Below are 268,604 nucleotides of genomic sequence, written 5' to 3'. Positions count from 1 at the left end.
TCTGAAGCTGGCTCAGAGAATCGGCTTAGTCCTCATAGGCACTAGCTAATACAAAAATCAAGAAGTTCAATTTTCTGCACTGCAAAATGACAGCTTCATCTGTTCGAAAGCCAGCAGCATCGGCTTCCCAGGTCTGTCACAATCCCCCATCAATCTGAAAAGCTCAGTTTTATTTCACAAAGTGTCTAAAGCAGCCGAGATTCCACACGGGACACCCAGAAGAGAAGTTTAACAGTGCATGTTTCATGGTGATTGGCAAATTATCAGGTCATTGCTCCAACTTCCACAACCATCATCAGCCAACAGCAATAAAAATACAGGTCTTGGTCTCAGAAGCCTTCAAACTAGTTTCCCGAGTTCGACTTCATGACAAGATGCTCACTACAACACTACAGAAGCACTGAGCTGCTTAATTAGAATAACACAGATGCAGTGCGGTTTCTAAGTCAATCAGAACAATAAATATGGAACCACCAGATTTCTGCAAGAATTACTCAAACGTTTTGCTTGCTTTGTGTTTCAAATACAATTTTTCTATTTGATCAACAAGTAACCCTGAAGAATCGCATTCCTTCTTAGGCAGAGCAGCATCTCTTCAGCTTACCTGGGATTTGCCTTATTCAACAGTCTCAGCACTAGGAAACTCCAGCATCCTCATTTCTTTCAGCTCCCCCACCTGACAGGGAAGCCAGCATGTGTACAGGGTGGATATCTCCAACCTCAACATTTCCCTCACAGCAATATCAAGAAAACACTCCAGGGGTTTTGTTAATAGAGAGGAACTTCAAACACCCTTTATTCCTGGATTTAAGCAGGCTGTAATCCTATAGGGCTGATTTTTCTCTCACTGGTGAGAACAGATACCAATGAGTTGTTTCCTGAAACACAACTCCTACTGATTTTTTTCCCCTTGCTTGAAAACCTTTAAGTTCCTTGGAATAACCAGCTGCCAGGCTCTCCCTATCACTTCTGCCCCAGCTTTAGGGAGGCTGCTGACTGTGCTGGAGGTGATGTGGCACAAGCCTGCCCCATGCCCCCTGATTCTGTGGAAGCTGGGTCTCATTGTGCCACATCATCTGCATCCATCTAGCCAGCAACAAGAGCTGTTTTGCCCCCAGAAACACTGCTTGGTGCAGCCCATTTGCTAGGGGAGCTTCAGATCCCGTGCATTCACCTTTCCCTGCTTGGCGGTTTGTTCCAGTCTCTCTGGCCTATGCAATCTGGCCTTAACCAGGGCTCTGCCCTGCCTGCTCCTGCCCTGCTGCCTGCGCTGCCTTGGTCTCCTGGGGCTGAGCAGCATCGCCAAGGGGATATAGGGCTGTGATTATGCACTGCAATTCCCTGCTCGTGTGGGCTGGCAGAAAATTACTGCTCAGCCAGAGAGGAAAATAACATCTTATTTACTGTCTCTCCTGGGACTTGTCTGAGGTCTGAGCAAGTGCTGGCTCACAGGCTGCGGAGGAGAGGTGCCGAGATGCAAAACCCAGCTGCAAGCACCACCACATGCTCCTCACCTCGGCTTTGCTGGAGCCCCACACCAGCCCCTGTACTGGCATTGGTACCCATGCCAGCAACAGCATCCCCTGTCCCTCCTAGCTATCCCTGAGGCCAGGCTGGCAGAGGATGGGGACCTCCTGCTTTCAGACACTGCAGGCAGACAAAGGCAGTTTGCTGTGACCAGCGGGTGACTGCCTCTCTGCAGGCAGCAGATGTGGGGCTGGTTTAGCAAACACACTCAGGGACCTGGGGTGCACTGGCCAGGGGCAGGCAAGGCCCCTCTGCGTGCTTCTGCCCCACAGTGTAGCCACGATAGCCAGGAGTTTTGATAAAGGACACTGCCTCCCCATTTCACTTTCCTGCTGAAAACATCTGGTCTGCTTGGCACCTATGCTGCAGCAAATATAGCAGAGCATCTTGCTCATGGGCACAGTGCCACCATGACAGATGGGTACGAGCACAGGCAGCCAAGAGACCTTGTATCAGCATCAAGTGTGTTTGCTAAGGGCAGGATTCTCAGCCAGAAATGTCAAAATGGCTGAGTTTCCATGCCTATAGATACCAGGCAGGCGAGACTGTGCTGAACTGGCTGTGGGCAGGATTAACTCTGAAATGAGGGGGGAAAGCTAATTTCTGCAGCTGCGGAGCATAGGTTTCTGGTCGCGTGGAGCTGGATTAGCTTCTGGCTCAGGGATGTTCCTGCTGCCTTGTCCCATTTCCAGGCGAGAGAGCCCACAGATCATCCTGGAGCTGGCGGGACACCATTATGGGTGAGAAACCCATAACGCCACAGCCGGGAGGAACATGGGCAACAAATTCATCTTTGTAAAATGCGTTGAGACCTGCTCTCAATTAACCTCAGGTCAGCGTGACAGGCACGGGGAGGTGCCAGCATGTCCCTGCTGTGCACACCCTGGCAGCCTCGGGCAGAGCTATGCCTGGCTTCAGCAGGATGACTATTGCCTTCGTTTTCCATCGGGGGAAGAGCAAAGGACTAATTGCACTAATTAGCGTTGCCCTCATTTTGCAGTGATTTCAGGGGCTGGGCAGAGCGCTGAGCCTCCTGGTGGGTTGGGAAATGAGGAGGGAGTGAGGAGGAGCAGATGTGCAGCAGCAGAGGTGTGGGGTGGGCTCCACAGCCAAGCCCATGATCACCCTGGGTGGCTGGGTGAGAGCAGATGCTGGGTGGGTCTGACAACAGAAGCCATGGGTGCACGGCCGAGCATCCTCCACCCCTGCAGCCACCGCCGCCTGAGGCTCCCTCTGCACCCCGCCAGCCACCACGACCCTTCTTCCATCGGCATTAGGAGAGAGAATGGAGCAGCGCTGGGCAAAGAAAGACTGAGCTGCCTGTGCCATGCACCCCGCTGTGCACAGCTTGCCCTCCGCCGCCCGGCTCCTTGTCTCCGCTGGCTGTAATGAGCCCTCTCTGACAAGTGATTGACTCGGCCATTATATTCCTGGGTGATCAGAGAAACAAACACACTCCATATAAAAATCTCAGCTTTCTAATCCTGAAGGCACTTCCTGTGGGAAAACTTGGCCGGTTGCTCAGAGCAAGATGGAGCAGCATGGGACAAGCTATTCAGAGAGGTTGGGAGAAATTAGGAGCAGGGCAGCAATGTTTTTTCTCCCTGCATTGTTATAGCCTGCCTCGCTCTTTCTTCAGCTGGTACTTGAAGGAAAAAGTAACACAACACACACCCTGAATGGGAGAGGAAGGAGAGCTGGCAGGAACCAGCACGTCTGCACTTGTTTTACGTTTTTATATTTATTATAATGCTCTGGAAGTCTCTTGCATTCCCGCAGCCTTTGGAACAGCACTGAAATAAGTTACATGCTGGGAAATGCTCCATTTCCAGCAGCTCTGGACAAACATGTCTCCTGAAGGGACCAGCAAGGATGGGCACAGAAGTAAGATACCTGTGCTTAACCCCATCTGTGAAATGTCCATATTCTTCAGCCTGAGCCATTTTTACAGAGGCAGGAGTGAGCCTCAAGCTGGCCTCGAGCTGACCATGAGGGTGCTGGAACCAGGGTGTTTGAGCACCTTTGAGCACATATGAAACACTCCATGTGCACAGATGCCCTTTCCTCCTCTCCCACAGACTGGGCAAGTTGTATCTTCCCCAGTGTGAGCAGCTCTTCCAGGCACAAACTCCAGTGCCTGTCTTGGGACAAGAGAGCTGGGAGAGGCACAGCTCTGCCAGGTAGATGGAGAGGAGGGCACTTGGAACAAGAGGGCTCTGCTGGGCCACATCCAGATCCCACTGGAGTCAGTCAGAGCCTTTTCCATGTTGGGCCAAAGCCAAAACCCCATAGAAGCTCATGGGAATCTTTCTTTGGGGGTTTATGGGGTCTTTTGGTTAAGCTTTTTGCTGAACCTAAACCAGGCTTGGTATCATTATTGCTGCTATCTATTCACCTTCTGAAAACACTTCAGCCTTTGCTCTCTCGTCATCCTCTGCCTTTATAACCTGGGGTTGGAAGGATAGGAAAGAAAAAATCCCAAAGATATTACTTTAATGCAGGATATTAAACCTCCAGGTTCTGAGCTTACAGGGAGAAGGATTTACGATTTCTTGCAGTTGGCTTTCTGACACCTAAGAAGCAGCTACATCTGCCAGGGAGAGAGCCTTGGTTTAAATACTAGGTACCCAGGACTGCAGGGATCACACTGTTACTAGACCCCATTTCCAGCCAGGGGCAAGCAGCCAGTTAATAGATATTTGGGGTTTTACCCACAAAGCATCCACTGTCTCCAATAGCTCTGACAACCTCCAGTACACAGTTGATATTGGAAATATCATAAAGAAAGTCCTTAAATACTGAAAGACCGCCAAAAGAGAAGAGCTGGAGACTGCTGTCAGTGCCCTGACCCTCTCAGACCACAGCAAACCCTGGTGAGGAAGGCAAGTGCTACCCAGACAGGCCGGTTTTGGAAGAGAAGTGCCACCAGCTTCCAAATCTGCCTATAAGCCCAAGCGGGACACCAAGGCACAGGATATACCTTCACTAAATCAGGAGTAAACATGCTGCCCAGCACTGGTCTTTAGCTATTGTCAATCTCCAATGCTTTAGGGAAAAGCAGAAAAAATCTTTCTAAACTAAAAGATAAGGAAGGAAAAATTACAGCTATCCTTTCTTCAGGTAAGCAGCAAAGGATGCAGATCCCAGAAAGCAAACGTAGTACAAACCACTACCCCCTCATCACCTTCAAGTCCTTCTGTAGATGTTTCAGATCACCTGCTGCCTGAGGACACCTCATGCCACTGCTGGGGATGGTGGCAGGCATTGATCATCCTCAGCCTCCAGCTATGCTTTCTGAGGACGAACGCAGGGGAACGCAGTCACATTCAGTGCTGCTGGCAATGCCATAGCCTCAGGTGGGTTTTGCTCGCTGGTTGCAGCAACCCATGCAAGCAAGTATGGGGTTTCCATAAGGGAGAGACAAAGAGAACCCCAGGGCTCCTCATTTTATCGCATCCTTTAAAACTTCTCTGTATGCTCACACACTGGTCACTGCCTTTGCACTGAACCCATTTCCAGGTAAGAGAGGAGTTTCAGCATGGTTTCAAAGCTCAGCTAACAGCATCTCCAGCCACCAGCAATTGTGAAGAGGCAACAGGAGCAAAAACTGTACCTCTTCATGCACCTCTGCGGTGGATATGTGGATGGTACATGTCTTGTATGTCCATCGTGTACACCAAAGGAAAGCTACAGAAGGGGCACAGATTCCCTAGTTCTTTCCAGAAAAATGCATGGACTTCTGTCAGCATCCCTCTGTGGAGGCTGCATTCTGCATTGGAAAGGAGTAGGGAGAGGAGAGCTGCTCATGTTTTGAATAAAGGAGATCTAGAGCGAGGCTTTGGGATTAAAACAGATGTTTAAAAATGAAAAAGTGTTATTAAAGCCTAAATGCTTTCCTCCTGCCCCCCTTCCCATCAGAAAAGGGATGGGCTAAAAGTCACCAGGCAGCACGGGGACAAGGACAGCCCTGGTAGCTCCGTCCCTGCAGTGATGTTCAAGGAGCCCATTGTCCCTGCCAAGGCACAGGCTGCTCCCTTCATCCCCTGGGCACTCGAGCCTCAGACCTCCAAAATGTGGCGGTGTTTTCTTGCCCAGCTGCTTGGAAGCCACCCAACACTGCAGCCAGAGGCACAGGCTGCTGCCGCCTGGAGCGGGCAGAGCCAAGGCTGGCACCAGCGCTGGAGGAGCTGGCTTTGGCCCCTGCCTGCAGCAGGGCTGGCTGGGACAGAAACACTTCTGTTCAGTTGTGCTGAATGGGACTGATGGGTAGCAGAGCACGAGTGAGGAAAGCAGCTTGAAACCAAAGCAATGCAATGATGTGAAATCCGCTGTGAAAATACCTCTTCCTCCTCCAAAAAACAGGTATTTAGGAAGAAATCCAAAGTGAACCCAAGGCAAGGAGTGACGGCACAAGTGAAAAAAGGAAATAAAAGAGCAGGAACTTGCTTAGGCAGCTGAGAAGGAGAGAATGGGGTGAAGTCTGTGCAAAGACTGAATGAGGAAGGAACAGTAACAGGGCAAAATTGTCCATATCCGAGTGATACAGTTGCTCAAAACCCTCTAATTCGCCACAGTCACATTTACAAAACCCCCACATCTGCTATTTGGAATGTAAATCCAATGCTGATGTTAACAGCAGCTGGCAGCTTTGCAGATACAAGAGCAAACAACGGAGCCTGGCTGCAGGTACAAGGGGAAGCACACCTTCCACCTTTTGTTTTGGGGAAAAACTGCAGTCCTGAGGGACCAGATAACTGAATATTCCCTAAATACACGCAGCTGGTCTATAAACACCCTGCAGCTCCAGATGGCTGCCAAAACACACTGTGAGTATCATGAAGTCTCATAAAATACATGAAGTATGTATCCGATACCCAAGCTCTACAATGAGGACACAGACATCCTTTATCCCCCTGCAATTACCTTCACACGGCTCTGTCTTATTCATGTGCTCTGCAGTCTCGAGACTTTGGAGATTTACCTCTTACATTGACTTTATTCTTTATTCTTTTCAGTTGTGAATATTACAGTTTCTGAGATAAAAAGAGGCTGGGAAGAAAGAGAACTCCTTATCTGGGAGGAATGAACAAGAGGAATAAGAGGGCACAAGAAAAAATCACAGAATTTCTCTGCACACCTTCTTCGCACTCTTTGTTTTCCACCAGATACAATGAAAGTGGTAAATCAAAAAACCCTGGTCCAGGACATAATTCCACAAACCATCAGGAAAAGACTAAATCTGTGGTGCTCACGGACCCAGCAAATTAGGAGCATCCAGCAAAGACCTAGAATTTATTGCTGATTACCAAAGTAGACCCAAACACGCTACTGTTAAAAAATTAACAAGAGAGAGACCTGGAAGTGGCTAGAATCCCTCCAGCTCAGTGGAGAAGCAATCTAACTCAGCTTCCTTCTGGGGCTAGTAGTCAGAAGGACTTTTGAGGCCTGAGGGAGAGATTAGGTTGTTTACAGTTTTGCCTTTATCAAACAAATTAAGGTCTATCTGAAGCCAGCAGAGATTCCCCAGGAAGCCCCTGTCTCCTGCTGCACAGGTTCTCTGCGCTGTCTGTGGCAGCATGAGTGACTCTTAGTCCGATACAGAAAACGGCATTAAAAGGGTAAAAAGGGAAATAGGCTGAATTACCCCAAGAAAAAAAGGCGACTATCAATATAACGGCACCCAAAGCCTCTACCAATGCCATGCCTGCAAGAGAGAGCAGCATCATTACTGTGTCTTCAATGGGACCTCACCCTGGATGAAATAATAACAGTGCCTACAGCCTGCTAATGGTCTGGAAAGAGGGAGAGGTGGAAATGCATTGCCTGTTGTAATTTTCCCCTCCAGGTTCTGGAGGTTTGTCCTGTTTTCTCCTAAATGACTCAATATGGGACTTTGATGAGACAGGCCCTAGGTGAGCTTTTCCCCAACGATAACAATTAATGCCATCTGAAGGGCTGCCCAAAAAGGGTCTTTCTGTAAAAGCTCTTTCTCCAGCTAACCTCTCCTCCAATTTAGTACTTTACATCTGAAATTTTGAAGCCAATTTTCTTTTTACTGAGGCTTTAATGAGAGGAGCAAATTACTTATAATGGCAGTTGTTACTCTGGAAAGAGGCAAGTGAAGCTCTCAGGACTTTTGCCCTGGACCTCATGTCACTGCTCTGCACTGCAACAAAGACATACTCACAGTTTTCACTCCAGCAGCCTGTTTTTTCCACACAAATTAACACAACTACAGAAAGGCTCTTCCCTACTCGTAGCATGGAGACTGGTGGGGCACGTTGGTGAGCAGGAGACGCATGGGAGGGTCTCACAAAGGCCCACATGCTCTGCAAACATGAGGTCTGTGGCCAAGCCAAGGGTGGCCTTGACAGCAGGCACCCATCAGTCCCAATCTCATTGGGTTTTGCCTTCTTATTACAAGGTCCTCCTGTAGCAATGCCTCATTTCCTGGGATGGGACACTTCTGAGTGCCAAGCGCTGTCCCGCTCCAACCTACTGCTCCACTGACTAACACAGGTGCTAGCACAGTGAGTGTCTTTGCAGCTCTGGACCCCAGGCTGTCCAAGGTGACTCATTTAAGCCATTATCAGTTTCTAAAACTAAGGCCTTTGGGGACACGGGCAGCTGAGAGCAGGAGAATACACATTACTTGACTGCGGGGAGGCAACAAATGCTCCTGGGCTCACTCAGCAGAAGTGCCTGAGCCTCTGGAGGTGTATGGTGACCGCACAAACACTTCAGCTACTGTGAAAAGTTGGATTATTGCTCATAAGTAGCTCTGTCTGAGCACTGCCTGAGTCCTGAGAGGGGTGACCAGGTCCTGAGCATGCATTTTCTCTCTGAGTCATCACAAGCAGCAGCACGAGACCCCTGGCAAAAAAAATAGATAGTAAAGGGACCCAAAACTGTAACAGTATTAACTTGTGACTTGCATAACAATCTGTGTACTTTATTAGTTGAGAACTGAGAGCAGGGTGAATATTATTTGGGTTAAATTACATATATAAGTGAAAAAATCTCCAGTGACTTAGAAGAGAGGTGTGAGAAGTGAGAGGCACAGAGGTAGGAAATGACTTATTGCTTTGCAATAAAGCTTTTAAATAAAAGAGAAAGAGGTGGGGGGAGAAGGAGAGAAAAGAGCAGCAGGAGCCATCTAACAAAGCAGATTCTGTCCAAATTGCCAGCGAGGGGCCCACAAGTCATGACAGGGGAAAAAAACTCCAGCATCCCCAAGGATGTTGTGAGAGCTGGGGAAAACTCCCTGCAGAGTAGGAACAGCCTTCCCTACCACTGGGGGTTTTCCTTCATTTCCTCTGTTCTGCAAATCACTATCTATTCACAAACACACATACTTTTCCAAAGGATGGTATTTTGCAAAGGCAGCCCTCACCCAGTGGGTTGGGCTGCTGCTGTCCCCAGCAGCTGGTGTTGTACAGCATGCATCCCCTTCTGTGCTGAAATAACTCCAGGGCAGCTGCACTCACCGCTCTCCTCCACGGTTTTTCCCTTCAGACCAGTTTATACCAAACAAATCCTTGGAGCAGAGACAGCATCTTGTCTGAACACCGCATCCGTTTTATGAACAAGACTTTGACTAAGCCAATGAGCAAATGCTGCTTGAAAAATCCCCCAAGTTGCTCCTCACTCAGTGCAAACCAGCAGGTTGCTTCAAAGCTCACTCCATAACCCACTGCATCCTCTGTGCCTGCAGATAGCATGCAGCTATTGCTCTAACAGATCTATTACTTTACAAATGTGTTAAATAAATAACTTGTCACTTCGTTGAGCAGTGCCTCAATTTACCAGCCAGTCAAAGTGGGCAGTAGAATCTGACCAATAAATTCCTCTTCTTTTGCTGGTGACTGAAAATCACTGTGACTCAGTGCTGACTGCTTCAGTGCTATCAGAGGCTGCATTGCCCACAAGAGAGCTCCCAGCCAGAGGACCAGCCTCCACAGGGCAATGCTGCAAGAGGAGACTTTGAAGCTGTGTCCATTCTTCTCTTTCAAGGAGCGATTTATGGTGGAGCTGAATTCCACAAGATTGATGGACAAAAGGGCTGGATCAGCTACTGTATAGTAGGAGGTGAAAGCCTGGATCCATCAAGGTCAGTGGCAAAACTCTCATTGACTTCAATGGGGGCAAGAATTCAACCTGGCTCTGCGCTTCACTGGATGCTCTTCCACATGAAAACCTTGTGTCACAGCTAGACGGATGTTAACTTCAGCTTCTTCAGCTCATGCCTACAGTGACCCACTAACCAAGGTGCTTCAAATACTCTAGGCTTGGAGTCCACAGACATGCACACACAAACACCCCCCCACTTTTCCAAAGGATTTTAAATCTTGCAGATTTGCAGGAAAACTCAGTATATGGAAAGAAAAGAGTGCAAATTATCCCAGCCTCGGGGCAGCATGCCTTCCTGCCAATGAGCTCTGTAGGTTTTACCTGTTAGTTTACTCCAGTGATTAATAAAACATTTGGTACTTAATGGGTACTTGTGCGCTCTACTGGATGCAGAGGTTGATGTCTCCTCTCAAATATATGCTTGGAGCCTAAGTGGCACTCAGAACTTTGTGCAAGGAGCTGTACACACACGGCTGAAGGAGGATCACCCTCACGTCTCATGTCATTGATACAGGACACCAAGAGCACAGACACTGCTGTGAAGCTAAGCCGGGTGGGGTCTGAACGAGCTGCTGCAGGTTCTAGAAGCAGCCTGGTTACAAGACAGAGGCAGCTCAGCCCAGGCTGGCATGGCTGGACAGTGCCTGTCACCCAGCCCTGTGAGCCGTCCCCACGCCAAGGACTGAGCAGCAAAGCCCCAAGTTAATGGGCACTTTGCTGGAGAAGTACCCGATTGCAGCATTACCCACCTGAACCTTTTTATTGACCATATGGTTTCCAGCTCTGCTTCCCCTGTGCAAGCATTCGTCAGCCCCACACTTATCTGCATCCTGGCCAGTGCTGACTTGGCATTTTTAAGATGTCAGTGAAAAAAACATCACACACATGTGCTTTAGCATCACTGTATGTCAGAAATTCAAGGTCCACAAATAAGCTTCCTCCTTCGCCTGCACTTTTTATGCATTTTACCAAGTAAGCAGTTTTGCACTTAAATTTTCCTTCACAAACATCCTTTTTGAGCTAATCTTAATACTCAGGAGTGATGCAAGTCAGGCAGCACAGGAGAGTGAGATTTTCTCCTTCCGGAGGAGATAGCGTGTTCCACACCAGCAGGCATGCTCGCTAGATGCCCCTGGGATAACTGCCCCCTGGGGATAGCCTGCAGAGCAGTGACCAGTTTTTTCTCTCACTGTCCCACTAAGCCTGTGCTGGGGGACGAGGTGACTGCTTCACCATTCCCAGTCTCTCTGAGCCATCCCTGTGTGAGCGGAAGCATCGCATTCGGGTTTTACAGGATGCCCGGGCAAGAGCAGCTCCAGCACATGAAAGCGGGTCCAGCTCCCCACCAGCTGGAAGGGCAGTGGGAGGCAAGAAGCCAGGAACACATTGGCTTTTAAAGACCCGAAGGGCTCCCTGGACCCCTCCAGCTGCGCCCTGCAGTGATGCTTTCTGGCCGTGCCAAATCCACGGTCTGACTCCATCTCCTGCAGGGACCTGCTCCTCCTTGGCACCCCAAGAACTGGTCAAGCTTTGCCTACTGGCAGCAAAGCCATTTCGGGTGGCTTCAGAGGCTAAAGAAGCTTTGAAAGTTAGTTTGCAGTCATTGAAGTTTCTTAGCTGTTATTGTAGGGCTAAAGCAAACGAGGGGGCTGGAGGACATTCCCAGGCTATGGCTCTTCAGACAGGGCTTCATCTTCCCACTCCTGTAAAAGGGAAAGGTCTGGTGGATAGCCTTGCTAGCTCTGGAATAAAGCACCCTCCATCCAGGTCTGAGTTCAAATTACATTTTCTTATGTACCACCAGAGATTTTTGCTCTGTTGTCACTGTGCGAAAGGCTTTGTAATGGAATGGAGATGTAATCTGTTCTTGGTTATTGCATTATTAAAAAAATAAGAATAAAATTAAGTCAACCTTTGAAGCCCAGGGTAAGACATTGTAAGAAACTCTTAAGTTTCACAGTAACTCTTTAAAAAGTCTTTACTGCTGTTCCCTTTCCCCAGTACAAATCTTATTGCCAAAGTTTTACACTTGTGCTGGTTTATATCTCATTGTTTTACTCTGTAACTGTCCACTACACTGCCCCTGATTAGACTGTCCCTGTATCCCAAGCTCTTTTCATCATCTACTTTTTTCCCTCTGTCACCTGCCGGTACTTCCTTCCCCTTGCATCTGTCTGGAGCCACATCTTTTTGCTCCTCAGGTATAAACTAACTTCGGTTACCACATGGGGTTCTCTTTATCAACTTTCCATCAAAAGAAACCCTGAAACCACAAAACATACATATGTAGGAAAAGAACTCTGTACTTGATTAAAAACTGTAGTTTGCTCTAGTTTGGAGACATTTAAAATTATTTGCGGCAAGGACCTTATGTCCCACACCATGGTGTTACATGACATGGTTTTAGTGCTTTAGAATTGTGAAATGGTGATGACAAGAGGATGGAATACCAAACCAAGCCAGTTCTGATGCATTTTTGTAGGCGGGAGGAGGGATAGAAAGAAGGTGTCGGAGCAAGATAGCATCTGTCCACAGATACCTGCAGAAGTGATTCTGCATGCTGGAAGGAGGGAGCATCTACGGCAAGTGCCAGGGGCTTCCTAAAATGAGCTGCTGGAGCCGTGTCTCACAGGGCATGGAAAAGGTCACATCTACCATACGTGGCCAGGGATGGTCGGCTCAGCACCACAGCCACCAGCCTGGTGCTCTGCCCCTGCCAGGTTGCACATTGCTTGCATTTTATGGAATGCATTTTTACAAGCAACCCAGTATAAAACCCAGGGATCTTGGTAAAACGTGTGTATTAGTGTTCACATCATAAAAAGTACACAGGATATGCAACACAATCATGCTAACAGTGTTGGAACCTCAGCTTTTGGCATCCTTTATAGTTTGGTTTTTTAACTCAAATCTAAGTCTACTTTAAGATCTAAGTGGTATTTTAACAGAGGTTTTCTTTCGCGTCTTGTACAATTAGGCTTCTCAACAGTGTTTTGGGATAAGGGTGCATTGGAGATCAAAGCCCTGCAGCCACATTTTCCCTCATCACCTGGAGGACCACAAAACGAAACTATGCAGATGCAGATTAGTTTACAGAAACCTCATTTAAGGTGAAAAAATCCTGTTAGCTGTAATCACTAGATTCTTAACAGATGTTGTGCTGGAGCCAGCAGCTCCATGCTATGGCACCTATTGTGGAAGAACAGTATTTAGCCACGAGACATTTCTTTCACAGCACACTAAGATGCTTGAACTCCAAGGAAAAGAGGAAAATAATTTCATTTAATCCGTTTAAAAACAACCTTGAACCTGGAGCCTTTTGGAACAGGCTTGTCACTGAAGTGCCTGACTACAGAGCTGTCAAACACCTCCCTGCCTTCCTATGGCTGAGAAACCTGGTTCTGGCTGGGGAAGCCGGAGTGGGAACACTGTGAGTCACAGCCAGAACATCACCTTCCTCCGCCCAGGCAGCCACAGGGCTGCCCAGAGGGGCGAGCTGCAGGGCAGGGACAGATGGAAATACAGGCACAGCTCTTGCAAACTGCGACTTGCATATCCTAGTGTGCCAGCTGCAACTGAGCACTGGCAGCAGCTTCTGGAAGTGCCAGACAGGAGCAACTGGGATGCTGTGATTTCAGAGAAATACCTGGTCTGAAGATGTTGATTAAAAAATAAATTAATTGAGCCAGTTTCTGACCAGAATAATTAAACCACGTCAGAATAATGATTTTTTTGTAACAGGGCCATGCTTTCCCAGTCACTCCAGACAACACAGAGACTTCAGAAATTAAGAAATTCCCAAATGACGCAGATGGAAAAATACTCCTGAGGAGCACATCCTTAGCTCTGAAACACAGAGCGCTGGAGCTGGGCACTTCTGCAAATCCTTCCATTATGGATGCACCAGCAGCAGTAATGCCATGTGCCATCCATTAGAGATTGTACCCTTCTCTGCCTGGTCTAGCCCTCGGATATCCAGACCATCTTTGCAGCCAAATTCCCAAGCTGCCTTTGCTGCAGAGCCATGCTCCATCTTGCTGGCATGGCACCGAGACACAGAGCCCTTCCTACGCTCAGTGCCCAACAAGCAGCACTCCCTTTTGAGGTCTCATAAATCACAGTGTCAGGCAGCTTTTACAGTTTAATTGAGCCCGGAGTCCTTCGATAATAAGCTCTTCAGAAGTGGGGGCAAGAAAGTACTTCATAAACCCGAGCTCAGCAGGGTTTTTACCCTTGCCAAGGACTGCTACCCCCAAGGCACTTTTTGTTGAGCACACCCAACAAAACAACCATCACAGGCCAGCAGTGATTAAGTGTCAGGTAAGTGTGTCAGGTAACTACATGCAGAGAAAACTGTGCTCACTCACAGTGAGAAAATAAGTCATCCAAAGGCCAGAGAGATAAGGCAAATCCTGCTCTGAATGTCTTCTTAACTCTCATGTCTCTGGTTTGTGGAAATGAAACATTACAGCCTGTTAACTCCCCGAAGTCTGGGAAAAGATGGGATCTTACCCCTCAGCAGAAAAGGGACATTACAAGAGGAAGATTACAAAACTAGAGCTACCTGATCAGAGTCTGAAGTTCTGCCTTGAGGACGGCTGGAGTAGGTGACCTCCTGATCTCCTCCATGTTCCATTCTGGTGTGATTCCCCAGGTGGGGGAGAGGGAGGGGAAGAACACATCTTCACCTGACAGTGTTTGCCTTTAGCCACATACCCATTCCCAGCCAGACTTGAAGGAATGAGTTCAACAGACTGACTGCCCAATATATCCCTAGTTAAATCAGCCACAGAAATGACTGATCCAAGGCAAAATGACCTCTTCATTTTCTCTTTCAACGAGGACCAGCTTCACCTGCCATCCATCAGAAGTTATCACATTTACCCAGATTACCTTGCTCCCAGATATGTTCATTAAGGTTTTTACTTAGGTAAGAACGATTGGACCCCTTTAGTTTTCACAGACTTCAGATCAGTTCTGGTAGTTCTGCACACTTTCAAGCATAAGTAACTTCCAGTTTAAAACACAGACTCTGAAGCTCAGCAGTTGATAATTGATTGACAAATATGACAAAACAGAATCAATAACCCCTCAGCACCTTCCAAAGAGATCTCAGTAGATGCTCACCTTGGCAGAGAGATACTGGCACAGAGACCACAATCCTGGGTGATCCTGAGTTGCTTGCACAAATCAGGATGGGCACCATTTTAAGTTTTAGGACCCCTTCTAAGGACCTTCAAGATCTTGTATTTAGAGCAAAAGGAGGTGAGGGAAGAATGAACAGAGCAATTGTTTGCAAGCATGCAAGTGTTGAAGTAAGCAATCAGAGGTGCTAGGTTTAAAACGAGCCACACCTTTAAATACTCAAAGGGTTAATTGTTAACATTTGCTTCAAGCAGTCTATTAATTAGTCCATGAATGGCTTCTTTCATCATCTATTTTTAAAGGATTTCTCAATTCCAGCATCTTAATTATTTGCCTTCCTACTGAATCATCTCGGTGTAGACAAACAAAAATCCTTCTCAAGTAACAATAAGTTTTCTCTTCTCTTTTTCTTCCGCAGCAGGTATGTTTTTTGTCTTTCACTGTTCCTTCTCAAGAGCGAATACTTACTAGAACAGTCCTAGGAGTTTTAGACATGAATTTAGGAAATTCAGAATTACTGGGACACTGGTATATAAGCATGGGTACATGAAATAGCAAAATATTTCCTTTATCACATGTATGCATTTTGGAGGTAAATCTCTTTAATATTTGGCCATTTGCCTGTGAAAATCAGCAGCACTCCTGTAGATGAAGAGTGCTGCAAAGATAAACTGAAACATGGGCATGGCAATATCATGGATGAGTTGGAAAGTGTCACTTGCACCCTGATCATTCTTTCTTTGACATCGGCTCAACACCAGAAGGCAGGAAAAACATTCAGGTTCTGCAATCAAGTCATTCTCCCTCCTCTTGATGGCTTACCAGCTGTAACAGGTACCTCAGGGTGTGAGGGCTGAGCTAGCCTTGTGCCAGCACCGCAGGATGCTTTACATGGGCTAGACTCCCAAAAATCAGCTCCTTCCACTGACTTCAGTGAAGCCAATGTGCAAGAGAAGCCTCCAGCCAAACCTCTCCAAACCCACCAAGCATTGGCTGGCAAGGAAAGCTCAAGTCAGCAGATCTGCTCCCATTCCTGAGAGACCAACCTTGTAAGTTTGTGCACATCGAGGAGTGATAACACCGATGCCTTTTCTGAGACAGATTTAAGGTTGGCACTGGGCCCAGGGATTTTGCAAGTCTTTTCTATTCTGTACAAAGTACTGCCTTGAAATATGTTCCCTCAATAGATATTTACATTTTTCTCTCATTCCAACATTAAGTACAACTACTTTGCAAGGAATACATCCCCCACTCTTCTTCCTACCATCTTTCCTCTTCCTGCCTGCACAGTCCCCACATTACTCAGAGCTCTGGGTAAAGCTCTTTTCCATGCTAAATATGCAACCAACCACTGTTAATGAGCTTTGGCCAGCTCGCAAGGAGTTTTGACAGGCCTGTTGAACTGGTGCCAAGCAGAGATGAATGTTTGGCTTGGACCAGCACAATGCTCTGTTTGTCTCATTGTTGCATTGGAAGTGTTAGCAAACTAATGTGACAGGATGGAGACGCATACAACTGAAAAATGACTGAAAATGTAATTCCATGTCAGCAGTGACTCCTGAAGGATTACTTGTCTCCAGTGACTTTCAGGGAACTTTTCTTTACAGGCTCAATATAAAGACAGGTCTGTGTGCTTGGGGAAAGTGATCAATTAGTTTTAAACCTAGATGTGAGGAGCTGCACTCTGCTCTCACTTCCTAAGATTTACTTTTCAATCAACAAGGAATTCTACCACTATTAGTTTTATTTTTTTCCCTTTCCAAAAAAACATGTATTTTTCTGCTTGCACAGCCCTATAAGGGCCTGAACTCTGCTCCCTTTATTGTGGATGGACTCCAGCAAAGCCTGGAGTGGGGACCCTCTATGTCTGCAGGTACAGGAACTGAACAATGAGGCAAATGATGTTCAACCCCAACCAGTACCAGCACTTCAAAAGCAGAGTGATGGATGATTCACCATGGACTATTATAGAATTAGGCAGAGTATAAGGAGTGAAGAATAATCCATACCACATACCTTTTCACCTTCTGGCACTCTACTGTGTAGATACCTATAAGGCTGGAGACTAAACCACCATGTTCAGTAGCCCTTTGGGGATCTAGCTCTTTACTTGTTCTTCTGGGGTCTTTTTTCTTGTTTGTTAGCTTTGGATCTGATCTTCATTCTTCTTTCTGCAGCACCATTATCCCCTTCACATCATATGAAGAATTTTATCTTTAAAAAAGCAGAGTTATAATCAGACTCCCATTGTTCTTTCCCATTTCAAAGCCAGGGTCACCCAGGAATCTATTTAAACTCACCTCGTGATGTTTGTCCTTGCCAGACAGTGGGCTTCCCAAGTCGGTGCTGGGCTTGTATGTTTAGCTGTAAGCTGGTCTTTTGGTTATAGAATAGATATAGGGGTCTGTTGACCAACAACAAGCACTTGCTGAGCTGTAGGTATCCGGCAGCTTCACCCACTTACAAGATACACTTTGCTTTTGGTACACAATAAAATGACTTTTCTTAAAGTGTTTGCATTAAAAATATTTGCAGAAATATGACCTTAATGGCAGGGACCCAGTTCCCCACCTAGAAAACATCTCTCCCATCCTTCAGGCTATCAAGTTTTGGTTCATATGATAATAGGGCAGGGAGGGTTTGTTGGCTTTTCAACAGACACGTAGACTTCTAGAGATGCAGGTATAAACTCAGGGAGACTCACAAAAGGTACCTAACTCCTACTGAACGTCAAAAGGAGCTGAGGATCTTATTTAGGCTTCTTTGTAAATCCTAACAAAGAAATATGCCTACTGCTTTTGAGTCTCATAAACCTTTGTAAACCTGGACCATGACTGTAGATTATATTGTTAATGTGTAATAAAGGTGGATACCACCCCCAGAATTACAAATTCTATATGCACCCACTGAAGAAATACTCAGCTTCAATGCACATTTAATAGTTTGCTTTCTTCATTTATAGAGCTAGCGTTGCACTAATAATATACCTGTTTAGCCAAAGTCAATGTACTGGAGGCAGAAAAGAGATAAACCGTGAACATATATATGTATTCATATATGTACATATATAAAGTCTATATTATTGGTGCAATAGTATAAAAACCAAAGCTCATTATAAAAATCATGTAAAATACTCTGTAGCTAAAGGCTGGCTTTGCAAGTCGTTTTATATCTGTGTTTTCAACTGCTTGTACGTCAGAAAGAGACAAGCTGGTGCTAAATACGTCCAGTTTGTCAGGGTTTCATTTGGCTCTTCATGTCACTGAAAGATTTACCAAAAGCTTGAGTCTTATCTTGTCAGGGGTTATTATTTTCTTATTCACATGACAGTTTACTAGCAACACGAAGCGTAAGTATGTATTTCACTCAGGGAAATGGCTAGGATCCTTGTCCAAAGCTCTCAGAGGGACTGACAGGGTCGGCAGGTTGTCATTTGGAGGATTCCATGTGCAGATGTTATCAGCTGCATCTCTTTGGGGGTGATGCCTTGATTGCTGCACATTCTGCTCATGCAGGGACCAGCACAAAGGGGATCCACTATAACCCCACCAGAAAGGACTACAAACTTGGCAAAACATTTCATGAAAAGCCTTGTTTCCATTTTGCAAACCTCTGGTCCACTTATGTGGAGCTTTTCCATGCTGTCCTAATGAAAACTGGTTCCCAGGAGCCACATGTTGCTGCCGAAATCTGGGGCTTTGGTAAACATAGGAAGAAATTGATATTGCATGAAAAAGATAGTGATGGAAAATGTTAACAACACTGATTGTTTAGGCTTTCTTCCCCTTTTCAAAATGAAACACTTTTTAAATCAAACTTTTTTTCACTGGGATCTTTGTGAGCACGTTTTTTCACCTGGTTCCAATCAGACACTGTTGCAACACAAAGAGCAAGAGCATCCAGCAAGCGAGCAGGCGAGAGCACGCTCCCAGTGCAGCAAGGCTTGCTTGTCCCAAATTCCCCACCAAATCCTGTGGCTTATCACAAAGGAGCCCAGAATAAACATGACTCAATACACAGCATAAACTTTCCAAGGCACAGAGCAGCTTAGAGGAGTGGTAACAAAAGGCCTCCCCTCCAGACTGGTGGTTTGGTGGCTGAAAGGCAAAAAAACCTCTTTCTGCCTGCTGATGGTTTACCGGATTTACACCAAACAAGATGGCAATGGGGGTCCAGTCCTGCTGAAGAAATGTCTCCTTCAGAAGAAGCTCAGAATATACAACTGAAGCATAGCACCAGGAGGTCTGAGAAGGGACAAAGAGTACCAGCAATACCCCTGAACCATCAGGGGATTTGTTAAAACATGCAGGTGATCCAGCCAGAAGGATTGTAGCACAAGCTGTGGGGAAGAGCAAAGCAGCCATCCATGGAGCAGTGCCACCCATGGGGACGGGCACTGGACTGCCTCTGTCTGTCCCACTGCAGATCTCCATGCCCCAGCTGCCAAACACCCACCCTTGCTGTACCCCTCTGCAGCTCCTCAAAGGGAGGGGGCATGAAAACCAACCCTAAAAGTTCAATATCCATCAATGGCAAAACCCCCAAACCCCTCCTGGCACAGCCCACGAGCAGGGGAAGCCTGAATCCATGGAGGGAAAGAGCAAAGTTTAGGTAAACTTTGTCCCTCCCAGCTGCTCTGAATTCCAGCACTTGGGACCCCAGACACCATTCCTGTGCAGCTCTGCTGTCCTCTCCATCAGCTTATCAAACTCTGTCTTGAAACAATCTTGGCCTTGAACAGATTTGTTGAACAGCTTCATATGAAGATCAAGGAATAAAGATGAGGAAAGGCAAAATTAGATTAACGGTGTAGATAGTGTTTGAGTATAACTAATGCCAAATAGCCAGAGGGCAACATGTCAACAATTTAATAGGGCACAACCTAAAATGATGTTTTCAAAACAAGCACTTCATTGGTTGCTTCCCCTTTGAATCAGATAAAGTGTATCACTATAGAGAGATTTGCTTTGATCTGTTCCGCACCAGAAGGTCAAGGATGTCTATTCAGAGCTTGTGAGTAATAGAATTAAACGACTCAGATCACTGAATACATCTCTGAGCTTTCAGCATCCCCCAGATGTGGGGCCAGCTGTGCGGTGGGGAGCTGAGCCCTGTTCCCCCATCTGGCAGCTGAACTGGGTGCTGGCTCTGAGCCTGGGCTGCTTGTGCCACCCCCAGAGCTCCCACAGGAGCAGCTTTTGCTGCCCACTGAGTCTGGCAGGGGTTGGCATCGCAGTCACTCGTGAGTGGCAGCTCAGGAACAGCGCTGTCTGGCAGAGACATCAACCCCAGCTCACCTACACACTCCCATCAGTTTAAGCTAATGAGCAGGAAGGTGTATGAACCTGTCACGTCATCTCTCAGGGCTGAGGAGGGATCTGAACCTCAGGTTTTCTGCACTGATGTTTGTGCAGAGAGCATTTCTATTCCTGGGAAGCCAAGGCAGCATCTACCTCCATGAAGGATGTATCCTGCACAAATTCATTCACATTTAGTTCTCGGCATAACCAGGTATTTATGAAACCTGATCGCTGTGAGGATGATTTAACCCGAAAGCAGCTTTCCACCTATGCTGCTGGTAACAAGCACAAGCTCTGCCACTCCAATGGGTGAGAAAGATGCTTGTGGGGCACAGCACTCCCCTCCCTTGCAAAAGGAAAGACAAGGTGGGAGACGGAGGCAAATCCTAAGAGGAAACATTAAAACAGAGCATCATATGTGTTTCTCATGGTTGCAGCATGCCATGGTATTTCACTGCCTATCTCCGCTCTCCCAACTGTAACATTTAAGTAGAGGATTAGCCCATCCAGCACACATCTGGCAAAGGAAATGCCATACAAATCACCTCCAGAAGGTCCACACACAGAATACGCCATCTCCCAACCTAGGAGACGATGGCATCAGGCTTGTTCTTGGTTGGGGCACTGTGCAGTAGTTTCAGCACTCTCCCAAAGCAAGGGTATGGAACTTAAGAGCAAGATCAAGTTAAGAGCAAGATCAGATTAAGAGCCCTTGCAAGCACCACCGTCATGAACACGCACAGCTACACAGGAGTGCTGCGAGAGCCCTGTGCATCTCTTCCACTGTGCTGCCGGGGCTGCTGCAGCTGCCAAGGCTGCACAGGGGCCCCCGGGGACTGCCTGGGAATGAAGGCAATAATAGGGCTCGTTTATCTTCGGGATGTCACCCTGATAGCACGCTGCTGGTGTGGCACTCACACACGCTGTGTAGCTGCTGCGCTCGCTGGCTGCTGGTACCTGATGGGAAAGAGCAGCTGGCACGGGGTCCCTCTGCACGGTTCCCTGTGGATCGGATGGCTCTTCAGGAATTGTAACCTTGCCTCGCTTCAAACTGTCGGCAGCTTTTTGTCACTTTGTGGTTTTTTATGTTTTTATGCTCCTGAAGAGACAAACAGGCTCTATGTATTCCTGTTGAGGTTACACCATTCACCCAACTCACAGGCATTTCTTCTCATTCACTACTAATTTATCTCAGACACAGAGTTTGCCATCTCTCTGGGCATGCAGGATTGCTCTCCTATCGCACACTCAGCTTTCCCTTCCAAATTGCCTGGCAGTCGTCCTAAATTATCTACCTGCTACAGCCAGTGCCCCTGCAGCCCTTTGGTTCTCAACAGAGTCTTCTCCCAGGAACCAGCTGTCCCACATCATCGCCCAGAAGTCCAGGGCTTTGTCTGGCATTTGCCTGGGCAAATGAAGCCATGGCTGGGATGAACCTTCCCTCGCTTATGATGCTTCTCCAGGAGCTTGTCAAAGCGACAGGTTTTGTATCTGTTAATCAGCTCTGTCTCCAATGGGCACTGAGGAGCACTTTGCTCTCGTAGGCTGTCACATCCCAATTAGCTCTGTACCTTTGGTTGGGGAGTATGTGATAAGAGGTCACAGGGTCTCCACAGCCTTGTAGCTTTAGCATGGAAAGGTAAATACCTCTGCAGCGCCCAGAGCCACCCCTTCCCTGAAAGTGACTGGCCCTAGATCAGGGATATGGAGCACAAGGACCCCTAAGAGGAAGGCAGAGGCCCCTCCTCATCGTGCTCACCCAGTCAGAAAGGCAGTTTGACAGAGGCAACACTCAGCAGAGACTTGCCTGGACCACATTTAACAACAGCCCTTAACTGCAGCCTTGTTAATGATGCTGAAGACAGCATCTAGCAGGTCTAAGCCTTGCTTCTCCACAGACTTTAGTGTTTTCTGCAGAGCTGCCTGACAAACGAGCCCCTACCTTAGAGATCAGCCTTCAAAAGAAAAGCAAATACCACGAGGACCTATAGATTCTCCACCTCCCACTGCTGGAGCAGCCCCAATTGCTCATCCAACAGCAGCTTGATTCAGCTCTCTGCTCCTCCCTCCTGCAGCCCAGGCAAAGAGAGGGCAATGTGCTACCCTTCCCCACCCCTCGCCCCTGCCTTCCTGCCCAGCAAAAATGGGGGTGCATCCTACCCACTCTGCAGCATTCAACATGGAAGCGTACCTGTGGCATAGGTGTTGTTTGTAGTGTTCTGCGGTGTCCTTTAACAGTTCAGCTTTTGATGCACAGTGTTTGGTGTAAGTGGTTTGCAAAGGTGGAAGTTGGGTGGCTCAACATGCCAAGCAGGCCCACCAGTGGCCACGGGCTTGGCTTGGCTGCACTGGGCCACCACCATATTGGCAGGAGCCCATGATGAGGTGCATCGCAGGGTGTGCAAAGCACCAGCCTGAGACCACTTTCAGTGAGGCATCTACCAGAGGTGCCATGTTTTACATCCCGTGTGCTGGCACAGACCAGACAGGACGGGACTAAGCCAAACACCCACATCCACCCCATGCCAGCGAGGACAGGACAGGTCCCATCTCCACCCACCTCACCCCAAGGTGCGTGGTACAAGGGAGAAGAGCCAGGGCAGCTTTCTTCCTCCCACAGACCAGCCAAGGAGCAGATGGAGGGGAAAATCCCTCCTCTCAATTCCTCCTAGACTAACATTTTACCTGCGAAATTGAGGTAGGAGGCTTCTAAATGACTTGTAGGTGGATCTGGTTCTAGAAACATTTCTGGTTTGCAACAAGTCTTTGCTGCTTGAAAGAGGTGGATGTAACAGCGAACAAGGAAATGGTTAACTGCAGCCTTGGGTTTGTGCTTGCTTTCCTCAAGCTGGTGAAACGTAGAGATTCAGGGCCAACAGTCACAAATTAACCATTAAAGCAAATGCCCCTTTCATCTGTTTCAAGGGTGGGTTTTCTTTAAAGCTTTCATCCTGGCAGAGATGTTTGAGGCGCTAAAAATAGGCAGCAAAGTCACGTGCAAACCTCCGGATGTGAGAAATCACATAAAAGATACGAGTGTGAGTCCCTGTTTCCTTGGAAATAATAGTAGTAGTAGTTCTTGAACGTGAGGTTGTACTGGTGAGATCTGAAACTGGCTTGCTGTTCTCTGCAGCCCTCTGTGAGCAGCCAGGGCAGGGTAAAACCCAGGTGCCACGAGAATAAACTGCTCTGGTGCACAGCACTGTGCAAGAAAAACCCTCCCTTGTAGAGATTTGGAGATTGAGATGATGCCAGAGGTTTCCATATATGCAGGATCAGCCCCCGAGCTCCTGCACAGAGGGGATGGGATGCTCGGGCACAGAGGATGGCACAAAACCCTCCAGACCTCTGGAGAAAGGTGAAATTTAGATGGGATGAACCCAAAGGAAATCCCTCAATCCCTGCACTCTGTAACTTCAGGTCTGGACTTAAACTCAGATCTTCGGCTGGTGCTGGATGAAAGGGCTGGATTCAAGCCTGGGGCTTGGACACCTGTGGGGAGATTTCAGATGCAGAGCAAAGCCTGTGGCACGAGCCATCCCTGGTGGGAGCCGGTGAGCTCGGTGACAGCAGTAAAGCGCACTCACCCATGCACACGGAAAGTGCTTATAGTTAAATTTTAACATCCCCAGGCTGAGCGCTGGAAGTCATTGAACACACTTAACTAACTGCAGCTGATCCCCGGGGGCATGGGCCATGCGGAGCAGCGTTAAGAGGAACACGGGGACCTGCAGGATGAGACAGCTGGTTCCCTGCAGCCACCTCCAGTCATAAGGAGCTGCCTCACAGGGTACAGCAGTGGCATCACAGCAAACTACAGCTCTGGATCCTGAACTCATGGTGCCTCATGCTCCGTTTTCCCTTCCTACATTGCCAGCTTGAGCTATACACTGCCTCCTATAAATCCTTTCTAAATGAGCACTGTCATTTAGTTGATTTCAGAAAGACTTACTGCTTAGACTGTAGAGATTCTGCATGAGAAGCATGGGTCAAGACCATTATTCAGATCCCAAAGCCAAATGCTCAAATGCTCACCAGTCAATAAATGACAGAATTAGGGTTTCATAATCTATCCTGCTGAGTCAAAACTTTGTGCCTACAAGACAGCAGTACTCAAACTTTCCACCTAATCAGTTCCCAATGCAAAGCATGTTATTGGGCATCAGTGTTAGTCACCTACAGACACAAGAGCACATATGGCTAAAATCCTTTCACTGATACAATTGCAAAAGAGCCAGTAGACAACTGCCAAATTTTTCAGCTGGAAATTTTGCTCCCCTGGGCCAGAGAAATGTCAGTCTCTCCCTCACTCCTCCTCTCTTTTCCTGTTACTGCCATCACAGCCATCATCACATCTCCCATTCCTTTACCCGAAAACAAGAACAAAAGAAAGATGAGCAGGGAAGGGCCCAGCCACACACCCACTATGGGTTTCACATGAGGCTCCATACCCGCAGGACTGCGGATCCATCATACCTGAGTTTCAGCTGGCCAGACACCCACCCTTACTGACACCTAAGGTTATTCCTTGGAATGCCCATGCAGGCAGCACCCAGCACTGAGCAGGGCTGGCAGACAGGGCGCTGCAGAGCCCTCTCACCTGAATTCTATAGCTCCTCATAAAGACCTCAAAATCAGCCACAAGCACTGAAATAATGATCACGCCTGATGCTCCAGCAGCCCACCCCAGTTTGTCTCTCTGTTTGCCAGATGCCTATGTGAGGTTTTGTTCTGGATGACCAGAAACCGAATTAGACTGCATCCAAAGAGACAGAGCAACGTTGCTAGGCAATTACGTCTGGCTCAAAGAAGCTGACAGTCACAGTGAGTTACTGATCTGTGCAGGATGCGGCGATAAGGTTATCTAATTCTGCATATGTAACTTGTGTGTGCTTGTGCTAAATACGACTCCAGCCTCTCAGGTCAAGAAGACTTCAGCTCAGCTCTAAAACCGATGGAGGCTGAGGGTGGGATGGGGATGCTGGCAAGGCCACTGAGCAGTGCCCACAAGGAGAAACCAATTGTAAAACAACAAAGGCTCCAAACGCAGATATCACTCCTGGGTTAAAAAAGAAAGATAATAAAAAAAGGACCTCCACCTTTGATGTAAGGTGAATTGTTTTTCTGGCAGGGAAAATAGCTTTTCTTCCGCCTGGGGCAGTATTATTTGAACACTTCGCTCTGCCTAACAGCAGATACCACCCATGACCTAAGATGGGCTGTTGTGATGCTCCTAATGGCTGGTCATCCTCACCTGGCTGCACTAATGCTGCAGCTCATGGTGGCAGGACAGCCACGTCCCTGTCCCTTTGCACTGTGGGCAGGCACTGGGAGATGCTACAGGTTAATTAGCACTTACTCATTAGGGCTAGTGCCAGAGGCATTTGTGGAGAGCAGCAAGGAAATGAATGAAACTGCAGGAGCAGTCAGGGCTGGAAGGGAAGAAGGCAGGAGGGGACCCAGCTGGGGGATTTCAGCTGGGATTCAGGGAGCACCCCTTTGAATTCTACCTTTTGCTAATAAAACAATAATATCCGAACAACTGAACCTCGAGGCTTTGACAAACACACTTGCTTTAGATCAGGCTACACAAAGCTTAACCCTTGAATCTGGGCTGGTACCAGGCAGAGAAGCCAAGCAGAAGGCGGCTGTTAGGGGAGACAAGTGGGTAAAGAGCATTAAAACGAACCCTTTGTCATGCAGCGAAGCCTTGAGCACAAGCTTACCTCCAGGCATGCAAGCTGACCTGGTTCCAGGGGCAGGGCTGGTGTTTTCAAACCCCTGGGGACTATGGAGACACGGATTCCACAGGTTGCTCCTGGGCTGGCTGGGGCAGGCTAGCAGCCAGCTATAGTGATGGGACAGCAGCAAGCAGCCTCAGCTCTGAAATCACACACCAATAGTTGTGGTAAGGGCAAATCAAGTCCTGATTCATCATATCCCACTGTATGGGGCACATGCAGCTTCCTCAGAGACCCCAGGTGAAAAGGCAGGGAAATATCCATGTACACGTATATTTTTCATTTCATGCACTTTTTGGGTGGAGAAATTTGGGCACCAATACCTAGGAGGAAAAGAGGCAAAACACTGCCTTTACACCATCTGAAAGGATAAAACACATTCCTTTGCCAAGACAGCCTAAGACCAAGCTCTCCAGCACCCCACCAGCAGAGCAAGCATGTCCATGCAGCACTCAAGCAGTCATGGGAGCTTTCTGCTCCAAACCTCAGGCTGAACGACAGAGGCCTCCAACTGAGGAAGCAGGAATGTGCTGCTCGCTGCCTTGCAGGATCTTGGCTTATAACAGCAATTGGCGCAGAGTCATCCTTATCAGCTAGCACATTAATCTTAATTAACAGATCGACAGCAACAGTTCCTCCCTAAGGCTCCCCTGAGCATTCGCAGCCTTTGCTGTGCTGCTGCTCCAGCATCAGCGCTCTTCCCACAGTGGGGAAGAAGGCCAAATCCTGCATAGAACTGGAGCAGCTCCTCTGGCTGTACCCAGATGGGAGCCCAGAAGCATGTCCCATTGCAGCTGGGACCAGAATCAGGACATTTCCTCTATCCCAGTGTCACAGGTCCTGGTTTTGGCTGTGATGTAGGGGACCCACTGTCCGTACACTGCCCCACCTCCTGTGCCAGGGACAGATCCCAGGGAGGAAGGGTTTACCATGTTTGTGTGTTTCTTGAAATGAAGATTTTTTAATTCTTTTCAAAAGAGCAAAACCAAGTAGATGATCTATGAAAATGTAGTAAGAGCACCCTAAATCAAACCCAAACAGCATGGCTCCTCTTGCCTTCTGCTCCCTGCTGCTTTCAGGGCTGGAAAATCAGTGCTGACTGTCCCAGGATCAATTCACACTTGTGCCTGGAGCTCATCATCTCATCACACATGAATAGCACTAATGACTGAGAGCTCCAGCGACTGGGGACCCAGGCTTGCATGGAACCAAAGATCCTACACCCCTGCCAGCAGCTGGACTCAGGGGTACGTGTGGTCCCCTGAGCTGGGGCCACAGGGCAGCACAGCTCCATGAAAGTCTAAGTCCAAATGGACAAAGGCTCTAACTGAGTGCATACAAGTGAAAAGAAACAATTGAAATGGTTGAGGCTGTGTTGCAGGTGAGAAAAGTAACAACCCCTGGCTGCTACAGTGTGAGTTTAGGGCACAGTCTTTCTTCCCAAGTAATTAAAAGGCATGGGGACAGCATCTATTATACCTTGTCTGAGTGCGAGGTCAGATGCAAAGCTAGGACAGCTCAGACCCAGCAGTGCTCAGAAAAGAATGCTATTTTCACTGGAAAAACAAACCCATGGAAGAGAACAAGGAAAAACCCAATTCCCTTGTCCAGATCAGCAAATCCCATTAGCTTTGCCCAGACCGGCAACATAGCTGAAGGAAGTGGTAAAGCAGCACATTTCTTAGAGCAGCAGGAAAAGTTATCCCCATGTTGCAAAGGCTGGGCCCCAGTTGCCTGGGGTTGGATGCTGGCACACAGGGCCACAGCAGTGAGCTTGGAGGACCAAAATCATGACTGTAGCCATCAGCAGACTGAGCCTCCTCAATAAACACTGTTGATTCACTAAGGTGTTCCCATTGCCCTCCCTTTGGCTTTCACTTCATTAAACCCTTGTTTGTGGCAGTGGCCCGGATTGGATGTGCTGCTTACCAAGGGCACCCAGAGGGTTAATTTTGCCTCCTTGCTTTTGGGCATGGGACTGGTACCAAGCCTGGGGTGTCCTGAGTATGTCCCATGTAAGTGGCCAGGGCTGCTCACAACACTGGGAGTTAGGCAAGGCTATGGAGACACAGGCAGAGGAGGCAGTTTCACTGGAGGTAACTCGGACCTTGCCATATTGCTTTCAACTCCTCATTATTCCCCTTTTCTTCTTGGCAGCCCAAGGCAAGGCAGAGAAACCGGAGCCAGAAGCACACTTTATGGCACACTGCTTTGGCTGAACACTCAAAACACAGACGGAAGGTACAACATGGGGGCAGAGACTCCAGATTTGCAGCAGGGCTCCTGCTGGTTAGGAGAGGATGAACCAAAAGGGTTAAGTGGTAGGCTTAGACCCAAGATGAAGTTAAAGCACCAAAATGAGCTGGCATGGACAAGCGGAGTTGCGGAGCCCCCTCTGCCCAGTGCAAACTGGTGGTGACGGGCAACAATGTGCTCCTGCATCCCAGCAGCAGGCTGGGAGCACAGCCCTGACTGCCTTCTGCACCCAAGCCCTTGAACAAGGAAGCCTTTGTAGTTCACTTACACCCATTGTTATACTAAATAAACACGCATTAACTCTTATGACAATTTCACAGCCAAACAAGGATTTCATTTTCTTAAAGCCACAATGTCACAGCACAGCTGGGATCCTGAACCTCAGCTTCTCTGCTGGCACAGGTGCCACCAGAAAACAGCCTGGTTTTCAGAAGTGCCTTCCAAGGGGTGCTCAGTATTTGCAAAAGTTAGACCATCCCATCAGAGCAAAGAGGTTAACTGCAGGCATTGACTTCAGAAAGCACTGACCTAAGTGGTTTTCCAACATAGTGGGGAGAAAACAACCCACCTCAGCTGAAACACCAAGGCTTTAGAAATTAGTTGCTGTTCATGTGCAGTAGCTCTTGGTATTGAAAACACCGTAAAAGTTTTACTGTGCTGACTTAGGGTGCATGTAAAGAACCTAGCTTGTCTTGACAGACCATAAAGGAACTTTTATGACCTATTGGGTCAATGATTTCCAAAGACAGATTTATGCCACCGCCCATGCTGGGATGTACTGCTGGAGGAGGAACACACCAAAATAGGGTAAGGGCCTGCGAGGTGGACCCGCTATGGTCTGGCTGGATAAACAACATGTATATCCAGCGTGACTCTGTGTATCAGCATACCTGCTTGTTATACAGGCTGTGTTAACTCAGAAGGGCACAGGATTATGTGCCGAGTGGATTTAACTGATTGACCTTTATTATTCTGGGGTCACTAGCAAAGCTTCAGAAGATAAGAAAAACCAACTTACCCATGCATCAGCTCAGTTCTCCCCCAGGGCTATAGCTTTGGAAACCCAGGCTGAATTCCTGGTGTTGCAATTGCTTTATCTCCCATTGCAAGATGTCAGGAAAACATCAGCTTCACTGGTCCAAGGTTCAGTCTCAACACACTCCTGGAGCAATTAAAGAAAGAGGAGGCCCTGACTCAGTGAAATAATATCATCTTGGAATGATGCCACCAGGTCTGTTCAGGACAGATGAAATGGTGCAAAGGGAAGCCCTGCCATGCCAGCAGCCTCATATCAACGTCAGGGCTCATTTACCTTTATAGAGCACCAGCATCCACGGATGCTCACAAGGGCAGCACACTGCAGCTGCGAGCAAAGTGATAGTGAAATCCGAATACATGGTCAAACTCCAGCTTTAGGGACTGGTGAGGGGCCTGCCCAGGTGACCAAAGCTGCCCTGGAAAAGTGACTAAATCCCCAGTGCCACCCTCCTGGAGCACGGATGGCCACACAACCACTGCTCTCCCTACCTAGCACGGCTCGTGTCACCCCTGGTGCCCTCTGTGTTTTTCACCTGACCCTCAGTGTCCCACATTCATCACTGGTGTTGGAGCCATCCCCAGGGATGGGCAGTAACCAGGACAGGGACAAAGCAACTGACCGTGCCCCTGCCCTGGGCTGTCCTGCACAGAGCGCGCACTCCGCCCCTGCCAGCGATCCCCCAGGGCAGCCAAGGAGGGAGCAAAACGACTCCTCGCAGATGCAGACCGTCGGGGAGCTGCGCTCCAGAGCCTGGTGCCTGCAGGAGGGAGACGGCAGCCTGGGAAGATCAAACGCTTCAAACGCTGCTCTCCGGAGCACCGGTGTGGGCTGGAAGGAAATCTGTAAGTGCCGGAGGCTGGAGAGCTCTTCCCACCAGGCTCTCAGAGCCCTCCCTGGGGCAGTGTCTGCAGCGTCTCTGAGGATGAGGAGCTCCTTCAGCCTCAGCTCACCGAGGTGCGTGCTGCCATGGGGATGCTCATGGTCAAACGTATTAACACTGATCAGGGCCCCTCAAGCATTCCCAAGGAGCAGCACTCCCTCCGCCTCCTCCAGCTCCCAGCGCCAGCCACACAGGCAGCATCATTGGCACCGGGGTGGCTGCACTCTGCAGACTTCCTTCCCCCCAGAGCCCTTTTCCTTCAGTCCTCAACATCCAGACGGATCAAACCAGATCCACTGCACACGTGGCAGCCAACTGAAATGGTTTCTTTGGCAACAATAATGAAAGCTCAGAAAAAATTTTGCTTTCTGTCTCATGCGACTGCAGCAGCCCAGGTAACGCAGACTGGGGAGCAGAGAAACTGCAAGCATCTGCCTTGAATTACTGCCTGTGATAGGAATCAGACATGCACTCCAGCGTGTCTGCTGCACGTTTATTTATTTATTTGGGGGCTGATTGATTTAAAGACTCCCTATTGCCCGAGCAGCAGCATGACACAATAATTCACTTGATCTCTGATTTATATTTCATGTTCAAGCAGGATGCTTCTGCCCAGCACAAAGCGAAGCTGTACATGGCAATACTATGCTCAGCAGCTTCAGAGAACCTGGGCATGTACAGAAGTAAAAGGCAAGGCTGCAGAAGGGAGCATGCACAAGATAAAAGCCCTGTTAAACCCGCATGGCCAGGTTCACAAGATACAACAGAGACTCATGGATCCTGGTCCCTATTTGTGCACTCTCACGATGCTCAGACCCAGGCTGTGTTTCCCAAGCCAGGGTCCATCCCATCCCATCTTCTGCCCAAACCGCTCCCCTCATCCCATGGCTCCAGCAGCGGTGCAGGGGTCAGCTATGTCCAGCCCTGAGCTCTCCAGCCTTTTTGGGGTGTTATGCTGGAAGGCTTCAAGCAGGAGAGCACAAAAGAGCTAAGGTATCCCTACAACACCTACACTTCTGGCCTTGGTGGGCCATAGGTCCCCTATTTGACCCTATGCCAACTACCCCAGCAGCTGGCTGCAGCCAGTGAGGCACCTCCGCACTTCTGTCTCCCACATGGAAAAGGATCAAAGCGCTCCCCACCACACTGCAAAGGTGAGCAGGGCCCTGGGAAGGGTGATAGAAGAGGATGCTGGGGGTGAGCATCAACCGGAGATCCTCCACTTCCTCTCTGCCAGCATTACCCTTCCCCTGTGGCCCCTCTCTGGGTACTTGCAGCTCCAAGCAGAGAGACAGGAGCCCATGAACCCCACAAGAGAAAGGGCCAGCAGTAACCCCCTACCATGTCACATCACCCACAGGGTGCCAGGGGCTCCAGGGACCTCTGGGTATCACATTGGCAGTGTCAGAAACAGGTATAAGCCATTTCTAACGTTTCTTTCTCTTTTTCACAGAAATCGCTGCACAGAGCAGAGTTAAGATCTGCTTTTCTCTGCTCTGCTTCCCACTTGGAAATACCTTCTAGAATTTAAGGCGGATAAAAATAGTAGCATTCAATGGGAATAGAAATGAGCTCTTCAGAAAGTACCATAATCACACAGAGCCGGAGCCCAGGCCCTCAGCTGCCGTGAGCAGCGCAGTTGATCTCCTTCAAAGTATTGTTGAATGAGGTCTTAGCCTTATAATTTAAGGGGATGAAGTCCTTCCTAAGGTTGTGAAGATTTGGGCTTCTCAGATCTATTACTTTACATTAACTTCTCCTGGACAGCCTAATTAGACCAGGGGGCAAGGGCTGCTCCCTCCTTCCCCCCATTACCCAGGGCCCTTTCTCCTCCCATAAGAGATTTTATTTGTACAGCACGAAAGATTTACCAACTGCTTTTATAGCTCTCCCCACACTAAATCACACTCCTAATGGATAGCCTGAGGTAAGAGCACCACTGTTTATTATTTTTCTTAAGTTCATTGAATGGCATGGTTACACGCACACAGAGCTGGCAGCCTGAGCTCTGCCTCCCCCTCCTCCCCACACAGTTTTAAGACTCCTAAGTGGCATTACTTACACTGGCCCAAATCACAAGACACGGCTTGTGAAAGCCTCAGCAGGAGCATCTCAAGGTCCAAACACTCCTGACAAGCCAGGGATGGCTGGAGCAGACAGGCAGCCTCCCCTGCTTATCTTCTGCTTCAGAGGGGCATTCAGAGTGGTGTCCAGCTCCAGTCTCCATCCGTGCAGGAACAGATGAGCTCTGTCTCTGCCAGTGACTTGGAAATCATCCAAATACAAAGGTTAAGTTAAAAAGTCCCCACCATTTATCCTAGTCCAGGTGTCGAAAGAATTGTTAGCACCCGATAAAGGTGGAGGGGGAGAAAAACCAAACCAAACCAAAATCTCCTCCCAACCCCTGCCCCCCCAGCAAACAAAACAACACCTCACTTAAATCCAGATATCTGAGATCTGCTCCATCATTCCGGCTTTCAGGAAAGCCAACACCTTTGTAACAATCCCAGCTTTCAGGAGAACCTGGTTAAGCACCAGAAGAGTCATTAATTTGCTACAAACAAGATGTTCATGGGCTGTTGGGAAAACACCTCCTGTTGTCCAGCAGGGCAAGGTGCAGATCCCTTTCTTGCACAGAGATGTAACTCCTAACCCAGCGGAAAATACAATAGGCAACACAACAGAAAGAACAACTCCAGTGGCTCATTACACCTCTCCCAAGACTAGGACTGAGACTAGGGCTCTACGGGCATCATGTTCTGTTCCTTCCAGCTCCTTTTCCTCAGCTGATGTATGGATCTGGGGAAGAAAGGGGCCACTCACCTGCAGTTCCTCAAATCAGAACCTTCTCCCCACTGGTTACAGCTCTCTGAGTGACAGGCAGAGCACAGTGAACCCATTACACCCAGATCAGGAAAATTACATCTCTATAAGAGTGCATATGGGCTCACCACTGCCTTCTCTCCATCCATGCACACTGTCCAGCCAGTCCTGAACCCCTGCTTTGCATGGGGCACATCAGGCACCACAGCCTGCTCGTCCCCCCTCCACTCTATGGGTAAAGAAATAGCAGAGTCACTTCCAAGTAGTTCTAACTCATCTCCTTTAACTCAGTCTTTTGATTGATGAAGACTTTGGATATATAAATCTGCAGGATCTGTAACTTTACACAGAAAGAAAATGATGATTGGCATCTCTAATAGGACTTGCGAGAGGACAGATGGGCCCATAGGGGTCTAAAAGCAGAGCTGGTCCTGCTCGGTAAGATAAACTGATGCAGGAAACAAGAGCAAAGGTTGACGAGGCTGTTGGTGAGGGGTGGCCAGCGGGGCCATTCACCCCAGCCTGCTCCATGATTGCTGGAGCAACACAGCAGCATGGAGCCACTGAGCTCAGGCTCCTCTCCCACTGCTTCAGAAGGCAGCTTGCTCATGCCGCAAAGGCCCAGGGAGTGTCAGACCCTCATGGGAGCAGTGGGAAGCTGGAGGCAGCGGATACAGACAGCAGCAGGGGCTGAGTCAGCACCACACGCCTGCACACAATTCCCAAAACCTGGCACTCCCAAGCCCCGCCGTGCACCCGCCTCTCCTGCCTCCCCGCTGGCTTTCTCCCCCTCTCAGTGTCATCACAATTCGGGAGCATGTGCAGTCAGGGGAGTTTCCCATCACTCATGTTTCCCTGTGCCATTGTAGTGCAGTGACTCCCAATTAGATCGCTGTCAGAGGCTGTCACACACCCATCACGCCCCGCGCTGCAGCAACAATTCAACCCCCCAGGAATCACCATATTCCTTTTCCAGGGAGTGTTTCCGCAACTCAGGCCACATTTTCCTTCCTTAACTTCACACCAACGAAACTTCGGTTGAATAAGGAGAACAATAGAAGCAGCTAAACACATTTCCATCCTCTCTGTCTCCTAGTAGCAAGCACAAATCCTGGGCTTGTAGGGATGCTGCCAGGCTTTTCACTGGCTGTCTGCTATCGGGTTTGTTAATGTCTGGATGCAGCCCTCGCCCTTGGCCAAAGGCTCAACCTCTTACAAATGCTGCTCAGAGAGATTTGGAGATTGCAGAGGTTTCTCTTTGCTGGGAATGACGAGGCACATGAGCATGTGGGAAATGCTGAAAGATGCAATTAGTTTGCTCCTGGGCAGAGGCACCCACTAGGCTTCTCCATCCAGATTCTATCAGCCTCTTCCAACAGCCATTGGGAGGCTCCAGGCTGATGGACATTTCTTTAAATCTTGGGAAAAATCTGGACGTATAAATTGGACCTCCCAGAGAGTAGCATCAGCCTTGAGCCCTAACCAGGTCCCTCCTGCTGCTCCATAGTTTTGTCTCTCTTGGATCAGAAAGAAATGAGTTTAATGGAAAGCTACATTTTTGTTGCCCTCTTATTATTTTTATGAACCCCATTGGTAAGTAAAGCATAAGAACAGAGGGAGACAGCCTACTTGCTGCTGAAGCCAGTTTGCAAAGTAAAACCGTAATAAACCACCTAAAAGTGGTGGTGGGGATTGTTGGCCCTATTTATACTTGGCTTATGCCAGCGATTCCTCGAAAGTCAATAAGTGACTAAACCCCTGTAAGAGAGCTTTTGACCAATCGCCTACTTAACTTTTATCATGTCCTTAGCCTGTCACATAGTTTATCTCTACAACCTATGTAAAATCTAACATACATTTATTCCAGATTATGTAATATATATTATATAGATTTATAGATGTATATATATTTATATATAGATTATATATATTACATAGATTATATATATTACATAGATTATACATATTAGATAGGTATTAATTTCTGGATGAAGATAGGATTAAAATCTCAGTGGCTCTCCTGCTTCACTACACTACTATGAGCTTTAATCCCCCCTAAAATACCCATATAAACATGGCAAACTTCCCCTGCCAATGCCACCCCAAACTTCCCAGGTAACATGAATTATACAGCCCCAACAGCACAGCCTGAGATGGAGCAAAAATCAGCTTTATTCATTTCCATTCTCCTTACCTGGGCAACCATGCGTTTCTGCAGCATGCCAGCTCCCTCCTGCTCACGGGGATGTACCCAAAGTCAGCTCCCAAACCTGCTTTTCCCCAAAATTTGAGAGCAATTTAGAGCAGCTTAAACACTTCAGACCTCCAAACTCCAGCTCCAGCCAGCCCCAGTAGCTGTGGCCAATTAATACTTCCTAAGAGCTGTGGATGTGCTGTTACCAAGTGTGAATTACACTGGGAATTTCATGGTATTAGAGTGAACGCTATCAGTGTTACAGGCTTTGAATGCCTCTGCCTCACCTGCCGGCAGGACGAAGGGAGGACTGCCAAAGCAGGGAGGCAGAGCAACAGGGATTCTCTCACTGTAACTTCCGAGTAGTTACCATGTTCTCAGAATGGTTTTGGAGCAGAGGCGATGCAGGTGCTGGAACAGCCCATCAGGTATGTTGGAAGAGTCTTGACAGCTCCTAATGCTGAAAAACAAGAAGCTGGAAAAAATTAGAACCATTAGAAAGTCCTGAAATCCTCAGGATCCTGGAAATAATAAATAACCCTGGTGGAGAGCGATTTCTCTCTCCTCTTTTTTCCTTGCCTATGGAGACAGAGGAGAACAAAGAACTGTTTGTTTCATGATTCCTCATCTAGGAAGCATAACTGGCTCGTGCCTTCTGTGTTTCCTGTGCAGCCAAGGCTGCCAGATCATTCACTGCTCTGCGAGGAGCAATCCCTGTTTGAGGAGCAACAGGGGACTTGAGGCAAGCACTGCGAGGTTTGCAGTACAACAAGACCTGGCTGCAGTAAAACACTGTTTTCCAGCTTCAGTATGAATATGAGGTGAAAAGCAGAGCTAGGTATGGAGTGCCCTTCACTGTTACAGGCTTCAGTGCTATGGAGGTTTTGCAAGTGGGAGAATTGCACTGGCCTGGGTTGAAATGGTTCGATTAGGAATTTCTGAGGCAGCCTTCTGATGGTATTGGTGATTTCTGCATGCAGCTTTGTCTCTGCTGAGACACCTAAATAAGCAATGAGGAAACACTGCAGAAGCTGCTGACATCCTTCCCGTTAGACAGGTTCAGCTGGGATCAGCATCAGCCTCAACCCTGGCTGGAAAAGGGCTCTGTACAAATACCAAGCAATCATCAGCCATCATAAGGTGGAAACCAGCAAATGACAAGCAAGACTTACACATCTAAATGCCCTAGAAAGAAACAGCCAAGAAAGAGAAGGGCAGAAAGAGCTGACATTTCCCTGCCTTATTACAACTACAAAAGCCATGAAGGAATCAGGGGTGCAAATCGCAGCTATTCTTCCTCCTTCCAGATCCTGCTGGTTTTCCATGATCAGGACACATCGGCTCTGCTACGGCTCCCAGTACACCCTGTGAAAGGTTTCAAGCCGCCCTCAGCCTCTGTGCTCAAGTCTGCACAGGCATGACATCCACCCCATGAAACCCAGACGGCCAGGGAGCACTGGGAGAGGATTCAAGAAAACAGCAAGTACATTAAATGCAGTCTCTATCATGCTTGTGCAGTTCATTTCTTTTTTGGTGGCACAAAGGGAAAGCAGCACAGGGAAAAGAAGAAAAACTAATTCATGTGGGGAGACCTATATATCAGGGGTTTAGGGGGTTTGCTTGGGGTTATTTTGTTAGGTTTTCAGTTTGTGAAGTTTCACAGCTCCGCTCTCTTTAAAACATGTCCTCCTCAGGTTTGCAGTTGAACAACCAAATGAATGGAGCTGCAGCACTCCATCCAACACGCAGCAAGGCAGGACACTTGCTTGAAGCCAAACATATGTACCCTGGAGGAAACCACACTCAAACCTGCCCCCACAGCAGCACTTCACCTTCACACCTCCCCTTCTGCAGTAAGGGGCACCCAGTTTCCCAGGCAGGTTTCGGGGGGTTGTTGGGGGGTTTGTTCATGTAAACAGGGAAAGACAGGCAACAGCTCTGCAGCCACCAACGCGGTTTCTTCTTCATGTAGCTGCTTCCATGAGATGGGAAGGAGTTTGCCCACAGTTGGGAGTCACAAACCCTGTCTCAGGCCACTTTGCTGACTCAGCACGGCGCTCAGCAGTCACGTTCCTGTGGGAACATCTGACACGTCCTTCGTAGGCAACTTTTTGCTTTGGGCCCTGCAAACTCCCATTCGATGCAATTAAACACTGCTAGACACACACGGCTAATCACGAGAGGGCTGCGTGTCTGGTGGGTGAGGAACAGGCATGGTCCCGCCGTGGGTTCCTACAGTGGGAGCGTCTGCCCACTTTAACTGCCCCCAAACTGCTGTGTGAAGGAGGTATGTTCGGATTTAAACAGATGTAGTTTAAAGAATCAGCTGACAGGAGCCTCATGGACGAGGGGGTTTTCTTCTCTCTCAGGCAAGTGGGTGCTGATTTTTGTAACGTCTCTAACTCTTAAAACATGTTAACTGTTTGGGCCAGGAAATAAGTTTACAAAGCCCTCAGGAGCCATGAGCTTGATTTCCCCATCCCCAGCTCCTTCTGCACTACCTGTAAGTAAACATAAACCTTTCAACACAACACCCAAGTCCAGTACGTACCTTGCAGCCCTGGGTACCCTTACCTCTGCAGCCTCCAACCTCCTTCCACCGCAGCAGGGTCAATTCTGCAGTTCCAGCACTGAGCAAAGCTCTCAGCTCATGTGGCTCCAAGGCAAGGCGATTCCAGATCAGCCAACCAAAGTCGCAGGGAAGTGGTGACTGGGAAGGCTTAGCAGGTACCAGCACTGCCATGGAACGCCATTTGCTGGCTCCATTCAATGCTCCTCCTTGTAATGGAGGAGGTGGATGCTGATGAAGCCATCTCCTCTGCTTCCCACAGCTCTCACTAATTTGCCCACCTTTTGCAGGTTGGACAGGGACTGTACACTCTTCCAACGCAAGGGCTATTTCTCTACTCACTTGTCCAGCGTGCCAAGCAAGTGCTTTTCAGTTCTGTAGAACAACCACTACCTTTCCTGTTTCTTCTTATTCTTGGCATAAAGGATTTTGAATCGCTTCCAACTGAGGTTAAAAGCATTTAAGAGTCTGTTTGCACAGTGCCTTTTTTTCAAGTGACCTCTAGTTGTAACACACACTTCCCCCAGCATACACAAAAATACCCAGATGGCTCGTAGCTTAGAACTGCCCTCAGATTCCTAAGAAAACCCTCTAGAGTAAGTTTTTCTCTCCTTTGAATTTTACCTATTGCTTGGTTTTCCAACTTCAACTTCATATTTGAAGTTATGCCACGCATGCCGTCTTGGGTGGGGGAGAAACTAAGAACTAGACAGAGCACAGTGATTCACATCACCTTGTTTCCAAGGCAGAGCACCAAAACACTGCTTGCAAAATGTATTTTTATGCTATAAAATTAGGCTCTCAATTAAACGTTATTAATTTTACCCATGGGAGTTTGTTAGCACAAGCTGAAGGAACTCCCAAGGGCTCTCACTAAAATCCTCTGCACTAAGCCTCCTCTTTTCTGCAGCTACAGAAAAGGGGGAAATGCTTATTTCAAAGCACCAGAACCCAAATTCTGCAGACACATGCGCCACAAAGTTTCCATTCAGTGTTAGTCCCAAGGAACAACAGGGATTTACTCACTGGACTGAAGTTTCCTACATGCACAGCCCTGTCTGCAGAAGTGGGGTGCTCGAGTGGGGGCTCATGAACAAGATGTACAGACAGCTCCAAGAATGGGACTCTGCTTTTCCTGGATCCTGGCATCTCCCAAAAAAGAGAGCTTTCAGATTTAATTAAATTTTACTATTTTATTTGTGAAAAAACTACAAGCAGAATTCATAAATAGACATTTCTATTTAAAGCAGGAAAATGATAAAGTGGCTTCTAATAACAGTCGTGCACATGCCAGTAACAGGAATATATTAACATCTTTTATTTGCTAGACAAAGAGCAGTGTCCAATATAAATTTCCCAAAAACATTTAAGACCTGTGAATTTCTGACCAGTTCACAAAACCACCATTGACACTTTAGCATGAAGATTAAAACAAACCTAACAGGACTGTCAGCTCTAAAGACTTTACAGAGCGGAAAAACTTTCAAGAGCGTTATACAAGCTGTCTTTCTGGGCAAATGAAAAATATAGCTCGTATAATACATTAACATAAAAATCCACAAGATAAGATTATGTTTTGACATACTTAAACAAGCATTCTATATTTGTCTCCAACAAACAAAGCTAAGGAAATAATGTAACCATCTTTACACAGTAAATTAAGGTTACAAGTCATACACAAGAACAGAACTGCTTGCGCATTAAAAACTGTTCAGCTCCATTGTCATACTCTAAATGTTGGCTCTTAAAACCATTCGGTTACATACAAGCAAAGGTTATCATATAGTCAGCAATTAATAAATTTTCAATAATTTAAGTTTACGGTAGAGCTTAAAAAAGTAGACTGAGAATGATCTTGGTAAGGCAGGTGAAAACATCTCAGTGGAAATAAACTCACGGAAGCTGCTGCCAATTGTTTTGATCTGTCCAATTTGAAACAAGCAAAGTGTTCCAATTAAAATAAATAGCCTGGTGGTGTAAAACGCTGTCATTTTCCCTTTGCAGAACTACATCAAACTGAGCAAGTCAGGCAAGCTGTGTTGGTGTCTGTGTGTGTGTGTGTGTGTCTGTGTAAGAGTTGGAACTTTGCAAACGTAACACTGTGCTTTACTTACCTGCTTTCTGTGCCACTGAACACCACGAATCTGGTCCTTCCCCTATCCTAGTGTTTTGGTTGGTTTGGTTCTTAAACACGTTCCCCACCAACAGTGGGATGACCCAGAGGGAATCCCACCCATGGACATGTGCTGTCAGGATGCTAACTTCAGAAATTAAGCGTAAAAGCAAACACTATCCGTCAAATCCACAACACAACAGCTACAGATGAGGCTGGGGAGGTTCAATGCTTAGCTAGCAATTTCTACTTAATGCAGAATTACAGGTCACTTTTTCCAAAGGAATTTTCCCACTTATTTATAATAAGCTACTTTATCAAGGAGGCACACCCAAAGAGACAGATGTTACCGATTTTACCAATAGCCATGAGTAGCTGGTTACGGCGTTAAAGCTTTGTCAACTGATCTACAGGTCCATTTTCACTTGAAAACGAAGCCATTTCCTGGCACACACAACGCTTTATTTTGTTTTTGCACAGAATCCCAGATTCAGTGAAGAAGGCGAGCTCATGGTTTGACTTGAAGCACCAGAATTAGCCCCACCTGAAGCCAGAGGGACTCACCACTGGCTCACACTCTTCACTGGATCACGGCGGAGATGCATGCAAGCCTAATTGATAATGGATCATTTATAAAGCAGTGCAAAATATACAAGTTCGGGGGCATCTTCAAAAAATCTCTCTTAAAAAATTATTCCAATACATTTCAGTAAAATAAATAAATATGGCTGACCAGTTTACCCTCCCTGAGACCCTTAAAGGAATAGTAAAAACTGGAAAAGGAATGTCTTTGCAATATCCCACTAATGTTAAATTGTGGATTGAGAAAGTCATAGTGTTTAAAACTATGTATAATAAATTGTCTTGATGCTCATAGGAAGCATCTGGTTTCCTTTGGTTCTTTTAATACTTTAAAAATGCTTAAAAAGGTAAAGACAGCCTATACTGTGAATATAAGCAAAATTAAGTCGGGGTGCCCATGTTAAAGTGTTCAGAGTAAAACCACTGCTGCAAAGGCACTGCCACTGCACATACCTTGGAGCTGGGGTTGTAACAGATCCCTACTCACACATTTCTGTCACCAGTGTGAAAGGAACCCATGTCTGCTACTCAAAACCACACAGATTTTAAAAGAAATCTTAAATCAGTTGCCTCCACAAAGAGAAATTACTCTTGCTAAGCAAATAATTCACAATATAACAAGCTGGCACAAAGTTGTCAAAATGTGGCCCTCTTTCATCATGCCCAAAAGTTATGCATTTGATGTCAACTGAAGCCATAGCCTCTGCACCTGAAATTACTGCAAAGCACCCTGGGGCCACTAAATAAAGATGAAAAGCCAAAAAGGTTTGGGATTTGTTGTTTTGTTTCACCTCTTCAGCCTAGTGTTTTAGCAGGATAATGCATGGAAGGTAAACTGTAAAGCAACATTAACAGGCCAAGAAAAGAAATTACAGTCTGAATAGCTTTAGAGCAAGAATGAAGGAGATGCTGGTAATGAGCACGAGCCACACGCGTCACTCACTTGCCAGCAGGCAAGTTTTTCCCTACTTTTGCTCCCATCACAGGAGACTGAGAAGCGTCCAAACGCTGACAAGCCCAGCATCGTCACTGGAGGAGATTCTGTTCAGAAACCACTCTTGGAATAGAGACGGATTTCAAGGAGAAGAGCCACCCCAACAGCACAGATGGGACAGATGAGGACTGACCCACATGCCGCAGGCTGGAATGAGCACCAGCTTGCTCCCTCAATCTGCAATCACTCCCAGCCCTACAGCTCCCTGCTGCCTTCTAACCCAAAGCAAACTGCTCCAGTTCTAAAGTTATCTTGGTCACTGATGCAGATGGACTAAATTCATTAAACCTAAGAACACCAAACATCTGTGGGATTGGCTATGCACAAGAGTGATACTTACATTACTAAAACAATGACTCTGTGCCATGCCAACACCAGTCCAGTTGCAAATGCTTACGCTCCAGCCAGACATGATCTTGCACATCACCAATCTGAATTACCCTCAAGGAAATACAAGCTACCTGGAGTAATCGTTTCTCATTTCAGATCCCAAGGTATAAAAATTAAAACCATGTGTCCAGTACATTTTAGCCATTGCTCAGGGAAGAAACGGGGAAGGAACAGAGAAAGAGAGAACAGGTCCCATCCAGGTTCAAACCTTCAGGAACGCTTTTCACCTAAGATCAGTTCCATTTCAGTTTCAGTACTTTCACAGAAGGGGACTGTCCCAGATCTTGAACTGCTCAAAAATGATTTTTTTTCACTTCACAGTGTTTCAAGCACCAGCGTTTCCATGTATTGGTTTCAAATAACCCTTTATATATATTTATTTATATATATATTTATATATAATTTATATCAAAACTGATAGTACACAGTATAACTGGAAGAACTGAACTTAAAAAGGATATGTTGAAGAGGATGGAGTTTGTGAATGCAATAAATAAAGCCCCCTTCCCTCCCCACCCGCTCCCTACCCCAAAACAAAAAGTTGTAATGTTCATGGAAAATTGTGCACAGCAGATATTATAAAAAAGTAGATTCAGGAGCACATCCAATTATAAATGATTGTTAGGAAAATCATATAAAACAATGGAATACATAAAAGTGTCAAGAGTAATCGTCAGGGTGAGAAATTCCTTGGTGGCCAGATGCCCACGGCAAGCAGAAGTTATCCTGGTTGCATCAGTAAGAGATCGATGTCCAAGTGTGTGTGTTCAAGCACAGAAGAAGCTCTCCAGGATCTGAACAGCATGGGCAGGTGGAGTGTTTGAATTTCATACCCTGAATTCATAGTTTCCACAACTGCATGTGCAATTTTCAGAAAGATTCGTCATTGACTGCCGACATGTCCCCCTTTGGCGTGGAGGAACGGGACGAGCCCTTGTCTGTGCTCTCAGAGCCCGAGCTGCTCTGATTCTGTTGTTCTGATCCTGCACTCGAGGTCACTGTAGAAGACGACGTGGAAGAAGAGCGAGTCTTTTCTTTAAAGTCTGTGATAATTACTGTGACATTTCCCACTGTGACTGCCAGCTGCTGTGCGGTACTCCTGTCCACATTTTTCAGTCTGGGTCTAAAAGAAATGAGAAAACATTTATAAACCGGATAAAAATAAGCAAGAAGGGAAAAGTTTATTAGGAAAAGGATTTGACAACAAACTCCATGTGACTTTCCCTACGCTTGCCTGCACAGATGGCAGTAACTGGGAGAGCCCAGGCAGCAGTGAATGCTGCACAGCAGAAGATGAAGGTTTGACCTGCTTCCCTGTGCTAGCCTGGGCCATGAGAGCTGCAGCAGCATGCTCAGCCCCAGAGGAAAGACCTGTCTTGCAAAGTGTGTCTCCTGTGGACTTATTCCTAATCCAACTCTGCCAGAAAGGAGGACACTACAGCAGAGCCAAGCGGACAGGAGCCAGACAGACCAAAGGATCTCCCCAAGGGGCAGATGAAAGCGTTCTCTTATCTAAATTCACCATCTCATCATGTGCCCTGATGTTATGAGACAAGGCTGTGACTCTGCAATACAAAACCACATGAAAGGATTTGACCACAATTCTTTCATTCCCATATTGGAACTCTGCAGCTGCAAACAACACAGGCACTGGGACAACTTGGCTTCTCTTTCAACTGCTTTGAGCTTATACAAATCAGATGCCCAATCAGCCCACGTATAAAATTGCTCTAAATGTTCCCTCTGGAACTGAGGCTATTGTAAATAAAATCCAGAACGTGCAACAGTGTTTCTTGCAGCTAGGGTTTTTGGTTAGGGGAAAGGATGGGGGGATCAAAGCCATCAGAACACACGATACTGGTATTTATTACTCAAGATTATCTCAGTAATTTGCATGCTGTGCTATCATTCAATTAGTAATGCATCTAATAAGGGCCTAGACTCTAGGAAGCTGACATTCACGCACATTTCAGAGGCTGGTCCAAAGCTTTAATACAACAAATCTTGGACACTCCTCCAGCTACCAGAGAATTCCAAGTCAGCTGCAGCAACTGCTGCAATTTACAGCTTTTGCTCCTAATTAAAGGTCAGGCTGAAGCAGTGGAATATTCCCAAAAGGGAAATTAAAATGGAGAGTCTTTATACATCACTGAAAAGTAGCTTGCCGAGAACTGCCTTATTCCAAGGGATGGAGGGAAGGCTAGTTTACTTTGGGATCAAGCTCCAGCTTTTAAACCAATCTGCCTTTCCTCCTCCTTGTCTGCAGCACATTAGGCTAGTGCAGTCAAAGCAAAAAAAGAGGAAATTTGGCAAACTTGGTATTCGCCGTGCACACTCAACAGTCTGCAGGGGTAAGTTAACAAGCGGAAAGTCCTTAAGTAGTCATTATCCAAGTGGTATTCTAGAACTAGACAGAATAAAGTATCAAGACTGGATGTACGGCTTCAAAAATAGAACAATTGCATTTCTGCAAACTTCCTTACCAAAAATGACGTTACTGCACCACAAACAGTATTTGCATACCTAGCTTAGGAGACTGGTTCAATTTTTAACAAGTACTACAGGAAAAGCCTTTCAAATAGATAGAAAATACAATTCAAATAATCACTGCACTGGGGTAACTGTCAGTAAAACCTCCTACTTGAAACAGCCCCTTAGGTTCAGTGGCCAGCCTTTTCAAACCCACAACTGAGCTTAGTGAATTCCCACAGCAGGGAGACACACACACCCCCACATGTATGCACTGGGCATACGCACTTGCAGGCGCTGGCAAACTCAACACATAACCACAGGCTAGATGAAATGATGTCACCTTGTTTGTGGGTAACAAGAAAGGCCAGATAGATCAGTGTGCTTTGGGGTTTCCGTCAGCTTTCAGATAGTGTCTCTGCAGACACAGGCTGCCCCCAAAGCATCAGTAGCAAACACAGCAGCAAGCGTTCCCGGAAGCGTAGTACGCATACGTATTTTCCTCCCTAAGCCCCAAGTTCCTCTAGGAAACCCAGTTCTTCCTGTAATTTGCCTGGGTCATTTGTTTTCTCTTGTACTCAGAAACAGTCAAAAAAATGCTGGCCCAGATACCGGAACAGACCTTTCTTCCTCCACCTTTCTACAGGGTTGAACAGGCACATGAACTCCCGCTACTGCTTGTCAAAAGCCAATGCTGATAGTGGTATTCAGGGGACAAAAAAAAGGAAGAATAAAAGGAGTTCATATGGCCTAAGCTGCATTCTGCCCAGAAAAGCTCCTGCTACCAGCAGCATTTGAGATAAGCCATGCAACAAGCACCTGAATGAAACTGCCCATGCATCTTTAAAGGCCAAGACAAAGTAACATGAAAGGACTAGGTGGAAGCAGGGCTGAGGTGCAGGGTGTATCTCTACAGTCCTGCTCACGAACACACTCTCAACACCAGTTTTAGAACTGAGCTCTCCAACCATTGCTGCAGCCAGTTTTAGAGATCTCCTCTGTGCAAAGAGCTGATGAATCACAGATGGAAACCTACAGTCTCTTCAGCACATGCATACAATTTTTGTTTCCTATAGAAGGCAAAGGGATGGGCCCATTCACGTTATTCTGCAATATTAAACACCCTGATGTTTTATGTTTATAGCTAAAAGGGTTTATGGCCAAATAAGAAAGGTGTTTCAAAATCATGAATGTGAAAGTGCACAGGAAGTCATGGAACAGACCAAGATATTTTGTCAGAAACAATCCAAAAAGTTCAAAAAGGATTTCTTAAAAACCCAGGGATCCTTGAAAGCCAATTTACAAAAACAGTTAAGAAATCTGAGCATGAAAAAAATCTGAACATATAAGTTGTATAAAACCCAGATCCTTTAAAAGGCAGCACTTCTGAGGGCAGTGAACTGCAAGAAAGGTTCCACTAAACTGAACACTTAAAAAGACTGTTTAAGAACAGGAGATGATGTATCCCTTAAAAACATCCAGCTAGACCTGATATTATTAAGGATTAATTAGGAATGACAGAAGCTTGCTACAAAGCATGGACTAAAAGACTCTGCAGTAGACAGAACGACTCCTTCAAGGAGTAAAAACAATTATTTGTTGCAATCTATCAATTTAATATTATGTCACCAGTCAAGTGCATCAAGTCTCCTACATCTTAAGTCTGAAAATAAGTACCATTACAAAAAGAACAGGGAAAAATAAATCACTGCAATAAAGCCATATTTCTCTAATCAAATGAGGAATGGACACTTCGATCCCGAGGGGCAGAGGAAGAGTTAACAGCAGTCCCTGCAAACAGCTCAGTCTTCTAGCAGAGCAAATCTCACACTGCCCTCACTACATTCAAGTCAGTTACTGTGTAAAGGACATTCACTCTTATTAAAGGTTTTCATGCTATTATTTAAAAGTTTCCAAGACAACAGTTTTCTGCAGTCATGTCTTGCCAACCTTAATGCTAACAGCAGCATGGACCATATTTCCCATGTGCTTTACAACTGTTTGCAGCTAATACTGCTTCAGTTCATGTGGCTTCACTGTAAAATACTTATTACAGCATGTTTTAAAAAGAGATGCAATTCTTCTACAGCCCACATAGGCAAAGTGCCCTGTTGAATTCTGCCTCTTATAGCTCTCCAAGTTCAATAATATAAAAACTGCTCTTTGATGCTGAATTTTTGATTTTAAGAAATAAAGCACAAGGCACCACTTAAAGAAAACAAGCATGGAGTATTGGTACAGGAAAGACTAGGAAGAAACCTTTCTCAACAGACAACTACTCATTTGAAACCTAGATAAATACAAAACCAACCATTCATGCTTTTCGTTGGTACCAAGATTCTAGCAAAGCTGTTCATGCAAGTTTTTAACCCAATATACTTGGAAAATTAACAATTACAGTGACTGAATTACAGATAAAGAAATTAAAAAAGTGACCTTTGTTACTGCTATCAAGTGATGATAAGAATTTGTTACAGACCACTACAAATGATGGTTAATGTTTTTCTACTCACTGTCTTTTACACCAAAAGCATTACCGCCCAATTGACAATAGGATTACTATAGAAATGAAAACTGAGTGGACAACAGAGTAAAATATTACCAATGCCTGAATCTGTCCTCAGCAGCAGAGTGTCTGAGTGCTTGCACACTGAGAAGGCTCATAGCCACTGATGGTCTTGCCATACTAAAGCAATACCCTGTGGGTTAGATGGTACTCTGCCCATCAAAAAAAACCAAACAAAACCACAGTGTTTGCTATTTAACACAGCTGTCAGATACCAAGAGCTTAACTATAGTATAAAGTTACCTTGAAGTGTGATTTGAGTCGCTGGTCTTTGTTGTAGTATTCCCAGACTGTATGCTGTTTGCTTCGCTAGGAGGATCTTTCACAATGTCTGACTTTGGTCTATAGAATTGGAAGGAAGACGGAGAGTATGATGTTAGTTGTACTACATGATTAATCAATGCACAATGCTACTGAAACCACACCATGTTTAATAGGTGACTACCCTTCAAACTTACTTAGTCTTCTTGTTAGCGTTCTTCTTTGTAACACTTGGACTAATTTCCTTCTCTTTGTCAGGTTTTTCTTTGTCTTGTTTTTCCACTTTCTCCTTCTTCTCCTTCTTAGGTGGTGGTGGAGTTGCATATTGCTGGGCAACTTGTTGTGCCACCAACTGAGAGTTTATTCTAGGTTTTCTATAACGACAATAAAAAGAGAGATCTATAGTCAGTTTTACACAATAAAAATTACTTCACCAAGAGCAGTATGAAGATTTATTTCAGCAATACTCGACTTAAAGAACCAAATGGATGCTCTTGTTTAATGTGAAATACTACTGCTGCTACCAAACACGATACAAATTTTAAAATTAAGAAACACTCCAACATCAGTTTCACATCAGTTTTTAGCCTCATTAAACATTCTTAAGTGTAATGCTCCCTTTCTTCCATCCATGTCATGAAATCACAGTCAACTGTGGGGGGACAACATTGAAAAAGTAGCTTTCAAGAAGTTTGCCAGCTGCGTTCTGTGGGTACACTTCAAGAGGAGAACAGAGTGATAAAAGTAAGTTTCCCAATAAACATCAGTCTCCTTCATATATTCAATTTAATTTTTCAAATGAGCCTCTGGTTCCCCAAAGCAGCAACACTTGCACAAATAACAAAGAGCAAGAGAAGGTAACTGAGAGGACTCTGTCCCAAGGACCATGACCGAAGCTCCCTGACAGGAGGACAGAAGACAAGTGGGTATTCACGGTTCCATGGGGCAACAGCCGTGCCAGGCTCCGACACACCATCTTTACACTATTGTCTGCAGTCCCCAATGGTGTTCAGACAAAATACACAGGCAAACTGTTTTACAAAGACTATTTCCATTTCAAATTATGATTTACACAAAAAAGTAGCCTTGCAAGTAACCAATGGCTTGGTTATTGGTCCTCACATGTCTTGTGGAAATTGGTACCTTCGTCCCTCCTGCATGTCTCATCCAAACTCTAACATCCTCTCAGTGTAAAAGCTTAAGACCTCTCCCTCCTGGCCTGACATATCACAAAGCTGTTTATACTTCGAACACTCCGACTACTCATGATCGATCCAACCTCTTTAACGTGCCAGAAAGATCTATGCTCTCTACGTCCACACAGCTTGCAGGGGGGAAGAAAACCAGCTTACTGACTCCATTAGTCGTCCATTATGAGCTGAATACTAATTGCAATAGTTGTTTAAGCACATCCATAGCCATTATCTTGGTCATAAATACGATTCAAGTATTTCACATCAGCCTACAACATATTGCCAAGGAAAACTGTATACAAGTATCATTAAGTCACAACTGCCACACAGAAACCCAAGGGTTTCTGCTGCAGAGCTCTGTACCTGCATCCAGTTTTTACTAGAAACATCTAGAGAGACTTTAATAAGCTACTTAGTGAACTCACGTGATAAAGAAAAAAAGTACAAAATATTAATTGCTCATATCTGCATTCAGAGATGATACAGACAATGGAACACCCAGAGAAGTTCTACTCCCTGTCACAGGAAAATCCAAGTATCTAATAAACCTGTTGATACTGGTTTTCTGTATAATGGTACCAAGATGTTCTTACTGAAGCCAGATATACCCAAATATTTAATTTCATTTCAGAACCACAGCTTATTATAAACTATGCAACAGGCTGTAATCAGGCCTGTGACCTGTCTCAATACCACTGGCACTTGGATCTTTCACCCGACACAGAAACTATAACTCATTTTATGCTACAAGCTGCATTCATTTCTGAGCAAAGATTATCTGATCTTCAGCCTTAAGTAACTATGATGCTGAAACATTTTGCAGATCGTATCAAGCAGTTACCTGTTCCACAGAACAAAGAAGATATTTAGCATCCTTGCATTTGAAGTCCCATATATAGCAATTTCTGTCTGTAAGACTGAGAATAAACACGTCAGAAGAAGTGTTTTGGTTACACGGAAAAGACTTTCAGATTGATGCAACCACACCAAAAGCTGACAACACTAGCTTGTGTCAAGCAACCTGCTAACCACCTACTCAAAAAAAAGAAGGAAAAAGCAGAGATAAAGTATCAAGAAATCTTCAAAGAGAGGGCAGATACCATCTCCCTGCGTGATTATACATGATTAACCTCACTGCTTGAAGCTGCCACTTCTGCTCAGACTTACAGTTATTTGCTGTTTACATAGCCAGCTAAGCCAGAAACCCCAGCCATTCATGGGAAATCCCACTTCAAGAATGTGACAGCACCTGCAAAGTTTTTCTGCTTTGCACAACTGATGTGCCTGCTTGTGATGTTATTCCTAAGGCTTACATCCAATCTCTGCAGTGACAGAGCCGCCGCTGCTGTTGCGCGAGTGCTGCACTGCTTGAGTGAAGATACAAATTTTAAAATGGAAACTTCAACTAAAATGAACAATAAAAAAATACATAAATAAATCACACAGCATTTCCCCAGAGAAGGCTGGAATCCAAAAAAGACCAGCCCTGAAGTGCTCCTGCAGAGACACTTTGCCCCATGCTCTTCCGCTCCTTATCTGTGACAGCACAGTACATTTATTAAGTTTTATCACATTCTAGCCAGCCACTGACATAACTAGCACAACTTCTCCAAACCCCATTATTTGCATACTCCTGCTTACATGCCAGGATGGCTCCCTGGTAAGGGCAAACCCCAAACTGAAAGGAACTGGCAACAGCATGTGCAGACAAGGGACCTGCAGGAAGGGGCACCAGGCCTGCAGCTGGGGTTTCTCCTGCCACACCAAGGAAGGAAGCAGAAAGGTGCTGAGACTCCTGTCAACACCAAGCATGTTTCAACATCTACTAGAACCGGTTTATTTATTTATTTTAAATAATGCAAATAACCCATTCACTTTCCAATTCCTAATTTGGCCATTTCACACACTAGCAGCAAGGCTAGGAAGGTTAAAAAACAGGTAGGTTAAGCAACTGGCATACTAATAGTAATAATAATAGGAGCAATAAAATCCTTCAAATAATCCTTCATGCTGCCACTACAGCCAGAATACACAGGTTACAAACCCTTTACAAAAAAGCCAAGCAAAGCAAGTAGAGCACCACATTTTTAAGCAAAGCAAACTATAACCATGGTAACCATAATCAAGTAAAGTAGCTGCAATATCCAAAACTTGCTCCCAGTTTCCGTGCCTACCAAAAAAAAACCCACTTCAAGGGCAAACACTGATCTAACCCAACACCCCTAGCAAAGACCACAGAATTACAGGATGGTCTGGGTTGGAAGGGACCTTACAGATCATCCAGCTCCAACCCCCTGCCACGGGCAGAGACACCCTCCATTAGACCAGGTTGCTCCAAGCCAAGTCCAGCCTGGCCTTGAACACTGCCAGGGATGGGGCAGCCACAGCTTCTCTGGGCAGCCTGCGGCAGCGCCTCACCATGCTCACAGGGAAGAGCTCCCTAACATCTAACCTAAATCTCTCCTCTCTCAGTTTACAGCCATTCCCCACTTTTTCCTATCACTATGTGCTCTTGCAGATCATTCTTCCAGACACCATTCCTGCCTCTACAGCAATCTGTACCATATCCTAGTCTCTCTGTTTGTCAAAGCAGCCACCCTCCTCCTGTGTGTTGTGAGCTCTGCTCCAGCTGTGGCAGCAAGTAGCCTGTATTGCCTTTTAGCAATAAAGAAAAAAGTAAAATCACCGATACTTTTCAGAGGATACTAGTCATTTTCCCCTGCAGAATCTGAACACGGAAGAAGAAAGGAATATCAGTGGAGAGAAACAAGCCTCATTCTCAGTTGGGCTGCAATTCAACATGCTCTGGCTTCTACTGCAGAATTTGGAGTAAAAAAATGAACAGAAAGTTAAAAGCATTTCTATATTTTTATTGTAAGAATAAACAGCTGCCGAAACAAGTATTAGCCATGTTTTATCTCCAGATCGGCTCATCAGCTTGCTTTCCGTGACATTAAATGGTTCATACAAACAAAGAATACATCTAAGTGAGAAAAATCAAATCCCAACTCAGCCTCTTCCAAACTTTCTAACCAGCATTTGCACTGAAGAAGTACACTGTCATTTAGGAGAAGGTTTAAAAGTATCAACATTACACAAAAACTTCAGCTAACAAGTCTCAACTTCCAAAAAAAAAAAAAAAATACCTGAAGAGTTGCAATACTTAGTATTACACTTGGTTCTTGTATTCCTAAGCAGCCCCCAAATGCTTTAGCAAGTATCTGAGATAAGTAATGCTCCTTCTACCTGAAGGAAGGTTAAGATAAAGTTGTGTTTTGCTTGGACAATTTCCCCTTATTTAAGCAACAGTCTGGGTAAAGACTCAACCATTATGACCCAACACTGATGTGACAAATACCTGAACATTATCTTCTTTTTTTCAAGCTCTTTAAAACTAAGAGCAATTAAACAGATTTAAACTGTGCTTTCAAAGTTACCTTCAGCCAGAGAAACTGTTTCACACTAGTTAAACATCATTTACATCACAGAAGCAGATATTTGCACAACCATTCACAATCTTTGCTTAGGACATACTAAGGCACAAAGAGCTGAAATACATTTGTCTATTCTGTGCATAGCTTTGGCACATTGGTATTTATCATCAACTATTGTAAATGATGCGCACAAATATTCTTTACCATCCTTCAGTAATGGACCTGCACAGAAATACAGTGCCTGCGAATACTATACCCTCAGATTGTCATATGAAGCAACACTGCGACGTTTGGCTCATAGGAAGTGAAACAAATGGAAGCCTTTTCCCAAAGGGCTCACTGCCCACGTTACTGTGCTCTTCAAATGAAAAAAATAATAAATAATTAAAAACCAAAACCCAAAAAAGCAACAACAACAACAAAAACACAACTGTAGTTTTAAGGTTCTGGCAAGCATCTCACAGTGTTTTACTACTTGCATTTTTTTCTCTCTATCTCAAAGCTTTCTTTAAAGCCCCTTTTGGGACCAATTCCAGAGCGCTGCTGCCCAGGAATTCTGCTCCTCCACTTGTAACCCCTGCAAGTGGGCTTAGGAGCAGAGCAGCACAAATCACCGCACAACCAACACACGGTAGTAACTCAGACCTGGATTTCAACAGGGATATAGGAGGATAAATTGCACCATATTTTTATGTGACCCTAATTTCTGTATATGTTTGGGATTCCCCTGGTCCTGCTGCCTTGAGAAAAGACAAACCACACACCTCCTGTAGACACAGTGAAGCAGAGACAGCGGCTGGTTTTATACCCACAGCAACACACGGAGACCCTGAGGAACTCCAGCAATCCCCAGAAATGTGGATCTAATTACAAATGCTGCTGCTTCCTTACAACTATGTTATCAGAAGAACGAAAATGGCATCGAGTGGGATTTCAGAGTCAAAAGCCTCGTGTAACGTAAAAGTACTGAGGATTTGGATAATTTCACACTGTTCTGGCTTTGATGCAGGAGGCGATACCAGCAGACCTCTGCATGGCTCGCCATTTCTTTGAGAAGTGCTTTATACACCGTGCGGTGTGAAGTGCATGATTATTTTAATAATCCCAGTCACACAGCAATGTATCTTTGCTCAAAGAAGAGCAAGAAAACAAGACTAAAGGCATTTGCATGCATGTTTATGAAATAGTGCCAGATCAGTAATACAATCAGCATACTTCTGAGTGTTATTGTAAAGCAAGGTTAGAAACTAACCCATGAATATTAACATCTCCTTAAAAGAATTTTACATTTAGAAGAACTAAAGCTTTAGAGTAATTAAACCCCAACCATGACCAGGTGAGCACTCATTCTTGCATGCATATTTTCCAGATCATTTGTGATGGCCACATGGTCCTTTTTAGCAACAAGAATGAATGAACAAAATGTCCTTGGTGTACAACTGCAGAGCAGTATGGAAGCTGTTTGCATTTATCCAAGAAGTTCTCTGCACAATAGAAGACCACAAAGCAATGCTAAAACAGTAAAAGACAACTAGAAAGATACAAACAGCAAGAAAGATGTGACTGAGCAATATCTTGTTGAAAGAATTTTCTTTGAATGTGCTAATGCTGTGTTTTTAATTCAAAATACAGATGTTTAAAAATACAGAAGTTAATCTAAGGAACATCTACTTCTGGGCTGGCACAGCAATGTGTTTTAAAGGCTCTTGGGTGTTAAGTCTGAACACTTTGGAAGAAAAGGTGAAAGTAAAAGCTTCACACAAACAAAACAATCACCCACCACAAAATAAACTAAGTACATTTAAGAATGTATGGCCACCTCCAGAAAGCCTCCAACAAACTGTTCAACATCCTCCTTGACCATCCAGCCGCTGTCTCCTACCTCATCGAAAGAGCCAAGAATAAGCAAAGCAGAGATAAAGAAGCCTCAGCTTTGTGATAACTATTGCTGGCCACAACAACAAACCTTGAGCTGTTCAGATTTCAGAAGAAGAGTTATTTTCAACTTTATGTTTGTCCACTAGAAGTTTTTAAGACTTCAGGTCATGGCTCAGTTTGAACACCCTCCACAGTACTTAGGTTTCAAACTTTAAAGAGTTCAGAATTATCTGCAGTACTTAATATTTAGTGGTCTCACAAAGCTGCCAGCTCCCTGCTTTTAGGGTGAATAACTTTCCCATTCTTAATTTGGTTAAATGAAATGCAAGCTGTCGCCTCCATATACACCACACATTTTGCTGGAAAGTGGCTAGTCACTGACTCTGTGTCCCTACAGGGTAGCTAAAGCTCTTTGAATGGTGCCTGTAGAAAGAATACTCTATTCTTACTCGTGACAGGAGCTTTAGCATTGCTTATTTTTAATTATTTGGGCATACTTACAAATCAAAGCCTATAAATCAGTTTTATTCCCAGAGCTGACACTGCACAGATTTTGCAGCTCATGTTTCTGTTTTTCGGGTTGGTTTTCTTCCTTAGTGAAAATACACTAAAATCACAAAGCCAGTACTAAGAGAGTCCTAGAATTGATCTATGAAACTATTTCAGTACAACTGCTCAATAGCACAGTATAATAGATATTTCAGTACTTCCACAGTTCTTTTTTAATATACATTGTTTCATAAAATCCCATTACAAACAGTCTAAAGTTAGGGCCATAGGATGTTTCTGGAAGCAGCTTGACCAGAATTTTGCCATCCTGAAGCTGAGTAGTCACATAATTCCTCAAAACACCCATTCCAATATAGTACAGAACTGGAATCTGCAAATACCATTTGCAGATGCTACCACAAATCCAAACGTGAAAGCAAATCGGGACCATTCACCTCCTATCAAATTAAGTATGAAACATCTTCCAGAGAACAAGGCTAGTTGGGAATCTGTTGGAAAATTCTCAGTGGAGAAGCACCACTGATTGCAGTTCTGCAAGTATACAGAGCCTGCACAAAACTTTGGTTTATTTTGTTCTGGGGGGTTGGGGATGGTTTATCTTGTTGTTTAAAGGGAAGTTGATAAATCAGTCTGGGCTTTCTAGTTATGAAGTACCACTGATTGACTGCAAACCTGGGCATTTTCCATCTAGTCTCACGGGCTCTGCTTACCATACTGCCCTAGGTCTTCATCCTTCCCTACAACACAGCCCTATGAAAATAATTCAAAAATGTAAGTCTAACATTGTATGATGCATATTTTGGACCACAGGTTTACTCTGATACACCTCTGTGGTGGGCTCATGATACCAAGTAGTGTAAGACTATGCAGCAAACAAAAGTTCCCGCACACTCTGGAGAAGGAAGAGCCATAGCTACAAGGACTCATGCAAAACAGCAAGAGCTGTTCTCAAGAGCAACAACCCTTCCCTTTTGCAGCTATTTAATTTGAAATCACAAGATGGGAAAAAGAAGAGTTAAGCACAAGGCCACCTCTGATAAGAGAGTGTGGATGGAAAATAGCAGTGATGGCAAATAACAAAGCTGATATCAGTTATTGGAAGAAAGCTTGATGTTTACTTAACCACTAATACCATAAAATCTAACTTACTATGTCTGCACAAAGCAAAACAAAAGTCATGCTGGAGTTTTGGAAGACATACTGCTCTGTTTCTCCTTTTAGAGTAAGAGCCTGCCTGGAAGCTCTCACAGTACTGGCAGTCTTGCTCCTCTTCTCATCTGTAGCACCTACCTAAGCTGCAACAGGAGATAATTTCATATCTCATCTGCAGCAGCTAACGAGTGCCAACGAAAGCTCCACGGGTGCCCAGCAGATGCTCACCCTGTAGCTGCTTTCTCTGCCTAGTCTGAATCACTGGAAGAGGCCTGCTCCAATGATGGCAACTGCTCCCTGACAATCTCTGCTCCATCCCTGGAGCTGCAGGAGATCATGGTGCCTGTCTGTGCTTGCTGTGTGATGCTGACCTGCACAGCGAACCATCAGCAGGCACTGCAGGAGCTTGTGGGTGTGTATATAATGTCTAAATAAAGCTAAAATTAGTGAAGAATTGGCAAAACACCACATTTACCATATTTTAAGCATATTTTGTCTTGTTTGATGGGGATGCAGGACTGCCCAAATAATCACAAGTTCATTAAGTTTACAAACATTGCAAAACTACTTCTGATTCATGAGCATGTACAAAATCTAAGACAAAAGTACATAGCAGAATGACAGACGCTTTCTTGTTCCAGTATTTCACATGAAAAATAGTTTTCTATTAAGCTTTTAAATGGCCCATGTAAAAAAAAAAAGAAACCAAAAAACAAAACAAAAAAAAAAAACCAAAACAAAAACCAGAAATTTAGAAAAAAAAAAAAAAGGGCACAATACATCTCCCCTGTTTAAAACAAAATTTGTAACCAATTAATATGGCATCAATTTCCAACTGCAACATCACCCTAAATTCCAGCTGAGCTAAACCAATTTTACAGCTCCTCTCCTTGCTCTTTGCCTAAGCATCTGCTTGCCACAAGTAAGAGTTAGGCCCACAGCAAAGCATTCAGCAAAAAGCACCGCTTCCTACTCATTTATTGGGTTTCTTGGGAAGATTTCTACAGCAGGAGAAAAACTGTGCTAATCTATACAAAATCCACAACCAAGTGCTTATGAAATGGGAATGCAACCATAAATGTAAAAAAAAAAAAGTCCTTGAGATTAGCAAGTAATTTTTTCTTAGGTGTGCAAATTTTTCTGGTCTAAATAATTTTAGTCCCATGTTGCAAGTGCTGCACAAGCTTCATTTCTATAAACTTACTGCAACCGCTCTCATCATGCTATTGACCCATTCACTGATCCAGTCAGAGCTTCAGTTTAATCCATCACTGAAAATTCAAAGCAGTGCTTCAGCAGGTTGTAAACGTGCGGTGCTGCTGCTTCTGGTGTTTTCATCTACAGACACACCTTACTGCAAAACACCAAATGTTCCATGATTTACAAGGACTTGCAAAATTGTTATGGAAAATTCACTGATCTCAGCACAAAATTTACTTGCCTACTACCACCAGAATGATGATAAAACTAAGGCCATTTTACTTGCTTGTCAAAAATAAGCTGCTCTCACTAGCAAAAATTTCAAAACAGCTCATAAAGCTGGCAGCAACCAAGATATGCATAATATAACAGATTTAAAACAAAATCAATTACTTAACTACGTCTTCCTATTTGACTGTTTATTAAGCTATGTATAATCCTGAGGAAAGCAAAGAGGCTCAAAACTTCCTGTTGAGTAAGAAGATGCAGTTGGCAGCATGAAGGTATAAATGAGTCTGATGGAAATTTAACACGTAGATTCCCCAAAGCAACTGCTCATGGTTATTGTCTTATAAACTAAAATAACAAACATCTGAAGAAAACTTTTAGCAGCTGTAACTAAAGCTAAAAAACTAAGAACACCAGACTTGACGTTAAAGAAGTGCTTTATTGATGCTGCTAATACGTATCTTTCCATTCTTGAGTAGTAACAGAAATTGGCAAGCTGGATTAAAGGCTGATGTATATGTGACATGTGAGCATCTGTCTCCAGGTTTTAGGATACTGAAGTTTCACCCTTTAAAAAAAAATCACAGCAGAGGCACCAAATTTGGAAAGTGAGCAATAAAAAGAAGAGATGCTGAGAAAAGGAGCTCCCTACTGAAAGAGTCAGTTAAATGCTGAAACTGATCACCTCCCCAAAAGCTTGTACTAAAACAAAAGTAGAATACCTTTCCAAAAGCATCCTTCTTAAAAGCCTGTTATTAGATAAGTACGAAGAAAACCTGTACTCTTCTCTTATAGCAAGATGACTTATAAAAGCATTTGTTAACATGAACAGGCATCTCCAAATCTGAGTATGTATCAACGTTTAATGCCAAATAATGTGGCACGGCATATACAGCACCACCACTAAATAAGCCTGTCAATTACTAGTTTTAAGAGAAAATTTAATATGGTCTAATGTCTGCAAAAAAAAAAAAAAACACCAAAATTTAATTCAATCTAAAACCCCACCTGTTGCACAGCTACAGCTGAACGGGATTTTAAGATTTTGAAGTTGCACACCAGTATCACTGATTCAGAATTTGTGTTTTGACAACACATTTCCAACAGCCGTAACTTGCTAGCAAATGGAAGGTAAACTTTAACTTTGAAGCAAGATGAACTTCTATAAACTTGCATGCTTAGGCTCCAATTTTTAAGTCAGCTCTGATGCAGACAGATCAAGAGTCACTGTTTTGCCATCACTGTCACCCTGTCAAATACTGTTCCAAATTCAGAACTTACAGGACTGAAACAGCCTACAAACCTTCAAGCGATGGTCACTAGCAAGAACTACATCACAGGGTTTCCAATCACTATAGCATAATGCTTAAACTTACATACAACTTACTCTTTGAGAGGGGCAGATAACCTCAACACCTGACTTATGCATAGAGAGGCGTAACAGCTTAGGTTATTTTTTTTTTTTCCACAAAAAAACTTCTACTGATGAACTTTTGCAGAGTCCCCTAGCAATGCGGGGGTGGGCTGGTTTTTCAGAGTAAAATTTCACTGAACTTGCATGGCACTGGAACACTGTACACTTCTCTATCACGTAACAACCAGGCTAATTTCACATAGAAGCAAAACAAGAAACTATCATTTCTACAACAGATGCTGAATAGACTCAATAGGCTCTAAATCTCTAGGGATGCCATTAATAATAAAAGTAATTAAAAAAATAATAAGGCAGCAAATTGAGCAAGGCAGTAATTTTAATTCCGCTACATCAGATACTGCAGGCTTTACCTAAATGAGACACACGGAGTTTCCTCAGCAAGCAAAACCTCCTTTATATTAAAACAAGGGACATTAATGATAGGATTTCCTTTCATATGAAACAACATTTCAAGAGTCCTTGAACAACCAGGAGTGTAGCTTTGCCAGCAAAGTTCCAGCCTGCAGCAGCTACACAACTTAAGAGTGACATCAGGGCTGCTGCAATGTGGAGGGGACACTACTAAAGCAGCAGCACAAGGAACTGGTACCCACTGGTACTGGGAAGAAGTATCTACCTACCTACTCCTTCAAATGCTGTTCCCTGCACAATCTAGTGTGAAATACTCTGTCAATGCTTTAAGAGGAAACCTAACTGCTCAGTAAATCACTCTGCTTTTCCAAACACAGCAAGAAATAAGAGACACCCTGAAGGATGATGAGGCAAGGCAGACATGCCTTTTCAAGAGGCCACCATGTGCTCAGAGGAGCTCTTTTTCCCCCCATTGTGTCCTCTGAACACAATCTGGTAAAGGAACACAGATGCACAACTCGGGGTGTCCGGCTCCATCTGACACAACACACGGCAATCCAGGCAAGCCAGAGTCAAGCACTGGGCTGTTATCAATAGCTGCTGTTCAAGCACTGTGGGAGCAAGAGAGCCCAACAGCACAGAAACTTTTGCTTTCAGCATTATTGCTCCTGGGCGTGAGGAACTGACCCATATGGTTTCAAAATTTGCCAGGAAACAATATTACAATACTCAATCGGAAGCTCTTTCTTCCCTAACTAGAAAGCCTTAGAAGAAACCTATTTAGTAAACTTAGTTCCCTACCTGGAGTGCAGCGAGTTATCCATGTGTGCCTAGCTCACTGTAGGATAGGGAAACTGACCTACCCTTATATAAACGAAACTAGCAGAGAGCACTATCCTACATAACAAAAAGCCAGGAATACTTAATTAAAACAACAGAAACATTTCTGAGTCCTCTGCAAATCAAATCCTGATCTGCCGATAACAGTGATGACTACTTGTCCAGACAAAACTATCATTTTTGAAGAAAGTTCATTTTATTGGCTTCTTGAGTGTCCTACCACAGTTATCATCCAGATGACTACTTATCATCCAGATGACTACTAAAGTTCATTTTATTGGCTTCTTGAGTGTCCTACCACAGTTATCATCCAGATGACTACTAGTCTGCAGCTTTGCATACTCTTCACATGGCACATATTTGTACACATACAGACACACACGAACATATACAACCAATATCCTGAATTGCCATCATTCTGCTACAAGCCCCAAGGAGGGAAAACAAGCAAATTGAGTTAGAAGTTATTTTCCTTAATTCCTCAAAACAGTCCTAATGCTCCATCCTAAAGGAGTGGTTAGGTCTTACTGAAAGCTACCAGTTACACTGTGAACCTCTGCCAGCTGCAAATCACCCCAACTGCCCTGGCACCATCATTTAAAGTCATTTTCCATTTAAAGAGCCCCACATCAGTGCCAGCATAGCCCTTCATTACCCATCCCACTTAATACCCACAATCTCTCCACAGCTCACTCGCTCGGTCTCCACTGACCAAGCAGCACACGGAGACTGATGTGCGGATTATTGGAATTCCTAATGCTTTTTCTCCCTGCTGGCTGAGTGCTGAGCGCTTGGCAGCCTGCCTGACCCGCAACACGTGTGGGTTTGTCAGCCTAATTCACTGTGTCATCTGGAGAATCTCAGGATGAAGCGGGACCCAACAGCGTCCACATAGCAACGGCCAATGGATCCCAAAACTTCCAGCTACTACACTTCACTGGTGGAAAAAGTACAGAAGTGAGTCTGGGTGTTTGCCACTGCTTGCCTCCCAAGAGGCAAATATACGAGGTAAGAGCAAAAAGCATTCAGCAGGATACTCTAAGCAAAGGCTGGAGAGTCAACACAGGGTTTTTCCGTACAAAACATTCATCCTCACTTGTAGTCCTGCAATGACTCTAAATCTGCACGTCAAGATTCTGGATTTGAGTAGCTTTTTTTTTTAATCCACCTCCTGTTAACTAAATAATGGCAGTGAAGATTTAGAGGTACAGGCTCAAAAAGGAGTTATACTGAAAAGTGACAACTGACTTGGTGATAAGAGGTTGCTATTAAATTGTACCTATGCCTGGCATTTAAGCAGGGGAGAAAGAACTGGGGCTTGGGCATTTTTCTGTGTAAAGAGATATTTTCAGGTGTGAGGCAACACATCAGCTCTGTAAATCCCGCTGTAAAGTCTTACAGGATGAATACACAAAAGGAAATACCACACAATACGTAAATAGCAAATAAATGCAAACTTCACAGCCTGCCTACCTAAAAAGTGTAATGAAAGTGAAACTTCTTTGTAGATGAATGAAATACAGAAGCCAGCAGAGATGTTACTTGGAAATGGAAGAAAAAAACATGCAAAATACAGCCAAAGTTTCACTTCCTCTATACAACAAAATACAACAGAAAGCTAAAGCACAGCACGTAGCACATCCTCTACAACCTCCTCAGACAGCACATCAAAGATTTTATACTTTATATCTGATGTCAGAATACAGATTTTTTGTGGATTATCTGAGAAGATAAAGATTACCAATTATGTAACTAAATACAGGGATTTTTAGACAACATATTGTAGGCCTATTTTTCTGTTAACAGACATACACCAATTATTTTATAACAGCAAGCACAGTTAACAGAACTACTAATGGAAAGTCTTAAAAACCACTACTAAGCAGTCCAGCTGTGCTCAGTTTGGTTCTGAGAGCATATCCCCCCGCTCTCAGCACCACAATATCCAGGCACCTCAGTCCCAGGTATATTTATCAAGACACCTTAGTTCAGTTTATTTCCACTTAGCTACAAATATACTCTTGACAGTGAGTCACTCGAGGATGAATACAGCATAAGAAAACAAATGAAGTTTTTCTCAGCCCCAGGACTACACCACACTGGCAATACACATCTACCAGATTACAAAACTACTTGCTTTTGGAGATTTACAAAAAGGACTTTGTGAGATTACTATGTTATGTTGCTTCCTCTAATTTCTTCCTGGATTTGTGCAGCTAATTGCTTATCAACAGCATTTCCAAGTTATAGCAAGCTAAAAACAGAACCTTGTTCTTAGACAAAAAAAGAACAGAACTCAAACCCCACTGTGAAAAACAGCGTGGACCAAACTGAGCAACCACTTCCTAAGGAGCTCACACTCTTGCTCTGCACCAGAATTGGGGAGTACAAATAGCAAAAGCTTACCACATGAGACAGCCCTGCCTGCTCCTGCCACTGGCTTTTCAATTCCACTTATTCCCCTCACCAGCTCCCAATGCAGCCACAAAGCCAGCCAGCTTGACACCAGTGCAGTGGCAGCTCCAGTGGTCACGGTGAACAGCAGCAAGGAAGGTCATGAGGACTGATGCCCCACCACAACTATATGCAGCCTGACCTGGAACCCCAAAAATCTATTTAACATCTTTAAACACTGAGTGGTAACTTACAAAAACACGTAGGCTTAAGTTCATTCCTGAAAATGGCCACTTTGGCTAGAAAACTTGGGGGTACACAAGGCAGGAAAGACTGAAGCAACCACCTTAATGCTGCAATAACTGCTCACTTCTCAAGTAAGTTTCCTCAGACAAAACTGAAAACAGTCAAATAACAGAAAAACGCGTAGAAATTATCATCATGGCATACAAACAACAGCAGAAAAGCTTTTGTGTGCCTCCTTTTAACAAAAGAAAGTCTAACTTTGAAAGAGCTGCTTCACTGCCATGAGCCCACGCCCCGAGGCAGGGGCTAGGTTAGGTTTTGTTTCTGTTTATTTCACCATTTCCCTGTTTATTCAGCTTCTTTCCTCTCTCAGTGGCAGTCAGGGCAGCACAGGGCAAATGGCTTCATCCAAAACCAACAAGCAGTCCCGGACCCCGACAGCAACTCTATGGTGCTCTTCAAAACTCAGGTACACGTGGTCCTGAACTCGGACGAAGCTTCAAGTCTTTTCTACAGGAAAACGTAGCGAACCACCTCAGAGCTTGCTTGAAAAAAATTCCTATTTTATTTCCCCAAGTATCACATTAAGGTGAAAGAAGGTAAAAAGAGAAAAGCCAATGGAGTTACACAGTCTAAGCTCCATGTAGCTTAAATGCTACTTACACAACTGTTAACCAGCACGGGTTGGAAAGGAAGTCTGCTCCTTCTGGAAAGGCTGCAGACATTCCCCAGAGATGCGCGTATGGTGACCAAATGCTTGGGAAACATCAGACTTCTCTGGTTACAGACAAATGCACTTCAGTGGTGTTTCAGACAATCCACTGTACACTGAAGTTTAACCTCAGTGATACCAGTTCTACCAACTTCAAGTGAACTACTTTTGCCTGAGGCAGGCAAAGGACTTACTGAGGGCTGAAAGAAGAGCAAAACACGAACCTTTTGTACACACATTTGTAGCAGAAAATTTGGGTACCAAACACCCCTTGCAAAGAAAGTATGCTTATTTTGACATCAACAGTAGAGCTCTTCTACAGGGATTTCCAGGGACAGATGGCATTTCGACAGAGCACAAAGTCATGCTCTACTTTCTTTGGGAACGGTGCGCTTGCATTAAGGTGTAAAATCAGGTCTATTGTTCTCCTAATCTTAGCTACACCTTGCCAGCAAAAAAAAAAAAGGTATGTGACTGCAGTGTACATAAAGCACCACAGAACTTGTGATACTGTAATGTGGCTAGCAGTTGAGTGCTGGGATATAACACATCTGACATCAGGACAGGCTTTCAAAGCCCCACAGTTACCACTGCAGAGACTGTGCGTTTGTTCCCAATGATACTAGTCGTGGTGGCTGTAGCCAGAGTACAAGTGAGCAGTCACAGCGGCTGGCTGGGCACATCCAGCACTCAGCAGGCTGTAGTTCACGGTTGTGTTTTATGCAGCAAAACAACGCAGTAATTGTCACATGGGGCAAAACAAGCTGCAAGGACCTGATGGTCAGGGATGCAGCATTGACTGAAACAGGAATCACACTGGCAGGGGGGCATATGGATCCTGTCCTGCTCTGCCTTCTGCATCACCAGGAAGAGACTTCCATCAAGGTATTTGATAAGTCACTAAGAGAAGGTGTTTCTCAGAAAAGCAGGTTTTTAATTCAAACACATGTTCTCTCCTGAAGACTTCCATGTAAATGACTGACATGTAGTGACATGAAATACCTGATAAGCTTATAAAAAGAAACTTGAATCATCGAGTCTAATGAAGCCGGACCATTAGCGAGCAGCAGACAAATCATGCCCACACACAGTGCCTACTGCAAAACCCAGACCCAGGCCTTTCACAAAGTATTTCTTCACTAGTTCAAAGCAATACAACCACCACAGCAGCTTCACAGGCACACTCATCAGGCACTTTCGTAAGACAGGGTCCAACAACAAAATCCTCTTTCATAGTTTGGGAATTTTTTTTTTGTATCAGAAAGAACTTCAGCTCATTTACTCCCCTTTGGTTCAGTCACAGGAGAAAACCATTCTCATAACAGTTTTTGTTAGAATTTTACAAACCAGCAAAGTTCTCTGTGCAGTTAAACTATTTTAATCCTATGCGCACACACCCTCCACACCATACACAGGCGCACAAACAACTTGCCTGGGTTACAAGTCCTCAGTGGTGAGTAAACCTTTTGATGCTGCAATACCTGTAACTGCATTTCACAGAAAGCAGCAGCAACAATAGTACTAGGGTCATGAAAGTCTGCAGTTTTAAGTTCAACAGTTTCTGCTGGAAAATGTAAGCTTAGTCTAAACCAACACCATGTAGTTAACAAAACAGACCCTCAGACCTGCAAGCCTGCTTTCAGAACAACCATGCAAAACTGGACCAAACTGGACCAACTAAACACTTTACAGGTTACTGAAATCACAGCATCTCTGAAATTCCTTCAACCTGGACAAGACACCTTTACACCAGCTGGACTTATTTTTTACTTATCTGAACCTCTCCCCCTTTCACAAGTGTTAGGAGCAGCCCACCCATTACACAGGTCTCAGCAGGTAAGGACTATCCCTGATGCCTGGGGACAGAGGTGGTGGCAGAATACTGGTAGGCAAACACTCCTGCTAAAGTTAAAGACAGAGGAAAAAGACTAACACCTGCCTACCCACTGAAGTACACTAATTACAGAGAATAACTGAATGATTCCTTTCCTTACTCAGGGAGGTGGAGATAAGAGGTATGGGTCTTCTCATGCCTCTGATGCAAGTCTAAAGCACTCTTGGTTGGCAGCAACACACAGAGAAAAAGTCACCAGCTGTGACAATTAACAGCTTCATTTTAAGTCTCTTTTGTTCAAGTGAGTAATTCTTCTATTCAGACATTCTACATGAAACAGCCCTATCTGAACTGAAAACGTATATTCAAGGCACACAGCTAAAACCTGAATGCAAAAACTGTAAGGTACCTGGATGCTGGGAAGCAGCCACAGTGCGTTTTAAGGCGGTGGAATCTGAGCCTCACCAATCCTGCCTGCAAAGGTGCAGAGGGGATGAGGGCTCCAGTGTCCTTCAACCCCCAGCAATACTCCACTGAACCAACACCTGTTTTTTTAAAAACCAGATTCTCAGGGAAAGTCAAAGATGATGCACCGGCCTGCAGAAGAAAAGGAGAGCTGTCTACAAAATGAGTTATTTCAGGACATGTACAGACAAGTGCCCAAAGACCTAGAACCTAGTGTAAGCAGTAAATCCTTAAATGAGACGTTGTAAAGCAAGGTATGGATAGATTTCACCCAAGATGCTGTTTATTAAAGATATTCCAGGAAAAATGTACTTTGATTTAATAGACCTATGTTGATTTTATCCACAACACAATCTGTCCACTCAATCACCACTTCTCACAATCAGAGGCATGGTGGGAATTGAATTTTTGTGTAGGAACAGGTGTGAACACTTCTTGGAGCTGTGCTCAGTTCTGCCTTACCTCTGTTACAAACAGAATACAACCTTCATTAAAACCTCTCTTCATTAAAACATCTCAGTTGTGGGATTTATTTTGTGCCACTTGCTGCCTGAATTTAAAAAGAAAATGAATTTATTCTACGATGCACTTACACAGAGGCTGAGAGGAGACCGCTTGCATAACAAGTATTATGCAATTTCCCAAATAAATAATACCCTTGTAGGGGGGAAGATCACAAAGTCCCAAAGATTTTCAAGGCTGCAGATTTGGCTTCTAAAGCAAAGAGTCTGTAAAAACCACATGCCATCCCAAATCTTCCTGCTAAGTACTGACATTGCATCAAAACCTGAAGATCCCATCAGGAACAGTGCCCTACTGCGTATTAACGAAAGACAACGTGGCAAATATGCAAAACATCCCTACAGTACTGCCTCTAAAGAAAGTAAAGAGGTTGACACACCAGCTAGAAAAAACAAATACAATACAACACAAAACAGCGTGGATGCAGTTACACTTATAAAGCTGTGCTTTAGTTTGGGTAGCATCTAGCCCTAAGATGGTTTTATTAGATCAGTAAATAAACACCAACCCCCCCCCCAAAAAAAACCCAAATGCACCCTTATGAACCATCTTCAGCCCAAGGTACTTTGCCAGCCCAAATACAGTTGTGGAATATCCCATGTGGAAAACCTAAGAAAAAAGCTCACCAAAATACCATGCAACTATGTGATCATCATGAAGATGTTTAAAAACAAACAGCCCCTAGACTAAAACAAGCATGAAAGTCACAAATGGTCCAAGTACCCATGGAGAGAAAACCCAGAAGAAAGAAATGAAGCCCAACTGGTGGCACTGTGGAAAACAAAAGGGGATTTGACAACAGACCCCAGTGCCCATGAGCCCCTACCTTCCAATTCTGACAAGTAACTTTGCCAGGCCTGTAAAAAATTTTGCTTCTCCTCAATTTTTTGTTGCTTCTGTGATTTGGCCTTTCCCCTCCACTGGTTTCTCTCCTCTCCACTCAGACCCCAGCACATAGTGCTGGTGGTCCCAGTGTGCTCCAGCTCTTCTCAGCCAATACTGAAACAAACTGTTCTGAAAGAGGGAAGTCCACGTGCACCAACCCCTGCTCCAGTCACCGCACCAGCCAGGAATCTCAAACCCCCACCCACTGCACAACTGCAGCATTGTATTTGCACAGGAAACAGGCAGAAAGTGAAAAAGTGATTCAGTAAGTAAAAGACAACTATATTAACTTATATCATTTTTCATTGGCAATGGAAGAGGTCCACTACAAGTTTCAGTTCTCCGAGTCCTGGGATACTTTTGCCAACAGCTTCAACTGGGTATCAGGGAGCAAAACAGAGAGATCAAGTTTTGCAAAGGCAGCATCCATTCTGCCAGAAACTAGACATAAAATTACTGTCACAACTGAGCTAATCAGCCATGTTCCAAACATAAGCTGCATTTATCTCCTCAGAACAGCAGACTTTTCTCTTAATTATCCAAGGTCAATGGCAGTGAACACTGAGCAAACTGACACTCCAGGAAGCAATGCAGATACAAAGCTGGAGGGGAGGCAGCCTTACATTTGCTTAGCAGTAGTATCACATTTTAATGTAAAGTTTCTCTTTCTAGACATGACAATTACTTTCTAATTAATCCCCAATCAATACATTTGATAAGGCACCCTTATAGAAACTGAAATACCAAGTTCTGGACCAGCATAATGCTCCCATTTTCACAGAATTATTTAGGTTGGAAAAGACCTTTAAGATCACTAAGTCCAATCATAAACCTAACACTGCCAAGTCACCACTACAAGCACCATATCTACACATCACCTAGAAGTGTTTTCAAATGTTGGAGTGTAGGCATTTAAGACAACTGAAGCATCCAGTCAGCCAAGGGAATAAGTTACATTAATTTTTTATCAAACTTACCCAGAATTTTGATCACTGTCTCTTTCTGCTTAAGATATTCACAGAAGTTAATATAAACAACTTGAAAGCATTACACCTCCAGCTACATTACACCTACAACGCAGAAGGTCTCAGGTGCACAGCCTCATCTGCTTCTTTGCTGAATGAGACAGTTTTTCTAGACAGGTTTGAGCTTGTCACAAAACAGAAACTACTCTGGAAATCTTAGTAAGCATTTCAGCTTCCCTAAAAACACAAGCGGTAAAGTGGCTGAGTTTTACTAGTACTGTACAACAGAAAGGTCTTGTGTGATTTCCCTGAAATTTCTGTTCAAAAATGCAACAACAACATGGATTATCCTCATGAGGTAAAGAGTTATTTCATGTAGCATCAATAATTATGCAGCAATTGAAGACTTCTGGAATTGCAGAAGCAAAGAATAGCTCCAACAAGCCTAAGGTAAGAAGGTTCTTGGGTCCCGATGAGAAAGAGATCAGAGATAAAATAAAGGTGGAAAGGGGAAAGGGGCAGAAAGGTGCTTCCACATCTCATGATGGAACCAACACAACATCCATAAACCTGCCCTGACCATAGCGGTCCCAGGAAGAAAAGCATCATTCTCTAAAATGCATGGTGGTACTTAAGTGACACAGGATGGCACGGGGCTGCACTTCTTTCCAAGTTACATTCTAGTTTCCTAAGCTCACTGGTGATATTATGTAAGTATTAATCACACCGCTGTTCAGCACACTCTTAACTGCAATGATTCAAACTGCTTCCAGTAGCTCACTAATCCAAAGTACAATCCTCTTGACAGCAACTGACAGATTTGGAGTATTCAGATATAGCTGAAAGGAAAAAAAAATAAAATAAAAATCAAACCCCTCGTCTGTCCGCTTTTAAAACAGCCAATATTCCTGCTGACCAGACCCACAGCTCAATCAAGGGCTGGGACACACTGCCAATGGGATTCCAAGCCTCATATTAATGCACTAAGCAGGTCGCTCAGACCCATGAACAGCAGATAAGGAGCAGCCCGGACATACAGAGTGGTGAAACAGCATGGGTAAAATACAGTGAAATTAAGAGTGGTGTGCCAGCAAGGCGGCAACCTGCTGCGATCAGCACCCTGATACAGCACTATCTCAGGGTTTTCCCCACCCTTCCAGCAGCACAGCTGAACCCCAGCTGGGTGCTGGCTCCACTACTCCAAAAGGTGAACCCCCAAAGGCTGGCTGTGCTCACACCCCAAAGCCCAATATCCACCCATCTAGGACCAGCTGGGTGCCTCCAAGAAGCCACTGGAATCACACCACGCTAACACAGCAAAGGAAGATTTCTTCCCAAAAGCTGTCTTGAGATTGTAGGAAAAACAGAAAACAAAGATGCGAGAGAGATCCAGTTATCACAGATACCAAAAGGTTTCAGTCATCACACACCAGACCCAACAGACCCCTTCCTCAGACAGGGCTGTGCCTTTGCCCTTCCCATCCAACTCTGCTAGCATAAATCTTCCTTGCAAGCTCCAACACAATTCTACATGCATTATTTATCCCTCTTGCTAAGTCATGCCGTGGGATAATTACTTAACCATTGTAATATTTTGCAATGGCTGTATTCTATTATTCTAATTGATTTTCATGGGATTGCTTTTGGTGCATCTTTTGAGCAGAAGAGCACGTTTTCCTGGAGTATAAAAGCTACATTTGACATTTGTTTTTAGCTTAAGAGCTGGATGTCAAAAGTGAATTTTTATAAGAATATCAATGTATTCTTAATTAAAACAATGTTGATACATTACTCAGATATTTGCCATTTCTGTTAACAACCACTGAGACATGTTTTTTCACAAATCTAATGAAATATAAAAATAGTTATTAACTATTTGTAAGTGTTAATCACAAAGTTTTTTCTTCCCAATTGGATGTTTTCCTTCTAAAGACTTCAGTTAGCATAATTACGAAACATTTGAAAGGTGAGAGATCTGCAACATCTTTGCTTACAAACTAGAAGCTTAAGTCAAAACACATTTGCATGTCTTGCTTACCACCACATCAAATTTTACTAAGATAAATGCACAGCTTAAGACTTGCAGAATTGTTACAGTAAGACACTAAATAAAATCAGCTCTTCCCATACACTCACCATGATATAAGCCACACACAGAGCAGCCCAATTAAACAATTATTTATGTCTCCCTATCCCCAGGATATTCTTCAGGCTATGCATGAAGCAAGATGTACTTGCTACATGAAACAGTTTTGTGAAACGATGAATAGGATTTAAAAAAACACAATAGACCCAGTGGTTCAAAACTGGTAAGAAAACTTTTTCTGCCTGGAGCCAGAAATTCTTCCAGAAGCAACCTTGCTTTTAAAGCTGCTAATGATAACACTCTGAACTGGAGCAGTGAGGAAAAGCAGCAAGGCGCTGATAATCAAACCGTTACCTGCTACTAATCTGCTGGCTATATAAACAAAGGCACGGACACAGCTTCACAGAGAAGGAATATAACCTTTTTGAGCACATCAGTATATGAGGACTAGCATATCTGTACACTAACATCAAACGCAAGAACTTTACACAGTTCACAGTACTAACACTAAACTTTAGGACAGATGAGACTCCCTGAGAACTACAGCCCTAAAAAACAGCCCTAAAAAAATTGGCAAGTATGTTGGTCTTTCCGGGTGTTTTGTTTGTTTCTGCTTAAATAACATTTAAGGTCACCATCAGTGATCCAACTCTGGATCCAAAGTTTTATCAGCCTCAGCCCCTGTTCAAACCTCAGAGGCTCCAGGACAACCAAGAGCAACAAGCTGTCTGAGGAGTCCTTTGTTTCCACAGACACACACCAAGTTCTTCCCCTGAGTCTCATTTAGGACTTTGTACAATACAACTTATTTCTCAATTCTTTCTTATCTATTAAAAACATCCCACTAGGAAAAAAACAGTCTTGGAACAATGCAAGATCACAGAAGATGACTGTGTTACGTTTCATGTCAACTTACTCCCTTTCTTCTCAATGCATCAGTCTTGGAGGCCTGATCCAGCCCTTTCAGCTGGCAACAAAGTGCTGCACTGACTTCTGAGACCTCTGGACATGACTGGGAAAAATCAATGCAAGTAACAAAAAGGTCACATTCTCCAGAAGTATCAACTATGTGTTGAACCAAGACAGATTTGCAAACGCTAGCACACTCCAAAATAAAGCAACCGTTATTAAACTGATTTCTTAGCATGGAATCCATATTCCCACAACCATGACTAAGTAAACCTGTTCCTCACATTATATGCCGTCATGGGAAGAAAAAAAAATATCATTCATGCTTGCGACAGGCTTTTAGAAACAAGTGTAGTACATAAGTGTGCAATTTCATAATTTTGAATTCAGAGTGCCAGTGGGAAAGTCAGTCTAGCTTACAACGCAAAAACAAAATGGCAAGGGGGGAAACTCAAGAGCTGTAAATAAAACCCAACTACTCCCAGGTGTCATCCCTCACTCTTCCTGCACATTTGGAAAACCCTGAGAACTGGCACAGAACTGTAACAGGTACCATATTACAGAGCTTCTTCCATTACTTCCTCAATGTGCCTGGTTGTTGGAAGAAGTAATGCCTCTCCAGGCACGAGTGGTGAGACTGTCCTCACATCTTTATAAACGCACAGTCTGAACATGAAGGTGTGATCTCCCAAGCACTTAAAGAGGAGGTATGCACCCTATAAAAGCATGACATTCCAACCACCCTGTCCATCGTTGATTTTTCTATCAACTGGTTAATTTGTGATTGGAAAAAAAAATGTCATCATCCTCATATGACAGAAAGGCTTTTGTTTATGATATACCTTTCACTATCACTTCTTTGCTGGCTGAATAATAGTATCTCTCAACAGAGCAGTGTAAATTCCAGCACACAAATGTATGCTCCCAGCCGATGCAACCAAGGAGCCTCAACAAACCCTTCATGGGTCTAAACTTCCGAACGCAAATGTGTGATCCCAGCGTGCAGAGGTGCTGTGAAACTGTCACTGTCAATAAGTCGTTTAATGAACCTCAAAATTTCATAGTGAGAGCTCCGGCATTACGGACCATCCCTGTGGACAGCCCCAAAGTCCTATGGACACTAACAATGCTTGTCTCAGATGCATTACATCTTCTTGACCTCAGAAGTTAAGCAACTTACAACTAACTTGAGTCACTTCCGATAATAAGTACTTCTAATTAATGACTTTTAATTGCTGCCAGAGTACTGTATTCCCACACCCAAGGTTAAACATGTTCCCTGCTCTGCTAGCCCACGTAAAATTGTGCAACTCTTAGCAATCCCATGCCTTTAGTACCCATACAGCACACAGCTCTGCATTCCTCAGGTGCTTTAGGAGCGAACACATCGCTGTACATGACACTGAAATGAAGTGCACAAAGTCTACCCCCCACACTTTTCCAGCAGTTATTATCATTTGCTTTCTTGCTGCTCTTGCTCTTAAGTGATTTTATATACAGTTCATTGTTTTAACAAACATTGTTTTAAGTCTGACTTCATGTGCGGTTTTTGAGAAGACACTTCAGAACTTCCAAGTGTTTTCCAATGATTTGTTCCTATAAGCCATATGTAGTAGAGACTTGTTGCTACGTTTGCTTAACAGACAGGTAAACCTATGCATGTGAGTAACCTCACTGCACAGAGTCCATGAGTCACAGCAAGTTAAAAGCTGGAGGGATAGAAAGTCCCCACACCAAGCAGTGCCTCAGCTCATAGAACTAGTGAGTATACAGATACCCACCAGCCATGCAGAGTAACACTTCTCTGCCAATATTTATAGTTTCATTGTGTGTCACATGTGAATTAACCATCTCTGGACACCGAGATACAGGGCTCCAAACCTTGCGTAAGCAGTATCCGGCAACAGGAGTGCTCCTGCCCACCCCAGGGAAAGCCCATGCTCATTCCCAATGGGCCCACTGCAATACCACCTCCACAGAGAGGCAAGAGCCCAGAAAGGAGGAAAGCAGCCATTGAGGAACAGCCACTTGCAGGTTAACTCATTCTCCCTGAGCAAAGCTGGATGATGCCCACCACCACTTTAGATGAGCACACCAAGCTACCTTTAACTGCTGCCATGTAACGGCACGTTACCCAGCCATCCCTCAGACAAGCCACCCACCATCACTACTGTGTGCTTTCCCTTTTGCTTTGACAGAAACCCAGTGCCGTCAGACGCTATTAAGTGTAACTTCTGCAATGCACTGGCTTCACTTTCCACACTCTGATTAAGACACACTATCCTTCGAATCCCACACTGGCACTGGGCAGCTGCCAGTCTTTCCTGCACAAGTCAAGCTGTTTGTGTGTAAAAAACAATAAAACACACAATTCCCCCAAGTAATTCACCATTTTTATGGCAAGCAGTTTTACGTGATACAGGTTTACAAATTGGTGAACAAGGCTATACTGGAAGCATTTCCTAGAGCTCATTAAATATTTTTGTTAAATTGATCCACACCCACAACTGTTACAGATAACAAATGAAAACGGGTTTGTTTCTCCATAAGACACCTGTAATAACTGAGCAATAGCAGCAAACAGGCACAAACCAGAGCTCCCTCACCCTATTAGCATTACAGAGGAAAGCCTCCCCTTCTGCTGCTAATGATGTGCTCTACCCTGTATCCCCAGGAGACAAATGACTGCACTGGCTGATTGACTCCATCACAGGGCCATCATCCATCAATGTATTGCCTCTCTTATTGAAATCTCATCTCAGGAAGAGAAAGTGCTCAGTACCACTTCTGAAAAAACAGTGAAGCACTTTCAGAATAAGAGCTCCAACATACACAATTGGAGCCAAATGTTTCAGCAGAAGCACACATTTCCAACAACTTGAACATACATGGCATGCTTTGTGCAACCAGGACAAGACAGACCTACGTCCTTCTGCTAATCTAGATGGGTTTTGTAATTTTTTTATTAAACAAGGGAATTAAACACTTGCCATATACATAGATTTATCAAATTAAAACACAGACAGCGAATACAACCATAGAGATTTAAAAAACGGAAACTTGAGAATATTTAGCTAGCTGATTCGCGAAAGGGTGAATTCCAGCCTCTTTTACCCAGGCTCAAATCACACTAACATCACACTATCTCTACTGACACCTGAAATAGAAGCAAAGAAAATATAAATCATTCCATATACTTACTTAGTATATAGATTAAAAAAAATAAAAGGCAGTAATGCTATTCAATAAAGAAGTACCCCTTAACATAAAAAAAAATGCTGCATATTTGGGACTGGGCACAGGGGGTAACCCACGCTCAATGCTCACCAGGTTCTGAGCAACTTCACAACATCACTGAAGTCACCAAATCCTAGTATTTCTGCATCCTCTGTCCACCTCCCCAATTCAACCATGTGAAGTTTCACATGAATTAGCTGGACGTAGTTTCATGTGTACAAAAATCATTTAGTTCAGGAAAAATACTTCAGATTATGATCAGTCTCATGTCTGTACTCAACAATATAGATCTGAAGGAGTCAGCTTTATCTCAGGCAAGATATTTTGTCTCACTTAGCACCTCTGCATCTTACAAGCAATCCATCCTAACTTTGAAATCCTGAAGAACAATCTGGTTCAGAAAACATGTCTAAACTTTTATTCCTTGTTTACCCCTAAACAGAATTCAAAACCAACTTGTTTTGCTTTCATTTTATTTAAAGACAACCAATAAGGTAAGATCCCCAAACTAAAGTTTCTAGAAACCCTGAGCATAGAATCACAGAACATTTTGGTTGGACCTTAAAGCTCATCCAGCTCCAACACCCTGCCATGGGCAGGGACACCTTCCACTAGAGCAGGTTGCACCAAACCCTGTCCAACCTGTCCTTGAATACTGCCAGGTATGGGGCAGCCACAACTTCTCTGGGCAGCTGGTGCCAGTGACTCACCCTCTAAACACTAAAGAATTTCTTCCCAGTACCTGATCTAAATCAACCCTCTTTCAGTTTAAAGCCATTCCCCCTTGTCCTGTTACTACAGGACCTTGTAAAAAGTCCCTCTCCAGGTTTCTTGAAGGCCCCTCCGGGTACCTTAAGGCTGCTCTAAGGTCTCCCTGGAGACTCTTCTCCAGGCTGAACAACCCCAGCTCTCTCAGTCCGTCACCTTTGTAGCCTCCTTTGGACTTGCTCTAACAGCTCCACATCCTCCTTATGTTGGGGGCCCAGAGCTGGACACGGGACTGCAAGTGGGGTCTCAGGAGAGTGAAGCAGAGAGGGAGAATCTCCTCCCTCAATCTTCTGGTCATGCTCCTTTTGTTGCAGCCTGACACAGATGGTTTCTGGGCTGCAAGCGTACACTGCCGGGTCACGTTGTGCTTCTCATCAACCAAGTCCTTCTTCCTCAGGGCTGTTCTTAATCCATTCTCTGCTCAGCCTGTATTTGTGCTTCATATTGCCCTGACCCATGTGCAGGACACCTTGCACTTGGCCTTTTTGACCTCCATGAGGCTTGCACTGGCCCACCTCTCCAGCCTGTCAAGGTCTCTGGATCTCACCCCATCCCTCCAGCATGTCAACAATACCACAAAGCTTGGCATCTCAATGAACTTGCTGAGGGTACACTCAATCCCACTATCCATATTCCTATCTAAATTGTAAATATGGAAGCTTGCACCTCCATATAGTAACTCATGTAAAACATATACTATGCTTACCCAACTACGGAACATTTCAGCTCTCAGCAAATTGCCATAAAATGTATGTTTCAAAATGTTTATGAGTCAAAGTTAAAAATCAATTTGACTGTTGCTTTTGCAGTGAAGACTGTCATTACAAATTTTTAGTACTTTGATCCTTGTATCATAGGGGGTTACTACAGGAGACCAGCATCTCAAGTAAGACCACATACGGTTCAAAATCAAGTCTCCTGGTTTCACAATCCGTACTTTGAGATCCCTGAAACCCCCACTTCACGTTTATTTCCAGAATGCTATTTAACAGAATATTGGCTGTGGGTGTACTTTCAACTGTCAGAAACACAGGCAGCATTTCAATAATAAAATACTATCAAAACAACGCCCAGCTTTAGCCAGCTTCGTTTGGGTTTGTTATTATTTTGTCGGGTTTTTTTATTTTAGAAATGAGCAGAGCTTCACACGACTGAAGATACAGAGTTACTGAACATTCAAACAAAACTTCACCAAGCCAGCAAAAAGAAGTGATGCTTTGCCCTCTCATTTATATTTGAGCCACTCAGAATTACAATCTTTCCCACGTTAAACAGGCAGTGAGTTTGTTGATGTACCAATTAGCATCTGCTACAAAGAACATGTTCCTAATTAATAGCCGGCTTATGGGAAGAGCAGTGTTAAAGATTTGGTTGGACCTCTAGATGTACCAAAAAAGTGAAATGAGTTCTGGCTGATGTAAGGAAAATCTGCCTGCACAAAAAGCTACGTATTTTGCATGTGTCAGATGTAAAAGGAACTTCATAAAGGTAATGGAAGTATTTCCATATTATTTCTACAGTATTGTGTAATGCTGGACATCCGCTTAGGGTAACATGTACAGGTTACTCAGTATTTGCGGTCTGGTTTTTTTGCCTTGTCCTTAATAAACAGAAGTAGCAATAATGATAATTTGCCCTAACCTGCCTGAAACATGCACACTTTTAAATAAATACAAACCCTCCTGTAAGACTCCTTCCCTCTGTGAATGTCCAGACTTTTCCTTTTACCTTCTGAAGGAGGCTACTGCAAAAAGAGATACTGAGTACAGCTGCCAGACACAGTCACAGCGAGTTTGTATGAATCTTATTTCAGGTCAGAACTCTGCATTACGAAACTCCAGCACACCTCGCAAGTGACCTACATTGCGGGACTGGAACCCACTAACCTAAAGAACCAACCAAAATCCCACAAAATAGGTCAGTGGGTTTCCTTGTAAGAGGAATTACACAGACAAGGAGAAAAGCACATAATAAAGGACAATCAGAGCGCAGGAGCGAGCACTCTGCAAGCCGTATCTCTTGCCCTGCTTCTGTATTCCTGCATGCCAACAAGACTCCCCAGAAGTGCCATGAACTCTGGTGTTTCTCACCAAGGGACCCTGGAAGGACATGTCTGCTCACAGAAGGATGTGTTCAAGCCCAATGGAGCAGGAAGAAAAGGTGCAGCACCACAGCAAGGAACAGCGAGCCCACCAACAACAAAGCCATTTCATTCACATTGCCAATGCAAAGCAGGTCTCGCAGCAGCCAGAGAACAAGGGATACCTGATTCACGATCAGTAGTGAAACAGCCGGGAGTTATAGCAAGGGTGGCCAAGCTGCAGCACAAAAGCTGGATGTAGCCAGCCAAAACAATCCATCTAGCCCACAGCATATTTCTTGACTCCCCACCCCTCATGGGTCTTTGGTCCCATGCATTTTGGCAGGAGCCATGGGTGGCCCCAGAGAACTACGCTTTGCAGCCACCACTTCCATCCTCTCTACTACTCCAAGCAACACTGCACGCTTCATTTTCATTTCATGCAAGGTTCTACTTGCTAGACAAAGCCACATCAGGGTGCAAAGACAGCAGCCCCTCTGAAGCCAGCTGATGGGAACATGAAACAATCAGGGCAATTAAGAATGGCATTCAGAGAAAAGTCACTCTGCATTCCTCTGCCTACCAGTTCTCCACAAGGACCTGCGGAGAGCAAGGGGTCAGTATCCCAGTGGACACAACGTCTGGTCACAGCAATAGAAAGCTGCGTGCCCTCTCCTCCTACATGCACATACATACTTTGGTTTAGATTCCTATCTCCCAAAAAAGCAGTCTACGGAGGAAGAGAAATATGAATAATATCCACACTGCATATTACCAGTGATAAACATGCTTCATGTCACAGCTTATCTGTTAGATTTTTATACAGTCTCCAAGAGAAATCAGAGATTAATATTAAACCCTACCACCCACAATTACTTAACTCAAATGGGTAATCTACATAAAAATAACAACACACCTTACCCACGCTAAAGATTTTACCATTTATTTTAACAAAAAAATCATATAATTAACTAGGTTGGAAAAGACCTTTAAGATCATCAAGTCCAACCATTACTCCAGGATCTATTTACCTAATAAAAAAACACCCTAACAGGTAGAGGCATTATTCCATTATAGGACCTTCAAGAACACAGTGTGGTAGAAGCAAAGCGAGTGACAGTACCCACCACACTACCTACTGTATTTGTCACCTACTGCATTTCGAGTACCCAAATTTGACAACCATAGCAAAGCAGTATTGCCTTGGTGCTGCATGTTAATATGCTGAGGATCCTCCCTGCTGAGAATGGTTTCCCAGAGGTGCTGAGACCCAAGAGAAATCCTGGGGTGATGGTAATGAGATCATTAATACCACAGCCAAACACCAGCAAAGAGCAAATCAGGACACAACTCTTTCAAACAGCCAAAGTACAAGACACAGATCCTATGCCAGGCTAATGCTTGCATCAGGATGACAGATAATAGCTGATCTGAAGCTGAAGAGCTTCTTCTCCTCAGATGGAGTCTCACAGGCTATGCTACTGAAAAAGCAAGCATAGCATGAATCTCTACCAGTAGTCAGTTTATATTGATCTAGTCAATGGATCAATACTCTAAGCCACACGGCCAAGACACCCAGGTTCCAGCAATATGAGTTATGAAGTCAAACTTAGTATATTGTCAAACCACAGTCACAGCATTCAGGGCTTGCTGTGAACCATCAGCATTGTCTGCTTGTAAAACGTTAGGTTTGCAAGAGGTTCCTCTTGCCCTGCCAGGTTTGCCCAGCAAAAGTACTCCCCCATCTACAGATTTGGACTGCAACAGGTAATTTACTTTTAGGGAGTGCTGGTATGAGACAAGAGAGGTCTCAAGAACTACTTGTATGTGGGCAAACGTTTTGCATATAGGTATCATGTATTCCAGCACTCAGAACTATCTAGGCAGAAATATGCTGTTCCCATCCATCACCCACGGGAACACATCCTCAGGATGCAGATGGCTCCATGGAGCACTGGCACAGCTCCAGGCTGGGACAGACAACGCTTTGCTCCACCTGATCCAAGAGCCATTTAACTTCAGCAGTCAATGGGAAAAATACGGATGACTTCAACACAGATATGAATGGCCAATTAGTAAAACAAATATCCAAGAATAAAGGCACCAATGTCCCCTCCACAACAGTTTTCTCCAGATGAGTCACATATTCCATTTTTACAGAAAATAACCCACTTAAAGGCCAGCTATGATGCTGAATAACAATCCCCCCTGCTTAATGCAGGTGAAAGCTATCCAACTTGAAAGAACTGAATGAAACCACTTTGCTTTCAACCTACACCACAGCTACACATTTTTAGAACAGTCCTCCAAATACACGGCAAATCAGCAGCGCATATATTAGTTGTTCAGAGATCAGGAGCCTGATTTGTCATTCTAGGAATAGCAGGACTATCTGGTGTCTGTTCTGGTCAGCCCAGCCTGGATGCAGAACAAGAGGATACTTTTCAATGGTGACATGGAGAGTAGTTTACATCCTTCAAGGTGCTAGCTTATATCCTTCAAACATGCAAGGAACTTTCTGGAGAACTGAAGGAGAACAACATCTGAGACACCTATTCCACACAAGAGAAAATACATTTTTTAATTATGATTAATAGTTTCAGCTCTGCCTACCCTCAAAAATAAGGGTAGCAAAAGAGTGAAGCACTACTGACATACGCTCCATGAGCACTCCACAATGAAACCTATGCTCAAATCACTTGATCCAAACTCCAAACCACACACTTTTAAGCATACAGGTATTAGCAACAAATACAACAGAAATGCTTATTAAGCGCATGCCTTGCAGAGGACATACACGCTACACCTTGTTAATTTTGGGCTGCAGCATCCCACTGTTTTGTTAATTTGCACATCAGACATCCAGTTGTTGCTCTCACATCTTCCACTGACATTTTTTAGTGCATTTCTCTGTAATCAAGGCACATTCATGATAGAGGATGTGAAGTTCAGAGAAGGAAAGCACTTATCCTAAAGTTAGAGAAAAATTAACATCACAGAAGCTCCACCACATCACACTGCTTGCCATCTATCCAGAAGGAAAGCTTCAGATAATAGAAACTACCTCTGTGAAATCAGGAGGGAGGGGGAAATAACGCTTCTTCACAATGATGTCTGAAAGCAACCCCATGCAGAAACACTCTGCATGGCTGTGCCTGGGAGGAGAGAGGAAGCTACAAGGTGTACAGGAATGCAACGTATGTAGAATACCATTTAAAAAAAAAAACCAAACGAAAACAGGGAGCCATCTCCTGCCCTCAGATAGGAATACACAGCTGCCAGTAACCAGAAATACAAGGCTAAATTCTGCCCTCACATTCCTAGGAAATCCAAAGCAAACTTTCCTTCCGTATTTGAAGAAGTAATGGATATTGGAAAGAACACGCATCCATGAAGCAAACTTCCTGGTAAAAGTTTTAATTCAAGCCTTCTCCTGTGTGCAGGAGGAGCTGGTAGGGCCACATCAGAGCAAACCACCAGAAGAGCTGCAGGACTCAAATGGAAGTGGTGGCCAGCAGCAGTTCCCCACATTGTTACACCAACACAAAAACCTCTGGGAAAGAATAAAAGTATCGTACACTCTAGCAAGCACATCACCATTGCTCACTCCCAAGCTAGCCAGTTACATCACCTTTCTCACCCAACTGAATATTGTGTTGAACACAGCTTGTATCTTTGCCATAATCCCCACAAAAGGAAAACCATAGAAAAGCTCAACATACTTGCCTAAAGAGAGTGTGATAAAGTTTAACCATAAAATTGCAAGAATAAAGTTGAGGAAAGGGAGTTAAGTGACATATTGTAACCAACCCAGTATTCAACAAGTACTACAGGTTTAATGTAAACTTTGCACCACAACTCCCAATTCTCTTGAGAGGGAAATGACCTAATTTTTATTTAAAAGCAAACTGAAGTATTTATAAACAGCCCTTTGAAAAAGTATTCAGGTGCAATTTAACTGTTTAACATCTATAGTGATTTTGACTTGGCAGGTCAACTTTAAAGCTCACGTGTTTGAAGCTCCTTTTATGAGATCCTAGGGAAAGAGGATAGTTGGATCTGACAAAGTAAAACTTCTAACTGCTGCCAGCCAACCCTCCTACACACCAACAGATTATATCAAGTCTGAAAGAATACACACAGTGTGAATTAGCCAATGTCCTAACTAGTTCTCAAATCAGAGAATATTTATCAGCCAAAGTAAATTCTACAGCAAATAAATGGCTTCACAGTGGAGGGGTGCGGGGCGTAGGCTATACCAGATCTTAATAAAAACTGGGCATACTGTAATTGCACCCAGTAATTTGATGAAAACCGGTTGCCCCACCATGTCTATGTCTGTCTTTCACTACTTTGTTGAGCTTTTTAAAGAGGAAGTTTGATAGATTTCCGATAAGTGTTACTGAAGTAAGCCTTAATGAAGCACAGCTTTTAAATGTGGAAAAGTGTCATCAACTTGTCAAATTGCAACTTAAAAGTCAAGCTCATCAGACACCTTATATTTCAAGTAATAAATTATCAATCATAACTCGTTAAGTATCTTTACATCAGTCATTTAGCTAAAAAATTCTGACGAATTTCCCCAGCACCGACTTGTACGTCACATACTGTAGATACCACAAAGAACTCTGACCTCCCAGGTCTTCAAAACACATGACACTCCCTCACAATTCCCAATTACTCCAGCTTTCAGTTATATTTATTCATAAATTATACAAATATGCAAGACGACATGATGGTCCATTGAATATTTTAAATACTTTCTCAAATTCTCCAAACAAAGGCAATTTAAAAAGCGGCAAATATGAATAGAAAGCTGATGAATTAAATGAATTAAAATTAGAAGCTATTCATAAGGGTCCATTAAAAGCTAAAGAGAAGTACAATGTTCTAGACCCAAGGATCACATCTGCAAGTAAGGCTCTTAACCTGAAATCATCAACTGCTATCCCTCTTAATAGCCCTTTACAGACAAAACATCCTACTACCTCAACAAACAGTTTGAAAATTGCCATTAAAAAAAGTAAAGGCACAGGAGAGAAAGCTGTTCAAAAAGCTCTCAAAATGAACATCAGCATGGTGACCAAATGAAAATGACTGAATCTGCCACAAGATACAACCCGTATGGGCTCCTACATCTCATTAAGGCTGTCCTACAAACACCCATGCACATGCTTGACGCCACGCTGCGAGAGCTCGCCGTGACTGCAAGGCTACGCGCTGTAGTAGCACACACAGTTAAAGACCAGGCAACTGCAGGATCAATGTGTTTCACCTGAGCACACAGGGAAGCCAAGGAAACAGAAATCAAGCATGCTGTGAAGATTTAGCTGCATGACAACAACACTGAACAAAACAAGTGAAGAATCAGCTCTAGGTGTGTATAGAACACTACTGTCCCAAAAGCTCGACCTTATTCAATGCTACAACTATGCTATTTAAAATGCTTAAGTTCAAGACCTCTGTTTATTTTGTAAAAAGCAGAGATACTTGTAACCAACATGCATCCTAAAAACACACAGTAAAGGACTACAGTGCTCTCTGTTGCTGTAACTCGAGAGTTTCAGTGGCCCAAAAGCATGCTCTCCATTAACAATGTAGGCACTTCACATTGTCTAAAGCACAGTGTGAACAATAACCAACCAAACACGCTTTCACCTCCTTTGTCAGTCACATCAAGACAGCTAAGGCATGCAAACAGCCTGCTGATGAGAGCATCTCAATACGCCACTGCACTCAAAGGAGGGAAATGATGCCTTTCACAATGGAAAGGACTACTTCCTTGGCAGAGCAACAGAATTCAAATATACAAGGTACAACAGGAGCAAAATCAGAAGTCAACAAAAGTAGAACAAAACAGAAAGAATAAGCAGAGCATCACATGCCTGTTTTAGCGCCAACTGGTATTTCCAGGGCAAACTTTCTGAACCCATTAACTAGGAGAGTGCAAGTAAGGTGGTGGGGGGGGGTGTTATTTAGATTAATTAAATTACTGTACACCAGCTTCACCATCTCACAAAGACTTCCACAGTTACCCAGTGTAACGCAATCAGAGAGACCCAACAGCTAAAGCTTTCAGAAACCCGCACCATTCCCACACCGAGCATAAAGCCAATCCCTTTCAGATGACAAAAGACACTGAGAGATCAACATCTCGGGAAGGGAGTTGTTGTTCTCACGGCATCAGCCGTTTCCTTTCTCATCCCCTAATCCTCAGTCATTTCTACTCCTGTAGGAAATACAGGTAAATCTCCACCCAGACCCCAGAAGACCACGTGCCCCAAACCACAGTCAGAATGTTTTTGACCGGCTGCGGATCTCCAAAACGTCCTCAGTACATCAGCAACAAAAAACGCACAGAACAACAAAAAGATTCAGGTCGCCGACACATCCACAGAACATGTCTTCCAGCTCCAATTAAAATGCTTGAAAGAGAATTTTTAAGATCCACAGGCTTTTGAACGGGGACAGAAGGGGCTGTACCGGGAAAAGGGGGGATGCAACCAGCCGATATCGAGGGAACACGGGGGAAAAAATCAACAAGTCGGCGCAGCCCAGCATGGAGCAAAAGCCGCGTCGGAAGGTGCGGACATACCTTGTGGAGGTGCCTTTCCTGACATCGCAGATACTGCACTTGAAGGCTTCGGCGCTGTTCCTGAAGGTGCACACGCTACAATCCCAAAAGCCTTCGTCGGCTGCAGGTTTGGCTTGCCTTTTCGGCCTTGAGGAGGGGGAGGGAGAGGGGAAGCATGTGTGTACGTGTGTGTTTGGGGAGGAGGAGAGAGGCGGCGGAGGGAGGAGGGAAAGGAGGAGGAGAGAAAGAAAACACACACATGAGAAACCATGTTACAGAGCCCCGAAACCCAGCGCCTGCTCTCACCGCCGCTCCCCCCGCCCCGCGCCCGGGAGCAGCCGACGAACACCTACCGGGGCCGGCGCCCGGAGAGGTGCGGTGCGGCCCCGTGCTCCGCCCCCGGCCCCGCGCCGCGGGAGGGCCCGGCCGGGCCGGGCCGAACCCAGCCGGGCCGGGCCGGGCGCGTCCCCCTGCGCCCCCCACACCGCGGCGGGGGCAGCCCCCCTCCCCTCGGAGGGTGGGAGAGTTTGAAGGCTGGGAGGCGCGTTCCCTCCTCCACCTTGTTAAACCTCCCTTTGTCTGGGAGCAGCGAGTGCGCGGAGCGGGAGTGCGAGCGAGCGGAGCCGCCATGGCTGCTCTCGCACCAGACCAGCCCTGGCACCGGCGGCGGGCAGGGAAACACCGGCACCGCTCCTCCCGCTGCCCTTCCGCGCTCCCTCCATCTTAGGAGCCTCCTTCGCTCCCCCGCCGCCTGCACCCCCCCCTCCGCCCCGACCCCCCGCGTACCTGCCCGGCTGGCGCGGGCTCGCCGCCCCCCTCCCAGCGTTCCCTCCATCTTAGGAGCCCTCTGCCGCCCCCCCCTCACCCCCCCGCGGCGGAGCACACGCACGGAGCTGCCAGCCAGGGGCCTACCCACCGCCATCCCCTCCCGCCGCGCCAGCGCCGAGCCGGGCCGGGCCCGCCGTCGCCGCTGGGGCAGGGTGCGGAGCGGGCAGGGGCGGCCCCCGCCGCGCTCCCTCCATCTTAGGTGCCTCTCCCCGCGCCCCCCGCGCCCCCGCTCACCTGGTCGGGCTCTTCTTGTCGCCCATGACCATGGATCGGGGCCGCCCCTGCCCTGCGCACAAAGAAAGAGGCGAGGGGGAGGGGAGGGGGACGGGGCTGCCTCCGTCCAGCAGGCTCCGGCTGCTCCTCACCCCCGCGCCGCCGCTCCTGCCGCTGCCAGGCTCCGCTCCAGACTAGCAGCGCAGCGCAGCCCGGCGCCCTCCCTCCTCCTCCTCCTCCCTTCTCTCCCTCCCCGCGCCGCGCCGCTCCGGCGGGCGGAGCTCACCGCCGCGCCGCGGCCAATGGGGGCGGCCCCGCCGCCAGCCCCGCCGGGGAGGAGAGCGGGGAGCGCCCCCAGCGCCGCGCCGCCCCCGGCCAGGAGCCCCCTCGGGCCGCCTCCCGCCCTCTTTCTGCTCCGCGCCGCAGGCGCTGCCCCCCGCCGGGGGACCCCGCCGCAGCGGGAGGGCCGGCTCCCCTCAGCCGGCGGTGGCGGGTGGCCCCTTCCGCTCCCCTCCCTTCCCCCTCGGAGGGCTCGTCGCCTGCCCGTCCCCGGGGCAGCGGGGCTGAGGCCGGTGGTGCCGCCGGGGCCTGCTGCGGGCGGGAGCCCGTCAGGGCAGAGCGCGGCCGTGCGGCCCCGTCCTGCCCGCGTGAGGGGCGGCAGGTACCGGTGGGGGACGCGCGGGCCCGCTCCGAGCGGGGCTGGGCGGCCAAACCCCTGCCTCGCCCCGCCGGGCCGCCGCGGTCGCCGTCACCCCGCGGGGCTGGGGGGCAGGAGCGAGCTCCTGCTCCGGGCCCTTTCCTCGGGCACGGGCCCGCTGTGCCGCCACGGGAACCTCGGCTGCCACCTTTGTGAATCTCCTTAACGCTCTGGGTCAGGTCACCAACCCGAGCAGAGCCGAAGGCGTTTACATAGCGCGGCCGAGGTCTTCCAGGGCAATCCCTCCGTGATCTTTCAGTTCCACCGAAAGCACAAGCCGTGGTTCTGCAAAACTCCCGAGGTGGCAAAAAGTGGTGTTTCCCAGAAAACGGCAGTCCTGCCCCGAGTTTCCCCCCTGGCTCTTTAGGTCTGTGGAAACACTGGCATGGTGGGCTGGGTGTCAGTGTGCCAAGGACGAGCCCTCACTGTCTTTGCTGAGCCTCTTCCCAAGCAGGGCTGGTTCCTCAGCAGCAGCTGCAGGAGGAGATGGGAGCAATGAACAGCCGAGGAAGGACGGGTAGTGAGTGATGAGTAAAGACAGAAGTCGGTTCCACCACTCCTAGCTGCACGAGCACAAGCCTTGCAGGACAGACATTTTTGCACCGTGCTCTCCCAGTTTCTCACTGGTAACTAAGCCAAGCTAACAGCTCCCACCAGTGAAGAGCAAACTTCAACACAAGGCAAGAAACAGCACAGGCAGGAGGGATGTCTGTGGGCTGCACAGGGCTGTGCCTGAGAGTGTGGCGAGCAGCACTGCAGAGTGAGGGTGACGGCAACCTGAACCAAGTTAACCAATGGCTGAATATAAGGCAAAAATACCTAAACATCAAACCTATTTAAGTGGCTTATGGCAGGATACAGTCCTACTGTAGCAGGAGGCAAGCATAACTGCATCTTGTGCTTTAAATCTTCAGTGATCTGGACTCACTCACAAGCCACAGAGGTTTTTTCCCTTCTGCCAATGCCCATTATAACAGTAAAATCATGCTAACAGAGTCACCTAGCAGTACTTGATAGCTGCATGTAATCCGCTCACCCTACCCAGCCCCCTCGTCCCCATACAGGTAATTTAACCCTTGCTGGCACCTCCGCCAACAACTTTAACTGCGATTTGCACAGACGAAGACTTCCGATGACTTTTTTGCTACGCCACACAAGTTCCCGAACAATACAGCGAGAAACAGACATACTCCAAGGGCAGAGTTAAGGTTGTGCAATTATCACATGTAGGAAGTGTCATTTTCCCATTGCATCTGCTGTTTTCCAAACATTTTTGCTCTTTTAGATTACAGCAGTAACGTTTGCTTCAGGAATCTGTGTGGGAACAGTAGCTCAGCAGTGCTCATGGGGTCTGGTAAGCGCAGAGTCCTGTCATGCAATCGCTACCAGAACTTCATGGCAATGATGCTTACGGGGGCAGCAAGAACGCTGTTTTTGGGAACAAGGTCAGTGGAGAAACTGAGAAGAAGCACACAAAAGCAGAAAGTGCTGAAATTTTGGCTTGGGGGGAGATCAAGGCACAGTCTGACTCCCATTTTCTGCCACAGCTGCTTCTCCCAGCTCCCCATTGCTGCATTCAGCAGAACAACGGCCACCACAGGCACAGAGTAAGTTATTGTAGAAACATTAGGGAGGTACAACTCGTTTTAGAAAGCGATTTTTCTCCTCGAAAAAGTTTCACAGTTACTGTTTTCTTTCCAAAATCTTACTACATCCTTTATTATCAATTCCCCTGGAAACCTTCCTCCCTCAGCAAATAAAGCCTTCAAAGTCACTTGGCAACCTAAGTATGGTGGGACTTCATGCAATCATGTACATGCAATGGAAAGTGATCATTCCCAGTTTGTTAAACACACTTCAAAACTGCAGCTGGGTGTCTTTGCCTTCATGGGTGGCTCCTGGAGGAATGCAATGGTGGGCTCACACATTGATTCAGGTGGAGCTTTTGGGATAATGTGTCCTGCATGCAGCACTTCCCCGCTGAGCCCTCCAGACACCAACTCACCAAGACAGGAACCATGGGCAGAAATCAGGGCTGTAAATACAGTCAAACGGAATGACAAATGCCTTGGTGTGGTATTTTTTCCACGCTGCGGTGATCGCACAGTGAGCTGTTCTGCTGGCCTCAAAATTCACCAAGGTGGCATGAGCAGTATACTCCACTGAGAATTTAGGGATTTTTAATGGAGTTTAGGATCTCTCGTGCTCGCAAGGTAGACTTGGACAAGTCATTTAGTACTTCTTCTCATGAACTCCAGATGTCTGGATTTGAAAAGTGAAAGGAGCCAATTTCTAAGCTCACACCTGAATCTGTGGCGCAAGTTTTCAAACCAGATTCATTCCAACTTAATATTTTGGACTCCACAATGCTGTTCAGCTGGTGGTCAATCCCCCTGAAGAAATTCCCACCCTTGCCTGCAGAAGATGCTGCTTTCTCATCGGTGCCAACTGTGTGCAACTCCTTGTTTGAGAGCACTCTCAACTGCAAGAGGATCCTGTTAACACACTTCTCTCCACCTCTCTCCTTCCCCCACCATGTGTATTTTAAAGAACAAAAGGCTTATAAAGAGACACTGTTTGCAGATGCTTCCAGACTGTGACAAGAGACATGGCACTGGGACAGGCATGCTCACAGCAGCTGGGAGAGCAGGGCACAAACCTCTCAGGCCAACCTGACTGCCACAGCCTATGCTGGGAGCTTATGCACAAACGGCTTTTTTGGCATTGGCTGCACATGAGTACATCCTTCAAGTATGGAGAAATTGGGATGAAACGGATGGAGCACCATTACCCTTCTGCACCATCTCAGAATCTCATCTCTCTTGCCCAAATCATCCCTTGCCCTAGCAGCATCACAACTGCTCCTGCTTCTTTGCTTCATCCCTGAAAACAGGAGACAGGCCAAACTGACATTCCTTACCCTCCACAGAGCCCAAGGGTGCTCAGAGGCACACTCCCAGCTAAGCACCCTGTTAGTAGCCTCTTCAGTGCAGTGAGACCTCTGAAACTTGGCGTGCCAAGAGCACAGGGGTAATTCCCTGTGCCCAGACCATCGGTATAAATGAATTGAAAAACAAACTGGGACACTACACATGCAGCCAAAGTCAGTATTTGTGCATAAGGTTCAATGCCAAATATAAATATTAACTTGAGTTCCTCAGCCCCTTTGGTCACTGTGGTAAATATGCATTTTTGTAATTCTGCATCAGATGTGCATAACTTCTCAGAAGTGACTGCTGCCCTGAGCAGCCCAGAGTGTAACCAGTAGTAAATGACTTTTCTGTGGATTTAATAAGGAGTTTTTTACACAGGAGCTGGAATTGGGCTCAGGACACAGGTCTCTCTATTAGTTTAGCCAGAGCTAAAAGGATCAGAAATGATGCTGCTGCTCTCTGGGGCAGGGAAGTTGTGTATCACCACACAATTAGCACCTTTTAGTTGAAGTGGGTGGCAAGGGAAATTAGCAATTGAGGATAGAAATGTCGAACCAGCGACACTAAAGCGCCTAAAAGCCAGCATTCATTTTACTGTGTCCTGAAGGGGATTAAACGTGTTTGGCCTTCCCAGGTTTCCAGAAGGAAGAGAAATATCAAGGAGTGGAAGAAGAAGGAGCTGTGTGAAAGCCAGCGGACTTCATGCAAAGTAGTATAATGCTTGTCACACCGTAAGAGCATCCTTGGCAAGGGAAGCAGGAGCCTATGCTCCAAAACCTGGAAGTCTTCACCACAAAACAAAACACCAAACCAGAAAACATGCATTGGCCAGAGACACTGGTGGCCAACTGCATCCACTCTTGCTCTTAAAGCACAGCATTAACTGCCATGGGCTTCAGGTGCGGCTGCCAGAGAGGAGTCAGGAAGAAACTACTCTTGGAAGTCTCACTTAGCACTTGATAGCATCTTTGAAAATGCAGCCCTGGCTTTGTTCTGAAGCTTTTGGGGGAAAGCATTGTGCTAGGGATTGTGTAAACACAGAACTGGCTGATGTATGGCCCTGGTGCTCCACAGAGATTTATGCATGCTTCGGCAGAATGTACTGAATTAACAAGCATCTCAGATTAATACGGGGCACTGAGAGACTTTACTGATAATCATGGGAGAGAAAGATAAGGAAGAGTTACCACACAGTGTTCTATTTTCCAGACATCAATAAAGACTCAGATGTACGATATTTTTAGCTGTGCTGGGAGCACAGGCATGGCAAAGTTGGCAAGGGTTGAAGCAAGGAGAACCATGAAGCTGGAAGATCACTGGTAGAGCTTCTCAAAAAATAGCCTTGGGATGAGCATTACTTGGTATTTTCCTTAGTGACCACATTAGGAAAAGAAGGGATTGTTCTCATAACCTGAAGATGAGAAGCAGAATGTCACATTGGAAGAAGATAATAACTTTGAAAGAGAGCAGAATGGAAATAGGATGAAATACAATTTAGGCAGCTGGGTGCCTGTAATAAAACTTTCTGACTCAGAGCAGAAGCTCATTGGTATGGCACACACGAGGGAGAAGACCTATCTCAGGTATTTGCATGCCGCTGGTGTGACTACTCCTGAAAAGGTCAATGTTAAGTAAAGGGTATCAGAAAAAGTACCAACAAATAGAGACAGGGAAGCATATAATGACGCTGAACAGTGTACAGGTGAGATCTTGTTGGAGCTATCATTCTCCAGACAATTTCCCAGTTGAAGACAAAAATTGCATTCAAGCTGGGAGAAACGTGGAGAAGAGTTTCTAGATGGTCAGGGGAATGGAAAGCCTGTTTTATGAGAGAAGTCTCTGCAAACTCAACTTGCTCAGCCTAGGGAAACAAAGGCTGGGAGGAGATGTGACCACTCTGGGAAATACAGTGGAAGCAGCTCATTACAGCAACAAAAGAACTAGTAGACAAGAATGAAGAGCATGACTGATCCATGCTGGACGTGTAGGCTGGAAACTACACATCTGTTTCTAACCTTCAGAGGAGCAAGGAGCAGAAACAGCTTTGCAATGGGAGGAGCAAAGGCACTGAATGTAAAGACAGACCTTGATCACTTATGGACAGAATCACACAGCAGAGCTGCTCACTGTCCCTCCCAGCCCTATGATCCCTCTGAGGGAAGACCCCATTGCTGTCATCAGAGTCCTGGCTCTCCCTCCTCACCCACACCAGCTAATCTCATCTGACTTGTTTCCAGGTTTTGTGCCTAGAAATGGGTTTCTCAAACACCCAGGGGTTTCTGATTTGCTTCTAAATTTGGTATATGTTTTTTTCCTCCCAGAAAACTTGAAACTTCCTCTATTCAGCAAAATAAGGGATTTTTTTTAAGTTTTCTTTCTTTCTCTTTTTTTTTTTTTTTTTTTAATATAATCTATTTATAGATAGTCTTTCATGAGTTCTTTGGAAAGTAGTTTTAGAACTGAATTAACAAGTGATCAAATGCCGACTATCAGGAACTTCAAACAGCAAGCCAAAAACTTTCTATCAGGAACAGCCTGCTGAAGAACAACGTAGTAGAAAAAGGATCTGAAAGATGAGGAGCAGTATGCAAGCAACAGCCAGTGCCAAGAATCTCCAGGGTCTGCAAACCCTTAAAATGCCAGACAGGCAGGAATAGAAAATAGCCTGAAAAGGTGGAGAGACATAAAAACCTCTGCGTGCAACAGCCTTAAATATAAAACTCAGATGAGTAGCAGAGAAAGCCAACAAAAACTAGAGGCTCTAACTAAGCATCCTGCACGCTGTATTCTACAGATAGCAAAGGCTGTGCAACTTAAATCTGTAATCCCTTCCCAAGCAAAGAGGCTTTTGCAGTAGCACAATCTGGATGTCACCAGCATATGAATAGGCATCTTGGGACTGCTCTGGAGAACAGAGGTCAAAGTTTAGTGATGTATGTAGTTGTCTCCCTAATGGGTCTTATTGATTATTATCCATAGAAACAAGCAACGTCTCCAAATCTGCCTCCCCTTTTGTGGTAGATGCTGGCAACCAAGAAAAAGCAGGATCTTGATCTTCCAGCTCCAGGCAGATTGTAGAACATTGAAGCAACAAGAAAAGACACAAAGTTGCTGAATAGAGTAATGAAACACAGCAAGTGGAAAATGGTAAACAGATCTGTGTAACATCTGCATAGTGTTAGTACGTGGGAGCACAGTGTTAAAAAATAATGTTTAATAAAATAAATTAAAAAAGAATAGGATAACATAAGGAGGGGAGAAGAGGAAGTCAACATTGCAATTCAACCACCTAAGTAAATTATGCATTGTGGAGGGGCTGAAAAGCCTCAGTGCAGATAAAGCCTAGTACAGATAAAGCCACACTTGTCCAACTGCAGGTATTCCAGCAAGGTATCTTAAATACTACAGTGAAAATCATTATGTCTGTGATACAAAATGGTGGTAAAAGGTTGGTATCTTCACAGCACAAGCACAGTTCTGTTGTGGCAACTTCAACAGGGGAGCAAAAATAGAAAAAGCACGGGCAGGAATGGACCTAAAGTACCAATGCTATTTTTTTCCCATTCTAGTGAGCTCTGCTGTGGCAGCCAGCCAGGCCATGAAAGCAGAGCCATCTCAGGTAGGGCACTGAGAACACCCTCGAGTGAAGCCTAAGCTGGTAAATAAGGAAGGGTCAGGATGATTACTAGACCTCTTCAAACTTCCTGAGTTTGCAAGATAGAGTTAGAGGGAGCAGGCTTACTCTCGAGACTTTGGTACTTCCACTTCTGGCTGCTGCTAGAAACTGGATGCCGAAAAAACCCACAACCAACCAAAAAAATACCAAACGATCCTGTTTACAACATTTCAGAATCTCTGAAGTCATCTCATTTGGGTTCAGGGTTAGGAACTGTCTCCTGTCAGGAAACCATTAGGGCTGCCCCTACCGATGATGTGCTGCTTGAGAGCTGACTGTCTGCTCTGTCTGTCCTCATCCTCACACATCTCGGAGCTCACAGGCTGAAAAGGGGCAGAGGATGTTGGCAGTGCTGGTGGGCTCCCCTGGTCAGCAATAGCCGGTTCCCACTGGTGCCAGATGCCAGCTCCTGGGCTGTTCCTTGCACACCCACTGTGTTATGCAGAAATACAGGACATAGAGGAGCATCCCAGCAAGAGCTCTGTGCACACACTCCTGCTGCCTTGCAGCAAATGCTCCATGCAGGGCAGGGGTGAAGCAAGGTTTGCTGCCTAAAGGGAAGACCACGTAGCTGACTCCTCTCCTGGCTTTGTGGGATGTGCAGTTTGCTGGTACAGGTTATATAAACCTAGTTATCTACCCACACATCCTCACACTTAAAAAGATGGGTCCACACAGCTGAAAAGGAAGAAAAGCATATCAGTATAAAGCCATGTATAGACTGTGTCATCATTATAGAGGCCATAGCGCAGACCAGATTGGCAGTAACTGCATTTACTCCAGTGGAACTGTAACAAGATGATCCCAGTCCCTGCTAGGAATGTCACTGTTCAGTACACATCTATGTCATAGAACAGCAACAAGTCTGCCACACACTCGATTTGCTTACAGGTACAGCAAATCTGGCTGTGTGAAGGGACGAGCTCCAGGCAATCAGAGATGCTGTGCTCTGTGCAGCTGGTATTAGGATCACTGGCATCTGGTGGGAGTGCAGCTATTCAGGACTCACCAAAACAACAAAAAAGCCTCTTTTCTCCTAGAGTACAGCTGAATTCCCTTCCTCCCATTCCCTTAACAGATGTCAGGAAAAAGCATGAATGGCTGCAGCTCTGTGCTTGACTCGCAGCTTTCACACTTGCTGCCGAGCTGGCCTACTGCTTCTCAACCCAGTTCTGGAAGGTGTTGCTTTTTGAAAAGAAAAATAGAAAGGGAAAAAATATCCTTAAACATTTAATAGTAAACTTCTTCAAAAGAAAACTTGCTTCAAGCCAAAAAACATCTGCCAAGTTTCAAGTAAATGTGAATTTTCATGATGCTGTAATGAACACTTCAATATGGGGTTTCAAAATGAGAATGCTGAGACAACTTTGCTCCAAGCAGTTCACAAATATATATATAATATTTAGCTTCTTTTGGTTTGTTTTTGTTTTGTTTTTTGTTTTTTTTTTTTTTGTTTGTTTTGTTTTATAAAGAAACTACCCCAAGGAGCCATTTTATGCTGCTACAGTTATATATACATATATATATATAAAACCAAACCAAAACAGAGAAAGCAAAATGAAAAGCCACGTTTTCATCTGTTGCCCATCATTCCCAGCTGAGCAGGAGTGTGTAAGCAGGAGGAGGACTCTCTCCCCAGAGCCAGAATCATAGGTCAGGATGCTATTGCAGCAGATTAAACTGAGAGCGTTATGGGAAGGAAGCATTTCCAGGAGAGAGTCCTCCACCACAGAAATGCTCTTCTAGACCCTACCTGGCCATTTTACCTTGTCCAGACTCCAGCCAGGGTTCCCATGGACTCTGTTACATACAGCGGTGATTTCTGAGCCCAATGCCTCCATCCCCAGCACCTCACCAAGTGGTGCCTGCTATGGCTGTAGGCATCAGAAGGTCCCTGACAAGGGTCTCCAGCAGCAAATAGCGATGGCATGAGCCATTAAACATTCCTAGGACTGGAAGAGTCTAAATTCTTGACGACTCATATGTTGAATGCCTTTTCCTATGCTTCGGCTGGTGCATAAGCACCAGCTTTCCCGAGAAAGCAGGGCTCTGGGTACAAAGCATGAGCACATCAATCTTTCCTCAGGGCCAGGTCTGGCTGCTTGTTTTGCAGACAGCTGCCAATTTGTTTTGGAATGTACAAAAAAGCCCTTCAATCCAATTTAGGCATTAAGGGAAAAAAACCTGAGTACCGTATGGTAGCTTTGTAGCCCCAGAGGCATCTACAGGTCCTGAGGGGACAACGGTGCTGCCATCCCTGGTTCAAAACTAGTGTCATGATTCCAGCTACAGCATCCCTGAAGAGACAAGCAGCGGGACACTGCTGCCAGTGGGACTCTGCTGCCAGCAGGCCTTAGGCTGGTCTTAATTCTAGCCAGCTCCCTCATGCCATCACACACAGGACACACTGTGAAAGCTGCAGCAAGAGAACAACCTGCATTTCTGCAGGGGAAGAGACCGTGCTTGGGATGGCAGCCACAGCTTAACTAAGCTTGTCCAAATAAGGGGCAGGGGGAAGCTACTTAGATTGTTTCCCCAGCCTTGGAGCAATATGTTTCCCTAGGATCAATTCCTAACTAGTTGCTGTGTTCAGAGCTAAAATTAATCTTACACAAGGAGAATGAATTAAAAAAAAAATGAAGAGTTTCCTGCATTCATTCTGCTGAGATCTTCCTTTTCTACTTTCCAACTGGCCACCTTGCTTTCATTCAAAGAAAGCCTGAGTGAGACTGTAAAACCATTTCCAGGTGGTTCTGGTTAAAGCAAACAAAGAGCCATGAATTGTGTCAGAGCCTGGTTTCAGGCATGGCAGAAGGTGGAGGGTTAGCCAGAAACAGTGAACCACCACTGCTGACATACAGCCACTGGCCTAATTAGGTGGAATAGCTATTAGCAATTCCACCTAATTAGATAATTAGATTAATTATCTAATTAACTGAGATTGTTGTTAGACAAAGGCAGGTAGAGCTTCAGAGGTGATAAGGAAGATACCAGGGCAAGGTTACTCTGTGATTTATATTGATTTCTTTAACAGTTCAAGAACTCCCAAGGTTCCCACATTTATTTACCCTCCTCTCACTCCTCCAGGGTTGTTTTACAGTGATTAAAGCAGGGAAGGGGGGGGGGGGGGGGCGTTTCTTTTAAATAGAAGAAGAAAAGAAAATTTCTCTTCAAGTTCCTCCATGCCCCAGAAAACTCAGGACTTGGCAGAGGGGAGGAACCAGACTGGGCAGGGGGACGACTTGGGGACAAGGACTGCCTCTGTGCCCTCACTTCTTGTGCTTGGATTTTGCTGTGCATCCTCCACACAGACCTTTTTGGCTACTCAGCTTGTTTGTCTCTGGGGACAGGGACGACGTGAACTAATGATGCATCGGCACCGAACAGTAGCTGTGGTGTGGACAGATTTTTCTCCATCGCTTGTTCTTTGCTTGCAGTGCTGGTGGGAACCACAAGCCAATTAAGGAGGCCTCATTGTGGTAGATGTGGCGTAAAAGCAGCATTAGAGCATCCTGCCCCAGAGACCCAGCAGTCCTAAATACCCATGGGTTAGCACAAGGCAGGTTTGCAAGTTTAATAAGCTAAGTCCTCCTCACTCAGGCGTGAAGCTAATATTATGCCAGGCAAGCCTTGGTAGAGGAGGCACAGCCGGAGCCTCTGGCTTCCACTATTTCAGCCACCTGCTTTGAATTGCACCATGATGGAGTCAGGCCCACAGATTCCAGGATGGCATGCAACCAGATTGATTCTGCCCTTCCCATCCTACATCTATTGTTAGATCTCTCAAGGAGTTTGACCCACTTTGGGAGTTTCTGGTGGTTTTTCACATTCCATTTGTCCTTTCTGACTAACGTTTCGTGCTCATGTGTCACAGCCCTGGCTCTGCTCCCTGTGGTGGATGCTCAGATCACTGGAAAAAGATCCAGCTGCTGTATCCCACTGTGTTTAGAGCTTCTAAGCTCTGAGCAGATCCAAGATGCTACCCACACTGGGAACTGAGGCATCTCCACATGCCAGCTCCACTTGGCACCCTCCCTTCTTACCAAGCTTCCCTTCTCCATCCTGACACTTGAATTCAAACCATGGAGGCTTTGCACACTGGCTCACACCAAATACAGAAGCTTTGCAGAGTACAGTACAGTTTTTGGAGAGGCCCATAACAAGTGCAGTCTCAGGTGGACTCTTACCTGAGTTTTGAAGCTTGACTGGTCTCTGCTCACGTTGCAGAGCACAACAGCATTTAGAGGTCTGGTGAGTAGGTGTCCTCAGCACGGGGCCAGATCTTTTGCTCACCTCCCTGCTTAAATCTCCCAAATCAGCCATATGGGAGAAGAAAATGGTTTGCACACACCTTGTCAAGAGCTCCAAGGTCACTTATGGTTTGTCTTCTCTAGCTCTGGTTGGTCCTACAGCTAAAGCAGCTCCTTCCCACTTCAAATGCCTCACCATCGCTTCCCCTAGCTTCTCCTGTGCACCTCTGAGGTTTATCTTTTGTACGCCCTCATATCACTCAACTCCTTCGTTCAGCCTTAATACCTGTGTATAATAATAGCTTAGTAACTTTATAATAGCTTCAGCCTGTCTTCTGGGAGGTACAGAAATAAACCTGTCTTTCCTAGTTGCAATGTCTACTTTAATAGATCCATTGTTGGTCAAACCAGAATCATTACAACTCTTAGCACCCATTGCCCCTGCTCTGGTGAGTGTACCATGTGGGCTGGGCATGGTGTGCCCTACCAGCTGTGGGGTATCGGGCTCCTGCTCTCCAGTCTGCACACACCCATGTCCCAGCGTGATCTCAGCCAGAACTTGCTCTTTCCTAACACAACATTTATGTCTCCATGGGAGCTAAAGGGTTGCAAGCACAGACCAGCCACATCGCTGCGAGCAGCCGTCCATCTGTTAAGAGTATTGAAGCAAGCGACTTTCAAAGCCAACAGACACTTTTTCACAGAGTTTTTCCACTGTAGAGAACATCACAAAAACTTCTATTTTGTTGTGTCATAATACTCGTAGCTAAGAGAGATTTTTATCATTCCCAACAAACCCTGAAACTCGTCCCAGGCCTTGGGGTGGGAGCTCTCTTCAACCAGGTTCAGGACGTGCTGCCCAGGAAGAAGATGGGTCCCCAACACCCCCAGGAGCCACCTCACCTCTGAAAATACTTTCCCCACCAGTTTTGGCCTCCTTGGAAACCTGTCACCAGCACACTGAAGCTGTCCCCCATTAACCAGCAGGATGGAGGGAGACCACAGGCCAAGAAGAATGAATTTAAATCACGCCCAGCAGCAGATTTAATCCCTATCGCACAATCTGGCTGTTCTGCTACTGTTTTCATCTGGTTCAACAAGTTTGCAGGAATCAGACTGCAAGAAATCAGGCAACTTAACTTAAAGCTGGAGGCTGATCATCCACAGAATCTGGCAGCATTAATGTGCTGATCACATTTGATGCTAAAGGGCCCAGGTGGACAGTTATTTCATTCTGGGGGCTTGGAAATGAAACAGAACATCTCAGAGCAGCCCCAGAGGACAGTAAAGCAGGGAACGGTGCACAGGCAGCACATTGACACTCCTCAGTGTAAATATCAATTTTCACACTGTGGTCAGGTTCTGTAAGTGTGGGGAATTGGTGTGGCAACGGGATTTTTACGAGGTCTGGTTGCGATTAATCCCTTCTAGGCAGCTCCTTTAAATGACTTGATTCCTTCAGATCACTCAGTAATTACGAGACTAAAGCAAACTGGAAGGCACCGCAAAGAACACGTGCATGAAACTATCCAAGGCTGGAAAACAAAGCTGCTGCTGAGAATGATTAAAACAGCACAAAAACATGGAACTTACCCAAAATGGAGAGTATATTGGAATGGGTAAGAAATATCATATTGCAATTAATGCTGCACAGGACACTACAGCAGAATGGAGCCTACCTATAAAAGAGCATTGCAATGCCAGAGCAAAACCCATGGCTGAGCCTGGCCACCACAGTGCAGCTTGTGCTGGGCTGCTCCTTGCCACGCTGCCTTTCATCAGGGGACACCCACCCCAGGCAAGGGGAGTTAGGAAGCAGCAATGGCCCCGACAGGGTGAGATAAAGCAGGAGTCTGCAAATAAACTGAAATCAGCCACTCGAGTTCCTGCTCTTACATCATCCATCCTCTTGTTTCTATCCCTGCAGCAGAAAAGATTCCCTGCCCAGAAGGCAGCCTGGCCGCTGCCAGAGTGCGCTGGGAAAAGGGAGAGTTTGCCTTGCAGGGGAAGCGCCTTCCTCCAGCTGATCTCCATCGCTCCTTATCTGCCCACAGCTGCTCGCAGTCTGTCCCCGCAGATAAGGGAGGCAGTGCTCCCCGTCCTTCCCGTTCCTCCAGCCGGTGAGGTCTGGCAGCTCCGTGTGTTCTGGAGCTGGGGACAGCAGCGCCGCGTGGCAGAGGAGCGTGTGGCCAAGTCCCACGGCTTTGGCTGGGAAGTGCCGCGATGTGGCAGGCCGCCATGGGGACGGTAGGCACGGCAGAGCCGGCACACAGGCTCAGCACATATCTGCTCTGGCCCCACAGCCCACCCCATGCTCCGGAGGGTGGCAAGGGCAGGGGCTGGTCTGGATCCCTCCCAGACCCATCCCTCCTTTCCATTCCTCCCCAGCTGTAGCAGTAACTCGGTACCTCCCTTTCTTCCAGCTTAGTACAGCTCTGTCAAGTGACTCCACTCTTAAAAGGTCCAAATTCATCCCAGGTGTCCACACAGAGGCTTAACCGGAGGGACGCTTGGGATGGATTTAGCCCATTACACAGCGTGTTAATCATATTACTGCAGAAACCTGACACAGTTCCCAAAGCACAAGCCGATGAATCCTCCTGGAGCCCGACGGGCCTTGGAGCTTCGTTCCAGCTTGCCAGAGGTTCTTTTATTCATTAATCATATTTGCTTAATAACCCTGTATCTCTCCAGCGAAGGGAACTGCCAGGCTCACATAAGGTAATTGTGGGATGGCTCTTCTGGAGAGCTGGAAGTACCGGCATTTTCAGCCGGTGTGTGTGGCACAGCTCCGTGTAATTTCCTTCCCCATCCTCAGCCACAAGGGCACGGGGAGGGATGTGAAGCTCTGCGGATGCTACGAGCCCTTCTGACAGCACTTCCCCCTCAATCTGGCAGCAAAGTTTATGACAGTGAATTTATGATGTTCTGGGTCTGAGCTGCCTCCTGATTGACAAGCCCACGCGCAGCAGCAGCATGTTTAGTGCAGGTAATTACTGATGATGTCAGGGAAAAAATTGCAGAGAAGATCCTGTACGCAGCCTGTTAATTGTACCTGTTCCCTTCGCTAAAAGTTTTGATAGGTGTAATCCATCAAATCTGCTTTATGCAACTTTGCAGTGGTTGACTAAAGACCAATTTTATTGCTTTAGAAATCAATGGGAGCAGCACTGTTGGAAGCAGAAGATCCGTTGCTGTTTCCCACCTCCTGTATCAGCTCCCAGCATGCGAGAGGAAGGTGCTGACTCCAGAGCCTGCTTCAATCTGCTGCTCGTTCGCTCCATGTGGTGTCTACTGTTGCTGTCCCAGGAGCACTTTTTGCTCTTGTAGTCTATTAAAGCCTCTGAGATTAGCACTCGTGTTGTTACAGCATGGGGTCTCACTTTGTAGCCGAGGTTCAGGAACTTCCCTTTGATTAGGCTTGTTGAGAATCAAGCTTTTCAAATACCCTGCGATTGTGTCAGTGAAAATCTCTAACTGGCACGTTTTCCAAACTCTCTGCTGTTTGTGTGATGTTTATCAATCAGCCCAGGATTCTCCATCCTCCGTTTCATCACCTGGGTGTCAAGAGTAAGGCAGAGTGATACACCAGGACAATCCACAATGTACATTTTCCCACTTGATCAGGGAAAGGATTCCCAGCCAGCAAACCCTGTGGCCACAATGTGGAACAAGTGGTATATTTGGTTGCTCATTCCCATTCAGTATTGCCCACCTAACCCACAATTCGGTTGCACCCCAACAGACAAGGCACCATTTCTTGAAGGGTTGGGGGCTTGGAGGGGCCGAGCAGCACCCATGGGGATGTGGGAGCATCTGGCAGCCGCTGTTTCCTCTCTCTTCCTCCTCCCAGGCAAGGAGCAGTTTCACATCAGCAGCCTCATGGATGCAGTTAAACTGCAGCCTGGGCCAGTTTTAAATCAACCCCAGACGGACCATCTCCTCCTTCCAGGGGGCTGGTAAATCTGTTTCGAGTGCCACCGACCTCAGAGGAGCTGGGTAAGACTGGCAAAATGCAGCTTTTACCTGGCATGGCAAGCTACTTGTTAACCCTCATGAAATGGACGATGAACTGCATTCATTTCCAGTTTAGAGATGGAAAAATGAGAGAGGACAGGCAACTAGGGGTACCCAGGGAGCTCACATGAGGGGTGCTACTCACGGCACAGCACAACACTCCTCCACTCCTCCTCCTTGGCTCATCCCAGCGGAGCAGCACATCCTGCTCCGACAGAAAGCAGAAATGATGCTGACGGAGTACGACGGGAATGTCAGTGCTCTTCCCATCAGTGGCACACAGAGACCAGGGAAAGCATATGTGTCTGGAGCTGTGACACTCTTCTCTCTGAAGTGCATTACCTGAGTCCCCATTCTGGAAACAGAAAATCAGGGACCTGCTGACAGATCCTTATGGTGGGGAAGAACTTAGGAAATTCAATTGAAATGCTTTTAAAAAGCAGAGGGAAAGCAGACACCCTCCTAAGACAAGGAGACTAAAAAGTGCCTCAGCTATTGGGAACAGCTATAAATACAGGCAGGCTTGTTCTGGTGGAGTCATGATATCATTTAGTAACATTGCTGGAAGGCTAATTACATAGTTAAAAAGCAAACTTAATAAGTAGTAACTATGGAAATGCTAGTTCTGAAGTTACAAGACTATAAGAAAGACTAGTCTATGCTGTATGTTAATGGTTGAATCAACATATAAGAGCAATAATCTGCACTTGGTCTAGCTGTATAAACCTGCTCAATATTTCAGCAGCGAGATATTTTTGCCTTGGCTCTCACAGAGAAAAATACACTCATTTATTTCCCTGAAATACCATATTATGATGGATGCAACTGCCAAGCTATAGCTAATGGATGTAACATGATGGAAAACATCATTATTTAGGTGTGGGAAATTGTTCTTTAGGAATCCAGTGTCTGCAGCAAACCTGCACTCCTTGAACCTCAATTCCACAATGCATTTCAGATGTGGATTTTAAGTGACTGTTTCTAATTAGTGTATCACGGAGCCCTGTCAAAATACCTTTTGGTGAATGGCAATAATGTGCACACAGGAGTCTAAATTGCATCTAGAGAACGGCTGTGGAACTTGATGCCTGGCTGAGCAGCAAGAAGACAAACGTGGTGACCAGCCCAGTTCTCATGGGTGCTGCTGGCCCTGTGGCACTCATCCCCCTGCTCATCACCCTCTTACAGTGAAGGTGCCTGGGGAGATGATGCAGCTGACAGCACAGATCGGGCTGGTACCACTGCAGCTGCCGGAGGCTGCTCCCAAGGGTCCTGCATCTCCCAAGGGCTGTGCTGCTCCTGTCTACTGCAGCACGGGTACCTGAGGGCCATGCTGTGGGAATGAGATGCCTGGCACCGCTCAGCGATGTTCCCAGCTGCACAGGGAGATTGTAGGCTCCCTTGTGACACATGGCACAGGAGGAGGCCTTTTTCTGCTATTTCCTACAGGAAAATGAAAAGGAGCGATGAAGTCATGTGAATGCTGGGTACAGCAATGTGCCCAAGCAGCAAATTCATCCTTGGTTTGGGATTTCCCTTGCTATCCAGATGAATGGAATTGGCCTGGTGTAATGCCTGGAGAGAGCTGCTCTCTGCCCATCAGGGCTCAGGAATCAGCCTACACTGAGCTTCCTTTAGCCATTTATTCAAAGCCCAGCACTGACTCGCTGTAGGACCCCATCACACCACCCAGCCCCATTAACACAGGCCAGAGCCCAGCAGCCCCAGTCCAAACACACTTATTGCAGCTTACACAGCACTTCCTTGTCACAGAGGAAACCCGTCTCTGCTCCCTCAGCAAAGGCATGAGTATAAACATTTGCAGCTGGCTCACATCAGCCACAGAGACGTGTACTTCAGGTGTTTGATAAATGTTCCTTGCTTTCTGTTAATGCTTCTGCTGAGTATCAAAAGAGGCATTAAACCTGCCTCTCCAGCCTTAGCAGAGGCACTCCTGAAGGTTTTGGCTGTGCTAGGATAACACACTTTGCTACTTCAGTGTTCATTGTGCTCCTGGAGGTGTACAGTTGAATCCAGTCTGTTGAATGGATGGATTTCTGAGCATTTCATGGGTGCCTTAGCCAGTTTTGAGAGGTGCACAGCATCCGAAGGCTGGGTGCCTTTGGGATGCTGTCAAATCATCCCTGTGCTCAAGCGGGAGGGAAACTCCAGCTGTAGTTAATGTAGACTGAGCCCTTCTGATAGCTCAGGCCTGGCTGCCATCAGAGTGACCACCAGATCTGGCTGTTACAAACACTGCTAGCTTTGGAAGGGCACTGGCAACAGTATTTCTCATTAGCTGATTGGGAAATTAAGGAATCAACTTGTACAAAACCTACATCTCCAGCAGCTGTGTGACTGTCACCATCATGTATAGAAACCTCTCTTCCTCCTCCAAATAGCCCTGGAAAGCTGGTCTACCCGGAGCCTCAATGACTGCAGTGTAAAAGAAATGAAGCAGCAAATAATTGTTTATGTAGAATCCCCATTCTTAGATCACTATCACTATTTCTAGCACTCACTATACGTTTTTGAGCACTTGGCATAGTCCTGACTGTTGGAGGAAAATAGGCCATGCTGGATCCAGCAGCCTGAGAGAGGAGAGGCTGTTGCAGCTCTGTGCCCTCAGAAGGCAAACACACACATTACAGGATGTGCATATATATACATATGGACGTGGCTGGCCACACAAATCACAGACAGGCACTGAGGACACCCACACAGGAGCAGTGGCCTCATCCTGCTCCTCTCTGTGGTTGGACAGGGTGGAAGTCCACTAGTTACAATACATGTGTATAAAGTGGGTCATAGATCTCTTCTCCTGCCAGCAGCAAACCCAGTCCCCGCACAAACCTCACTGGGGAAGCTGCACACTGGAGCTGGCTGAATACAAAGGCTCAGTCAGCTCACAAACCACCGCATATGGCCCCTTGAGTTTTCCTCGTTAGATCTGGTACCTGTTGCAGAGCCGGGCTGGAAAGGGAGTTGCATTAAGCAGTTTAATGGTGAGAGCAAAGCTGCCGGGAGGAGGAGAGCCCTGGCGCAGCCACCACCCCCTGCTAAGCAGGGAAAAACACCCTGGAGGCAATGGGGAGCCATGGACACCTCCCATGGGTGCAGCATCCACATGGAGCCAGCCCCTGCAAATGACCCTGGTGACGGGGCGCCTGTGCCAAATGAATGGGGACACTTGGCTCCGAGCAGTGGGCAGCGCAAGGGTCGGGCATTGTTCCTGCCATGCTCTTTGCAGGGAGAGGGTTTGCCTGCCTGAGCTGCTGAGCAGCTGCTGTGGGTTTTGTTTGGCTTTCTTTTCCTCTCCCTCTTCGCTGGGAGCTCATTGTGCATTTCCAACAGCAACCGGGTGACCCAGGTGATAATTCAGTTGCCACTCGCCCTGGCACCGGCACAACTTGGACACGTTTCAGACGCCTGGCATCACACAAGGAAGGGAGGGAGACAAAGGGGATCGATACCCTCTGTCCCAAAGGCAAACAAACCGCATCGATTAACTCCAGCGGGCAGAGATCTGCAGAAAGGATCTGGGCTCCAGCAGGTCTCACAGAAACAAATTCCTCCATCGGTTTCTCTCCTTAGGGAGGCGGTTTGGTATCTCCCTTCCCTCAGGAGAGCCGTGGGGTGAGCCCCCATTTACTCCCTTTCTCAGATGACTGAGGATAAACCCTCCAGGAGCACACACTGGGGCATGAGGACTCAGAAACCCACCAGTCCCCCTGGGATTACTCCTCAGAGGAGACAAATACTACGTACAAACCACGTTTCTTTGCTGCAGCCTAAATATGAACAATGCAGTTAAAAGGTTTGGAGACAGGTATGCAGAGGGAGAAGCAATCCGTGCCTGTAACTGCCAATGCTTCGTTCAAGCTCCAAAGCATCCTCTGTTTGAAGCAGCTGAGCGGCTGCTGGGATGCACACACAGCTCCCATGGCTGCGGTCCAGGACCACAGGCTGGGTCCTGCTTTTGTGGGAGTGGGTCTTGGTCCCAAGGTCTTTACACACACATTGTCCTGGGGCTCAGCTCAGGCTCAGACTCCCCCCTTCACCCTCCTCTTCCCCATGGTCCCTCCCAGCATTTCCTGCAATTCATGACCATGGAGGTCAGGATTTAACGCTTCTCTCTAAACTGATCACTGAATTCCCCTCTATGTGTTGGAGGTGCTGACCTTCCCCTAGCATGGCTCTGTGGGACACCCCGGCCAGGCAATGAGCAGCACTCCCCAAACCCTGCCTCAGCACTTACCCATAAACAGGTCATACCCCTCTGTGAGGGGGACACTGCTTTGCAGGGCAAGATCCCATCCTCACCAGAGCCCATGTGTGCTTCGAGCCTGTGTGTGACACAGCCACATAAACAATGAATAACCCCATACAAACCCACCACGCAGGGAAGGCACCGCTCTTTCTGGGAGCACCCCAAAAGGTGCTGGGTGGGAGGGTTTGGGGAATAGGGTGGCTGCTAACCGTGGCTCCCAAGAGCCAGATTTGGGCCAGCAGTGCTGCTGGCAGCCTGCTGCTGCTCTTGGGAGGTCCCTGGGAAGCTTCCCTGCAGAGCCTCTGTGCTCCTGCTGCCTTTCCCTCTCCTCTCCCTTCACCCTTACACTGTTCTTCTGGCTGCCCAGCTTGATACTCAGCCAGCGAGGACATAAGGCACTGATAAAAGGAGAGAGGCTTTTATTTATTATTCAGCCATCTCCAGGGTTTCGGTGCCACAATGCATTACCCTACTTCCCACATACATTATTTATTTCCTGTTTCAACACAGGTAAAGCTAAAGCGAATGTGAAACATGTTTGAAGTCCATACACAAAAGACTAATCCAGCCCAAGCTGAAATCCCTCCTCTGCTCAGAACCTGGACTGGAGATGAAATCCTGCTCCTGCTGAACTCAAAAGGAGTCTTCAATAGTGGATTTCAAGGGCTCAAAGCCTCAACAGATGTCTGAAGGAGGAATGGTCCTGGGTGCAGACATTTGCTCCCAGGCAGCCCGCCCTCCTGTTCTGGGGCAGGGCTGCCCTCACCACTCCAACACCAATGACTGTGAGCTCTGAGGCAGCAGTGACACCAGCGCCATGAAACCAGAGCACCTTGGGATCTTGCTGCTTCTTTTCTATTATTATAATTTGGCATCAAGTGTTGGAAGGGAAGCAAATTCAGGAACCGGAGATGTTCCCGAGCCCTTGGGTCACAGCCTTACTGCCATCTGCAAAGGAAGCAATTGGATTTCACCTCAACCCCAGTGAATCCCAGGCCAGAGCTGGCGACCATCCCTGCAGAGCTGCCATGCTCTCACCTCCCCAGGCTGGCCAGGACCGACACCAGCTCTGGTCACTAGTGCTGAGCTCCTGTGGACACCAGTTCTTTAGAGAACAATGGGATGTCTTTGGATAACAATGGGATTTCTTTGGATAACTTGTTTTTCCAGGGAGGAGGGAGAGGAATTTGATCCTCCACACCTCGGTCCTGAGAGGGGGACTAGAAAAAGATCAGCTGAGATTATTCAAGCCTTTACGTTCTGATGAAAGCCGGCTCTGGCAGAAGTTACCTTGCAGAAGAAATGCTCCTGCTTTTGCGGACCCTCCTGCACAGGACTGACAAACTCAGCCAGGGTGGGCTTGCAGCACCCAGCCTTCAGCAACGTGCTTTGCCATCCCTAGACATACATACAGGGACGATGGAGGGGAGCTCCTCAGTGCAGCTGGCTTCCCTCCTCACCTTCTCCCACCCTGCTGTCCCACCAGGCCCCACAGTAAGTGCTGTTAATGTGTGCCATTTAGGGAACACTTAACGAGCATTCCCCATCCTCCTCCTGGGAGGTAAATGAGCCCCTTACCTGAGCCAGGGGGCTTTTTCCATGCAGGTGGAGCTCCCCAGACAAAGTCCCTGCCAGGTTCCCTCCAGGGACCCCACCTCCATTCTTAGCCTTGTCCCTGTCCCCTGCCTCCTTGCTCCAGCACTGGGTTTTGAATTCAGGCTTCAGCTCTTTAATCCAGGCTTCAGCTTTGACCAAAGGCAACAGGATATGAGGAAACGGCTCCACCAGTGCTTGCACTGGGCATGAGCATCACCAGATCCCCCCCAGTCCCCTCCTGCTGGGGCCAGCTCAGAGGAGAGATACCCCTCACATGGTGTCTAGCATCAGGCAGGAGTCAGCCACCAGCCCCCAAACCCCATGTCTGTCCCCGTGCCTCTGAGGCTGTTCAGCCAGGGCTTGCTAAAGAAGTGTGCAGAAGATAGAGATTTGCTGGACACCTTGGTCCTCCTTGCTCTGAAGAGTGTGTTCAGGAGAGGACCCTGCCTATGCCTATGACAGAGCATCACCGTGTCCAAGACCAGCGTCCCTGCCAGCAGCAAGCTCCAGGGGGCTGAAACCCTCCTCAGATATGCAAGCTCTCCCAACCATGAGTGTGTTGATACAATGATTACCGTGTTTGTTATGTTAAATACCACTACCTAAACAAGCTGTGCCCTTAAGCATGGTGTTTGGGAGCCCATGTCAATATTAGCTTGTGAGCAGATAAGCTGGAGTGGGTGAAGAGGGGTGAGGACGTCCTCCTCTCCTAAGTGCCTTCACCTTAGCTTTCAAACCTTCTTTGATCACTTCCCACAATTGTCTTGTCATCAGAAAAGGAGTGTGGCTCTTTACCAATAACATTTGCTTTGATGTAATATCACTGCATTTTCTGCTATTAAAATGGCCTCGATTCAGCCCAGCCCCGAGGAAAGCCCATAAATATTGCTTTCCCCCTCTTAAGAGCATGCTCAAGTCCCTCCAACAGCAAGGGAAGGTGCACACATGCTGCGATGCTTTGCCAGACGTGGGGAGGATTCATCATATGCTGCAATTTAACCATGCACTTAAGTAATTTTCTTTTAACTGCCTATAAATACCATAGCTTCTCATCACTGGACCTATTTTTTAATGACTGGTGCTTAGCTACATTGAAGTTTAAAACTCCATGGAAAAAAAAAAAAGACAGCAAGCCCTACTTCAGCACATGGCTAACACAAAAGAAACATTTCTTGTCCATATGGAGAACATATTGGCTGAACCCAGCTACGAAGCGACCTTTATCTTTGCTCATGAGATGAGACCAATTAAGCCAGTGGTGGCAATGCTGCCAGTGAGTTATCGCTCTCCTTCCTCCGGCAGATAAAGGTCAGGCGTGATGCTCGCTGCATGGCGGCTGGCTCTGCTACCTGTTGCCCTGCAGATGCCCACAGGCTGCTGCTCTGCGCATGGACTCATTTTCAGCTAATTGGGAGACTTTGGACACCCCCAGCCTCGAGGGGGATGTTGGGGAGAGGGTCTTCAGGTGCATATTTATATATATATACACATATATATACACACACACTCTGGCACCGTCCATGGCAGAGCTTCAGACTGAGCACCCTGAACTGAACCCCTCCTGCAACCCCCAGGGTTTCTCCCCACCCCCACCAGCCCCATCCCACCATGGGGCATGGCTGGGGACCACAGGGCATTTGGTGGCCTTGGAGTTGTATATCACTGCAGCTGGGTATCACAACAGGGGCACAGGGCAGCCGGCTCCCCCAGGGGATGAATTACAGAGCAATAAACCACGCTCGTCTCAGCAGGAGGGTTTTATACCCACCATCAATCAGGAGGCACAAACAGCTCCATTCCCAGCAGGACTGGCAGAAAGTGAGGCAGAAATGTGTGTGCAGGGATCCTGGGGATTTATGGGGGTTCCCGGCCAGGGTGGGGGAGCTGGGCACCTTGGCACCCCCCCAATCCCAGTGCCCATGCACTGCAGTGCCAGGGATGCAGTAGCAACTCTCTTATTACCCATCCAGCCTCTCTGGGAAGGGACCAGGCAGGGGCAATGGCTGTGGCCGTGGTGTCCCCACTGCTGGCTGCCGTGGGTCTTATTTAAGCCACTCACTTAAGAAGAGGTGCCAACCAGCTGGCAGCTCCCAGGCTGGGGGCTCCTGGAGCTTATACCCCTCTGCCGAACAGTGCCTGGTTCAAACATTTAAATCACAAGGTAAAACCCCAAACCTGCCTTGAGGAGCACAGAAGTTTCGGGACTGGGTCCAGAGTTTGGAAGCTATCAGCAGCATATCCGCAGCAAAGGTGTTGCAGGCAGTTTTGCCAGTACCTGGCTCCCTGCTCATCCCTTTGATCTCTAATTGATGAAAGAGCAAACAAACCCCAAAACCATCCTCTGTGCAGAGATTTTGGAGGAAGGGAGTCGAAGATGTGTGTCTGGGGCTTGCAAACCGTACAGCAGTCGTTAGATACCTAAGTGCCTTTGCTGAATGTGGCCCTAGACATCTGCTTTCCCATTACTTACAATTAGTAGCAAGAGCAAAATCCAAGCTAGCACATCCAAGTGCCGGTATCCTGAGCACAAACACCTGGGCAGAGATAATATCTCTCACCTGATACCTGCTCTCTGGTGAATTTGCATTTTCCTAGTAAGTTTGTTCCACCAGTGGGGGGGAGCTGCTTTCCAAGCATCCTGAGCAGCCCACTGCCTCTGGGGCTGTGAACCAACCTTCTTATCAAGACCTTAACCAAGATGCGGGGGCAATAATACTGCAGACCTCGCTTCATTCTTCAAGAGGAGAGCTCAGATTCCAGCAGCAGAAAGACTGCAAACCTGTTTTGCTGTGGTGCAAAGGGTAAAACGAGTCACATCTTCACCTCGACCCCTCCTGGGGATGTCCCCCCTGCATTTCTTTGGGCAGAAGAGCTGCCTCTCACCCAGACCACCACCTCTCCTCCCAGACCTCAGTCAGAGGCTCAGGCCATCCTTCTGGCCAGAGCCTGCTCCCCCTGCACTGGCAGCAGGAGCCTCACCCATCTCCTTGGGATCCCAACAGCATTTGTCTTTCTGCAGGAGATACTTCAAGGACATGAATAATAAAGGATAACAACAGAACAAAGTGCTGTTCATGTATTTATGTACGGTCTTTTCCCTGGCTCCAGTGAGCTTCTATAAAGACATCAGTTTTAATGAGCGTTTTGTTGTTATCCTGACGTCGCAGGGTCTTACATCTTTTCCTTGCTCTGCTATGAAAGTTTTCCTTGCTGATGTATAGATGTTTTTACAAGCTAAAAATAGGATTATCTTTTAACCAATCAAGTCTGTCTGGGATTATGTATTCAGAGAGTGTGATATAGAGACATGGAATAAAGGTTTAATGAATCACAAAATTGAATCCTGTAGGGGCTGGTAGCATTTTTCTGAGTAAAACAACAACTTAATGTCCTATGTGTTGTACTTTACAAACTGGGACCTAAACTTATCTTGCACAAAGGAAATTACAGAGGCAATCTTGGGAGGTCTTTTATTAGTATTTGTTCGCTCCCCGGCACAGAGTAGAATATGAATTGATTGTCAAAGATTTTTTAAGTGCCTTTGATTGAAGAGATGATCTCTGATAAGCTGCTGGAGGAAAATAGAAGCCAACAGCTGCTCCATTTAACATCACTTAGCCTCCAGTTCTGGCGGTTTGCTAAATAACTGTTTTACATTCATAAACACATCTCTGTGTCGCAGCCACACTTGCACACACCTCCCTGTTCCTGCAGAGCACCGTGTGATGCCAGCTATTCAGAGGTGCTGCCAGGGAAGTTAAGTTGTGATGCTGAAAACATGCACAGGTCCTTCCCCCTCTCACCAGCCTGGACACTGACATGTTTAAACTCCCAACACTGACAGGGTTATATCCCTTCTTAAAGTGGGGGGAGATCATCATTCATGTTTTAGAGCTGGGGAGAGAAAACAAGCCGTTTGTTGCTCAGGGCATTGTTTCTAGCAGACAAATAAGACATAAATACTGAATCTTTGCTGTTAATAAATTCTGGTGGGGTTGCTGATCCCTGGATAACTCTGCCATGCTTCCCCCATGCATAATCCCCTTGCAGCGTATGACACCAAGTCACTGCCAGACCCATTCCATAACTCTGGTAGCTGCTTATTTGCACAACCTACCTTTGCCACACCACACAAATTGTCTTTATTTTAACATCATCACTGCCCATCTGCTTCCCAGGCTGCACAATGGCTCACAGCCCTGAGGTGCCTGGCCCCAGCTGGAGAGGACTGCCACCAGCTCCGTGCCTGGATTTTGCCTCCCCACCCTTCCAAACTGGGACAGATGTGGATGCAGGCTGCCCCAACATGTGCATGGATGTCAGGGAAAGCGGCAGCACAGGTCTTCATTATTGGTGCTGATGGAGGCCAGGTTGGGGTCTGCTTCTGCCAGCGAGCATCCCCTTGGGAGCCCATTTCCTGCTGCCATCTCCAGGATGCTGCAGCCATAAAATACATCTAAATGACGTCCAGTTCATCAAACAGTGCCGAATGCATGGCTGTACACCTGCAGCACCTACCTTTGCATGCAAGAACAGCCCTGTGTGAGCACAGCTATAGATAAAAGCCTCTCAGATGGTGCTTTGCAGCGGTAGGTCACAGGCAAACCCCATCCCAGCCCCATGACATAGTCGCCTCGTGCACAGGGTCACCCCACAGATGTGGAATCAAGACCGGAGCAGTGGCCTAGGGCAGTAAAGCCCAACCAGACAGGAATGAATGTCCCACATCTCCCCTGCAAGCAGTGCCCTGAGCATCGAACACGAATCCCTCAGTGCAGTTTTATTGCTCAGCTGAAGGTGCAGCTGGAAGATGCTGTCCAATGTGGCTGTGCTTTCCTCCTCCTCCCTCCTTCCTAGGAGCAATATCAAGTTGCTGGCTCCTGCCAGCACCTTCCCTGCCCAGAGCACTCCCCTGCCAGACTTGCAGCCCTTCCACACATGTTGCAGTCTGGTCTATTGGCAGCCTGTGTCTGATGCTATCCTGGAAAGGCTTTGGGAATCTCACAGGCTCTGCACTCAGCACGAGCAAAGCCTTTTCCAAAGGAAACACTAAAAGGGTCACGCAAGACAAAGCTGAAAGGGCTTGTAATTATTTCGAAGTTGGGCAGGAGCTAAATTAGCCAAGCAGAGTCATTACCTAGCTCAGATCTTCACTGCAAGGCTCCAAGAGGATGCACATCTCCTCAAGCTAAAGAGACAGTCAATTTGGAGGCCTGATTAAGTTCAGAAAACCTTCAGTCTCCCAAACAAAGCAGCTGCAAACCTCTGGCCCTGCAGAGAGACTACCCCAGTGCTGCTGTAGCAGAGAGGAGCTGATGCTGAGCAGCTAAAACTTGCTCTGCACCACCCTGACCCGGCCATGTGTTGCAGAGGGTTTTGTGCCCTCTGATCAGCCAAACGACCTCTCTGGGGCAGGGGGAGCAGAGCAACTGCTAAACTCTGGCGTGCAGCAGCCTTGGAAGGGATCTTGCAGGCTGCCTCACTCCTCCCACCCCAGAGTGCTGTGGCTTAGAGAATGAGTGGGAAGAATGGTGGCTTTTGGACATGGCTGCTAATGAAGCACTTGCCAAAGCAGAACTGACTCCTACATTCTGCCGCATGGCTTTCTGCTGGGAAGCATCCCTTGAGCCATGCCTGGGATCGGGGGATCAGAGCAGGCCATGCAAAAGATGCCAGCTCAGGTCTGTGGCAGAGCATCATGCTCAGACACTGCTGGGAGTGCTGCTGTGAGGGGAGCAGCAGCGTGGACAGGGGTCTGACCTGACTGCTGAGGTTCCTGACCAGGAGCAGCAGTGGCAGGGATAGGCAGGAAGGCAGGAGTGGGACAGAGCTGTCCACCGAGGTCAGGCCTGCTCTTACCGTGTCTTCCTAAAAGACAGGGAAAGGAGCTGTATTTATACCATGGATAAATATGAACTTATTGAAGAGATGGAGGGGAGACTGAGGCAGCACTTTCTGCAACGCAAATGGCTCTCAAGGTGCCATAGGAGAATCACTTCAGTGCTCTGGCCCTGACATACTATCTCTCTCAGCGATGACCCCAGGCAATGAACCTGTGTGTTGCTGGAGGGCAGCCGTGCTGCTCATGGAGGCACCACACCGGGGTCCAGGGGTGCCAGCACGGTGGCTGTGGGACACCCTGCCCGCTCTGCCAGCTGGCAGCCTGACCATCGGAGATCCAGTCTCCTCCTGAGGTCCCCAAAACACAGACAAACCTGGCAGAATTCAGCTGCAAGAGACATTTTCACCCCAATTGATGCCATAAACATTAACCCAAACAAACCCTCCTGCACCGCGCCACGCAGGGAGCGCTGCCTGCATGACACGCGTGTGGATGTGCAGGCTGGCTCTCTGAGCACTGTAGTTATAGCAACAGGCGCTGCCGTTGATCCGCAGCAGTTATGCAACTCTGGGCTGCACCTTGAGTAGTGCAGCTCCTCCATAAAGCCTCTGAGCAGCAACAGCGACCAAAACCCCATGGGCTATGGGCAAGGGGTGCAGCTGTCATGCATGGCATGAGCCCAGTGCTGCAACAAGCCTGTCTTGGGCGCTCTTGGAGCTCCCCAGCCACCTTTGCACCATCATCCATGGGTACAGAGCCCTAACGAAGCAGGCCGCTGTGCCTCCTTTGCTTGCACTGCCCCCAGAGTGTTCCATCAGCATTATGCAGAACCAACACAGATGCCTACTGCTGCCCGTGGAAGTAAAGATCTCTGGTACCCAGCGTGTGTGAGGTCAGCGAGGCACACCGGTGTCTTTAAATGACACTTTACTGATTTTGTCTTCTTCACAACATGCGGCCAGGCTAAAGAGCAGTTCTCTTGCCTACAGCTCAGACGTCCTGCTGGAAAATCAATGGTCATTTGGTGATATTCTGGCATTCAGCTCGCTGCATTGCAATGCCTTGGGAGGAGCAGCTCTGATTTGCCAGTCTCCAGAGTTAAGTGAAAACCAGCAAGGGTCAGGCTGGCCTTGGGCAGACAGTTTGGGTTGTTTGAGCAGCACAGCCTGATAAATCCATCTGAAACTTCAGGCGCCTCATTTTGTGCCTGTCCAAGGGACTGCCCCAGCTCATCAGATGGCTGGAAAGTTCCCTTGGGGTTCCCCACGCCCTCCCCCAGCAGTGCAGCGCACACTTCGCTCATCCTAAAAGTCCTGAAAGCCAGGGTGCGCACCTCACAGCAGCCTCACGGGAGCCTTGACAGGTTTATATGTCAGATTTGTATGAAACACATCCCACTCTACACTGGCCCCAGTGTGGAGCATGGATACACTGAGCATCTGCAGCAGGGGAGCGGGCATAGAGCTCCCTGCAGCATACTCAGACCTGCTCCCAGCCTGCTTCTGGAAGACGACACAGCATGAAGGGTTACCTTAGCTTAGCTCATTTACCTGCAGAAACAGAACAGGACATACAGAATTCAGTGCTAGAAATGGGATTGCTCCTTCATGGTTTGGAACTGACCCTGGATTTCTGAGTCCAGACTGGGCTAAAGCAGTTTGTTTCTGCTCGCTGGCTTGACCAGGGAGCCAGGGAGCAATGAAAAGTAGGGGCATGCCAAGCACCAGCTGCAGTTTAAAACAATCAGGAGCCTTAAAACAGACATGAGCAACTTTGAACCACGAAACCAAAATCTGGTGGCATCTCTGTTTAATGAAGAACAGAAATTGCTCTTTTCTGTGAATTCAGGCCTGTACCAGCGGGGCTGGATTTCAGCAGGTTTCAAAGGGCAGCAGACATATTATTTTAAAATGATAAATAAAATGTAATAGCCTGACCTCAGGAACACAATCGTCTGCTTTCAATGAACTCCTGTTTCTTTCATTCTTCTCCATCAGCGCAGATATATGAACTGCCGCAGATCCCTGCCACCTCCCCATCTGCGTGCCTTACAGCCTGAAGCACAGGACCTGCTCTGGGTTACAACCTGACCGGGAAGCAAATCTCTCCCGGAGAGCAGGAGGAGAAGGACATGACTCCTTCCCCTGGGCGCTGTCTGTGATAAGAAGAGAATTAAGACCTCCAATCTATTTCTAATGGAGAGGTTACAAGAGGACATTTTGGAAGCAATTGAAAGGTTGGTAAAGAGGCTTAGCCAGGAAATGTATGGAGTCTCATTACCTTTTATCTTCTGAGCACATAAAGTTTGCAGAATCTCTGTTTAGGTTAGCAGGAAACCTCAGCAAGAATTATATATGCTGCCCACATGCTTATCGAGGGAGAAAGAGCTGCGCTCTATCAGCCAGCTGTGGGGCTCAGCGGAGATAAAGACATCCCCCTGCCCAGCAGTGACTTGGGATAAATCATCCTGTCCTCATGCTGCCATTATGCCTAACCCCTGCTCGGCCCCTTCCAGTCGTCACACAATTTAGCTGCAAGAGCCAGCGTGAAGGACCGTGGCTGGGTCTTTTTCAACTGTCCTAGTGCTCTCCTCGCAGTGTGGGAAAGAAAGGAGTGCTTAATTTACAGTTCAGCTTTAAATGCCCTGTTCCAGAGAGCTTATGGAGACCACAGCTTAAACACACACCTACCTGGGCACCAGGACAAACAGTGCTTGGATCTGCTTGGTTTTGAGGCTGGATCCCAAGGCTGGAATCTGAGGGATGCCCAGGGACCTGGCGCTAGCTGGGCAATACCCTTTCATTCTGCAGACAACACTCACCAGCTTCATTTGTGTCACCATCTCTTTGTGCCTTCAACCCTGGCTGTCTGTCAGGTCCCATTGGAGGCCAGCATGTGCTGCTGCCCCACCACACCACCAGACACAAACCCCATTGTAACGGCTGGCTCTGTCACATGCATTTCACCCCCGACACCTCTCACAGCCCCAGACCTGTGCGGGTGCAGAAAACTACACACTACACAGGCCACAGCTCACGCCTGCCATGCTGTTACTGCAAAAAGGCTTTGCTATGGCCCAGAGCACCTTGGCACTGCCAGCAGGGCTGGGATTGCAGTCTGTGTGGCTGCAGCCCATCGGCAGACTGGCCAGGCTGCTGTCAGAGCAGCCCAGGCTTCATGTGGATGACTTCACTGCCAGCACTTAGGGACCATCACGGATGTGGAGGCAGCGCAGAAATGTCCTCAGGTGCGAGAAGCTGGTGCAAATCTCAGGTTATGCATAAAGAGAGAGACAGCTGCTGCCTGCAGCGCTTACAAGTCCAGAGCATGGGCAGTGGATGGTGCCAAGGGGATGCAGAGCTGCCACGGCCACCCAGGGAAATCTGTCCCTTCCAATTGATTCAGCAATGATTACGAGGCACGCTATATGCAAGGGACCGAAATGGAGCTGGCTGGCCATAGATATATAGTGCAAAGCCGGTAACATTTGCTGTCGGCCAATGCCACCAAGTCATGACAAATTGTGATGCATATAACTAAAATCCCAGAAGACCCATTGTTTCATGTAAGCACCATGTATACACCCAGAAAATAAAACCATGCGTGTGAAAGAGAACAAATTAAAATTCAGTTTCATCTGTACCAAATAGATGCTGGCATCAGCGGGAAGATGTTAGAGACATATTGGTGTGCGCATAATTCCTCGGTGAACTTTTATGGGCCAATTGATAACAAATATTCTCAGGAGAGCCATGCACATTATTTCTAGAGCACCAGTATTTTACTAGCAAGTCAGTGCAGAGATGTGTGATTTACACAACGAAAGCAGAGGACTACTTCGACATGGGTAGCACAAGCACCAGTGCTCCATGGGGAATTCTCCCCTAAAATCAATGCACAACGTGTCTGTTTGGCCTGCGGAGAGATGACAGCCTAAGGTGACATTTATGTGGATCTCTCCTGTTAGAAAAGTACCAGACACTTTTAACAGCAACGTTCTCAAGCAGGACAGAATCCAGAGTGATGAAGAAAATAAAATCCACAGTAGTCCTGCATCTTTTCCTGCTATTGTCTTCAATGCCTTCAGCAGAGCAATTTCCTCCAACTCTTCACGCGTTCACAAAACCAAACATGAAATTCTGGATGAAATATATTCACCTGTGTCTTCTTCCCAGATGGGTGCCACTGGGTCGAATTCTTGCAGAGAAGCAAACTGCTCCAGTAAGGCCAGTGCTGTTTGCCCACTGTGATGCCCACCCTCACACAGCACTGAGCAGTGGTTAGCTGGTCCATGCCGCATGCTGGCACAATCATGGTCAAGGCTTCTGACACCTGAGGATCTCAACGCACTTTCCGAATAGCAGTGAAGTGCCAGCTCACTGTCCTGGTCTGACTGTAGCGCCCATGGAAGTCAGTCGCAAGGGTTCCTCATGGGACAGAGGATGCTGCTTCAGGCAGATCATAGATCATCGGTCACGATCTGCCGAAGAGATGGAAGCTGTGGTGCTTAACATGAGAACTGCATGCACTAATTCTGTCTCTTGGAGTTCACGGGTAGAATTTGAGCTGAGAAGACTCTGGCTCTGCCTGCTTCAGGCCAGGGTGGCACAGATCTCACAAGTGGTGCTCGTGCAGCCGCAGTCACTGCTCTGTAGCACCTCCAGTGCACGTGCAGTGTGCCCAAAGCCCTCCCTTACCTCTGTGCTCTCAAGGGACCAAAAACTGAATTAGAAGAAAATTAACATTGGTTTTCTGAGCTCACCCACTGGGTGCAGTTTCTGATTTCTTTCATCTCACGAGTCCTGCCTGTGTGGAAGAGAGCTCATTTTGTTAATCAGTGTCATTGACATTCAAAACCAAACCTGGAGCAGCACAGGAAATTCACCCCGAAACTTGGAAATCAGCTGCTCAAATGATAACAGCGTTTTTGCATTTTGCTACACCCGCGCTGCCTGCCCTGCCCCGCTGACTCAGGCAAATCACAGGAGCCCATGACCCCAGGGATGCTTTTCTATGTGATTCACCTCCCCATTCACCACAGGAGCAGAGGAGCTCAAGCTCTTCACCTCAGGCACAAAGAGGTCTGCAGGCACAACCTCTTCACCCCTGTGATTACAAAGGAGATAAGTCACTGCTCTTTGTGCAGGGAAGGCTGTGAGGGGGAAGAGTTCTGCTAGGAAATACCGGTGCTCAGAATTCACCTGGGGGGTTGCAATTTACTTAGGTACCTTTGCATTAACTCCTATCACAGCTCAGCCAATTGAGTTTTGCACAGATTTATAACAGAACAATCCAAGATAGTTAAAAACAAAACCCTGAGGGGTTTATTTCTTCCATCCCAGGAACAGGTAAGGATTTTCTTCAGCCAGGAGGAGTTTCACGGGCTGCAGGAGGAGGCAAGTTAAGACTGTCTATCCAAGCCTTGCATCGCAGATGCCCATCACTGTGGTTGTGCTGTCCTCGGGGAGGGATCCTGACTCCTTTGCTCTGGTGGGACAGAGGCACCGAGCCAGAGGTGCCTTGAGAAGAAGGACAGGACGAGTCTCTAAGAAGAATCTGACCATGACGACTTCATTACTTGTAGCCTGCACAGTACTGGTTACTGTAATCAACTTCACTGTGGTTTAGCCTACTCAGCAGCTTTGTCTGTGCTCATCTGTACGTACTAACATACATAACTGGTTTATTAAAGCCTAACCCAGCTACAGAATAAATAAAAATCCAATGGTAATACTGAGGTCTAATTAAAGACAAAAGCCTGCTGCTGTCTTTCTGGATTAAACTGTCTTCAGTTTACTTCACAAATTTGTACTCATGTAAATCAGCCCACCAAGGGGTTTTAGGCATGTAAAGGACTCCAAGGAAGGGATTGGAATCCCAGTGAGACACCTTTGGTTGATACAACCCAAGTGCTGCTCAGGCAGGTTCAGGTAGATGAGCATTTAATTTTGCTGATTGCATCCTGGGTGCATAGTTCACATCTTACATGCAAAAGGCATCTCCCACGGCTGCTGAGGACCTTACCATTGCTTCATACCAGTCAGCAGGGCTTTCACCCTGAGGGTCAATCCAGCAGTGATGTTTTGATTTCCTGAATGTTTTCAACAGCAGGAATAGCTGCTGCATCGCTCAGCCAAAGACTCCGAATCTAGCACCTTGTGGGAGGCAGTGCTGGTTATAGCTTGCAACACCTTGGGGACCGCAGCCTTAGCAGACCCTGTCTGCCTCTGTGTGCAATAGAACTGAATGTCTGTGATCTGATACCATTTGGGTCCACCAGATCTGAGTAAATTTTGCAGGTCCATACGCAAAGGTCATACCAAGCAGATCAGACATAGAGGATTTCCAGGCTGATGGCTGGGTTTGAAATCAGCTGCCACCACTTTCCCAGCTTCAGCTTGGCTCCACGACATCATATTCTCTTCTCTGACCTCCCATTCCTTTGTTCAAATGGCAAAAGTAGCTTCTCAGAGTGCCAAACCAACCCCGGACTGTGAGAAGAGGCAAGGGTGTGATGAGACACTTGTGAAGTGATGCAGTGAGCAGAGCCTCAGCTCTCTGCAGCGCTCTTAGTGGTAACAGCACCGAATGGATTTGCATCACTTGCTTCCAACACAATGTACCTACGCTGTCTTGTGGGATTGGGGGTTTTCTCTGGCTTCTCAAACTACAACAAACACACATAAAAACATATCCTAGTCAATAATGTATTATATTGAGATGGCAGCATAATTAAGTTACCGGAGGGCTTTGGGCAAATATCTGGTAGCATAAGGTGCTACGTGCTTTTGGCACGAGCTTTATTTAAACACATTGGATCAATTTGAATCAATCTGACATGTACACACTTCAGGGCATGGCTAGTTTCAAATCAATTAAACCCCTTATGACTTCATGATTAGAAACCTGAGGTTATAAAACATTAATATAAAATCACAGTTTATAAAGAGAAACACCAAAAAAATCCCAGCGTAATGTTTCATGAAGATCACAGGAGCCATTATATAAGCTTCATTAAACAAACAAGGTAAGGGCAATTAGGCTGTAAATTGAGTACAGTAGTTAAAAAGAAGACAAGCTACCATTAGGACGTGATGGCCGCTTAACCAAAAATAAGGAAGTCTGGATAACCAGTTACCTTCTGCTCAATATCAAACAAACCCACAACTGATGTCTTCATGAGACGTGTGTCTGAGCAAAACCTTCACCCATAGAAGCTGATGCAGCAGATGGCTGCAGGACAAGCGAGGCAAAGAGATTGATTTGCAGTCTGCCTGGAAAGAGGAAAAGAAAACCACACTGAGCAACAAGGTACATACAGGTCCTGCACGAAATAGCGAATAAAAGCCTCAATTGTATCATAGACACACTGTGCTCTAAGCTAGGACTCTGCAGAGCACATGGGCAGGCGCTTGGGCACTCTCCTCTGTGGTGAACACATATGCAGGGGCTCACCTGGAAGGTGAACAGGACTGAAATGTGCACTTCAGTTCCTGGCTGATGAGAAATGAGCTAAAGCTGGGGGCTTGAGAGCCTTTCTAGGGAACGTCTGCCAGTGGGCTTTACCTTCTCGTGCACTTGGTGTAGGAACTGCCGTGTGCAGAAGTGCCACCCCCTGCTGAGCCCGTTTTCAGTAACAAAGTTCCCAGGCAAACTAAATCCTTCCAACGAGCATTCAATCTGCAAAAGGAGCATGAAGATCTTGCTGCGCCTTTGGCTTGGCATGAATTACCCAGAGAGATCGGAATCACCCCCAGCACCACTGCATCTGGGGCACTCAGGCCAGCGCACCTTTCAAATGCTGTGAGTGATCCTTTGAGCGATTCTCCTTCAGAAACAGAGATAACGATTTTACACGTGCTTTTATCTGACCTACCCAATAAATATGTGTTAATACAATGAAGCGTCCAGCACCAGAAAGAAGTGCTATGGATGGGAAAATGCAAGGGTCTTCCCACCAGTTCCCTCTCTCACACACAGGGCACTCATCGCTTCCTGCGGTACTCAGACGTGTGTGCCAAAGGGCAGGGTCCAAACTCCATGAAGTTAGCAGAAAAACTTGGCTTCAGCAGGTTTTGCACTGGGCCTGGAGCATGCAGGAAATTGCCTTTGCTCTTTGTTTTAATGCAGCTGAAGCACGGGAGAGCCACACACAGCTTTCGTAGCTCAGTCTTTGCTCACAGCCAAACGGATGCTCATTTCAAGATGTAGAGGGTTTGAAATGAAAATGTAAAGCATGGAACTGGGTGATCGTAACTGATGCCAGGCACGGAGCTGCCACAGGAAACCCATGGAGAACAGCATGCCCAGTCCCAGCAGCCACTGGAGTAAGAGACAATCCCCTCACAGCGCAGCCCAGCTGGGAACTACAGGGCATTCTCACACAGCCCAGCTCCTGCATCCTCCTCTCATCACCTTCCTCCCCGGAGACACCCCACTGCCTGCCCAGGCTCCCACAGCCCGGTGTTGGATGCCTGTCTGTCTGTCCATCACCAGATGGTTTCATTTCACACGTACAGGCATCCGGTCCCCTCCCTCCTTCTCTCCCAGGGTTGCTGTGGCAGGGGGGAACAGGGACTGTTACATCCACTCAGCCCTCAGCTCCTGCATTTGCTGGCCAGAGCATGTCTGCAGCAAACACGACAAGTTTCAAAGCCAAGCAGCCAGCCTGGCCTGGAGAGCAAACCTTCCTAACCCCGTAACAACATCCTGATGGCTCAGCAAATAGGTATAAAGATTCATGAGGCTTGAAATAAAACCCAAATCTGCCACTTTGAACTTCTTGGCAACTGGTTCAGAGCCTTTGAAGCTGCATCCTGGTCCCACCTCCCTCCCAGCTCAAACGCAGCTCAGCTTCCATCAGATGGCCAGCACATTGGCGGCAGCAGCAGCGCCCCGGTCCAGGCACTGCGTCTGAAGGGGGATTCACGGGGAAGGTACCTGCTGGGGCGGTGTTGAGGGGAATTAATAAGCAGAAAGAAAGGATGAGTTGTCAGGCCCCCAGGATCAGACCCTAAAGGAATCTGGGCCAGGCCCCCAGAGTGATGACTTTGGTTTAGGGCACAGGGAGGTTTAACTCGCTGGCTGAGGCTCAGATGGTTCCCTGGTGGGTTTGGGTTTGGTTTTCAAGGGTGGGATGAATCACTCTTGCACATTTTTGCCCCTGCCCGGAAGGGTGAGAAGCAGCTAAAACCAGGAGAAACCCCAGAATTTGCTGATGTTTCCTGTGGCTTTGTTGCAGATGCCAGAAACCATCTGACCCCTGGGGAAAGGGCTTCATATGCAGAGGAGAAAAACCGGTTCTGTCACAAGAGCTGTGAGGACATGGTGGCCGGGTGATGCTCTCCAGCCCTCTCCACCTCCCTGCAGAGCCCAAGGCAACAAGTCAGAGTCAGGGGGGTTCGTGGGACCCCCTGTGCCACCACAGGGGTCCTAAAGAGGGAGCAGGATGGGAAGGGGAGATGACAAGGGAGGGTTTTACAAGCTGGTATACAGCGACTTGCCATGGATGCCTGGGCGCTGGGGGAGAGCCAGCACAATGCTCCTGCATTTATTGGGAGACCCGCTGGCTTACCAGGAAATTACACAACAGTTGAATACTTTATACAAGGAACGAGGGTATGAAGGAGCTGCTCAAGATTTTTCCATAGAGGAGCCACCCTGAGATGCTGTGAGCAGGAGCTGGCCCCATGATGCAGCATGGCTGGGTGGGATGGTGTGGGGCTTGGTGGCACCATGCCTCTGTACTGCCAGCCACGGGGAGAAAGAGCGCAGTGTGCAGACACAAAGAGCCATAAAACAGGAGATCTCTCCCTGGAGCCTGCAAACAAATGTAAAAGAGCAAATCCCAACAGGCACATGAGAGCAGGGCTGCAGCACAGGCTGCAAACCCACATCGGGTTTTAATCTGTGAGTGTGGACACTGCTGGACAGAAAACTAAGCAGGGCAAAACCCACAGGGAATAAATGCTTGTCCCAGGTCTGGGCCAGGCTGGGGAACAGACACATCCCAGCTGGGGCTCCCTGTGCTGGCTCCCCTGCCCCACTGCCCCCTCAGGATATGGGGCCAGATGCCAGCGCTCCTTCTCAGGTCACCTTTAATTTTGCATGGATGCAAATCCAGCTGTGTCTCAGCCTGGCCTCACGCAACAGGCAGGATCTCGAGGCTGCCAGGATGGTAACTGCCAGCACAGCGACTAATGAACAATCCCTGCCAGGTAAGGAGTGACTCAGGCACACACCCCGGGCTAGCAGGTGCCAAAGCCAACACAGATAAATGCCAAAGAGCAAACCTTGAGACTAGAAATAAAACAGTGTGCTGAGCAGAAGGTCACAGTAGTGACTGACCAGAAAAGTCATTGAGGCTATCGCAGATAAGCAAAGAAAGGAGGATAAAGATCCCCACACTTTCTTATGGCAGTGGGAAGCAGAGCGGTGTCAGGCACAGCCACAGTCATCTGCAGGGACAGGAAGGAGAGGGTGGCTGTTTCTGATCAGGTAGGAAAACTGGGAAGCCCCTACTGCCAGGATGGCTCCTACCTGTGAGCTCTCCAAAGCATGCGTTGAAGTTGTCTCTACCAACACAAACCGAAAAGGTTGCCCATGGCAGGGTGCACGCAGCCGCTATCAGGTAGCAGCAGCCATTGTGCACACCCCAATGAAGAGCAGCAGAAAATAAGTGTTCCGTGGCAAGCGTAGCCGTCAACACAGCGCTTGCATTGCATCGATTATCTCTGCAGAGAATGGGGACAGCCTCTCTATTGACCTTTACAGGGAAGACACCAAGCATCTGCAGGCTTTCCGCTGCAGAGAACAAGTGCTCTGCTTGCCTGTTACCATCAAAAAAGGAGGTGTCTCACTACCCCTGCCTTGAGGGCACAGGAATCACATCCTGATAGTACCAGTTTGCCCTTGGCTTTGCCCAGAGATCACTGCGCAGCTGCACAAGCACTTCTCCCAGCACCAGAAGCCTGTGCTCCTGCTCCTTTGCCTTTGACTTTGAAGGCAAGGTTGTGGAAGGTACTCGACACTCAACATCACCCTGCCCTCAGCCACCTCTAATCCTGGACAACACAGGCACGCACGGTCCAGCGGGCAGTAGATCATGTACAACTGCTGCAGCATCACCAGCGAGGATGTGGCAAGCAGCAGCTACAGCCACTCACCCATGAAATGTAAATTTAATGCAACTATTTGCAATGTAAAGTGCTTTGCGCTTTGAAAAATATGCTATTATTTGTGCCTTTTATTGGGAGAGGGGGGAGAAATATATTCAAAAACAGTCTCTTGTGCATGTTCACTTCTTTCTGCATCCAGAGTTATGGAGTTTATATTGAAATTTAGCAGCTGTGGGATACGCAGACCAACAGTGCCATCACCACTAAATCATCTCTTATTTAGCTAATGCCCTTCATCGCTTGCACTCTCCTGCAAAAGCTACATATGGAATAGAAAATGACCTGCTGGGCTTACAGCAAACTGGTCAAAAGCATTCTTCCTTCATTCAGCTCCTCCAAAAGACACTGTCCCAGCAACACCACCACCGTGTGTATGAATATTTCAGGACTAGTGGGTTTAGTTTCCCAAGGGTCTTTTTTGTTTGTTTTCATTCACCTTTCCAAAATAATCCACCTCAAAACAGCGAAATCAATAGCAAAAGAACACGTGTTAAAGAACATCGAAGCCACTACTATGACGTTACTCTTACAGTAATCTATTTAAGTTTATTATAAAGACTTTGTAACTTTCTACTCACACTACCCATTAAGGAGCTGTCTGTTTTTAATTGCACATCTGTATCTATTAACAAAGCAAGACAAGGGAAAAAAGGCTCTCAAATACTTCCAAATAACATGGGATGGGTTTTGCCATCTCCTGACTTTCAAATTTATCTCTTTCCCACTTTCAGGTCAACATCGAAAATGATAAATGTCACAGCCAAGGAAGTAGAGCCACCGGTAACTCAGAAATTAATAGGCTGGGGAGGAAGCAGTTGAGAAAAAACACTTTTTGTTAGAAGTAATGCAAAGAAGCTTCTTTGTAAGTGTTATATATATATAACATCTATATAATGTGGATACTCTGTATCCACAGACTCAAGAGGAAATGCCTTCAGTAAATCCCTGCAGAGAAAGGCCTAAGCAGAGCTCTCACATGGAATCATTCAGGCTGGAAAAGACCTTTAAGACCATTCAGTCCAGTCATAAACCTAATGCTGCCACGTCCACCACTACACCGTGTCCCTGAGCGGCACATCTATTTGCTATGGACTATTAACGCTCATGCAATCAATTAGAGAGAGCAGGAGAGAAGTGATAACTTCTTTGCTCCTCTAAATCATTCCCAAGCATCTGGCCACCTCCTTGGTCTTCAGCGAAAAGACTTAAGGCTGGCACAGTGCAGTTAACCTGCTCTATGTCCACAGCAGGTAACAGAGCTTCTGCCAGAACTGGGCACATCATCCCACCTCGTGCAGGCAATGCGACATCCCTTGTTTCTGCTAAGATTTAACAAGTAACTATTACAAGCTACTTATATCTTTATAAATCCCCCAAAGAAGAATATACTTTTGCCTGTGAAGCCAAATCATGAAAGGTGCATGGCATGACCTACAAGACAGCACAACTGCTTGCTGATTCCTTTTCTTTCTTTGGTTCAAAATCAATTAGCTGTTTGCATTGTATTCTTTAAACTGCAGGTCAAAGACTTGTTTTGCTCTAGAAAATGTGAGTGACTGCCTGGCCAGGCTAAACCCGGTGACAAGATTCATCAATGGAGGTGACAAGCACCTCATCATCCTCAGATACTTGGTAAGGAATGTCCCTGCACCAGATCTTGATCTTTCACTAAGTCAGGTGTGTTAAATCCTGTAGCAGAGCAGCTGGTGTGCCAGTATGAGAGCAGCTGCACTTCATCTCAGGGTGACACCACCTCCCATCAGAAACTGTGGAGGGTGGCTGCAAGGGACATTGATCAAAAAGCCCAGCAGGGACCCCCCATGACCCCCATCCCTCACCCAGGTGAGTTGCAGGGTTTACCTACTGGGATCAACCTGTTGATGCAGGAAGTTGAAGATTGATGATGGTGAGCAAGATTTTCATCATTCAGTGAGATAACAAGAGGCAGAGACAAATACTTCTGTAGGCTGCAAGGCTGGAAGGAGTGGTCTCCCCTCATGGTTCATTAGCTTTACAGAAAGCTTCATCTGCTGTCATTAAGCGCTACACTAATGGGACTGGGTGGTTTTCCAGGGATTTGACTCCAGGAGACATAGCAAAACTTGTATCAAGCACTTCTGTAAGACACACTGATGTATTAGTGATGACTAATATAAAAAAACTGGGTAAAGGAAGAAATGCAGGCCAATAAAAGCCATAAGGGTGGTTCTGTCATCAATTTGCTACACCACAAAGGACAGACAGCAATAGGAAGGAAGGCAACCTGGAGCAGAGGTGCCCCAAAGCCTTACTGCAAACTCTGCTTCTAGCAGGGGAAAACAAGCACATATAGCACTGCGCTCACCAGAGGATTAGCCTGGAAGACTTGATCATTTTCTGACTGACATCACTGTGAATCAGGAGTGCCCATGGAATGCCCATGGAGTCACTAAGGCAAAGCCTAAAGTAACAACTAAGCAGCTAATACACACCCCAGCAAGTCAGACTGCACTGAACTCATCCTGGGTATGAGGACATCAGCCCCAGGTCCCTCCCAGGGTGCAGAGGGGACACATTTGTCTCTGCTGAAGGCTTGGCCAAAGCAGGCTGGGCCTGGGGGAAGCCTGCTCATGGTGTGCCCATACCCACTCCATGAGCCAGCCATAAATCTCACCCACTTACCTTCACTCCCCAGTACTGCTCCCAGTGCCTTCCAGCAGACCCATCATGTGTAGAGGCGAGGACCCAGACATCCAGTGCTCACATAGGAACTTGCATGCTGTCCCTGGGTAGGACCACAGGCACCAGGCTCAGCCTCAGCTCTGGGGACCCGGGGCTGATTACATCCATCATCGCCTGCACAAGCTTCTGCCACTTTCATGCATGCCTTTCCTTCTCATTTAGCAAACACAGTGAAAAGGGTTAAAACCTAAAGCCATTTATAATAATTATTCTGAAGGTTGTCTAAAGATAATGTAGAAAATAACACTGGATTTGGAAAAAAAAATCTCTTTTAGCTTTAATAAAAGCATTTCAAAGCACTAGAGGGTTATTTATAGGGTGTGTAAATGTAACTGGAGGGGAGGCAGAGTAAAAGGAGTTCAAAGGGTGTCTGTGAAAAGAAAAAACCCACTGTGTTATTGACACCACTTCCTGCTTTCTCACACTCAACAACCTTCTTTAAACAAACCGGAGGAAACAACAGCAACAAAACAAAAAAAAGCCACAGAGAGCTATTTGAGATTAAATAATACTTTTTGACAGCTGGTAGGAAAAGGACTGGTCCCGCAGTCATGCTTACAATAGCGCGCTGCTCCATACCCTTACTTGCATTGTAGAAGCATCTGAAAGCCCAGAGGGAGCTGCAAGATGGGGACAACAGGGACAGGGGTGGTGCTGTGGGAATTGCTGAGCCCTGACCTGCACATCAACAGTCTGAGGAGACAGCGAGGAGCTCCCATGAGGTTCTCCCTTGCTCTGTAACCCTCCAGCATCACTTATGGCTCATGCCTGGGGTATTTGTGTAGGACAAGGGGTTCTCATCCCCTCGGATTCCACCAGTCTCCAGCTTTTGAGGACCCAGCTATTTAGGGATGCAGCTCTGGTCTCCCCACCACAGGCACTGGACTTTGGTGGGAGACAGCACCAGCTGCTGGGGGCTGCCCACACAGCCTCTGATCAGGATGTGTGGGAGAAGCTTTCCTGGCAGACAGACAGCTCTAGGCAAAAATAAAACCTGTGTGGTGCCTTCGTGTCCTCAGGGCGGCGGAGCATCCGTGGGCTGAACAGGGCAGAGAGGGAAGCTGAGGTCTGCCCTGCAGCTCCCAGCTTCTCCAAGGAGCAACATCATCTTCCAGCTCCTGTTCCTTGGCCATGTCTGGCCCTCAGGAAAGCCACCCCTCCACACACCTACAGAGAACCCTCAGCTTTACCCTTCAGCAGGCTCACCCACAAATCCATCCACAGCACTCTCCTTGCAGGCTCTTTCCACACCCAGCACCTCACACCTTTGTTTGGCCTGTCTGAGGAATGGCCACATTCTCCTGCACTGGCCCATGAGGATAGTCTGGCCCACTCTTGGGTTTCCCATTCAACCCTCTTTAGCATCCCACCCCACTGCCCCCTGCACATACTGGTACCCTGGTCGGAGATGCAGTGACACACATGTTCTGACCTACTCATATACTCATGAAAGAACAAATTAACCCCTTGAGAACAATAAGAAGCACAGAATTAAGAGCTGCTAAACCAGGTCACACACAGCACCTTACAGAATGAGGCAATGAAACAGAAGTTAAGGACATGCAATTTTGCTACATTAAATCCGAGATTTTGCGCATTACAGAAGCCATCAGCAAGCGAGGAGGAGAGATACCAGCTGGCTGGGCATCTCCTGCAGGAGAAACTGCAGCTTCTGCAGGTCTTTGCACATGCAGAGAAGCTGCTCTGCAGATAGTGCCACAGAATGGGATATAGCATTTCTGCGTCAGGCCCTCGCCTGTAACTGCAGCTCGTTAGATGGGCACGCAGTGGTCCTGAGCAGTTCAAGCATGTGATGGAAAAGGAAAAGAAAATCCCTGGCAGGTGGCTTGAAAACTATTTGAGAGAACATGCACTAAGAAAAGTCTGCAAATGCATGGGCATATCAGAGGTGTGTATTCAGCTGGCAAGAAGCCTGTGTGTGGTTGTAAGAAATGTTCTCCATGCTTGCAGTGAGGGAAATAAAGTGATGGAGGAGGAAGAGACAGTTAAATTCCACGCAAGAGCCAGCGCAGGGAGAGGGGCACACTAGGACAAAGACACAGAATTACATCCCTCCCATTCATCCAGCTCCAAGAGGGAAACAGAGGCAGCGGCCCTGCTGTATCCCGAGGTCCCCCCTGGAAACCTGCGGCAGCTCCCCAGAGGTGACCTTCTTGCTTCAAGCAACTTGCACCGAGTGTTAATGAAGCCAGGAGGATTACAGGACATGAAAGCTTCACAAATACATACCCCTTAAAATGTCTTCTCCCCTTCATGTGCTGCTGTTCATGTAAAAGGAGAATCAAAACACATTACACATTAGATTAGTAAATGAACAGAAAGCCTGGGGGCCTGGGAGCCCGTATTCCAAATGAGGAAATGGCAGCCGCTGCGGCCAGCCAGGACAGTCCCTCAGCCCCAGGCTTTCCTAATGAGCACTAACAGCACAGCCAGGGCACACAACAGCACCTCAGTTTTGGGGGCTGGATCTCAGCCCCCATCTTGTGTGGTTTGGGGCAGAGGCACCTTTGAGCAGTGCGGGAGGAGAGTTTGCAATGCACTTCACTGAGCTCAGGGACGAGGGATGCTGGGTGGAAACAACAGCTACAAAGGCACTTTCCTGTTCTGAAAAATCAGCATGCTGCAGGAAAGCCATTGGTTCAGCTGGCTGCTTCCCTTCTGTTCCAGGAGAGCCAGCCAGTGTGGCAGATATTCATTCATTTTGGGTTAACTATCTTTTCCATTTCTGAACAGCTCCAATTTCCTTCATGTCTCGGGGAATGGTTTATGAGGAAATAGAGCCTTGAGGGTGGACAGATGGAGAAAAATCTCCCTTCTCACCAAATTGATCACTATAATCTTTCAGCTGCTCAGCACAGACCCAGGCTGCTGGCAGTTGGAGGTGCCACAGCTCTACCTGCAGAGCAGCCTGTCTGGTGCCATTCGCTCCCTGCCCAGACCGAGACCTGGGAGGAGGATGGAGGGCACAAACCCAAACCATTTCACAGGACAGAAGGAAGACAAAAGGAGATGGGGGGGTGGGGGGTGGTGGTTGGTGCTCAGATCTGGGGTCCTGCTCCAGCACTGAGCAGCCCCAGGGCTTGCCCACAGACAAGGCTCGCACTGATTTAATTGCTGCCCTTGCCCCCTCCCTCTGCTTCCACTATTCCGTGGCATAAAGGAGCTTCACAACACTGCTGCTTAATAACAAGAGGAAGAGAAACCCACCATCCTTGTTATGAAGTGCTTGTACAATATATCCATGCCACAGGCTGTAACTGAAACTGCTATGGTGCTGGCAGGGAGACATTGTGAGACCTTCAGCGCTGGCAGAGCTGAAGGGTGGGTTAAATAAACAGCTGCTGGGAATAATTTTGACACAGATCAACCTGCCCGAGGGCTGGAAAATGGACCTTGAAAGGTCTGTTCCTTTCCCATTTTCATAGAATCATAGAATAGTTAGGGTTGGAAAGGACCTCAAGATCATCTAGTTCCAACCCCCCTGCCATGGGCAGGGACACCTCACACTAAACCGTGTCACCCAAGGCTTTGTCCAACCTGGCCTTGAACTCTGCCAGGGATGGAGCACTCACAACCTCCCTGGGCAACCCATTCCAGTGCCTCACCACCCTAACAGGAAAGAATTTCCTCCTTATATCCAATCTAAACTTCCCCTGTTTAAGTTTTAACCCATTACCCCTTGTCCTGTCACTACAGTCCCTGACGAAGAGTCCCTCCCCAGCATCTCTATAGGCCCCCTTCAGGTACTGGAAGGCTGCTATGAGGTCTCCACGCAGCCTTCTCTTCTCCAGGCTGAACAGCCCCAACTTCCTCAGCCTGTCTTCATACGGGAGGTGCTCCAGTCCCCTGATCATCCTCGTGGCCCTCCTCTGGACCTGTTCCAGCAGTTCCATGTCCTTTTTATGTTGAGGACACCAGAACTGCACACAATACTCCAAGTGAGGTCTCATGAGAGCAGAGTAGAGGGGCAGGATCACCTCCTTCGACCTGCTGGTCACGCTCCTTTTGATGCAGCCCAGGATACAGTTGGCTTTCTGGGCTGCGAGCGCACACTGAAGCCGGCTCATGTTCATTTTCTCATTGACCAGCACCCCCAAGTCCTTCTCTGCAGGGCTGCTCTGAATCTCTTCTTTGCCCAGTCTGTAGCTGTGCCTGGGATTGTTCCGACCCAGGTGCAGGACCTTGCACTTGTCATGGTTGAACTTCATAAGGTTGGCATCAGCCCACCTCACAAGTGTGTCAAGGTCCCTCTGGACGGCATCCCTTCCCTCCAGCGTATCAACTGGACCACACAGCTTGGTGTCATCGGCAAACTTGCTGAGGGCGCACTCAATCCCACCGTCCATGTCAGCGATGAAGATGTTAAACAAGACCGGTCCCAACACCGATCCCTGAGGGACACCACTCGTTACCAGTCTCCAGCCAGACATGGAGCCATTGACCACAACTCTTTGTGTGCGGCCATCCAGCCAGTTCTTTATCCACAGAGTGGTCCATCCATCAAATTGATGTCTCTCCAATTTAGAGAGACGGATGTGGTGTGGGACAGTGTCAAACGCTTTGCACAAGTCCAGATAGATGACATCAACTGCTTTACCCCTGTCCATCAGTTCTTCCCTGATCCGATGACTTAACAGGGTCAGTTTTCCCTCCCCGTCCCTGGAAAGTTCTGGGAATGCTGAAAATGTGACCAGCTCAAGCTGGCCACAGATGCTCTGGTGGTAGGAGCCATCTTCCCTTGAAGAGCAACCTTGGTTAGCCAGCATTGAGCAAAATAAGAATGCAGGAAGGAACAATGATGAGGCAAAAGATTCAACCAGGTCTGTAGGGAGGACACCTCAGCCTACACAGACATTACTCAACTGCCTGCACTCGGCACTCAGGGCAGAGCCGTGGTGATTCATTTGACCATCACCTTTCTGGTCCTGAGACAGTTTCTCAATCCTCCTCCTCCTCTGGGGCTCACCTTTCAGTTCAGGCTTGAGGAGCAGCCCCAGCACAGCCAGTTACCCCCACTCACCCAGCAGCCAGCACCCAGGGTGGCAGGACATCAACCTGGCCATGGGGAGGTTTCCGGCCAAGGTACCCACCATCAAAAGGTCGTACAGACCTGGGGTGAAAGCGTTCATAGGAGACCTGTCAGTAAAGCACACCACGCAGGTGACACAAGCCCCTGAGCAAACACCCATGAGAGCCTTCCCCACAGCTCACCCCCCCACACCATGCCCTTCTCTCCTTTGGCTCCAGTCACTCCTGTGACTCTCAATTAACATTTAAGATCCCATTGAATAGCCGCTGATTTATTTCATTTCTTGGGCCAGTAATTTATGGAAATATATTCTTAAAAATCAAACAAAACGCACTTTACTAATAAATGGGCCATTCTCTGACATTTAGCAGTGTAAACGAGCATTTGTGCCCAGTGGCATGTTGTCCCATGACTGAACCCCTATAAAGGCCTTCAGAAATATCTATTAGCCAAGCTCATTAGTTGAAATATCATTAAAATAAATTATATTTCTCTACACATAGGCCCCAAAGTGAATACCACTCTCAGAGATTACAGGTCAAACAGTCATTTACGCTAAGGACTCTGCACTGAAAATAGAAAGGGCATTAAAATTACTTTACGTAACTGCAGTGGTACAGAAGAGTCCTGCTACAGGACTGGATCAGCCCTTGCCTCATTGCTTAGTTTAAAATCATTAACATTGAAGATGCAGAATTCATGACAGATTTTCTTTTCCATAAGGACCAACAGTTTCCTGCTGGTTCTGCAAACATTAAAAAGATCTTTACCTTAATTGTACTGCTCTTTAGGTTTATTCATGTATCCATTTAACCTGTTTAGAGACCCACTTCAGGGGAACACTAAGTTGGGTTTATATTGGTGTAGCTCAATTTCTCACGTCTGGTTTGAGGGCGGGGGTGGTTTGACTGTTTTCATTATTCAGATTAAACAAAAGTAGCTCCATTTCCATACAAACTGCACAAACTGACTTAAACCTCTCCCCATTGCCAGGGCTGCTTTACTGCCCTCTGCTAAGCCCTTGTGCCACTGCTGCACAGTAACTCCCCGCATGTCCCGCTGTGCTCTGACACTTCTTTGTCTCCAGCAGCAGCTCTCACTATGGTCTTCACTATTGTCCCAGCCTTTGCCCCAAGCCAGAATGTGGCAACGTGCTCACTGGTGGCCCACAGAGTGCCCTCCTCACACAGCAAAGGGCAGAAACAAGGCACATGTGTACGTGGATACCTGGAGATGAAACAGCAACAGGCTTTCAAACCCGAGCTTGCGTAACTGCACCTCCTATTTGAATGCTTACCCCACAAACCAACTGGTTTTGAACAGCAGAGATACAGCTATTGATTGATGTTTTCATTGTTGGCTTTGCTGAGCCCATGCTCCCAGAAGGGAGCTTTTCCTCCTATTTCTTGTCATACCTCACCACCACCAAAGTCATTTCCAGAACTCTGAATAGTTGCATTTGTTTAGAACATGGAAGTTAATAGGATGCAGTGGCATCGCTAATGACTTAGCTAGAGTGCATGTGATTGCAGAGAGGTCACACACCTTGCTGTGCTCTACTCGACCCCTCTGCTATGGGTGATTGATACAAGAGAGAACTCCTCTAGGGTGGCTCCAACGTCCCTGACTAAATTTGCAGAACTAATAGTTACTGATGAATAATATCGTCAAGGCAGAGTGAACACAGCCACCCACAAAGTGATTTTCACAGCAGGCCCCTAACAGACTGAAGCAATGAGAACCTTTGGCCAGGTGCTTCTATGTCTTGAAAGAAAACCCTCCCAAAACACCACAGCAACTGAAGTTATACCTTCAAGCAGGTATTTGCACGCCAGACCTGCAGCTGCTGTAACTGCAAACACAAATTAGACAGCAGGCAGCTCCGGAGTCTGGATCTCAGTCATCTCTGGAGTGAAAAGTACATGTTATTACAGAAGCAAGTTGTATGTTGCTATTCTCAAAGCATCACATGAAGTGTATTTTCCTTGTTAGCAGCACCTTGAGAACATTACTGCCAATGTAACAGAAATCCAGCATTAAGGTCCCCCTGTTAGGGCTATGACAGATTGCATGGAGAAACAATGCGGTGATTGAGGACCTGGACTAATCACGCCAATTGATATAAATTACCATGTCAGCTATATCGCTGCCACAGCCTGCAGGTTTACACCTCATTAAGCTTCCAAGTGCCAAATGAATCAACAGGGCTCAGCAGAACCATTCTTAATTAATTGTTGTAGCAACAGGGAGAAAGTAACGGAAAAAGAGAATCAGAACTCGCAGCGAACACTGAACACGGGCGGGTTTGCCCAAACTGAAACTGCTTCTCTGATTTAGCATTTGAGATTAAAGACACCCACGTGCTAATCTCAGCCAACAAATAACTGCCAGGGGCTGCTTTTGGACTAGGGTGGAGTGAAAATACAGGCTGGCAGCTTGGAGAAGTTTTTCATGGGGCTCCTCAGTTTGTTTTGCATAGCGCGTCAGGCCCCAGCGTCTTGCTGCCTGTGAAGTCTCCAGGTTTGGATTTCCCACCCCACCCGCTGCTGGGCACCTCGGCATCTCCCGGCGCTGATGGCGTTTGCAGTTCAGCAGCTTAGTTTTAAGTCTGAGCCGAACGTGTCCATTTTTTCCTGTCCACATTCCATAAAGCAAGATGCAAACTTACCAGTGAGGGAAGGGGCCAGGAAAGCTGTGGTCTCACCTCGGGCAGAGCTCCCAGCCTCTTGCTCTATTGAATCTGCTGTGCCAGGTTGCTGTAAGGACACGAGGTTGAGCTAAGGGGACAAAAACAACAGCAGCCACAACCCCGCTGGAAAAGGACTCTCCCGTCCCACAGCTGAAAGGATGCCCTTGTCCTCACAGGAAGCTGTCCTCCAGGACATGGCAGTGCCAAAAGTCTCATCAAAGCCTGGCAGAGCTGTAGCTTAGAGCTTGTCATAGAAAACAGAAGCATAGCCCATGGGACTGCAGCATCTCCTGTGGCTGAACATAGAGCCAGCCTCCACAGACACTGTGCTTTAACACCTTCTTGTTGCATCTTCAGGGCGGGTTAAACACAGCCCCCGTGCTCCATCCCAGGCTGCAAACCCACACTGTGCCTGCTTGCAGAGCCCCACGGCTCCAAGCGTGAGCAGCCCGGGCTGGCAGAAGGCAACATCCAGCTCACTATAGCAGTTACACCATCACACCAGCATGCTCATGGACCAAATCCAGCCAGGACTCCAGCGTGTGCAGCTCATGCTCTCCAGGGGAGTTTTGTGTATCTTCTTCTGCCTGACCTCACACATGCATTACACCAGCTTAAAACCTCCCCGGAGTTCACATCTGCTTACCACACAGCTTGTAATTGCTTGTGTAATGCAATGGCCAGTTTAGCACTCAAACCACACTTCCAGTGTTGAATGCCTACAGGTACTTACATTTTCCCCATCGCTGTCAGTCATCCAGCCCACTTTCCCTAATCTATACATCCAATATTTTATCACAGTGGGGCTTTGACAGCTACAGCTTGTAGCTGTCAGTTTTTCTCCAGCTTTCAGGCCCAGTTAAACTACATTGTTCAGTTATGTTGTACCATTGATTAACTTGTAATTTAAGTAAGTAAAATACAAGTTTAAGACAAAACCAGAATCTGAATACAGATTTCATCTCTTTCATGCTTGTAACTGGGAGCACCGCAGCACAGCAAGGAAGTGTTGCTATGTCCATTTCAAGGGAAGCAGATGTCAGCAGGTGCCTGTGGCCACTCAAAAGAACGGCAGCAGAGTAATGAGTCCAAATTACCTGTCTCCTGTCCCGCATCCTCTTCTCCTCAACCCCTTTATCCTTCTTTTGTACCTGGGCTCGGATCCAGTGGAAATACCTAGGCTGTATTAAAACTCAGGGCTCTATTAAAATAACAGCCAGGAAAACCTGATACTGCAACTCCAGGCCTTTTTGCAGGACCTGCTAGGGAGAGGCCCCTGGTGAAAGCGGATGTCAATCCCTCAGCAGCAGCAGGCAACACATTCACAGCTCCGGGCTGCCAGCACAATGCCTGCTGCATTCCCATGCACATAAGCACGTGTGGCAGGGTCTGTCTCACAGTATCAATGCAAATACCTTCCCGCGACTTGCCAAAATCCAGCTGATTCTCTTGAAGGACTGGGGCTTCACCTGCTTCCTCAGATTTGTTTGATCTTACCTCCTACCACCCTAATACATCATCATTTCCTTTAGTTTTGCTTTTTCCCCATATAAATCTATACTAAATTAATACAGCTAATGCCTTGTTAAGCAAAAAATGACCTTAAACTGTATTCCTAAGCCTCATAATTCCTGTTCTAGTAACTATCAGTATCAAAAAAATAACAACTGCAGCTTGGTTTTGATAAAGTTGGGGCCACAAATAGTTTATGTTATAAATATTTCGTTCTCTTACATTTGTTACCACAATTGGCATGCTAACATTTCCATGTTTGTTTTATTTTAAGGGATTTAAGGTGCCTATCAGAGAATTAACAATCCAAACAGAATAGCAGTAATAGGAATAGGCTCCCAAGACCATTTATAAACAGCTAATTGCCAAAGAGCCTCCGCTAATAGCATTCTGCAGAGAGACAAAGGAGGAGCGCAGCACTGGAAGGCAGGTTCTTGTGTGGAAAGTCACTTCACACCTCAATTACAGCTTCTGCCAACCACTTCAGATCTGAAGTAGGGATGCTTTCTCTGGTGAGAGGATACCATTAGTGTAAGAAGCAGTTAGCACCAAGGCTGCAAACTGAGCAGCACCTGCGGAGATCACCTCGCAGGGGAACCCCTCAGACTTGATTTTAGCCACTTTGGGAAGCAAACTGATTAACACACGTGTGCGCACACACACACACACACAACACAGAGGCTTCCTTTGCTGCCGGCGCTACACGTTCATTGACATCCAACCAGCTGTGCAGTTAATAACAATAGCACAATTTAGGACTTTTCATTAGGGTCATTAAGAGCATGGATTAAGGCTGCACAAGCTTACTACTTCTGCAATACAGAATAGATTCAGGAAAGATGTATAACTGTAATTATTCATAACTCAGATCCCTGAGGATTTGAGAGCATAATCACGTTAGCATCAGTATCTTCTTGGAATAAAGACTCTTCCCAACTTTTAGAACTGTTGCAGTTACTCTCAGAGGCTGTAGGTATCTTTCACTACGATGGCCAATGAAGTCTGCTGTCAGACATCTGAAGACAAAAGGCAACTTTCCACCGGCACCCCACGCCAAATCCTTGCCTAATATTTCAGAGCAGGGATGAATGACTGGAGCGCTGCCAGGCACCTCGGTCCAGTTTCATAGCTCTCCTCCATGATCCTCGCTCAACTCTGACTCTCGATACAGCCTGGTGTGTCACTGCGGAGGGAGCTGGGGTCCTTCGCACATGGTGTCACAGCAATCCTTCCAGGCATGCTGTTTCTGTTTCTGCTCCTGTGCCTTTGCCTCTGCTGTTTCCCAAAGCAGCTCAGATGTTGCTTTGCAGGCCTGAGCAGGGCACGGGCATTGCAGAGTTAGGAAGAAAAGCAAAGTGTTATAACTTACACCAGGTCTCGGGGAGGGGCAGTTTCAGCTCACTCCTTCACCCCAGCTATAGGGACCAGGCACACAGCAGTCACTCACGACAGGTATAAAGCAGCGTGGGAAAGCAACTGGAAGGATGGACCAAAGCTCTCAACTTTCTAATGCTGTCTTAGTTATGTGATCATTCCAGAGAATTCCTAAATTAATGTCAGGGCTTGCAGCTCCTGAGTAATGTGCCAGGTACAGCAAAGTTAGGATACAGCCCATGGACACAAACCTGCACAGATGCACACTGTAACTCCTCACAGCACTGTTCCAACTGTTAAGGCAATTTAAAACCCAGAAGGGTACACACCACAACTTTAATGATAGTCTCCCGCCTTCCAAATGCATTATTTCCAGGACGTTACAGCCCCTGTGCATTAGTCCTTACAATGGCACACAGCACGTCTTGGCCATCTTTTATTCCTCAGGTATTTTCCAGTTGGACTAACAAACAAACTGATCTGATGAGTTACCTGCTTCCAGCTGTTAGCAGCCTAGCAGAAATCAGCAGGAGAATGGGCAACATGTTACCCTATTGCCACTATTGATCCATCAGCAATCCTCAGGGTGGGATACAGCTGTAGAGGCATTAAGCTGCTTGTCCAGGACAGCAAACACTGAGTAGCAGTGACAGCTTGTCCTTATGCTCTGCCTGTTACTCCCAGCTCTGGCTCTGATAGTCCTGAGCAACTTCTTCCTAACCCCACAGAACAAAGTATTGCACTTTCTTTCTAGCACATCATCACTGAAACCCTGATTCGCAGGCTCAGGCGCTTTGACCTTGTCTGCATTTACACTTCTACATTCAGATCTTTAAATTAATCACCTAATTCCAGGTAACTGCTTTTAAATCCAGCCGAATGGGGCATGAATCTTGCTGAATGAGAAATGCAGGTCTCTATAGTGAAATAGATTAAGCGCTGATACACTCCCCATTTTGTTTCAAGACTCCAGTTGCGATTGCCTGCTCTAATTTGAGATGGGAAGTCTCGCTATAGGGTAATTAAGCACTCGAGGAGCTCAGGAGAGCTGCCTGCCAGCACCTGGCAGTGGGATTCCCCTTCCAGAGGCACCTGCACTAAATGGTAATTCCTCCCCTCCATTTCCCACTTCACTCTCCAACGCTTCTCCCAGCGGCTCGGAGGAACAGATGGAGCAATCACCCTCCTCCTCTCCGCAGTACGGACCCCTGCTGCTACCCAGCGCCTTATGCAGTTGTAATACACATAATTAGGCAAATCAATGGACAATGCAGCATATTAGAGGAGGAGGAGTTACATCAAGGCAAAACACAAATCCCAATTTATTTACTACAGGAAATGGGATATTTTTACACAGTTGCCAAAAACTGGGGGCACAAGATGAGAAGTAACCACAGCCCTGGCAGGTAGGGTGCTGCAATCAGGTCACTACCTGGACTGTGTGGAGCACAGTTGAGGGGAGTTTGTTCTCATCTTGATACGCAGTTGATTTATGCCTTAAACATCTCATTACCATTTATGAGTTGTACTCCCAAATCTCTCACACGTCCATAATTAGAGAGAACGATGTTTACTGCTGCTCACCCTGCCGCTGCCTCCAGACTGAAAAGCACAACTGAAGGTTGCAAAACGCTTGTTGCATGCAGCATCCCTCCCTGCCCTTCATGGAAAGCCAAAGCTCACATGGCAGAGGCCAAGCACACACAGCTGCTGTCCCCTGACAAAACTGGCTGCTGAACTTCCTCCTCCTGTCACTCCCCAGGCACAGATTTGTGTAAGGTCAATGCTGGCCCTGTGCTCCCTGCGCAGCACCTTCTCTCCTCTGCTCCTTCATCCCCCGCAGCTCCCGCCCCGTGAAAGGAGATGGTGCAGACTCACCACATCCAAGAGGCAGAAGAGAGGTGTGAGAAGTAAAATAGACTGACATAAAGAGTAGGCGTGCTGCGGACACATGCCCTGTGAACAGGCAAAGCAACAGCAGGAGTGATGTACAGAGGCACCCCAAGAGCAGCTTAGCACATGAGAAGTGGGGTTCTGGGCTCAGAGTGGGGCTGTGCCCAGGGAAAGCGAATCAGTGATGAGAAGGAGAGAGGCTATAAAATTTCTGGGCTCTTCAAAGAAGGTGCTCTGCCTGCCAAGAGGAAACCCCAGGGGTCTGTTTCCAGCGCTAGAAGCAGTCTCGCACACACACAGTGGGTTTTATCCTCATTTCTTGACTCAAAGCAAGGCTATGCCTGCGGATCACCAGAGATCAGGGTCTATCCAAAAGACAACCGCTGAAGCACTGCTCAAGTAGTGTGAGGCCTCGCAGACCCCGCTGGGCAGAGGGCTAAGAGGTCTGCGTTACAGAGGTATCAATACACAGTGGAACAGGGAGCCAAGCCTTCACACGCGCTTTTGTTGTATTTTGTAAGAGCTCTCTGGCATCTGCTTTTGGCCAGATTTCCCTAATTTTCAGGGATTTAGAGGAGCAGTGACTCCAGCTGGTGTGGCTGAGAACCACGGCTACCAAAGCACTGATGGCCTGCAGTCAGACACTGTTACTGACACACAGAGAGGTATTCAAGGATACATCACAAACTGTAGATTTTCGCCTCTTGCCCTTGCTCAGCCCAGGTCAATAGCAGTTTCCACTGCCAGATTTGAGCTGATTCCTTTTCAATGTATTTCTGTCTTCCTTTTCCAAAGCCTTTCCTGAGCTAGGCCTAATAGCTTTGTGAAACCAGGGAAAACGATCTGGAAGTCACTCAAAGCATCAACAGTAGAGAGAAGGACCAGCCATTGAGCTCCTGGGGTCACTGGTTAGTAAAGTTACCACCTCGCTGACCTGAAACCTTCTGTCCTTTTCCATGCAAATCACTATCCAGCACTACCCAAGTAAATGAAGCTTCTCCAGCAGAGATGTTGGAGCTGAGCTGTCCTCCCCCATGGAGCTCTGCCTACATCTTAGTCCTCACCTAAAGGACACAGCTTTTGTTCTTGTCCTCAAGCATCCTCGAAATGCCGCCAACTGTGCTCAATTGTACTGCAGCTTTCAAATAGGAGAGAACGTTTAATGCAATGCAAACCAACATTACCAAACACATTTCAAGTATGATCTAAGTCAGGTCTCCATCTGCAGTATTTGTGGAAGTGGTACTGTCACTTCTCCAAAACCTAAGGGTATAAAAATAGCCTGATTTATGGGTACCACAATACTACAAACAAATTCATTGTGTCAGTGCAAAATCATGCCTCACACATGCCCACATAACCACAGGCTGCAGCCCACTTACCACTAAAAAAAGAGGGAAACAGACCCATGACAGGCTCAGAAAATACTTTAAAATTAGTGACTTGCTAACACAACTGACACCAATACCATTTGTTTGTGTGCTGTAAAGGTGCAAATATCAGCCATTGCCAAAGCCTTTAAGAAAAGCCCATGAGCTATTTCCCTGGGTGCTGCACCCTGCTCAGGGCAAAGACCCCCAAGGTGTGGAAACCAGATTTGCTCCATGTAAAAGCCCAAGTCCAACCACAGCAGTTCCACATTCATTTTGCTCTCCCAGCTTATCTTCTCACAGTTTTGGAGTGCATTCTTGCTTATCTCAGAGACAAATGGCCTCCAAGGAGAGCTCTAAACAGCAGAGCTATTTATCTGTTTGACATGTGCTTCCCTGTTTGTTTTCTCCAGCCTTGAGACAGGAGGCGCAGGCTTTGACAATATTCAGCTGTGTCAATGGCAGAGGGTTGCCTGGTTCCTTCGCTCCAGTGCTGTGAATCAATTTCTTTGCCATATTTATCGTTTATTGTAGTAAATCAAGTCTAATCGATGCTTTCTTCTTTTGATATAGAGCAAAGCCTTTGCAGACTTTTCAGAAAGCTGTTTGGAATTAGGAAAAGCTGGGGGGGTTGGGGGGAATATTTAATCAATTCAGCGCTGTTTTTTCTTTCTGGAACATCCTGCAGGTCACCCTGTCCCTGTCGAAAAAAGAAGACAATAAAACAGTTGTGTTTAGCTACTTCTGATTGTTTCCAGTTCTTAAAGCACTGTATGAACAAGTGTCTCCCAAACACAAGTGCATCCGCACTCTTCCTGAGCCAGCTCCTGGATGCAAGGGCCTCCCTCCCTCTGCACATGCACCATGTATTCCCCTCTGTCCTGCCAAGCAGCAGAGCCAAGGTTTGAGGGCACTGGAATCACCTTCGTTCTCATTCACCAGGGCTCTGTTACACTTCGGAAGGTCAAGAGAGCAGTGCTGCCACCGAGAGCACAAACAGGTCCTGCAGATCCCTCTGCCATCCTTGGCAGGAGCAGCACTCCAGGCAGCAGAGAGGATGGAGAACAGACTCCCCTGGGACCTCGGGCATGAAGCCAGGATGCTGCCATTTACTTACTTAAGTAAGTAACTTAGCGTTACTTACCTTCTGTAAGGACAGGTCACAAACGTCTCTGCAAGGATGTGGGGCTGGGAAAGAGGCCTTGCCTTCACCAGGGTCTGGGTAAGACTGGAAATCGGTGCTGTCCCAGCGACAGTCAGCTGCAGTGGAGGAGCGCCAGGACATTAACTGGAGCCATCTTCCCACAGCCACCTTAGCTGGCTTCAGGGGAGCTCTGCACCACTGCCACAATGTAAAGCTGGGACAAAACGCCCTATTTAGCCCAAGTCTCTATCATAAAGGTAACTGGTTAATAACAAGACATTCAACAAACTGTGCCTAATCTCTCCCCCAGAGCACTCCGTCCACCTCAGACAAGCCACTTTCCCCTCCTCCAGCAAAATGCCACAGCATTCCCCCCTCAGGCTTAGCTCACATTCCAGCTTATTTTCAGTAGGAATTTTGTCCAGACACTGCAGTTCTGTTCCCTTCAGACTGTTTACGATGACAAGCAATATATGCCTTAAAACAAAGTATTGGCTGTGCTGCGAATAAGCTTGGGTGGATAAGGTGGGCAGGGGCACTAGAAATGGAGAACTGTAAAACCAACAGAACAGACTACCCAAGTTCCGCAGGTATGAACCAATTTCCAGCCTGGAAAAACTGCGTAAGAACAATGCCTATAGATTCATTCAAATAGCTGCTCTGCAGAAATTTGACTCACTTCTTACAGAACCCACAGGTGCTTAAAGGATTGAAGCATCAGGGGTGGTGGGGTTTGGGCAGGTATTTCCCCCCCCCCCCCCAAGTGGTTCATGGATTCAGCAAGCCTTGGTTTTGCCTAAACAAGGTTACAGAGCTCCATGCTTCTTTTAGAAGTGTCTCTGCGCATTCTTTTTGGGGAAGCAAAGCTTCTCTTTCACACAGACACTGCCCATCTGAGCACTCTGCGTGTGCTCGATAACGCAGCCACACATGAAATTCTTATCACCCAGTATGGAAGAACTTCCCACCCCACCACCGCAACGGTCACATAGAATTGCTTTTGATCAGTGTGTAACTGTTCACATTTGTTATCAGCTCCACAACCACTAAGTGTGGAGTTCTGCTGAACATCAACACTGGAGGAAAAGGGGAAGAAAGCTGGGAATGGGTCCCAGGGTACAACACCCCTCAGCACGTTTCCCCAGGTGCAGATGCGCAGAGGAAGAGCAGGGCAGCAGCAGAAGGAAAGACAGGACACTGCAGACTTGTGGGAAGCGAGCAGGCACCAGGATGTTTTCAGAGGCAGAAACAGAGCTCAGTTATGCATGGTATCAAAGGTGAGGACATCACTGACAACAATTAACATCTGTGTGCATGGTCTCATCTGTGTGCATTTACTGTGGCATCACATTGTACAGGCACTGAAGATACTTGCACCCAAATGATATGCACACAGATAGATGGAAAAAGCTCATGAATGGCATAGAGAAAGCATGCTTTTAGGCACACAAAGAGCAAAAATATTAACTAAAGATGTTGTCCTCACTCCAGAAGAGGCAACCAGGCCCTGCAAGTAAGAAGGTCTGGTGGAAAGAGCTCTCCTCAACAGTCTGCCACAAAATGGGAGAGTGAGGAAAGAAGAAATAAAAAGTGCTCAAGAGCTGGGCTATTACAAATACCTATCAATTTTCACAACATGTATTCCCTAATTCACGCTGTATAGTTTCTCCAGCCCATGTTCAGCTGAAGGAAGTTTCAGAGTTCATACCTGTAATCTGGGGACAGTGGGAGGAGGGTTACTTTTTCTCAAGCACATTTCTCCCCCTCTCTCAGGCATATGCTGCATAATTGCAGCTGCAGTGTAGGTTTTATTGCTACCATTTAGAAGAGTAAGTGCTCACTGACACGCAAGATGGGAAAGGTTCCTCCCCTGGGGAACAGAACACAGAGACTGATTAAGCAACCGGTGGGTATTTAAGAACATAAAAAATATTGGCAGATCAGGGCTGCAGCTCTCGCTGAACAGGAGCCGGTGCAGGAACAGAGCGCGCCTGCTGCTTTCCAGCAGGGTGTAGCATTGGTGAAGAACAAGTCTTTAAGCTTAGGATTTTTATACACTTTTTCATAGCAAAAAGGTTGAAAAGTAATTACGTTTGCTGCTCCAGAGGCACGAACCAGGGGCTCTTGTTCTGTCAGGCAGGTGAAGCAAACCTGGTGGTCCATGTCCCATCCTGTCTCCCTCCCAGATCCTTTTGTAGAGACTGAATAACCGCATAGAATTTGCAGCAGCCACTTGATTTCAAGAATTTATTTACAGTTAACAGAAATCAGCACAAAATATATTGACTGATTGGACTATTATTAACATTACAAAGACAAAAATGAGTCAGCCAAAGCTACATGAAACACTGGTAACACAGCTAGGTCTAGACAGAACTAGTTTGCTTTCAGTCCTATACTCAATTGCTGTACCATGTTGTTTCTTCCATTTTGGCTAACATTACTGTGGTGATCCCAAGAGTATACACAGAAAGAAACAAACAATTAGAATTTCTGGTTTTTGAAGAGCAATAGTAGCGTCCGCACATGGAAACCTTTCAAAAACAGCGTAAAAGAATAAATACATGACAAAGCTATTGAAATAATTGAAAAACTGCAGAAATATAAACTATAAGCCTTCTTATACTGATAAATTCCTTTATTTTGTACAAAAAATAGAAAGTATACACTTAAAAATATTTTTCAACACTATTTAGACTTTTAAGTTAACCATTTTTTTAAGAGCTATGAAGCAAAATGTCATGAACAACTTCACACCAACATAATGAGGATATTTTTCAAGTAAATGCCAACAGCTAAAGATAACTAAAATGATGCTACAAATCAGTTCAATTGTATTTTATTAGGACATCATTCTACTACCAAATAAGCTTAATGGAAACTTTTTCTAGAAGTTTACTGAAATTACAGATTCCTACACGTAGAGATCAAATGCGAGACTGAAAAATCTAACTATGAGGGTATCTATCATACAGTCATGTCAATTCTTTTCAAAGCAGTCTTGCCCTCCAAACTGTCAACACAACAAAGAAGAAAAATATCAGCTTCTTTCTGCAGCTCAAGATAGCCTTGGGAACACCTCATTATAGCAACGAGCTACACTGCTAGTGGGTCACACTGTGCTCTGACACAGTCCTTTAGTCTTCATCTTCATTTGTGCCGCAAAGAAAAAGCAATGGATTTGTCTTTGAAGACACCTCTAAGTAATTTCCCTTCCCATCAGTATCTTCTGAAAGTCTGTCGGATTCAGATACACGGTTTTCATCTTGCTCCTGTAAAACGGAGCCTGGAGTACCCGACCCTTCAGGCTGTTCTGAAAGTCTAATTGCAGTGTGCATTTGCTTTTCTAATTCTGCTATCAATTTTCCAGGAGTTGTAGATTGCAAAGAAACCTTTGATTTTTCATCACTAACCTCAAATGTCGAAGTGTTTGTGCCCTGCCTTAATCCATTACAGTCAATAAGTGGAGCTGTCCTCTCCTCTTGAAGCGTGTCTTGTACAGAATTTATTTTCCCATCTTCACTGGTTGAGGACTCTGGCTCATCTGAATCAGAGCCTTCTGTCTCAGATGAAGTACTGCTTGATTCTTCAGAGTCACTTGTCTCCGACTCAGAGGAAGGCAGCTGTTGCCTGGAAACTCTGCCAGCAGCTTTTAACATGCTCTCTTCCTCTTGTACCAGCACTGCTGCTGCTTCCAGCTCTTCTAGTTCAAATCCTATGTGGGACTTAGTGAGTGTGGTTTTCTGCAAGGACTCAGAGAGTGCAGCCAACTTTTTTGACCTTTAACAAAGAAGAAGATACAGAACTTTACAAACAAACTTTCCCATCTGATAATGAGAACACAAATCTTAAACATTCCTACTATTTGCTTGGTTTGCAGACAACTTTCTCCTTCAATTATGATTGTAAAAGTAGATGCTACAGAGGGGGGAGATCAAAAGTACTCACAATTACCATTATTTTGGGTAACCTTTTCCCACAAGGGTAGCCAATACCCCACTGAAAGTCTATGGTGACACTTTCAGAAAAGATAGTGCTTCTTTGATGTTTCAGCAGTGCACAGTAAGGGAAAACAGACCTTTTCAGCAATGCTGATAGCAGCAAACCCTGCAGTATTTGGCTTGCTGGATTAAGTTTATATGCACCAATATCATTTTGGGTTACTGCCCTTCCAGATATGCCTGTTAAATGCAGATGAACTGAAAGAACATAACTGATCAGGTCCATCATGGTGATACATTCTCCTCCTTTCAAAGCTAGTTTGGTGCACCCACGATAGCAGGAGATGTTCTGTGCCGTCTGTAGATATGCTCTGCCTTTCAAGTATAACTCAGCTGAAATATAATTCAATAGAAATATCAGGAGCATTTAGATAAACACCTCTGATACAGTAGGCACGCTACATCAGCTTCAGGTCTTTGGTACAGCCAAACCCATTTCCTCAACTGTTTTGAAGTCAGCACATGCTTTACCAGAAATGTGCATCATGGATTTATAAATAGAGAGAACAAGAAGTAAGACAGTGCCTTGAAATGGGGGGAGGGACGGAGGGGAAGGGGAGGGTAAAGGGAAAAAGGGGTATAAAATAACAAACATACATCCTGTTTCTTGTTGTAGAGTTTTGCCTCAGACTATCAATCAACTTTTCACCACTTCCTGCAACAGCAGGTCTACTATAAATCCTGCAGTAACTGACTGGGTTTCATTTCCTCTGCCAAACCTGCTAACCTGCAAGGCATGACACACTGACACTGGAGCAAGTAGCTGATAATGTAATACATGACTCCTGCGAGGCAAAAGTTAAAGTGCTTGTTCTCTCAGTTGAACGATTTTAAAGATCTTTATATTCTATTTCCCAGGGGGCATAATTACTCAGTATAACATAGACACGTCATTTTTTTTTTTCTCCTAAAGGAATTGTATTTAACAGTGGGGGAAGGGAAAGTCAATGCAGATTCTTTTTACAGAGACAGCATAACGTTTAACACTAAACTTGGAATAAAACATACTAAAACTTCCTTAGTTCAACCCATAGACTCAGAAAACTAAGAAATAAGTGTTTACCAGAAGTAACTGAAGCAACAAAGAAAAATTTCTGTTTCTAGGATTTTTCACTCTGAAGCTAAAAATTAAATCACAACATCATCCCAGCAGCCTCCACTATAAACACGGGTACCAAATCTGAGAAAGCTGCTTGCTTCACACTGTTCCACTTTTTTGCTGTTTGAGGATACATTTCCATTTTATTTTTGTCAAGAACTTGAAATTTTTCTTCAAAAGTTTCAGAGAACTTGAGAAACTGCCAACCTAATTGGGAACACAGAAAGCATCCCCCTTGTTCCATACGTGAAAAGAAGCCAAGTGATAAACAGGTTCATGAAGTGCTGCAGGAGGTGGTAACAAAGTAAGAGGCTTGCAGGGAAATTTGCTTCTTGAACACATTGGTGAGAAGCTGGTTTATACCCCAAGTCACATGTTTATATCCTTTTCAGAAAGCATTTTGCTTTGCTTTGGAAACAGTCCCTTTCCTTCCTTCTAATTATACCTATGCATGCTCACTGGAGGGAAGGGATGTCATCCACAGGGACAGGCTGGAGAGGTGGGCCAGTGTGAACTTCATGAAGTTCAACACCACCAAGTACAATGTTCTGAATTTGGGGCATGGCAATCCCAGGCACAAATACAGGATGGGGGGAGAATGGATATAGAGAGCAGCCCTGAGGAAGGAGGACTTGGGGGTGTTGGTTGATGAGCAAGAAGCTCAATATGACTGTCATGGTTTAAACCGAGCCACACTGCTCATTCACTCACTCACTCCCCCCACCCTTTTCTCCCTCTTTCTTTCCTTCCCTTCCAACCCCCCCCCACTCCCAGAGGGATGGGGAGGAGAACTGAAAGAATGTAACTCCCACGGGTTGAGATAAGAACATCCCAGTAACCAAGGTATAACACAAATCACTACTGCTACCACCAATGATAATAATGATAAGAGAAAATAACAAGGGAAGAGAATACGATACCACTGCCGAACGAGTTCGACCCCCCCGAAGAGAGCCCGTGCCCTTCCGGGTAACTCCCAGTTACCTCCCTGGGCATGATGTACTGTGGTATGGAATATCTCTTTGGCTAGCTTGGGTCAGGTGTCCTGTCTCTGCTTCCTCCCAGCCTCCCCTTGTCCCCGGCAAAGCATGAGACTCACAAAGTCCTTGGTCAGGGTGAACATGACTTAGCAACAACTAAAAACAATCGGTGTTATCAGCTCTGTTCCCAGGCTGGAAGTCAAAACACAGCGCTGCACCAGGTACTAAGGAGAAAAACTGACTGCTACTGCTAAACCCAGGACAATGACCCAGCAGTATGTGTTTGCAGCTCAGAAACCAACCATGTCCTCGGCTGCTTCGTAAGCAGCAGACTGAGGAGTGTGATTCTCCTCTACTCTGTTCTTGTGAGACCCCACCTGTAGTGCTGCATCCAGCTCTGCGGCCACAATATAAAAAGGACATGGACCTGTTGGAGCAAGCCCAGAGGAGGCCATGAAGATGATAAGGGGGCTGAAGCAGCTCTGCTCTGGAGACAGGCTGAGAGACCTGGGGTTGTTCAGCCTGGAAAAGAGAAGGCTCCAGGGAGAACTTAGAGCAGCTCCCAGTGCCTAAAAGGGCTGCAATAAAGCTGAAGAGGGACATTTTTCAAGGGCCTGTAGGGACAGGATAAGGGGGAATGGCTTTAAACTGACAGAGGGGAGACTGAGATTAGATACTATGAAGAAATTCTTTACTACGAGTGTGCTGAGGCGCTGGCACAGGATGCCCAAAAAGCTGTAGATGCTCCATCCCTGGCAGTGTTCAAGGCCAGGTTGGATAGTGCTTGGAGCAACCTGGTCTAGTGGAAGGTGTCCCTGCCAATGGCAGGGGAGTTGGAAGCAGATTCTAAAGTCCCTTCTAACCCAAATCATTCTGTGATTCTGCGTTTGTGCATGTGTCCCCTTCCCCTGTGAGAGTTAATAAAATGAAAGTACAACCTTTTTTACTGTACTACTGCCTGACTGTTCACAAGTACACAACGATCTTTAAAAGCTTGATGTGCCTTGTGACAGAACATTGTTTTGTACCCATTTTATATGCAGCTCATTGAGCAACTAACTGTAGGCACAACCATTTCCTCTAGTGATACATCTCCAGCTCCAGCCACCTCAGTCTCACCTACCTATTTTACTACTGCCATTATAGATAGCAAATAAACTTTGAAAGTGCTGTTTGACCTCTTGCCTCTCCTGTCATGTCTGTCACTTTGTTTCCAAATCCTCTATGCATTTTTTTAATTTTCCTTATTTCTGCTGTTCTGATTTTTCATTAATATTTTTTCCTGTTAGATATTCTCAGTCCCTGAAATCACACCCTCAAAATCCCCTCCTCCTCTTTTACTGTTCTCTTATAATGCGCTTAGCATGTTAGATATAGAAACGTGTCACATAGCTGCATCAAGTATTAAGGAGATGTATAGCATCATGTACTTTCTGGCACTAATAAATACTTCACTGTGCTCCATTTTGCTTAATGCCTAGTGTTAAGGAAGTAAACACAGTGATAGACTGATTTGACTCAACACACATTATGTTACTAAATTAGATGTGGTCCTACTGACAGATAAAAGAATGGCCTCTCTAAAGCAGCAAGTGTTTGATCACTCTATACACAAATGGGTTTTTATCAATGAGTTCAAAGAGAAGAAGTCAAAAGGCTGGTGCCTGACAGATACAGACACCAGTCCTACAGGGTAACTGCAAAACTGCAGAAGGGATTCTTAGCCTGAAAACCTTGGGTTAATTCCTTTGGTGTGATCAAAATACACATCAAAACAATGACAATAACTGATTTCATAAACCAATTGTGGCTTCAAGTTTCACGTTTAGTCCTTTTTCTCCAAAGGTTTTGATAGAACTACTGAGAGAGGACATGCTTTTTATCTTTACAAAGGATTACAGGGAAAAAAAAAGCCATTGATTAAACAGTCTGCTCTTCCCTTCTAACAATCACAGCACAAATGGATACTCTGCTTGGATGACTAAACGCCCGCAAAGGCCAATAACTCCATCTGCCCTCTTAACTTCCATAACTGCCTTACTTCAACTCTCTCACACAGTGGTCCCATGGAGAAGTGTGATTGCCAAAACCATGCACAAGAATACATAAAGTCCATGAACTACTAACCAGCATGTTTCAGGACAGGGGAAGAGCGGCAGACCTTCTTTCTCTCTACATTGTCAGCACCCCAGAGAGCATGTCAGGCCCAACCACAGTAGGAATCTTTTAATAAACAATTTTTAAATTAGAATATATTTTACTATTTTTCTTAGCTCTTAGCCACATCAGGTATTTGATTTATATAGCATGAAAGTCTCCTTTTCAGTTACTCAGATTTCTTAGTAGGCTATGTGTTTCTTCCCAACTTTCACTCTGGCCAGTAAGTCTCTTGCAGAGCTCAACATTTCAGTACTACAAACTCAAAACCTCATGTTCTTGAAAAATTTATACATAAAAGCAGAATACCCCACTCCCCAACTTTCAAATCTATTAAAACAAAAAAAAAGGATTACTTGAAGAACACCTTGCTTCCCCCTGCTTTTCCCCTAACAGGATCAGAATTAGCTAGCTGTCCTCCTTGCTTAAGGCAATTACCTAGTATCAAGGAAAACAAAATTTCAGGAGTGCATTTCATATCAGCCTTAAGAAAAGGTGGCAGCACTTCATGGACAAAACCCAAGGTGATCAACATAAAAATCAGAGCATGGAAATACTTTTAACACAAGACTGTGGGTCTCTGAGCTAATGATTTACTTAGCTAAAGATAAGCAACAATTGAGGATACAAAAATGAGACACCAGAAATGAGATATTGTGCATTAGAGACTTGCAGTAAACAGGTCCTGATGTTTCCAAAATCTTTTGAGGAGTGTTTTAGAGATTAGACAGCAAATACTTCAAGTTTTCAAGTATGATTTATGGAACTGCATGATTGCTTTCAGACATGCTCATTCAGTAGGCACATGTGTGGTAATGATATTGCATTATTATGGTGCTAGTGTTCTTACATAAACATGCATAATAAGCTTTAAAGGTGCTATACATGATAATTATTAGTTATCATGATATCAGTCGCTTAAGGAAAATGTTTAATTACAGGTTAAACTGAGCAGATGCACGTTTTGTTTAATGTATAACTTTGAGGAACAGGTAGCAGCAGCATCTCAGGGCTTGCCCACGTAGTCTGGAATTTTGATTTTCAGACAGAACTATTGTAGGCCTTTTCTAGGCACAGCAGAGAGCCCCTCCATGTGCTAGAAGAAGAAAAAAAAATCTTGTTCCAGAGATCTCAGATTATGAAAGAGTAAAACTGGGGTTAAAAGAACAAATAATCACGAGATCTAGCAAATAAAGGGATACGGATAAAACAAGGGAAAAAAAGAGGCTATAGCAACAGGAAAGGGAAATCATTAGTTTTAAAGCAAAGCCCACCTGTGGCAGCATGAAGGGAAGTGATGGCAATAGGGACTGACTGCAGTGCTGAGACATAAGCAGCAGCCAGGGTGGGAGGAGAACAGGACACAACTTCTGCAGCTCAAGACTAACACTTCTAAGAGCTTTGGTTCTACCTTCTGTTCCAAGGAATAAAGAAGGCACTAGAATCTGATGAATCAAGACAGCTCCTATCTCCAGAACACAGAGCTGTGAGAGAAAGGTCTCACAGAAGACACATTAGGGATTTGATTGTTTTCAAGGAAGATTTAGCACAAGCTGGAAGACAAAAAAGTCAACCTAGCCACAGAACGTTAAAAATAAAAGCAGGACTTGGGGGATACATCCAGCCACAAAAGCCACTTTGTTCCCAAATGTTAAAGTAAGTAATCATGCTGCTGCATACTATGCCCCTCAGTCAACAACAGTACTACAAAAGAAAAAGGGTTTAAGAAGGAGTGTTAATGCACCAGGCCTTTCCATCTGCCTTACATCCAATACTCTTGGCTTTAACAGTTTAGTTATATTGAAAAAAGTAAGCAAACAAAACTCAAAGAGTACTTGAAAATATGGCAATATTCTGTACGATTAGTGCCACTGCATACTCCATCATTGCATGGGAGTTACATATCTAAAACACTGTGTAGAGTATTTGCAAACATGGCAGTAGACAGTCAAATTGGCACTACAGCCTTTCAAAGCAGGAGTCAGTAATATTTCAGCATGGAATGAAAAATGACTCCTTGCACAGGCACAAGCTCTAGTTTGCTTTTGTTTTGTAAACAATAGAAGGATTATTTCTACTGCCTCCTAAGTTTTCTGAAATACACACTGTAAACTAGGCGTAAGACATAGCAAAATACAACAGAAAGTTCTCATTATCTCCCCCTGCTCAATCACAATCAAGTCAGTGTACAGCGTGCAAGTGCTGTCATGGCAGATTGAGCTGGTTTTGCCCAAGCACAACAAAAAAGCAAGCATGGGAACCTGTACATCCAAATCATTGCTAACAGCTTTGGTTACCAGCCTGGTGTTTGAACGTGACCTAACTGGTCCTGGAACCAAGGTGAAGCCTAACTAATCTTGGAGTCAACTTCAGTCTTGTTATTTTATGTTGTTTGAATGCGGTTAGGGCTATTCACTATGTTATAATAATAAGGATGCTGAGGAGGGACTCTTCATTAGGGACTGCAGTGATAGGACAAGGGGGAATGGGATAAAACTTTAACAGGGGAAGTTTAGATTGGATATAAGGAGGAAGTTCTTTACTGTAAGGGTGGTGAGGCACTGGAATGGGTTGCCCAAGGAAGTTACAAATGCTCCATCCCTGGTGGTGTTCAAGGCCAGGTTGGACAGAGCCTTGGGTAACATGGTTTAGCGTGAGGTGTCCCTGCCCATGGCAGGGTGGTTGGAACCTGATGATCTTAAGGTCCTTTCCGACCATAACTATTCTATGATTCTGTAATTGGAATCTGTCCTCTATGCTAGCAGTGCTCTAACCTGGCTCTACAGGGCTGACAAGCCCTGTTTTAAGTGTAAACCACTTTAATTATCTTCATACCTTACAGGCAAGATAAACAAGTCTCACAGAAACAGTAGATGCTTCAAGTGCAGACATGCCTTTGCAGTGTCATAGGTTCCACCAAATACGAAAATAGATCTGTCTCATTGTCAAGAGCCATCTCCTGGTAGGCCTACAATTCCTTGAGATGCATTCAAATACCAACTAGGTGGATGCTGTGCCAGTCAGCAGGGCTGATAAATATAAAAAGGGCAGCTATTTAACTTAGCTCCACACAGCAAGAGCTCTTGACACACAGAATCCAGCCAATAGTGAATTGTTGTATTAAGCAAAAGGCTTTTTGTCTGTGGGATCACAAGGTTTTCTCAACTGCCTTAATTTTATGTATTTACTGAATGAGAAGCTATCAAATTTAAGGAGAAAGTACCAGTCTATAATTAAACTACCTTTCTCAACAAGGCCTGACAAAACTCAGTCTTATACGAGGCAGTTTCACAGACACCCTCTTCTTAGATAAATCAGATAAGATAACAAGCAGCACAACCAGTCAAGAGTATAACCACTTTAAATGTGTTCCAAATAACATACCTGGCAGCATTGCTTACAATTTCCCACAATTATTCTTTTAGCCAGAGGTATCATAAGAATTCAGACAATTCCAGAGTTAGTATCTCAGACATCACCAGATATTATCCTTAAGTAGAGCCTCAGCAGTTCAGATACAGAGAACATGTAAATTTAGTCATCTGCAAGACATTGAAATGTCAGTTAAACTATAAGGGATAATGAAATCTTCTGCCTTGCCACAAGACTTGGTGAGGACAGGCTGCAATAGGACATGGCTAATATTTCTGCATGGACTGTCACTAGTGACCAAAAGGGGACCTGCAAAAGGGGCAGACTCTCCAGACCCTTCAGATCATCTTATTTTTCCCCTGCCCAGAGTGGTTCTTGTTGGATTCTATCCATCACTGTCTGCCCAGGCACAAGGGGTATCAAGAGACATTGTTCAGTCCCTCGATAATGCCAACATTAACTTGTCACAGGAACTCTGTCATGATCTTGATGAAAATCAATAATCCTATGGCAGTAAGTATACTACTTAAGTTCTCTCAAAGCAGAAGGCATAGCCAACCATGATACCAAAAGATAAAACGTAAGCTCACACAAGAATGACACAGCTGTCAAAGCATCCAACTATTCTTAAATATACTTGAGAGAAAAATAAATTGCTGTTCCATCTAAAACCCAGATGTCCTCTCTAGTTCTGCACAGCTGCTTGAGCAACCAAACTGATGAGCTTTGGGGAAAGACTCCTGAAGTGAGCATTGTTGCCTGTTAGGCAACACTCTAAGTCACTGGAACAGCATATTCTGACACTCAGAGGTGGGGATAATGTGAGGGAAGACACTCTCAGACTGCAATAATGTAACTTCTGTTCTTTAAACCAACAGTAAGTAATGTGCTTGCTTCAGAAAGGCACCTAACAAAGCCAAGCATCCCTCCACACTTGACATACAGCTTCAAATAGCTAGAAAGAAGAAAACAGTACACTGAGTGAATTCTTATGACATAGAATTGAAAGGCAATTTGATTTTAATAAAATATTCAGGACTTGAAAAAGTCTAGGTTTGATCAACTGGTAAAACAGAAGCAATAATGGTGATGGCATTGAATGGGAAAGCAGACTTCATTAATGTAGAAACACCTGAAGTCAACATGCACAAAAAAAAAAGCACAAATGATTGACTAATGGAATTAGGTAAAAAAGAACAAAAAAAAAAAAATGTATCTTCCAGTTCAAAAAAGAATCTTTACAAATGGACATTCAGCTGCAATAATGAGAAAGTCATCACACTAAACATCATCCATTTGACAAAACTACTCTTTAAAAGTCATGGGTTACTAAAGAACATAAGCTTCAGAATCTGCCTGGAGATAAGTGGCTAAGATTCAATTATACCTTATAGCATGTGTTTTACAGGAGATGCTATATTTCACCATTTTTATTTCACTTTCAAGGTTATTCCTAAAGAGTGCTTCAAATTATACACTAGTCCATGACCTCCAACCATAGTGAAGTAGTTTTGAAAAAGCAAGCTCAGGATCAACAAACTAAAATGCTCCAAATTAAGGTCTGAAAGAAATGAACAACAGAAAGCCTGCAGTCTTGGTAAGTGTTAACAGACAGTGACAGCCACTTTGCCTATCTGCACACACTGTGCATTACAGACTACGACAAGGAATGTAACCTCACACTCATTTTAGTGCAAAGTACCTCATACACACCTTTACCCCAATTCCCCACAAGCTTGGGGAAACTTTTATTTCATTTGGCCTCTGGGAACACAGTTATTCTCTATGGTGAAACATGGCTAAAACTTAAAGCGTAACAATACTACCATGAAGTTTAAGGCATGAGGTGGAAAAGAAAATACACATGGCACCTGAACCACAGGGCAACCCTTTCACTGAAGGAAAAGGCCCTCATTCAGAAGAGCACAGATAATACTCTTTTATACCTGTACCATGCACAGAAAATGCCATAGGGTCATCAAGAACAGAAGAGTCTAAAATCTATTTGACATCTCTATTCAAAAATGGCACCTCTAGCCACGAAGTTCATTATTCCATCAATCAAACAGAAAGATGAACATGCAACATTTACTAAGTCACTTTCCAGCCTTCATTAGCTGGTTAGCTCATCATAACCCTACCTGGCTTATGAGATCTGAAAGAATCACAGGATAGGGAGTACATTAACAGAGAGGAACACAAACAGCACCACTCAACAGTTTCACATGCTTAGTTTATTATACATTTTTATAGTAAGCAGCAGAACCACTAACTAACCCTATTAAAACCTCATTAGCTCTGATCAATGAGTATGGAAGATAATATAAGAACAAAGCTGAATTTAATGTGTTAGTCAAGGAGAAACAGAACCATTTTCTTCAGGAGTCAGGTAAAAATGGACCTAAACTATAACTGATCTTCTACATTATCTGCAGCAAAAAAAAAGAGCCCGATGAGTGTAAACACAACAGAAATAATGCAGCATTTGTTCACATGATGTAGTACTAGATTAACCACTGTCCTCATAGGAAAGAAACACACACACCACTAATGTCTGCTTCATTTCTATACTTCCTTATGAAAAGCCAGCTGCTAAAACAATGTGTGCTCAGTCTATTCAAGGTATTTGTGCAACTGCAGGCAAGTACTCATTCTTTCCACTTCTCAAGAGGATGGATTCTGGTTTTTAGCCTGAATAGCTCAGGTATATATAGGTTTATACTGTCCAAGTCTATATTGTTAATTATTTCCTTTCTAACAACTCTTGGAAATCAGGCTAATTCAATCAAATTTAAGAGCAACTAGAGTTTAAAAAAGGATCTTCAAATTCCTATGTATTTGATGAAAATAAGCAGATGTATAAATAATGACCCTCATAAGAAAAGCGGAACACAGCTACCATGCGTTGGCTTGCTAGGAAGCCATGACATGCACGCACTAAACATGATCAGTGCTAAAACCAGCTACTGCTTATGATGCCTCTTGCCTGGTAGAGGTGTCAAACAATGTGGTGAAGAGATTAGGGCACAAGGCTTGGGTCTGTAGAAGTACATGGCATCTTTTTCTGCTCCCTCCCTTGTAGACATCAGACAAAGTGGGGACTGGAAAAGTGTGAACGCCACACAAAATCTTTATCTTAAACATAGGAAAACCACACTATAAAACAAAAAAAGAGAGCACTGAGTTCAGAAAGAAGTCAGGAAAATACATCTCCCTGTAAGCAAGACGCGACCACTTCAAATTGACAGGATTAGAAGAGCAAAAATCCAGTATAAAGAAGCTATTTTTAACAAGAGAAACCCCCCACTTATCTTCAGGTAACAAAAAGCAGTTCTGTGCCACACGCTAATGTGGAAGAACCAGTGGGTTTAAGGGGAACATAAGATGCTTTCATTATGAGATTCTGGCTTTTAAAAGGCATTAAATGAATTCTGAAACTAAGAGAATGATACACTCACACTTCAATCCAACTTGCAGCCTTGTAAACATGAACTGCTATCTACATAGCTAAAGTACTACAGTTTGTTAACCATAAATCAAATATAAAGCACAGCGCCATCATTTCAATTTAAGTGACTTCTTTTATGTTAATAAGTCTGAGTATTCCAAGTGACTTTCCCTCTGTATTTATTCTGAAATTCCACATACTTCTTTCATATTGATCTAAATACTGCACAAGTTGAACTTCACATTTATAAATATTAAGGAAAAAAAGATGAAGCTTTCCAATATGACATCTTACTTTCATTACTTGGTCTTTTACATAAGTTGAAACCAAACTTTTATAATCAGGGATTATAAAAGAAACCAAGTACAGCTTAGTTATGTAGCTGATCCTATGAAAATACTTATAGGAGAAAACAGACTTGGAATTAATATTGGACTATAAGAAGAATCTGGATGGTATTTATATGTTTTAGGAATACTTTAACCGAGCTTAGAAGTAGCTCAGTGTTGCCAAAATAGCTTCAGAAAGTTGCACCCAGTCCAAACATTTAACAATGGCACAGCTTCCAAAGTCATATATGATAAATACAAATAATGAAAGATGAATAGATAACTCACCACAATAGAGACAGTGAGAAAGGAACAGATTTTATAACATGATAGAAAGTATTGGCTACGTTACAGAAATTGAACACTGACAATTGTTCTACATTAGCCCTGTCTCCCTCAAATTTCTTAACTGCCATTATCTAGAATTTGGTCTTCACCACCACTGCTGGCGATCCAGAAGCAGCACTCTTAATACTGTAAATAATACGATTTGTATTACAATATGGGAATGAAAGGTACTCACACAAAGCAGTGCAGAAAACGTGAATTTCAGTGTCAGGATAATGCTAGTAAAATCATGTATTACAAAAATAACAAGCACAATGGACACACTAAAGGCACAAACACATTACCCCAACATGATCCTACCCCCGTACAATGGAATTTAACCATCAAACAACAGAAGTCCTAGTCAGGTTGATCAGAGTTTTAACTTCAACACTGCTCCATTGCTTCTGACTGAGGCCCTTAACACTTGAAGGGAGAACACCGCTTTCCCACTCATAATCCCATTTTCAACTCACACAACCCAAACGTAACAAGACATTGTATCTGAGCATCTTGCAAACTCCTGGCAGGAAATCAGATTTTCTGCAGGGGCATAAACTGAACGGCCTGTTCCCATCCTCTCACTCCACACCCTGCTGTGTTTGTGGGACACCCACTATCAGATACTCTAGAGGATACCCTTACGAGTAACAGTAATTAGTAGTAATAGTAATAGCACCACTCCTCACTGAATTGGCTGGATATCTGTCTTCCTGACCACAACAGGACAACTTGCAGGCCATGGCCCAGTTCTTGCAAGATGTTCCCAGGGAATAGTGGAGAGCAGACATTAGGCCCCAGGCTAAGTTACCATCTCATTCCATGCTTGTTTCCTCTCTCATTCTACCTCTGTTCTGTCTTGAGATTCACAGGGCAATCACTGCAAGGGGTAGGTGGAAGAGACCAAGAAAGCTACTGACAAGGTTGGAAACAAAACAGGAAGACATTATCAGCCTGCACATCAGTTTTCCACTTTGATCACAGCTGCACACTCCACCTGCTTAGAGAGGCAACAACCACACAAGCTTATCCTTCCCCTAGTCAAAACAGAAGAGGAGTCAGCTGAGATGTGCTGACTGAAAAGACATGACACAGATCACTGACCCTTCGGCAGCCTGAGAGGAACTGCCTCCCAACAACTTCGGAAATATCAAAGCAGTAGCCTGAGGGGGAAAAAAAAAAAAAAGGCTTTCTTCTTTGCCTTCTCTAGCCACAGCAAGGTGCATTCAGACACAGCCTGCAGGAATAGGAGCTATAGAAAAGCAATGGAATAAATAAGAAAAAAAAACAACAGAGGAAAGGAGAGGAAAGACATCAAAGGAAACTGCAGCTAGCAGCTGGGAGGAGAGATTAAATCCCTTGTTAAAAATCCATGTTTTACAGGGCTTGCTAAAACATATATAAAGGGGAACTTCTGGTATTATACCCACCTGTCTATCACCTTTTTCAGCCTTCGGGGCTAACAGTGTTTTGCTTTAAGCCTCTTAAGTCAGCGTATTACATTACTTGGGTATTGTTATTTACAAAGTGTTCTACATGCACCTACTGCTTTACAGACAATTGAAGTGACAGCTCAGGCCTTAAATAAGATGCAACATTTAATGAGAGGCATGCCAGCTCAGGATGACAGTCAACAAAAAGAAACTGTATTAAAAACATGCATCAAAACAATAAAACAGGAGACATACAATGTGCTTGCAAATTATTAGTTACTATTTTTAAATCAAAGAATGGAGATCTAAGGATTAAGAGCAGATGATTTTGGATGAAAATAATAAATCTGGGCACCAACAGCCTATGTACTGTTTGATAAATTGGTAAACCCTTATCTAAGTTTAAAGGAAAATGATAGCATTTCCTCTTGTAAACCAGAAAAGCCTGTTTTAGTAGCATAATAAATTACACAGAATCTCAAATACTTTCTGCACCAGACCCATAGCTAGCGTTGGAACCACGAGGTGTTTTTTAGCTAGGCTACGTTGGTGGAAACAAATAAGACAGTACAGAACTACCCAACATCCAGGGGAGAATGAGCCACCTCGTAAATCCTCTTCACTAGGAAAACGTGTAAACAGATTGCTGCCTGAATTTTTCCCGTTTCTGTTCAACTACATGGGTTTTATTTGTAGCTCTTTTTTGTTATACTAAACAATGGCTAAGAATTGAAATCTATATCCCATCATGTCTGCAGATAAGTCCAAATCAATCTTTAACTTTCTTATCAATGAACTACTGAGTTCATTGGGTCTCTCACTGTAACACTGGTCATTCAGATGTGTACATTCATGGAACCTTTCTTCCCCAGACTCTCTCATTTTTTCAATACCTTTTTGAGGAGACACTAGAATTAGTCTGCGGTTTAACACTGTCTCAGAAATCATCTATTTTAAGTCATGCCACTTCCTTCTCCTAGATGATACTACTCTGCTTTTTCAGCTGAAAATTGCACTCACCTTCTTACTTCTTCAGAGATAAATAGGTGCTCAGATTGAAACCATTCCCAAGCACAGCTCAGCCTATTTTCCTAGAGCTGCTGCCCTCAACTGTCTTGTATTCTCCAATGTATAACTGTGATCTACAACCTTTTATTGTGAATGTGCCATCTTATATGTGGCTGTATTAAAATGCACACTGTTCAATTGCACATGTTGCCTGTGCAATTCATTTTCTACTTTTAACTAAGTAAAATTTAGTATCACAATTTTTATTTAAAAAGACATATACTGTATTTTCTTACAGGTTGCTAAAGATTTTGGACTGTACTCACAGAGACTCTGAAAACAATGGATTATCTTAAGTTTACATAGCAACAAAAGCCTGCCTTTTTACAGGCTTTTTTCACAACCCCCCCTTCCAATGTTTCCTAGAACACTGACATATTAGTAACTCCTACAGTTGGTGGTATGTAAACTGAAATATGCATAAAATGAACCTCAAAGAGAACATTTGAAGTGGCCACTCCCATTATTGGTAAAAGCTCAAAAATCAGCTGGGACATCTGAAAGTTAATACAGTACTGCAGGCCACCAAAGAAGTGAATGAAAAGCAAACCTAATGCAGCACGATTACTCAAGGCAGTAAGCAAACATACTGCTGCATGCTGAACTAGCTGCCAACAGTAGTAATGCCAGTTTGCAAAGCCTGCTAAGAAGGAATTACAGTAATTACAGCAAGTCATCACAGGACAGTAAGGGTGAAGTGAGACAACCAGATAAAACACAGCTTTCTTGCTGCGTTTATGGAAAAAATGTGACCACAAGTAGCACTACTATTTTCTGGTTTATCCCTTTTACCTGCGTGGCTCTTACTAAGATGAAAGGAAAGCAAAGGAAACAGCCTTCAAATAAAAAAATCTCCAAATAACAAGCTGGTTTGCAGGGGGTGGGACAGGGAATTAAGTGGCTCCAGTGTATCCACAATGACAATACTATTGAAGAAGCATAGTAAAAAATATAATCCTCTAACTACAAGATAGACTGAAATAAGGGATTTTGTGATTGCGGCAATGGGGTGCTTACACTATCTGGTAAGTAATAAAACTGGCTACATCAGAACATAATGCTGATGGCAAGGCTGCTTTCAAAGCAGTAAGGTGAAAGCAATTCAGCTTTCCTCTGCACCACCTGCTTTGAATACCAGAGTTTTTAATCCAACCTGACATTACCACAGCCTTCACTAAGCCAAAGTTAACATGGGCAGCAGTGAAGGCAAAGTAAAACCTAGAGAGTTTTAACTGTAACTAGAGAGTAGGGCACAGTTGACCATGAAACTAATATACATAAAATATAACAGTACACGAGGTATATTCTGCCTAAGGTCTCAAATGTATGAAGTGCTTTAAACATGCTGTACAATTCAGTTTAAACCCACTGAGCCAAGAAGCAGGATTTTCATCCAGAACATATTACTGCTTATACCTTTGTTCTTCTGAATCTTGGATGCCGAAAATTAGCATATTCCTTGAGCATCTGACAACACTTTAAAGCACTGATTAATTTTCCTTATCTGTTAATACACTCCCTCCCCCCCCATTACAGATTGAAAATTTAATAAACATGTTACAGTTCATCATTGAACACCTTTTTGGATAATTTTATTCCTGCATCCTCCTATCTGAACTGAATGCTTTCATAGCAGAGGTGCAGAGTCAACAAGTTACTGTTCAGCCCTCATTTAGCAATACACTCACTCCTGAGTTTCAAACGTTACATGGCAATGCCACAGAGTGAATAGGACTGCATTAATATCAACCCTACAAGCAGCAAAAAGATAAAAAAAAAATAAAAAATCAAAAGCCGGGTTTTGCTCTATTCAAGTATTTTGAGCTTTTTAAAACCCTGAACCACTAAAGACAACAAACACGCCAAGAAACAGCTGCAGAAATGGCACAATGAAAACAGCTTCTACACAGTTTGAAACACTTTGCAAAGTTTCCCAGGTCTTAGCAAATAATAACCATGGCAAATTTCTTCAGTTTGCAGATAGATGGCCAGTTTCACAAATAATTTTAAACATGCAACAGGAATATGTTTAAATTCCATTTGCATTAATCTGAAGATGGCAATCTTTAAGCTTCTGTAGACAAGTATGTTGTATGCTACAAATTATTCTCCAAATGTAACAAAAGCTTAAGGTAATTCTTTCAGGAAGGCTATAATGCATAACCTGTTTTCAAATGATTTTTGCCCTACAAGCAAGGACAGCATAGGATAAGGGCAAGCTGGTCATGTATAACAAGATACAACGAAAACAAATAAGATGCTCTACAGAGTAGAGAACCTAATGCAAATTAGTAATAAACCCATATAGCTATGTAAATACTTACATGAACTGAAGAGAGGCTTTTGAAGATTCAGTGTGGTACAGTGTATTTAAATAGGCACAACCACAGTCAAACTATCAGCACTACTCTGCTGATCAAATGTATGCTTTAGAAGTGTTAGAAGGCTGTCTCAGACATTGAAACCTGATCCTTTTTGCAAATAGGAAGAGATGTTAACTTGTAAAATAAATGTTAAAAGTTAGACAAAGCCAAGAAAGAGGTCAGAATGAACATAAAGAAACCTTTCTTCTACCAAACTTTAACCAATGCAACAGACAAACTATGATGCTGAAGGTCACGTTCCTTACTCCTTTGTGCACTTTACGATCCAATGTGACACAGGCAAGAAAAATCCTAGATCTCAAAGATCTTATTTTCTTATTCTGAAAGACTTCGGCTCCTTAATACCTTTGCAACATCAGGTCTTAACTCTTCAGGCCCACATTACACCATTGATTAACACAGTAATTCAGAAAACCTGGGGAAAAGGGGGGCTGAACAATCACAGTCAATCTCATCACCTCAGTGACATGCTGTGAATGTAATTAATCCTACATTTAGAGAACTTCACATCCTACACATAAAGCAGCAACTCCCTGCTGGCTTCAGACTAGGTAATTTTGTAACAAGGACTAGGATTCAATTATAACAAAGAGATGAAAAGGAAAACAGACCTATGAACCTAGCCTATCTTTTAGAGTATGTTTCACCTGCAAATCAAGACAAGCAAACATAACACGCTTAGGAATATCTTCACTTTAATTTAGTTAATTCCAGTAAGGACAGCAGCTTCTACAGAGACTGTATAAATGCCATCAGGAATCCTGATTTTTATTTAAAGTAAATAGTCCATGCTTGAACTGCCATGTTACACCTACAGTCACCCAAATTAGCAAGATTACATTTGTCTTAGGTTGAGGAGCACGTATGCTTACACTTTCACACAGAGCACACATACACTAAACCAGTCTTACATACCAGTATAACAAATCAAGTTGCAGATACAGTTCCAAAGGGCTTACTGAGGCAGGTCATCTCTCTCAACATACAGATCTCCTTTATTGTGCAAGTTGAAGCTACTACGATACACAACACAAATAATTCAATAATTTTTTGCAATAGAACAGATGAATAAAAGGTGAGCCGGTAAGTTAAAAAGTAAAAAAATAGTGATAATGAAAAATATAACCAAATTACATGGGAACGTCTTATTCTCCTGCATTCCTAATACCCATAAATCTTTGAGAAGTATACAATTGTGCATAAAAGTAAGTGTACTAACCCTTCAGAAACTGCCAGGAACACTAACGGCTTCACCTCAAATCCAGGAACAGGGAAGATATACATTAAGTAAAGTTACACATTTTAAACTACACATGTATTTAAATGCCAAGTAAAAATACTTAAAATCAGCATGCGCTTAATTGTTCTCTTACGCAGGGATGCAGGACAACATGCACTGAACTGCTTGCCTGAAGAAGAACTCTAGGAAGTCAATCAGCCCTCCACCTAGCCACTCATGCTACGGCCAGCAGGCATCAAGCAGCTCAGCTACTAGAAGGCTCATATGTACAACAGTAGACAACAAAAAGCAACATGAATAGAGAACGGCACAAAAGGGGATACAAAACACTGGAGAAAGGCATCGGACTGCACAAAGGAACCTCAGCACAGCAAGAGTCAGTGGGTAAACGTCCGACTTCTAATAAAGAACACAACTCCTATGGGGTCACAGACATGTAAGTCCCCTCCGGCAGAAGGGGAAAAGCTCTCCTGCAACAAACCCACACCCAGACTCCCCTGATCTTAGCAGCCCATATTGCAGCTATCAGACAACCAGGGTTTCCCCAAAACTCCTCCTGTCCCTCATCTCCTTCTGTTCAAAGTAAGGTGTGAAAGATGGAGAAAAGCTCAGACTTATAATACAAATTCAATCAAACTTCTCCTTGGAGAGGCTGCCATATGTATAATAGGGGTTTGTAAAAGCTCTGACCTAAAAGAAAAACAGGCATGCAAAGCAGACAAATTAAATTTAATTTTATTATGGAAATGAAAGTAATAACAGAAGTGACAGCAGGGTGGATGATAAGCTCACTTAGCAGGGGGATCAAATGAAGTGATGACATGTCATTATGACCTCAGGGGTTAAAGATGCAATTTTCCATCTGGCTGCATCTGGCTTTTCAACACAAATGTTGACACCACCTGCCGAGATTTACTACAAGCTGCCTTTGTCTCGCTTTTGTTACCCAGGTTAACATTTACTTCTCCCTCTTTTCTGGCAAGTTTTGCTGAGCAACATGCTCCCTTTTTTCAAAGCTTAATGAACAGTTAAAAGGATTTACATGCCTCTTTATACAGCAGATCAAATTATTAATAGCAACTTCACAAGCAGCTCAAAGAGATTCTAGAAACCTAGAAAGCAGGTGAAGTTAGCTTTACGATTACGAGCAGGAAGATGAAATTTTAGCTATAGTCAGCTAACATCCTGCATTGTCTAAGACTTCCAGTACTTTTCACTTAGTAAGAGGTACCTGAATGAAATAATTTTTCTGATGGGGAAAAAATAAATAGAATTAAAGCACTAGCTTGTACTCACCATACCCAAGTGACTATTAGCCTCCTGCGTGTGTTTTATTGAGCTTAAGCATTTCCAATTCCAGGTACATTGTGCTTAAAATAAATCATCTTTTGCCATCCCAGTGACACATTCACTTATTCATCTAATTTACTCACAGCCAAACTATGATCTCAAACCAAATTTGTAATCAGCTACTGACACACTGTTGGCTATGAGGTTTGTGAATTTAAAAGCTAGTACTTACCAGCAGCGTTCCTCTTTTGGACACTTCATTTGGAATAGGACTGTAGCTTCCCACCACTTGATGCCTCCATTACCTTTTGCCTTCTTTCCTAAACCTACAGCTCCCTGACTTTTCTCTGCCAGCACAGGCGAGCTAAAAAGCTTGCTTCCAGCTGTTTTTAAAGTGACCATATTCTTCACTAAAAAGAGCCCACAGTCTGTTTTAACTGTTTATGCAAAGAGGCCCCAACCTCCACTAGGACTTGGTAACATACCAGGGAAAGAGAGGAATCAAAGAAAAGCCCTCCAAAGGTTTTGAGAGTGCCCTAGAACTACAGCTATGGAAAGGAGGAAACTGAGACAAAGAAAGTTAATGAAGCTTGCAGGGAGGAAAGAATAGCTGAGACACAACACAGAGACTGACCAGACATGCAAATAACATCATTGAAAGACCACCGCAAAAATACCTATACACACCTTCACCTCCCAAAACTCTTTCTCCACAAAGGCAATTACCAGAGGGAGGTTACAACCTTCCTCCCCTGGAACAAACGCTCTACCACCCTCCTCTTCAGATGCCTTACCTTGGGGAGCTGGGAACCCTTGTCCTTAATAGACAAGCCACCACCCATTTCTGTATCTGTTAAGGTATTTTCTGAATGACAAGAGAACTGGTTGTTACCTTCAACATAAGGAAAAAACCAGTGTTCCTGTTCACTCCACACATGCTTAACTCAAGCACATGCTTCACTGCTAAACAGAACAGGAATGACTTAAGCATATGCTTAAATGCTTTCCTGATTCAGACCCTAAAAATAGGAAAGGTTTCTGCAGTTCCTCTTTCTCCTGTTCTCCTAATGACAGACAACTATTGTGCCATGTCACTATGACAATAGGATAGCTTAATTGCCCTCTTTCCAGAAGCTGTCAGTTCTGCTTAACTGGTACATAATGTATGCGTCTGGGAGTAAATGTGCTAATGTATCAGTCACTTATATCTACCATAGGTTTTCCTCTGCTGTATTTAAAGTAAAGCCTTGGTTTTTATGACTGACTTGCTAGATACTATACACACTGATACGGGCAGCAGTAATTTACAGTCTTATGTGAAAGACGCACAAAATAACTTTCTCCTTCCCCATTTACTTTCTCAACTCCTGTATTTAAGGTGTGGCCAAGACCTCCTCAAAAATGACAGTGTAAAATGAACTGGCTATTCCTAACTGTTCCTGTAACTGATGAGGATGGACAAATGAAAACGTTTGGAAACTCCTGTTGTCGCTTTAGAATATTTTGTGTATTGTTATCTGTAAGAACACAGACATCGAAAGCATACAAAGAACAAAAATCAGCAATATGTACAACATACAATAAGCAGCTATGAACTGAAAGCCTTTAATTCTCTAAGAAGTACTGGTGGAGTCACACCCAAGCATAAAGCTTATGCAAGCTGGCTCAATCCTGTTTCATATCCCTCTTTCTGATCATGATTATTACCAAGTTTCCTCTATATTCCCTCACAGCTTCTTTTGTCTTGTGCACTTAAGTTATTTTTCCTCCTACAGTCTCTCATTAAATCGTGAGCTAGAATACAAAGACTATATTTAAACTCTGTTTATGAGTCTATATGTTGCTATATTAACAAATGCACCAATGGCATTTTTTGTTTGTATTAGTAATTCCTTCCTTTTGAGAGAAATGTTACTTGCAACTCAAACGTACTTTTGAAAGCCTTCAGAGAAGATAAAAAGGGAGGAAAAAAGTAACTATGAAAAATAGAATAAATCTGGCAAGAAAAATATAAAGCTTAGTTAGACTTGAACATGCAGATTTCTTTGTTCATTTAATCCAATTCTCCCTGTTTTCCTACCAATATTTCTGTTTTTAAATGATTGAAGCATGCTGATATTTCTAGCCAGTCTGGTTAAGGTTCCCAAGACTGGAAATAAATGAAGCCATGCTGGCTCCAGTTGACGGAACACAGGTGAGATGCAGAAGTGCTGAATAGGCACTTAGTCTGGAAGTGGCAGAGTCACTGTTTCCTCTCAAGTGAAGTGGAAGCCAAAGCGTATTGCCAGGGAGAGTGAGCTGGCAGCAAGTACAGGGACAAGAGTACACAGTGAAGAGAGATCTGAGACACATTCTGCTGTTAATAATCAATTAGTACAACTGCTACAATCCATAAATCAACTGATGTAAATGGTTTGCACATGTCTGACCAGAACAGGAAGTTGTCATTTCTACTGGAAATCAAGAGTTTAATCCCAAACTAGGAGTTGCTTCCAACCTTTTTCCTAATGCTACATGAGTGCCATATAAACATTTTTCTTCCTAAGAAAGATAGTAACAGAATGAAAGTTTTCCAGAAGCTGGTCCCCTTACACCTGCTCTCCCCAAAATTAAAATATTAATGAAAATTCACATTTTTATTTAAAATGTGACTCCTCCCTTCCTCCCCCAATGATGTCACTATATACAAAAATGCACTGAATGTATTTGCTTATGTAGTAAGAATAGCTGGACAGCCAAGGTTACTAAATGAAAAGCACTGATCACATTTCCATTTATAGGAGATGAAATTTTACTGATACTTGTTCATAGATGTAGTATGCTAAAAACATTTCCCGCATCAATAACTACCTAAGAACTTACTTAGCTTTTTGAATCCAGATGCAATAGTCTGTAATGAAGAGATCATTCAGGATATAGGCAGGGTCATTCTCCATAAAAATCTTGTGAATGTCCAGCAGACACTTCAAAACTGCAGCTTTTCCTGGAAATAGATGTTTAGTTTTGTAATTCACTAGAAATCATAGATAATCTTTACCACCTTCTCACCTTTGAGACTTTAATAACCATACTATCTACAAGCATCTTGTACCTTTAAGTTGATTCACAGTCTCTGAACAGCAGTAATAGGACTATGCCCTTCAGTATCCACATCTATGTGGATGTGGAGCCTCTGAATTCAGCAGGAATCTCTCCTCAAGACTGAAGTCTCAAGGCAGAGTCATGCGTGTAATTCCCTGCAGCTGAAGCAGCCCCTTCCACTTCTGAGCTGTGCTGGCCCCAACTCCAGCACAGCCATACAGTTTGTGAAAAACAACAAAACTTATTTCGCTACATGCCTAACACAAATACCTGCCTTGGAAAGCAGCAAGGCTAGGAACACAGAGCCTACAAGAGGGTCAAGCACACAGGAGCCCCAGGAATCGTGTAAGCCAATATAAGCGATGCCATCACCTAACATACCACCGTGGCTTTAAAGTAGCAGAACTTTTCCTGCTTCTGTTAGTTAGAGTAATTTGGCAAATTGAGCCCCCAGAAAGAAAAACTCACTTCAGGCTCAAGGTGGTGCCATTGGACCTAGTTGCTAAATACAGTAAAAGATTAAAAACTTGCATGTTTTCTCATTCTATAAGTGGAAACCTTTCCACAGTCTGCTTGATTTTCCTCATATGCAACCACAGTTTATGAAGAAAAGAACTGACTGATGTAACTTCCAACTAGCTGGTATCTCCTCCCTTAGTTTTCTGAGGAAAGTTGCTAAAGGGTTAAGTGCTGGAACACTAAACAAAAATAAATAACTATTTTCACTGTTTAGTGGGGGGGGAAAAAACCCCAAACCCCATTAAAATGAAAACAGCCACTACTGCAAATGGAATCTAATAACCCTCTCCCAAGAGGCTGCCTCCTCCTAGGCTATAAAACCTGAACATGGATGAACTCAGATTTTACAGCATTTAAAAACAACAGAACTCCCCCTGCTGTTCAAGCACAAAATCTGTTTGCTTACTTTCAAGTCTATCAACAGAAAATGAAAGTTAAAGGACGTGGATGGCAATAAGGAGTAAGGACGCGGAGAGCAAAAAGCCACCAATGGAACTGAAAACCCCACTGGTTTGGAAGAGACCAACTGAAGAAAAGGCAGGAAAAAGAACATAAAATCCCAAATGTAATTGATGAACTTTTGATTGTATCACCAGCACTGCCTGTCGAGCCAAGCTTGTCAAACTTAACTATTTTGAATGAAAAGTGTGCTCTTTTAAAAATAAATTATACGTGGAATGAAAATTTTGCTAATTTTTTTAAGGTTCTAGCTGTCAAGCTGCCAGCCCAACATCCTCTCCTGTTACTCACCTGCCAAGTAACAATGTAAATCAGTGACTAAACACACTAATCCTCAATAAAAAGTAGTCTTACCTCATAAATTAAAGGTTTGGATTACAGCATCTTAATGGGCCTCTAATCAGAGAGGCTTCAAATCTAGCCAGACTTACTAAGGGAACCTTCTGTTCAAGGCAAACACACAAACTGTGGCAAACTACTACACTTCTGCTTTCAGAACACGCACCTTGTACATGCACCTTATAAACAAGACGTCCTCAGACAAAACTGCATTTAACTCCTTACCACAAGAATAAAAGAATCAGAGCTGAAAACCACTATTTAAGCCTAATGTAGGATATTCTTACACAGAAATGATGATTCTTGGCCTATTTCTGTGAAATTCTGTATCACAGATTCTGTCTGGCTATCTACTTCAGTCTTCAGTGGACAGCTGGTCTTAAGTTTAAGGCTGCGGGTAAGTAGTCAGTAGTATTATTATTTACATTGGCTTGAGTGCTCTTTGTTGCAGTCCTTTGCCTCCCTCTTTCCCACAGCTCTTTACCATGTGCCACTGCAACTATATGTGAAACCCCACAGTGAACTGGATCAGAAAACGTAAGACACTCTAATACCGTCTGTCTTTTGCTGTGAAGATCTGTGTTAGATGTAAAGGAGGTTAACAATCAACTTGCAACTGGAATATACTGCAAGATGGGATAATTGACTCTAAGTATTAACCTATCATTTTTATGAGACAAAGGTGGTTTTCTTTACCTGCCATTAAAAAAATTGTACTCCTGCTGGGGAGAGGATGAGCTGCAACTTCAGAGGAAAAGAAGCAGAGAGGCTGATCAGACAAGGCAAGAATCATAGAAGTCAGAGCAGATTTGTGCAGATCACAGGATTCTTCTGGAGTTTATTGCTACAACAGCTGGTAGGCAACAGCCTGCAACTTTAATTCTACAGTTGCAGAAATCCAGTCCTCTTTCCACAGACTACTTCAGAAAAGGCTATAATAATAATAATTTGACCCCAGCTCTCTCTGCCATTTGATATAAATAACACACTGATTTTACATCATCATGAAATTCTACCAGCTTTCACACTGAATAATGGGAAGCAAAGGAAATTAATAGCTCCGTCATTCTATTTTACAGTAAGTTATTTTTCCTGGAGACTTCTCTATATTCTTCCATGTTTTCAAGAAGGAAAAGCATTTATCTAAAAAGAGAAACTGAACTTGTCTCACCAAAAGGAGAACAGCAGCATTCTTAAAAACAAGAGGAAAAGCACTCACTGACTTTTAAATGGAAATGCCCTGCTAATAACTTACCCCAGTGAGGCAACAGTACTGTTTTTAATAGGGAATTGTATAATCCAAAATCTGTTAGTATTAACTTCTGCATGGAAAGAAGCAAAGCAACTTCTATGTCACAGAAAAAAAGCGCAAATGAGTTCTCTTCATTACTGGCTCATAGACAATAACTTCAAAATCAGTATTATGCAATGGTTACAGTGTCAGTAAACACAGACAGAACCAACCCACATCACTTATTACAGCTCTTTACAAAAAGAAAAAGGGCTCCATGTATTTACATAAAGACACACCTGAAGAAGTTCTATTAGTCAGCTGTCAAATGCAGTATGCACATTGTGTTGCAAATAGCATTGTAGCTGGATGTACCACTGCATTTCTTTTCCTTTATTAATCCTATCCAAAGAACAGGTAAGTACAGTAGATAACTGCTGAATTTCGAACACTATTCCTGAAGTATTTTAAGTATTATATATCACTAAAACAGCCTACGAAAATATCTGCTGAAGACCTCAACATTCATCAGCTTAAGGCATATAATTTACAATTAACACTTCGGCAGGAAGTATTAATTCAAAATAAAGTGTTTCAACCACACACAAGGATCCTTAATAGCTCAAAAAAGTAGTATTCTGCACCTTGGAAGCGATCCTCCAACACATCTCTAAGATTTTTAAAGCCAAGTCACGTAACTTGAGGCATTAACAATTTAGTCCCATCAAAATTCTTTTGTACTTTAAAATAAATTAGTTTACTGTGCATATTAATTTAAATCATTGTATTACACTATGTCCCAGCTTCTGCTACCAACATCCTGAAAGAAACCTCAAGTCAGGATGCGGCTTGCGTCAACTCGAACCAATTCTCCCTTTAAGGTAAACACCATCCTCCTGCATCTATACAAAGAGGAATAGCTTTGTGTTATTATTTAATTGAAGTAATTATCTGTTATTTGACAGTCATTTTTCGTGTTCATCAGAAATATACTGGAATACAGTGCCAAACTGGGGAGGCATCATTCCCAGCAAACAAAGAGGGTTTTGCAAAGGATTCTGTAAAACCAGAAATTCCTCAAAAGCATGGCTCAACTTCCGGTGAAGTTTGAAGGAAGAAACATCTAGACTGTTTCCCAATAAACCAGCACAGCACAGACACAGAACAAAGCCAAACCTGCTGCATTTCTTAATTTCATCCACTGCTTCTAAATCATTTGAACCATCAGCTAAATAAAGCTGAATTTCTTCTAAAGCTGATGGCAGTGATTTTAATGCAAATCACTGTGGCCAGAAAAAATAAGGCTAGCCTATCTCCTGTCCCAACAAAGAATGAGAGCATAAAAAAATACTCCTCCAGAGAAGATGGGGACTTTGCTGTTGGAGCAAGACCATGAGTGACACCAGGAGACCATGATGACAATCACTACTGGGCCACTGTGCTTTGGAAGCACAGGGTAAGGAGGCAACATCAGCCATACGTCCAGTGTAGGAGGATGAATAAGGAAACCTGTCAGAGTGCTGTAGATGCCACCTCCCTCGCCAAACTGCTGCAAGTATTTTGTTGGATTGTTGAATGTTCACTCATCCATTCACCGTTTTCCATTGCAGCATTAACAGAAAAGTAAACAGCTTACCTCTCATGTACTCTCTTCTTCAGAAAAAGATCTAAAAGGCTGACAGCTCTGTATTTCTGTTTTGTTATCAGAATTTCATTTTTTCCACTTATGAACAGCAGCATAAGCCAGTGGAGGTAAGTGAAGAGGGAGAGATACATCTTCCCCTTAGAACTTCACTACCTGACTGTTATAATGTAAATAGTACTCTGAATCATCAATAGTTTTTGGCAGTTGTGTTTTGATTGCAGGGTTTTTTCGTTTGCTTAGTTTTTCTGGTTGGTTTGTTTTAATCCTGCAACTCAAAAGCATTAAAAACAAACCAAAGAGCTGCTTCTGAGTGATTCTGCTGTCCAAAAAGTAATATATGTACCTAGCACTTAATGCTTTTATTTGAAAGTAGCAATAAATAGAAAAGTTGCAAGTCACTTTAACAACCCAAGATAAACCATGGCTGTGTACAACGGCACAACTGAAGCTGGAATAACCATAGATTTGAAAACCTGTTCTGTTACAAGAAAGCTGTCCGGGATAAATAGGGAATATATAAACAAATGTCACTGCTGAAAGGATAATTTGCAGTCATTAAGGTGACAGCCGCACTCCTGAATGTGAAACAAAACAAAGCTACAAATACATAGTGTATAGTCAGGTTTTAAATTAAATGTCCATTATTATGTTATTTATTTATTTTACAACAGAATGGTTTTCATGGTATTCACTGCTTGGGGTTTTTATGAACAGCTCTACTCAGCTGTTACTTACAGCTATCTTACTTTCCTAGTAACAAGCAGAGAACTAAGATAACATATGCAAGTCAGATTTTGACCTCTGCTTCTAGGAGAGAAAAATTATATAGGAAGTGCTAAAATAACCAGGTTTTATGCTGATAAAAATGGATCTCTGCTCTTCCCAAACTACCACTGGACTTGCACAGAGTCATCTCAACCATTTTGCCTTATTCCTGCAAAGAGCTGTAACACTGAACATGAATTACAAACCCACCTCTTGCTCTTAAATGTGTGATTCTGTATTGCACACGCAATGGAAAAGTTTAAGAATTATGAATGCTAATAGTTATTCTGAACAGGAAGAAGGAAAAGAGTTAATGGACTGGCTCAGTTAAACAACAAAAAAAACAAAACCCACAAACCAACAGAAGATCTAATTCTAGAAAAAGAGACCAGCAAGGAGAGCAGGAAGTCCACATGAGGGTAAGCTTCCTTTCTGTCAAAATCTCATCGTCACTGACAAGGGTTAAATTAAAACAATATTTCTTTCAAACATTAAGTTATGCAGAGAAGCTGCCCAGATTTGCAACTACAAAACCATGATGAGGAGACCTTAAGTAAACAGAACAGTTGGAATAAATGAAGACAATGATGCTTTACAAACTTCCCTTAGGAGACAAATCATGGAAGTTATCAGAAATCCTTCCAATCTTTTTCAACACTGTTTCAGTCAGGTAATTAAAGAACACAAAGAACAACAAAAAACACAGTGATTGCTGCTATGCATGTAAGAGACCCTGCTTTGAAATAAAAACTTAAGACACCTTTAGAATAGGGTCTAAAACATTTATAGCATCTAACCTACCATAACAAAAGCTTCATTAAAATGTTCTTGTCCAACAGAAAAATCTCTTTACAGAAAAATACAGTATAGAGAAAAATACTTTTGAGACCCTTCTGCTAAAGCTTTACAAATCACTGTTCGACAATCTTGATTTATCAAAATACAAGATTGGATCAAAGATTTTTCTAAAGATGATTAATGAAATTTATTTGTATTTTTCATTCATAATATTTTCTGGCATGAATAATACAGCTGCATTTACACCACAACTGCATGCATTACCTTCTGGCTAATAAATGAGTTGCTTCAGGGGCTTTTCCCTGCTAAGGACACTAATTTTGTTCTCTTCTCTCCCAGCCCCGTTTTCACAAAACCATGAGATGTCCAGAAATGTCACTATCTATCAAGTGTGGGTGAAACTGGCCAAAGGATTAGAAGAAATCATTAGAAACCCCAGACATAAACCGAATGTGGCTATGCAGCATCATTTCCAATCCCTAAAAAACTTACCTAGTTGCAGTATCATGACTGTATCACTGAAGGCACGCGTCACCAATTCAAAATGTCTGTATAGGGGATAGCACATCACTCTTCTTCCGAAAGATACCAGGACATCATGAACGTTAGTGAACCCCTGTGTATATCAGTGAAAAATCTGAATTAGTCTGTGTGCTTTCTTATACAAAGAATTAGGTCTTTGTTTGTTTGTTTTCCTTTAAGGAAAAAAATCATAGCAGAATACAGCACATTTGAATATATTATTCATCTAAAAATGCGTATTTTAATAGCTATGGAAATCAACATGTTAAATAGAAACAAGACACTGTACATTTAGTTTGCATGGCAGGTTAACTGAAGTCCTATACTTTTTGTGGTTTTGAACTAAAAAAAGAATTTAGAGAGCATTAGAATAAAACATCTAACTCAAGACTTAGCCATCCTTTAGATTAAAGCAATATATTACATCTGTCCCACATTATTACATATAATAAGGGGAAACTATAAAAAGGCTTTTAAGAATAACGAAAAATTAAAACCACATGATAGTAACAAAATACATGTGTACATGTTAGATCTTTAAAAATGATACATGACTTCGTCTTTCATGAAAATTACAGATATTTGAGACAGGGATAAATATACCTGCTCAGGGAAAGCAGCTCATTGTCCTTCTTCACAAGTAAGGAAGACCTCAAATTTACTCAGGCCAGAGGCATTAACTTAAGAGAGTGATTTCCTTTCCAGCTTTCACTTTTCAAGACAAAATATTCCATTTATGAATGCAAATCAAAACACCTATTTCATCTCGAACGCTCAATTTATTCAAATTAATAAAAATGCTTTGCTGACAGCCAGCACTTTTTTTGCAGTATAGAACTACCTCAACCCATTTTTCATTTTAATGGAGCACCAGTAAGCATTTAAATAATTTATGTTTTCTTATTTAATATTTAGACTCTAAGGTGTGTACATGTCACACACAGCAAAACGGCAGTCAGTTCAATCAAACCATAGCTGAGGCAATTTTGTTTACAGATTGATGAAAACACCCGCCTCTACATGGTTTGTAGAACAGATATAGTTATTAACAGCTTGGTGCCAGGAGACTGAATTTTCTGGGTGTGAAATATACTGTTGGCACAGACTGCACTAAGAACTTATATATTATAGGATAAGCACATGCAGAAAACTCCTCCACTATGTTCGGACTATGAAAAAGAATTTCAAGACAATCACTGCATTTTAACTGCACTCCTTTGTGACTGCAGAACATTCAATGGAAACAAATTAAAACAGATCTAGAAAACCACAGAACTGAACATAACATTCACAACTACAAGAAACGTTTGAAGGACTGAACCAAAAAATCCTGTCAAATTTCATTTTTCATCCTGCAAACTGATACTGGGCTCAGTAATTTTAGGAATGAAGATGGGACAGTCCTTTCTAGCTTACTGCCACTGTAAGACACAGGGGATTACAGACCAGGTTAAGTCCCTTCTACTTCCAGGATCATAACAACTTAATGATACAGGCTTGTGTGCTTTCAGTGAACAAAGTGCAAAGAACAGAATTCAGTTTGTTTCCTCTAGTCCATGCTGGTTTTCAAAGGGCTACCAGCAACTAAACAAATGGGGATGTGGCAATAACGTTGCAAAGAAGGGGGTGAGTAAAGCAACACATGACCACTAACTGCAAGAAACCTGAAACATAAGTATTCAGCATCTGAAACATCACACAATCATTAAACCCTGAGACAAAAGTTCTACAACCACAGAACTGAAGTCTGTTTGCTGCAAGAACACAGAATTTGGAATTCACCTTCTCCATGACAAGTGTGAAGAAAAAGAACCACCTTTTGATTGAGTTGTAAGAGCTTTTCCTATCATTGGCTTTCCATTTATGTCTGGGCTTCCCAGTTCTGCTCTCCCAACATATTCTGAAGCCACACAGCAGAATTGAGGAGAAGCCAGAATGTGCCTCATTTGCAGGCAAGAAAAAGACTGAGCTAGAAGTGCAGAATAATGAACTAGGAAGGCTGAAGAAGAGTTCAGCAGTCAAAAAACCCAGAAGTGAACAATAAGCTGCTTTATCAAGGCCTGCCATCTCTAAAAGTTAATAAAACATGCATCCGAGGTAAGACTTACAGGACATACGAACACTAAGAAATTACATTCCCTGCTTTTTATGCCCTTCGTATGCCCTTTCTATTTTAACACGCTTTCAACAATTAAATAAGAAGGTATCTAAGACTTCTGATCAAGAACCTAGGCAGCTCTATTTTCTTGCCCTAAGCATGGAGTTGCACATGCATATGTGAAGATTAATTACAATTACTTCCTAAATAAAGGTCAGAATTTATGAATCAAGCCAAGTAGCTCAGGACTGTGTGGACAAGCAGCTTTTCTGTAGTGCCTATCTTCAGCTCTTCCAGAATGGGTCAGAAGGTGGCCCATTCCCAGATAGAGGAGAGCAGGCTGTGGAGGACGGTAGGAGCTGGAAACCCAGAAGTCACAATCTATTTCTCATAACATTTATTAGAAAGAGAACACATAGTTAATTTATCTTCATACTGAAACAGTAAGCTTTCCACAAAAGCAACATTCACTACCAAAACCAAATAATACAGCAAGCAGATAATGCGAAACTTAAGTTTCAACTTACCTCCAGCCAGCACAATGTTGCACTCAGTTTCCTTATGTTCCAAGACGATTCAACCTGATTTTAAGAGGAGACCTTGAACAAGTGTTATCTAATTCAACATTCAAGACTTCTGGCAAACTATTTAAGGTAACATTCTGGCAGCAATTTAAGAACCTTTGTGAATAGGAAGCAGCAATTATTTTATGTGCATTGAAATGGCCACAGGACAGCATTAAAAATTATATTGCAATGCAGATGTTAAATAACTGAATTGGTTTCCGTATTGGGAATATCTAGCCTATGCAGAAAGCCTTTTAAATACAAGAGCAATCACAGAGAAAACAGTTTTTCAGTGGAATTCTGTCCTTCTTCACCAAGCAACAAACTTGACTCAACAAAGCTCAAGCTCAAACACCTTGTTTCATGAAAACAGCTCAAGACTCTGGCTTTCAAAGAGGCTACTAAAGCCAGCAGTACATGTAAAATGTCATTACAGATTCACGGTATTCGTGTGGTAGTGTGGTCTAGTGGGATGATTAGGGCAAAAAGCCAGGAATGCCTGGCTCTAGTAAAGATTTGTATGGTCTGAAGATCTTGGAGCGGTGTGTGTAAAAAAACAGAAGAGGAAAAAAGACTACAGTGTGTTTTCCACATATACCATACAGCTATTGCAAAGGTCACAAAAGGATGGTACAATTGTGTTCCTCGCATATTTGTGGTTTTGTGCAACGCTAACACACAATACAACCATCCCAGATTATTCTGTTGAATAAACAGGTCTGGACATTTCTGCCATTCTAAAATCCATGCCCCACATGCGAGACTGATTAAGACAGAATGGTTTGGATTATATGTTCTAATATTTTGATTAAAAGCATTTGAGAAAACACTGTATTGGTTAATATCAGCAGAGGAGATGGCAGACACAAAGCTGTATCTGGGAAGTGAGTCCATTTCAAAAAGGCAAGGTGTCCACAGCACAGCATGGAATCCATTCTAAACTTCAACTCTTTCCTATTCTTAATATCCTGTACAAAGCCTGGGATACAGAACATAAAGTAAAGCTGGCTGCTGCTTGTGGAAGAGATGGGCTAACACCAGAATCCTGAAAACGGAAACATGCCTTCCTACCTCCCTGTTTGAACACTAGAAAAAGAACACTCGGTGTTAGCGTTTTATTATTATTTCTTTTATGTGTGTCAATTTTAAAAGTTTTAAATGCCTCGCTCTGGTTTCCAGAATGCCCCAGGAAACACCTTTCATGCTCTGTGCATAAGCTTAAAACAAGGTACCCACTCAATGAAGTAACTCTTGGAAAAATCACTTTTTTTTAGGCATATAATGGTAGCCTAACACCTAGTTTTAGTCTCACAGACAATAATTTCCCATACTCTTTCAGAATCCGAATCACTAGTGGTATGATTACACATACCTGTTTGTAATAATACCTATTATGTTCTAATTCTCTATTATGGAACTGTCCAAACCACAGAAGGAAGAACCATCAACGTAAAAGAGTAATAATTTTGTGAACTCTAAATTTACATAAATCAAGACATATCACAATATAACACAAATCAGAAGCAAATAATTGTCTGGAGTCTCCTGCAACTGCAGTTCTCTTCTACAGCTAAAATGCTGCTCCAGAAGATCAGAAGTCTTTAGAAATCATAATAATGCCCACATGTATCCCAATAGCTGGAGATGTAAAATCTTTTATTTTAACGTAATTACATATTTTTAATGCTTGGAAGTAAATTCACTTTAAAAGGTAAGTTTCCTAAATGACAGCAAAGGGTCCAGCAGTAACTTCCTGAAACTTTTTTTGACTCACGTTCTTGTCTCCTTCGTTGACACGGACTTCATAGCAATAGGCCAGAAGGATATCAATTAAACCAAGATACACATGATGACGGCTTCTTTTATCCAGAAGGTAAGATTTATTTGTGAACTTTCTCAGCTGCTCTCTCTCTTCCTCAGAGAAGACAACTATAAAAAGTCAAAGGATAATTGATTATGAATTTAAAGCTGGCACATTCATTTTAATAGGCGGTAATGCTACTTAAACAGTCTCTTTAAAAAGAAGCATGTAACTAATCACGGGCCACTCATCACTCAAGAAGAAGCCTAAATCATTCTTACTTTCATTTTTAACTTTTATTAAACTCTGTCATGTTCCTTTCAAAGTCAAGTTCCAGCCCTGCAATGTACTGCATGTACCCACCCCAAAAGTGCGAAGTATTTCTGCGGACATCTGTGTATCTTAGCAGAGATAAAAGTATAGTTAGGATCCAAGTAAATTTAAGTCCACATTGTATGGGATAAAAATAAGAAAACAGGATAAATAAATATATTTTCTTATTACAGAAAAGGGTAGGAGCTAAAGAAATAGGGAAGGTGAAAAAAGGAGAGGTACAGTTCTGCATTTCCAAGACTTACAAATTTTGACTCATGACCTAGACACAATTTAAGAGCTTCATTTATGCTGTGTGATCACATCATTTCAGTGTCTGAAGAAAATGAAAGATCAAAATCCTAATCCCATCAATGTTGGTATGAAAGCTGTATCTCCTTCCAAAGACTTACAGTACACTATGTAAGTAACTGTCATATTTTGCTTATCTTCAGTATTTAGAGTGGCTATATTGAGCCTACCCCAAGAATCTTGTCACCCAGTACTTCCTCTTTGAGATGCATAAGGAAGACAACAGCAACACAGGAGGCATGTTGTGACAATGCATCAAAGTATTTCTTTAGAAAGAGTGGCATAGACACAGATAGCTAGGATTGAATATTGCCTGGTAACCTTCTGAAGAGTACTTGAAACACTTCAGAAAGGATGGCATAAGTGCCTTGAAATAACAGTAGAGATTAAGTACATAACTGACGAGAAGCCAGCCCTGTACAAACTCACTTATCAAGAAGCCATTTAGTACAATTAAAACAGCCAGAAGCCAGAGGTAAGAGATTTTCAGCCAGGCTGCATGGAGCGCAGGCTCTGATTCACTGAATAGGACAGATGTAGTGAGCACATTTTGGTCATGCCACAGAAGAAAGTTATAGGCAAAAGGTGACTTGACAGGAGAGACGTTACTAGCCTGACAGCTGATGCTTTGCTACATTGAGGAAGTCACACTCCATAATTTCTTCAAGCACCAGTAACACTAGAACCAGCTTGGGTTTACAATACCATGACTGAAGGAGATTTCTCTAAGGACAGGAACAAGCCTAAGACAGCACTCTTGTCACACTTTGAAAAGAAACCCTAAGTGCCAGGAGTAGGTTCACAATGTATGCCTTAACTCACTGAATTTTAATTATTTATTCTAGGAAGAGGGCACAAAGCCAAAACCTTACAATTACTACTGATGTATCTCTTGAATTATACTTTACCACCCCTTGAGTCACTATGTTCTGGCACGCTGACCTGAGAGGCCAGAAAAAAAGCTGTTTGCAAGATGTACAAACTTTAAAATGTAAGCCAATTAATGGTTAACACACTAAGCTGAGGATGTGATACTAAGTCTTAGTATGTTCACCACCCCAGTAAAGCACCTGAGGAGTTCTTGCTAGACTGGGAGGCAGTGGGGAACGGTCAGCCCTTGTGGTTCTGAGACTGATCCCTGAGCATTGCTGAGCCACCATCTTCCACCATCTTCATCAGCATTTACATCTTGACCTGATAACTCAACAATTCCTGCCCTAACTTGATCCCTACTTTTCCAGTTTAGGCTTTTAAATGCTCCACATTGGTATTTACCTGTGGAATCCTTGAGCTACTAACAATCCTACCTGCAATTTGACTATTCCTGTTTTCCTGCAGACTGTCTCACAGCCGCTTCCCAGCAGCATAAGCCAAGGGCACACAGCTGGGCACAACCCAGGATCCAGAGCCCTGGACCCCGGGACACAGCTAAATCCCCACAGGATTGTGCGATGTTACAGCATGGGTTACAGACAAAAAAAGGGTTGCAACTCCTAGTAAACCAAGCTCCTTTTTACAGCCCTTGACCATTTCTTTATCATGATGATTGCATGCACGCTTATAGATATTTCTCCTCAAACATTGCTAATCATTGTTTTACACAATCCATGTGCTCAGGGATCCTGAGGCAGGGAGTCTGCCTTTAAGACATGCAGCTTCTTCATCCCAGGAGCTTTCTACAAACTTCCTAATTTTATTACGTGTTTTGAAACTAATGTCTGTGATGCCAGAGGCACGTACATATACACACACCTCATCTCCAGACAAAGTTATGAATTAGGCAAAACATTGTTGAATATTTCTTCTATATGAACTTTTAAAATGTTTCTATCAGCTCCATAAACATGAAATACTTGATTTAAATGTCTACGGAAAGTTCTTGTGAGCTAAACTCTCTGGAGTCAAGCCAGTCTACATGTATTTATAAGCTCCCACAAAAAGAAATTCCAACTTTTATATCATCTTGAGAAAGCCAATCTCTCCCACTTGCTATGATCTTGTACAAAGTGACAATTTAGCAAGAAGCAGCTCTGTTTTCCTGTTAATGCAATGTGGTTCAGTATTACCCCTTATATCACAAATACAGATGATTAATCTATGTTCTATCAGCATTTTTTTCTAAGTTCTTAAATTGCATTGATTCCTCACTGAGTCACCATTATCACTCCCATTAAAATTATCCATAAAACTATACATGCAATGTTTTAGCACATTTGAAAAACATAAAATCAAACCATTCTGTAAGTTGCTACAGTGGGGTGGGTTTGATGAGGTATCACAACAGGGCGGTTACAGTCAGCAGGTCCAAATGGAAATTAAAAAAGACATTTTCAATTTCAGCCAGCTTCCACTAGAAAACCCTCTCCTGGAATACAAGACAATTTATTATACAAACATATGCAAGTGGCACTTCCACCCTCAAGAAAAGCACAAAAGAAAAGAGGTGAAACTGAAGCTAAAGATGCAAAAGAAATTCTGAGAGGTGAACAGACAGAAGTTTGTTAACAAAGACTACTACAGCAGATCAGAGTCTTAACACTTAAAATCACTTCTGATGATGACAGTAATGAAGAAGTTTGTTAGAAAGATGGAAATTTTAAAGTTTTACTAACAAATACTGGTTAGATTCCCTAAAATCCACATTGTAAAGGAATATGTAAATGTGATCCATACATTCCTCGCAAACAGAAAGAGAAACAACTCCAAGTGAAGTTTACCAAACATAGGAGATAAAGTTTTCTTCCTCTAGAATGCAAACTTTCTGAAGCATCTAACATATACAACTGGACCATAAACACAGAAGCTGCAAGTTACTAAAAAGCACCATCAAGATGTAGACTAGACAACTCCAAAGGTAAATGTTATAAGATGTTCATTAACTCAATGCAAAGTGCTTGGTATTTCTAAATAAAATTTCTCTCTCTGGAGAAAACACTTGAATTTTACAAATAGGTATCTATCCATTCCTTAAAGTTTTTGAATAGTAAATTAACCAGGCCTGAAACTCATTATTAACATGCCCAAACCACCACCTACTTTGTTTTCCCAATTCAAAAATACAAGCACATACTATAAGACTGACAAAACTGCATTTTCTGCTATATTAATCCTGTTCATTTTTGTACACTTGTGTTACCAATGCTTTAACAGTATCTGTACAACAATATTAGTCTAGTGCAAAGCAGCATCAGTTGCTACTTACCGAGTACTGAATTTGCAAGTTCTCCTTAAGATTTATTTTTAAATGTTTTGTACATTTGTCAGTGCCAAAATCACACTCCTTCTAGCCATAGTGTAACTGTGTATTAATGTATGCACGTCTAAAGGAACCAAATTAATCTCACATCCAGAATTCCTGATAGATGATACAGCAGAGATTAGCCTTACTTTTTAATCATCTCCTCCACTTACTCTAAACTAGCCATTCCTCATGTTAAATGTATTTCAAATTGCCCTTCAGTACCCCAACTGTCAATGAAGTACAGTTTAATCTTTAAAGGGGAGGATGAGGTCTGACAGCCAGAGGGTGTTTTGTTATGGTCTTACTGATGTTCTAGCCTGCTGATAACATTACTTACACCAAGCCAGCATAAGACCCGTATCTCAAGACCACTATGACACTTATGGTCTTAAATGTGTTAGAGGAATTTCGATAAAATGTGCTATCTGGACAGACAGCTGACTTAGTGGTCAGACTCAGAAAATTACAGCAAAGTATAGGTCAGGAAGGAGCCAGGATAATCAGCTGGTCCAGCCTTCTAGTGAAAGCAGACCTTGGCTTATGGTCCTGTCAAGCCCAGTTGTGAATTCCACAGCTACCTCAAAGGAAAATAACTGAGCAGAACTACCACCCTCTTACATTAAAAGAAGAAAGGCAGCACTACTCTGATGATAAAGACACCCAAAGGCTTTGTTCAGGATCAGCATTTCCCACAGTGCTGGATACTGCCTTAAAAAAACACTTGGTACCAATACTGTAAACTTAAGTAACTGAACTAATGAAGCCAAATTTTCTACTGATTTGTTTCTGGATTTGTTGCTAACTGGTAAGATGTGAAAGGTTACTGACACCTTCCACAGCGCTGACATACCAGTAATATCTTTCCTGCATGGACTATACAATATCTAAAAAGATGGCACTGAAGATCCAATAAATGCACTCTTCCCCTTGTACAAGGGCCATTTTTTCTAGAACCTGCAGGAAGTGGCCATCTTTAGAATTACCGAATCATAGAATCAACTATGTTGGAAAAGATCATCAAGTTCAACCATTACCCCAGGACCCACAAGAACTCTGTCAAGGAGACTGTGATCAGATGAGCTTCAGTTCTCCAGGAAGTGAGCCAAAAGCCCTAAAAACATGAAACTGTCCTCCTCTGAACAACCATATTTCCTCTAAACTATTATCAGTCAAATCTGGTTTGTTCATCCCTCCCTTCCTTTACAATCCTTCCATTCAAGGTTTTGCTTTTTTATCTTTTCTTTCTCTAATTCTGAAATCAACATTTACAGCATATTTCCTCCATACCAATTCTGGTGTTCTTCCTCCAGGCATTCTCCATAAACTCATTGGACTTGAACAGTCTTTCCTGGGTCTTGCAAGTTCCTTTATACTAATTTTTGTCGTTCTTCTTTAACAAATCTACAGTTCCTACAAACCGTATCAAAACCATACATCATTCTTTCTTCCATGACTTACTGTTCTTGCCTTTTAAAATCTGAGATACTTTACAACAGAGACCTATCATTTGTCGTACCATATGACATATGATATGTTTGCAGGAATAAACAGCAACCTTTCCTCACATGAAGAACACTTGCTCTGCAGCAGGAATGTACACATGCAGCAAAGGCCCAGAAGACCGAGTAAAACAAGTAAACAGAACAATTGCAGAAATCTGATCATTCATCTTAAACTTATGAATCTACAACTAATGGTTTATCTTTGAGCAGAGCCCTCCTGAAAGGTGGATCTTTAAAAAGAAGCTCCTTCCCAATCTACAAAGAAATCAGAAAGACAGAATGGTCACTGGTAAGTATGACAGGCTACTGCAAACAAAATAAAATATCCTTGCAACACACAGATGCAACATTAAATACATGTTAGCCTGAGCCTCTGAAGATCCTTGTGCTGCCTAAAAAGGAGTTTTTACAGTTGTGCAATTCAAAGTAGAATAAAAATTAACTTTTCACTAAGTTGAATGTGACTGTTAGAAAACACAAAACCTTTCATCTGGAATCTGGAGAAGCAAGACTGTAATATAAACTTCAGCAGCAGTAGAAAGCAAGGGCTTTCCAACAGTTTTGTTCCCTCATGGGAAGAAAGGCTGTGTAATTAGTTAAGCTACACATTATAAGCGTGAACAAAATCTGGGTCTTTCAGCTTTAGAAAACATCCACTCCAAAAATGGTATTTTGCTGCAAACACGATGCTGAAACCTGCTCTCTCGTATTTCTTCTGGTTCCTCAGCCACACTGCAAGGGCAACACTCTCAGCTGCTGGGTGGCTAGTAAGCTGGGGGGGTGGGGCAGGTGCGAATCTAAACAAAAAACCCCACAAAGGGCAAGAAGAGATGATACACAGCAAAAGGTGAAAAAGGACAAAAGAAAGAACAAACACATAGGACAATAAAAGAAACTTTAAAAAGACAAAATATACCCCACACACGCAAGCTGGGAGAAAAGTAAACAGGTTAAATAAAAATAGATTCAAGGCAAAGACAGAAGAGAACTGAAGACTTTAAATGCTAATGAGAAGAAATGATCCAAAAAGGAAAAAAATCTGGTAATGAGACATTCAAAAACCTGATGATGAAAAGTAAGGGAGAATAATCAGGGCTGAAAGTAAGAACAGTATCAACCAAACAAAACATGCAGTTAATTGTAATGCCACGGGAGAAAAAGCAATCTGTATTTCTAATTGCTCCTTGTAGCCAAAGGCATTATAAAGACAAAAGTAATCAAGTTTTTGATTCCAAGGAACCAACTGATAAAAACCAAAAGGACATCAATATAAATTAGCCAATGGAAGAAACAAAACAAATATACTCTTGGTTCAGGGTTTTTGAATAAGAAAACTTACTTTTAAAGAACCTGGTAATTTGTGTCACTTTCCCACACTAACCTCACATTTCCACGTACTAACTTGAGAAGTCAGCTCCCAGTAACATTCCTAATTCCACAGACACTATAGGTGGGACCCGTCCAAATGGCAGCAGTAACAAAGCACAGGAAACAGGCACTCTAAAGGTACCAAGTGTCAAATTTTAGTCCAAATACCCTAATACTGTGGTAGCCTGCACTGTAGTCCACCATCAATGATGCTTTAACATCACCATTCCTACCTTCTTGTCCTACCAGTTATTTAACTTCAGTTAACAACCCTTTAAGAAGATACAGCATTTCGTGCTGGAGGGCAGCAGGCTTCCCCAGTATGAGACGCTGCACATCTGACAGCTATTTCCATCTTATCTCTCAGTTCTTATGTCTTTGTGGACTGCCTTCAGGCAGCACATGTTTAATTAAGAACACAACCTTCCTGTACACAGGACAGACAATATTTCTGCAAGCTGGCCATATTACACCTATCACAAGTTGTACACCTTTTAAACACCCCAATATTTGACTTTTCTTTACAAGCTGTATGCTTGGGAGTCCTCATCATGAAAGACAATGGAAACGGCCTAATTTCAGATGCTTTCCTGAATAGAAAACCTGAATTTGCAACTCAGGAAGAGGAAGAAATCTGGGTACTCTTCATTTTATACCTTTTTTCCATAAGAAATAAAAAGAAACTGCATGGCAGTTTCAATTCCTCCTTCTTTATGCCCTTAAACTGGTTCAGAAGCAAACAAGGATACACATATACACAGGCTCAAAGAATCACCACACACCACAAAACATACTGCAGTACACATTTGTGCCCCTAGAGCTTCTGTGCTCAAGTACCCTTTGGCTCTTCCTAGTTAAGCACTAATGTTCAAAGGCTTCTTACTACAAGCACACTCTAATGCCAATGACAGCCTCCTTATCCTTCTAGCTGTAGAGCATACCTTCTCTAAATGCAGACTTCTCCCCAGCTCTAGTGGAAATAACATTTCTCAAGTAGTAAAGAAGGCCCTTCACTCAGCATGGTCCTTGTTGCTTTTATGTGCCTTTTTCATGTCACTTCCACTTACCAAGCATGCATACTGGAATACGTGTTAATACAGACACAAAGTCAAACTGCATTCAGCTGGTAAGAATTCCTGAATCTGTAACTCATATTACCCAGACAATCCCACTGATTGGATAAAGCATAAAAGCAATACAAAACCATAGGTAACTCATCCTATTGATAGTCAGACTCCAGGTCCAAGAAACCAGACCTACGTTTTGCCCTTTTGCATTCCATTCATAAGAAACCTTCAAGTAGAACCTGTACTCCCTCTCATGGTGGTTGCTTTCACCACAACTCACTCAGGTTTAAGAACCTCCACTGGTTTCAGATTTCCATTCTGCCCTTTGCCATCCCCATCTGCTGTTGCCATTCAAACACCCTTACCAAAACTGAGGTCTTTTTAAGGAAAAGGGTGGGTTGTTGTCATTAACATAACCCAGATGGCCTCTCATGTTCCTTAAATTTCCTCAAGATCCACTAAACTACATGAGCCACTTCATTCAGCCATAGGAAGGTCACAGGAAATTTTTTTGATCATTCCTATTAAATGCATCTGTTAAAACAACTGTTCTAGAGAAAGATGATCTTTTATGTAGCTACATTTTCTGCGTAACTTTCATTAGCTTGCCAGGCTTCGAGTAGTTTGTCTGTTGCTGTTGTGCCTGAAACCCAGCAACATACGTGTGTATTTTTTATTCAGAATTTCAATTTGGACTAAAAACATCCTTTATCAATAATATCATCCAGCAGCTCTTCCTTTTCATTATATTCCTCAACACAGGCAAACATTAGCAGTGTTTCATTTACTCAGGAGTAAATAGATGAAAACAAACAGAAGAACCCCTCATTATTCTATTTTCAAGCCTCTTTTACCTTTGTACAATGCTTTTTAAATCAAATGCTTATGGTGGATATAATTTACAATTTCTGGCTTTAGAGGCTGAAAAGAGACCAGTAATGAAGATCAGATTACATTCACAGTGAAATACACAACACTTACACATATTCCATTGTTGTGGAGGAAGTGTGAAGGTACAGGTATTATTAGTGCACTAATATTTGCTAAGAACCTCTGGTGAAGGGATTATCATTATCTATTTCAGTAATGTTGGATTTTCCTACTACACAGGAAATGAACAAAGGACAATAAAAGAATATGCATAATGGTAACTTGTAACACTCTCTGCAATCACTGTATACAGACAGGTAACCTCAGTTACCTGTTAACAGTACTGCTACAAGGTCATCTACTAAATCTGAAACCATCCCTTTTAGTTTTTAAAAGGACAAAGATTTTCCTTTGAAAAAAAGTCTCCAAGACCCATAAAAGTATCAGTAGAGTAATAAATGCCACGAGCATGTGTGAGCATGTGTGCTACTGTGTCAGTAAAACAAAACACCCTACAGAAGACATGCTCATCAGAGCTAAAGGGTTGATATTAGTACAATCTTCCACAGCTGATTCTTGCAAAACTTGCTATGAAGTGTCTGCACCTTATTTGGAATTGGGCACAAAACCCAGTTTTGGCTAATTTTTCAGTTGAAAATACAAGTAAGAAAGGGAGAATGGTTACTTGAAAAATCTGAAAAAAGAGGAAATAAGTACCAACAAAGGACCCATTTCCTAGCTGTTACAATCATTAAACAAAGATAGTAATTGAAATCAAATCAAACCTATGACTTACTGACATTCGCATCTCCTTTGAAATCTTAAAGATTACAGCAAACCCTTAAAAGGGAACTTTTTCTTCATCGATACCTGAAATTCTGAAACAACCTTTACGAACAATTAACTCCAAAATTTGCTCTGTAGATGAAAGAGATCAAACGCCACACTATACAACTAACAGATAAAATGCTTAAGATGAAATGGCAACTTTATAACATACTGTTAATTACACACACACAAGTATCTCAAAGATTTCAGTATAAAGCTGTCCCTCGGAGAATCTTCTTTTTTACTGGAGGACAGAAGTGACAGAACACTCCTTTACGCAGAATGGTTAAGACCAAAAATTGCAGGGTTAAAACCAGATTTTTTCCCTTAAGAACAATAACCTAAAAGATAACATGGCATCACAGCAATTATCATTCAAGCAACAAGTGCATATATATATATATATACATATATTCTCACCAACTGTATGAGTGACCTGATCCTGATGACTTTCCCCCTTCAAGGCTGTCATTTTTTTATGAGCATCAACCCACCATGGTTTGTACTTCAGAACATGCTGAACAGCTTCATCTTCAAAAAAATCAGCACTAGGGGGAAAAAAAGAAGAAAGAAAACAAACACCAAAATCAGTCACATGCTATTTCAATTTATAGTGTATGTGGGTATATTTTAATGCATACATACAATACACCTGACTTAGCTGTAGGCTATTTTCCATACATTAGAAATATCTTCTGACATAAAAGCAGAAAATAATCATTATTCAAAGCATAAACAATATTCTCCTATCTTACAATATCCCTTCCTTACTTCCTCCACCTTTCCTGAGCCACCCATAAGCCAGGGAAATTGATGAGCTTGCAGCATGACATGAAGGTGAACAAACCTGACTTGTTCTGGGTGTTAAAGGAAGACATCCCGAAGTGAAAAATTCTCAGACAATGTCACTGGCAGCAAATTGCATTTTATTGGGAAGCACTCCCACTTTGGGTACTTTTGCATATACTTCGGGGAAGGGTATGCAGCTGAAGGGCAAAGATACAGTAGGGATGGGGACGGCCTAGGTAAACAAGGGCCTGCCTAGTGCAGCAAGGTGGAAAAAGAAGAGTTGTACATGAATTCTGGAAGACAGATTACCTCCACCTCAGCACAAAGCCACTGTGGTAAAAGTCTCAATATAGTAATTCTGGGAGGATTTATACCAAGTGATTCAAGTTCTAAGCCTCCTCTTATTTTAGCTTTTTCTTCACAACAAGCAACCATATAAATATTGAGAACTAAAACAAGAATGCAGGAAAATTCCTAATACCTTCCTAATACACAAAACCTGTCCAGTCTACTGAACATAGACACAATTTGCTTTACTCTCACACTGACAGTTTTTTGTTGCCTTCCTTACATATCTTTATAAAGTAACCTAAAGAGATCAGCAAGCATGCATTTTCCTGAAAGGCAACAAAACACTTGTTCGCCAGTTTCCCCCTGTCTGTCCTCATCAGGATACACAAGAAAACGTTTTTGGTGAAGAAGGACTGGTACCATCTGAAGCAACCAAAACACAGCCGGTTAAACTGAACGTTTGTAGCTCATTTACCAAGCCAAAACACAGGGTCTAAGACAGAAACTTACTGTCAGTTGCATCACATTATAGGTTAGGAACTACTTCAGTTCTAAGTGAAATGTTCTTCCAAGTGATGGTTCAAGAAGGTTTTTCTATATGCTACAGAAACACATATAGCTCCCTCTGAAACACCTGATGGGAAAAATACCAAGCTTGCAAAGGTCACTTCTGAAACAACTCCAAGTGTGTTAAGCCTCCCTCTCACCAACAAAACACAAGTACTAATTCTCCCTATGAGGGACTACGCTCTTTTTCCATCAAATCTATCTTGCAGGAGTCACAGTATATTAATAGAGCTCATGGCTTCACTTTAGTTTACTTATCTGGAAGTTTCTGAACCTAACTTGACCTGAAATACTCAAACTTGAAAGGCATGACGAATCACTTCCACCCTCATGTTCATGGGATGAAGCAGAAAGAAACACAGTCTTGGTTTGGAACTTTTCTTCATTCTGCTGTAAAGCTGTAATTTCCAAAAGTAATCAAACTCAATCATTTTCAAAAAGAAAAAGTGATTATTTCAATTGAGGTACTTCTACTTGAGTAGGTGAAGTAAATCAATACTCACAGGTAATGATCAGGCTCAAACTTGGCAGATTCAGCTTCCAGACGTTTCCTCCTACGCTCATCTACAGGAGTTTGGTCTGGGTCTTTAATGTCAATAACATCACTGAGTTCATCCTGAAAATGCAACAAAAATTATAGGACCAGGCCACATGTATCACATACAAGATTTATTCAGTAAGAGTTTAAGAAGAATGCTTATCAGCATTACTATACTGAAATCCTTAGATGCTCTTCAATCTCCCTTTCAAATCTTCCGAATTCATGCTCCATTGTGCAAATAAAACATCAAAATTCCCAAGAAACTCAATTACTTGAAGCTCCTTAGAATTCAGGATATTATGAAGTCTACTCAAGCTGTTTTATCATAAGGCAGCGGGTTACTCTGCATTATGATAAAATCTGCAATGTCTAACAAAAGCACACTACCACAGAGACACGATAAAACTCATAGATACTGTTTTTGTGACTTTAGAGATTACTCTCAGAGTCTGAAGTGGCCATACATTAGTTAATGGACAACTGTAGTAACATTTAGGCATCATTAAGTAGTGGCACATTAAAGCTGATAGAAAATGTACTTCTTCACAAATTTCATTGTAATAAACTAGTGTATACATCCTAATAGTATGTAAATACATTCTCTATAAACAACAATCCTCCTGCTCCAAACTCTAATTCTACAATTCATGCAGTGAGTTACATAATTAAGCTGCTTTAAGGAGCTACAACTTAAATTACTTAACACATAACAGCAAAGTAACTGCATTTCAAAGCTCCTATCTTGACAATTCATCTGCAAAAGTGAATTGCAATACATCAGCATAACCCTTGTAAATCCCACAGATACCAGGTGGACAGACAGCCTGAAGAGTGTACATTTCTAAAGTTACTGTGTGGTAAGAAGAGTCTGAAATAAAAAGTACAGTGAAAAAATTACCATGAATTTCACAATGATAAAAAATTTTACTGCAAAACCCATACAGATTAGCCAGCTTTCATTTTATTGTTGGTTTTGGTTTGGATTTCTCTTTAACTTAAAAATTAATTAAAATTCATGGCATCCGAAATACACTGTACACTAATGTTAAAAGAGTTTGAAGTCAGAACAGAAGACAGTACCAAATATAATGCAAAAGTGCTGAAGCAGACTGTTAACAGCCTGCAGGCTGTTTGCAGCTTGTCAGAACTCTTCACCTGGCATGTGGCCTACTTCATAGAGGCCTTTCCCCATGCCTTCGCAGGCTAGCTGAGCAGTGCTGGTGACAGCAGCACACTTCCAAAGCCTGATTTTGCCAAGGGCCCTATTCAGCCCTTTTCTCGAGTGCTGAAATTACTGCAGAGACAGATCAGCCTCTTGACTCTGCTATACAATTTACTCAATCTTGAGCACCACCCTACTTCCACAAGAACAAGGATTTGTCTGTACTACTACATGCAAAAACAGAGTATTCTCAGTAACAGAATGGGATAATGGAAAAACAGTTACTTAATGATTTCCTCCTGTCCACAGAACAAGCCTGGAAGACTGCCCAAAACCCAGTACTTTTATGATAGGAAAAGGCAAAAAATGCATCTACCTGCAGTCGCTGGAACACCCCTGACCGCAAGTTCCCAAAGCCGTAACAGTACTGTGGTATACTGCTTTCTGCACTGTCTTTGCAAGGGGTTTGCTCTATTTCCCAGTCAAATTCTTCTTCCTCCTCCTCAGACAACTCAGCAGAGGCAGCTGTACGTATTGCATGGTCAGAGAAGAAAAATTATTACACAGAAAATACCTGTGTTTTAATAGAAAGGCAAACACTGGTAATACAATAAGCCTTCTTCATTTTACTGCACCTTCTAAGAAATCTTATACAACACTGGGTCACACAGGCAGATGCTAATATGAATAATCCATAGGTTCTGCTCCAAATTCTCCGACTTCCAAAAATGAAAACCAGGAACACTGAAGTTTTTAACTATATGCCCTCAAAGACTGAAATAATTGCTGCCCTGATTTCAGCAAGATCAAAACTTGATGCTGAGACAACGCTAACGAGGAGCAAAGCCACGTTACCAACAACTGAAGAAAAGCGTAAGAAAATTAACCACAAATAAACATTCTTATCTGTTAAATACTGACATTAAAGTCATCCACTAGAACCTTAATTAGCCTCTACCATTTGAGCTACAGGTCCAGTTGTGCTAGTGTGTAGAAAGCAGAAAACTCAACTGTGTGTGGTGGATACAGCCACTAGAGGGGTACAACGATCTACAGAGGATGAGCATAAGCTAAGCACATTTTGGAAAAATGAAAATATAACTAAGATGACATGTGTATCACCTACAATACTTTTGTTTCTATATTTACCCATATTTTCAGATCCATTCACAGCCTTCTTGCACCTTGGACAAAATACTAACAGAAATACTGTAGTTTTCTACATGTATCGCTATGTAGTTCTATAACTATTCCATTATGTACATGTATAAATAGAATTGTTTCATCATACCTATCTCTTCTACTAAAGGCTTTGCTGATCTTGATTTCTTTGGTGCTAAAAGAGATGTCAGCATGTCCAGTCCCTCAAAATACTGGCCAGGAATCTCCTTAGGTAACCGAATTGTAAAAGTTCCTTAAAGGCAAGTCAGATTATAGTTACTGCACAAAAACATCCAAAACAAACAAAAACGTGCATTTTCTTCTAATGAAAGACTCATAGAAACCAGGACATACGCATTTTATTATTCATCAATTTCTGTGTATGTTTTTAACCTTAGTTCAAGTATTTTAATGATAGAATATGAAAGAGAACATTTAACGAGTTGTGGTCTTTTGACTCACTTTCATATAAACACAACCAAAAAAAATACAAGCTTCATTTTATTTTTAATCCTTCTGCCATCAATCAAGCAATCAACAGATCATAGGAAACTATATTCAGCAATCTACTGTCCTAGTCAAGAATCTAATAAAGACTTTGCAAGCAGCAAATTATAGGTTTTATCGGTAGGTTTCAACAATTTTCACCTAATTCCAGAAGGTGTGTGTTTTATTCTAGAAATACCTTCCGCCTTGAAGTGTGGAGAAAGGCTAACGCCTTCCTTGTCAAAACATAGCCAAGGGACTGCCCCAGGATTTTCTCATTTCTACTCAGCATTACCCGACTTCTTTGCAGATTTACTAACTAATAATCTTAGTACACTAACATGACTGTCCCCCCAGGGCTTGAAGAGGATGTGTATACAATTATTTCATTATTAAGACGGTTCTGGACACATCCTTTGAGTTTAAGGATGGCTTGAGTACATACAAGAAAGTATGAAAAAAATCTTATTCAAGTTAAGTAACATTTATTTACATTATTGTATATTTCACTGAAGTACTACGTAATTCCAGTGCACAGTATAAACTATTGGAGAGTTGGTAGCATTTTTATTGACATACATAGTAATAGCATCAATGAATACCTTTGTCTGTATTATAAGATGCTTTTTCTCTGCCATCTTCTACAATTCTTCCAGGAAGTGTCAACCTACAAGCAAAAAATCAGATGTCCCATTGAATGCCTCACTAAATCTACAACTTAATGTCTCAGCCTATAAAAACGTAAGGCATATTCCAAAAGTAGCACAAAGGACTTAGCTACATGACCCCTTTCAACAGTAATGGAAGTCATGCAGCTAAATCACCATTTACTTCAAAATCTGTTTCCCTAAGTATTGGCACAAGAGATCAGCATCTGAGATGAGATTTGTGACTCCTGGCTCCCAGCCTGGGTGAGATCACAGCCACCACAGAGATGACACCCTTTGCGTTATATGCTGCACTTGGAAGATACTACAATTTAAAAACTATAAGCTAACCCACAGTGACAGGATATGAGAACTCTCAAGAGCTCCTGTATTGCTTATTCAGAATAACTAAGTCACTTATTCTATCAGTCCGCTAAAATCACTTGTGGCCTACTAATGTTTAAAGCGGAAGCACGCCCAAGAATACAGGATATAGAAAATAAGAAAGGTTAATAGCTCGTCATGTCAAAGGTTCTCTTACCACACTTACACCAAGATTGCCTCTTCCTCCTTTTCTACAGAATAGTGGGGACTCTTCTATCTAAAGAAAAGATACAGCTGGAAGCTCACTTCCTACTGCCTCTACTCACATGGCTTTTCTCTTATTAAGAGTGCATCAAAATCCATTCTTCATCAAATATACCATGCCTCGCTCTCAACAGGCAAAGTACACATTTGTTCTACACATCTTACATCCAGAATTGTCTTCCCATTTTACAATTAATCATAGAATTACAGAACAGTTTGGGTTTGAAAGGACCTTAAGATCATCTAGTTCCAACCCCCTGCCATGGGCAGGGATGTCTCACACTAGACTATGCCGCCCAAGGCTTTGTCCAGCCTGGCCTTGAACACTGCCAGGGATGGAGTATTTATCGCTTCTTTGGGTAACCTGTTCCAGTGCCTTACCACCCTCACAGTAAAGAGCTTCTATTCTTTAATAATCATCATCATCATCTATTAATATTTAATCTATTAAGCTACTAATCTTTAATAATAATCGATTGTAAAATAAATGTAGAAGAGTATTCCTTAAAACTCCCTTTAACGTAATTTACTGCCTAGCAATGAAGTGGCCAGATCCATAAAAACAATCCTTTGCACGAAATGGGCTGTCTGTAGTTGACAGTGTAAAAGCTGCAGAAGAGGAATGTTCTAAAGGGACCAAAATGAAGTTCTTTCTCTACTGAATATATTTACTTAATCAAGTTCAATTTTGTTTAAATCCTTCCACTACTTACCTAAGGAAGTATGGCTTAGCGTAAAATTTAAAATCTTCCCCTTCAAAATACACATCAAACTCTGAAGCTCTGGCATAAGGCACTTTGATTACTATTGTAAGAAAGTCAGGATCCTGGGTCAGTTCAAAAGCTGGAGTTATCATGATGAATCCAGCAGGAAAAGCCACGTGGCCCTATCAAAACAGAAAAACAAGGAAAGATTATTGTAGTTTCCAACTTACCTGAGCAAATGGTATCTCTTCTAAATTCTCTAAGAGGAACATTTCAGATTCTAACATCTTACATGTGCTGAAGAAGAAAACACAACAGCAGCAACAAAACAAAAGTTATCAAGAATGTGAAGGTACCACCTCTGTGCTTCTTAAAGAAATAACTGAATGTAAAGGAATGCAAACACTTGGAGCACAGGAAAGCACCTATTATGCTCTGTTTAAAACCCACTAAAGTCAGTCCTGGAACTTGTCAGCTTTTTGTAGCTGTGGTTTATAACTGTTTAAATCTTTACAGTTCATTAGTGAACTGATCACAAATCTCTATTAGAAAACATTGAAAAATGGTAATACTTCCAAAAAATTAGGGCTGTATTTCATAATTCTTACACCTATCAACCAGAACACAAGCAAAAGATAGAGTACACCCCAAACAGATTATATTATGTAAGACGCACTAAGCATAGTGCTATATTCAATGCATAATGGGACAGCACACACACAGTAATTCAAAGATGCTCCTTTGCAGCACGTTCATGACACAAGAGCTTAAACATGAGCAGCTGACATACTCAGGATGTCAAGCGTGAGCATGCTTACTATTTTGATCAGTTTGCAGGGTTTCACAAATCTGAAGAAGCATCCTAAAAAACTCGCATGCCTTCCTGTCCTGGGTTCAGTAGTAGCAGTCGTTTTTTCCCCTTCTTAGTAGCTGGTACAGTGCTGTGGTTTTGACTTTCAGCCTGGGAACAGCACTGGTAACACCAATGTTTTTAGTTGGTGCTCAGTAATGTTCACTCTGACCAAGGACTTTCTGAATCTCATGCTCTGCCAGGAAAGAGGGGAAGCCAGGAGAGGAGGCCGGGAGGAAGCAGAGACAGGGCACCTAACCCAAACTAACCAAAGAGGTATTCCATACCACAGCACATCATGCCCCCTATATAAACTGGGGGCAGTTACCCAGAAGAGTTAGATCACTGCTCGGTTGGGCTGCGTATCGGTCGCCAGATGGTGAGCGGTTGTATTCTCTTCCCTTGTTATTTCTCTTATCATTATTATCATTGGTGGTAGCAGTAGTGGTTTGTGTTATACCTTAGTTACTAAACTGTTCTTATCTCTACCTGTAGGAATTACATTCTTTCGATTCTCCTCCCCCTCCCTTTGGGAGTGGGGGGGGAGGAAAGGGGAGGAGTGAGCAAGCGGCTGCGTGGCCAAGTTGCCAACAGGGCTTAAACCACGACACTTACAAAGATTCAGTGGAAGAAAATGTACCACAGTAGCAGTAACGGAATTAAATTCCCTAGAGGATACCTGCCACCTCCTTCACCATGTGTTTTTTAAGCACAGTTTATGATTAGCATCCATCAGAACCATACATACATATGTACATGGGCATGTGTATATATTTAGCATGAGAGAAGGAACTTACACAGTACCACTCACCTGATATTCAGCTTGTCTGACCCTTCAACAATTTCTAAATGCAAGCCACTTCCTCAGGTTTAGCTTAGATTTCAGCTGGGGGAGGAGAGAACGGAAGAAGAGGACTTAAACAGAATCACAAATCTTTGAAAACCGCAAATTAACTTTTCCAGACAAAAATGTTTTTATCAAAAAAATGCAAATTAAAACTATTACCTGGAAAAGAGCAAGTTGTCACTGACTTTCAGTTATCTTTATTAAACGTATCCCCATTCAGACAATTTCATGAGAGCTAAATTAACAGATTACACTTTTTTTTCCTTATGGGTAATCTACCTCATTTGACAAGGATGAAAAACAAACTCCCGTTTCACAGCATCACTTGATCCCAGGGCAATATTCCCACCCTTTCCACGCTGAGAAGCTGCCATGTGTTTACCGAGTTGTAACTAGATAGGAGATACCCGGCCTTAAAACCAGCTGATGTACACTTCTGTGGACTTTCTTCTCTATCCAAACACCACACACTGCCCAATGAGAAAGGATAAATAACGAACCCCATTCGTACCCCCCACGGATGATGCGCCAGCCCGCATGTTTGTTTTCCAACAGCCGTTCCCACCTTCCAGCACTGCCACACCATCGGCCTCCCCTAATGACCTCAAACTAACCGGGAAGTTCCCACACAAACCCCAGGTATTTCACAGACCTCATCTGTGAAATATCACAACATTCAACCCCCAGCAGCACTTCCCACAACCAAACATCAAGTTATCCGGAAATAACGGAGCTTCTCAGCCTTTTACTAGAGAAAAGTAAGAGCAACTACAACTAAAGTGTTTCTGCTGCAGCCAGGAGCTGACAGGAAAAGGGACAAACACTGCTTTCCCCTCAAAGCACCACGGTAAGGCACAATGCGGCACCGCTCCCGGTAAACTGGATCTAACGCCGGCTTTCCAGCCGCACCGAGGGTACCCAACGGGAATCCCGCCGGCCGTACCCCAAACGACTCCGGGTGGAGCGGAGAAGCGGCTCAAGCCGAGGTGACGCGGTGAGGGGAGGGATGAGCAGGGCTCGCCACCAGCAGACCCGCACCACAGCTGCGGGCCGCGAACCGCCGCCACCCGCCGAGGTCTCCGAGAGTGGGGAAAGGCTCCAGGACCGTCGCGGCAGGCAAGAAGCCCGCTCCACCAAAGCCATGCCTCTACCTCCACTCACCGCGCCGGCGCCGCCATTGCACTCCCTCCAGCGCGCAGGCGCAAGGGGCGCCGGCGGGGCGGGAGCCAGCTCGCTCCGCCCTGAGGGGATGCCCCGGCCCGGCCTCCTCCTCCTCTCCCCCAGACCGCCCCTCTGACCGCCGCCCGCCTTCGGAGGAGAGCTGAAACGGAAGGGACGGCGGAGGGTGGAGCCGGCGAGTGGGCGTCAATGGCGTGCGGGACGGGTGAGGGAGCGTCTCCCATCCCTCGGGGCTGGCCACGTCTCGTGTTCCCTCACGGTCTGCTGGTGGCCGGGGAGCTGCTGGCCAGGGAGCCCCGTTCCTTCCCTTCTGTGCCCGGCTGGCTTTGTGTTTGCACAAAAGTGAGGGTTTGGTGGGCTTGGTCCTGCTTCAAGGGAAATCCAGTGATCTCGAGAGATAAAAGTAGTATTTGATCAGATCCTAGCCCTCAACTCCCATCAAAATGCTATTCAGAGGAATGGGCGCTGCAGTCTGAAGATCGCCTCCATAGCCTGTGTGCTTTCCCCCGCTTTGTAATAGCTGCAGTAGGCGTCAGACTCGGTTAAATACTGCTTAAACCTAACAGGCTGCGGAAAGTTGATGGTGTTACCTCACAGCTCAAAATACGAGAAATGGTTGTATATGTAAATAAAGCATCCAGTGAGAGCAGATGCATCTGGAGAGGGGAGAATGAAGTTAACAACTGAGTAAATATGAGTATGTTTGGACCTAATGTAATTTAAATTGATGTGGTAAGGATAAAATGATTTCAAGAACCAAAATACATTGGAGGGCTGCAGAAATAGAAGAAACAGAAGAGTGGCCCCAGGAGCACTGCTGGAATAGTAATTCCTGATTATGTAAGTCTCTTCTAAGACAGCAGATAAAAGCGAACAAGATTGACAATGTGAATAGAGGCTGATCCTGATGAATCAAAAGAAAAATGGCATTAAGAACAAGAACTTCAAAAAATTGCTAAAAGCAGTAAGTTGGTTTAAAAGCCATAATTTACTTATCTTTAAATACAGCATCTAATGTAGAATTAATCTGATTTTTTCTGACATTAGACCGAGAAAGATAGTCTGGTTCCAGATAATTCTCTACATTTTTAAATGCTACTGACTCCCTGCCCCCTTTGAAATGCATTCAAATGTTTTTCCTGAAGGGGAAAAACCCATAATTATGTAACTTCTGCTAATGAGGTATGCTTGGGGGTTTTGGGTTGGTTTTGGGTTTTCTGAATAGACAATCAATCTTCCAGGGTAATAAAGACTGATTTGTCTTGCTGGAAATCCACTGAAAATGTCATCTTTTCATGGGAAAACATCTTTATTCTTGTACAGAACTGAATCAGCAGTTTAAATACTGCACAAAAAATAAATACATGCTACAGAACAGATCCAGATCATTCCCCCCATTGATCTAAAATTGACAGATCATTTAATATTCTGCCTAAACGTTCCTGTGTGCCATTTTTTTACAAGCAGAAATTGAAGATGCTTGGCTTATGTTTTTTTAATATATATTACGAAGTTAACGATGTTATTTCAGACACTGGATTGGACTTGGACCAAGGCCTTAACCAAGTCTTCAGAAACTTTTGATGCATTTCCAGACAACTTAGAATCGTAGAATCATAGAATAGGTAGGGTTGGAAAGGACCTTAAGATCATCTAGTTCCAACCCCCCTGCCATGGGCAGGGACACCTCACACTAAACCGTGTCACCCAAGGCTTTGTCCAACCTGGCCTTGAACACTGCCAGGGATGGAGCATTCACAACCTCCCTGGGCAACCCATTCCAGTGCCTCACCACCCTAACAGGAAAGAATTTCCTCCTTATATCCAATCTAAACTTCCCCTGTTTGAGTTTGAACCCATTACCCCTCATCCTGTCACTACAGTCCCTAATGAAGAGTCCCTCCCCAGCATCCCTATAGGCCCCCTGCAGATACTGGAAGGCCGCTTTGAGGTCTCCACGCAGCCTTCTTCTTCTCCAGGCTGAACAGCCCAAACTTTCTCAGCTTGTCTTCGTACGGGAGGTGCTCCAGTCCCCTGATCATCCTCGTGGCCCTCCTCTGGACTTGTTCCAGCAGTTCCATGTCCTTTTTATGTTGAGGACACCAGAACTGCACACAATACTCCAAGTGAGGTCTCACGAGAGCAGAGTAGAGGGGCAGGATCACCTCTTTCGACCTGCTGGTCACGCTCCTTTTGATGCAGCCCAGGATACAGTTGGCTTTCTGGGCTGCGAGCGCACACTGAAGCTGGCTCATGTTCATTTTCTCATTGACCAGCACCCGCAAGTCCTTCTCTGCAGGGCCGATCTGAATCTCTTCTCTGCCCAACCTGTAGCTGTGCCTGGGATTGCTCCGACCCAGGTGTAGGACCTTGCACTTGTCATGGCTGAACGTCATAAGGCTGGCATCAGCCCAACTCACAAGTGTGTCGAGGTCAACTTTTGGACCTTACCAATGTAATCTATAGTAAGAATATTGGGCAGGAAGCTGAATTATGAGCCAGTAGGCACCATCTTCACTGGGTAAGTTCAAATATGAATGACAAGACTATGAAAAATAAGGAAGAAGTTTTATCAGAGTTTGTTCTTGTCTAACTGAACCTTTCCAAGACTGACTCAGAATTATTTGCTTCAGAGTCTAAGAAGGGTTTTTTGTCTGGTAATACTTACCTTGTAAAAGAAATATTTATATGCTGATTTTAATGAAGAAACTGGTGCATCAACCATTCTGCTCTTCCATCCAAGTAAAATATTAAGGAGCATCTTTAAAAACTTTGCATTGTTTTCTTCTGGAAAAAGCATACTGAGTTTTTTTTGACTCTGATGAAAAAGTTTTATTTAGAAATGTAGAAAAAACAAATATTTTGGTGCATCTTTCTGATGAAGCAGTGAATTTGGCTGCTGTATGTTTAATGGAGCACTGAAGAATGAACGTGCATTACCTGCGATGTTCTGGCCAAGTAAGTAGTAAAACTTTCTGTCCCTTTGAAAAGTAGAAACATGAAGCTTTGCAATCTGCAAGCACAATTGACTCTGCATGGCTAACAATAACAAGTAAATCTGGCATAATCCCATGGATGTGATACATACTGTATTGTAGACATACAATGGACATGTACATAGAAATGGTAATCAGATACAAAATGTGCATTTCATTTAACAAGTAAAAACCTGTTTATTTACCCAGGAAGCAACTGGAAATAGAGTAGGTATATATTTCACTATTAAGTGTATTTCTCTGTGAAATACATTATGAAATACATTACGAAATACATTACTATTTACATTCTCTGAATTAGTAGTGTCATAATTTTTATAAAGAACTAGAAGTAGTTCTGTAATTGTCAGATTTTCACTTTGCAAAAATTCAGTGTAAGTGAACAATGTAAATGGTAAATAAAGACTGCCTGAGATGGAACTAGATATCATTGCACATGAGTAGAACTCATATTATTCTTCCCTTTATTTTAAAAACAAGTGAAAAACAGGTATTTGTACATCTTTTATCTAAGTGACCTGACACGTTCCTCTGAATCTAATGCATTTTCATCTGAATGTCCTTTCCCCACAGATTTGCTTTTCCAGTTTATAACACTTAACAGTTTCATTTACAGATGTGCCATGTTCATAATACCATGATATCATGATAGCTTTATTTTTGCTCTTTTCTTTTACAGCTTCCATTATCCAAAGATAATGAAGCTTCTCATTTGATTTTTCCAGAGGAGGGAAGGATCCTGAAACACAGAGTCCTTTTTCAAATAAGCATAACAATGTAGATCTTGTTACGCTTAGGAGGCAGGATGGTGGCCTTGATAAATTCAGGATGAAACCTGCAGTAGTCTTTAGAAAAATACAATTGTAATGGTTAGGGAGTCAAATATGTAATGTGTTTCTTGGTGTTACATTTTGTGGTGTTACCTGCTAGACAAGTGCCTGACTTGCTTTGAAGTAGGTGTAAGTAAAGTTTGCATCTGAGAGATCAAGTTATAATTTACTTAGTGATTGAAGCACATAAACTGTAATGCCAGTAACTGTCACAGAGGCCCTAATGAACCTCTGTGGGAGCCTGACCCACCACTGCTATGCCCAGTGTTCTTGATGCCTGTGGAGTAGTGCAGAGGCAGGCACACCGGGGGTGTCGCATTTTTGTGGCAAATGGGGGGATTTGTGCTGAAGCAACTTCGAGGCTTTCAGACAGCTTCCTAGGGATCTGTTTGTGGTCTGTTGTGTGTTCAGAGCCCTTGGAGTTGTTTACTCATACTCCAGGAACAGCATATAAATGCCTTTGCTAGTCTAGGGTTTTAGTTCAGTTATAGGCCAATAAATTTCTTAGATTTACTTCTCACTAGATGGTATGTGGTATAATTTTCTTTATACTGCTTCTCTGTAGAGAGTGTATGTCTGTCACAGCCCCATTCTGGGGAACCTGGCTCTTTTAACTCTGTCATTCACTCTCACATTAAGTTGTTTGAATCCTTGGCTGCTGCAGAAAGTAGACCTTCTTACACAACCCTAGAAATTGCAAAAATAAATTACTAAGAAGGCTTCATTTTTAAGGTTTCATCAATATATATCTCATGTATTAAGGTTGCACATCATGACCAGGCCATTGCTTCGCTGCCAGAATCAAACACTTTGAAGAGAGCTATGCATTCAACAGCACGGATTTGAAGCTGTGCAATGTGATTCTGTTTCAGTCCAGCAATGAAACTGATCTAGTTTGAGCATGCACGCTGGCGGCATGGGAGATTTGGGATTTGCATAACTTCATTTGAAAGAAAACGGTGCAAATTGTCAGGGTGGTGGTATACTACAGCACGTCACAGAAACAAGGGGAAAAGTCTCTGAAAATCCCTTAGAATCAGATTTCATAATGGTTACCATAGTATTTTTATGCAGCAATTGCTGACACATCTCCTGTCTATGAGAGAGATTTCACTGACAGTATGAAATCACATATTTGTGCAGGTTGAGGGTTTCAGGAGGTTTCTACTGGTACTCATTTTGAAGTATGAAGTCTGGTGGGGTTTTACTGTAGTATGTGCATTCTCAGAAAAGAACATATGTTTATGCAGTGTGGTTTTTCTGTAGTTTCTCATTTAGTACTGCTATTTTCTCTTAGCGTGAAGTAATCTATATTTTTGCATCTGCTCAGATGCTGAATTGGATGAAATTCTGGAACAGGAATCATTCATTGCATTTGCATTGATAATAAGGTAAAGGACATTTTGGGATACCCTGAGCAAAGGTGTGCTGTGGCAGCAGTACAGAACGGCTAGGCTGCAGTTTCACTGCCAAAGGCGTGCCATTTTAGTAGGAAAGGACCAGCTCTCTTAAGATTTATCCTAGAAGTAAACCTTCTTTGCAAAGTAGGGCTGTGCAGCAGGAGATATAGCCTGCTGAGCCCTTACCTTGGCAAGTTCAAGGTCTTTGCATAGTTACCTGTCTGAGGTGTAATGCTTCCCTCGGGTAGCTCTGTGTCTTCTGCAGTGGTCTTCACAGCACAGTTGTAGCACTGAGCAGTTATTTGAAACTAAGAGATCAAACAGCACTGCAGAGAGCACAACTCCATGGAGGTTGTGCATTGATGGGAACTGCTCTGGGCATTGCTCCTCAGCCCTTTTCCAGTGCAGTGCAGTAGCGTGTGGTAACTGCACCGTGGAGCAGTCCCAGGAGCTGAAACCAGCCAGAGTCGAGTTCATGTCCTGTATTAACACCGTGAGGGACACATGAGGCTCCACATTCTTCCTCTCCCCGTTTCAAGGTTGTTGTCTCCATTCTTTGCACAGCTTATACTCCAAGAATACTGGTATTTTGTACATTTAAAGGTCATTAATCAGGTTATGCACCTAAGGAGGATTCATTGTTGTTGAATTCAGTGTTGCAGCCTCTGCTGATGTTGACAGCAGACCAGCTCAGATCAGTCATACGAGGACAAGTTCAAAGCTACCCAAAAGTAAGTGAATGCTTATATTCTTTCACAGTTCTACATCTGTTGCAGTTTATTGTGACACAACCTGCCTTCATAGCCTGCCCAGAATATAGAGTGGTGATAAAACATCATGGCACGGCAGAGGGAAACAGCAGTCTGCCTTTTAGTACAGTCAGGTGAAACACGCTTCAGAGACCAACTTTCTCTCTTATCTTTGCCTCCTGCCCAACATCCTGAGCACACCTACGCTTTTCCATCATGCACACCTGCACAAGCAGAGGTCTCGGAGGGGCCTTCGAGCAAGGCAGTGGGGCAGGAGCCGGGGGCCCGCAGCCCTGCCGGCTGTTCCTCCACCGAGGGTACTACTGCGTGCTGACTGCGTTGCTAAATAATAAGATTTTTTCCACAGAGCCCCCGCCATCCCGTTATCTCCACCCGCGAGCCGTGTCCCGGAGGTCCCGTGGCCACGGGGCGAGTGCCGGGCCCGTGCGGCTGCGGGCGGAGTGCGTGGGGCGGCTAGTCCAGACAGTACGGTAGGGCGCGCCCCGCCCCTGCTGCCGGGCGCCGGGCCGGGGCTCGGCGGCCACGTCCCCGCACCGGGCCGAGCCGCGTCCGTGCCGTTCCGTGCGGCGGGCGATGCGGTCGGCGGGCGGGCGGCCTGACCTCCCGCCATGCGGCTGTCGTGCAAGGTGGCGGCGGCGCTGCTGTGCCTCGGCAGCCTGCTGCTGCTCTATCTGCTGGCGGGCAGCGCCGCCGCGCCCCCCCGCCCGCCGCCCGCGCCCTCCGCGCCCGCCCGCCCCGCCGTGCCGCCCGCCCGCCGGCAGCCGCGGCTCAGCCGGAGCCCGCCGCGGAGGAGCCCCGCCGGGGGCAGGCTCGCCAGCGCCAGGTAACGGTGGCGGCTCCGGGGCGCGGGAGCCCGCCTGGAGCACGCGGGACCGGCCGGCGCCCCCCGCGAGGCCGCGCCATCGGTGCGGAGCCCTCCAGACCCGGCCCGGCCCGCTGCGGCCGCTGGAGCGCGGTCGCTGTCCGGCTTGCGCGGCCCCACGCGTGCCCGGGCCCTCCCGCCCCGCGGGTCCCCTCTGCTATGGCTGGTGTCTCTCTGCCGCCCGGTCCTTGGGGCACACCCCTGTCCCAGGTCGGTTTCCCCTCGCGTCTGCGAGTGCCCAGCGATTAGAAACTGCTTTGCGAACTGCGCTGGCTGCCGAAGCACTAACTTTTTCCTGCCAGCTTTCACGCGGAGCGTGGTTGCCAGAGATGCCACGAAAGTACGTGAAGGTCTCGCCTCCGCCTCTGGTCCCTGCATCGAGCGGGGCGATACCCCCGCTGCGTGCCTGTGCGACGGCGGCCTCTGCAATAGCCGCTTTTTCATGAGTTTTGGCCTTGTTTTGAAGGCTGACGTGGGGAATGCGGCACTCGCTGGCTGGAGCCCGTGAGGAGCCGCTGTCAGTCTCGGGAGCTACACTTAATACCAATTTGTCGCTAACGCCCCAGGGAGAAGGGAAGGTGGCTATTTATGTGTGGTACCACTGGGTTCCAAACTGCAAGGCATCTGCGGATTTTAAGCTCTTGAGCTTTTTATTTTGAATACTTTGAATATGTAAATTAATTTAGCGGAACTTTAAAAACGAGCTTGAAATCGTGGTGTGTTGCGTTTCCTCTTTCAGCACCTTACAGGCAGAGTATTTGTTAAAAAACTAATTACTTCAGCAAAAGATGTGGGCAGCATGCTCTCGGTGGGTGGAGAGCTGTTTTCCCCTTTGCATTCCAACTATATTATGGTCAGTGTGACCTCATATATCTAATTAACTTGGTATGTCTTTGTGTCTTTGATTCACGATTTCACAGATATGTTCTGAATGAAAGCCTGTTCCTGTTTTTTTGAGCTCTTATTCCTTAACTTATTAAAGCGGTTGGTTTCTTACCAGCATTGTTACCCTTCTGAATGCCAGAGATGTTTACCGTGGCTGAGAATGGGTCATGGGCAGAATTCAAATGTGTGTATTAAAGCAGGATTATTTCCACTAGCAACTGTACCTCCTGAAGTCATTTTTCTTTAGGGCATATCTCTGTGATTATCATGGAAATCAAGAACACTGAAGGAAGGAGCCCAGAAAGTATGAAACTGCTGGAGAGTATAAACAACTGTTCCATTTCAGTGAGCTTTTCAGTGAGCATCTTCATGTTCCAAAGTTTGACATTATCTGACTTTTCTATTATTAAGTACTTCTTACAAGGTGTGCAGTACAGCGCAAAAAAGAGAGGAATGCGCTGTTTAAACCATGCCACTTCTTCGTTATTTTTTTGTTTGGTTATGGGCTTTTTCGGTCGGTTTTGTTGGTTGTTGTTTTCCCTTCACATCTGCTGGCAGCACATGATCCTGGACCACTGACACCAGCAGGAACTTGTGTAGATGAGAAGCACAATTCTGTGGGTCCAGTTCTGACCCTTGCTGAAAGATTGCGCAATGTGTTAGCGACTGTGAAAATTTTAAGTCAGAGTGTCCATAAAAATTGATTTTTTTTTTTTTTTCTGAGGGAGTGTGTGAGATAATGTGGTCCAAGGCAAGGAGATGTTTGTGTTCTTGGCAAGGCAGAAATACCCACCAATGGGTGCCACTGTGTGATGAATCACATCCACACTCACATGGTGAAAGCATCAGGTGGTGGGATCTGCTTGGCTTAAAAAGCCTGATCCTGGATACACTGAAGGCAGTGAGAGGGGCTTCAATTTGGAGTGGAATAAGCAGACAGTGATTTAGGTAGTTACTAACTTGAGGGTTGAGGATTCCCCTGGATATAATAGGCTTTGCTTATGCATGTGCTTACAGTAAAGTACATCCAGTGTGACATACTGAATCGGCGTTGTTGTTGCCAATTCATTCCTATAGTATAAATTATTATTTTAGTTATTCCTTATGTGCAAAGGAAAGCATTTTTTTATTTGATGTGAGAGACATGATATGATTCCTTCAGAATAATAAAACATATGATTATGATTGCGTAAGACCTTTTGATCTGATCACATTTTAGGTGTTTCTACGTAGACTGCATGATGGACTCAACCCTACTGAAGTTTTGTCTACATGAATATAAAAAGTTGTTTTAATTCAGTTTTGCCAAGTTGATCTGTGTAGTTTCATCAGAAGGATGCAGCTTTGGGGCTGAACTCAGAAATAATCAAAGATGTTATTTAGGATGCATGTTTGCTGTATAAGAATCAGTCATGTCGCCAGCAAGGGGAATTGTGTATTAACTGGGATTGTGTAGTACTGCTTTAGTGTGCTTAGTGTTGTTATGTGTCATAATAACAGAAAATGTTAAGTTTTTAAGAACTGCAGGTTCCTTCTACTGTAAGTAGTCATATGTAATAAAAGCTGAACTCAGTCACACAGCATCAACTGGCTGGTACCTGGCAAATGTTGGGAAATGTGTTCATATGTCCTGCTTTGCTTACTAGATAATTTTGGCAAATCTAGATGAGCATTGCATTTAAGTTTCTGGTTAGCTCTGAAAACTGACTTTTGATGCTGGTCTTACTGATCCTTCCTCTTGGAAGTACTAAGTCCGCTGCCTTCAGTGAGGGTGTTTTTTTATATGAATAAGTGTAAGTATGTGCCAAACCAACGTGTGCAAAGTATCAAAAAGCAAAAGGGTTATTTTACATTTGAAGGGCAGATGTGACCACACTTTCTATTAAACCAGCATGGAAGTGAACCTTTGCCAGCACATTTAGTTCCCTTGAAGTAACTCTTCCAAAGCAAAGCATTTCTTATATGGTAACCTGTCAGATACGTTCTTTGCAGTCTGAGTGCACACATATGGGTTTGGCTCAAGTTTGATAGCCTGTAATGACATGCTGAAGGCACAAATACCTCAGACTTGTCTAACAAGGAGCCCACTTGATAAAAGAAGATAGAAACGTCCATTTTGCTACTGAGTGGTTTTCTTCCCTTTCTCTGAGCAGAAGGAGGTTGAAACTTCAGCAGTTTTTTGATTGTCAGCAGCTACAGTCAGTTTTGTGCAACTGCATTAAATTAGGAAAACTGTTTAAAAGCATTTAGAGCCTTTCTAATTTATGTTTTAAAGTCTGTGAGAGAATGTGTTTCATATAATGGAGCCACTGTTGGGACATCGACTGGGGCAGTATTGACTGTCAGGGAAGGAGCCTATTTAGTGAATCACCAGTTTTGATACAATGCCTAAATCTAACCTTGTTTATGCCACAAGTGTAAATGAGATCATAATATGAAGAAGTTTTCAAAAACTAACAACCCTACTGCATTTTGTAAGAATCTGCATGCATTATCTTTCAGGAATGAATTTGGAGGCTTGACTAGGCTAACAGGGTCTGTAACGAGATGGGAATGCATTATTTTGAATGGATCTGGATTGATTTAGACAGGTTTTGGGTTCATTATGTTTGAGACACTTTGGCTGTGACTAATAAGAAAATTGCATGTAATCTAAACTTTAAGGCCTAGAAATGCTCTCTGTTGTGCTGGAGCACTCAGGCCTCTGCTGTCTCAGTAACCATGCCTGTCAGAAAAAAATGTATACAGTAAATAAAATACTGTTGGGCAACTGGATGGGAGTTGGTCTGGCTTGTTGGAAAGAAGCCTTTGGTATAAGCATTTTATTGTGCTATGTCTTAGCAAGCCTGTCTTCAGCTGTTTCAGATGGAGGTATTCTGCAAGTATTTGGTATTGTTTTCTGTAGTGCTTAATCTTAGGCAACAGTGCTTAATTTTAAAGCCATATAATAGTATGAGAACAGCACATAAGGGAGAGCACAAAGCATTTTTCTCTGAACAGAGCAAAGAGTTAGGCATGTTACGTAAGTTAGATTTATAATACATCAACAAGCTACATTTATGTACTGAAATTAGAAGAAGGATATCAAGGCCTATAACAAAGACCTTGTATATTTAGTTTCTTTATTTGTTCTTGTTAAACACATTAAACATTAAGGCCCAGGTCACTGTATTGTTTTAGATGCATTTAGATTGTAAAATCCAATCATAGACTCTATCCATAGCCAGTAAGTTGGACTATAAATGAGTGAATGTGTGTGTAAATGTTAGGAGGAATTAGCTAATAATAATAATTGTAGCACTCTGTGGATCTACATGCTCTTTTAATGTGCTTGGAAGTCTCTTGAGGTAGGTTACTATTAGTACTGTAACAACTGCTCCACTTTTACGGGTAGGACAACTAAAGCAGAAAGAATTAATGACTCGCCCAAAGCTTTGCAAAGACTGACTTGCTGAAGTAGAGCTGAAACCAATGCTCACTCACCCTTCAACCACTCACTGAGTACTTCTCTGTGTCAAAAGCCCGTCAATGTCTTAGTTTGATACCTACCAATATATTATTTCTTGCTTACCAGCTGTTTTTATGTATCATGTTTTATCCTTGGTACAATTTACCACAGTATTGACATACCGCATCCTTTAAAACAAAGTATGCATCTTTTGTGTTCCATTAGTTGTGTTGTCCAGGACCACCTGAGCAGGGAGTGTATCACGGAACTTTCTACTTCCCAGCATGTTTGCATCATCCACTGGTAAATAAACATTTGCAATTAGAGGAGACATCCTCTAATTTCAGGGTATTTAAAAGATGTGTAGATAGAGCACTTAGGGATATGATTTAGTGGTGGACTTAATAGTGTTAGGTTTATAGTCGGACTTGAAGGTCTTTTCCAACCTAAACAATTCTGTGGTTCTACAACTCAGGATTCAGTATGTACCTTATATGAAACCTCAGCTTAAAGCAGCTTTCATTAAGCAGTAAGTCTCTTTGAATGAGAAGGCTCCTGGTGCCCAGCCCAACTTACCCCGGTAGAAATGAAGTAGCTGCTCTATTGATATGAGCTGATTTCTAACCTCCAGTTTCTCTCCTTACAACACATGGTGGAGGCTCTCATACCTTCATGAGGGGATCCAGCTAAGCCAGCACAGCCATTTATTCTGTATGAGGCAGAATAGATGCTGTTGGTCAGACTGGAGCTGTTTTGGTTTGACGACATTGGCTGTATCCTGCAGACCTTTAAGGAATGTCGTTTGACCCAGGTTATATTTCTCCCATCCCTTGTTCCTCCTTGCACGGTACATGTGTGTATAGAGGAGGGATGGGGAGTTGTGATGTTCTTTGCTATAACTGGCTCTTTCGCCTTCCTGGCAGTTTGACTTTGCCTTTACACCTGCTTCTTTCCAGACTTCTGGATAATAATAGTAATTTTATGAAGGCTAGCTAAAATTGCTGTTAAATGCATCTTGCTGTGGCACTTTTGTATCTCCCTTTCCAGCTCATCTTTGTTTTCACAGCCCTCATGTCTTCCTTATGTACTTCTTAACTAACTGTTGCCCTCAGTGTCCCAGCCTACTACTAGGGCAGCTGAAATACAACCTCGTGCTCCTTTTCTTGGGGATTTTTATTCCTACTTAGGCCGTTGCAGGCTCCTGAACCCCTTCAGTCCAGGCCTTCAAGACTCATAATACTTCATCTCTGAGGCTCAGGTCTCTGGGGCTGAGAGGGTGTCTTTGTTGGTAGGCAGGATGTCTCTTATTCATCTGCAGCTCCCATGGGCTTACAGGGCATTCTGCTTTCCTCAAAAGTTGCTTTTGCTGGGTCTGTTTGTTGGAAGTGCTTGTCTACATATACTGGCTTTTTCACCAAGAAATAGCTGCATAATGTGGAGTTCACTGTGGCTAAAATTGCAAAGAAAAGCTCAGTGCTCTGGTGTTGGGTTTTGAAATGTTGCAATAAAAGCTTAGAGTTTAGTCCCTCTCCCAAGGAATTCCATTGCCACAAGCTATATCAAAGCAGTTCTCATCTTGCATATGGCTTGATTTAGAGACTCAATTAAGAGGAAACATTAAACAGATAGGGAGAAGGGGGGAAAAGGGGATCTGTGTGAGCAGCTAATTATTCACTTCAATAATTCAGTGGTTTTTACACTAATAGGTTGGAAAGTAAATACCACTTCACAGAGATGTAGTATTCAATTATTTATACACTGATGAAATTGGGGTTTAATTAAGACTAAAGCCTAAGACTTTAAACCCTTAATGAAACTTGTTGCTGTGTATAGTCAGTAAGTACCACTGTCTGGTATTCCTTAACACAGAGGTGGGTTACACTGCTGTTACACAGAGCAGCATTTTAATGTCTGGAAGAAGATAGTGACAGCTTTATAACTGTCATTTTTCTCTTTATTTAGAACTTTTATTTCGGATATTAACTTTGCTGATTAATTGCATGTATGTAATTGTTTGTGTTGAGAAGAGGCAGGGATTGATGTTCTCTGTTCAGTGATATGTCAAGAACTGGTAGTGATCTATGATTAGCCTTTTGAACTCTCCCATAATGATTACGATGCCTGTGATTTAGTTGCTTTGTCAGCACACATCCATGTAATGGAGTATAAATGCCATCCGTGTTGGAATGTGAATACAATACAGTAGAAGCATTCCTGGAGGGTGTGATTTATACCTCTCCATACTGCTGGGGGGACACACAAAACTAAAAGGACATATTTTCACAATGTCTTCAACTCCCCAAAAGAACCCTGATTTTTCTGGGCAGCAAATGGACTCGGTGCCTTCTCCACAGAGTTTCCCCTATAGTTTAGCTGAGATTTAAATCCCACAGAGATGGATGCTCAGTGCAAACCCCGTAGTTTGGTCCTTGACTGCTTGTGGAATGTAGTCTGATTCATCTGGGACGTGTGAATATGTTTGTTTTTAAAAATCCCTATTTTAGCAAAATCTAAGGCATTCCATGGGGAGAAATGGAGAGTGGTCCTTTGGAACTATGCCAGTACCTTCAGGCCAGGATTAAGGCATGCTTTTTTAATAGCAAAATTAATTAACTCTTAGAAAAATTTACATATGGATGGAGTGGATTTTTTGAAAGTATGGGTGTCTTCTTCCAGCCTAGCCATTATGCGCCTGGTAATGAAGTTACTGGATGTGGCTCTGCAATCTGCATTGTGTTAGAAAGTTGGCTGGGTAGTAATCAGTCCATTCTGGCTTCATAACCTCCAAGCTGGGGGAAAAGAAAACAACTATCATTTGCACAGAGTGAGTTGTTGTCTGGTTTGAGATGCTGTTGGATTAGTTTCATCTGTGTGTGTAGCACAGTGATTTATGCAAATCCAGAAATGCAGGAATAACTAGAAAATCTCTGAAAATAGTGTATTTCTTTGTGTTGTACCTTTAAAACTCGTGATTTGTGCTGTTGACAAAAACTGGCATGTGTCTTGCATGTTCTGTGGGTATGTTATCAGGAACAAACTTCCTGATCCCTTACAGAATGAAGGGGAGTAAAAAACCTCCCTGATACCTGTTAATGCAGGATCCTCTTTATGTCTATCTCAGTATTTTTTTCTATGTCTATTTATGAATTTCCAGGAAGCCTGGAGAACAGAAACATTCAAAAGAGCCTTCATCTTTGCAATGCATGCATCTGGCAGTTGTGGCATGTGGGGACCGGCTGGAAGAGACACTGATCATGCTGAAATCAGCACTTCTCTTCAGCAACAGGAGGCTCTGTTTTCACATTTTTGCTGAGGATTCCCTGAAGCCTGAATTTGAGAAGAAGGTGAGTTTCTTTGTCGTTTGGTAAATAAATAAATGAGTCACAAGTCACAAATCTCTGAGGAAAATTAGTCTGACATCAACAAGTAGCAACTAAACACTTTCTGTGCTGTGCGCGGTTTATAAACTCCTTACAGATGCATATATTTTGTTTTTAAAAAGCTATATAAATGTAGTGTCTAATTCCTCCCCCCATGTCTTTCAGCTGAAGGAATGGCCTTCCTCATACACAAAGAAGTTTGAATACAACATTTACCCAATAACCTTCTCAGTAGGAAATGCTCAGGAATGGAAAAAGTTATTCAAACCATGTGCTGCCCAGCGCCTTTTTCTTCCGGTAAGGCACCTGGATTCTGAGTGGGTTGCTTCAGGAAAAGGTTAATTCCACCAAAAGGAAGCTTTGCTAATATAATATTAAAGCCATTTTCAGTCTAAAACATCTGCTTAGAGATATTTTAGTCCTATGCTTTAGCCACTTAAAAGCAAAAAAAAAAAACAACACAGGAATCCAGCCTCACTTTTTCTCCTGCTAACAAAGGATGTGTGTTTCTTATTTGTCTGTAGTTCCATTAGGCTCTCAGACTTTTAAGACTCAGTGCAAGAGCTCTTTCAGGGCAGATGCTTTCAGGGTAGATGCTGCATACCTTCCATAAATAACATTATTTTCAGTGTGCAGTCATCATATCCTCTTTACCCACTATCTCCCTTTCCATATGTTAGTCCTTAGACTGATGCTTTTGGCAATCCCTTTTCCTTGAGTTGTATTTCTTTTTCCAAGACTGTCAGATTTGCCCTTAAGGTACTAATTCCAATGTGTTCCAAGTCAGATTTCATGCAAAAGCATTGTGTATCGTGGGATCTTCAGGCTCACTGGAAAGCTGTATTTTTTGCTGTATAATATGTGTCATAAACTTGGAAAACATATAATGTTGCTGGAGGGAAGGGAGGCATTGATAACAATTTTGCATACACAGAATATCAAAATGGAAAGAACTTTTGCATGAAGTGATTTCTGTGGAATTGAGAACATCTGTCAAAAATATCTTGTGCATTGCTGTTGATTGGGGTGACTCCAGTAAGTGACAGGATATTCACATGATCCAGATTTCATTGCTGCCTTACCAGAAATGGGGGAGGATGACAAAGAAATCTTTAGTTTCTCAGATGGAAACAATCAGGAGACAGCTGCGGGTCCAGAGACGTAGGCTATGAATGCATATGTGAGAAAATATGTGCTGTCAGCAGTTCTGTTTATCTGCCATTTCGGGGCAGGCTATCAAACACACAGAGGCCAGATGGGCTGAAAGTAACTCCAGCTTCAGCAGGAATGCTGTCTACCCTGAGTAAATATTTACATCACCTGGAAAATAATCCCCAAGAGTTAGCTTGTTCAGTACAGATTGTTTGTAGGGCTGTACTCAAATGGGACACCTTTCACTGCGCAAACACAATCCTCTGTTCTTACTGCAGTGCTAATTTTTGGCATTTTGGTAAACTCTCGTCACAGAAACAATTTCACTTTTATTTGCCACCACCCTTCTGATGACAGAAAGGGGTTATGTATCCATTCTGATTCCTTTAGCCGGGGTAGTGCTTTTTTGGTTCCTTTTTTGCCACTCACATGTTGCCAAAGTTCACCAGTAATGTTCTATAAAGGAGAATTAGAGCGTTGCATATTGTCTTATCAAAGCTAGGAGGTAGCCTGAACTGTAAAAAAAACCCCATGTTTTTCTTGGGGCAGTTGCAAAATGTTGTGTGTGTTCAGGCTGAGATTTATGCCTTCAAATGGGGGGGGGGGGGGGGGGGGTGGTTTGTCCGAGAGTAGTTGCAGCTGACACTTAAGTTGATGTGAATATAGTAAAGAAAACAAGTTGTAGTAATAGCTGTGGTGGCAAGAGTCCAGTTGGACTTTGGTGTTGAAGTTCACAGGGTGACAGAACCTTGGAATGTTCCTGGGTGATTTCAGCCAGTTATTATTTACTTTGGTGCTTGATAAGGAGGTTCTGATATCCCATTTGAATGAGCCAACGCTGTAGAAACGCAGTCTGCGCACAGTGGGAGCAGGGGGTTGCTGGTGGTATTGCTTACTGAACTGTTTTGCCTTAGATTTTAAATAAATACCAGCAGGATGTCAGCATCCTTTTTTTTTTCCTTAGCCTTCCCTGGAATAAGCATTTTCCCCTGCAGTGGCATAAAAGGTGCCTGGATTTAGGGAGGATCCCAGGAGAGCAGTAGTTATCAGCTGTTTAGCTCTCAGTTGTGCAAATTGGCTTTCTCCTGATAATGCTAAGCCTGAGTGGAATGTGAGTCTTTGATTCACAAGTGGCTCTCCTGCCAAAGCAATCTCTTCTGCAGCACCAGCAGGCATGTGAAAGTGGACAGGAGGGTGTGAGGAATGTGTTAAGAGAAAATTGCTTAAGAATCTTTCAATGGTTTTACTCACTGACAAAACTAGAGCTCTGGGATGTGATCCTGCAGCTTGTAGTAATGAGCTGCTTTGTCCTGGAGAACAGGTTGATGTTGATGAAACTATTCTCAGTTTGTTGAATCTACTGGGCTTGCTAAAGTATTAAGATCATACAGCATCCTGCATTTTATAGAGGTGTTCTGTGACATCCGATCATGTTTGCCACTTACATGCAGGGAAAGCAGATTGAGCCTCCACATAAGCTCCGGAGTCTAAATCTCTTGCAGCAGTCTACTGCAATAAAACAGTCAATGAGATTTGCAAAGAAAGAATAAGTAAGACGTGGATCTTAACATGAGCGCAAAAGGAAACTTCAAAAATTAACCAGGAGGATAATGCTCTCAGCAGTCATTTGAAACTGCTTTGTATACTGATACGGATGTTAAGACAACAGGTGAAAAACTGTCTTCTGTTTCACAAATGTCACGCACCACAGAGCTGTCTTGCAGTTGTCTATATCGCTGGTTTGGAGCTACCAAAGCAATCAGCTAAAATGAAATGCTTAAGGGATTTTTGGATGATTGTAGCTCTCATAGTAACTAACATTTAGAACCCTTCTCATAACACTTAATCTACTTAGGAGCTTTTAAGGTAGATTAGCAATATCCCTGTATTACAACTGTCCTCTTGAGTACACTAAAGGATTCAACCCGGTGGATCAGTGGCAGCATTGGGAATTAGTGGCAGCAGTAGGCAAGATACCAGGATCTTATCTAGACAAAAGTTTCTGCATCTGACTGAATTTCTTAATACAGTTAAGTTTAGTAACTCAGCTTTGTGGCACTGCTCCATTAGCATCAAGATTTGTGATTTGTCCCTAATTCTGGATAAAGCTCTGATTAACTGCCATGCTGGCCATTGCAAACCATTAGGTAGCACAGCTTCACAGTACACCAATATGTGTGTTATTACTTGCCAACCTTGCTAACAGAGAGAATCTATGGAGACAGAAGTTGTGAAATCAAATTACTGATAACTGAGTATTTAAGTGAAGTGCTAGGCTAAATATAGGCAGTTCTGTGCAGAGCTTTTTGACAGATTACTAAGAATATTTTATGTAGCTGCAAGAAAATCACACCTCTCTTAAGCTGTCCACGCCGGTAGCGTGCAGAGGAAGACAGGTCCAGTCAAGCCATGTTTCTGACCAGTCGTTTCAAAAATCACAGCCAGGTATGTCTGCATGTTTTGAGCTAGCAAGTGTGAACATGGGCTACCAGACACTGGAGCATGGCTTATGCTCCAGGTCAGATGCATGTCATTTTTAAGCTGCAGTCATGTTGCTGTGGTCGGGTGTCCTGGCAGGCTTGGAGCACTCCTAGCCCTAGCTGTGCAGCATCTGGAGTGAGCAGAACAAGCTGGAGCCAAGTCTCTTGCACCATAGGGTTACCTTGTGATATTCAGTTGATTTTGACATTGAAAATCAGCAAGGTCAAAATTCTTTGTCTTCGTTGTATGCTTCTGAGTAAGTAAATGCTAAGTATTATTCTGAGGGCTGAGTAAAGCCTAAAATATTATTTTTTTTTTTCAAAAACTTCTTCAATTTTGGAACAAAAGCTGTGGGTCACTGGGAATGCTGGAGTTACTGAAATGAAGTGTATCCCCAGTGTAACTCCACTGAAATCCTGGGAGCTACGCGAGGAACTCTTAGAGCCACAATTTCTGCAGTTAAACTCCCCTAAGCAAGGTGAAGTTAAATGTGAAGCCAGAAGGAGATGGGATCAATTCAAACTGACACCACAGGTTTTAAATAAGTCTTAACACTTCACGTGTGAAAGAGAAAAGTGTGAAGGGCTTAAAGGAACTAGCACAGATGTTTTCATTAGCCTGTTGGGTGTCTCTGCAGGGCAACACCTTGAACACAGGAGAGGGAAGAATCTTCTGAAAGAGCACATGAATCCCGAGTGGAGGAATACAAGGTGCAAAACTTTAGGTCAGATGCTGCTGGGCACCTGCTTCTCTAAGAGCTGGAATGCCTGCTTGGACCTGTCTGTGTGTAGGAAAATTATTACAGTCCACTGACTTCCACAGTCTTAGATGAATGTGTAGATTTAAGGTTGCTGAAAGAACAGTTTTATGCTGGAAGAAGCAGTGTCCAGGCTTCCCCCTTAACCCTCTGCTGGAAAATACCCAAACTTGTCTTCCTATCAGGGTACCCTTAGAAGAAACCTTTCATGGTGTACAGTGTGCCATGGATCCTTCAGTCAAAGCCCAGTATTCCTCATGTGTTATCTTCTGTCTTGGACTAAATTTTGGGGTGATTTTTTTTTCTTAACATATTCTAATTTTCTATGACTTCATATAGTAGGTCCCTATGAACAGGACTTGTAGATGCTGCAGAATAGTACACTATGTCTAGGATACCCTTAGGTTGAAAAACCCATTCTTCTTTTCAACCATCTGACTTCTATTGATTTACTCTTAAAGTAGGTGTCTTTTTTTACTTGTTTTTTTTTAGTACTGGACTCCAGGATACAGAACGTTTGCAAATGTTTACCTCTGAGCTCCTGGTGTGTTATTGAACTGTGTCACTCGTTTATTTATACCTGCGCACGCTGGTTTGTATGGGTTTTGTGGAAAAACAGTGTATTGCTATAACCTTCCATCCAGCAAAGTGATGGGCATTGCATTGGATTGTTTTCTTGGAGTTTCTTGTCAGCATAACTTGTGTTTAATGTGTAGAGATACCTGCCTTCTCCTTCTTGTTCTGATATGTAGGAAGAAGATGTAGTTACTTTGTCAGGAATACAGGGATTTGTTAAACTTGGCTAAATGTCAGTCTGAATCCCAAAGTGTGCAGTCAGGTGAAAAATCCCCTTTAAGTCCATACTCAGGGATTTGGCATCTAGTGGGTGCCTATTGAGCATGTTTAAAGGTAATTTTTTCCCCACACTTGTTCAAAATCTTTGTTGCTCACTCTGTTGCACAGGTAATTGTCAGTCACAATGCCCTTCGATTTATGTAAAATTCAGTTGATTTAGTAGCATTTGCTGTTACCTGCTTGAATAGAGTTTGTCATTGGTATCATCACTTCATGGAGGAGAGAGTGATTGTCGTGTTCGCTAAGTGGTGAAAATCAGTAGCCTTTTGGATTTGCTTTTTAAAGACAGAAAGAAAGAGAAATGGGGCTTTTGGCTGAGACCAATGTGAGAAGTTTTCAGTCCTTTGGGAATTTTTGAGTTTTAGCAAATAATGAACAGCAACAACAATGCAGTTGGAACTGATGGTCAACTTTAGCTAATGATATTTATTACTTAACAACCATCCTTACAAATAGCTGGTGCAAACATGGAGGGAGTTTTCTCGGACTGTTGAAGCGGTGTATCAGTTGCCCTACTCCAGTTAAGGAATGAGCATGTAAGGATATGGATAGCCACAAGGGGGAACATTGTAAGCAAGACTAGGTGAAATATCCTGCATCTAATTGACGGTTTATGCCCTTCTGACTTGACTAACTCCACTGTGGTTATTCCTGATGGAGTCTGATAACAGAACTCAGAATCTGACCTGGTGAATTTTAACATGACATTTCAATTTACCAAGCAAATTTTGGTCTTCAGGGGGATGCATGTACGTTTTGGTGATCAATGGGGTTTCTTAATTAATGGGGAACATTTGTGTATATTAATACTGCCTGTAAGTCTCCCAGGAACACAGGGTTATAATGGGAAAAACAGTCATCAGAAAGGCATAAGGAAACATGATACCAAATGAAGATGAAAAGTGTTCTGTTCTACCAGCTTACCCTTTGTGTCGGTAGAGCAAGCTGTATGTTTCACCACTTACAGATCTTGAAAAGAACTAATAAAGCTATCTAAATAAATATCCTATGCATTTTATTTCTGAACTGAGACTAAATGATCCTTGCAGGTACTTTTGACAGCTCAGTGGGTTACTGTTTCATATGAAGGTTAGAATCTGACTTCTGTGGTCTGGTTGCTGTTTGCTGTGCAGTTCGAAAAACTCCACTAAGCAAACAACAAGCCAATAACCTGATAACTGCTATTCCTGTGTGTAATTACATTTAGCTGATAAATCAATAACCTCTTTCAAATTATCCTTTTAAAATAAAAGTACCTTCTGCCAATAATCTTCCTGTTTGTTGTCTGTTTTCTTTTTCATCTATTCCTCTCCTTGCTGTGCAAACCCAAAAGGTCATTTTGAAGGATGTGGATTCTCTCCTTTATGTGGACACTGATGTCCTCTTCCTGAGGCCCATCGATGACATCTGGCACATCCTGACAGAGTTCAACTCCACACAGCTAGCTGCTATGGCCCCAGAGCATGAGATACCAAAGATTGGCTGGTACAGTCGCTTTGCGCGTCACCCTTATTATGGGACAACTGGAGTCAATTCTGGAGTGATGCTAATGAATTTAACACGGATACGCAACACTCAGTTCAAGGTGAGAAGAAATACAGCTGTTGCAAGAACAAATGAGCTCTGTATCTTTCACAGCTTGTAAAGCTTAGTATAAAATTACATGAAGTTTGTAATATAAGGAATCTGGAAAATAGAGAATACATATATAATTGGGAACTAAAATAAATTATAGGGAGAATGATTATTAAAACAAGTGAAGCTTCCTCAAGAGACCAGAGCACAGAGAACTGCAGATGCAGTCTGTTAGCAGTAGTGAAACTGGCTTCTTCAACATTCCATTTTCCCTTGAAAGACCCATGAAAGAATAAACTCCAGGATCTCTAGTGCAGTCACTGTGGTGGTGTTGAAATTGGAAAGCCTGATGTAAATACCCAGAGAAAATGGTAATGTTTTGCATCTGCTGTAAATAGGATTTTGAATCCTGGTGCAGATCAAGTGACTGCATGAACTGATATAAATGAGAGGGGAACATTTTCAGTGACATCTGACATGTCCCCTCTTTTGCGAAAGGCCTGACTTGTAGAATCTGTGCCTTTCATTGAGCACGTATTCTCTAGATCTTCTTTAAAACTTTGTTTGTCCCAAGGGGTTTTGTTCCTCAGCCAAAGCCAGTGGTTTCTTGCATTGTCACAGGAACAGCTTGAGCCCTTGGTCTTGATACCATTATATCCAGGGAATATAATTTTTAGTCTGCATTTTTGTCACTCTGTTTTCACCTCGTCCCTGCATTTTTCCACTTTTTCTCCCTCCTGTTGCTCAGAATAGGAAGACTCTGAATAGCAGGAGCTGACATCAGAGCTAGACCCAGGAGACCTTGCTTTCCTGTTTAGATAAACAGGAGCACCATTAGCTCTGCTGTTTCAAACCTATCCAGGTCTAACACTTCCTGGCAGTTCTTCGTTTTTTACCTGGGGATCTGAAGGGGTTCAGCAGACTTATAAGTAACTGGTGCCACAGTCTGATTTATACATCACATCATGTCCCTCTACTAACCTGTTGCTTCTGGTTTCTGCCCTGCAGAACAGCATGATACTGAGTGGTTTGACTTGGGAGGAAATGTTATATCCATTATACCAAAAGTACAAAAACTACATTACATGGGGAGACCAGGATTTACTAAATATAATTTTTTACTTTAACCCAGGTAAGTAATGACTCTTGGAGTCATCATTAGATTTGTTAAGAACATTTCTTGAACTTTGTATTTTTTTCTTAAATGCTATTATTTATATGTATAATGTACTTGGGCATGAAGTTAATGAGTGAGTGCACTAGGATTTACAGCCTATGAAACTACTTCTGAATGTGGTGCTGGTAGTGGGGCTCAGACTTGGTTTCACTGAATATGTAAATCTGTTTTCTGGAGATTCTGAGAAAATAGGGAAGTGTAGCATTAATGATCAGATGCAGCAATGAAGTTCAAGTTTCATGTGTGCTTAAAAAGCACCACTGGAGCAGGGCCTGGCTGAAGAAATATTTTTGTTTCAGATGTTTATCTGAATGTGAAATTGCCAAACATTCTCCAAAGCTGTGCTTTATTTTTCTGCAATACAGCTGAATTCTGATATTTATGCAATGAGTTACAAAGCAAATACAAATGGACACAGCCATCGGAATATCTCTTCTACAACTGGTGCCCTCCCTACTCTTGCTCCTTCACTAAGTTACTTCTTGAGAAAGATGCTTCCAGCCTCTCAGCTGAGTGACCCTGCCTCAGCAGGCACCAGGATCGTGTCTTCTTTATTCTGCTCCTTACATTTATGCATTTTCTACTCTTCTGTATTCTGTTTGCTGTGAGACTAAGAGCAGCTCTCTCCAGTCCTTGTTCGCAGAGAGCAGATGGCATAACCCACCTATCCTAGTGTGGACCAGCCTGACCAACACATACATACTTGTCAGCCCAGCAAAAATGTAATCTTTGATTCCTGCCTGTCAGTCTTGCACAATGCCTCTGAAAACAGCACATAGCATTTCAGCTTGTCCCTTTCCCCTTGAATTGGGGTTGTATTCCCATGAGTGCATTACCAGGGAACTGGCAAGTTTGGGCATCTGTGTTTTAAAAGGGTATGACTTTCCACAAGTGCTGAGACAGTTTCTGGGAGTTCAGCCCCTTGTAAGTATGGTGCACTGGTTACACAGAAGTGACTTCAAGCACTTCCAAACCCAGGAACATCTGAGAAATGCAAGGATTTCAAAACTGCAACATAGTACATGCTTCCCAAAGCAGCTGAGGACCTTATTTCTTGGTTCTGAATGGATGCTGAGTATCCATTCTTACTTGCTTTTTCTTGTTTCCCATGTGACCTCATATTCACTCTTAGGAACAGAGTAAGTTTGGATTTATGGTCCCCTTTCTTTTTCTCTAAGGAGTCACAGGCTGGGTAACTGGATATACCCAAATCCAGGCAAATAAAATGAGAAAGCAAAAGCAGAGCGATAAGCTAACATCTGTTTGCTGCAGACAGATGTCAAGCATCAGATGTACACCACGTATTACCCTCAATCCTAGGGAAAAAATAAAGTGGAAGAAATCTTCATTATGAAATCATAAATGGATTTCCCCAAAGAAATGAATATTATGGGAATAGGGCCTACTGGAGGAAGAAGAAGCTGAAGCCAGGTTGGTTGTGAGGTTAAACCCAAGCTGCTAACTTCAGTGTGGAGGAAAAAGCAAAGATTACAAAAGTATTTGAATTCTCTATCGGATCCACATGTTGGGACTTTCCTGCACCACAGTCTCTGGCCTTCCCTTGTAACTGGTAAATAGTTTTTTATGAATGATGTAACATCAGACTGCACAAGGAAACAAAAGAGCTGGATACAATTAAACCAGAAAACAAGACTTGCCCCAGGTTTTAAGCTGCTGGGTTGTTGAGACCAGTCTGGGAAAGGATCAGTGAAGATCCTGCAGGTGGCTGTTTGTAGATGCAGTGCATTGGCTTAAAAATGCCCAGCACCGTGTAACCTGGGGCACGGAGAGATGTGCCCTTCTTCCCATCTCTGAAGGCTGCTGTGATGATTGATGGGTCTGAAGGCTCCCAGAACAGCTGGAGCCCGAGTCCAGCTGGGACAGCAAAAATGCACAAATGCGTCACGGTGAGAAGGTCATGAACACTCGGATGACGTGTGAAAGCTCATGAGCACCTGGTGACATCCTTTCCCCACAGTGACCTGCTGGTGACTGTACTGGGAAACATCTGCTCAAGGTTACCAAAAGGATCCCCGTTACCTGTAGCAGGGTTTGGATCAGACATTGACTGCTCTTCCTGCCCTTTCAGCAACACCAGGGAGCAGTTCTGGATGTGTGATGGGTTAGATGGAATGGACAGCATTTACAATCTGCCCTTTCTGGGCAAGTCTCCTGCTACATAGAAGGAGATTTCTTCCCCTCAAGGGAAGAAATGTTTCAGAAACTTTATCTCCTACATCTTCAAGAACTACATAGGACCAGCTGCAGACTTCCTGGAAAGCTAGGAAAGGCCAAGTGAAGAATTCAGTCTTCAGTGTGTCTGGCATGACCTGCCAGCATCATGCAATGATTCATTGTGCTCCATTTCTGCAGCAGAAAGGTCACAGGGACTGGTGTAATTTATTATAAGCAGATTGCAAATCCTGTGGGTGCACAGAGAGTTTAAAAAAGGAAAAAGAATCAGTAGGAGAGAGGAAGTTGCAAGGCCTTTTGAGAAATTCAGCTCATCTTTAAATAACCTAGACCTGTGAAACTAATGGGTGGCCATTTTTAGAAGGACTGCGGATAAAATACCTGTTACACTCTGCTGTATCTCAGTATGACAGATTGCCATAGCCTCCGTGAAAGCTTCAGCAGCCAACCCCAGATATACTCTGCAAGTTTTCCCATGCTGTTTCCAGAAGGACTGAGGATTTTGCATAGCCCTGCTGGCTGTGCGTGCCTCCCTAGTCATTTCTGTAGCTCCAGAAACTTAGGGTCAGCTGGTGCTGGATGGTGGCACCTGGTGCACACTCTCTGGGTTTGAGTCTGTCATTTCTAGCTTTGGAAAATGCTGCCTTGGTTTGTGTTTCCACCCAGTCTTTGTGTTGGTCTCTCTTTCTGTTAGCTCAGGTCTTAACAGTGCTCAATCATCCCCTGAGGCAAGGAAGTTTCTCTGTGTAGCTGCTGTTTGGGATATTTGCAGAAGAACTAACTGATTTTTTCCTGATATCAGTGGCAGCTTTTCCACAGAACCATGGTTTAATCGGTTGTAACTCTTGTTTGATGTGTCTTTTTCTGTCCTTTGCCCCATCTTCCTTCACCGACATGGGCAGAGTGTCTCTATGTGTTTCCCTGTCAGTGGAATTACCGGCCTGATCACTGTATGTATGGAAGCAACTGCAAAGGTGCAGAAGAAGAAGGTGTCTCTATTCTACATGGAAATAGGGGTGTCTACCATGATGACAAACAACCTACGTTCAAGGCACTCTATGAAGTGATACGTGATGTAAGTCTTCTGTCTCGACAGAGGCAGTCCTTCAGTGTAATTATGGATTTAACCGGGTCACTCAGACTGCTCTTCCAGCAGATCAGGCTGAGCAGAGCTGTGCTGTATGTGTACCCATCAGACACAAGACAACAAGGTTGCTTTGGCCTCTCCTGTTTCACTGCATGCCTGTATTGGAGGTGGTTTAAATGATCTTCATATTATAGTAAAATTCTAATAAAAACGGCTGATAAATTGCTTTTCTGTAATAATGGAGGTAGGAAAAAGAATTGTTTAGATGGAGTTATTCCTGCTAGTTCTGCAGCTCTGGTCCATAAGTACCCAAAGCAAGCTTGTCCTCCCTGAGCACCTAGAGCCTCGGGGCACACAGAAGGCAAAAGCTTGCATATTCCCATTGTGGATGTTGTATGAGTACACCCCCACTCTCTAAAAGCTGTGTCATTACAGTATCCCTGTGTTAGCAAATCTCCTTTCAATGCAGACTCCAGAAGTATGGCTTCTGGGCAGTCGGCTGTTTCACGTAATACACCTTTTCTGAAAGCAGGTGCCCTCAAGCAGAGCAGTGTTTGAAGCTGACAGGTTTTGCTGACACTGTGGGAATGTGGGGGACAAGTCACTGCCTACCTGCAGCAGGTTCTGTCTTAAAGAAACTTCTAAAATGCCACTTCGTCAGGGACTGTAGTGACAGGACAAGGGGTAACGGGTTAAAACTTAAACAGGGGAAGTTTAGATTGGATACAAGGAGGAAATTCTTTCCTGTTAGGGTGGTGAGGCACTGGAATCGGTTGCCCAGGGAGGTTGTGAGTGCTCCATCCCTGGCGGTGTTCAAGGCCAGGTTGGATGAAGCCTTGGGTGGGATGGTTTAGTGTGAGGTGTCCCTGCCCATGGCAGGGGGGTTGGAACTGGATGATCTTGAGGTCCTTTCCAACCCTAACTATTCTGTGATTCTATGATTTTGTAACTGGTGAAAACTAATAATTCTTCTTTTCTTGTCTTTAGTTTCCATTTGAAGACAATCTCTTCCAGTCTCTGTACTACCCTCTGCAGTCCAAGTTTCTGGATACAGTGCACACTTTATGTGGGAGAATTCCACAAGTATTTTTGAAGCAAATTGAGAAAACTATGAAGAAGGTGTATGAAAACCGTGTCATTGTCTATTTGGGTGCCAACCACAGATACTAAATGTAGCTATATGTTTTTAAGCAGAGTTTTTAAGTCTTGCGCCCCATCTCATGAAACATAAAAATGGAGTATGAGCTCCTTTTCTGGAACTCAGAATTAAAATAGTTCCCTTATCCAATTTCCTAATAACCCCTGAAATTAAAAAACTAGAGGAAATCCTAGGACCTACACTGTCTTTTGTTCTCTTCCCATGTTTACTCTTGGTTGTAACAGGGAGAGGTGAGGATTGTCACTTTCATTTGATGAGTTTAGCTTGCTTGTTTAAGTACAGCTGTATTCACTGTAGCCTGTACTGATCTTAGGCTCGACAAACTATGGTTTGAAGTATGTAACATCAGGAATATAACTCTGAAATGACAGGGCAAATATTCTTGACTCATAAGAGCACTGAATTACAGAGCAGATCACTTGTGTGATAGGATCAGTTAAAATTTACTGTAGTAAAGGGAAAGAACTTGCTTAAAATTGCACTTCTGTCTCAAGGTATATTACCTGCTGTTCTTCACATGTAGGACCGAAGATTTCTCTTACTTAAAAAGATGAGAGGAATAGAAGTGCCTCTTTGTACTTTACAGCACTTTTTGTCTAGTGATTCTCATTTTTTCCCTTCTGCTCTTCAGTAGTTTTGTGAGGGCATCTCATGAAGGAATTACAAGGAAAGTAATCGCAGCATCAATAAGAAGACTCTGTACAAGAAATGTGAGGGGGATGCAGTGGAAGCTGTGGTATCTGCACAACTAGTGGAGAACAGCAACAGAATCCTTCCTTGTGGTGTATGGTCATGGTCTTCCTCTCCAGTGTCTTACAGTTTTAAGAATGTATCTGTAACTTGGTAAGACTAATCACCTTAGACACAGTCCAAGAATATTGTGAATGAAGAGAACAAAACCAGGTACTGTTGATCTGGTTTCTTCTTTAATTAATCCTCTCTAATTGCTGTTTACTGCACAGTAACAGTAATATGCAACTGACAACCAGGGATACTGCGACTGCTGCCTCGGACTCACCTTTTCTGCTTCACCAGAAACTTGGGGTATGGACATAATTTCTGCCTGGCACATTTGTTTGTGAAAGTTGAGAGTTTTATTCTAGGTCCATAATGAAGATCCTCAAAGTGAAAGAGAATACAGGATGGCTTTAATGCTTATTTAAAATACTTCATGTAGTTTAGGTGTCACAAGTATGATGATCACCTGATGAGATTCACAGACAACAGCTTATTAAAACCAGCAGTACCTGAAAGGTGCTTGGCACAAGTCACTGGGAAAGTGAGGATGCTCTTAAAGAGTGGTGATACAAGAGCAGAGTCCCAGAGGGTGTTTGCTAAGTGTAAGCCCCGAGGGGTGTGTGTAGGAGGAGTAGCTTGAGGAAGACAGCAGAAAAAATGATCTTACTTTTCAGGTCTGTTCAGCAGGTAAAATTAGCCATTGCTTGGAACTACTCACTTTAATAGGCAAAGGAGGAGAGGGGTGAGAAGGGTGAGATACACGGAGCTTTCTTGTACTGAAAGGCAGACTGGTAGAGATTGTATATCCTGTACTCATGACGTGTGTTTATTAGCAATAACCATCCTGGGGGGTGCGAATGAGGGAAAAGGATACGTGTCCTAAGTTAAAACGTAGGATTTCTGAAAAATTGCAGTTTTGGGGGTTTCTGCCCTGTCCAGTCAGGACTGATGCACAATTTCGTAAGAAAAGAGACTCCAAGAGAAAGTCCTTTTGGTTTGCACATTCCTCTCTCCCTGTGTGGCAGCTCCTGAGTGGAGGGAAAGGCAGGCCCTGCTGGCATCTCAACTGCAGTGAACAGTCTGTACACAGGAGGAAGCGCCGGCAAACACCAGAGTGTGAAAATCCCTGTGACACATCCGTAAGTGCTGGATGAATGACACAAGGTGGCTAACGGCATCACAAGAGTCATCTGAGTAGAGGAGGTGTTAAGATAGAGGCTTGGAAAAAGGGACATACTATCTTGGTCCTAGCAGTCTCACTGCTGCTCTCTGCTACTCCTCACAGGCAGGACAGACAGACAGAAACCGTTGTTTGCAGGCTGTGTGCTGCAAATTCTAATCAGTGATTTGTGTGATTCTTATTCTCGTCCCTTCTCTTGCAGTTTGCCACTAACGTGTAAATTGTCATGCAAAGGAGACTGGCAGCTCTGCATCTATTTTGATTGAAAGCACAGGAGCCAGAAAGATATTTAAAGTGTAGAGGTTACTGCTTCTCCAACTTAGTGTTGTCTGGTTTAACTGAAGTTTTAGTCGCCACTTAAAAAGAACAGAACACGTAGTTACAGAGAGGAGTGTGAATATGTGACCCAAATGAACACTGAAGACTGCAGAATCAGAAGGCAATGAAAGGAAAATTCAGCATGCTGTTTTAAAAAGTTTAAGATCATCTAAGCCTAGCATAGGACAGGTAAACTTTTCAGGATAGCAATACTGAGAACTTGTAAAAAATACTAGCTTGTATTAGCTTGCTTTTTGATCTCTGTTTTCAAGTATCAGGGTAAAGCTGACTGTGGGTCAGATGAGGCCAGATGAGGCGCATGCTGGGCACTCTGAATTCCTCATTTCTATGGTAGCTACAAGCCACGGCAAGTTGCACAGCAAAAGTCCTGTTGCCCAGACAGTTGAAACTCTGGTGCTAAGCCTCTGAAGTTTGGGAGGCTGGGATTGTGTAAGCTGTGATTCAGCAGAACCCAGCAGCTACGGGCACATTAAAATGAAGGAGTTGAATTCATTACAAAACAAAAGCATTTTTGCATTTAAAATTATTAGAGATGAAACCAGTGCTTTTTATGTTTACAGGAGGTGCTACATTATGTTTAGAAGGAATTGTGTTATATTCTCAACAGCTATTAAAATATATGAAGTATATGCTTTAACATGAAGGGGTTTTTAATACAATATCAACTTGCAGGAAGAAAGGGGGAGGCTCCCCCCTGCCGAGCTGCTTCTGAGCTCCCCAGAGTGGCTTAAAACAGTTCTGTAACTTCAGTTTTGTTGCTGTTAGAGTTATTAATATATGTTTTATTACTGCTTCCAAAACCATGTTATATTTTGGTTTTAACAGTAGTTGATTCTAATATTAATCTTCTTTAGAAACCAGTTTTAATTCCTTTCCTATTTCATACTTGTGGCTAATTCCTTGTTAATTAGCCTTCATTTATTTTAATAATGGGATATGTAAATACACATATAGACTTTATATCCTCACTCCCCCTTCCACTCATGTATTTTAGTTATTTCCAATGACATAGTGTAATGAAACCGCCTTTGCTAATGTAAAACCCTCTGCAGTGTCGGGCTAACGTAGGGGGGAAACTAAACCAGTTTTCTTTACACTCCAGCACATGAAATGTATGGGTAACAAAGGGAAAGAATCCCCTTGCACACTGAGAAGGAAGCAGCAGGTTACAGCAGAGAACTGTGCCTGCTTCATCTGAACTTAAGCCCCAACCCAGCAAATGTTGGATGCTCTGAATTTTGCCTGTGTATTTGGGGGCTTATGTGCAGTGCATAACGCTAAGCATGTAACCAAGTCCTTGCTGTATCAGCGCGAGATATTCAGGGTTTAAAGTTGCTATATTATACTTGAACTTGCTGAAGACAGAAAAGTAGGGGCTTTGTAGTAAGTGCTGCTGAGCATGTTCTTTTAGCTCAAAGCCATTTAAAAGGCATCAGGCTACCAGTGCACGTTGTACCACAAAGAGCTGCCGGAGCAGGAAGCATTTGGTCGCATCATTTCTCTAATGTGAGAGTTCCTCCAGGCTATTTGCCTGCATGTTACAAAGCGGGCTTAGATAGCTCCACTGTCCTGTCACTTACAGGAGGAAACTGGAAACTGCTCTCTGTGTGTGTATGTGTGTGTGTGTGTATGTGTAACAGGAGCGTGTGTGTAAATTCTGTACCTTTTCTCTATCATTTAATTACTCCTGTATTTTTGTTTGACAAGTGCACCAATTGTTTATAGCTCCCAAGGAGGCCTAGCAGTGCATTTCTGTGTTAAGATCCTTTGGCTTACAGTACAAATAAATGAAGTTTTAAGCAAGCTCTCTATTTTGATAGTTTCCTTTTAAATACAACATTTTGTGTCTGTGTGTCAGGGGGTGATGGGTCTGGGTGGGATGGAGTTTTGTATTGGTGATGATACAGTGTGTGTATATAAAGTTGTCTGCATTGAGCAGAGAACAGTGTTCCTCTTTTACGATTTTACTGTAGCAAGAGACCATTATATTGGGTATGTTACTGAAAGAGACAAATCCATACCTTTAACTTGCCTCAAAGTGCTAATGTGTTGTGCTACAACTCCAGTTGCATTACGCTGGCCATAGATTAGAACCTGGTCTCAAAGGAAACCAAAGTTTCACCTTTTTAACATTTCTCCATTATTGTTTGCTCCCTGGAGGACTTGGCTGTTTAGCACCATTTCCTCCCTTCCCTTCTTCTGGTATTAAATCTTAACTTTTGACACTGTTGTATGGTCACTGCTGCAATCTCCTTGGTTGTGCCACAACATCTCTTTGCAATGGAAGCTCATGAGATGTCTGTTCAGCCAAACCAGTTGCCAGCCTGGCGATGAAATTGATTCCTCACTTGCTCAGCTGTTTGGTATGTTGGGCTCAGCCATGCTTGCTTTGAAGTTGGGAATAAAACTCCCAGTTGATACTCACAATAAAAGGTAAGGGCAGCTGTAAAACAACAGTTCTCTGTCCAGTGCTGCTCTGTCCGTGCCCAGGAGGTGTGTACTTGTGTGATGTTTTGGTTACATGCTCCATGATCAGTCTGGTCGGTGATGTCCTGATCCAAGATTTTTCATTCTCAGGCATGGCTTCAGTCAGTTTTGCTGTGGGCACAAGGCACAGTTTTTTGTGAAGTAGGGGCTCTGCAGAACTACCCCAGGCACAACAGCAAACAGGATGGGCACTTCCCTGCTGTTGCTGAGCTGTGATTTTCCCTGTCCCCGCTGCTGTACTGCTGGGTTTGTTACATCAGTCTAAGTCTCATTGGCTGCAGCTCTCCTTCTTGGAACAAACACACTTCGGTTCACTGAGGCAATGCCTTGGAGCTCGGTTACCCACAGGTGAGGGACATGGATACTGGAATCATCTCCTTCTTCCCTGCCCTCACTACTGCACACACATTGGTGGCCATGGTTTGGACTCCAGGATACATCAATGGAGCATTGACTCTAAACAGAGCTCGGCTGTCATTTTACATTCATCCCATAAGTAGGTTCCTAGTAGAGGTAACTTCTCTGTATGTTCTTTGACATTCAGAGCTGGGAATAAAGTACAACTAACTGAGGAAAAAGTGAAGACTTTTAGTACTGTGATAAATCTTGACGTTACCAGCTTCAGCACAAACTGTCGATCATTTTGATTTAAAATAATTTCCTTCCCACTGCTTTAAGAAGAGATTCCTCTCCCAAGAATGTAACCATAAAGGAGCCAACTGTCAGAGAATGTTCTGCTCCTCTCTATTAGATACAAACATGATGCCATGAAAGGGACACCAAATACCACCCCCCCTGAGGTTTTATGGCACCGGTGCATGGGCTGTCCCCAGCAGAGGCTGGACTGTTCTCCCAGTGTGCTTATGGGGCCAGTGCACATCCACACTGGGATCTATGCAGAGGACAAGCTTCCACTGGCATGAGATAAGGAATTGCTGTTTGTGCTTCCAAAGAAATAGCAATGTTTGGAAATTTTTCTTTCATCTCTGCTCAGACTAAAACCCAAACTGTCAACACTTCCTTTGAAATGAAAATTGAGACAAAACACCAAGATGAGAATGGCCATTTAAGATTAACAAAGCACTTGGCTGTGTTTTCTTTTGAAGTAAGATGTTTTGATTTCTACATTTCTATAAATAAATCATAATTGCTTTTATTTGAAAATACCGTATAGTCCAACAATGTGCAATGGTGTCTTAGAACCAACCCATTTTGGTCATACTGAAATAATGATGCTGAAAAGACGCGGCTCTTTTTCTAAAGAATAAAGTGGCATCAGTTGACCTCTTCCTGCAGAAACATCCTTCCCAAACCTTTCTGGAAGTGGTTAATTCCCCGCTGTGGTGGTTAGACCAGTGCAAGGCAGGTGCCCTCGCAGAGTACACGCCTTTAAGCAAAGCTCTCCCACCTCTTCAGCTCAGAGCTGCTAAAGGGCAGCTTGTTTTGAATATTGGCTTCCTCACACCTGGGTCTCCAGGAGGGAAAACAAGTCTGGTTTTAATGTGAATGATCCTGCATTTTGTCAAGCAGTCGACATGAAGCTTTCTGTCCTGGGGATGCATGCGAGGAAGGTGTGAGAAAACAGCTTGGGAAGGAAACTGCAAACCTGGTTTGCCATGGGCTCAGACTGATGCAAGCAAACATGTGGGGACTTGACTTGAGCTGGACTCATGTTGTACATGTGACCTGGACCTGCTCTCTTTGAAAAGTCTCAAAGTGTCTTGCAGAGGCTTGAAAACAAATATAAAATGTAAACCTGAACAAGGCTTTGTGTAAGTTCAGTGCAAGAAGAAAAACTCACTCTGGATTGTCAGTTTCTCCTCGTTCTTTAGTTAAATGTTCAAACCCACCACATCTCTCCAAACAAGGTGATTGTTTTCACTGTTGATTCTCAGTAAATACTCTACCAGCGGCATTAGGAACTGACACCAAATGAAATCATACTCTCTGTGCATGTTATTACAAGGTGTGCCAAATACCTTACAAAAAAGAGTAATTATCATTCCTGTTTCATTAATGAAGAAGCACAGGATGACTGCCTAACCCATTTGCTGGAGATCACACAACACATCAATGAAGATGCCTATGAGCTTTTTTGTATTCTAGGGTTGTATTTAAATGTTTCTCCTTTGAAAATGGAAGGAAAAGATCATTTGCTGTGAACTGAAATATGATTCAGTTAGTTAAGGGGATGTGGGTTTCAAAATATGCAAACCTCCCCCAAGCTGAGCTCCATCCTGAAATGCATGTGAAATAATCCTCGTTACCACAAAAATACGCAAGTCATTCATGTGCTTTCTTTGCTTTATTTCCATAGAAATAATTATGGGTTTTATTTTGTTCCTGCTCCAGAGGATGTGGTTCTCGTTTCCTCAGAAATAGGTAGATATTATTTGTGTATCTCTAAACATTTTCCCTGAAACAAAAAACACAAAAGACAACACCACACCCAAAAGAACCGTGTTTTCATTAAATCTACCTCTGTCATTGAATTTCCAGGACCTCTTCATGTTCAATGTTTGCCTTCCCTCCCCCCCCCCCAAATAATGTGATTTAAAATGTCTTTCCTACAGAAAACAAAAAGCTTTCAGAGGTCTGTTATTTGGTCTTTTTTCCTCTAATAGGAGGAGGAAGAGAGAGAGGGGGCTGGAAAATGGAAAGTGCTTTCTCTTATTGCTTCTCCTGTGCTAGGAGGGCAGGAGATCAGAAGATAGGGAATGTGGCTTTAGTGTGTATTTTCTGTAAGTTGGGAAATGACATTTTTAATAATGAAAGATTCCTGTCTCCCTGAAATACTTTTTCAGTGCAAACAGAGAATGGCTGGTAGATGCATGTGCACATTCTCCATCAGTGACCAGTATCAAAAAGAAGACTTCAAGAAAGAGAAGGAAATAAGAGTTTCTGGTGTGTCAGTGCCCACAGGGATGTGAAGGCACATCAAACTAAAACTGATCAGAAGCATTGCTTTCCGCAGTCTGCTGCTACGTGCAAAAAACAGTCATATTATTGTCTTTTGTTTTCAATGATTGTCAGTGTTTTGTCATTTGAATTAAAAGGTATTTGTAACCAGCGCATTAACATTTTGTCTCTCCCAGAAGTTTTGCCTTTGGCTGGCTAATAAGGAAGCCGGCATGAGCCCACGGCAAGCGAGGGCTGAATTAAGTTTATGGCTGAGTGGTAGATGTAACCCAGCTGTTTCTTATTCGTCAGTCATGTACCTGTGTGAACTATAAAATGCTGTCATCTTTTAGATGTAGGAAAGATTTGCCACCTAGTCTGACTAGATGAGAAGAATTAGGAAAGCTTCTCAGCAATGAAAAGTCAATGTTAACATATAGTTGGTTCACTTCTTGTAGATTCTGCCAAACTATGAAACAAAGATCTTCCTTCAGCCCCAAGGTAGCACAGTGATAATTTATTTGATGTATGACAGCTGTGTGATAAATGCTACTCTTCAGAAAATAAAAGTTCACTTATAATAAGAAATAAAAGTGTCGGAATGAAACCAGAGACATTTCCTATCAGGTAAATCCTGTGGAAACTGCCCTGTTAGCTGATATCTCACTTTTAGAGACCAGCCGTGTCCTCCAGTGGCTTTTACCCACCCTTGGAGCAGGCTCTGCGTGACTGAGCAGCGCCAGGGAAATGTGGAACTTGTCAATAGCAAAGGTGCAGAAAGCCAGAGGGCTGCAAGCACACACACCGCACTATGCAGCATTAGCACCAAACCTCACCTGAAGCTTGCTGAGTGCAAAGAAATGGCTCTAAAGCACTTAATGAATCGGTTGAGTTTCTTTAATTCGATTACAAACTGTGGCATTAGTTTTCTATTTCTCCCTAGAATGTAGCACACGAATTTAGAAAGAGTGTATTTCTTTCTTTCTCCTGCAACTTGCCTTTTTAGTGGAGAAATGCTTTGTTGTCCCAGTTTTCAACTGTAACTCCAGGTATCTTAGAAACAACTGCGTTTGTTTTTTGTTTTAAAGGAACAGGCTAACAATACAACTTTTCAAATTGATAAGTAAGAGCTTTATTTAGTTGGTGTTGGTGACACCTGTAAATGGAATGGGATATTGTTAAGGATGATTGAATTTGCTCTCCTAGAGTTTTTAGAGTGGGATACGTAACTGTACTAGACATGAATATGCATGTTTCTGTCTCTCTAAGCTTGTTTTGGCTGGTGGGATTCTTTAAGACCAGTCATGCTGGGAAATGCAGTTCCTCAGGAGGAGCTGAAAACTGAGAGCATGTGACCAGCTCTGAGAATTATTACAAAGAGCAAGCGGGGCTGGGATATCCCCTTGCTGCCAGGGAAATGTGGTCAGCTGGGCTGTAGAAGTCATTTAAGAGAAGCTCTGCTCTAGGAAAGGTATGGTCTCTGCTCCTCTGTTTTGCTGAGGGTTGCAAAGGTAAGCTAGTATTTTTGTTATTTCAAATGGACTTTGATACCTCTTTTAAAACAATAAAGTGGACTTCAAGGAAAAGCCTGTAGTCTGAATTGCACTGCCCTTTTCAACTGCTGGTTTATCTGCATACGGGCCTCAGTGCTTCTGTTTTCAGCCCAGTATACACTGCTTGCTTTGAAACCCTGTCCCATCCTCTTCCAGCTCTTCTCACAACACAGCTTTTTTTCTGTGTTGAAGAGATTTTTCACTTGCTTGCCATGTCGAGTGTTATTGTCTCATTATAAAAGCAGACTAGCATAGCTTCAGTTAGGAGAAATGTCTTTTACTGTAAAGGTACATGTGCTGCAGAGGGCTTGAGGCAGGGAGAGTCATGGTATAGCACAGCTGCAAGGGTAAGATGGCCAGTAATGACCACTGTTAACAGTGTCCATGTCTCTATGATGAACAGATTGGTCAGAAGCAAAACAGCAGCTAAATTCACTATGGTTTTAATGCCATCTCATGCACAAGTTTGCTGGGTTTTATTTTGTTCCTTCCCTACAGGTTTGGGCAAGTTGTACCTTGGCCCCTCTCCCATAACGTCAGTTTGTTAGCTCACGCTGATGCTTTTCCCTCCTCTTGTTGACCCGCAGAGGCAGAGGAGTGGAGGAGGTTCATTAGTTCCCCTCTGCCCTCACAGAGAACACAGAAATTTCCTTGTAAAATCTGCTTATTGTAACAAAGGCTTTCATAGTAGTGTGAAAGAAATGTTTTGTATAGGGCATCTGTAGATATGAAGCCTTAAATATCCCTAATAGGATAATGTAAACTTCAAACTGTCAGAGACTTGAAAGGTTCTTACTATTATAAGCCATACATTTTCTTAAATACAAATTCTTCCCTGTGAGGGTGCTGAGGCGCTGGCACAGGCTGCCCAGAGAAGCTGTGGCTGCCCCATCCCTGGCAGTGTTCAAGGCCAGGCTGGACAGGGCTTGGAGCAACCTGGTCTAGTGGAAGGTGTCCCTGCCCATGGCAGGGGGTTGGAACTGGTAAGGTCTCTTCCAGCCCAAAGCATCCTATGATTCTATGAAAAGTCAGTGTTTCTGTGTGATGCAGTTGCCAGTGAAGACCATTACTTGCACAACTTCTGGATTATCTCCTGCATGATAAAATCAACACCAGGGGTCAGAGAAAGCAGCTTGCAGCACAGGACTGCTTGCTATGGGTACCAAGTCGGTCTCGCAGCTATTTGGGATGGTCCACAAACTGTGTCACTGACATTAGGCAGCATTTCTAAGAAACATAGCAATGTTGGAGGTTCTCTGTTGTCAAGGTGGTGCTTGGAGAGTGTAGTACAGCTGCTGATACCGCTCTCTTTGCTAGCTCCCCTGCAATGGTAGCGCTGAGTCTGTTTCTGCTGTGCGCAGTTGACCACCCTTGCTGCCATCAGCCCTGTGCTCTGCCAGGCCAGCCCCAGCCCTGAGCGCAGCGGGATGTGCCTGCAGGGGAGCACGGACACCTCTGGGCACAGGGCTGCTCGCAAGCGCAGGCCTCGGGAGGAGGCCGGGACACGATCCAGGGCTATATCGGCATTTTACCTAATAGTGAATCACCGCAGATGTGCCAGATCACGTATGCCTGGAGTAACAGCTGGCATCGATATCTGGCTACGTTATTTACAACTTCTTCTTCTGTATTAAATCACCATTTTCCTCTCCTTACAGGAACAGCCACGGCATGTCCCTCACCCTACTGGAGCGTGTGGGGTGGACAAGGTGTATGTGTTCGGCTGGCTTCTGCTTACCCCCTTTATGCCGGGCTCCCCGCATCCCGCTGAGGTGGTGACGAGACGCTGCTTGGACTTCACCTCCTCTTAGCCAGGAGGGCACAGGGTGGTGGAAGGGCTCATCCCTGAACACAGGTACGGAGCGCAGCTGAGGGGCTTGATGAGCGGGAGGCAGGAAGGGTGAAGAAGGGAAAAAGCAGCTCATTCTTGACAGTAAAAGGGGGTCGGGCGTTACCTGCGCGCTGGAGGTGAGGGTGGGGTAGAGCAGCCGCCTCAGCCGGAGGCGGGAGGAGGAGGAAGGCGCAGGAGCTCCCTGAGGGGCCGCCGCCCCCGCCCGCCCCGCGGGGGAGCTCCGCGTTGCCGGCCGCTCCACGCAGGACCCGCGGAGGACCGCGCGTGCGGAGGTCGGGAGCCGCCGCGCTGAGGAGGCGCGGGGAGAGCGAGCGGCGGCGGCGGAACGCGAACACTGCAGCCCGGGGCCGCCCAACGGAGCCGCGCCCGCCTCCTCCCGCCCGGTTCCTCCCTCGGAGCCGCCCCGCGGCCCCGCCCTCCCGCGCGCCCCCGCCCCCCGGCGAGAGGGAGGGAGGGCTGTCGGGGCCGCGCACGGAGACGGCGCGGGCGCCATGTTGGAGGGTTGCTGAGCCCGGGGTCTCTGTGTGTGCGCGGCGCCCGCAGCCCGGTTCCTGCGCGGGGCGGGGGGGGGGGGCTGGAGGAGGGGAGCAGCGCGCAGCGGGGGGAGACACCCAGGCGGATCATGGACATCGAGAGGCTGCAGGAGGCTCTGAAAGGTGGTGCCGGGGGTTGCGGCGGGTGGGGGGAGCCGTGTCCCCACGCTGAGGGAGGCAGGGGCTCCTCGCAGCGCAGACCCTCTTGTGTGCGGGGAGCCGCAGCTCCCCGCCGCCGGCGGACGAGGGTCGGGGCGCCCGTGCTGTGGGGAAGGGGCTGCTCGCGTAGGAGGGAAACGGGTCCCGCAGAGCGGCGAGAGGCCTGGGGGGCTCCCGGTGGGGCAGGGGAGCGGTGAACCCCTGGTCCGCGCTGCCCTGGTGCTCCCCCCGGGCTCGCTCGGGGCTGCGTGAGGGGGAGCAGCGCAGGGAGGTTGGTGACCCCAGCGCCGCCCCTGCCTCCTGCAGGCCCGGGGCTCCTCTCGGCTGCTGCCCTCTTGGCCCCCGCGAGCCTGCCTGCCTTCCGTCCCCGGCCCTCGCCCCGACCTGCTCTTCTCCTGCCTCCCCAGCCCGCTTCTGTGCTAGCTTGCCTTGTTGGATGCAGCCTGAGGACACCAGGCTCCTTCTCTGTTGTAGCTGCTCACAAGAAGTTGCAAATCAACTTTTGCTAGTCAGATGCATGTTTCTCCACATGACAATATTAAGTGTTTTACAGGGCTGGGGAGCTGGTGGAGCTCTTGGGAACAACTGAAGTATTGTGAAAGCATGGAAATAATTTTGTGGAAACTGTACTGATCGCTTAGATAACTATTTTTAATTTCTGTTCTATTTTCTTTTACCATTCTTTTGTGTCATACCAACAGATTTTGAGAAGAGAGGGAAGAAGGAAGTGTGTCCAATACTGGATCAGTTTCTTTGTCATGTTGCTAAGACTGGAGAGACGATGTAAGTGTGACTCTTGGCAATCTTCAGCTGTCCCTTAGAACACTTCTGCATTCTAAGTCAGTGGGATGCTACCTGGCTTCTCTTTTTGCCTGTATATGGCTTCCACGAGCTGAACAAGCTTGCCTTAGTTCCCATTTAATTTTGGATGGAGTAGTTTTTTAGCTAGTAGCTTTATCTGACAGGGTTTGCGTAGCTTTGTTCAGGGGGCTCTCTCAGGTCTTCTTGTCCTACTCAGTACAGGAAGCCTGTTGCTCTGTACATTTTATATGACATCTGGGGGTTTTTAAGCGGAAAGTTTAGCTCACTGTGGTAGTGTCTGTTGTATACTGTTGCAGTATCTGCTGTATACAGTATCTAATAGCTTTATTTACATAAAGATACGAATGGCTTAGATTATTTCTTTCCAGGCTTTGTACACCACGCTGCGTGGTGATTGCATCCAAGTGCTTCTGATGAGGAGGGGACAGCCAGTAGGTGCGTTCTGCAGAGGCGATCTGTGGGAGCTGCTCTGTGTTTCCATAGTCTTCCGTTTTCCAGCTCGCAGGAGTTTTGCTTTTCCCGGGCTTCCTTTCGCAGCTCACGCTGGCGGGCTCCCGTCCGGAGGTGCGCTGTGGCTGGAAGCAGCCGTGCTCCTTGTCAAGGATGAGCGCTGGTGCTGCGCCGGGTGACTTCCTTGGTGGATCACTATTTGGCAGGAAGGGGAAAGGCTTCCCTGGGTGCGTTGCTATAGAGTTGCTCACTTTCTGGCTCCCAGGCTGTCTCCTTGTTTTTGAGGCCTAGTGCCAGACTACAGGCTTCTGCAGGAGATACGTGCTTTTACCAGTGTTTTGTTAGCAACCAGTGACTGCAGGGGCTTGGTTTGTGTTTCTAGAATCCCTCTGACTTGTAAAAGGTTTGTAGCTTTTGGTGCGTGTGGTTTTTCTTTTTATTAATCTTTCTGCAGCTTGCTGGTACTGCTTGAATTAATGATTTTGAAAGAAAAACAAGTTCTGAAATGTACTTTGCCCTTTGAAGAGAAGGCATTGGCTCAGCAGAAACACATAATGTTTAATATTTTGATGATTTTAGAATGGGCTCACTACGGTGTATTTTTGCTGTATAATATGTTTAAAGTATTTTCCCTTTTCTAAAGTATTTCTTCAGGCTATTTGTATTGTTCTTGCCACTATTACATGTATTTCAAAGTAATTAAAAAAAGTGATTGTATAGGGGCAGGTTCTCGGGAAGATGTGAAACTTGGAGAATGAACAGACTCCTGACTTTTTTTCCATTTAGGAAATCTAGGTTATTATTAATGTTTATTGATTATTAGAAGCTATTACTTAAACCAAACCTGGCAGCTCTTACCTGGAACCTCATGGAGACCCTGGTTGCGTACATTGCCATGGTTTTCTTTGGCTTTTTTTTTTTCTCTCAAGTCTGCGACTTGGAAAGAATGCTCTTCAGTGTTCTTGAACCTTTCCATTATATTACATAGTTTAAGAACTGTAGTAAACTGATTGCTTTGGAATGAGAAGATGAAATCTAAAATAATACTTTGTAGAGACATTTCTTAGGACTTTTATGAAGTTCAGAGCTCAGTTTCTCAAAAAAAATATGCTGAAGTCGGGGGTTGTGCAAACACAAATGGTTTGCAGACTTATTTATTGGAAAACAATGGATCATACTCAGTCACAGGCTGTTCCTGAAGTAACAAACAAAAAGTACCCATTTGAGGACCAAGGCAAATAAGGACAAGTGAGATGTGAAGTATTTTTTGCTTTGAGTTGTTGCTGTTTCTAGCAGTTACACAGTTTTTTTCAGCTTTTGAACTTAGTGGATGGCAAATGCTGATTTTATTTATTTTAAAGATGATCTGCTGCAGTTCATGTGTTAAATGTAGATTGTTCTCACTTCCCCATCCCATTTCTTCTGCACATAGTTGTAGCAGGTCTTGTAAGCAATTAGTAAACTTAGTTTGAAAGGGTGTAATGGAGTAAATTAAAATGACTTTTAAGGCTCTCATCAAACCATGACCTTGGCATTCTTAGGTTGCTTAACAGATTGAAAGAAGAGGCTCATCTGAGGCTGTTGGGTACCTCCCTGCCCCCATTTGTTTCAATGTGCTTATTCATCCGAGTGAGTTATGAACAGGTAGATGCAGGTTTAGGTTAGGCTGTAATTTTACTAGTATTTATTTCTCTTGGCAGCAGTCTTGGCTAATGCAGCTTTTGTGTCACTATTTCACTGGGGCTTGTTGAACTGTTTATGTAGCTGCTTGGTAACCAAGTGTAGGGAACTGCTCACAGTTGAAGCTAACTTTGTTTTTGGCAGTGCTTAACAAGGTTCAGTTCATTGATCCAGCTTGTCTTGTTCCTGTAAACTGGTATGTCAAAGCCCAGTGTAGCTGCAGAGGTGGTGTAGGGGAGGAATAAAGGGTAAGAGTTGTATGAGCCAGCACTGCAACTATGATAAGGCTCTTCAGAGTGTGTCTTTATTGTAATTAGAAGTCTTCTTCATTTACAAGGAAGGCCTGGAATAAAAATGTTGCTAAATGTGGATACATTGCGAGCATAAATGTAATTGTGTTATCAGTACATTGCTGTAAAAGCCTGATCATGCAATCACATGTGTTAACTTCGTCTATTTGAAGTTTAAACTATCTTGTAAAAAGTTAACCATTCACTTAATGGTTTGCAAGATTATGGCTGTGTTTGCAAGAGCCAGTCTAAACTTCCCTTATTATTGGTGAACAGAAGCACAAGTTTGATTGCTTGGCTACTTCCAAGTGTTTTTGTTTCTTAACAGTTGCTATGGTAAGACTTAGCCTTAGGTGAAATATAGAGTTTATGGTTCAACCTCTTTTAATGTTGTGTTAAGTCTTAGGACTTTCACAAGTGATGTACTACTTAAGTGACTTAATGTTCTACTGAGAAGCTAAGGTGGAATTTCATTAGTGAGACCAGGTGTAGTTAGGGAAAATTGTTATAATCTCATTTTCTTTAGTTTGTTAAAGATCAATGTGACTGGGTAAAGTGAAGAGATAAAATTTGTTAGTCTTAATACTTAAAAGTGTCTGAAAGACCGTTTTAAAATAGGGCATGTTTCTGTCTTTTTTTTGCATAAGAAATCCACTTATCTATTTTTTTGTGAAGTAGATATGGCTTTAAGAGACAGTACAAAAGTTGCAGCACTAGAGCTGAAATGCAAAAATGAAATACGTTTTCTTCCAAAGAGGAATTATAGGATATGAGGATCAGTTATCAGTTGTGATCTTGTATTTAAAATCTGTTTTCTCTTATCTGTTAGGAAATTCTATTGGATTTAAAATCACTCTGCCCTTTCAATAGCAAAAGTGTTTTTAAACCATTTATTTAGGTACTGCACCAAGAAAATATAATTTATTGGGCTAGAAGGGAAAACTATAATTTTTCTTTGGTTCTATAGCTGAAAATAAAACTTTGTGTGGGGAAAGTAAAAAAAAAAAAAAAAAGTCAATTTTTTTCTGCTTCCCCCACTCCTGCCTTGGGGCTGCAATCTATCAAGCACAGTTTTGATGGCTTATTATAGTGGCAAGTGTAATATACATGCTTACTGACAGTGAAGTAGAAATAAGTAGTGGAGTACCAAAATCTGGAGAAAAATACAATTTATAGGCAAAAGTGATTAGGTGTAAGATAGTTCTAGGTAAACTATCTTACACCTAATCACTTTTGCCTATAACATAGAGTAGAGAACAGTGCCCTGGCCAGGATGTAATGTAGTTCTACCAGTTCTTGCCCTGAATGCAGTATAAACAGCCATTGAAATACATTTTGTTTTTATTTCTTTTAGTAGTAGGATTCTTTCGTCAGAGTTTCCCTGGAAGATCTGAAATACTAATTTGTGCCTCATCTAAGCCTGAAGACAGAAGTTGTCTTTTTGCTGCTTTCCTTGAGGACCAACTTAAATGCTTTTCTGTGTAGTTTCTTGAGTCAAGTTTAATACATGTCATTATAAAACAAATGTAATACTTGTAGCATCATCGTGACTCTGAGCAACACTGTCTGTAACTGGTTGCAGTTACAACCACAAAGGCTGCTGCGTTGGATGGATGGTCCACTGAGTCTGCAGCTACCCAGCTTAGCTACAGAGATGCTATGGGGGATGGTGCTGATATCTTGCTTCAGTTGAGTGCCCATAGGCCTGTCAGGTAAATCAGGGACATTTGTTGTTGGTAAATTATATAGTTGTAAACATAAGTTACTGAACATAACCAAAGAGAATGGCAAGAAGTATTTTTAACCCTTGCTACTGTTTCATGTATAGCAGTTTAGCATGTATAGCAGAAACATGTATAGCTACATATTTCACTGTGTAGCAGTGAACTTCTTTTTCCAACTGCATTTTTTGAGCACTTGTTTGGATTAGCTTAACTTTTATATTATTTTGTTACAGCAGTGAAATAGGTTGTCAGCTGGAGGAAAGATGTGAGGGGAGATATCTTAGCAATGAACACATATGAGAATATGTTCCTGTTCTTGGCTTTAGTGTTTTAATGATGTATTCTGAACTCCTCTATAGTAGTTTCCTTATGTCACAAATAGGCAGCAGTTTTGTTGCTTGCCGTGTGTATGCTAGTATTTTTTGACTAGTTTGAAAACTTTGTTCTGATTTGGAGGCACATCATTATTTGGAATTCTGCAGAACTATTGGGGGAATGTAATTCCATAAGATATTTTAAAAAACCTCTAAATCCTCAAGTTGCTGCAAGAAGAAGCAGGATAATACTTGCTGAAGCAGTCTGTGCCTTTGTTAGTGTAGGCCTCTTCCACTTCCATGTTCTCAGTGAAGCAAGAGATGTGAGTAAACTTCCTTGCATTGTTTCCTGCTATTATTCCTCACTAACTCCATTCGACTAAGTGGCTGGAATTATTCCCTACTAATTCCTATTCCACTGACACTGTGTTTTCTGTCTCATAATCCTCTGATGTCTCCATAGGACAGGAGACATTTGAAAAGCCTGCTGATATATCTTTGTCAAAGATGGTTTAGCTTCCTTGCTCTTTTTACTGATATTACAAAAAAAATATATAATCAAATGTACAGTTGTAGTACTCAAGGTGAGTTAGTTGTGATACAGGTGAGATCATTTGCTTCTTCGGGAAACATGCACTGTCATAGTGCTTCATTTTAAATGCTGCCAGTTCATATCTGTTGGGAGTGGGGTTTACAGTGTAAAGGTCAAACTTTAACTGCCATTGTAAAATATGCATCATGAACCGGTCCTAATAAACTTTAGTCTCTCTCTAGAATACACATGTAAGGAAAGACAAAAGGCCAGCTTCTCATAGAAATAACTCTTCAGTGTCATTGGACTATTATAACTGCAAATGTAATGTATGCACATGCAGACTTGCAGTAGTAAGTACATTTCTTCCCTGTTGCTATATAGTCTGATATTACAAGCATGCTCCCTGCTAGTCTTTCTGCAGACAGCTCACTGTTACTTTGCACAGAAAATCACCCTGCCACTTACTTCATAGCAGTTGGTACAGCTGCATGTGCTTCTGATTATGAACTTAGATAGTATTCTGTTGGCATCCTAATAGTCTTCAAGCTCAGTTCTCCTGCATTGTTCAATTGGATTTGTTCTCATCCTCAGAATTTCTCTCACTTCTTACCTTTAGCTCTTAGTAATGTTTCTTCACAGCTGTGGTGGCGGCTTCAGTATTACCTTTATCTTTTCCAGTGGGCCTCAAATGTCCTGTTCCATGGTGGCCTTGCCTGTGGCTATTTCATTTGAAGTACTTTCCCAAACATTTGGGGAGTGTTCCACTCTGTATTACACTTTACAACTGCAAGAATGTTTTTATGTTTTGACCTTGTAATTGATGAGCCTTGGTACTTCTTCCATCTGCAGATTTTGGAGAGGTTCATGCTCAGTGGTGTATGCTGGAGTGAAGGAACAAGGTACATGCAGAAAGGAGGATAGAAGCAGTCTGATTTTCTTGAGGGTGATGGATTATCAGGTTTTTGGATAAACGAGACTTACTCTTTCACAAAGCTGGTGTGTGTCTGACAGGTCTCAGTTCTAGAAATAGTACTACCTGAAGACAGTGACAAGCTTTCCGTGCTGGCTATACCTAATGAGACTTTGCTCAGGAGTGGTAAGGGAGTGTGACGATGCAGAAACACCTAACGCCTGTGCATTAGGTCACTGAGGTAGGGGACACTTTCTGAGCCCAAGCTTAGTGTCCGTCACCTGAACTGCCTTGCGTAGAAGTCAGTTGTGTGGTGCTTTTGTCCTGGTTTGGAAGGAGTTAGTAATAGTAGTGCAATTTACCTGATCCTAGTAGTGCTGCTTTCAGACCTGAGTGAAGCCTGGGTTATTGAGGACATGCATAAACTGGCAGGCATAGGAATACAGGGCAGAGTAAGTTCAGATTCAGAAGAAGCTGCACAGGGTACATTTTCCTTAGTCTGGTTTCTCAGCTTTATTTTTCAATATAGGAAAGATCTGCTAGCATTATTTCAGTGTGGTCTGCTGCTCTTCTGTGATAACCTGTGGATATGTATGCACTGGTCACTTATCAGTGAAAGTTATACTTACCTGCTGAGTATTAAAGCATTTCTTTTGTTCATTTGGTTATTCTATGCAAACTGGTGATACCTGGAACCACTTCAGTGTCCTGTATTAGTACGTATATGGAATTTAGTGTATGGAATAAATGATGTATTTATATGGGAAATTATCCAAACAGTAATTTTATATTACTCAGAGTGAGTTTTCTATAGGGAGCTTCTTGCTGCAAGTTCAGAAAAACTCAAATATGCTTCACCTATTACATACTTTTCTTGAACTTTGACTCTTGGGCTTCTTCTGTGCAGGTTTATTGAGAAAGCAATCTGTTTAATGTTTGTGTATTCTGCCTGCAACCATTCCAGAGTACTACAAGAGTTATACTGTGCCTTTGCCTGGTATTTTTCTGTGCAGTATCTGTTGAACGGGCTGCACTCTGAATTGTGCTCTGCTGCAGAATCTCTATTACACAGTGCACAGCGTCACTCTTGAAACATGCCTCAGCAAGCACTGATCTGTTCAGTCAAATTTGATCTGATATAGAAATAAGTAAACGCTAAGAATAATCCACAGAATTGTTAGAGTTGAAATAAATATTGTCTGAATTTCAGCAAAATGTCCAATTGTGTTGAAGGCAGAGCTGAGCTATGTGTAAGTGGTTTTGGGGGAGGTATTTTGCCACAGATAATGCCTATCTGCTACTGCCTGTCTGACTGGTGCTGTTCAAATGCAGCTCCAGTTATCTTTGGTGGAGCAGATGAATATGAATGTTCTTAAGGCTCCCGTGCTTGTAACTTGTGAGAGAAGTTGGATAGCTTCCCTCCTCCTAAACTTTTAGTGCTATTTGCTCATTGGTTACGATTCTAAGGTTGATGTGAGTGTACTTTAAAGGGAGTTTAAAGACAAAAAGTTAAATTCCAAGAATATAGTCACTGGAATCATGTCTCTGAAATAATTATTTCTAGTAGAGTTTATTGTAGTAATAATGTTAGAATTTGATGCAGTTAAGTGTTGCAGAAATGTGTAGTCACCTAGTCCCTGTTCTGAAGACACATTCTACAGAAATGTGGCAGGAGAACAACTGCTGTACGCCAAGTGGTTACTGAGAGTTCTTAACCATTCTGCGTGTTTTGTAATTCAGTTATGCAGGAAGTACTGCTTCGAAGATGATCAGTCAGATTAGAAAGTGCATGGAACTCAAATGATTTAAATAATCCAGAACAAGGGGTGTAACTAAATGATTTTCACAGGTAAATGTAATAATTACACAGAACACGGATAAAACAAATGATCCAGAACTAGAGAAAGAAAATCTGTTGGGGTAAAGAATCCTGTAAAATACGTGACAGCAGGAAGATATTAAGTGTGCATATATTGTTTGGTGTAAATTTGGTGTTCCCTAAACTGGTTAGCTAAATTGTAAGTAAGTGTAGTTTATGCTGCTCAGATGGGGGGGACGTGGCTGGTGTTTATTTGATGCTTATTCAAAAGTCTGTGTTTGTAAGACTTGGAGACCTTTGTAGCTGGTGTGCAGTTTACTGGAAAGTCACTGTCTAGGGTGATCATTGTACTTGTAATAAAACTTGAGGTTTGTAAGAAATGTTACTTGAATATGCACATAAGTGAAATTATATGAAGAAACCAGAGTAAGGTAAGACTTGGTACAGAGTGCAAAAGCATAGCAAGTGTGATAGTCCAGTAAATACACCAGTTCATTCTTATCAGCGAAAGATAACTTCAAGTAAGTTTTCAAGTGGAAGAGGAAAATTTAATGACAGTACCATCTACTTTTACTTTTGTCTTTGTAGATAAACCACTGCCAGTGGTTTGTGGAAGTTCTGAAGGCTTTGTTACTTTGTGTGTACTGCTTTGCCCTCTGCTATAAGGAATTGAATTCTTAAATGAAGACTCTGTTTTGAATTTGTAGTTTTTTATTTTTGTTGTTGGTCTGTGGTCAGTTGTTGCTTTTAAAATAGAAAGTGAAAGGTACTTGAGCTTGTATGTAGATAACTATGCTAAGAAATGTAGTTTCTGGGAAAATTCTGAGTCCTGGTCAGGTTGTCCTGTGGAGCAGCTGTGTTCTGTTGGAGTCAGCTGAATATTTATCAGTAGAGATCAGAATTAGTCCCTTGATGATTACAAATACTACTTTAATGTTTTCATCAGCTGTCTGTTTCCATAACTAAGTCTTAATCTTTGTTGTTCCTGGCAATAGCAGTAGTAAATTGCAAGTAGTAGAGAAGGCTCATTCTGCTGAAGTAGATGTAGTTCTAATGTATTACAGCTCCTGTGGTTCTGGAACAGGCTCATCATGCTCACAGGAAGGAGAGCAAAGACTTAATTTAGGCTGACAACAATCAGCAAGTGAAAATGCAAAACGCCTCCCGTGCTTGTGGGAAATAACCAGTTTTTCCTCTTTTGAGCTTTTCAATATATTTTTAATTAATGTGAAAGGTAACATGAGGTCAAATGGTACTGAAGATAACTCATGTAAAATGCTCTCACATTTTATCAGGTGGAAGTGAACAAGATGCTCCCTCTGGAGGGATGCTTGCCAGTGTTTCTGAACAGGAGAATACCCTTTACACCAAAGCACACTGGTTCAGTAAATTCACCCTGCTTTATCACCTCAAGTTTAACATTTATTGCTCTTTTAGAAACACCGATAAAGAGTCCAGCACTTGCTTATGGTTTTAATTTAAGCCTTAGGTTGGAAGGTTTGTCTGCTTGCCAGAAGCATTTAAGAAACTAGTCTGCACTGATGCACGGGGGATTTTACTGTGTAAATCTGTTGTCAGTGTTTGGAATTCCCTGTGTTAATCTGCACTGTGTGGATGGTGAAAATGGCAACAGTGAGCAAAATGAGGACCCTAAAATTAAGGAAGTAGAAAAATAAGTTTTAAATTCAAAGAATATTTGAAGTGAGAGTGGAATTATGTAAGGTGCCTTCTTTTATCTAGTTCTTGAGAGCAGCTGCTTAAGGGAATGGCTCCGCTCTCTATGAGTCACAGCACACATCTTATTCTTCCTTATCTGTAGCATTAATTTTGTGGTTAGATTAGTGATGTGCTTCACCTCCCTGTGTGTGGGATCACAGGAATGTGTGGGAGCAGCAGAGCAGGCTTGTCCTTTTTGGTGTAGACCAGATAGAAGGTTAAGTATGTGGTGGAGCAGCACCTCCCTCTGTGCTGTGATGAAATCCCTGCAGTATGGCTCATCTCCTGCTCGTGGGAGTTCAGTGCTGCCACCTTTCTACCCCAGAACTGCTCAGAGGTATCTTCTGAACAAATTGAAAGCCATTTCTCTCCCAGAGGGTACTCCTCATTAGGAAGCAGTCTTTATTATTTTTATAATAAATAATGAAATAGTAATTCCTGTAAAAAGCTGTTGCATTTCACAATGCAGTTTTGGTGTTTTTTTTTTTTTTTTCCAAATGAAAATGCTGGGGCTGTGTTTTACAGAAGCTCTTACCAGGATTTTTAGCTTGTGCACTCCCTTCTATCTAGCTGCATACTTCCAGGTATCCCTGTTTATACCAAATCAATGTATGTGAAATTGCGGTGTGCTAGGTAAGGTGAAGGTTAGAACAAAACAACAAAATAATGGAGGGAATAGGCTTCCATCCCAAAGGACAGCGATAACGGAGTAAGGAGGCGAGTGAGGAGCATGGCCTTAGTCTCCTTTCCCCCAGAGGACTGCAGTCTACCAGTTCCTCTGCACTTTTAGCTACTGACTGTCCTGGAGCGTGTTCAGCTTGCTGTACTGCTGCCAGGAAGTGGGACACTGGCTCCCTGGGGCTGCCCTTTCTGCAACCTGAAGGAAGGCAACCAGTCTGCAGCAAGGTTCTGTGCTCCCTGGTGGCAAAGATAGGGCTTCTGTTTTGAGAAGTGGTATGTTTCATCTTGTCCAGAGTATTCCTGATTGTGGACATTCTGCATGGAGGCTGTGGAAGAGCATGCTGGAAAGCTTTGCCACCTTGTGCTAGGATTTGAATTGGATATGTGATTGCTGGATGTGCTTCACTGTGTGCCTTTGACTTTTCAAAGAGTTTTGGAGATATTGATAAACCTGAGTAGAAAAGGAATTAACTTGTTTTGGGTGAATCTTTAATTTCCTTCTGACAGCCTGGGAAATGACTGTGTCTTAGAGTGTATCTCCATCTTCTAAGAGCTCTAGAGCAAGGCACAAAAGAGAAGAATCGGTTATTAAAGATATTTCACTTAAAACCACCTGTTTCCTACTTACTACAAGTCTCTGTGGGAGTGTAATCTAAATTGGCAATAAATGGGGGTTGGGGGGAAGCTAATCTAGGTGACTCATCTCTCTTGTTGTGTGTTAAGTGAATCCCTCCGAGATTACCCTCTGTTCGCAGGATTTTGCTTTAGAATCAGTTTAGTTCAACATTAAGTGTTTGCCTCCTAAATACACTGTGTAGTACTTTCTGTTTGTCAGAGAGCTAACAATAGAAGGGTGGAGAGGGAAGTGCTGCTTTCTTTTACTAAGTTCTGATGTTTCTTTTATAGCCTGTTCAATGAACAGAATCAATAGTAGATCTACTTTGTTTTCGTTCGATGTTCTTTGTGGTGTATCACATCTCTCCAAAACAGATGGCATCCTCTTTAAAATTTAAACCAAGTAATTCTGTAATAAACTTAAACACTGAAGTCTGAAGGCAGACATCCCACCAGGGCTCCTGGGACTCTTAATGTTTTAAGTACATAGCTAAGTCTCTAGAAGCTTAATATCCCTTCGATATAATGTTTTTCTTAATTAAACCTGTAATCTGTGAAGCAGTTACAGAAAGATTTATGAAATAAGTGCAGTACCTTCATTTCAGGAGGTTGCCTTATTTCAGGCACTCTGAATTCTTCCTCTTGTTTTTCACTTAATGTTAGGTTTTGTCTTGTTTCCCTTCCATGGGGCTTACTGAAATTTGAAACCTGAAATCCTTTAAAATCTGTCAAAAATGTGTGTAAGCCAAGTGTACTTCTTTAGTGTTATGTCTCATATCTGAATAGTCTTCTGCACTTGTGGAGACTTGCAGTGCAACTTACACTTAATGTCCCAACTCATGTAGTAGTGTTGGGGACCACTGTGTTGTAGTAAAGCCTTTCAGTATAGTGAGCGCTACGTACGCGTGTTTTAACATCAGTAGTTTTCCTTAAATGTAGGGAAAGCACTGTGAGTTTATGAAGGAGGTAGGGATTTGCAGTCACAACTGCACTTTTCTGTGTTCTAGTTCTCTGAAAGTTCATGTGTTTCTATGATTCTCCAGATTGCAAGACTTTTGCCTCTGTTTCAGGTTCTTAAGGTGCCCTTTGCTGCTATTTCTGTTACTTGGCTTTTAATGTTTGTTAAACGTTTCAGGCTTTTTTGCACTTTTTGATATTTCAAGTCTTCCGAAGTCAATATACCAAGTGGCAAAAGAATCAAATACGAAAACTTGCCCAATGGTTGGAAGAAAATAATCAGTTAATTCAATGGCATACAGAAATCATCTTGATAGTGCAGGCTATTGACAGAGGGTTCTCCTATTTCACAATTATCAGTGCTGTAAGGGAAAAAGCTGCTTTCTCTGTTTCATCAGTGCAAACATTTTGAGTAAGCACGAGATAAGGGAATGGGGCAAGTCTTTTGTGCTCTGGGAGCGATAGGATTAGATTATTTCCATGTAAAATGTGATTTTGGTTTTGATATGCATGTTTGGAAAGATTAATTCTGTGCAAATCGTGTTAGTAGAGAAGCAATCGTACCTTGCAGGCAACTTGGTGCTAGTAATTCATCTTTTGAATTAAAGCACAGCATCAGGTTACTTGAACTGCTTTCTGTGTAAGGTGACTTTTGTCCCTTGTTGAAGCATGCTGTTTAGCAAATAGAATTGACGGATTCCAAACTTGGTTGGTATTGCTTGGCCACCTTCGGTTGATCTGCACTGAGAGGATTAGTTCCAACAGAAAATCATGTAGTTCAAGTGTGAAACGGTTTGTTTTTTATTGGAGAACAGTTACTTAGGATTGTGTTTTGCCTTGTATCCATCCTGGTAATGCCAGGGAATGTCCCTTGTTTACATGAGTCGGGGTTTCGGGGTTTCTTAGGGTTTTTTTTTTTATCTCTTTATTTTTCCTGCCCTGTTCAGTTGCTACTTTTGCTGCCTCATCAACTTCCAGTGAATAAGTACATTAGTGCAGTATTATTCTGACTGTGGAGTTGACTTGCACTCCTTTGTGCCTTACTTAATAGGGCTTAACTTTCCTGTCCTCACTGAGTAATTCGTACCTATTCTGGTGTCTTGTGTAGTCATAGGGTGGATTTTTTTTCTTTACCTTTTATTACTGGGAGGTGGTTTTTAGCATTTTATCATATTGCTTCTCATTATATGTAAATATTCTCAGAACTTGCTTATGTTTCTCATGTTGGCTGTTTGCTCAGGTGCTGCCTGCTTTCCTGTTTAATTTCTGTAAAACAGAACTAAGTGTATTCAAACACCAGAGTCTCTTCTATCCATGTTTCTTTGTTATGTTTCTGATTTTTACATAAATGGCAAGGTCAGGGGCTGCACTCTGGTACTGTATTAATGGTGTTAAACATCTTTTCATGCCTTAAAGCACAGTTACTGGCATATGTTAACCCCAGTATCATATGTAAGTAATGTACAAAGCCTGAAGTGCTGGACTCCGATACATCTATGCTTTCATTTGTTGCTTGACTATTAAAGGTGCTTTTTAAAGAAAAAAATAAATTGTTGAGTTAAACTACTAGCACTTACATTGGTCCTGGGAGAATTTGCGATGTGTGGCTCTGCTATGGTATATATCTATCGTGTGTATATATATATATATATATATATATTTATACAAGCTGTAGTTGTGAAGTGTGCTTTTGGGACTTCTTTTCAACCATTACTGCCTGTGGTGACATTTTTCCTTGCTAAGTGCTTTTTTAATAAAATCAGTTTCTTCCTCTTACTCCCTGTATGTCAGTGCAAAACCTTCAGGTTGCTATAAGGGAAGGATGGTGCAGGAGCTGGCCCAGGGGAAGCACAGGACTCCAGAAAAAATGCCAGCTTATGATGATTTGGAGTATCTGGAATTACAGGCTCCTTAGCTCAGGAGAGATGTCCTTGTACAGATAAAGTTACACAGTATGACCCAGGTATTGTAGTGAAAGTTGCTTTAGATAGACAAAATGTAAACAGCTTCAGTGCTCTCATTGCCTACAATAGAATGAGAGTCCACTGAACCCAAACACCGATTTTTTTTTGAGGCGTTGCTTCTGAAGATAATATTACAGATCATAGAGTGTTCACAGGGTTTTGATTTTCAAACTGATTGTAAAAGAGCTCTCAAAGTTGCTAACAGCAAAGTTAGCAGGCAGGAAAAGCATGTTTTGGAAGACATCAGTGTGTGTTTAGAAAAGGCTGATTATGTACAATGCTGAGTGGGAAGAGCAAGTATTTATTAAGAAGCCTGCTCAGAAGAAAGCATGAATAGCATTTTCTCCATGGAATTTCTTCAATTTTGTTTTGTTACAGTGTTGGTCAGTTATTTTTCCAGTGTATAGAACTTAATGAGCTGTACATAAAGCTGTGCAGAAGAGTGATCTTCCACTTCCATTTGGCTCTTGATTTAACTGCCGAAGGTATTGACCAAATTTGCTCATTTTTAGTGTCTCCCATTTGGTAACAAAGCAGCTACAGTAGAGGTCTTGCATCCTAATGCTGGAATTGTGCTTGAGGAGCTTGATACATGCGGAGGAATTTTTCTTTTCTTGACAACTAGTGTTTGCCATTTGTTTCTCTCTTCTTACTACTGCTGTCCACTTAAGTGACCAGGCTTTCAGTGCATGCTGCTAACTTAACGTCTAGAGGTGTAGCTATGGATTGCTGTGATAATTAGGGGGATATGACATTTTTAGTCTTAAATTTTATTCTGTATTAGCTATTAGTTCTGCCCATTGTTTATGAATGAGTTGTTTTTCTCTGAGGGCGAGATGTTGAGTTTCAAGTGTTCAGCTGATACCAGCTTCTCTGTGGCACTTATAGACTGGTAAAACAGGAAAGGTAACTTCCCTCTTTCTGATCACTTCCACTGGAGTAAATAGAAATTAAGCAAATCTTACTGTCCCTGCAGAAATAAGGGGTTTTGGTCAGAAGTGAGTTAATTTAAAATAACGATTTTTTTTTTTTTTTTTTTTTTCAGATATAAGCCAGATTCTTTTCAGTTTTTTAGGTTGATTTGAGTGTAATCTTTTATAAACAATTTTAAGTGTTCTGACTTTATCACAAGTATATTTGTTAAACTTATTATTTGTTAAGCTTGCTTGAATTAAGATTCTTTTGTGTAAATCCATCTTGTGCATTATGTTTCTTTTTTTGAGTACTTGTTCAGAGTTACCTTAAGATAGAGGCAGAGTATGCAGCTGTATAGGAGGCAAACTGTCAGTGTCAGGTAACATTGTGCTAGATGCTGTTGTTGCAGAGGAAGGGACTTGATTTGAAGGAAAAGGAAGCAGTTGCAGTTCTGGGTGAAAGCAGGAACAGCAAAAACCAGCTTTCCAGCACTGCTCCCCCTTGCTTTTCAAGTATTTTTCTTATGTAGGAATAGCGTGTAGTTGTGCTCCTTTTCTAGAAGAATGGCAGACAGAGAATAAGTAGATGAGGTAAGAAAGAGGGGAAGAGGGACTGCTGCTTACTGGGTTGTCAGGAAGGAGGTAACTGAAGGATGGCGTGCACAAGTGAAAGTTTCTTCATCTTCGGTTAATGGTAGAGGTGTCAGGCCTAGAAGAGAAAAGTGACCTGCATTGTAGACTCCGGAAACCTTTACCCCTTCTTCCTGCTGTCCAGGAATCCACTGTGTTTCCAGTGCAGGACTGAGTTTTGTCACACGATCGATGAGTCCGGAGCTGACTCAGTCTTCATGGTACACATACTACTCCTGTTGAGTGGCTGGAGTTTGTGTAACTTCCTGCGACTGGGATAAAACTTCATTAGAAACTAGTTGCATAGATTGACAGTGCTTCAAGACCATCCTCTACATGGGAGTTTATTTTAATGTCTAAATTACAACACTGAGCTCAGGAGATCTAGAAGCATGAGACACCTCTGACTTTTAACTGCATTTTGTAACATAAACAACTGCTTCCATCTGTGATTTGAAAGGTGAACATGACACTTGCTTTTAACCAGTTAGCTTTCACACTGCTAGTAGTGCAGCCCCAGCAGCAGGGAATTCAGCAGTGGTGAGAAAAACCTGCTTGAGAAAGAATAAATGCCTAAACAGCAAGCCTGGCCTGAGCTCCTGCTGCTGTGGTTATACTGCTACTAGCAACAGCTTGTTTGGTTGATCTGAAGTTGGTGTTGCTATGTCTGGGTTAGCTGTAGTCAGGCTTGTGACTGCAGGATCAGTTTATCCTTAAACTCTGCTGTTTTTGTCTGTAAGCTGGACTGTATCACCTGGTTGGCAGTCACCGAGTATATTTGAAATACAGGATGAAAGAGGCTTTTTGTATCAGTAGTGCAGTGTATTGCAGATGCAAGTTCTTAGTCTTTTTATAATAGAGGAAATACTAAATCAAATTACATGGGTTTAAAACAAGTGACAGTTTTCTAGACTTCAGTCTGTAAAGAGGAGCTGGTGGGTTCTGCTGTCAGGAAGTAGGTTGCCGTTTTAGACTTGGGTTTATTTCAGCAACACAACACTGGGTTAATAGTCTGTGAAAAGAAAAGGCTTAATATTTAGCAAGAAAGAAGTAACAATGGAAACAAAGAACAGCTCAAGCTTTAAAGTGTGGAAAAAATATCCAAATGGGGATGTCAAAGAATATTTAGAATAATAGTGGAATCTTCTGTCATGAGGCAAGTAAAGCTCTTGGGATGCTCTGTTGGGAGTAATCCTCCTCTGGCATGGGGTTACTTACTGGGTCTTTTCTGTGTGTGTTTTGTGATGCACTTAGTCTTTAATCTGTGGCTTACTATGCAAGCTTTGGTATCATGGTGGTAGCACTGCAGAGTTGGATAGCTTTTTTAATTTAACGTTTGTAGTAGTAATGCCTGATACTGTACATTGGAAACATCGTATTCAGATTTGCCTGTATAATGCTGATTGGAGCAATAATCCAGTTGTTTTGCTCAACGATGCTGTTTAATATATCTATGACATTCCCTTCTGGGACCCTGTTTCTTATTACTTTCCATTTTAGTTTCTGGTTCTGTTATTCACTACAGCCTGTGCTCTCTGTTGTGAGGTGCTTAATGGTTTCTTGTAAGGAAAATGGAAGTTGCTTTCCTCATCAGATTCCCCCATTCTTGCAAATTTATCATTCTTAAAAGGTCGGGGGTTATTTGAATCTCTGTAGGTAAACCTGAGCTTAGCTTTCCCCCTTTTTATCTCGTAATCACTTCTTTGAGACCAAGGAGAAAATGAAGGCAAAGATAACATGGCAGTGTGTTTCTGGAGAGGGTAGGCAAATGTGACTTCATTGGTGTGTGGGTTTATATTTGGTAGTACCAGTGCTTGGGAATAGTGTGCAGGAAAGAAGTGTTGCCACTTTGCAGGGGTGTCACCACAATGTAGCGCACAGCACAGACAGTTGCATCAGCCCAGCAGAAGGTCATATGTTACAAAGGGTTGAAAATAGTCAGGGCTGTTTAAGATAGAACTGCTACCAGTGACAGCCTGTAGAAGTTCATCCTGTGGCTAAACAGTATTTCTTTCAGCAGCAGTTCAGATCTTATGCTTGTTTGATCTGAACCTCTTCTTCCAGATTGCATATGCTACAGATAAATGTTAAAGATAGTCTCTCTCTTTCTTTACTGTTGATGTATTATTCTCCCTGTTTCTTCTTTGCCTCCATCAGCATCCCCATCCTGCATCAGCATTAAAACAATAAAATTGATAGTAAGTGAACTAAATCACAGAATCACAGAATCCCAAGGGTTGGAAGGGACCTCAAAAGATCATCTAGTCCAACCCCCCTGCAAGAGCAGGGTAACCTACAGTACATCACACAGGAACTTGTCCAGGCGGGCCTTGAATATCTCCAGTGTAGGAGACTCCACAACCCCCCTGGGCAACCTGTTCCAGTGCTCTGTCACTCTTACAGTAAAGAAGTTCTTCCTGATGTTAACGTGGAACTTCCTATGCTCCAGTTTACACCCATTGCCCCTTGTCCTATCACTGGATATCACTGAAAAAAGCCTAGCTCCATCATCCTGACACCTACCCTTTACATATTTGTAAACATTGATGAGGTCACCCCTCAGTCTCCTCTTTTGCAAGCTAAAGAGACCCATCCCCCTCAGCCTCTCCTCATAAGGGAGATGTTCCACTCCCTTAATCATCTTTGTGGCTCTGCGCTGGACTCCTTCAAGCAATTCCCTGTCCTTCTTGAACAGAGGGGCCCAGAACTGGACGCAATATTCCAGATGCGGCCTCACCAAGGCTGAGTAGAGGGGGAGGAGAACCTCTCTTGACCTACTAACCACTCCCTTTCTAATGCACCCTAAGATGCCATTTGCCTTCTTGGCCACAAGAGCACATTGCTGGCTCATGGTCATCCTCCTATCCACCAGGACCCCCAGGTCCCTTTCCCCTTCACTACTTTCCAGCAGGTCAACCCCCAACCTGTACTGGTAAAAATCAGTTGCTTTCAAGTTGCTCCCTATGCTGCTAACAAATGCAGTGGCCAAAGGAGGCCCAGGACTACTTCTGGCTGTTGTTTAGGGTGATGGGTGTAAAAGGGCTTTCTCAGCACTTTCCCACTTTGCCCATTGCATGCAATGTGAGACATGTTTGCTTGAAAATCTCTGTATATAGGATTCTGTAAATGATAAAGCTTCTAAGTTGTAAGGCAGAGGGTACTTTGGAAAGACCTTAATTACTGTTGTGGGAAAGTTTTTCAGGAGTCAGTTGTTTTGCTCAAATGTTCATCAGCAAGTTCTGTTACACAAAATATTTGCCCTTCTGAGGAAAAGAGGTGCTACTAAATGCTTTTAAGGTGCCTGGATACTGGGCAGTTAGTTACAAAAGGCCTTTCAGTAACATTTTGTAACTGAAGCAGATAATGCTGTGTACAATTGCTGCATGGTTTCCAGACTGAGAACACTTCTTCCCTTTCCTTTTTTTCTCTTGTTTTTGGTTTCCCCCCCCTTCTCTTGGGTGCTCAGTGAAGGCTTTAGGTGGCATGTAGGCTTACTGGTAAACTGTCTAGAATAAGCACATATTTCACATTGGGGTTTGAATTGTAAGTGGGTATGGGTTCTCAGAGGAAATGGCCTACCCTGTTAATGGCAGTTGACTTGCATAATATTGTTCTTCTGTAATTATTTGAATAGTTACCAAGCTTTAAATTCAGGAAGAAAAATAACTGCGTTATTTGCCTCATTTATCTTAGAACTAGCATAACCAGCATGAATGTTGTTTTTGCAAACATAGTTACACTGGTTTTCTGCGGATTTAGGGCTGACCTGCACATGTTTTGTGGTTTTTGCAGGGTTCAGTGGTCTCAGTTTAAAGGCTATTTCATATTCAAACTGGAGAAAGTAATGGATGATTTCAGAACCTCAGCTCCTGAACCAAGAGGGCCACCCAATCCAAATGTGGAATATATTCCTTTTGAAGAGATGAAAGAAAGAATCCTGAAAATTGTCACTGGATTTAATGGGTATGTATAATTTGTTTTATAAAATCAGGGTAACAGAAGTGTTTTCCCAGTTTTTAACTTGGTATCTATCTGTGACTGTTCGTTTTGCTTCCTCAAGTAGATGGGCGGAAGCAAAATACATACCGTGGAAATACATGATAGTAATTTCAGAACTTTTACTTTATTTTTCTGTCTCTGAATGAAAATTAGGACATCCTGTGACCCATCAGTCACTTTGTTTTCAATATGTAGCTAATTTTTAAGTAGCACAATTCAGTGAAGCATGGCATCGCTCCGTGCATTTAACAGGTAAAATAGACAGTAAAGTTAGATTTCTTTCAGTCTATTTTGAAATACCCAGTTGAAAAGCCTTTTGTGTTCAGCTCTCAGTGCCTTTGTGGCAGTTCAGTAGCTTTTGAAGAATTGATTCTGTGATGAACCTGGCGTGGCCAGGAGGCAAACTGTCCCTGGTTTTGAAGTTTTAAGTTGTTCCAGATTCAAAGTTACAGATAGAGCAGGACTTGCTAACTGAGAGACTTGGGGTATTTGATCTATTGCTGACAGTGTCTTAAAGTGTGTCCCCTTTGCTGGCTTCTTAATTGTGGAAATTTTGTTTCCTTTGAAATAAAGCTCCTGATTGATTTTGGTGTCTCACTTGTTGTGTCTGTTTTCTAATAGCTCGTGTAGTATTGTTCTTGTTTCTAGCCTAGATGACTTCCCATAAGCTGAGTCATCCTGCTGTGGGTCTCAATGCTTGCAAAAGACTTTTTCAGCTTTTTTTCTCAGCCTGTCAGTAAATAACCCTGTAACCCTGATGTTCTAGATTTGCAGGTGGTACTAATATGTCCTTAGTATACTCTTTTGATGATAGGTTAATAACTTTTACTGTCATTGTTCCATGCTGCTTAATTTATTTGCAGTTCAAGTGTCTCTTGTAAGTCAGATCTCATCTTCCCTCGTGTTCCCCATTGTTGTTGTGTAGGATACTTCTAAGAATGTGAGATTCAGCAAGTTCTCAGCTACCCAATATTTATACCAGGCTACTTCACTGACAGAATTTAAAAACAAACCTATTCTTTATGCCTCTCTCCCACCTCCCCCAGCTCGTTGTTAATGCTTCTCTGCCCACAAAATTTGTAATGCTCTCACGGGGAGAGAGCTAATGAATGGGCTCCTGTTATCTTCTCTTGTTCCGAAGTGTACTAAACAAACCTCTGGATAACAAGTCTGAAGCTTACTATGTGGCCCTGCTATTTGCTGTAACACTCAAGTGCTCAACTTCCTCATACTTGGAAGTGAACCACCCGGTCTTTGAGGAAGCAAGCTGTGTGCACTAGTTACCTTAAAGAAAAGAATACTTTGGGATGTTTCAGAAGCTAGGATTGTGGAGGAGCTAATTTAGTCAATCCTGCGACTCCTGCAGTGGTTGTTGTGAAAGCTGAATCATGTGGTGATGTGTCCAAAAAGCATCAACAGCAGGTTTTGGCTGGTGCGATTGGATATACTCGGGCTTCTTGTTTAGAGTTGTTGATGCCATTTCAGGGTGCTGTAGTGGAGAAGGAAGCTACTTGATGTGACTTTATTATTAGGATGGTTTTATTGGTGTTTGTATAAGAGTCAGGGAAAGAGTTCAGTAAAAGTACCTAAAGACTTTAAATTTGTTTTTATAGTTAAGGAAGCAATGAATTAAGAATGACCCCTGGTTTGGGGTCTTTCTAGAGGAAATGTCTTTTAAAGAAAACACAAATAGGCTGGTTTAACCTTATTGTACCTCACTTGACATTGTGTAATATGCTTGCAGAGCCAGATTCTCATACTATCTGTACTTTAGAATGCTTTGGAGTAGGAACTTCTTGAAAGACTTTGCCATTTTCTTTATCTTACTCAGAAAGTTCTGAGGTAAGTTATTGGGGATCTCTGAAAGAGGAATCTTCACAACATGAATAAAACAGACAACATCATAATCCAGATGTTAATTTATGTGTATTTTTTTTGCTGCTATTTGACACAGTTGTTAGCCTGGTATTTTCCCAGATCCCTCCTGAATCCTGCCTGTCTGATGAATCTTTGGTTTGTAATTCATTCTGAACTATAGTGCTGTTTCGTGCTGTTTGTGTAGGATTTGAAGTGGCTATCTTCAGCAGGCACATTAGGACTGTTCATGCAGCTCATGCACCGAACTAATTACATTTCTGAGCATTGAAGATCAATGCCCGTAGTGCTCACAAACTTCTGCATTGGTGTTCATGTATAAACTTACACCAAGTTCAGTTACTTCTATTTTAAAGAAGTTTTACTGAAAGGAATTAATTATGTGAAAGTTAACCGGGTTTTGCCAACCAGAAACATTGAATGTTGAAGGGATGACATGCAGAGATGATAGTGTGACGCTTGGTGCCATCTGCTGCTCAGTAAACGAAGTTCAGTTTGCAGTGGAAAATTTTGGAGGGAAATGAACTGCTTTAGGCTTTTGTTTAAACAAACCTCTTCCAACTGAGAGTAAAATAGGAAAGCAACTTCTGGAGTTAGTTGCAGGCTGCACGCTTTGACTATGCTTATTCCACATGTAGCCAGAATTATTGATCTTCACAAAATAGTTCCTGTATTGGCACTTCGGGTGACTGGCCAGTACAGCTGGATATGTATTAGGCAATGATTCTCCAGGACACTTGCTGATTTAGCTGTGTATTTTATTTCTGTGAAATAAATAGATTTTGAATGGACAGTATAATCCATCTAAAAAATAACAAAGTCTCCAGTTACGGACTTGTCAACCCAAACCCAAAGTGGCCATCAGTGAGAAACAGAATACAGTTAGTGGGGTACCCATGTGGAGAAGTTAACAGAGCAGGTAAATTCTTTGTGACTGAATTACAGTTAGGAATTTCATCACAAGAGGTCATTACACAGAAGCTGAACATCATAACGTATTTGGGTGTCAGAAAGATTACTGATTGACCCAGCGTTGCTCAACAGCAGCACAATTTGATTGATACTGAGGCAGCTTTAGGAAATGAATGTCAGAACCATTGTCAAGCTTAAAAGCCTTCATGTAATAAACTTGAGTTAAAAGGAGCACTTCTTTCTGGTTTGTTCTTGTTTGTACTTACTGTTTTTTTTGGGAATGGGGAAAGAGGTATATTTCACCTCCCTATTTTGACCCAGGAATATCTTGCCTGTGTGCCAAAACACTTGGTTTCTGCCGTTTTACTTAGTTTTAAGCAATAACATAGTAAGACAAATGTTTTGGAAAGCCTGTTGTCTTACAGCATTACTTTCTGCAAGTGTTCATGTATTTAATGCTTCATCAACTGTATTTTAACTCTGCACAGCTGATTGATGAGGTTAATTTTTCTATTCTCAGAAGTCAAGTAAAGCTAAGTTGGTGTGGTGTAATTCAGGACAAATAGCAAGGGAAGGCATTAACTGATAGGGTAAATGTGGTACGTACCTTCTGTGCTTTCAGATAGTGGTGTTGGAACTAGGGCTAAAGGTGCCTGCATTGTAGCCTGTCTCCTTAGAGTCTTCCAGTTGAGGGCTATAACTTCCACAGTAACATGATATACAGACAGTTCTTTAAAAACAGAATTAAATTGTTGACACTGGGGACTGACTACTGCTTGCTTTTAGTTAAAGTGAAGTGTCATGTAGTATGATTTATCATGGCTATGCAGGCCTGTTTGCACTGAACTAATGGTAGATCTGTGCATCTTTAAAATGTGGCTTTTTAGCTAATGACCTAAGCTTGAGGCACATACTGTGTTAGCTAATGAAATAGGCTTAAGAGTCTGTACAGAGTTCATCAGAAAATAAAAGTTAAATTTTTACAGAACTTACAGTATAGGGTTACACACACGTGTGTGTAAGTCTCTATACATACTGCTTTGGATTTGGTGTATCCATCATATTCCCAATAAAAACAACGGTTCTTCAGTACTGTCTTGTATCAGATATTCCTTACACGTTGATTACTGAAATGTTTATGGCTTCAACTTCAAATAGTGAACTGTAAAAATGTATGATTCTGCATTATTTATTGAAAAAAAACCCTTTAACATTTTACTGTTTTGTCAGAAGTTTGTTAAAATGTGATACTGTGAATGTGCAATGAAAGTGTGTGACATCTCAGGTAACTAGTAAATGTATGTAAAGAATTGATTGTCTAAAAGGTCACTTTCTCATGTAAGTAGGGATGAAATGGAGTGCAGAGCTGTCAGGAACTGGAATGTGTGAATGTGGTGCATATGGGTTTATGTATCTTGCTCTGAATTTAGTTATTGTTGCTGAGCTGTTCTCTTATCTATAAGTATACTGCCGAGCTGTGGCCAAGTAGAGTATTTGTAATAGCTAAAGACTTATTAGTTCTACTGATTCCAATGTTTAATGCTTTTTCTGTAAATGTATTTTGTAAAATGTGAAATAAACTATGAGTTGAGAGGTTTTTTTAGCTCTAGTGTATGACTCAAATTTGTTTGGCATTACTTACCATTTTTGTTCCATACATTGAATAATAAATACAGTCTTAAACTATTTTCCTGTGACAATCTGATTTCCTTTTCATTGTTTTAATGGATCATTTGAGTTGTGGGATGATGTATTTAGGATTCTACCAGAGCGTTTTGTGGTGGTGAGCACAAAACGTGGTATGTTGTTACCTCAGTATATGCTATGGGGGTAAAATAAGGCCTTGAGTTACTGCTCTGTATTGCTGTTGATGACAAATTGTCAGTACTGTTTTCTTTCTGTTTTCTCAGTAAGAGGGAGGAGGCATTAATGTTCCTTCCTCACAGTGATACTCATTAAAATCATATTTAACTGTTGTAAATCTATTTCCTTGCAGCATCCCCTTCACTATTCAGCGACTCTGTGAGTTGCTGACAGATCCTAGGAGGAATTACACAGGAACAGACAAATTTTTAAGAGGTGTGGAAAAGGTATGTATGTTTCTGAGAGAGAGCACTGCTAAACAGGCACAGCTACTGCTCAAATAACTTCTGGACTGCTGCCAAGGGTCTGTTAGCTTCATTATGGCTCCTAGCCATGGTATAGCTAATAGCTACTCTAAATATATAAGTTTGTTTCATAACTAATTTTAAAACTGCTTTTTGATGTTAAAAGTTAAGACATAAATCTCAGGGCTGTAACTGTTGTGTTTCCTCCTCTCAGTGCAGTACTCCAACTGTTGTCTGTAGGGGTGTAATGTCACTTTTTGTCTCTAGTTCTAGCTAAAATGAAATAATCAGCTGAAATAGTTTTGAATTTTTTGATCAAGCATTTCCTTCCACATTTGGGTTCAGATTAGATCCAGTAGAAGAAGGGAGGCCTCTTTCCCCAGTGTCTTTTGTTTCAGTGTTTCAATCCTCTTTGTAGAGGACTGTGCCTTTATAAAAGCATACAGATGTCTAACAGTATTTTATAGCTTATTTCAGAATGTGGGATCATTCAAAAGTAGATCATGGTGTTTCAGGATGTAGTTCCACATGGGATTTTCCACATGGGATTTTCCAGATGGCAAAATTGGCTTGAGGTTGCTACTTCAACTTTTTGGTCAAAGAAAGTTTAACTTGTAAATGGAGTGATTTCCTCCCCCCCCCCCCCCCCCGTTACAGTGGATGTAGTCAGTTGTGTTCTTGGAAGATAAGATGGGAAGGAGATGGTCAGGAATAAATGAGATAGGGATTTCACAAAGCCATTTCTTAGCCAGTAACAAGATCTGTGAAACCACATCTCAGGCTTTATGAAGAGCCCTCATCAAAGTTCATCTGGGTTAATTCAGCTGGCCCTGTGATAAAAGCCCCCCTGTATAATTGGGCTATGTATTGATTTGAAGAGAGAAACTTGCCTGACTTTTAGGCTGGGTTCTGGATGTAAAACCTGACATATTTTGCCGTGTTATGCAGGAGAAGAGGTGGCTGAGCAAAACATACTAAATTAATCTTTATTTCCGCCCTTTTTTATGCGGGGATGAAATAATTTTACATTGGAAATATGGCTGTGCCAAAAAGAACTAACAGTGCTTGTGCCCTTCTGAAAGCAGGACTTGTGTATGAATAGAACCTTGCTCCAGCAATTCAGAATTTGATCAGCATTTTGGAATACTTCATTTTCCAGAGATACTTCAGTTAGAAATTACAAACACTTCGGCTTGAGGCTTAATGTGCTGGTCTCATTGTGAGAGTAGGCCACTTAGGAAAATACTGACTTCTAGTGCAGTTACGGCCTGGCCTTGTGAAGGGGGAGCAGGGGTAATTTTTATGTATCTGTCATCTGCTGGTAGCTTTCAGCCCAATTTTCTGTAACGTAGTTTAGCAGATGTGACCAGAATCCTATGACTCTTTAGGTTTGGGGTGTTGTCAAAAGCTGAAGCTTCTGTTTCTGATCTTTTACATTGTTTATGTATTACAGAATGTCATGGTTGTCAGCTGTGTATATCCATCTTCAGAGTAAGTATAACCCTTTTTCCTTGAAACTTTGTGTTAGAAGGAGGGAGAATGTGTCTGATATTTCACTGGCAGCAGTTGTATCGAGAAGACAGATGTGCAGAGTTCAATTTTCCTTATCAGTAGTTAACAGTAGTGATAGTGGTCTGCAAGTATTACCTGTAGTAATCTGGAAATGTACAACCGGCTTTGTAATTGGCTATGGTATAGTTTGGTACTATCCCTGAACACTAAGCTCTTAGTTTGTACTATAGCTGGTGGTGGAGAAAATGGATACCTGTCTGTTTCCCTGTGAATTCATATCCCAGCCTGTTTCCCTGATACGATGTACAGGTAGAGAACCCTTTGAGGACTGACAGTGGGGGACTGTTTGAGCTGGGGGGAACTCTGCAAACATATAACTTAAATTTCCTTTATTAATAACTTTGTTTGTTTTTGTTAGAAAAAATAATTCCAATAGTTTAAACCGGATGAACGGTGTTATGTTCCCAGGAAACTCACCAGGGTATTCTGACAGGTAAGTCTAGTTTTGGGAGTAAACTTTTTCTGCATTAAAGCAAGGTAGTTCTGGAAATAGCAGGTTCAGATCCCTTATTGCCTGTTCTGATCAAAAATGGGTAGCCTTAAAAAATGGAGTGTGACCTGGGATACTGGGAAAGGAGGGTTGAGGAGCCATGAACATACACGCTATTCACTCTATTCTTTGATCTTTTTGTGACTTTGTTGTTTACATTTTTTATTTAAAGTTCTATCATAGTTTACATGATGTGTGCAAGGAATTTTTTAAAACCAAGTTCTAGCTGCTTTCTGCCTATCATGAACAAATCACTGCTAAAAGGATGGGTTGTTTTTGTTTTGTTCTTTCTCAAGGTCTAATGTGAATGGTCCTGGAACTCCCAGACCAGTAAATCGACCGAAGGTTTCTTTGTCAACTCCTATGACAACAAATGGATTACCAGACAGTGCGGAACATAAAGACTCAAGCTTGCAGCAAGCAGAAGACAAAAAACACAGGTTGGTGAGGAGGATGTATTATGAGGTTTTATTATTCTCAGTTTTTTCATTTACGTACAAAAAGTATTCTGAAAGAGAATGGCAACCTCAGGCATGCGTAATAACATATAGTAACTTAACGGACAAGGATCTGCAGCAGGATTTGATGTGTACTTTTGCTGCTGTTTGGGCGTCCAGATAACAATTAACTCAAGTTCCCACAGTTGCCATAACACATCTTGTAGGTGTATACAATGTATGGTAAAAAATGAAAAGTCAATAATAGAGTTCAGGAATCCACAATGGTCTGTAATTTGGACCCACCAAAATAGCCTGACCATTCTATATTTTCATCAGCAATTGGGAGGAGCAATGGCTTTGAGGTTTTGTTGCCTAATAAGTGAAGTGAGTTCTACCATTACCTCTTGCAGTGTTTAACTTAAGGTAGCTGCTACTTTCTTGTGTATGATGATGCAGAATGTTTTACTTCAGTAATAACTACAGCTGCTCTTGTTGTTTATAGTGAATCACCAGCATCTGAATCAGAAGGTGCTCAGAGCAGCCCAGTAAAAAATAAGCATTCTGAAGATGATCCTGCAGAAGCAGAAGGACATGAGGTAAAAAGACTTAAATTTGACAAGGAATGGGAAGCCGGAGATGCACCTAACCAAACTGCCTCCAGTGAAGTTTCTGTAGCCATGGGGGAAGAGACGGAGACATCCTCTACATCTCAGGATAAAGAAAAAGATGCTACTTGTGCCAGGCAGCACTGTACAGAGGAAGAGGAGGAAGGTATTTCAGATTTTGTCTTTGCTGTGTACATTTTCCAAGGAGATGGGATTTTATTTGCTGGAGGCCAGTGCTTTGGGGACTGCTGAATGTCTCCAGTTGTGCATAAAGATGGACTGCTTGTTCATCCTTCAGTTTTGGGTTACTTGGCAATCTGCTTGCTTTCTTTGTTCTACATTTCTATTAAATTTACAAAATATACTTAATTCTCTTGGGCAGTAAGTGACACGAGGGTTGTAATGATGCACAAAGAACTTGAGCATCACTGCTTTGGGGTATCATGAGATGTGTTCTTCTCTAGAATGGGGGTGGGTTCTGTCTATGACTGTTAATAATATAAATTACTGAAATACAGATTAAAGTCGTGTTCATTCCATGTCAAAAATTATGTTAATTTTCCCTATGAACGAGGAAGCTGAGCACCAATCTCTTCAGATCCTTAGAACAGTAGAAACTGCCTCACTGTAAGGCAGGCCCTGTACCTAATTTAAAAAAAATACTTATTTCTTACATATTCTCCAGAGTTTCCTTTTAATAATTATTTTTTTTGGGATTCGTGCATCTGGAAAATATTCCTCTAGATGGTGGCGGGTGTACACGTGGAACACTGATGTCTTCAATGCTTCTGAAAGACTGCTGCTGAACACAAGTGAAGGAGTGTGGGGAAGCAAGTTAAAAATACTCGTTAGCTTGTGTCTTTATACTGAAGCTTAATTAAGCAAAACAACCTATTGAATTAAAATAATGGACTTTATTTTATGGTATCTTAGGATGGTTTGGCTGTCCTGATGATGCTGGCTAGTACTTCACATCTTCTAATAACATCAGAGCTTGTTCCAGGCTGTGTTGCAGAAGTATTGCTGGGGATGGAGAGTAGCAGGGTTAAGAAATGGTTAAAATGCCTCAGTAATACTGTACTTTCACTGTTTCTAGAGTCCTTCATGTCTCCCAGAAACGTTGGTCCAGACAGAAAAGATCAAGAAAAAGACACTGAATCCTCAACTGTGAATGAAGAGACCTCTGAGGAGAACAATCAGATGGAGGAGTCTGATCAGTCTCAAGCAGAGAAGGATTTACACTCGGATGACAGTGCAGCTAGCGGATCTGCCAGTAGTGGAGCTGACTGCAGTGAAGCAGAGGAGTCAGGGTCCTATGCTAGTGAAACTCCAGAGACATCGTCAGAGACCCCAATGGAAAACAGCAATGAAGCCACAGAAGCTGCAGATGAACCTATGGAGCAAGACTAATTTAAATACACTTAGATGCAGTATTTTCCATAAGGCTCCGGTTTTACACTGTATAAATAATTTTATGTAATAAAGTGGACCTTTAGTTTTACAAAAAAAAGAAAAAAAAAAGCAGGTTGTAAAATAAACTTCTCCATGGATTGAGCCTTGAAAGAGTTGTACATGATAAGAACTGTGACTGCCAGCTCCTTCAGGTCCTGCTTACCGCTGAACTTTCGTTTGGTCAAATCAGTGGTTTGTGTATAGTTTTTTTTATTTAGAATAAAAGTTTTTAAACTGGAAGGCAATTATAATTTTGACAACTTTTTTGGAGATTACCACACCTAGTTGTATGTAAGCAAGAAAGCTTTTTTTGTCTTTGTCTTTTTCTGACGGCTCTAGCAGTTACTTCATGTTTTGGTTACAGTTTGAACATTTGACATGTGAACTTACGGGGTTTCATGCTGGTTTCCAGATTTTTATTTGAATACACACTATGAAACCTTATGTTGTGTGTTTCAAATGTGTTACATTTCACACACACGTATATATGCACGCATGCACACTTCTGTGTACCCTCACTGTTCTAAGGGGGAAATGGTATATTTTTCTGTTTCTATAAAAGATAAACACAGTAAATACTTTTTTCTATAGGGAAAGACTGAGTTCACCTCTCAAGGCACTTTGTTTTGCCTCTGGAAAATGAAACAAAGGAAATCTGGCCCATGTGAAACCCTGGAACTACTAACGTTGAAAACACCAGAGTAAACACATTCCAAGAGAACTGTTCAGATTACACCACTTTTGTATACTTCTGAGGTGCCTGAGTGAAAGGATTTCATTTTATTTATGAGAAAATGTGCTTTATGTTGAGAACGTTGTAATCAAAACATTAGCTTCAACTTTTGTAGGAGAAATGTTTGAAAACATGGTAAGAAAAATACCTTGGAAGAAACAAAACAGGTACTTGCCTTTTTGAATGCTTCTTGGAACATTGTGAACATTGTAGAAAAGTCTCAATTACCCGAAGGTAGACGGATAGCATCGGTAAGCTCACACCACTGTATTGGAAGGATTAATCCATGACCATAGTTATGTACCTGAGCTGAATGACTGAAAGGTTTAGGGGTGCAGAGAAATCACCATGAATTTGTACAACATTTTGGAAGTGAACTAAATATTTTTGAACATGCTACTTTTGACAGCCAGTGTTAACGTTTTCTTTTCCAGACCAGCTCAAAGCACAAACTACTGCTTTAAACCCTTGGTATTTTCCAGTTCCCATATTTAAAGACATGCAGGCTGCAACGTCCCGGTCACAATTACTGGCTGCCAAATTTCTACCTGTTTCTTCAACTGTACCTTTTTGATATTTAGAGTTTTTAAATTTCTGTAAAGTAGATTTTTTGTAGATTGTAATGAGTGCTCACTGCCATTGTGGAACGGTATATAATTGTATAATTCCTGTGTGTAAACTGAATGCTTGGGCTTTCAATACAGTATTCATATAAAGCAATAAATATTAATGTTATGAAATATCCGAGTACTTTTTATCAGAATTGTCCCTCTTTTTGGTTTTTAAGTTCAGAGCTGAAGTACAAAAATGACCTCTAAAATGCATGCTGATAGTTTCTTGTACTACTACATGGTATGCTTGGGATCGGTTGGGGAGAATCTTAGGTTTTGATTAATACCGGAATAATTTGGCTCAGAGGGAGTATTTATAAAGCTATTTCTTTCTTGCTGATGTTACCTTTCAAGTTCTAAGCTGATGGGATTCAGGGAGGTGCTTGCCAAAACAATAAACATCTCATTGACGGAGATCCCCTTACAGAAGGAAACTGTACTGTGACTCACTAACATTGTGCTGAAGGGTTGGATGTACATTACAAAACTAAAGGACTGAACCAAAATGCTGGCATGAGGAAAGTTTAAAATACAGTGACATCTTCCACTGCTTTGGTGTTGGGTCTTTCTTTTTTAATATTTTGCCAATGAGACAATTTTAAGGTTTCTAAGTTCAGAGATTTCTGAAGTTTTCTTTAGACTGTTTATTTGTGAAGATACTGTCAATAAACTTCTTCTTTAAGCACTTCTGACCTTCCGCTACGTTTGTTTTAGCAACAAGCATGCCTTGCAGGAGAACTTTGATGTATAAATGCACTTAAATATCTGCTGCTGTTGTTGCCATGGCTAATAAAATGCAATTCATGCTTTAACATCATAGTAAACATCTTAGTGTTAAGTATGGGCCTATATTTAAAGACTGCATTTACTAAATCAGAGAAGATTCCTTCTCTGTAAGTGTGGATTTAAAGCCCCAAATGCACGCACTGCGTTTTAAGCAGCTGCATTGTGCTTGGGTAGTGTTCATGGGTATATTTCCTATTAAAAACCTTATATAGGAGCAGAATGGAGAGGGGGTTGGTGGTTTACTTTTCTGCGTACAAGGTGAAGGACAGCCCTTAATATTTAAAAACAAAACCTGCTATTTTGGGTAGTCCATTTCCTTGAAGTACCTGAGGTGCTCCGTCAGCCTTCATTTTCACACCTCAGGCCCGGCTTTAATACTTGCAATAGAGGAAGCTTACCCCTGCGGCATGCCACGCGCTGGGTTATACAGCCTCGGCCCCCCCCTCCAGAGCGGCGTCTCCCACTACCGCAGGCTGCGCCATCGCCTCAGTAACGTAATCACCCAAAGGCTCGGCTCGGCTCGGCTCGGCTCGGCTCGGCTCGGCTCGGCTCGGCTCGGCGTGCTCCCTTTGCCTCCAGCTCGGCTCTGCGCGCCCCCTTTGCCTCCAGCGGCGGGGCGGCGCCATCTGGCGGCCGGCGGCGGCTCTCGGTCAGGGCTCCGTGAGGCGGCGGGGAGTGAGACCGAGGCGGCGGGGCCGGGCCGAGCCGAGCTCTGCGGGGGGGAAATGAGGGTTTTCCGGAGCGAGATCCCGGGGGAGGCGGCGGGGCCTCTCCCGGGTGGCTCCGGTGACGAACCCCTGCTGCCAGACCCCGGCCTCCGCAGGGAGGCAGGCTTCGGGACGCGCCGCAGGTCAGTGAGGGTGTCCCCAGACACTGAAGGTAAATCACCTCAGCAGCAAATTAAGCCGTCGTTCCTCGTGTCGTCGTCCCCTTCCACTCTATGAGGAACACGGCTGGTGACCAAATTCCTGCAGGCACTTCTCCATTGCGTTCGTTGGCAACCCACTTGGTTTATCCAGCACCCTTATTTGGGCTTGCCAGACTAAACAACCCCGTCCTCTCGCTCCTCCCTCACCACATGTGTTGTTCTGAGCCTTTGCCCTTCTCCCGTGTGTCTCACTGTGTCCAAACCAGGATGCAGGACGCCAGCTGGGGCCTCCCAAGCGGGGCCTCTGGGGTGCCCTGTGTACATCTCCAGGTGAGAGCCGACTGTGTTTGATTTGAGGTCCACCGCGACCTCCACGGCATGTTCTGCCCAAGTTGTTTCTGAGCTGCCGTGTCCTGTGGCACGTATTTTACCTCAAGCACGCTGTTCCCCTCCCTCATCTTCTCCCAGCTACTTTGTGATGTTTTGCACCCTTTCCAATTTATTTATTTTTAATTCTCATCCTGTTCCATGAGGTCTTTAAAAGTAGTTTTCCCATCACTGTGCTCTCAGGGGCACTTTATCTGCAGTGCCATCTTGTTATTAACAGTCTGGAGCAGAACTGGACCCACAGCTGATACCTGTGGGATTCAAACTGGCCTTAAGCTGTGCTGGAGGTGAGGACAGAGAAAGCAGAGCACCCAACCTTTACCTCTGAGACAATGCCGTTCATGTTTGCTTCGTTACTCTGTATTTATGCACCAAGTGCATTAGTTGTGCGTTAGGGTCTTCAGCGAGGGTTGGTACTGGTGTGGCAGAAGCGGCTCGTCCCTGTGGGTTTCAGGTGAACTGTGGCAGACAACAGTTCCAGACTTCTGCCACCCCTCGCTGTGCCCCTCAGGCAGCACTGGTGCCATTCACCTCTCAGCACTGTCTCTTGCAATAACCTGGGGCTGCTGGTGAAATCTTCCCAATGCCCGGAGGCAGAACTGAAGG

The 268,604-nt window shown here is 43.9% G+C and overlaps 4 protein-coding genes and 1 long non-coding RNA gene across 12 annotated transcripts; 2 read left to right on the top strand and 3 right to left on the bottom strand.

The window, feature by feature from the left end:
• Positions 1-8,458: 8,458 nt before the first annotated feature.
• LOC136018447 (uncharacterized) lies at positions 8,459-14,376 on the bottom strand. 2 transcript variants are annotated; one of them, XR_010614415.1, is made up of 3 exons: positions 14,222-14,376; positions 14,025-14,101; positions 8,459-11,360 (listed from the first exon to the last, which is right to left on the bottom strand). It is a non-coding gene; the product is annotated as an uncharacterized LOC136018447 (long non-coding RNA). The 2 variants fall into 2 exon arrangements; XR_010614414.1 differs by lacking the exon at positions 14,025-14,101.
• Positions 14,377-38,898: 24,522 nt separating this feature from the next.
• Positions 38,899-84,202, bottom strand: RYBP (RING1 and YY1 binding protein). Its single transcript, XM_065687532.1, has 5 exons — positions 83,940-84,202; positions 82,899-83,024; positions 47,177-47,353; positions 46,962-47,060; positions 38,899-42,806 (listed from the first exon to the last, which is right to left on the bottom strand). The coding sequence occupies exons 1-5, from the start codon at positions 83,969-83,971 to the stop codon at positions 42,554-42,556; spliced, it is 687 nt and encodes a 228-aa protein (XP_065543604.1). The 5' UTR covers positions 83,972-84,202; the 3' UTR covers positions 38,899-42,553.
• Positions 84,203-142,362: 58,160 nt separating this feature from the next.
• SHQ1 (SHQ1, H/ACA ribonucleoprotein assembly factor) lies at positions 142,363-196,525 on the bottom strand. Of its 5 annotated transcripts, none has more exons than XM_065687458.1 (13): positions 196,376-196,522; positions 195,179-195,253; positions 193,527-193,699; positions 192,181-192,245; positions 191,223-191,345; positions 190,308-190,456; positions 188,732-188,844; positions 186,990-187,129; positions 177,055-177,209; positions 175,242-175,295; positions 172,587-172,710; positions 166,120-166,240; positions 142,363-143,909 (listed from the first exon to the last, which is right to left on the bottom strand). In XM_065687458.1, the coding sequence occupies exons 3-13, from the start codon at positions 193,667-193,669 to the stop codon at positions 143,267-143,269; spliced, it is 1,830 nt and encodes a 609-aa protein (XP_065543530.1). In that variant the 5' UTR covers positions 193,670-193,699; positions 195,179-195,253; positions 196,376-196,522; the 3' UTR covers positions 142,363-143,266. The 5 variants fall into 5 exon arrangements, with proteins under 5 accessions (XP_065543530.1, XP_065543532.1, XP_065543531.1 ...); XM_065687460.1 differs by having other exon boundaries at positions 187,002-187,129; XM_065687459.1 differs by lacking the exon at positions 196,376-196,522 and adding an exon at positions 196,158-196,366.
• Positions 196,526-202,936: 6,411 nt separating this feature from the next.
• On the top strand, positions 202,937-227,460 carry GXYLT2 (glucoside xylosyltransferase 2). Its single transcript, XM_065687530.1, has 7 exons — positions 202,937-203,212; positions 210,739-210,928; positions 211,130-211,261; positions 217,543-217,794; positions 218,793-218,916; positions 222,057-222,229; positions 223,229-227,460. Exons 1-7 carry the CDS (start codon positions 202,998-203,000, stop codon positions 223,409-223,411), a joined length of 1,269 nt encoding a protein of 422 aa, XP_065543602.1. The 5' UTR covers positions 202,937-202,997; the 3' UTR covers positions 223,412-227,460.
• A 4,957-nt stretch (positions 227,461-232,417) lies between these two features.
• On the top strand, positions 232,418-266,642 carry PPP4R2 (protein phosphatase 4 regulatory subunit 2). Of its 3 annotated transcripts, none has more exons than XM_065687226.1 (10): positions 232,418-232,513; positions 234,254-234,450; positions 235,841-235,922; positions 254,953-255,123; positions 259,943-260,036; positions 261,508-261,545; positions 261,985-262,059; positions 262,413-262,556; positions 263,059-263,327; positions 264,258-266,642. In XM_065687226.1, coding segments are annotated over exons 3-10 (1,107 nt in total). In that variant the 5' UTR covers positions 232,418-232,513; positions 234,254-234,450; positions 235,841-235,920; the 3' UTR covers positions 264,572-266,642. The 3 variants fall into 3 exon arrangements, with proteins under 3 accessions (XP_065543298.1, XP_065543299.1, XP_065543297.1); XM_065687227.1 differs by having other exon boundaries at positions 232,469-232,553; XM_065687225.1 differs by lacking the exons at positions 232,418-232,513; positions 234,254-234,450 and adding an exon at positions 234,998-235,103.
• Positions 266,643-268,604: the final 1,962 nt, after the last annotated feature.

The sequence above is a fragment of the Lathamus discolor genome, chromosome 7, assembly GCF_037157495.1.
Source record: "Lathamus discolor isolate bLatDis1 chromosome 7, bLatDis1.hap1, whole genome shotgun sequence".
Classification (NCBI taxonomy): Eukaryota; Metazoa; Chordata; class Aves; order Psittaciformes; family Psittacidae; genus Lathamus; species Lathamus discolor.
The sequence above is the reverse complement of the archived record's forward strand: the minus strand, read 5'-3'. Positions and strand labels throughout refer to the sequence as shown.

Excerpts from the sequence above, each read along its gene's own strand:
- RYBP (XM_065687532.1), bottom strand. The coding sequence starts at position 83,971 with ATGGTCATGGGCGACAAGAAGAGCCCGACCAG. Across the intron at positions 47,061-47,176 it reads AACGCTAACAAGAAGACTAA|ACCAAAGTCAGACATTGTGA; the intron begins GTAAGTTTGAAG and ends CCAATTCTATAG. Across the intron at positions 42,807-46,961 it reads GACTCAAATCACACTTCAAG|ACCCAGACTGAAAAATGTGG; the intron begins GTAACTTTATAC and ends CATTTCTTTTAG.
- GXYLT2 (XM_065687530.1), top strand. The coding sequence starts at position 202,998 with ATGCGGCTGTCGTGCAAGGTGGCGGCGGCGCTGCTGTGCCTCGGCAGC. Across the intron at positions 203,213-210,738 it reads GGCAGGCTCGCCAGCGCCAG|GAAGCCTGGAGAACAGAAAC; the intron begins GTAACGGTGGCG and ends ATGAATTTCCAG. Across the intron at positions 210,929-211,129 it reads AGCCTGAATTTGAGAAGAAG|CTGAAGGAATGGCCTTCCTC; the intron begins GTGAGTTTCTTT and ends CATGTCTTTCAG.
- PPP4R2 (XM_065687225.1), top strand. The coding sequence starts at position 235,070 with ATGGACATCGAGAGGCTGCAGGAGGCTCTGAAAG. Across the intron at positions 235,923-254,952 it reads GCTAAGACTGGAGAGACGAT|GGTTCAGTGGTCTCAGTTTA; the intron begins GTAAGTGTGACT and ends TGGTTTTTGCAG. Across the intron at positions 262,557-263,058 it reads GCAGAAGACAAAAAACACAG|TGAATCACCAGCATCTGAAT; the intron begins GTTGGTGAGGAG and ends TGTTGTTTATAG.
- SHQ1 (XM_065687458.1), bottom strand. The coding sequence starts at position 193,669 with ATGATAACTCCAGCTTTTGAACTGACCCAGGATCCTGACTTTCTTACA. Across the intron at positions 190,457-191,222 it reads GCCTTTAGTAGAAGAGATAG|CTGCCTCTGCTGAGTTGTCT; the intron begins GTATGATGAAAC and ends CAATACGTACAG. Across the intron at positions 143,910-166,119 it reads ATCTGGATTCAAAAAGCTAA|GTCAAAAAAGTTGGCTGCAC; the intron begins GTAAGTTCTTAG and ends TCTTTGTTAAAG.